This window comes from Asterias rubens, chromosome 12 (genome assembly GCF_902459465.1).
Source record: "Asterias rubens chromosome 12, eAstRub1.3, whole genome shotgun sequence".
NCBI classification, from domain to species: domain Eukaryota; kingdom Metazoa; phylum Echinodermata; class Asteroidea; order Forcipulatida; family Asteriidae; genus Asterias; species Asterias rubens.
In genome coordinates, this window is record NC_047073.1 from 10782580 (window position 1) to 11020108 (window position 237529).

General features: G+C 38.7%; 9 protein-coding genes across 11 annotated transcripts; 4 read left to right on the forward strand and 5 right to left on the reverse strand.

Annotated features, from left to right (window-relative positions):
• Positions 1–12361: 12361 nt before the first annotated feature.
• Positions 12362–28150, reverse strand: LOC117297437 (peptidylprolyl isomerase domain and WD repeat-containing protein 1-like). The gene is made up of 16 exons (XM_033780473.1): positions 27972–28150; positions 26555–26657; positions 25267–25367; positions 24721–24816; positions 24185–24272; positions 23548–23653; positions 22405–22548; positions 21421–21495; positions 20727–20901; positions 19801–19898; positions 18936–19135; positions 18167–18233; positions 17577–17659; positions 15956–16068; positions 15313–15464; positions 12362–14407 (listed from the first exon to the last, which is right to left on the reverse strand). The coding sequence occupies exons 1-16, from the start codon at positions 28093–28095 to the stop codon at positions 14264–14266; spliced, it is 1869 nt and encodes a 622-aa protein (XP_033636364.1). The 5' UTR covers positions 28096–28150; the 3' UTR covers positions 12362–14263.
• A 2945-nt stretch (positions 28151–31095) lies between these two features.
• On the reverse strand, positions 31096–57588 carry LOC117297438 (ephrin type-A receptor 3-like). The gene is made up of 19 exons (XM_033780474.1): positions 57160–57588; positions 55827–56165; positions 52643–52897; positions 48767–49039; positions 43885–44139; positions 42906–43017; positions 42045–42191; positions 41180–41363; positions 40730–40772; positions 40083–40240; positions 38595–38811; positions 37534–37644; positions 36639–36802; positions 35899–36012; positions 35611–35681; positions 35252–35292; positions 34037–34133; positions 32944–33049; positions 31096–32002 (listed from the first exon to the last, which is right to left on the reverse strand). Exons 1-19 carry the CDS (start codon positions 57206–57208, stop codon positions 31931–31933), a joined length of 2808 nt encoding a protein of 935 aa, XP_033636365.1. The 5' UTR covers positions 57209–57588; the 3' UTR covers positions 31096–31930.
• A 2317-nt stretch (positions 57589–59905) lies between these two features.
• LOC117297702 (multiple PDZ domain protein-like) lies at positions 59906–117435 on the forward strand. 3 transcript variants are annotated; one of them, XM_033780849.1, is made up of 39 exons: positions 59906–60082; positions 67491–67607; positions 68548–69130; positions 70853–70931; positions 71326–71460; positions 71874–72026; positions 72721–72972; positions 74344–74446; positions 75167–75258; positions 76413–76548; positions 77450–77611; positions 77936–78015; positions 78496–78672; positions 78905–79312; positions 79715–79957; positions 80701–80896; positions 82289–82476; positions 83282–83543; positions 83970–84165; positions 84805–84957; positions 85708–85883; positions 88683–88792; positions 89505–89615; positions 100533–100796; positions 101388–101463; positions 101727–101805; positions 102297–102408; positions 103174–103332; positions 103473–103583; positions 105165–105266; positions 105785–105892; positions 106551–106917; positions 107498–107808; positions 108328–108680; positions 109587–109734; positions 111367–111487; positions 112156–112301; positions 112607–112842; positions 113633–117435. In XM_033780849.1, exons 2-39 carry the CDS (start codon positions 67592–67594, stop codon positions 113901–113903), a joined length of 6975 nt encoding a protein of 2324 aa, XP_033636740.1. In that variant the 5' UTR covers positions 59906–60082; positions 67491–67591; the 3' UTR covers positions 113904–117435. The 3 variants fall into 3 exon arrangements, with proteins under 3 accessions (XP_033636740.1, XP_033636741.1, XP_033636742.1); XM_033780850.1 differs by having other exon boundaries at positions 103476–103583; XM_033780851.1 differs by having other exon boundaries at positions 71877–72026.
• A 236-nt stretch (positions 117436–117671) lies between these two features.
• On the reverse strand, positions 117672–129554 carry LOC117297644 (glucosidase 2 subunit beta-like). The gene is made up of 13 exons (XM_033780784.1): positions 129360–129554; positions 128286–128402; positions 127791–127886; positions 126877–127058; positions 126504–126567; positions 126024–126174; positions 125567–125645; positions 124557–124649; positions 122999–123287; positions 122085–122244; positions 121666–121740; positions 120885–120984; positions 117672–120508 (listed from the first exon to the last, which is right to left on the reverse strand). The coding sequence occupies exons 1-13, from the start codon at positions 129529–129531 to the stop codon at positions 120359–120361; spliced, it is 1728 nt and encodes a 575-aa protein (XP_033636675.1). The 5' UTR covers positions 129532–129554; the 3' UTR covers positions 117672–120358.
• Positions 129555–130279: 725 nt separating this feature from the next.
• On the forward strand, positions 130280–132339 carry LOC117297855 (growth arrest and DNA damage-inducible proteins-interacting protein 1-like). The gene is made up of 2 exons (XM_033781017.1): positions 130280–130686; positions 131634–132339. Exons 1-2 carry the CDS (start codon positions 130313–130315, stop codon positions 131884–131886), a joined length of 627 nt encoding a protein of 208 aa, XP_033636908.1. The 5' UTR covers positions 130280–130312; the 3' UTR covers positions 131887–132339.
• Positions 132340–134077: 1738 nt separating this feature from the next.
• LOC117297937 lies at positions 134078–173741 on the forward strand. The gene is made up of 21 exons (XM_033781129.1): positions 134078–134285; positions 135807–136501; positions 140019–140187; positions 146806–146936; positions 150556–150851; positions 158099–158347; positions 159618–159716; positions 161267–161452; positions 162960–163073; positions 164062–164205; positions 165357–165563; positions 166086–166241; positions 166731–166839; positions 167299–167456; positions 167884–167973; positions 168303–168558; positions 169085–169222; positions 170224–170397; positions 171687–171865; positions 172563–172740; positions 173132–173741. The coding sequence occupies exons 2-21, from the start codon at positions 136018–136020 to the stop codon at positions 173425–173427; spliced, it is 3813 nt and encodes a 1270-aa protein (XP_033637020.1). The 5' UTR covers positions 134078–134285; positions 135807–136017; the 3' UTR covers positions 173428–173741.
• Positions 173742–182173: 8432 nt separating this feature from the next.
• Positions 182174–195113, reverse strand: LOC117298000. The gene is made up of 14 exons (XM_033781213.1): positions 194999–195113; positions 194122–194177; positions 193424–193506; positions 192966–193030; positions 191828–192213; positions 190959–191339; positions 188786–190551; positions 188038–188211; positions 187125–187244; positions 186228–186410; positions 185645–185773; positions 183361–183474; positions 182656–182808; positions 182174–182372 (listed from the first exon to the last, which is right to left on the reverse strand). The coding sequence occupies exons 1-14, from the start codon at positions 195020–195022 to the stop codon at positions 182299–182301; spliced, it is 3708 nt and encodes a 1235-aa protein (XP_033637104.1). The 5' UTR covers positions 195023–195113; the 3' UTR covers positions 182174–182298.
• Positions 195114–195381: 268 nt separating this feature from the next.
• On the forward strand, positions 195382–205398 carry LOC117298001 (HAUS augmin-like complex subunit 3). Its single transcript, XM_033781214.1, has 14 exons — positions 195382–195486; positions 196095–196322; positions 197237–197350; positions 197911–197994; positions 198291–198402; positions 198685–198894; positions 199112–199254; positions 199924–200058; positions 200444–200627; positions 201116–201268; positions 201575–201671; positions 202234–202384; positions 202716–202893; positions 203500–205398. Exons 2-14 carry the CDS (start codon positions 196144–196146, stop codon positions 203626–203628), a joined length of 1869 nt encoding a protein of 622 aa, XP_033637105.1. The 5' UTR covers positions 195382–195486; positions 196095–196143; the 3' UTR covers positions 203629–205398.
• A 4026-nt stretch (positions 205399–209424) lies between these two features.
• On the reverse strand, positions 209425–236990 carry LOC117298002 (cyclin-G-associated kinase-like). The gene is made up of 23 exons (XM_033781215.1): positions 236755–236990; positions 234555–234613; positions 233538–233597; positions 227386–227640; positions 226393–226518; positions 225506–225595; positions 224585–224720; positions 223716–223898; positions 222938–223058; positions 221746–221944; positions 221174–221296; positions 220611–220744; positions 220148–220264; positions 219071–219151; positions 218600–218717; positions 217041–217120; positions 215748–215941; positions 213978–214966; positions 212671–212839; positions 211952–212215; positions 211555–211688; positions 210542–210670; positions 209425–209676 (listed from the first exon to the last, which is right to left on the reverse strand). The coding sequence occupies exons 1-23, from the start codon at positions 236882–236884 to the stop codon at positions 209527–209529; spliced, it is 4041 nt and encodes a 1346-aa protein (XP_033637106.1). The 5' UTR covers positions 236885–236990; the 3' UTR covers positions 209425–209526.
• Positions 236991–237529: the final 539 nt, after the last annotated feature.

Sequence of the window (237529 nt, forward strand, 5' to 3'; positions counted from 1 at the left end):
CTGAGCAACCCCGCCTACTTGAGCTTTTTTCTATCAAGAAGTGTGCAAGTCGCCCTAAACCTTTAAAAATGAATGCAAGGACATGCCAGGATGACTAAGGTACAAACTGCATCTCTCTAGCATATTTTAAAATGTAATATGCACTGAAAAATACAAGAACATAAGTTAAAAGCTATCAACATAAATAATACATCAGCCGGCCAAAGGTCATTAAAACTAACATAAAGCCTGCCGAAATAAATGTGTCTTGAGCAACGTTTTGAAGGTACACCTGTAATACCGTATGCTTGTCCGCCATTTTAAAAACCACTCGCCAACACCTCAGAAGTATGTTCGCCTAAAGTTGCCAACGTTCGCCAACGGTGGCGGCGAACAACTCGTTCCACTTGAAATTGTTGGCGAACGTGCGCAACTGTTGGCAACGTTTGCGCGAGTGGAACGCACCCCTGGTGGACTAAATGTGCGCACTCGAACTTGCTCTTAGAAAATGGCCGCCTGTGCATCACGCGATACGCGCGACGCGCACGCATTCCCTTATAAGGAGTTTATTACCCGAGGGCCTTACCATTTCATAGCTGTAGAGGTAATGTGTTGACAAAAGTTATTGAACAATTATAATTTATGCATTTATTTTTTACCAAAAAGTGTTGATGTTTTTTGACCGACAAGGTTTTTATGAATGGGAATCAAAGTGTGTTGAATCGGTTTTCAACTAGTGGTTTACACCCCCCGAGGCCTGGTTCTTGATAATTTACCTCGACTTCGTCCCGGTAAAGTTATCAAGAACCAGGCCTCGTTAGGTTTAAACCACTAGTGAAAACCTCTTCACCACACATTGATTCCCTTATTCGAAAAAATTACATTAGTGCAATCAATATTTATAAAAAAGGGCCGTCTAATCTACAATTTTGGGGGTATTTTACAGCAACAAAATCCCCCAAACTCGCATTACTTTAGCCAGTTTTAAATAAAAATCACAAACAACATCGGTTCAATCTCGGCCCAATGGTGCGCCGTTATAAAAACAGTATTGGCCAAAAAAGATTTTCTATTATAGTGCAGCTACAAAACCAATATTGGCCTTACAGAGATGTTCTACCATTATTTGGAAAAACAAATTAAAAAATACCCTAGTAATGAATATATTAATTTAACAATGCTTTGCAGAAACCAATAAAATAACAAAGGAGGTATACATTTTTGCACAAAATAATTATAAGTAATAGTATTTGGCTTCTCAAAATGCCGGTACCATAAGGTTTAATGACTTGCCTAATTCCTCAAGTCGGTTTAGTAATTAGAAAATATATTCTTTACCAATTCGCCAAAACCAGTATTGGCATGTTGGCCCAGAAAAAGTTGTCTGTGATGCCATTTTGCCAAAAATGTTGTGCAGCTACAAAACCAGTGTTTGTCAAATAGAGGTTTTCTACCATTTCGTCAAAGGGTGTTCAGCTACAAAACCAGCATTGGCGCGGCCTAGTGCAAGTTTTCTAAAATTTTGCCAAAATGGTGCACCGCTACAAAAAAATTGGCTTATGAAAGGTTTTCCACCAAATTGGTGTGCTGCTACAGAACCAGTATTTGCCAAATTGGGGTTTTCTACCATTTTGCCGAAATGGTGTGCCGGTGTGGCGGTTTCAGTCTTCCGCCGTGTTCAGTTTTCCGGGTGACGTCGTCGAACATATCATCACATTGTTCGAACGGTTTTAGTTTTCCGGCGTGTTCAGTTTTCCGGATGACCTGTCAGATACCGCCGCGAGTACCCTGGCGAGTACTGTAGTTCTCTCAGCAGTGACCCCAAATTGTTTATTAGGTGTTCGTGCTGATGCACGAACACCTATTGTTACTGCTCTGGGTTTTTTTTCTTCTCCATCTTCCTTCTTCTTCCCGTCAACTCTTATCTACAGCATAACTCAAGATTCAAGCCAAACTGAACCTTGAAACTCACCAGACAATTGAACCTCAATACGAAGACGGCACAGTTTTCATTACGTCATGATGACGTCATTAGGTGTCAAATTACAGGGTTTTTAAAGTTGAAAAGGGACCATTTTCGTTTTGCTGTATCTCAACGAATATGAAAGCTATGATGTTCAAAGTTTTCGCATCTGATAGACCAAGACTGGGGCAACATTTGAAAAGTTAACGCCAAAATCGTACACCCTTAGCGTCCGGGTCGTTACCCTGGGTCGAAGTTCACCTTCGGTTTTTTTTCGTCAAAAAACAACTTTCGAGCTTTTCTACGGAATAACTCAAGATTGAGATTGAATGGAATGTTGAAACTCAACAGTTAGTTGAACCTCAGTATCAAGACAACACATACTTAATTACGTCATTATGACGTCATCGGGAATTGAATTACGTTAGATGAAAGTTTAATATTTGTAAAAATCATAACTCAAAAACTATGATTCGGATTTTGACAATCTACACATCATCGGATAGATCATTAAAAGTTGGACAAATGCTTCAAAGAACACGTAAAATATTTTTAATACTTCTAGTGCAAAACAAAATTTGAAAATTTCATAAAATCTTATCGTATTCATGTTTTTAAAACTACTGATCATTTCAACGTAATTTTTGTTTCAGATTGTAAAACAGCAATCCCGCTCAATCTTTTTCACAGAAATAACAAAATTTGGACCTTTACATCAGTCGAAAAGGGACGTCAAAGCACCTGTTGACCCACGCGTTTACCCCATTTTGATCAACAACGCACGCTATGTACGCTATGCAGTGCAAGCGCGGGAATTCCCAAAAGTGCTCTCTTTAGTCCAGCGAAAGAGGGCGCTGTAACGTTTTTAGTAACATCGAGCGCTGAGTGAATCGCGGTGAATCGCAATAGTTGAGTAATAATGAACAACGTCTCGCACCAAAACTACAAGTAGGAATACATATGCATTGATGTTATAAGATACATTATACACCTTCAGATAGTCCATCACATAATTATAAAATGTTTACAAGTCATACATCAGCTGAAAGGTTTTAATGAACTAGTCAGGATCTACACAAATGAAATCAGTTTAAACTTGGCTTCTTGTTCAAACCAGAGCCTAAATAATTGGTCAAAGAAAAATAATTTCACAACCACACATTTGATTTTTTATATATTTATACGTCATTGGGTAGGTATGTAACAACTTAAGAAACGATACACAACATTGACTATTAAACCTTGACCTCCAGTTAAACAGGAAGATGCAGTTAATTATTTGAAAAAATATTACCCCAGAACCAGAAATTAGTTGTTTATTATCTGAACGTCGTCAGATAAGGCTTTGAAAAACATTACTAACGCTATAATTTGTGACCTGACAAAATTGTCTTCCGGTTCAAACCGGATGTTTAATATTTGAAAAAAATCATAACATCTGAACCATACATTGGATTTTTTCAATCTATGCATCATCTGAAAGGTCTTAATAGACTTATCACGTGCTATACAATATGCGACCCTGTTTGACCTTGACTTCCAGTTAAAGTTGGAAACTGATATATAATGTTTGAAAAATAAAAAAATCCTAAACCACATGATTTGATTTTTATCATCTATACGTCAAAAGAAAGAACTCAAAAGACATCACCAACGCTACCAAGTGTGACCTCATTTGACAGTACCTTCCGGTTCAAAACGGAAGTTGAAACTTTATATTTGAAAAAATCATAACTTCTAAACCAAATATTGGATTTTTACAACCCATCCATCATTTAAAAGGTCTTAATAAACTTATCACGCGCTACATAAAAAGTAACCCCTATTTGACCTTTTATCCGATGCAAACCGGAAGTTGGTGTTTAATTTGTAAACAAATCATAACTCCTTAACCAGTCATTGGATTGATGAGGTAAATGTTGTCACCAATTCATTCACTCACTCACCACGAACACCTTGTTTTTGTAGTAAACAAAAACTGTACATGTACCTCTAGTTATTACGATTCTTTTCTGTGTATAGTCACATAATCTCTTGCCCCATCTTTACATGTATTTATGGGTAGAACTTTAGGCAGGTCACACTCTGCTTACATAAAAAAAAAAACTCATACGATCCACGCATTTGCCGCTAGTTGTACTAGACTCGTGCACGCCGCCATGACAGCTACCGGAGGGTAACGGATGACTCAATACGTCACTAAAAATGGACTACTTTCACTTGCTGTGCGCAGGCATCGCATGGCGTAATGCTACCGTATTTGGTCATTTCGGAAAACTGAACACAGCGGAAAGTTGAAACCGCCACACCGGCACAAAACCAGTAATGGCCTAATGCAAGTTTTCTACCATTTTGCCGGATTGGTGTGCCGACACAAAACCAGAATTGGCACAGAAAAGGTTTTCTATACCATTTCGACAAAAATGGTGTGCAGCTACGAAACCAGTATTGGGTCCAGTGATGCAAACCTCAGTCCTAAACTAACATAGTCTGCCATTATAAAACCGTGGCATTGGCCTAGTGCAGGCACTTTGCAGGAAGGACACGACGCTTGACAGGAAGAAGGCCCGCACTGGCCCAGTTCTGGCTCATTATCATCAATTAACGGTACCGTGTCGATGCTGCTGGATCGACGTCGGTACATGCCAGAATTGGCCCAATGCTGTATTGTTTGGTAGGCTATAACTGGAAAAAAGGTTTGAAAATCGGTTGTGAAATTCTTTTGATATGGTCCAACTTCCGGTTGATCCTGAAGTAGATGTCAATATGGGGCCAGCATTTTTTAAGGTTAATCTTTAATGCTCAAAGAGTCCCTAAGTGAAAAAGGGTTTGAAAATTAGTTTTGTAATTCTAGAGGTATGGTCCCACTTCCGGTTGACCCTAAAGTAGAGGCCAACAAGGGGTCATAACTTTTAAGAATTAATACTTAATGCCTAAGGAGTCTGTAACTGTATACAATTTAAAAATAAATTAATGTTATTCTTGAATGATTCAACCAGTGTCGCCCTATATATTTACATTATTTACTGCTATGTACCGACTACGGGCAGCCATCCATCTTTTTAGCCAAAATTACGTTGGCCTTTAATTGGAAATAATGCCAAAGTAAATGCCTCAGAAAGCACATAACGTAGATTTTGAATTTTAAACGCAAACATTTGGAAAATGTTTGCTCACAAATGAAATTGAATGATTCTTGCGGCCTAGTGATATTGAATGATCTGATTTGACCAGTAAATGCTTAACTAGTTGAATTACTCTATTTGACTGTTGAAATTCAACGGAGCATTCATTCTCGAACTAAATTGAATGAGCCATCCAGAGTTAAAATGAATGGAGTTTGGATGAAATTGGCCGAGAAAACCTATAATAAAAATAACAAAAATCTCGACGAAAACAATACCTGTTCCGACCGTCGGAACAGCTAATAAATAAATAACACAATAAATAAATGAACGCGAAATGGACCAAAATGGGCCTTCATTTTCACCCCCGCCCCCCCCCCCCTCCCTCCGCCCTCGCATTGCAGGCGGCGGGCGGCACTTATTTTTTTCCCCGGCTTCCACCATATTGATGTAAAATACCCGCGACTAAAACAATACGAAATAACTTACTATATAGCTATGTGCATAACCAGTCTAAAACCCTTTTCACACTACAGAACCATTTCCCGGGAAGTTAACTCCCGGGAAAATCCCTGGAGTTTTTAACCCCACTGCCACCCCAGCAACCGTTCTCACTATCCCAATTAGGTAACTCCCGGGAGTACTATTTCACAGGAATAATATAATATGCACTTTCGTTTCACATCACTTACGATCAAACCCCAGGAAATACTTACGGTGTGAAAAGGGCTTTAGTAGTTTGAAAATATCGACAATTCCCCGGGAATAGATAAATAATTGTGAAAATGGCTTTATACGCGACCATACATCTATTATGTCATTAAAGGCAGTGGACACTATTGGTAACTACTCAAAATAATTATAAACATAAAACCTTTCTTGGTGACGAGTAATGGGGAGAGGTTGGTGGTATAAAACATCGTGAGAAACAGCTCCCTCTGAAGTGCCATTAGTTTTGGAGAAAGAAGTAATTTTCCACGAATTTGATTTCAAGACCTCAAGTTTAGAACTTGAGGTCTCGAAATCAACCATCTAAACGCACACAACTTCGTGTGACAAGGGTGTTTTCGTCTTTCATTATTATCTCGCAACTTTGATGACCGATTGAGCTCAAATTTTCACAGGTTTGTTATTTTATGCATATATTGAGATACACCAACTGTGAAGGCTAGTCTTTGACAATTACCAATAGTGTCCACTGCCTTTAAGGTATGTCAAATCTTTGTGTGCCGATATTAAGCGTATATTTGGGGCTATAGTTGCCTCTCGGTGAACCTGGTATGGGCATGGTCGTGGTGCGCCCTTCCGACCACCTCTTATCTCCAACAACAAAGATTTGCATACGTTCCAGTAATGAGGGGCCAGGCAGTGAAAGAATATCGGGTGACCAAACAAAATTCAAGTTACATTGCCCGTATTTTTCAACACGTCCATTTTAGGTTTTCGTTTAGGTTTTAGTTCATGTTCTGGTACAGATCTAGTAAGACGGAAATTATTTTAGCATGTAAAATTCCATTAACCAGTTATGGTATTACACCATAATCATAGCTTAACTAATAACTGGTTAGTACGTTTTTACATGCTATAGACGAAATTAGTTTTTTTTTTACTCGTTTCTTAAAAACTGCAGCACCTCAGTAAGTAAAATTTCAAGGGAAGCTTTCTACTATCATAATTTTCAAACGGTGTACGTTTGATTTCAATCTGTGGACATTGTGTTTTGTGTTGTGAAAAAATACACAGACCCTTTAAGCAATATCTGTGCTTAAACAGCTCTATGTGCACGTGTGAACGGTTCGTTTAAAACAGCCGCGCGCAAAAACTCTGTATAATGCATAGCCTATTCGAATTAAGAGATTTGAATGGAAATATAAATGTGTAACTTTAGGTCGAAAAAAATCAAAATGACTGGATAGGGACCTGACCTGCGACATCCGGATCGAAACGTGGAAATTTGTTTAAACCGGTTTCGTACAACCTTAATCTAGGCTCAGATCTGGCTGTATGATGAGAGCGCATAGTAAAATTAACTAACTTCCTATATCGATGCAGATTTGCAATTACCTCATCTGATAAAAATGTCAACAAGATTTGTTTTTAACTGAATAGTCTTTTGTAAAGTCTATAAACGTGAAGATGGTAGAACTTGCCAAATAGTTGTTGACAAAGCTTTGATGAGAAATTATCCGATTACCAAAACTAAAATCCAACCTATTCACACATCAGCCACGTGCATTTTATACCTCGACCACCGGGAATCAGAACAATGCATTGGGATACTAATAATGAACCCACACCAGGTAACGATCTGGCTAAATTCTACGAAGTTATAAAAGCTCGCGCCAGCTTTGTTAACAGGTACACGAAATTTGCAGTGAACGAGACCAGTCTCCTGACGATGACTAGAGCAAGCTAGTCGAAACGTTTAGACCAATAGGAGACTTTCCAACGCTAGGTGGCAGCAGACATACCGGGTAAATTTCCATTGTTTACGTAGTTCTGAACATGCGCATAATTCTGAGAACAATGGATTTACCCGGTAAGTCGGCTGCCCTCTATCGTCCCAGAAAGTCTCCCATTTCAAAACTGACTCCGCGGCAGTACAGTTAATTATGATCCTATAATAAGCTAAAGTAGTAGTCCAGTCTAATTTCTATACCATCCGCCCTGGTAATAGTTAAAAAGCAGGACAGTTCTTTTCAGAACTGAGAAGTCTCCCGAACCTCCGATTATCTACTCCACGGCAGTAGAATAAAGCAAGACAGTTAGTTCCCTAAGAACAACTATACCTGGCAAGTAGACACACACATGGTGTTACCGCAAACCAAATATACATTGATATCTCACCATGCAATGCCTCAAATCCTATATGAGACCAGTTGACTTCGACTCTCCCAAAATATCCAGTGTCTCGATCTAGCTAAAACATGAAGAGTGGTGCGACCGTAATTCTTCGGCCTGGTCCGTGCTCTCAGGCACAGGCTTTTTCCTGGGGAAGGTGTCCCACTGTGGAAGTGAAGAATGACTTCAACATAACAGCATATTTCGGTAAGAATAATTTGCTCTCTTTTCATTTCGTCATCATTGACAATCATTTCTATCACTTAACGGCAAGGCTCCCCATTTTATTTCTGAACTACTTCAAGTTTACTTCTCAAGATCTTAGCTAGATCCAATGAACAAATCTTGAACCAAGATATAATTTTCGGTAATAAACCAATTTGGAATTATGCCGATGAGAGAGAGGTATTAAAGATTTCGTGTATTGTAGATTGTATTGTTGTATTGTAATGTATGTACATAATGTTTTTATATAATGTTGAGTTGTACAATTAGGTTTATTTGAGCTGGCCTAACTGTCAAGTCCAAAGGCAAAAAAAGAAAAGATTTTCATAAATCAATAAAATTATCTCACTCAAAACAATCATCAGCAGTATTTCACATTCAAAAATATAGCATTTTACTCCACAGGCAGATGGTTTGAGATCCTTCGCTTCGAGAATACTAAATTCGAGGAGGGTTATAAATGTATCCAAGCCGATGATTATTCAGCAAGAGACGACGGCCTCGTTAAAGTAGTGAACTTCGCTACACACGAGAATAACTGAGTGTCGAGGTCACTCGAAGTGTACGGTTTCGCACCGAATCCTAAGGCACCAGCCAAGCTGGAAATGTATCTCGGTAAGCACTTAAGGGAATAATTTGCGAAAGAATGTGTAAGCCGCACTCATACATGACGCAACTAATAGTAGGGGGGGCCAATGTACAGATTTCGTGTCCCTTGGAAATTTCATGTTAATTTATGGCAACCATTTTAAATGCATTCTTATGAGTCCATAGAAAAATAAAAATGATGAAGCCTTTATGTCTATTGACCTTTAGTGACCTTGACCTGAGGTCAAAGTTCATGCACCATTTTCACCTAAAAATCTCCTTTTTGTAATGGTTGCCATAAATTAACATGAAATTTCCACGGGAGTACATTGGCCCCCCACTATTAAGGGTGAGGCAAATTTATCCGCAGGTTATTGGGCCTCATCAAACAATTAAGTTCTTGTGACGTCAATTTCTTGTGCGCAAGACAATGTAAACATTAATTGTGCTGAGCATGTGATCAGGTTATGTTTACAAAGTAAATACCAGAAAGTGAAGTTAAAAAAAAATTACGTCAGCTTTTGATAAATAAAAACAGGTGTTTTTTTTAGCCCTCCCTGTAGCTTGGGAAACCAACTATAAGAACTCATTAGTCCCCCCCATAAAAAACACCCTGTGTCCATTGAACTGGCGCAGATGACCCCAGATTTACTGATGTAAGACAGCTTTCTATTATATAATTCAGTTTCCCAACATGAGTTTCATTTCCGTCCTACGTTGGTCTAGTAACAGTTTGCAAAACTCGACTCTTCGCTAAAACAAACCAAAATAATGAAGAAAATGATAACCTTGCAGATTTTAAAAAGATGTAAATTGTTAACATCCAGCTTTCATTTTTAACATCCAGCTTTCGCGTCCTCCGTGATGATGACGATACATCCATACAACCAACCTGTGAAAATATTGGATAGCCAACCGTTTTGTCAAGGATTTTGTTCAAAACCGCATATAAAAAAGGGGGGGGGCCTGACCAAATTCGTGAATTAAAAAGGTAGTATTTGGATTTTGCGTCAGCTTGCCCCTTGTTCTATATGGTTTGACCGACTAATGGGCCATGACACAGGTTCGCGGGATACCATTCTTTCTGTCAGTAGAATTGTCATCCTCAAACGTTTTCTACCTTTTAAACGATTCCTTTTGGAATCGATTTAGATGACCAAAAAAATTCCCCAAATGAAAAGCACTACGACAGTTTGCCCTCCGGGTCATGCTTTCACAGATAGGGGTCAGGCCCAACGGGAACCGGGTCCGGGTCTACTCTTACTTTAGGAGTTTGGGAGTATACCGTGCTTACAGGCAACACATAATCCAAGTAAATTATTTTCAGCAAAACTCTATACATGTATTTATATTTTTCTTCCGAACAGGATCGTCGTACTTTGCTGGTTATTTATGGGTCCTCGACACCGACTACGAAAACTTCGCCATGGTACACTCCTGTGATGACTACATCTTGTTCAACTACCAGCTCAACTGGCTTTACAGCCGAACCCAGACCCTCGAGACTGGTGATGTGCAAGACGCCTTGAGAGAGTTCGAAGACGCTGGGATTTACGTGACTAGTTTTATCGAGTCTGACCAGACTGGATGTTCCGAGTTAAAAACCCAACTTTTGTCCACCCTTGTGGCCTATTTGCTTAGTGAATTGACGGAACGATCAAATGGAAATATAATTAATCTAGATCCGAAGAATAGAATGAACAAGTTTAGATGCAATTAGAAGTAATTATTATCTGCAAATTTTCAAGCCCGGTCTATACTTTTGACGACACCAATTCGCAAAAAAATAATTCGCATCAGTTAAATGCTTACAGTGAAACATTCGCAGCGAAAACAGGGCTGTACATTCGATGGCATTCGCAGGAAGTATAAACCGGGCTTTACTGTCCCTCGGTGATTCCGAACATATCAACCATGCAAAACTTCAAATATGTCCTCGTCCCTCGAGTTAAGCTATAATTATATACTGAATAAGAACAATACATTTTTCTAACTTTATGGACAACATGGCGAAATGGAGGCCTATTATAGCATTTGATTTTTTTTTTTCTTTCTGGTCAATATTTCCGTAATCGGGCCGATGTAATCCATGTACTTGCAAATAAATAGCGACAAAAAAACTCAAATGTCCAAACGTCGTTGTCCTTTATTTCGGCAAATTCACCCTGGTCGGCCCATCTCCTTGTTCCAATTAGAGAGGCAGAAATGCGGAGCAGCATTGTGTCCGATGCCCCAAAGGTAGTCTTGAAATCAAGTCGGTAATTGTTACAGGAACACGTTGCCTTGGATCGGATGAGTTGGTCTATAAAAAGCGTTTGTAACCGTTTGTTATAAAATGAATATGGTTGTCAAGATGTTTTAAAAGTAGAATACAATGATCCACACAAATTTTCCTCGAAATTGCGTGGTTTTCCATTTCCTTTGCGAACTAACACGGTCGGCCATTTCTGGGAGTCAATCCCACCAATGTCCTTACTCTATGATCCCACTAATGGCTGACCGTGTTAGTCGACGAGGTAAAAGGAAAACCGTGCAATTTCGAGGCATGTTTGTGTGGATCATTGTATTCTACTTTTACAACATCTTTCTACCCATATGCATTTTATAACAAACGGTTACAAACGCTTTTCAAGGACCAACTCGACCGATCCAAGGCAACGTGTTCCTACGCGGTGTAGCTACGGGGACGTTACACTCATCCTCGATCCCAGTATGCGTGTGAGTCGGTGGCACGCGCTACCTACGGCCCCGTTGCATGAATGTATAATCGCACTGTGACTGTTGCATGAACGGCAGAATTTGTGTTTGTAACAAATAGGCAGCGCCTAACGACTTGTCATCAAGTCTAACCCTAAGGCGATATTGGTCGCTGACAATTTCAAGCAATCGCACAACATCGGTATCACGTCTTATAGGCCTTTATAAAAAATAACAACAAACCTGTGAAAATTTAGGCTCAATCGGTCATCGGAGTCGGGAGGAAATAACAGAAAAACCATAACCCACCCTTGTTTCCGCACGCTTCGCTGTGTCATGAAATGTGTCTAAAATAAACCCGTTATTCTCGATTGATAATTGATTTAATGTTTTCTCAAAAAGTAAAGCATTTCATATTACAAGGGAAGTCTTTCACATTAACCTGTGAAACCCTGTAAGTTATTTGTAAATCTGTGAACTTTTAATTTTGGTTCTGGTCGAAAGTGTCCAATGGCTTTATGGCATTTCAATAAAATGTTGAGGTATGGCATAGGTGACATTTATATCTACCTTTATCAAATAAAATGAGACATTCTCCAAAACAACAACCAACCAATTGGACTGTTTTAAAGTACAACAGGTTAAAGACCTATTGGTAATTGTCAAACACCAGTCTTCTCACTTGGAGTATCTCAATATAATAAAATGCATAAAATAACAAACCTGTGAAATTTGAGCTCAAGTGGTTGTCGAAGTTGCGAGATAACAATGAAAGAAAATACACCTTGTCACACGGAGTTGTGTGCTTTCAGATGGTTGATTTCGAGACCTCAAATTCGCGGACAATTACTTCTTTCTCGAAAACTATGTCACTTCAGAAGGAGCCGTTTCTCACAATGTTTTATACTATCAACATCTCCCCATTACTCGTTACAAAGATATGTTTTATAATAATTATTTTTAGTAGGCCTAATTACCAATAGTGTCCACTGCCTTTAAGCCTTCTCTCGCAATGACCAACTAGGCCATTGAATGGCAAAACGGCCTACCGGCATTGTTTCTATTCCAAAGTTTAGCTTATACTTTGAATGAATGTGAATTATGACATACTTGCTTTCTCAAAAAGTAACTTTTCATGTTAAGCTGTTTAATTATTTTTTAACTGATAGAAATTGTGACCTTTCATGGAGGCATCCGAAGCAACCCAACACTAATACATCCCAGATTAGCCCTGGCGGCCTTACACTTTCGTTTTGTGCAGAGTCGTAATGTGGAGGTAAAGGTACAACACAATATCCATACAGTATTTACTTGTCAGAAGGTCACCACAATTTTTATTCAGCTTTGTGTTGAAAGACCCAGTGATGTAATTTTAGACATACATTACATACAGAGTGTGTACATGTACATGATTGTGGATAGCTGGCAGAGAGATTTGTGATGCATTGTAAAAGCCGCTGACACTCTTGTCAGTTCCCAAGTATGCAGTGACGACAACTATGAACACCATTTCGCATCATAATAAAAATGAACAACATTATTAAATGAGTTTTCTACGAAACACAGCCAATACTGACATAATCTTGGTTTGTTGTTTCGAACAGTTTCACTACTCATCCTCAGAACGAGACACCTCCAGTCGGTTGGTGGCGCTGTTGAAATTTTGGAACAACATTATTCTCCCTCCGTAATACCATGGTTATTCCTCCATGGTAATACTCAGGGTGGGGAAGGGGGGGGGGTGGCTCCCCAACTCAGGGTACCCTTGCCTCACACAAAAATGCAGCGTTATCCCTGCAGTGATCCACTAGCCAAATGCCATTTAAAACATCCGAGACCAGTCAGGATTGTCTCAAGGGGTTCTGAAAATGCGACTTGGATTTCAGGGGGAAAAAGGTGTCCTTGTGCTGTACATTCTCATCACAGTACTGTTTCTTGCTCTCGGTAAATTAAAAAAAGTACAAAAAATATATATTGGAAATTAAAACAGAGTAAGATGCCTTCAAACATGGAAAAACAGTGTATCTTTAATTTCTGCAGAAAAACAAATCTGTCACGGGAACATAAATATTTCATGACTAAGGAGCAAAAAGATCTGTCACTTTTGGCGATCTTTTGTCTTTCACCGAGGCTGTTTACTTTTTCATTAATTCCTTCTACAGTATTATTTTTGCAACTTGACCAACTACAAGTGGAGACCAAACCCGGCTTTTTTTCAGAGCCAACACTTCCTCAAAAGAGAATTATTTCATGGTTGTACCTGCAAGTTTACAATTATTTATAGTTTATTCCGCAAGTATTCTTGAATAACCCAATGTCCTCGCCAGGGAATTTGTTGTTGGTCTTTTACTTGACTAGCTGCTGTGTTTTTAAAAACGTTTTGACCCAATGTCAACTGAAGTATTTGCTTTTCTTTCACCATTTTTTAAACGGCAGTGCAGTCTGTGGCAATCCAGTCTGTTTCTCACATTAGACTTTTCAGAGCTGTGTCTGTGATCCTGTGTTGAGCAATAACAAAGTTTGTACTGCTGTAGCCACATCCGATCAGTTACTGTCCACATGTAACCAGCCACTGCCTACAGCCAGCCACTCTTTGCATATCACTAACCACTGAGTAAAGGTCACAAGGCACTTATCACAAGCTGTTGTTCACAGGCCACACACCACTGTATTTAGGCCTATGGCTACATCTACAGGCCACAAGCCACTGTTTACAGCGTCCAGAAGGTAACAGTCACCAACTCAAGATGTCAAATATCAGAGGCGTTTGGCTGTGGGTCTTTAGTCACAAGGCATTTAGTCATCCACTACTGAACACTAAAGGACTTTCAACGTGAGGGTTTTACTACTTGACACTGATGCTGATTATTTTGATTTCATCAACTGGTTTGTCGGTCTTTGGACTTGTCTTGACTTCGCTGACCTTCTGAGTGACTTCCATCCCTTTGATGACCCGGCCAAACACTGTGTGCTTGTTGTCCAACCAAGGCTAGTCAATGAGAAGATAGTAAACAACTTGTTAGGTATATTGCATAATGTTTCATTTTTTTTTTTTCTGTTGCTCGGCAACATTTTGCAAATTGATTATTCAAAATTATTTTGTCCCTAATGCCAACAGCTATGGTGTTGACCAGATATAAATTATCTGTAGATAAATCGATGAATGGCTAATATATTTGGGGTTGAATAAAGAAATATTTACTACAGCAGAATTTGAACCAACTTGAAAAGTGGCAGCTAAGGTATCACTTTCAGAGGATGCGATTTGCTCAACCCCAAATTATTTCAAATGTACCCAATTAGTTTCCCATGTAGCGTATAACTCAGAGTTTTGATTTTTTACGCTGGCACTCTTCCAGTTAACTAGTCCTATAGTTGTGGTCTCCCTACCTTGACAATATCTTTGTTAATAAGGGAATAAAAGGGTAACAACGTGTTCTTAAACGGCCGTTTAAAACCGGCAGGGTCATTGCCGTGTGATAAATAGCCTGGCACCAACCCTGAAAGGTTTTAAACGGAAGTTTAAGAACGAGTCACTACTCTTTGATTCCACTTCATCAATTATAGACACTTTGACAATTGAAAAACCGGGGTTTGAAATGTTTTTATTTAAAACTTTGTAAAGAAACTGTTTGATGCGCGTGGAATGTGTGAACGCGCGCGCTTAGTTTACGCGCTGTTACTAATAGCTATATATTGCGCTCTGCGTGATAATATTGGCATACGTTAGCTTGCGCGCCCGACACATGGAAGCCAGCCGGTTATAAACACCTCCAGCTGGTCATTATCAACCGTTTAAACACCCCCAGCCAAGGCGCTCTCCACCAATAGGAGTAGTGATACTGTCTGGGGTATTTATGAATTGTTATTAATGAAGGAACTATGTTTACTTACACATGGTACGACTGTGATAAAGAACTGTGATCCGTTTGTACCAGGCCCTGCATTTGCCATGCTGAGGGTGTACGGCAGGTTGTGTTTTAACCTGGGGTGAAACTCGTCTTCAAATTCACCTCCCCAGATGGACTCTCCACCGGTTCCATTCCCTAGAAAATCATGATTATATATTAATTAAGATTCGCTGACAAGAAAAACCTGCTCTTGTTTACATGGAAAGTAAATCAAATTATTGTTACTCTCATACAACTTTTTACTTTAATTTTCTTTTCATTTTTTATAATGAGAGAAGGCCATCAACCCAAATACACTGTCACCACATTGCCACCTACTCCTTGAGCTGAAACAGTGTTACCTCTTCACAGTTCATAAGGTTGTAGGCATGGGTATCATCCACTAGGAGCCTGGTTGGTAGAGCAAAATGCACTACCTTCCAAACTTTTCACAAAGCAATTATGGTCAAGGGCCTCGCTTAAGGGCACAAGTGTCATGACAGATAATCAATTTATTGATTTGTCATTGTAAATATTCTTTAGTATTTCTTATTTATTTATAATTTATTTATCTATCAACTTTTTTAAATTTTCACGTTATACTTGGAAGGATGCATTTGAGATTGGTTTTTCTTCAAAATACTTACCTAGTGGATCTCCCATCTGGACCATAAATCCTTTGATGACTCGATGAATCAGGTGACCATTGTAGTAGCCATTTCGACTATGCACACAGAAATTTTCAACCGTCTTTGGACACCTGTTTGATCAAAACATTACATGAGATTAAAGCAATTGCACAACATCGGTAAAAAGTATTGTCCAAAGGCCAACACTTTGTGTATCACAACTTATATATAAAATAACAAACCTGTGAAAATTAAGACTCAATCGGTCATCGGAGTCGGGAAAAAAATAACGGGGAAAACCCACCCATGTTTCGCACGTTTTGCCATGTCATGACATGTGTATAAAATAAATCCGTTATTCTCGATATCGAGAATTGGTAATTGTTACAATGTTTTCTCAAAAAGTAAAGCATTTCATGGAATAATATTTCAAGGGAAGTCTTTCACCATTACCTTCTGTAAACCCTTTAAGTTATTTGTAAATCTGTGAACTTTTATTTTTTGTTCTGTTCAGAAAGTGTCCAATGGCTGTAAGGACAGAGCAAATAATATGTCTAGTTGTACACCGAACGTATTCGTGTGCACTTTTCCACTGTTTATCATCAAATATGGCAGTCAATGATGCTCTGTGCAATCCATCTATTCGTGTAAAGCCTAGCTGATTCGAGGCATGATATTTAATCCTTGAATTCATGCTCATACAGTAGGATTTTTGTTTACTGAGAACACGGGTTGACGTACATGAACACATGGTGTAGGTTTGGATGGTTTCTGGTTATTTAACAACAATTTCCAATTTTCCCTGAGTGCAAACAATATAAATCTTTAAATGTCAGGCTGTGTCTGTATGGGCAGCTACGGCTAGGGCTAGATTTCCATGTCATCGTGTGTTGAAGTATAGTCCGTCCTTAGCAACACAGTTGAAACCATAACTGTAGCTGCCAAGAGATGAGGGTGACTACTTGGTCGGATATTCTGACATGGCAACTGTCTCTTGCCTGAGGAATTCAAACTTAAGCAATCACTTGTGACTATAAGCATTATACAAATCTAAATTTGTAAAAGGGCTTACTGCTCACAAGTTAAACAAATAAAACTGAAGGGTGTAATTAAAAATGCTTTGCTGACTTATAGCTTCCACAACAACTGAAGGTTAAAACTTTATGCAAGATTTTGTCTGGAGCTTTGAGAAGGAACGAAGAAGTTATGATGGAAGTGATTTTGACTAATTCAAAGTGAAAGTTAAGCTTCAAATTGACTTTGAAAACTAACCCACAACGAGTCAGCTGTGTATTTATCTGACCTGCTTATTATTTTGGGTGATTTTATTTTAGTAAACTGGTAAAATAAATGGTTTTGCAAAGGGAGGTCGCTCACTTTGGACCAACTGCTATACCACCCAAGAAAACAAGATTGTCCAGCATGACTATTGATTGCACACAGTTCGGTTTGATATGCAAAAGGGCCGACCTACTTGTTTATGTGGTGTATGGTTTACTATATTTTCAGGTTATTTAATCACTATTTTTCTGATTTTTCAAAGGGCAACAAAATCGGAAATCAGACTAAAGTAGGAATAAATCATACCTGCATGTAACAGTGGTACAAAGGGGGTCAATACATAAAATAATGGACTTACTCTGTAGGAAATAACTGCACTGTGATATCTCCCATCGATGTGTGTATGCAGGCCTGGTTGGATAACTTCTGAGAAACTGAACCCTGCCGAGACAAAAAAAAACAATCATGAGAAACCGTTAAAAAGAATAAAATATTTTTTGTTTTTACCCTACACCGACGTGTGATAAGCACTATTATGTAATTGGTGCTTCAAGTCCTGCGGGACGAAAAAAAGCCTAAAAACTAAAGAGGCATCGTACTTGTGTGAGATTTTATTAAAAAAATTGCGCCGAAAATCCAGAGCGAATACGTCCACATAGAAAAACAATCCCTTATAGGAATACACAACCTGAGAAGCGTTACGCACTCAGATTCAAATTTTGGAGCATAAAAACTGAATCTTTTTAGATAACTTATTACTTCAAACTGAAGTATTTCTCAAAATGGTTTACACTTTCGATAGCTGCTCTAGGCTCCTAACAAAACGTTTTTATTGCCATATAATTTTCAGAGCGACTACAAAACAGACACTTTCCCTTTAAGATGAAGGTTCTTTCCCTTTAAGATGAAGGTTATTGAAGAATTATAAATTAAAGTCATTTGTCATACCTGTGTTGCAGCCATCTGTTCCTCTTTGGACGGCTTTTCATTGAAAACGTCACGCTCGGCATCAGCACTGAAAGAAATGTATTCAGAAAATGTTCTTTATTTAAAAAAAAAAATTAATGTAAAAATCTTTGAAGCTATTTAACAAAAAAAAAGAGGCATGAGACTACTTGACTATTAACAGATTATTTAGGCTGTAGAGTAAGATTTTGGCATTATCTGAAAGTTCTGCACAAGTTCAGTGTGCAAGCAGAAAGAAACAACTAATTTTGATCAATTTGGTAGATGGTGACATCTTGTAGGAGTTATTTAGCATTCTCCCTTAACAGATCTGCTGGTCCATTATAATAATCTAAGCATTTATATAGCGTTCTTACACAAAAAAAGGTACCACAGCGCTTCACAACAATAATTACAAGCAATACAAAATTAACCACACAAAGCACTGAGATATAAATAGCCTAAGAAGTGAAATAAGTATGGAAAAGGTGTGTTTTGAGTGATATTTTGAAATCGGAAAGTGAATTAGCATGACATTATTTGATAATGAAGAGTGTTCCAATGCCAGTTAAAACAACCGAGGACCAGTCAAAATTCTCCCCGAGTGGTCCAAATGTCTAGTTCAGTGTTGACAAGCATCCCTGTTCAACATCAAATATAGACGTGTGAAAAAAAACGGGTGAACTAGTGAAATGACAAGCTAACTGTTTCTTGCTGGGTAGTCACCAACAAATCTAAGGAAAACCCCCCGGGATAATTAAAAACAGTATACCTTTTTGCATCATCTGGTTCATGCATCGTGAACAAGTAAAATCTGTTTTTCTTGAAGGCAGAGCAGACAAGTGTGGGGTCGGAGGTCATTTTCATTAGAGCTGGGTTTTCTGATGCCTGCATTTCAACAGAGAGGGCAGCCTTGCTTGGTTTCTTACATCCCTGGTACAGAGCAAGTTGCATGAAGCGAATGTTCTCAGGCTGTTTGGGAAAAAAAGTAGAGATGGGGTTGGGTGAATTTTTAAAGGTGTGTTATCAGGATTACTTGTTAAAGACATTGGACAGTATTGGTAATTGTCTAAGACCAGTCTTCTCACTTTGTGTATCTCAACATATGCATAAAATAACAAACCTGTGAAAATTTGAGTTCAATCGGTCATTGAAGTTGCGAGATAATGATGAAAGAAAAAACACCCTTGTCACACGAAGTTGTGTGCTTTCACATGCTTGATTTCGAGACCTCAAATGTGAGGTCTCGAAATCAAATTCATTGAAAATTACTTCTTTCTCGAAAACTACGTCACTTCAGAGGGAGCCATTTCTCACAATGTTTTATACCATCAACCTCTCCCCATTACTCATTACAAAGTAAGGTTTTGTGCTAATAATTATTTTGAGTAATTACCAATAGTGTCCACTGCCTTTATTCATGATGATTTTATTACTATTCATTCTTCCAAAATAGCTCTCTATGTTAACTGAATGCAAATTTGTAAACTTTATTTCTTGTTTTGATTTTCAGCAACCCTGATTGCCAAAAAAGGATGACGAATCTCATGCGACCGTGAACTGCTGAATTTTAGGTAAGTTTGTTTTCCTGATTATTTTCAGGGAAGGACTGACATTGACATCCCTTTGATACTCACCTTTCCTAAGATTCTTGAGCATTTATTTGTGTGTAGATTTAGCACTTTGATCCCAAGCATTGTAGCATACAGAACAAAGTTACCACTTTCATCAAACACTGAAACACAAAACAATTTTTAAAGCATTTACTAAGGAAAAATACCTTTTGGAAAACCTTTCATGAAGCCATGACTGAATCAACATCATAAGCTCTTCTTTTTTCAAAAATTTAAAGATAGCAAAATCTTATCAGAGAAATAAGGGTTAAAATTATGTAAAAAGTGGTATGCTCCCTTAAAGGAACATTACAGGATTGGTTTTTGGCGACAAAACAGTTGCTGGCAGTGTAAGCATTTTATGTAATCCACCATATACATAAACTGACAAACCTGTAGAAGGTTGAGATCGATCGGCCATCTGGGTCACGAGAGAATAGTGAAAAACCTAATACAAATTTTGCATTGAATCCATGCCAAAATATAAATTAATAAAATGCTCACTGAGGGTTAAACTCCAACCGCGAAGTTAGATTATTTATTTCTCATCAAATATGAAATTTCTGACAGAAATATTTCAAGTGGTGTTTTCTACTATCATCATCATTAGACCGTGTAAGTTTTATGTAAATCTGTGATCTTCATGATTTTTGTTTCTTACCAATTCTGTAACTTTCTTTTAATTGAACCAACCATATACAAGTAGAAAATGTAAGCAGTATAGCAACACTAACATAAAACTTCACTAAGAATGTAAATTTGAAATTCATTTCTTGAATTTCAAAAAGGTTGACAATAATTTACAAAGTTTTTAGCATATCCTTTATTTGAACCAATCATTCACCAGTAGAAAATGTAAACAATCAACATTGAATCAAAATTTACATAACACTTAGAAGGTCAATTTGAAAGTCAAGATATCTCTAGAATTTCGCACGGAGCACACTTACCTATGTTTGGATGTGAGAAAGCATCTGATTTCTGCAAGTCCCTCTCCGCGGCCATCCGTCGTCCAAACTCCATGTCAGGTAGCTGCTGTCTCATCTGCTGCAGCTCACTAAACGTCTGCAGCGACTCGTCAAAAACTCGCGTGAGTTTCCCCGTTAAAAATTTGAAGACTCTCACCTGAAACATAAATCATAAAGTTAATCTTTGATTGTCGTTGAAAAAGTCTTTGGAGCGCCACGGCAGCTCAGGGCTGTATACTTCCACGGAGCTGAGAAAGATTACAAGAATGTTATTGGCCCAATGACCATGCCACTAATATAAAGCGCATTAATACAGTCGTAGAGTAAAATGCACCTTACAATGTATAAGCACTAGTTACTAATGTTGTTAAGCAAATTGCCGTTACAAAATAGGTGATCATAAAAGGACATTAGGTAATTTTTTAAAACCACGGTTTACAAAGATTCTAGTGCATGTGAAACGTTTATAAAACAGGCAGATCATGTCATGACTAATATTGTATATCATAAATCTTGTTATTGAGTGACTTTTGTGACTCAATAGGAAAAGAGTTTGTTCTAGTAAATCTCAACGAATCAAGTCCCTAAAATCATTTAGAAAATGTATTCCTGATTACTTTCATGAGCAATTAAACTGAACATTATTAGGCGATTTCAATATTTGGGTTTCTGTTACCTTTCTGTCTTTAGCCAGAGCAGCAAACACTTTACCACTGGGTGAAAATGCCAGGCCCATGGGAACTGTCTTACACTGTCAAAACAAAAGAAGAAAAAAAAAACATTTAGACGACTGCTAAGTAAAAGGATTTCACTCGTTTCCTCTGGTGGTTTATGGAGATCAAAATCTATTGGAATTAACCGTAATAGTTAGCCCTCCTACTCTCAGTAAAGTTTACCAAAAGGGTTAAATTTACCTTTTTTCAACAATTACAAAGAGCAAGGCCTGTAGTAAGATGCATTCACTACTTAATATCATATGTTCAGCTTGAATAGTGCCGTTTCAATCAAAACCATTTGGCTGATACTGAACGGTTAGACAGTAGGATGGCATAAATCATTACGAGGTGAATTTTAAATAATTTTTAGGTTGAGTAAATACTATAAAGTTAACATTTATTGGCCTGAACTGAATGCAAAACTAAGACGTAACAGCCTTGCAAGTATGCATGTTATATCTTTACCTTAACAAATTATAACTATCTGATGTAAGTAACCCCCCCCCCTTTTTTTCCACAGGTCCCTCATACATGTACCTATTTTTAAAACCACATACCTTTGATCTTGCTATTCTTATTAATTGACCATTGTTAAGTGCATCATGATGCAACTTGCTCTCTAATCCTACCCTTTCATATTTCCCTGCATTGTTGTTGAACAATACATTTACCACTTTTATGGTCCAGTAACCCATCCTTTCATACTAGACATCCTTTGTCCTCCCCACTTCACTCCTATTGGTTCATAGCCACCAATATTGTTTCTGAAATAGAAACTTTCATTGGCTGTTATTTTCCCGCTTCTTTCGGGATCCTTCCCTTAATCCCTTTCCCCTCCCTTTTTTCTATAAATAGATATGTATTTGTTTGTACTTGTTTTATGCCTCTGAAGAAGGTCCGGTTTGGATCGAAAGCTAAGGCCACCTACCCTATTCATTATTTACCTTTACAAACTCATATAAATCTGTATCCGTTTTGTACTTGAAGGAAACTTGCACTGGGAACTTGTACTCTTTCTTTGGTCCAGTCCAGTATTCCACCATTCCTTGCTTGTCTACCGATACCATCACTTCATAAACTGGATTATACTAGGGAAAGAAAAATCATTTCAAAACATTGGAATCAGGGCCCAATTTTATAGAGCTGCTAAGCACACAAATTTGTATAGCATAGAATTTCTTCCTTGATAAAAACAGGATTGCCAACCAAATTTCCATTTGTTGCATAATTTCTTGTTACTGGTATTAAGTTGTTGTTTGCTTATCTTGAAACTCACATGGAAATTTGGTTGGTAATCCTGTTTTTATCAAGGAAGAAGTTCTGTGCTAAGCAAATTTTTGTGCTTGGCAGCTCTATGAAATTGGGCCCAGGTTGGCTCAGTGGTTTCTTTCACTGCCTTTCACTTATGCGACCCGACCCCTGTTCGAATCCCACCTCGGACCAGAGCCTTGCATGTGGAGTGGGTTTTCAGTCCCTACCTGTTAGCGAGGGATTTTCCCATCGGGGTTTTCCCCAAACATCTAAAACTAAGCATTTCTTCTTGTAACCCATTCACCCTGTTTTTGGCGTTAATTGTGCTGTTGGATTTGTAATCAAAATAAAATAAGTAAGTAAAGATTGGGTGGCAGAAAAGCAAAGGTACTCAATATTGTCCGGTTGGCTTTGTGGTATCTTGCCCTGCCTTTCATCTCTATTGACCCCAGTTCGAATCCCACCTTGGTGACTTGAATTAAGTTGTTATTGTCCTACTAATATGACGGTTCTTTCAATATGGGTATTCCCACTAACATCTACAACTGAACATTTCTTCATCATCTTCGCTAAACAGTTACATGTATCTTCAGCCCTACGGGTTACAGACCTCCATTTTTGTTTTCTTCTTTGTTCCATTATCAGATAGATTAAAAAAACAAAACAAAAGTTAAACCTCAGTCTTGACTAAGGCCGTGACTGAAATAGTGGCTACAGCTAGATTTCCGCATCATCATACTTTGAAGTATAGGATGTCCTTAACAACACACTTAGCAACAGCCGTAGCCTTAGCCGTAGCCACCAATCCGGATACGGACTACCCCTGACATTCTTACCTTCATGAGAATAACTGGACAGCTGTGTAAGGAGCTGAGAGTGTGAATGGCAATATTACTTGACCGTCCATCGTAAATGTGGATGTTGCCTGATGTCTTCTCAGAACTGTACACATCGAATTAAAACAAAACACAAATTAATAAATGTTAGTACATATTTGTAACAGCACATTTTGTTGTGTTCGTCTGCGGTTTATAAGAATACACACAAATCTGATTAAACCTATTGCATAGGGTTTATTGTATACACATTCAAGCTGAGGCTGGAACAGCAATAGTCAGGCTCTTTATTGATACATAATAAGAAACATTACATTTGGATATTCGGAGTTTTATAATGACTAGATACTTATAGGAACAAATGGCCCCCTTACCACGCTAAAGCACTTGATGATTGGGAGTTTTATAACGACGAGTTGGAGTGACACTGCTCTAGAATTGCAAAGGTCGTGGGTTTGAATCCCAACCGAGTAATATGCCTGTGATTTTTTTCACAGAACTCGGTCAAGTACTGAGTATACAGTGTTAACACACATCGGTGGTTATGGGTAAAAACCAAAATTATTATTCTTTATCCCCGGTGCAAATTTAACATCTATTAAGACTAGATACTTAGAGGAACAAATGGTCTCCTTACCAAGCTAAAGCACTGATAGCATCACCGGAACGAAACACCCACTCACAGCAGCCCGGTTCATAGTCAATCTTCATCATGTTAATCATATCTGCAAAACAAGAAACCACAAATGTCTTGAGCAATGGCAGGGATGAGATTCTGAAAAAAATAAAAACTTTGACGACCGATTGAGTTCAAATTTTCACAGGTTTGTTATTTTGTGCATATGTTGAGATTCACCAAGAGAGAAGACTGGTCTTTGACAATAACCAGAGGTGTCCAGTGTCTTTAAATTACACTAAATTCCCTCATAAAGATGACCTTCACTCAATGAAAAGAACAAGAACAAAAAGTATGAAGCATTCAGTCATTCATTCAAATCTATATTTATTTCCATACTTCATAAAAACAGTGTACAATTTTTGTTTTAAGCGTGTCTTGGTGACCTCAAACCCAACAATTTTTATACTTAAATTCTAACTTTAAGAAACTCAATAGCACAACCAAAGTTAACCCACATTGGTTTGCTCAAAGGCAAGCATCCGTATTTTACTCACCAAAATTGACAACATCAAATATCTTTATTGCTTTGTCGTCGGCAACAGTAGCAAGTAACGATCCATCAACACTCACTGATATACACTCTATTCTACCTATATTTGAAAAACAGATAACAAAAACAACAATTTTACGGCAATTTATTTAACAGCTAAACAAAATAAGTTAACAATACTTTTTTAAATGGTGTGTATGATTTGCACCTTTACTTTCTGACATTTAACCATTGCTTCGTCCTTCGGATGGAATGTAAAGCTGTTGGTCCCATGTGTTGTGTAACACATGTAAAAGAACCCAGTGCACTCATCGAAAAGAGAAGGGTTTCGCCCCGGTGCTCCTGGCTGTGGCTGCTGTATGCGCAGTAGCACCTTGTAAACCCTTGTTAGGTGGTACAATTAATTAGGTCTCATCAGAATTCATCACTGCAATAACCTACCTTTCTGGAAGTTTGTATATACTCAGCGCCTTGAGTACCTTGTTTGGTAGATACGTGCACTGTATACCACTACAATAGTATTATTATTATGATTATTATTATAACTTACCAAGATGTGCCCTGAAGTGCTTGACAAACTCGATACCTTGATCCTGCTTCTTCCAGAATTTAACATGTCCGTCACAACTTGCCGTTATAATGTAATCTGTCCTGTAACAATTAACAAATAAAAGGTTTGAGTGTGACCAAACGAAAAAGTTACATCCCCTTCAGATGATTCCTCTGCTGCCACTTCTAAGCTTGGGCGATATCGATTTATTTTAATCACGATAAATCGCCGACAATATATCGCGATATTCGACTTTATCACAATTAATTAAGTTTGACATCATGAGTCTTCAAACTCCGAGTGAAAGTTGTAGAAGAGACAGTCATAGCATAAGAGAGGTGTTCTAATGACCTATTCTTCTGGTTTTACTCTAAACCTATGGGGTGCAAGATGTCTCAGCTAGGAAATACATCGCGATATTGCGATACTTAATCAATAACGCGATATATCGATAGATCGATTAAAACCAAATTGATCCAATATCGAAATCGTTTCCAAATTGGTATCGCGATATTTGATAAAAAGGTATCGCCCAAGCTTAGCCACTTCCAATGTTTTATCTCTTCTTATTTATTTACTCTTGTCGTCTTCAGTTAGCCTGGTATTACAGTCTTTGTATATTGTAATGTCATCTTTCGTTTGGTCCGTCTTCCTCTTCCCTGTTTATTTGTTTGTTTGTTTGTTTGTTTGTTTGTCTGTATAAAGGTTGTTGTCTACAAGCCTCGGCTTCATCTTATAGCCTCATGCTCTTGCTCCTCTCTTGTACCTAGTTTTATGCGCTTTTGATTTTGTTACTTTTCTATGTACTGTTTAATTCTTATATTGTTTATTTTTTCCCAACAAGGGTATGGAACAAGCATATTATTGAACTGCATTGAAATGTATTGTAAACTTGGCTGTGATCCCTCGCTAAAACGGCAGCTAACGGTTGTATGGCTCCTGCAGCTGATTTCACAAAAATTTACGCAACTGTGAAGTCCAACTGAGCAACGTTTGTGGAGCAACTTGCGCCTTAAACGTTACTGCAAGTGGACTAAGGCAAGTTTCGTGCAATCAGCTGTTGGCTGGCACCCCTGAACGAATATATTGACAAAATAAGGAGACCGCCACCGTAGTGGTAAAAAGCTCAGGTGGTCTAGCTCCAGCTACTTTATCTGGATAATTGTTCATTGTTACCCTCCAGTCATGCCAGTTTATGACAACTTGGAGGATCCAGGGTTACGATTATCCCAACGTATCTGGGTTAGCTTGATGGATGAAGAACAAACAACCGTAAAGGTGAACTTACTTACTGACCGCTACATGTGTAACAGTGTCCCTATGCATGTAGCTTTTCTCATACAGTTCGGCTGATGGAAGATTACTCAAGTAAATGTCTTCAAACTCAAGATCTGAAACATATTAAATGAAATAACAAAAATGAAATAACAAAAACTGAACACATTACTTTTATTACATAAATATCAATTAATTGAAATTGACATTTGAAATGTATCTTTAGTTTCTACTTGACTTCTTTGAATGTTTCAAGAATCAAGAATGTTTCAAGAATGTTTCAAGAATGTTTCAAGAATGAATCAAGACATGTTCAATCACCTGTTAAAGTTTACTCAGGCTTAACTTTTAGTGTAGAACCCTTTAAAGCTGAACAAATTCCTAAGAGTAAAACCATGCAATCATTCTTAACTTTCAATAGTACAGTTTAATCTAGTTGCGATAACGTAACCCTCCTCTGCTGTCAGGAGGAGGGTTACATTATCGCCACTAAGTTAAATCATATAGGCCCGAGGTGGATTGCCACTATTTAATATTGTAGGGCTACTCCTAGAACTATGAGATTGGTTTCGTTATCGTTGAGACGATACCAGTTCTAGGGGGCTAGCTCAACGCTAACAACAGAATAGTAAGTAGAACTACAGGGCCACTCCAGGGTTATAGGGTTAGGGTTAGGGTTAAGGTTAGGGATAGGGTTAGGGTTAAGGTTAGGGATAGGGTTAGGGTTATGCCATTAGGGTTAGGGCTGTCGCCGAGTGTGGCCCTGTATTCTATAGTTACTCCTGTATAGACCAACCAGTTTTTAAACCTACTTGGATTTTACAGGGGCATTCTCAATAAAGCTGAAAACAGCTTTCAGACATAATTTGGAAATTGCATTATTTTTTTTTAGATAGATATATGGAGAAAGGGATTTGGGAGGCCGACCTCAGAAGCAGACTTCCAGTCTCAGGCATGGCAGCTGTGGCAATCTGCATCAACTCGCATTGGTTGGGCGGTTCTCTACGTCCCCATGATTGCTACAGAGCATGAGGATGATGATTCTGCAATAAATGTTTGCTCCATCAAACTCCCGAATCGGGAGTTTGATGAGCAAACATTTGTTGCTCACCTGTTCAATGTTTCCTGTTTATCATATTATTTAGTTACTTAGGGTAGTCCCCACGAGTTTCCTAAGATCGACCCTGAATGGGAAATTTAACCTAATGAAGTAGGGAAATATTTAAAAACTTTCTTACTAATCTTATTGACTACCGTACATAATATTATAATCAGTAGAGTATCAGTAAAATTAATTCGGTCATGGCGGTTTCGGGCCAGACTAATCCATTTTGGCAATAACCGTTTCAAGTGGATATTGAAGAGGGGTCAGGGTACCGCGCTTGACTGATGTGTTTTTCGTTCGGACGTTTGTTTCTGTCTTTACTTACATTTCCTTTTCTTGGATTTAACTGCTTCAGCTGGCATTGGCCCTATCCATTCTTCTTCTTCCCCTTCGTCTTCCTCAATTTGACGTTTTCCTCCTGAAACTTCCTTTGCTTTTGGCGATTCCATCTTGTGCCGAAATTACTGTTTGGATTCCCACTGCATGTATTTTTGTCATCCTCGTTCTCATGGGTGCTGTGCCGTCCCCTGCATTGATGTGCTCCCCGAGGTCATGAAGTCGAGGTTGTTCTTGTGCCCGATCTAGAATGTTTGCCCCTGTCAAACTGAATACCCGATTCAGAATAGATCCCGTTTAGTTGTTTCAGCATTCAGCTTTGTTTTGAAGTTCTGTTTGTTCGCTCTCTTTTCTATTAAGTATTAAAAACTGTGCATTTGTTCATGTGTTTGTGTATTAGAGAAATATCAAAATTATTGGGTAGAAAGAGCGCAAATAATTCTTGACAATAGCTTGGTGTGAAGTAGGCCCATGTCACTAGATAAACATTATTGGGCAGACTATTAGTATTCACATTTCAATGTTCACATATTTTTCTTGTTGATCGTAGACATTGTTTGACAATGACACAATTTACTACCAAAGTGGTTCTGTTTCAGGCAGAACTGTGTTGGCATTTCCACTTAAATTAGCCTCAGTCTTTACCTCTGCTCCATGCAGAGGGGACACCAGGTGGTTCTGAAACGCGGCGGTGAATACAACATTTCATGTAGGCCTAGGCCTATGCAATCACTCTCAGAAATAAAGCAGAAACACTACTAGGCTACATAGGGTTTTTTAAAAGTTTTTATTGCAAAACATTACTTCTACATTATTTCTAATAGGTCTATATAATAAAACGTTGATGCAAAAAATATCTTCTCAACATTATAAAGTGATAAATATACCTTTGTTTAAAAAAATAAACCAAACAAAAATACTTTAACAAACGCAGCGAAGATGAAGCAGAACTTCAATTAAATGCCGATAGGCCTAGCTACCTCTCCTTTACCTACATCCACTAGTCCATCGGAGTATGATCGCGAGACGAAGGAGCTTTACCGTGTATCTTATCAAGCTAAAGGCACATGATACGACGTACCTTTGGTAATTGTCAAAGACCAGTATTCCTCGATCACTTAGATAAGATAAATACGTTTATTCAATGTTGCAAATATGTATAATACAGAGTACTGAAGTATTTTAACACTTGAGCGAGAAATAACATATCTCTCAAAAACTATGTTACACCAATTAAAGGAAGCCGTTTCTCACAATGTTTTACACTACCAAAAGCTCTCCCATTGCTCGTTACAAAATAAGATTTTATGCTTACAATTATTTTGAGTAATTACCAATTAAGTGTCAATCAAGTAGTTGAAAGTTCATCGGCCTCCATAGTAGTTTATTTTACCAGATTGCCACCGGAGTTGATAGCGAGTGACCATGTTAAGAATAAAAACCATATCTTTCATTACAAGTATTTTTTTAAATATATATCTTAGTCGCTCTAAAAGTTGTAATAAATATTGTAGCCATCCGACTACCGCGTTTGCTCATAAGGCATACCGCTGATTGTGTAATTAATGCAATAAACTTTAACTTTGTACGTATTGAAGGCAAGTGTCGAGAGACAAGCAGCAAAGACAACCAATTGAAATTACAATGTATGTAAATACTTAGGCTAATATCTTGTAGAAAACAAATCTTTTTTTTACATCTAAGGAAAAGGTACTGCAAAAACTGAAGGCGTTCAAATCGTCATAGATCATTGACACCAGACTAGAGGTGTAGTCAAAGATACCGAAAAATTATCTGAATTTTCACCATTAGGACGCTAAAACAACACTAAAGAGGATGCATTTGTGTTATTTTAACAACTGATAATTATGGTGATAATTTTGATTATCTTTTGTGTATGTGACCGTTGTGATCACCTTTAACTCCCCAGTTGATGAACTGTCATATGGGCCACACGCTCTATAGCTTGGTGGTCTAAAGACACACACCGTTGCTCTCAATGCAGACGTCGATAGATTGGGCTCGAATCCCAGCCGAGTACTGATGAGATATGCAGAGTGCTTATTACACAATCACCATTTTCCAAATACACCAAAAATATATACACTTAAAAAAATTCACACCTTTCTTTGGAATTCATAAGAGTACATTATAAAATCTATCAAAATCGAGCTACTTAATACTAAACTTACCACCCTGTCCGACTACCATCGTATTTTCATTAATTAGTTCTCGCACAAGATATCCGACGCTGCTGATGCGATAATGTCATAATAAGGAAAATATGATAAAGTATAATATATGATTTGAGGCATTGCATGGTGAGGTCCCGTATCAATGTATATTTGGTTTGCTGTAACACCATGTGTGTATCTACTTGCCAGGTAGAGTTTGTTCTTAGAGAACTGTCTTGCTGTCTAAGACAGTTCTCTAAGAACAAATCTTATACCTGGCAAGTAGATACACTCATGTTTCCGCAAACCATTGGTAGTTGTTAACAGACATGCTAACCGATTTAAACGACACACAACCCTATAATTGTATTTTACTTATTAGGCTATAGCTTGTAGACAAGCTCTTTGCTGCAAAAGTTGAACAGAAGTTATAGATACGGGGTAAAGGTTCTGATGAGAGTTCATTTTATATCAATTTTTCAATGCAAGTTTGCCCAAGTTGCGGCTGAAAGCCACTCTTTCAAGGAGTTAACACGATTCGGAAAATACTTAAGGAAGATGAAAATAACTCAGGGAAGCTAAAGGTAGCAATATTGGTATTCCCCTCAAAACCTTTGTATAGAGGATGCAGGGAAACATTGTATAGAGGATGCAGGGAAACATTGTATAGAGGATGCAGGGAAACATTGTATAGAGGATGCAGGGAAACATTGTATAGAGGATGCAGGGAAACATTGTATAGAGGATGCAGGGAAACATTGTATAGAGAATGCAGGGAAACATTGTATAGAGGATGCAGGGAAACATTGTATAGAGGATGCAGGGAAACATTGTATTGAGGATGCAGGGAAACATTGTATAGAGGATGCAGGGAAACATTGTATTGAGGATGCAGGGAAACATTGTATAGAGGATGCAGGGAAACATTGTATTGAGGATGCAGGGAAACATTGTATAGAGAATGCAGGGAAACATTGTATAGAGGATGCAGGGAAACATTGTATAGAGGATGCAGGGAAACATTGTATTGAGGATGCAGGGAAACATTGTATAGAGGATGCAGGGAAACATTGTATAGAGGATGCAGGGAAACATTGTATAGAGAATGCAGGGAAACATTGTATTGAGGATGCAGGGAAACATTGTATAGAGGATGCAGGGAAACATTGTATAGAGGATGCAGGGAAACATTGTATTGAGGATGCAGGGAAACATTGTATAGAGGATGCAGGGAAACATTGTATAGAGGATGCAGGGAAACATTGTATAGAGGATGCAGGGAAACATTGTATTGAGGATGCAGGGAAACATTGTATAGAGGATGCAGGGAAACATTGTATAGAGGATGCAGGGAAACATTGTATAGAGGATGCAGGGAAACATTGTATAGAGGATGCAGGGAAACATTGTACAAATGTATAGAGGATGCAGGGAAATGTTGTATAGAGGATGCAGTGGAATGAAGCTGTTGGGACATCGGTGTTTGACTCTACATCTCTAGTTGATCTGGGCCCAATTTCATAAAGCATGTAAGCACAAAAATTTGCTTAGCAAGATATTTCTTCCTTAAATAAAAACAGGACCACCAAATATGCAACAAAATAAAATTTGGTTAGGAATCCTGTTTTTATTAATAAGGAAAACATTTCATGCTAAGCCCTTGCGTATGCCCACAATCCCCCACCTCAAGCAAATTACATGATTTGAACATCTGCTTGATCATCTATGCCTGGATGGACTTGGTTGTTGAAATCCAACGGGCGAAGTTAATTATTTAGTTGTCATCTAACTCTGGTCTGATGACGCTGAAATTCTCGTAGTGAGGTCGCTGGAATGCCATGTAGGTCTGCAATAGATCATAAACTGTTACAAATCATTCGGCCATTATATATCATCACAAATCACCCGTTTCTTTGTCAATGAAAAAGGTATAATTATGGCTTGTCGGTATCGCATGCAATTATGTCCTCCATGCAATACTATCCGGAGGACATGATTGCTTATGCAATCATGTCCGCCGGACGGTTTTGCATATGCAATCGTGTCCACCCGGACGCTGCTGCATAATGCAACTGTGTCCGCCCGGACACATGTGCATATGCAGTTGTGTCCACCCTGTGCAAAACCGTCCTTGCAGTAAATTCAACGCCATTGGTCGACAGAGCAAGTTCGCCATTTTTTTTACAAGCTAAGTGCATGTCATGAATGACATGGGAAACGTTCGACCTTTGGGTATTAAAACGTGAATATTCATGCTGCTAAGTAGGTTCCGGGCATGTCCACCGGACGGTTTTTGCACAGCCCCGGACACGATTGCATATGCACAAGTATCCGGAGCGGACAGTATTGCATGGCACCGGAACAATTATGTCCATGCAGAGAGCTTAAGAGCCCTGGAGGCAACCAACTGCGGTGTATGCAGGACCACTTTGGTAGTAGACCTATATAGGACCCTTCCTCTGTCCTGTAGGCCTACACACATATACGAAGGCGTAAGGCCGCCAGGCCAGGGCTAGTATAGGCATAGTGTCATTGTCCAGCAGTGTCTACAATCAAAAAAGAAAAATCCTTGAACATTCAAGGTTCAAGTTTGATTTTGAAATGTGAATGGGTTTTTTTGTTCATGAAGACTGTCTCTTTTTGCCTCGTGTGACAAGAAACAGTTACAAAAGCTGTCCAAACCATGGACCATGTACATGTATGTTATTGTAAGTGTGTATTAATTTGCAGCTGTATGCCCTAGCACTACTTGATGCTACTTTTTGTGAATTGTATTGAATTTCTCACGTGTTTAATCTGGCTTTCGTTCATTCCACTCAGGACAGTCACCAGGTCAGAAAAGGAGGGTCGGTTGGTTGGATTTTCTTCCCAGCATTGGATCATCAACGTGTATCTACAATCACATACCAACAATGTAAAGGTAACATTATAGGCAGTGGACACTGTTAGTAATTACTCAAAATAATTATTAGCATAAAACCTTTCTTGGTGACGAGTATGGTGAGAAACGGCTCCCTCTAAAGTGACATGGTTTTCGAGAAAGAAGTAATTTTTCCACGAATTTGATTTCGAGACCTCAGGTTTAGAACTTGAGGTCTCGAAATCAGCCATCTAAACGCACACAACTTCGTGTGACAAGGGTGTTTTTTCCTTCTTTCATTATTATCTCGCAAGTTCGATGACCGATTGAGCTCAAATTTTCACAGGTTTGTGTTTTTATGCATAATATGTTGAGATACACCAACTGTGAAGGCTAAGTAGTCTTTGGCAATGACCAAGAGTGTCCACTGCATTTAACCTATTTGTATTAATTGATGTAATGTCTTATCATTTTACGCTTTCATTCAGCTTTTATCTGAATAATTTTCGCAAAATAGTATTTTTTCTAACAAATAAATATTATTACACTGTTGACATCAGCATATTGTGAAAATTCAAGTGTAACGGATATTTATTTCCTCGGTATTTAAAGGTACTGGACACTATTTGTAATTATTCAAAATAATTGTTAGCATACAAACTTACAAGCAATGGAGAGCTGTTGATAGTATAAAACATTGTGAAAAACGGCTCCTTTTGAAGTAACGTTCGAGAAAGAAGTAATTTTCCACTAAAACATTTGAGTTTGGTTTCGAGACCTCAGAGTTAGATATTGAGGTCCCGAAATCAAGCATCTGAAAGCACACAACTTCGTGTAACAAGGGTTTTTTTCTTCCACTATTATCTCCCAACTTCGATGACCAATTTGGTCCAAAGGTTTGTTATTTTGTGCATATGTTGAGATACAACAAGTGAGAAGACTGGTCTTTGACAATTACCAATAGTGTCCAGTGTCTTTATGTTTTGATAATTTGTCTTGTAAGAAACTCAATCTTCTTACATTTTTTCGTCACAATTTTGGGGTTTCGACATACGATAGCCATCGGTAAGGTGACTTGCCAAGTCTTTGGTTCTAATAGACGGATAAGGGGTGCCACCTGCACAAAATAAACACATGTAAACGAAACAAACAATTATATCAAAGCACACACGTACATGTGTATCCCCATATACAAAATTATACTATTTCAAACTGTGAGAGTAAAGTTTCAACACCCTTCAAATCTCATTGACTTTTATTTTGGACGTAACTGTTTATCTACGTGGATACGTAAGAAGTACTACACAAAACGAGATTTATTAAGCTATCAACAACAGACCACTTGCGTAAGACGTCACATTCTCATCAGGGCTCTCACCGAGGCAAAAACGGGACAGACCATTAGACTCCCCTATACGCAAGGACAAGGACCAGTATTGGTTTTACAAAATCTGTGATATCATTGGATAAAACGTACATTATAAGTGTACATCCATATAATGATGTTTTATGTGTACGTATAACTGGCTCGCGAAATGAATGCCAGATTAACTGTACACCACGTGACCGTCGGGATCCTGACGTAGACCCAATGCCACTCTCTGGCGTAATACTAACAGATGAATTGCAGATCACGTCATTTACTACCATCTTTGATGTAACACACAATGGAAAAGTTAACGCGTGTCCCGTCCGATAGGGAGGTTAAGGTGAAGTCACCACTTTGGACTCATTGCATGCTCACGTATGACGTCTGCACGAACCATACCTTGAAAAATGGTCACGTATGCTAAAATCGAGATCTTAAAAACCCATATTATTATTTCTGACGTTCACGTTCACGTATTTGCTCGCGTAACGTATCTTAACCTCCGTTAGCCTTTCACGTGTGCACGTTTCATCAAAGACGGCGGTCAATGCAGGGGGTCTTTTCACGAGCCTCAAAATGTGACGTCAGATGTTCAGGCTAGCAGATCATTGGATGGACGAAAGCTGCTTTCTGAGCAAGTTGAACGTTGGTGGAGTTCAGCGTAAAAGCAGAGCTTTCCGCAGAGACCTTTTCGCAAATACCGGGGTGCGCGCTTAAAGCTTGGAATTAGGTGCATTGTGGTCTAGCTGGTATCCAAATTTGATCCATATATATCCAACAATGCACCTAATTCAACAGTCTGCGCGTGCGCATTGGTATTTGCGATAAGGTCTATTATGCAATGAAAGTGAAACTCAATATCTTACCCAAAGTTGCGATTTCCCATACGAGAATGCCAAAGGACCACCTGAAAAATAAGCAGTTTAGTAATGAAGCCAATGTTGGAAATCCGTTTTTTTTTAAGAATTTATTTTAACAAAATGATTTTTATGAAAAGCTTTCCCATCTTGAATGTGGTGGGGATGGTGCGTTATTACAGAAAATGTAGGGGTTCACTGGCATTTACTGATTTAAGGCAATACTTATACTCATTTGATATAGCACCCCACCCCTTTTAGTGGTAATTTTTTACATGAACATTTTTCCACTGTAAGGATTTGGATAAGAAGGATATTGATAACTTCCCTAGAAAATCACAACTCAATGCTAAATGATATAAACTTACACATCGCTCTTAGTTGTGTAAACATTGTGCAGAATAGACTCGATGGATAACCAGCGAGTTGGTACGCGTTTCTGTTTATAAAGAAATAACAACAGCAGACGTAAACATTCATTTACCTTAAGGTTAGAATATATATAAATAAATCTATTGATAAATATTAATCAAAACAGTCATGTAAAAGGCTTTAACAAATAAATTATGGTGTTAACTTCCGGAGCAAATTGAGGCTTTCGATGATGTTGAGTCGATGGAAATGGAATTAAAGAAATGATGCGTAAAATGTTATACCATTGATGTTTGAACATAGATGTCCTCTCCCCGGGAAAGTCCAAAATCTGCCACTTTTGCCACAAATCCACGGCCGAGTAGGATATTTCTGGCGGCCAAATCGCGATGGATCACCTGAAATTCAACAAAACATAAATGGCCGCACTCTAAAAAAAACTCCCGGGTCAAAATCGACCTAGACTTGTGGACAAGTCGTACATGGTCCCACGCGGCGAGATACTCGAACTGCTGGCTGCCCGATTTCTACTCCTAACTGCTGGCTGCCCGATTTCTACCCCTAATTGCTGGCTGCCCGATTTCTCCTCCTCGGCGAGGAGTAGAAATCGGGCAGCCAGCAGTTCGCGCGAGAGCACCGCCACAACTCGACTATCTCGCCGCGTGGGACCATTTAATACGACTTGTCCACAAGTCTAAAATTGACCCGGATTCCGGGTCGGGGGGGGGGGGCTGACCCGTTTCTTAATATTTGACCCGGATTTGGGGTGGTTGACTAACATCAAACTGACGAATATTTTAAGACGAAATCCCCACCAGTTTTTTGGGTCAGCTTAGCCAGAAATAGGCACAGGCCCACTGGGACCCGATCTCGGGTTAATTCTTTCACAAAAGTTTTTAGAGTGCAATGTATAAACACGTTCGTACTAACCAAATTGTAAGTGCTATCCAGAATAAAAAACAAATATTATTTTGTTCTTCTTTGCCATCTTTATCCTCAATAACAACATCCTGATAATATATACCGCTGATGATGCAAGATGTTCCATTCCCATGGCAACGTCAAGAGCAAACTTGATGAGTTGGTCTGACGTCAGAGATGGTTCAGATTCGGTGTCCGGACGGGATGATCTTAAATGATTACGCAAGTCACCGTTGGGAAGGTACTCCAATGCTACGTACAACACATCTCAACAAGTACACATAAAACAAATACATTAAATATTATATATAAACATTCCAGGCGGTGAAAATAAAAACATAAAAAGAGTTATGTATTGTGTCTCTAGACTAGTTATCCTAATTTGCAATATGGGAGCATGCGCAATCGAACACTCATTGTGGCTTACCGGTACTTGGTATAAAGACAGCAAAAAAAGGAACGCAGCTGTTGTAAAAGCACCTATTATTTTAAAATTGTTACTCGTATTCTAAAAATGAAAATACAAGGAGACGGACAATTTTATTACGGTGATTTTGACACCTTGTTTGTAATTTCCATTGTTGCAGTAATTCCTGTTGACCTGATTGATCTCTCCTCTGATTCAGCGTGAAGATAATAGAGGGAATTTTGAAAAGCTGCTCTTGTCAATAGGAATTACTGCAACAATGTATTCTACTTTTAAAACATCTTTCCAACCATACGCATTTTATAAAAAACGGTTACACACGCTTTTTATAGACCAACTCGTCCGATCCAAGGCAACGTGTTCCTTTAATCCTGAGTTAGGCTGAACTTTGTGAAATCGACGGCAGTTTCTGGGTTAGCCTTGCCCTTTGACCCGGGTTTGTGGCGAGTTTACAGTTTAAATTAATTGGAAATTAACGGCTAGCCAAGCCCTGTAAAGATAAAAACCAACTTCACTTATATAGACGGTAAAATGACTACAAAAAACTGATAACTCAAGACGCGTTGGTTACCTTGATCTTGACAAGCCCCTATGAGCGAGACGATATTAGGATGATATCCAATCTTGGTCATGGTTCGAAATTCCTCAAGAAAATCCTTTCTGTCACTCGGGGAAGCTAGACCTAAAAGGTAAAATTCAGGATGTCATTTTAGTAAAAGCTCTATTGTCAACACGCCACGTGCACGATTAAATACATAAATCATGCACATTTTTAAAATTATATTGTCCCTGTTAACTTTCTGTAAACTTCCCGGTCTGAATTGACCCGGATCTGCATCAAAATGACTCTGAAATGGGTCAAAATTACGCGTAATCAGAGTTTAACTCAATTTTGTATCAGGTCAGTCAAACCCGGCAATGTATTTTTGTTATCACCGCAGCTAAGAGTTTTGTTCTGTAAACTGCCAATTCCTGTGCTGAGAGGGAGACTATCGAGATGCAAATGCTTTTTGAAAAAGTCCTCCAATAAGCCACTTCGGAATGTCAGGGGCGCATGCCTGTTACTGCTGACAACGGACTTTGTCTATCTCCCGTAACCTTTTGACAATACCCGCTGGTATTGTCAAAAGGTCACGGGAGATTGACGAAGTCCGTTGTCGGTATTGTCAAAAGGTTGCGGGAGATAGACAAAGCCCGTTGTCAGCAGTAACAGACATGCGCAGCTGGAACTCCGAAATGGCTTATAGGGGACTTACGGGACGCTTGGTGGCAGCATGACTTACCAGATAAAATCCATTGTTCTCGGTAATGTGCGCTTGCTCAGAACTACGTAAACAATAGACATTTACCTGGTAAGTCTGCTGCCTAGCGTTCCAACGTCTCGTGATGAGGCGGTGTGCATAACGGCATTATGTTGTGGAACTCGGACCTTTGTTCCCTTTTGAAATAATACTCAATAATGGGGACATGGTGCATAACAGAGTTGTTAATAACGTTGTCTCATCTCAAGACAGGAATTGCCAGTGTTACAGTACAAAACCCCTCGCTGCGGTACACCGCGGTGTAAGAAAAAAGTTTGAGCCAGTTCTGTTTTAGAGTATGTTTCACTTCTAAATTTCAACTACTCAGTACCCTTCAATATCTTGATGGCACACTTGGTCCTTTTGCCGCCTTGGTCCACAGTCCCAGATCTCACCTCACCAAAGTTTCCCCTTCCCAGTACCGTATCATCAACGTCAAGATCGCACCGGAGGATCTCCCATCGGACAGCCCATGAGGGCAGTCCTACATCCTCGTAAACAGCAGCTTCCGTACTTGAACCTATCTTTACTTCATAACCTATTGGATTCTGATTGTCAAAAATGGAAGCTTTGTTAAGAGAAAAGCCGACACGGCCGTCACCTAGTTTTGAAAGTTTGAATTAAAAACGGGACAATAGGTGCATTATAGTTGCTTACATAGCGTCATTAAAACAAAGACTAGGCGAAACGAGTTGATAAACCGGGAAATACAACTACTTAACAGAACAACTCGAAAACTGTTCCCGCAAAAATGGAAGATAACAAACGTGGACATAGGCCCTATTTGGTATTCAAAAGGGACACGTGTTTGATTGAGAGACGTTGGTCATGAAAAGAATTGAAATGGAAAGATGTTTTAAAAGAAGAATATAATGGACCAAGAAATTGTGTGCTTTTCCTATAAAAATTACTATAGACCATGTGAACTTTGTTTACAATAAGTGTGACCTTGTGCATTCTTCAGCTAGTCTGGTAGGCAAGATACTGCACTGGTCATATTATGGGAAAGTTGATATTTTGTCTTATAATTTCCACAAAAATCCAAAAGTTATGAAAGTAAAAGCTGGACAAAATTTGAGATGTGCCCCCTTGCATCATATCAAAAGTTGATAAGAATCGGACATCTCCATAAAATATACGATTTGATGTTTCCTTCAGTTGGGCTCTGTACAAAATCATGCCTGCAGGAAGTCCATGCTCTGTGGCTCATTTGTAGACATGTAATGTCACAGGTCACATCGTATTTAATACTATACATCTACATGAATAACTAAAACTAGCGGAAACTCGCGCTACGCGAGTTCCTCGCTGTGGTCGATTTCACAAAGCACTAAAGATTGATCTCAACTGTGTATCAATCTTTTACTAAGCAAAACGCACTGTCACAATATAAATCACTGTGCATACAACCCATCCTAAGTTATAATGAATCTTAGTGCTTTGTAAAATTGTACCCATCTGGCCCGTCTTTTTTCCCCGTTGTTTATTCTTTGTTGGTCCCACCAGTTTTGCGTGGGTCCCGCTATAGGTGTTCTTTACCCGTCCTGTTTATACCCCATTTTTTTCACTTTCAAATTCAGTTTATTATTTGGTCATCGTGTAAGTTTACGAAGGAAATAGAAAAACCACACTTGAAGGATATATGATTATTGTATTATACTTGTCTAACATCTTTCCAACTAAAGCCATTTCACAACAAACGCTTGTTATAGCTCAAAGCACACAATCCAAAAGGCAATGTGTCCCCTTAAACAACCATTGTACAACTCGCTTTATCTAGTTTGTTAAACACAACTATTGTTTTGGTGTTTATCTTTACCATTTCCACCGTTGCATCAACTGCTCGAGTGTCTTGCGTAGTGTGTGAATCGCGATTCACCTTTGACCTTAAAACAATTACAGCAACAGCAACTATCAGTAACGTACTCAATATGCCGATTACTGCGAAGGTTACAACATTGTTCGATGGCGTTTCCCCTGAAAATAAGCCAAAAAGCAATACCAAAGTGTATTTCTTAAGACTGAACTTGTATTTTGGTTTTCCTTAACACAATGTTTGATCTTTGTACAGATTCCACAGTTAATTTCGAAGTTGTCTGGTAAAAGCGTGAATGTTTCAATGGAAGAAAGAGTCATGAGAGCCAAAGCTGATTTGGTAGGTACCATAAGAATTGATTAGTTTTTATCTGAAGCATGTCGATTAACTTGATAAGAAAGCCTCCATAAATCACACTCTCTTGTTTTGAAATACAAATCTTGTGACAACACTTCGTTATTTTCACTGAAACGTAGACCACCAAATAAGATTAACAATTTATAGAACGTTCTTCAAAACCCACGGATATAGTCCATTTGAGTGCTTATGGTTACAGTCCGCGTCTGTGACACCGCATGCACACAAATGTTCCCAACAACATTTTAATCTACATGCAGTGTTTAAAATTGCCACGTGCTGCGTGTCCTTACCCGTTTGAATTGATTGCATCAGTGGACTAGTAGAATAAACTTCCTGTATCAAGAAACAAGGTGATCAATATGAAAACATCATACGATAATAAATTAGTCACAGGTACATGTAATTGCAAAGAGGAAAATAGCACTTTAATGAATTAGTAAAATACTGTAAGTTGTTGCTGCAAAAGCTCATGAGGATATTTATTTTGTACTTATAGTTAGCATGCTACATTCTGTCCCCTTTTGTAAGTTTCTATGCATCGTTCAGTGGTGTAATTCACTTTCCCCGATTTAAGGTTTCAAAATACACACGTCGGAAAGGTTTTCCATTTCGTTTTATTCAAAAAGACACTATTACCATTTCATAATCCAATGCACTTAGGCCTAAGCTCTCGAGAAAGCTGTTAATTAGTATATAGACGGACATTTTCTACACTTTTGATTAATGAAAGACATTATTACCATTCCATTCTCCAATACAATATAAGCTCTCAAGAAAGCTGTGTATTTTGTATTTGGTCTCAGAGCGCCATTATCACCAATATGTTCCCGCTTCGACTGTCTTCGTTTCCGCCTTGAAAGGCTATCACAGGACGTCGTGCCCCCTACTCCAATCTCAACCTCCATAGTGCTAGTTACTTCATTTCTGTTCGAAAATAGCAATCAGATTATACTATTAGACAAAAAAATACGAATGTGCGGAAAGTGCTAACATTTAGCCGATGCTATCAAGCTTAGCCTACGCCTCAGTCGGTTCGATTTCCTTGCTTTATTGAACACTAGCGGGATGCTGCGCTTCGCGCGGCACCCGCTAGGAATTCTTGCCTACAGAATGCTGCACATGTAGCGTGGTGTAAGGGGTTGGGGATTGTTTGCTAAGACGAACCTTAGTGGTTGGTGAAATTGCGCACCCTGGCCCGTATTTTCCCGTTTCCGATTCTGTGTTGAGCGTTGGTTCCATCCATGTTTTCCAGTTTCGTTGGGTCCCGATAGTGGTTCTTTCCTATCCCGTTATGACTCTTTTCGCTTATTTTTTCCCAGTCCATTCAGTTTATTATTTTTCTTTCTATTCCCGAATCATTTATTAGTTCCATTTCTTTTTTCCTTTCCCGTATTATTTCCCCGAACCCCGTTCAGTTTCCCCCCTTCCTCGTGCGTTGGCATTGTTTGTTGAATTCACCTGAAACTTTCTATGACGATTGATGTATCTCCCTTTATTACTGTGCCTCAGAAAGAGCATAACGTTGACAGAAAACCAATCTCTGACCCAACTTTTAAACAACTAAAGAGTTGGCTGAAATAGTGCAATATAAACGATTTGAGTCACCCTGTGAACACCACAGCAACGTAAGGCGTCATTGACTCCTGTGCCTCCTGGTAGGTTCCGAGCTGATCCGGGTGGTACATTATATCAGGATCCTTGCCGTCAATTACTGCATTTCTGTTGAGCTGCACCAAAGTTAACTCCAAACAGCTGTTTTAAAAGCAAAAATAAAACATAGAATAACAACATTATCAGCAAAAATAAAACATAGAATAACAACATTATCAGCAAGCCATTTAATATGCCCAATATGTGTCTGGTAGGCCTATGCAAAAATTTGCCGTTGAATGTCTTCATGTTTTGCCATTGTGCATGCTGCATTGCTGTTTTTTGTCGTTTTCATGTAGGCCTATCTATACGTTGGCGTTAGAAACACGTTTGCCCTAACTCTGTCAGGATAATATGGTTTGGAAAGTTCAGTGGCACATCCAGTGGTTATATATAGGCAACTTGCCCCTCCCCAATGACGTGGTTGATTGTTGTGTTTAAAGGCACTGGACAACTTTGGTAATTGTCAAAGACCAGTCTTCTCACTTGGGGTATCTATGCATAAAATAACAAATCTGTGAAAATTTGAACTCAATTATTGGTCGTCGAAGTTGCGAGGAAGAAAAACACCCTTATCGCATAAGTTGTTTGCTTTCAGATGCTTCCATTTGAGACTTCAGCTGAGGGTCTCGAATTCAATTCAAATATTTTTGTGAACAATTACTTCTTTCTCAAAAACTACGTTTATTGTTGTATCAGATGGAGCCCTTTCACAATGTTTTATACTATCAACAGTTCTCCATTGCTCATGACCAAAGTAAGTTTTTATGCTAACAATTTTATCAATGAGTAATTACCCTGATCTGGGTCAATTACCTTATTGGTACATATCTTTGGCTGACGGGTTCGATTACTACCTTGAATGAGCTTTCAGTTACTGAGTTCAGTAAATCATCGGGTACCGATGGAGGTGCTGGTGCTACAGGCTCTGAATGGTTGAAATTGAGGTGAAAACATATGGAAAACGTTTACGAAGGATATAACGTAGACAGAAACTTAAATTCTCGGTATATAAGATATATTTATAGATACGCGTCACTTATGCTCTTTATACCATAAAACATTTGTTGACTAAATTTTGATCATTCTGAAGTTTGATTACGTTCTTTAGGCCTAAAGGAAGTACCATCTGGCGTTAAAACCTAAAGTAAATAAAACTGTGTTCACGATAACTTAATACGTTTGTGTTTTGGGGAAATTAAATTTAAATAATTATTCGGGCAAACCCTAACAGTAGAACCAAGGACTTTTGATAACTTAACCCGTTTTGAACAGCAAAACCCATTTGGCAGTGACATATTATTTAAAATACATTGTTGTATTAATATTTGTGACATTTGCCAATCTTTATTCATAGTAGCAAACATGACTAGAACAATAGTCACAGAAAGAAAGATGGACAATCCCCAGCTGCAGACTTTGCATCTTGATGGACAAACGAAGATTACAATGGATCGATAGGCTTCCAGCATTGTTTAACAGTAGTTATAAAATAAACAATACTTAGAAGTGCTCATCTTATTTTAAACTCACCAACAACATTGAGGTCAATCAAGTCACTAGCAGACGATGTAACTCCATTGGCCTTTGCATTACAGGTGTATTGACCATTGTTACTACCATCATTTATTGAGACCTCATACAGCCCCCCTCTTTGCATGACAGCAACATGACTAGAACCATCAGGATATACGACAGTCACGGGTAATGAGAGGTCTCTTCCCAGCATGCCTTGCTCGATACGAGAGGTATCGATACGGCGCGCTGCCCATGGTAGCGAGGCTGGCCTACTCACCTGTGATAGTAACGTTGAAACTACAAGATGCAGAGTTCCCTGATTGGTCCATTGCAGTGTACGTGATTTGGTGGAACCCAATGGGGAACATGATTGGTGGAGTCAGGGGGTCGATGCTAGATGTTAAGGTAATAGCAGCATTAGAATTATCTGTTGGGACTGGTGTAGTCCAACTGACAGTCTTCATGGTGAATCCTTGCTCATCTCCAAGCATCACAATATTGGCAGGACACTCTATAACAGGATCGCCTGTATCTGTTGATTGTATTAGATGAATATAAAAATCAGAAACTTACAATAAAAGCGAATAATAGTGTAGAGACACGTTAGAAAGCCGGTCCTCGATTTTAAAAGGACAAACATTCACCCCAAAATACACACACGCAAAATCCAGATAATGACGTCTAAAATATAAAGTGATCTTTTGGGGGCGTACTTGGGTTCCAAAAATTAGAGTCAATCTGAAAAACAAACTGACAATTCACATAAAAAATCGTTCCGCTTGACAAAGTTCTGCACGTTACGCGAGCAAATACGTGAACGTGAACGTCAGAAAATTGTGTCGTTAAAATCTCACGTTTTTTAGCATACTTGGAGTTACCATTTTTTAAGGCCCTGTCACACCATGGCGTATCACTTGAACGTATGCCAACGTTTGCACAAAGACGTTCGAAAATTTTCAAAGTCCAAGAACGTCCAACCTCCCAATGAATTGCATTGAAAAAGTCTAAAGTTAACCAGGAAGTAGAGGTCAACTTGAGGTCACAAGTTTTCAAAGTTTATCTTTAATGCCTAAGGGGTCCAAAACTGAAAAAATGTTTGAAAATCGGTTGTATAGTACTTGAGATATAGTTCCACTTCCGGTTGACCCGGAAGTAGAGGTCAACTTGAGGTCAAGGTTTTCAAAGTTAATCTTTAACGCCTAAGGGGTCTAAAACTGAAAAAAGTTTGAAAATCGGTTGTATAGTACTTGAGATATAGTTCCACTTCCGGTTGACCCGGAAGTAGAGGTCAACTTGAGGTCATGGTTTTTCCAAATTAATCTTCAATTCCCAAGGAGTCTTTAGTTACAAACAGTCTAAAAATCGGCCGTGTACTTCTTGAGATATGGTCCCACTTCCGGTTGACCCGGAAGTTGAGGTCAACTTGAGGTCACGGTTTTTCAAAGTTTCTTTTAACGCCCAAGGGGTCTAAAACTGAAAAAAGTTTGAAAATCGGTTGTATAGTACTTGAGATATAGTCCCACTTCCGGTTAACCCGGAAGTAGAGGTCAACTCAAGGTCACGGTTTTTCAAAATTAATCTCCAGTCCCCAAGGAGTCTATACCAACAAACAGGGTAAGAATCTGCCGTGAACTTCTTGAGAAATGGTTCTACAAAGATTTCCCAATTAAATATGCAAATGAGGGTCACGTGGTTAATTAATTAAGAATTTTAACATTTGTGACATTTAGAATTAAGCTCAAGTTCTAAGCTTCAATTTGATATATGATTTAACTCTTTTGACCTTGTGGTTTGGGAGATTAGGAATAAACAAAAAACGTGTACAAATGCGATGGGGTTTTAGGCGGAAACAAAGAATAATAATAAAAACTAGACATTAGGTGTTTGTGAACAAACACAAAGCTGTTCCGTGTTCTTTTGCTTTGATTATGTGTTAACAATACCAAAGAGTCTATAACTGAATGTTTGAAAAATACTGTACAGTGTCTTGAGTTACGGTGCCACTTCATGGGGTCACGGTAACCTAAGGCTAATCTCTAACGCCCAAGGAGTCTGTAACTGAAAAAAGTTAGAAAATCGGTTGTGTAGTTCTTGAGATATGGTGCCACTTCTGGTTGACCCGGAAGTAGAGGTCAACTTGGGGTCATGGATTTTCAAAGTTTATTTTTAATGCCTTAGGAGGATAAAACTGAACAAACAGGATTGAAAATCGGTTGTATAGTACTTGGCGTATGGTACCACTTCCGGTTCACCCGGACGTAGAGGCCAACATGGGGTCACGGGTTTTCACAGTGAATATTAATGTCAAGGAGTCTGTATGTGAAAACAAATTGAAAATCGGTTGAGTAGTTCTTGAGATATGGTCCCACTTCCGGTTGACCCGGAAGTAGAGGTCAAATTGAGGTCACGGTTTTTCCAAATTTTTCTCCTATCCCCAAGGAGTCTTATAACTACAAACAGTCGACATTCTTAAAGAAGAATGTCGTCTTCCTGTGATAATTTATCTCGGAATGTCGACATCCTAAAAGTAGGATGTCGTCTTGCTGTGATAATTTATCTCGGTATGTCGACATCCTAAACGTCAGTTGTCATCTTCCTGTGATAATTTATCTCGGGAAGTCGACATTCTAAAAGAAGAGGGTCGTCTTCCTGTGATAATTAACAATATTTATAATATTCATGGTCATAAACTACGTTAAACTAAAATAATGGACGAAACAAAATGTCCCACGTAAAACTCCATAAGGTTTGGAACATAATGGTCCCGCAAGTTCAAATACACGCGAGACTTGCTTAGTCTACACAGAAGGTAATAAATAATTTATTACAAGCAAATGCAATCGTACAATAATAGAAAACAAAAACTAAAAATCAATGCAAAACACATGTAGGGGATGGAGGGGCCCATAAAAAGCAAACCTTAACGAGTACGGACCCCCTCCCCCCTTTTTTTCTAACGAAGAAAGCAATGTAAGCAATTCTATTTAGTGGGTGTAATCTTATGTAGCGGCAAAACAATTCAAAATTACTGGAAGAACAAACACAAAAACAGTTAGCGTAAAATAAAACTTAACCATATATTTAAATGAAACAGATAAACAAAATACCCAAAATAAATACTAGATAAATTGGGCCAACAACTCTTGCTGGGAAAAAAACCATGTCGAAATATACCCGTGCTATCCATTAGAGACGTTTTGTAGTCACCTTGGTTGGGGAGCGAGGACGATTGAACTTTTGGTATTGTCATTGTTAAACTCCGGTTCCATTGTGTGCTGTCTGTTACCCTCCACACATATATTTTCTTGTGAATATTAGCTGTGTATGATTCATGGTTCGCTGAATAATGTAGCAATAACAAACTGTTATCATTTTGAACTGAATGCTTGATTTATTATCTAGAGGTAAATGCTTGAGACCAGTAAGAGTATTGTGCACGTACACCATGTAGTTTTTGTTGGAAACCGTTTGCTAACATCCATTTATGTTACCCTTTGAAATAAAATCAGAAAATGTATAAGTTTGCTTGTTGCATAAAATTAAATTGAAGATGATGCCTTAATTGATTTTTACAATCAGAGTTGGACTCTAGACTGACGTGTTGGACTCCTTGAACACTCCAAGTGGTTCAATAGGTAGTGCAATTCCAATACTTATGCTGATGTTCTCATGATGTCAGCATCAACAGGAAGTTCCAACAACTTTGTCCCCTTGTACAATTAAATATGCAAATATGGGTCACGTGGTTAATTAATTACGATTTTTAATTTTTTTTGGGGTCGGTGGTTTGATGTTTGATCTAGTACAAGTTGATTTCACAGAACTCTTAACCACCAAACTCTGCGCTTATGATCACCATTTTTCGCTTACTATGTTTTTAAACATCATCGTGTCATGCATGCACACAGGTTATGTTGGGCTAACATTTGACAAAAAGAAAAGGCAACATAATCGATATAAAGATAAGAATCAAACTTAAATATTACAAAAAGAAATATATTTTTAGTTTTTGGGGATACAAAAATATTGATTTCGGACGGAGATACGAACTCACAATTCTCAGATGTGTAGTCGCGACTGATGACCACTAGGCTAAAAGGGCACGATGTAAAAATGGTGGGTTTTTACATGTGTGCATCAACAGAGGGGATTATGATCCGGCGAAATAATTCTCGTTTCATGATTTTGTGACCATTGTCACTAAATATGAACTGCTAACGCCTATAACTATTAAGTAGGGTTGAAATGTAGTATTAGATGCCTTAAGGGGGTTTTTGACGACGACGTCGATGTCGTCAAAAACCCCTATCTAATTACGCACGTTCGTTTTAACGAAAACCCATGCACAGAGTAATTGGTCCAGAACGCGGTTAGAAAAACAAGGACAAATTTAACGCACGTTCTAACGAAAATCTCAAACCTCCGTACTTTGTGCGTGTACAGAGTAATGTGTCCAGAACGCGGGTAGGAAACAAAATAGTATAGACTCCTCTCAAGAAGTCAACAACTCATCGAGGTACATACTGTGTTGTATTACCAAAGAGAATGTTTCACAATAACATGAAAGTGACTGCATCAAGTTTACAAATTAAATATTCAAATGAAGACCACGTGGTTAATTAATTAAGAATTGTAACTTTTTTGTGTTAGAGTAAAGCTTATGTTCCAAGCTTCAATTTGATATATGATTTAACTCTTTTATCCTTATACTTTAGGAGACGGGGCCTAAACAAAAACGCTGTACAAACGCTATGGGGTTTTAGGCGGAAACAAAGAATAATAATAATAATAATAATAATAATAATAATAATAAAAATAATAAAAATCTCGACGAAAACAATACCTGTTCCGACGGTAAGTCGGAACAGCTAACAATAAAAATCTCGACGAAAACAACACCTGTTCCGACGGTAGGTCGGAACAGCTAATAATAAAAATAATAAAAATCTCGACGAAAACAACACCTGTTCCGACGGTAGGTCGGAACAGCTAATAATAATAATAATAATAATAATAAAAATAATAAAAATCTCGACGAAAACAATACCTGTTCCGACTGGATCGGAACAGCTAACAATAAAAATCTAGACGAAAACAAAACCTGTTCCGACGGTAGGTCGGAACAGCTAACAATGGTCAGCCCTCAAAAAACTACTTACCTGTAACGTTGATGAAAAAAGAACAGGACCCTTCATTTAGGCTAGTATCGTTAGCTCTACAAGTCACTTTTGTTAGACCGTCTTGGAAAAATTCACCAGAAGTCACAACGTTGCCAAGATGATCTTCACAAACAACGCTGTCAGCATTAACTGTAGCATCAACAACATCAGTGGCATTCGGTGAAACTGACCAAATCACATAGGCACCAGCCAATGAAGCATCCACATTGGGACTATTATCAGTTGGACACGTGACATTCGGAGCTTCGTTGTCTGCCAAAAACAAAACAAACATGTTAAGCCAACACTTATCATTTGGCAAATAATAAAAAATTAAAAAATAAATAAAAATTTGAGATTGTACTGAATATATTGCATCTCTGGTCATGCAATAACTAAAGTTTCTTTTGTACTACACTACCAAAACTTTCCACACACACTCTATATACATTCATAATGCTTGCATTTCCTTTTTGTTGAGTGAAATTGAAAAACATCGTCAAAAAATGACATTTTCTGCTCGGTACTCACTGTTGTTTTTCTGCCGCATCGCACCAGCCTACTACATGTAAATCGACGAACTGCCGAGCCGCGGCCGAGCGGTGTTTAAGGCAGTGCAGCAGTGCGTAGGTGGTCCGTTTACAATACCCGCCGTTCACGCATAAAGCTTGCACGCACTGTGGCGGCCATATTGGATGTTGAGGCATATGGGAGATTTTGGAACTTGGTATACAGCAAATTCAAACTCAGCACCCCTCAATACCCTTAAAAGCTTGTATGCCATAAATTAAATTAACACAATTTGCCTTCAGGGTTGATTTTCTTTTGAAAGTTTACCCAGTCTATCTTGGGCCCTTTAGGCCTATTTATTCATCGCGATTTATGGAGCGTCACATCCCACGATACATAGCGTTGATACAGCACTAATAAAGCAAGTTTTCGGAACATGCTGTGTGCCAAAAATCTAATCTATCTACTGTTTTTTTTTTTATCACCGCTGTTTTGGGGTTTTTGTCGCGGGGGCGGTAAGAGCGTAAGCCTCTTTTTAGTTTATTCTCATCTGAATTTGTCCTGTAAACTTTCTGGTCAATAGGCTGCGCGTTACGGGAGCACTAAACGTGAACGTGAACGTCAGTAAGTGTATTGTTTATTGTCACTTTGGGCTTATTGCATCTCGCGAAATTTTAACGACACAATTTCTGACCGTTCATGTTCACGCTGCTCTAGGAACAAACCTCCATACATCCCATATCTCTGGAATCCTATATCGTACAAACTAAATAAAAACGGGAAATTCGTCCTCACTCCTTAATTTTCTCTAACTTATTTCACTTTCAGAAAGCATGTCAAGTTATTTTTAGGGTTTGTTACGTCCAGTTTGGGTCAATTTTGTAACAGACAAACTCCGAAAAATGTACCCCATTCAGCCGCATCGGAGGGCTCTTTTGTTAACATTATCTATCGATTGCTAAAGTAGGCTACAAAATGGATTTGGCAAAATGTACATTCTGAGACCTGACCGACACACTGCTCTGACCAATTTTGTGAATGGACTTATTAAAAAAGAAACTTAATGTCGTTTTGCTCCACAACTTTGATTGACCAAATGCAAAGTTCTTTTTTTACAGCTTCAAAACAGCCTTTGACCACAAACTTCCGTGATGGGTAAACTCTGAAACTGCAACACTATACCTCCATGAACAAACCGTATTCTAAAACGGTATTCATGTACTCATTTGAGTTTACTGGCAAAAAGAATCAGAATGTATACACTCTCTTCTTGTAAATAATTTGTTCTATAAAAATAGTGTCCATAGTTTAAAAACAGCAAGATACGTTTTGCATCAATAGTGCAATTTATGTATGGAGATTTATTGTAAGTCCGAGGTCGCCACCCACTTTCAACCTAAAGTGGTCCCACGGCGACCTCCTTCACCAAGCAACAGGTGGCCTGTCTCAAACCCAGACAACACACCACTCACTGACCAGAATGTAAGGAGGTTGGGCTCGATTTCACATGCTTACTTTATTAATTTTGTGTAAGCCCCCAACCCCAACCCCCAATGTTATTAATTGACACATTTCAGGATCGAATGGCAGGTGGGCGGGCAAGGGGCAATGAGTGAGCCAATCCGGAGAACCATCTGCGAAACACTTTCCAATGAGTCACCTGTCAGAAGGATTTCTAGGAAGTCTGGTAACAACATCGACCAGTGGTTGACACACGGTCGCCGCCCAAACTACCTCCAATCAGATGACTCGTAAGTGGGAGTTTGGGTCAGGGTTTTCTAGACTTGCAACCCGACGTCTGAAAAGACACAAACGTGTTGAATTCCACACACACAACCGTGTTGATTTCCGCAAGGATGCCATGCCACTGGACCTTCTAATTTCAATCCAAGATGGCGCGGGTTACGCTTTTAATAGTATAGATGTACATACATGTACATACGGAGGAATTCGTTAGATGCACCATTGGTACATGGATCGGTCGGTACATGTATAGTCGCGTCCCCGACTCCAACTATATACTGCGCTGCGTTGTACAATGGTGAACACACGGGCTGCTTCCTTGGAAGTCTGGTTCAGTGCCCGCTAGAGCTATGCGTACGTCTCTAACCCCAGGGGTATGATCGAGCAAAAGAAAATGGCGCAGTGAGATCGTACACAACTGGGAACGAGGTTGGCGTGAGGGCTCTCTACATGAAAAATATAATAGCCTCGTCCTAGACTGTTGCACGGCGCGAACTAATATATACAATATTACAAAATGTTTTGCTATTAATTTTGCATTAAAAAATTAGTTTGTTAGAATATGAATTATTTTAATTATTGGTCGAGCATTTTACTCAATAAAAAAATGATTTTCTAAAAATTGCAAGTTATTTTGTGACACTGGCGAAGGCCCCGTGTTTGCATACGGCACCGTTGTTTACGACATCAACATGGAGCCCGGTTCCGAAGGGTACAGTGTTTCCAACAAGGGAAAATCTAAATCTGCGGTCATTTTTGAGCGGATAAATTTAAGTCAACAAGTGAAGGTAAAAGGACGAGTTGGGTCATTTTCGTTGCTGGGAGAAAAAAAGAAAAGAAAAAAAAAGATCCCGACCGACCGACCCTATTTTGGGGGGCCTGTTACGCCAACATAACATTTTTTTTATGCCTAATTCTAAAGTTCATACCAGTAAATATTTCCATCTGAAAGCTCTCTGACTCTACAGTTCATACTATTACCAATCCTCCAGAGAAATATTTCCATCTGAAAACTAACTGATTCTAAAGTTCATACCAGTATCAATCGTCCACAGAAATATTTACTTCTGAAAGCTCACTTATTCTAAAGTTCATACCAGTATCAATCGTCCACAAATATATTAAATTTTCCATCTGCAAGCTTAAAGATTTTAAAGTTCATACCAGCACCGATCCTCAAGAGAGTTATTTCTATCTGAAAGCTCACTGATTCTACATGTCATGCCAGTACCAATCTGTTTAAGTCTGACTATTGCTGCCAAAAACATATTTGAAGACCCCAAATCACCTTTATTTGTTTTAAATGCATCATTTGAAAAACTAATCATGTATATGAACATGTACTGAATTCTTGTCAAAACATAAACAAAACAAAACAATTTAAAAAAATGCGTAGTTAGTGTAGAGACACGGTATACTATAGGAAAACGTACCGGTCCTAGATTTTAAAAGAACGATTATTTACCAAATTCACAAAGGCAAAATCCAGATAATGCCTTTATTTAAAGCAAAAACTAAACATAGAATAAAAACACCCAGCAAGCCATTTATACGCAGAATATACAAGGGCATTGTGAACGATTTAGGAGACCTACAGAACCAATGGTGTTCAAACAAACTCACCTGTGATAGTCACAGTGAAAGTGCACTCATTAACGTTCCCCGATTGGTCCATTGCAGTGTAGGTGATATTATGCACACCAACAGGAAACATGGCGGGTGAAATGATGGGGTCGATGCTAGATGTTAAGGTAATAGCAGCATTGGAATTATCTGTTGGGACTGGTGTAGTCCAACTGACAGTCTTCATGGTGAATCCTTGCTCATCACCCGGCATCACAATATTGGCAGGACATCCTATTACAGGTTTGCCTGAATCTGTTGATATTACGTAGTGTGAAAATTCAGAAACGTTGGAAAAAAATGCAAAGTTAGTTTAGGGGCTCGGGAAGGAAACCGGTCCTCGGTTTTAAAAGGACGAGCAATACAAAATGGCAACATCCAGATAGTGACGTCTGGAAATAAAAGTCATCTTTTGAGGGCGTACTTGGGTTGCAAAAATTAGAGTCAATCTAAAAAACAATCTGACAGTTTACACAGTAATCTCTTCTCATTAAAAAATCGTTCCGCCTGAAAAAAGTTAATAATTCCGATAAACGTTAGGGAGGTTAGCTGTACGTTACACGAGTGTTACGCACGATTGTGTCTGACGGTGACGATTAAGTCCGACATAATTTTTGAACCATTGTGTCCGACCCATTGTGTCCTACAAACCATTGTGCCCGACCCATTGCGTCCTACAAACCATTGCGCCCGACCCATTGCGTCCTACAAACCATTGTGTCCGACCCATTGTGTCCTACAAACCATTGTGTCCGACCCATTGTGTCCTACAAACTATTGTGTCCGACCCATTGTGTCCTACAAACCATTGTGTCCGACCCATTGTGTCCTACAAACCATTGTGTCCGACCCATTGTGTCCTACAAACCATTGTGTCCTACAAACCATTGTGTCCGCCCAATTGTGTCCTACAAACCATTGTGTCCGACCCATTGTGTCCTACAAACCATTGTGTCCGACCCAATGTGTCCGTAGAACTATTGTGTCCGACCCATTGTGTCCTACAAACTATTGTGTCTGCCCTATTGTGTCCGCCCCATTGTGTCATACAAACCATTGTGTCCGCCCCATTATGTCCTTAAACCAATGTGTGTGCCCCGTCTTGTCCGAAGCATTGTTTTCGCCAAAGTATGTCTGATGAAACATGTTTGACACACGTTGTTTTATATGTAAGTCAACGCCGTTTTGATTTCTTTGAGATAAGTCAATGTTTATTCTGGGCCCCCAAACTTTACCAGTGTTTTTCTAACACTAACAGTATTTTTAAAAACATGTTGAACATTAACCGAGTTGAATATGTTTAATGTACAAATTTAGAATAATTAATGTTAATTGCTTAGAAAGCGCTCTATTTTCCCTAGATGATGCCGAGAGAGAACAGTCCGCTCTGGGGATCGCCAAGGGACTCGTAATTTGAGCAACAGCACGAGTAAAATAAGTTTTTTTTTTAATTAACCTCCTTACGATACATTGCCAGACGTGGTACCGATAAAAAAAGCTTTCGTTGCCACAGGTAAATATTACTGTGGGTATTTGGCATTAATTTGTCGCTACGGATTTATTTGGTCATGTCCTCGCGGCTTTGTAAAAGTTCACAATGTTGAAATTACAAAGTCATAACATTCAATTTGTGAAAGGTTTAGATGAATAATCTAATGGGAAAATAATATAATAAAATAGTATCGAAGTCTTATATAGCACACGTATCTACCAAACGAGGTACTCAAGGCGCCTAGTATATAGAAACTGTCAGAAAGATAGGTTATTGCAGTGATGGATTCTGAGACCCAATTATGTAGCACTTATAAGGGTTTACAAGGTGCTACGGCGCATGAAGCAGCCACAACCAACCAGGAACACCGGGACGAACCCCTTCTCTTTTTGATAAGTGCACTGGGTTATTTTACATGCGTTACACAACACATGGGACCAACGGCTTTACGTCCTATCCGAAGGACGAAGCAATGGTAAAGTGTCTTGCTTAAGGACACAAGATGAAACTGATCAGAAACACCAGAGTTTGAATTCGGTACTCTCAACCGCTCGGCCACGACACGACACTAGCCGTGGCTAGATAGGGATAATCATAAGAACTTGGTTTGAAACAATTGAATGCAAGTTGTAGTATAATTTGGAATGGCAAGATGCTACAAAAACTTCTATAACATACACCAAATTGAAACTGAATTAAGCCCTTGCCACTCCACGTATACATCAAAAATTGCGACATAACAGCAGCTTTTGCAAAGCAGGTCACATTATGTGATAGGGAAACAAAAACAAAAACAGTTTCTTTTAGCCACATGTTTAAAAAAATACTATAAGCAAAACACTGGTCAAGTCTTTTGGGGATTTTGGGGCCTATACAAAAATATTGACTAATCTCAAAGAAATCCTATCGGCGTTGACTAACTTAAACAACAGTGTGTGTCGAACATGTTTCATCAGACATAACCTGGCGAAATTCGGACACAACGGGGCGGACACATTGGTTTTATAGGACATAATGGGGCGGACACAATGGTTTGTAGGACACAATAGGTCGGACACAATAGGTCGGACACATTGGTTTTATAGGACATAATGGGGCGGACACAATGGTTTGTAGGACACAATGGGGCGGACACAATGGTTTGTAGGACACAATGGGTCGGACACAATGGTTTGTAGGACACAATGGGTCGGACACAATGGTTTGTGGGACACAATGGGTCGGACACAATGGTTCTACGGACACAATGGGGCGGACACAATGGTTCAAAAATTATGTCGGACTTAATCGTCACCGTCGGACACAATCGTGCGTAACACACGAGCAATGCGTGAACGTGAACGTCAGAAGATTGTGTTGTTAAAATCTCACGTTTTTAGCATACCTGGAGTTACCATTTTTTGTTAGTCAGGTACGTACGTGCAGACGTCATACGTGAGCATGAAATAAGCCCAAAGTGGTGACGTCACCTTTAGAAACCAGACAAATGTTCATGGTCACGTTTTTGCGTAGTGCATCTTAATTCGCTAAAAATGTCCGACAAACCATGGACAAACCAACTATGTTCGTCGAACCTTTACGTCTGACCCATTATGTCCGATATACCTTTATGTCCAACCCAAATAGTCGAGTTAGTTGATAATTTACCATCCACTTTAACTATAGAAATCTATACGAAAAGCATAAACTCACCCAAAACTCTCACATAAAACTCGCATGGAGTACTTCTCACGAGTGGTATGGTAGTAATCCAGACCTCATAGAACACTTTGATCATTTTGGGGGGTGGATTGCCATCACCACCGCCAGGGTAAGAAAACGTGATAGGAAATCGATTGTTTGCAGGACATGGATAGTTTGGGCTTACGCCTGGATAGCATTCTAAGACTTCTGCTTCAAATGGATCATCATATGAAAGGGAATAAGATACTAGGGCAGTGGCACTGGTTGTTGAGACCTCGATGATGCCTGTGCCATCAGGGTGGGTCAAAGTTGCCTCTTCTGGAGGGCATGATGGTACATATGCTGCTCCTGTATTACAAGGAAAGAACAGGAAGCAAGGAGTGTAAACCTTATGGTAATTATTCCAAAAATTAATGAGCATAAAATTAGGAAAGCGCTGATATAGTACAAACAATATTTTCTTGGCAAAATTAATATGCAATTAACACGATAAGAACAATGTATGATATGCCTACATGAAGTGTTTTATATAACACCCAAGCAGATCCTTGCCATTTGATTGGAGGATTGTCCGTCACGTGATTGCAAATAAAAGTACCATTGCACGCTGAGTCACTCCCCGTGCTTTTTCGTTCCATCCGAAAAGTACCATTGCACGCTGCCAGCGTGCAATGGTACTTTTCGGATGGAACGAAAAAGCTGAGTAAAACATCACTGGGTACGCGTGTCTTTGGTAACGCAGCAGTGTTACTGCAAGGCTTATTAGTAAAAATTACTAGCATTCGGCTTCTACAATTAAACATTGTAGGCCTACGCTTTGTTTGTTTTGAAAGTTGTATCTTTCAATGAAAATGACAAAGATCTACTTGGATGTTATATAAAACAAATAATGAATGTTTTTCATTCGTGCAATGGTGCGAATATGTTCATTCGTTGAAAGCTGGAATGTTCCATTCAACTCGTGTCCGCCTCGTTGAATGGAACATTTTCGTCCTTCAACTCGTGAACATATTCGCACCATTGCACTCATAAACATTTATTATGTGTATCCTAATTAATATTAGGTTAGTATAGGAGAACTAGACCTATCATTCTTAGCCACAAGAGCACTGATGCATTTTGAAAACAAGAACACTTTTTATTTAAAAAGATTAGAAAATCCCAATTGAGAATGAATAACCGTATGTATTAATATTGTAACACCAATATTCTCGTTTGCTCTGAAACTGATTTTGATATATTTTGTCTGCCAAATGGTTCACAGGAAGACTTTGTTAATAACAATGTGAACTATTTACTTTTCTGAGATTCAATATAAGTTCAAAGAAAGTGATAATCTTACCATTGCATAGGCCTAGTATTGCGACCAAAGAAACGAATAGGCCTACCATCACTACTTCCGTTGCAGCTAAAGAAATCTGGAAACAAATCCGTGTAACCGTGTCAGGATTATAACATTATTTGCAGAGCCTATTTATTTATAGGCCTGCCTGAAGTCCAATGTGTTTTGCAGCAAGACTCTAAAACTACGGTCGTTGGAGGAGGGAAGGTTAATTTTACGTACATGCATAACCAAATCTCCTTTTTGTTTTTTTAATAAGCTCGAACTGCGGTACTTTTACGAACTATTACTGTGCTCATGTACTTCCGCGTCACGACGGTTAGAAAACTCGGTATCGATGCGGCTATTGTATCCCGTCGGCACTGTGTGTAAGGCTATTCAAGTGATAAAATTGGGAAAAAATTAAAATGGTATGGTACTGAATGTGACACAACTGTAAAGAGCTTTCTGCACGGATTTCCCGAACAATGGGACCCAAACTGAACAAAACGGTGGTGGTATGACTTCTGCAGAGTGGTGATGTATAATTCGGAAGTACAAAAACTCTCTCACCGGTTCGGTGCCTTTCGGAAGCAAAGTGTGGGACGGACTTCGCGCACGCGCACGTAGAGGCCTTGTGCATGGATAGCCGTCGGCAGCGCATACAGGTACAGTTCATACGAAATGTAATAGCATGAAATTGAAGTTTAATTATGATTCTACCGATCGACTAACCACTAGCACTTGAGAATGCACCTGCCACCGGTATTTCGTCGTCAAACTTGAGAGAGTTCTTCGTTAAAGGGGATTCTCCCTCGTAAGTGAGCCCCCGAGATCGACCAAATGCGTTTTGTAGACAATACAAAAACCAAATTCCTGGCCGCTGGCCCCGACTTAAGAAATCGTCATAGCAACAAAATAAGCACGAACGGAGAGCCCTTGATATTGGCTTTCGGATGGTACAAAACGTTTTTATACCCATCGACCGGTAGTTTGCTTGCTACTTACCTCATTGGTTTGCCCGTATAATATTGAGGAGACCAATTTGAGATGTTTTGGATAGTTTTTAGAGAGTTGTTTACCACTGGTAGAATAAAACAAAAAAACACAGTTTCAACTATATCTGGAGTTTTCCGATCGTGTATTTTGTATCGAATTGTGTCGCTGCCACTTACATAATATAATGATTGAGACGCTTTGAACGCCTATACATGCCGCGCCAGAGCAAATGAGTTAATTTCAACGATAGGCGGCGTGCGTAATCATCTTTACACTAAATGGTCAGGCGTGCGCGCGTATGGCACGCCAAAGCGGAATTTATTCAACCCTGCATGAAAACTGCTGCAACATAAAAAAATACCGCGGAAGTACTGTATGCTGCGCTGCGCGCACTGCACCAGCAGTCAACGTGCGTTCATGTTTTCATGGCGAGATAGGCTGGCACCGAATTTTTAATGTTGCGGGTTTCTTTTATGTTGCAGCAGTTTTTATGCAGGGTTGAATAAATTCCGCATGTTGATGCATGTTTTTTAAAATGTTGACAATTTTTTTGTAAATGTTGGACTTAAAAATATTGCTGTTGACAAAAACTTTTAAAATTGTTGAATATGATTTTTTTTAATGTTGAGTTGTTTTTTTAATGTTGCGGTATTTTTTTTATGTTGCAACCGTTTTCATGCAGGGTTGAATAAATTCCGCATGTTGATGCATGTTTTTTAAAATGTTGACAAGTTTTTTTGTAAATGTTGGACTTAAAAAAATTGCTGTTGACAAAAACTTTTAAAATTGTTGAATATGATATTTTTAATTTTGATTTTTTTTTTTAATGTTGCGGTATTTTTTTTATGTTGCAGCAGTTTTCATGCAGGGTTGAATAAATTCCGCATGTTGATGCATGTTTTTTAAAATGTTGACAAGTTTATTGTAAATGTTGGACTTAAAAATATTGCTGTTGACAAAAACTTTTAAAATTGTTGAATATGATTTTTTTAATTTTGAGTTGTTTTTTTAATGTTGCGGTATTTTTTTTATGTTGCAGCAGTTTTCATGCAGGGTTAAATAAATTCCGCATGTTGATGCATGTTTTTTAAAATGTTGACAAGTTTTTTGTAAATGTTGGACTTAAAAATATTGCTGTTGACAAAAACTTTTTAAATTGTTGAATATGATTTTTTTATTGTTGAGTTGTTTTTTTAATGTTGCGGTATTTTTTTTATAGTGCAGCAGTTTTCATGCAGGGTTGAATAAATTCCGCTTTGGCGTGCCATACGCGCGTAGTATCAAATTCCAAACGACCAACTTTTCCTACCTGCCCATGGCTGACGTTTACCAACAAATCTGAAGTTTAGTGTTCCGAAAATATATCTGATTAGTTTTTTAAAGAGGCTGATTTGTTGAATTGGTTACACGGGAGTTTATGGAGCATTAAAACTGCCGCCCGTTACCCCCCCCCCCCCCCCCCCCTCCCCCCCTACAACCCGCCCCAAATGGGGTTTGTGAGTATGCCCTTTTCGAAACGACTGGTTTTGGCGTTGGATTCGGCTTAGGCTAGCTTGGCCCCGCGGTTGCTTTGATAATTGCGCGTGCTTTGCATATACGCGCCAAGGGTTTCAGACGAGAGGACAGAGCCTGAAGCCGAATCCAAAGCTGAAGCCGTGGTTTCGAAAAAGGTTGGTGCCGAGTTCTTGTGTCGTGCATGCAAATGCTGCCGAGTGAGTTTGATTGGTACCTAGCCGTATCGTCTGTGTACATTATTTACCGTTGGACGCGGCACACTCACATGAGGCGAAGCCTATCTATACTATTGCAATTTGTGATGGTCTTCTCTGGAGTTGGAGAATCAACAATAAACTAAATCTACCATCCCTTGAAATGTAATTATCAAGTGGCCCATTACCCTCAGGAGGAACTATTGCAAAGTTGTTGGAGTATTGGAACATAGAGAGTAAGTCAAATTTGTTGAAAACCGTAAATGAATTGTCAGTCGGACTTGGTTGGTTGGAGCTCAGTCAGTGAGTCAGTGGTCTTTTTTTGTTAAAAATTGGACCACACCTCACGTCACTGACGCATTATATTTGCATTGCGGTGGTATTGGGTTGGTAGGGGTAGGCCGTACCGCAAGGTGGTAGGGAATTATTTTCTTCATTATAATAAATACATGTTCTGAAAATAATGTTTTTGTATGATTTAATAATAAATGATTAAAAAATAGTAAGGTGTTGACGACACTGCTAACGAAGACTAAAGGCAAAGCCATACATGAATAGACATTTTATTAGAGTAAGGACAGAGAAGCCAAGTGCTAGTGCTACCTACTGTACTATCTAGCGAATGTCAGACAACTCGTCCGTCGGGCAGCTCGACCGTTCGGACAACTCGACGGTTCAGACAACTGGGCTTTGAGACAACTCGACGGATGGTTAATAAGACGAGTCGACGATTGAGTGGCCGACCTCCATTACCGTTACAAGAAAGGGTGGTGTCCCAGTGAAGCCATACGCGGAAGACACATCTGTTAGTGACTATATCCTGTGAGACTTTGTATGACTCTATTAAGTATTAGTTAGCCAGCTGCAGTTCTCTTCAATTTATTCAAAATAACAGGTTAAAAAAAAAAAAATTAACATTAAAACGTTGTTATAAATACAGCTCTATATTATTATTAGAAGATTTGCTTTTTTTTCCTTTACTTATAAAATTAAAACAATTAAAACTTGATCATGTATGGAAAAAAAAAAATGAAATTGGTAATGGTAAAAAATAAAAAAAACGTTAATATCTGTTCACCCGGATATTAAACCCACCCACCATAATATACCCCCACCCCCGGGGAACGCCAGTGCATGTGCCAAGTCAGTACATGCCCCCCCCCCCCCAGGTCACTACTTACCCCTCCCCCGCCTCGCACTGAGCCCTCTTATAGCCATCCCTCGACTTGTCTTGACCCCAAGTCGAGTTGTCTGACGGTTGAATAAATCATCCGTCGAGTTGTCCGAACCGTCGAGTTATCTGAACCGTCGAGTTGTCCGAACGGACAAGTTGTCCGACGGACGAGTTGTCTGGTCTCCTACCTAGCTACCTAGTGCTGTGGGAAATGTGTTATGTGATGTGTGTGCATTCGACCACCACAATCACACCGGCACCAGATTTGATGTTACTGACCTCAAAACATAAGGTTTATCGCGAATAGCAAAATATCAAGACTGGGCGCTGTTGAACCCACACAGAGATATAGGCCATGCGTGTGCACGTCGTGCATGACAACATACACCGCGGTCGACGAATGCCCCCTCTGCGTACCCATAATGCAGTGCGGTTCTGAAATTGCGATAAACCTTATTAACATGCATGCATGCATGCCATGATATATTGAATGTTATTGAATGTTAGTCCCACTTCTGTGGCCAACTCTGAATCCTTGGCCACACGTCAGGACGTTTGAAGGCTCATTTCTTGTAGTTGCGATGACGTAACCCTCCTCCCGACGGCCGGAAGGAGGAGGGTTACTTTATCACAACTACATTGCCTACTGAAGGGTCTGTGGTTTAATACCAAATAAATGTTTTTTTACAACAAGCCTGACCTATGTACATGTACCTTAAAGACAGTGGACACTATTGGTAATTGTCAAAGACCAGTCTTCTCACTTGGTGTATCTCAACATATATAAAATAACAAACCTGTGAAAATTTGAGCTCAATTGGTCGTCGGAGTTGCAAGATAACTATGAAAGAAAAAAACACCCTTGTCACACACATTTGTGTGCTTTCAGATGCTTGATTTCGAGACGTCAAATTCTAAACTTGAGTTCTCAAAATCAAATTCGTGGAAAATTACTTCTTTCTCGAAAACTACGTCACTTCAGAGGGAGCCGTTTCTCACAATATTTTATACTATCAACAGCTCCCCATTACTCGTTACCAAATGAGGTTTTATGCTGTAATGATTTTGAGTAATTACCAATCAATAGTGTCCACTGCCTTTAAGTCCTTAGTTTAGTTACAATAATTGTAACACTCAAGGGTCGGGTCTTCGACCCTCGCCGGGAGTCGCCGAAGTGTTACAAGTTACAATAAATGTAATGCTCCGTCTAGGCTGCGTTAATATAGTTAATTATCATTTTCAAAAGATATTTCAAGTCAAAAGTTCAAGTTCCTCTGAATTGCTTTCTTGGATGTGTACTAAGCTCTTGTTGAATTAAGTTCTAATGGAGAGTTGTCTGTAGAGTAGTATTAAAGTTGTCGAATTGACGCTTATAGTGATACAGTATGAGTATGACTGTTTGAATTGTTATAAAATTATAAAAATCATGAAAAATAAGTAGTTTTGCAGTCTCCAGATGTCTTGACAGCACTGGCTGAACGTCATTTGACATCTAGTGAGCTTCTTTTGAGCATACAGTGTGTGATTTCCAGTCATGCAGTGGAAACTGGAATGTCCACATGCATATTGTATTATTACTAATTAACAAATTGAACTCCAAATTCCGATTGGGAATGTTTTTTAATAGGAAAATAACCAACCCTTAAGTGAAGGTGGCTTTAGCATTATTTCTCCATTTGGGGGTAAGATACTATTTTCGGTCATGAAAAATGCAAAATTTGAGGTCGGATTCGGAATATTTTCATCAAATGTTTTCAGAAGAAAGTTTTACTTAAAGGAACACGTTGCCTTGGATCGGTCGAGTTGGTCTTTAAAAAACCGTTTGTAACCGTTTGTTTTAAAATGCATATGGTTAGAAAGATATTTTAAAAGTAGAATACAATGATCCAAACAAACTTGCCTCGAAATTGCGTGTTTTTCCTTTTACTTTACGAACTAACAAGGTCGGCCATTTATGGGAGTCAAAAATTTGACTCCCATAAATGGCCGACTGTGTTGGTCGACGAGGTAAAAGGAAAACTACGCAATTTTGAGTGATACTTGTGTGGATCATTATATTCTACTTTTAAAATATCTTTCTAACCATATGCATTTCATAACAAACGGTTTCAAATACTTTTCAAAGACCAACTCGTCTGATCCAAGGCAGTGGTTCCTTTAAATTTTTCACTAATCAACTGCTTTAAAGTCACCTGGAAGTGGTATTTTTTCAAAATAAAGCTTTTGTCACTAATATATGTGTTTTGATGAGTGGAATGTGAATAAACAGTTAACTAAGGTTTTAAAAAATCAGTTCTTATGTTATTTACAAATTTAAGAGTAGACCCCGACCCGAGAGGGTGCTGTTCGTGACGTAAATCGAGGCAGACTTTGCCTGTAATGCATAGAGTAAACACAATTGCAAAGTACATGTACGGACCAAGTCGTGAGTTTGTACGTTTAAAAAAAAAAATTGTTTTTTCCGGTAATGCCGACCAGGTGTATTGCTGCTGAATGCAGAAAAACACTTTTTGAAATGTACGTACTATGCACGTGTGTTTACTACACGCATTGCAGGCAAAGTCTGCCTCGATTGACGTAACAAAAGGGGTAGGCGGAGTCAGCCCCCCAAACAACTTTATATATTTTTTAAACATATAAATCGTGACAAACAATTACTAAAAAAAATTGTTTTATTGTTTGTAAGCATATGGGCAATTCCACCAAAAAGTGTCCTCGGCCCAAAAGAATTGAAGTCAAATTTGCGGAATTAAATTTAGGGTAGCAAGAAAGAGTGATACCTAGTGATTTCAAATCTATGTTTTTTTTTCTTTTTTTTTCTTGGTTTTCCATGTTTTTCATTGTTTATTAAAAAAAGTTGTTTTTTTGCCAAATTCATGATTTTTGGGAAATGTTTGGCACAATTGTTTATTATGCCCTCCTGGTTACATTTTAGATGATATTTTAATTATTCTTAGCTTAAAACATATAACTGGGGGTAAGTATTCACAATTTCAAAGAAACTTTATTGTAAATTTATTCACAGGGTGCTGCCACTCGTTTTAATTAGCCCTTAATTACCAGTTATGAAATGTAATGTCCATGACATTGTATGGTGTTTAGTTTTATATTCTGAAGCCAGTAAGAGATATTTTCATGAGACTTCATATGCAAAGCTAGTTTTTAGGGGCTAATCCTATAATGCAAGAAAATTAATAAAAAATTTATTTCAATTGTGCTAACGAGCGTCATGGACATTACATTTAGCGTCATGGACATTACATGTCACCTGACACTTACCTTTTTGAAGGTAAATGCTACAATTTATCAATTGGACCTATCGTAGGTAAACCTGGACTAGTCAAAGAGAACATTTGTCATAGACCTCATCAGAAATTTGTTTCAAGCTCATGTTTAGCAGCACGTTTAGTGGCAACATAGTGCACAGATTCTACAAACTGACAGCCCAAATCCGAGATTTTCAGGTGAGTTTTCTCATGGAACTGTTCTTTCCTAAAAACATTCAAGTGACATTGTACATACTGAAATAATTATATGTGAACTGTTGGTGAGGCATGTTTAAATGAATGTAGGACATTATAAACACACTTTATCATCAAAGAAGACTTCTCAAGGCCTAGGCGTTATGCAGATTTGTACACATCTACGGATAGCTTGGATACAAATACATCATACATAAAGTAATTTTTTATTTTTACATAACTTCAGAAAGACTTGAGTAGAGAGGCAGAAAAGGTATAAAGAGAAAAAAAAGCTAAAATCTGGACACATGATTGTGATTAACAAAGCCCCATGCAGCCAATCTTTCCCTTGAGCATTTGTTTTTCTCTGTTCTTGTTTTGCATGTCAATCTAGTTGGAACGTGTGTAGAGGATGACCTCAAAGACTGACTCGTACTTGGAAAACCAAGGAAGCAGCTACGTTTGGCCTGTTCCTCCCAAGAAGTCATCCCAACTCATTTTAACTGATCTTCTTGGAGTTGTTCACCCAGTCTTGAACATAGCAGTATCCAGATCAACTTTGAAAATTACAGAAACCTTTAATGTTTAATTTCCATTTACTGTCGTCAAAAAATGTTGACACAAGATGTTCAGCATATTACTCAAGATGAACAATCACCTTGTTAGAAACACATAAAAGGGAATTATGTGAAAGATAATTAGAAAAGACAGGTTACTTCATGTATACCTACATGTACATCTCTGGTCTATCATAACTACTCCAAGGCAAAAGCCAGCCTGGTTAGATGTGGACGGATAGTGGAAAAAGAGGACTTACCGAGGGCCGGGGTTTAAGTGAGATTCTGGGGGAGTTTTGGTTCTTAAAAATGTTTAGAAGAGAAGAGGTTTAACATTAAGTACATTGGTAACTGCCAAAAACATTTATCCACACTTTATGTGACCCAACGTAAAGTTCATGAAGGTGAAATTTGCACCCTGACCCAGTACAAGCAAGACAAAATGGAAATCTGTAAACTTATCTATTTTTTTATTTTGTTTTTTAAAACAATGTTGTGCACATTTTGGTGATGCAGCTTTACAATCTTTCATGTTGATGTAGGTCATGTAGGTATGTTGTACTTTACGTAATCTTTTTACACATTCCATTGAGTACTGATAATGGAGTAAGAAGATTAAAATGAACAGTGTATTTGTACACATAGTTTGAGTCAAAGGGGTGCGTACAAAATGGGTTTTTAAGAGGGTCAGTGTAGAGATTATTGTATGAAATTGATAAGTATGGTAGATTTATATAAACTGTGTGCCCATTTGGCTGTCAGCTGCAACTCAACTGTTAGATTTATAAAAATCTAAATGCATAAAAAAGTTGCAGCATGCCTGGAATTACACGCAGGTCACGGAGGGCAATGGCATTCGTTGCCCCTGGTCTTGGCCTTGGTGCCCTGCGAAAGTTCCCCATAGACTTTAATATTTTCCAAAGGAAGTGCCCTTTGCAAAATGAAAATGGCCTTGCCCTTTCGAAGATGAAATTCCAGGCCTGTTGCAGTGTCCCATTAAGAAACCTGTGATGTCCTCTTTGGGACTGAGAAAAAGTGACGAGCCAAACACTAAGTACTGCCAGCACCCTAACTTGTCCCACCCTGTGGCACTCTGAAATTTCCTCAGACCCTAATCCACCCATTCCCTAAAGTCTCACTTCGTAACTACATGTATACACTGAGAGTGGTTTTGAGCTTTTTAGTCTGCTACCCAAGCCAACTCTCTGATCCCCTTTAATACCTTTAATCCATACTAGATTGAGTCAACTTCCTGAGTTCTTCCTACTTCATAAAAAAAAGAACCACGGAAAAGGAGTTTCTTCCCTCTCGGTTGTCATGTAATACTATTAATAACCGACTTTATCACTGGGTAGCACAGCTGCTTACAGTCAAGCGGAATTGCAGAGTTAAATTTAGTTTGATAGCCTGGTACAGCAGGGACTGGTGAGATGGTTTGTGAGCATGCACTCTTTTTGAATGCAAAGCTTACATATTAATGCAAAATAAATAGCTACACACTCATTCATGTCATTATCATCATTTAGCAGTCGCAACCGAGATTCCATGCACAACGTCACACCAGAGGTGTTTATACATCATCATGTTTGGAAGGTCCACAATTTCAGACTCCACAGTGTACAATGTACTGTACCGATCACGTCGATGTTATGTAGTTGAGTGGTCGAGGTTGGACTTGTGAGATGTTTTGCATCCTCATAAGAAGCCTGGTATTATACAGTATGTGCCGTCAAGGCGATCTTGGAACTCTTTCTTCATGGTCCAGGTTTCTGCTCCGTACAGAAGGATGCTCAACTTAAAGGAACGGTCTTGGATCGGTTGAGTTGGTCTTTGAAAAGCGTTTGTAACCGTTTGTCATAAAATGCATTGTTAGAAAGATGTTTTAAAAGTAGACTACAGTGATCCATACAAATTTGCCTTGAAATTGCGTGGTTTCCTTTTTACTTTGCGAACCAACGCGATCGGCCATTTAAATTTGACTCCCATAAATGGCCGATCGTGTTAGTCGACGAGGTAAAATGAAAACCACGCAATTTCGCATGATACTTGTGTGGATCATTATATAATGTATTCTACTTTAAAAATAACTTTCTAATCAATGCATTTTATCACAAACGGTTACAAACGCTTTTTAAAGACCAACTTGACCGATCCAAGGCAACGTGTTCCTTTAAATAATAAGGCAAATTTTTTTTTAAAGGGTTCTGTTTCCGGTTACCTACATTGTGTACATGTACCATTTTAAAAATAGGATCGGCACTTTGCAATTTGGAAATATTTAAATGCAAATCTGACAAACCGAGGAATAAGCACACACTATACTAGCTTTGTCAGTTGGTCAGGGTTACAATGATTTGATGCTAATCTGCGAATAAAAAATGTACGTGTTGCATGGCACTATTTGTTTGTAGGTCTTGATTTTTGATGCAATGTTAATGTTTTATCTTGGCAGATGTGCAGGGTCTATTACTGTTAGACCCTGAGATCCATCACTAAGTCTTCGAGAGGAATTAGTCTTGTGTCAATCACAGAAGGAGTAGGTCAAAGGTCACCATGGCTCTTGTTGCAGGTAGGTTATGTCATTGTGCAACCGTTTTGTTTTTAATGTTATTTTTCAACATTTATATTTTAACCCCTCTCAAAAAGATAAAAGTGCTTCACAATAAGCTTTAAATCGAAATGCACATACAAAAATTGTATCAAAGCCATTGGACTCTTTCGGTAAACAGTATTTTCCAATAGCCCACACTTCGCGTATCACAAACCTGTGAAAATTTAGGCTCAATCGGTCATCGGAGTCGGGAAAAAATAACGGGAAAACCCACCCATGTTTCCGCATGTTTTGCCAGGTCATGACATGTGTTTAGAATAAATCTGTAATTCTTTGTTTTCTCAAAAAGTACAGCATTTCATGGAATAATATTTCATGAGAAGTCTTTCACCATTACCTTCTGTAAACCCTATAGGTTATTTGTAAATCTGTGAACTTTTGTTTGTTTTCTGTTCCGAAAGTGTCCATTGGCTTTAAACAGTGAATAAAATAACACTGCACAATGCAAAAACTTAAAAAATATGAGAAATACAAAGAAGACCAAAGAAGTTTCAGCCCAAGGCCGAGATGGCAAAAAGTCTGGTCCCCTTTTGGAGTCAGTACCTATTCAATTCAATTCACTTTATTATACCCCATGGGAAATTTATTTCGGCCTTTACATCAAATTTACAACATGACAAAGATGGTGTCAGTGTGAGATAAGATTTTTCTTGGTTATTTGTGATGAAGTTTACTACTTTACAAGCTTTTATAGCTCTACACACCTTAGATACATTTATCCCACACGCACACGTTTAGTTGAAATAAAATGTTGATCAAGTAAGCATAGTTTAAATGGAAATGGAAGCGTATGCCTAAGTTAAGAAGAGTCCATAATACATGGTAAAGAAACTCAAAATAAAATTTAAAAAAACATTGGTAAAACAAACATCTTACTCCAATCTCCAATACTTATTAGATACCCAACATGCCGTGGAGATGCTTTGCGGTATGCAAACCGAGCTCCAGCAAACCGGCGACGAAGAGCTCGGCCAGCAACTTAGCGACATGATCAACATGCTGGAAAGTCCCCTCTTCACCCAGCTGCTGACCCTCCAGCAGTCCATGAGGCAGCTCAGGGACCATGTGGAGTCCACGCCGCCCGGGCAACCCATCGGGGAGTTTGACTTCAACTCGAGCGGTGACCTCGTCTTTGAGGAACCGCCTAAACCAGAGCCGGTCGAACTTGAACAACCGGGCCCGGCTCATCCGTACGCTTACGAGAATGAGATTAACTTGGAAGACGAGATCGGGAGAGTCCAGGTGGCTGCCGTGGAGCAGAGCGCCCCGGCGCCCGTTGTGGAAGCGGATGAGTTGGACACGGGCGACGCATTGCTGGATTCTATCGCGGAGCTGGCTATGGGACGGGAGGTGACCACGGTGAAGCTGATGAAGCCAGAGAAGGGAGGGCTTGGGTTCAGTGTGGTGGGACTTAAGAGTGAGAATCATGGGGAGCTGGGTATCTTCGTTCAGCAGATCCAGCCCAATGGTGTGGCAGAAAGGTGAGATCATTCAATTGACATGGTATTTTGATGATTGAAAAATATTTTAGGAAAAACCTTGTGGTAACATTACATTGTTTGAATTTCCTAACGATCAATTAGCCTCAGAATTTTTGTCTTCTTCTTTATTCAAGAAATTTGCGTTTTAATTTAAACTAATGCCTTGCAAGTCAAGATTATGCATTTGGTGCTCGCTATGGGGGACTGGTATACCCCTCTAGTGTGTCTTCACAGTGGAAGATTGTGGAAAACATGTTTTTTAAGTACGGCTACCCTATTAAAAATCAATTGTTGCATTTTACTGCACTTAAAAACGTTGTCATTTCAACTGTGGATTGCATCTGGCTGTATTTAGCAGGGTCTCTATCATGTCTATTGTCAATCTGATGGGTTGTTTGTATTTTTGCTTGCCTTTTTGTTGAGCGCCCTATATTTGTATGGTTTGTGTTTGTCTTGTTGTTTATCTACCTGGTGTAAACTAAGTACATGTTTTTAAAAAGTTTTTGTCTGTAAGCTATAATAAAAATGTATTTTTAATTTTGACTGTCAAGAATTCATTTATTTGTAAAATAGCTGGCCGTATTTTTGTCTAACCTCAGTTACATTTTTATTTGAATTAGTTAATTGTTTAAGAGATATTTGCATCGGGGATAAAGAACACTAATTTTTTTTTTTTACCCATACACCGATGTGTGTTAGCACTGTATACTCAGTACTTTCCCGAGTCCTGTGAAAAAATATCACAGGCATGGGTGGTGGGTTCGAATCCCGCCCGAGTAACATGCCTGTGATATATTTTCAGGGAAAGTACTTAGTATACAGTGCTAACACACATCGGTGTATGGGTAAAAAACTAAATTAATATAGTTTAAATACATGTATAACGAATAGGGTAGGTGGCCTTAGCTTTCGATCCAAACCGGACCTTCTTCAGAGGCATAAAACAAGTACAAACAAATACATATCCATTTATAGAAAAAAAAAAAGGGAAAGGGATTAAGGGAAGGATCCAGAAAAAAGATGGAAAATACCAGCCAATCAAAGTTTCTATTTCAGAAACAATATTGATGGCTAAGAACCAATAGGAGTGAAGTGGTAAATGTATTGTTCGACAACAATTCAGGGAAACATGAAAGGGTAGGATTAGAGAGCAAGTTGCATCATGATGCAACTAACAATGGTCATTATAAGAATATAGCATTAATATATAATAACATTAATATATGTAACGAATAGGGTAGGTGGCCTTAGCTTTCGATCCAGTCCGGACCTTCTTCAGAGGCATAAAACAAGTACAAACAAATACATGTTAGATGTATTTTGTAATTTTGTTATGTTGTTCATAACGAAACCAACCCGTTTATGGTTGCTAATCAAATGATAATTACCTTATTAATTTTGGTTTTTACCCATACACCGATGTGTGTTAGCACTGTATACTCAGTACTTTCCCGAGTCCTGTGAAAAAATATCACAGGCATGTTACTCGGGTGGGATTCGAACCCACGACCCTTGCAATTCTAGAGCAGTGTCTTACCAACTAGACTACCGAGGTTGCCCGGCAGCTAGAGGCAGTTCGAATCCTATGTTTTGGCAGCGGGTTAATATTCTTTATCCCCGATGCAAAATTTAACATCTATGATAATTACCTTACCTGTATGAGGTGTAGTTTTTTCAAGTGACTACATGTAGACGGTGAGTTATTCTTTGATTGTTTGATAGGAATGGAGATCTACATGAGAGTGATCAGATCTTGGCTATCAATGGCCATCTCCTGGACGCAAGTGTTTCTCATCAACAGGTATGTTGCAAACAAACAAAAATTGGGAAAATGGACTTGAAAGACAACTTTGCAGTCTACATTTGTACATAGCAGTACTGGGACGTAGACCTTTCAATTAGGTGCATGTTGGTCTAGCAAGTGATTAAACTTGATCTCTAGATAGACCATCATGCACCTCATTCCGTGTCTAATAAGCGCACACCGAGTAATTGCGATAAGGTCTATGCTGGAGCTTGTGACGAATTCAAGTGAATCACAATGCATTGCACCCTGTACCTTTTGTTCTGGACTTGCCGAGGAGTTTATGTTCTCCCTAAAAGTGGTAGACTAAAGATGATAAAACAAATATTTAAACAGTTACAACTGCAGTACATTTTGTTTGAACTGATTATGATTATTATTTGTTTACAAGGCCATTGAGATGTTACAGAAGGTGAAAGGTCTGGTTGAGCTCGTTGTGGCCAGGGGGGTCTTCCAGCTTCCTGAAAACGCCCTCAAAGAAACTGACCCACCCAAAGAAGAAGAACAGCCGACTAGCCCAGAAAAGGTAAATGAGTACTATTCATCATTATTATTACTATTTTTACAGCCATAACAATCGCCAAATAAAGATTATTTAGCGGACTGAAAGTCAACATTTGGTCAAAGGCTTAAAGATTTATGGACTTATCCACTCATGAGTTTACTGGCCTGATGCTAAAATCATTGGCCTCTTGTCTGAGGACAAAACACATTTTATGTAATGGAAAAGCCTAATATGTCAAAACGATGAAAGCATACATCTAAATGTTTTAGGTTGTCATCCAATTTTTGAAGATCCATTTATTTTTGAAATTGCTAGCCCCAGAGACTATCATGAATCATGGACAGTGTATTGACATCTGCTCTTTTTAGATAGCAGTGTGCAACTTGTTCAGATTGTTCTTTAAATACCTCACTTCTCTCCATCAATATTCACAGCAGCCTGAAGATATCCCGATTGAGCCGCCTCAGCATGAAATCCAGCAGATTGAGCTTTACAACGACGGTAGCGGCTTGGGATTCGGCATCGTTGGTGTCCGTGATGTCGGAATCATGGTTAAGACCATCCTACCTGGAGGTACTGCCGACAGGGTAAGTCCGCTGTTTCAAACTGTAACAATAAAATGCTACATGTACATTGTAAAAGCACTTTTTTAAATTCAATTTAAAAAGTTAAAAGCAAGAATAACTTGTAAAGAATAACCTGTAAAGAATAATTAGTGTAAAAACACTGACAAAGATTGAAACTGATTTTTTAAAACAAAGCTTTGTATCAGGATGAATTACCTGAATTGCGACCAATGAGGTTTGTTTTGATTTTTTTTTTTATAGATTTTTTTATGTAACACGTACATAAAAATTCACAAAAACCATCAGTATAAAACCAGTGAAAATGCCCCTAGTCTACAAAAAGCACTTTTAAAACCAGTAACTTGTGACTTAGTAAGTCATTTTATCAGACAATTGGCAAATAGCTTGCACATTGGGACCGGTCTAGCCATTTGATTCTGATGGGGTTTGGGGGGGGGGGGATAGTAATAAAAACAATTCTTAGCACAGTTTCACACAGTTTTTTCGCAGCAAATTTTGATCAGTAAAATCTGTCTGCTTTGCAGGGCATGAGTCACAAACCTGGCTCATATTAAACTTGCCAATTCTTCCCAATTATTACACAATCAACCCAATCCTTTTAACAATGAAAAAGCCTCAAACCATTCAACTAGAACTAAATCTTGGCATGTCCAAAAAGCTCACCAGTTCTACATGGTAATTTCTGTCGCCACAGGATGGGCGTCTACAGAGCGGAGACATCATTCTGCAGATTGGCGACACCCCGCTCCAGGGTATGACCTCTGACCAGGTTGCCATGGTGCTCAGGCAAGCAGGAAGCCACGTGCGACTGACTGTAGCCAGGAGTGCCTTTCCTGCTGTGGCGTCCCCTCTTAAAGACGCGGAGCCCCTCATCCAGCCAGAGCCTGTCATACAGCCTCAACATACGACCGAAGATTATTCGCAGCCACCACCCCAACTAGCATTGGTAACAAATATTTCTACCTTTATTTAACCCTTATTGCCTCTGCCCATTTGCCTTCAAGTGACCTCAATCCTCAAATATTCTCCGCTCATATGTCATTCCCAACCAATTTGAATTTAGATAATATTGAAATGCCTGACTCAGTGTTAAGCATTTGTTAAAGGCAGTGGACACTGTTGGTAATTGTCAAAGACTAGCCTTCACAGTTGGTGTATCTCAACATATGCATAAAATAACAAACCTGTGAAAATTTGAGCTCAATCGGTCATCAAAAACACCCTTGTCACACGAAGTTGTGTGCGTTTAGATGGTTGATTTCGAGTTCTCAAGTTCTAAACCTGAGGTCTCGAAATCAAATTCGTGGAAAATTACTTCTTTCTCGAAAACTATGGCACTTCAGAGGGAGCCGTTTCTCACAATGTTTTATACCATCAACCTCTCCCCATTACTTGTCCCCAAGAAAGGTTTTATGCTAATAAATATTTTGAGTAATTACCAATAGTGTCCACTGCCTTTAAGCACGGTTCATACTTCATGCGAATGTGAACGCAAAGTGAATTTTGATGTCACATCTCTGTTTTCGCCGCAAATGTTTCGCAGGAGTTGAGCCCAACTCAACTGTTACGAATTATTCCTTGTGAATTTGTGGTGTAAAGATTCGCAGGAAGTATTAACTGGGATTTATTTGGGTGCAAAACTCATAGTCTTTTTGAATTCTTCATTTCGGAAAAATGGATATAAAATGATTTGCGAGGGGGAAGATCAATCTATATTAAAACTTTGATCATGCTTGTCGTACTACTTTTGTCCACAATGGTAACAAAAGACAACTGCTTGTCACTTGCAGATTTTTCATAGGCTATGTTGATAGCTTTCTATAAAAAAGGTGCGCCCGCCATTGTTAGGCTAGATGGCCCAGTTGGTCTCCCAAAATCATTCCATTACCAGAGCTGCCAACTCTCACTGATTCTGCAGAAAGTTCCCTGGAAATAAACAAATACTTCCATGTTCTGATGAACAAGTTTGAAAATCTCTCTGATTTCCCCTATTGTATTAAAATGTGATTCTAAAGGTCTCCCTGATTTGTGTACAAAATCTCCCTGATGCCAACATGCATAAAGCCTGGTTCATACTTTCTGCGAACGCGAATGCAATGAGAATTTGACATGAATTTGACGTCACAACTCTGTTTTCGCTGTGATATTCGCTGGAGAGTTGAGCACAACTCAACCTCTGCGAATTATTCCGTGCGAATTTGTGACGTCAACATTCGTATCGCATTCGCATTCGCAGGAAGTATGAACCAAGCTTTAGTCTAAAACAAAGGTTAACACAATTTTGTTTTTACAAAAGTGTTGTATTTGTCTCCAACAGGAAGGGGAATCGGAAAGTGTTAAGATATTTGACGTTGTCTTAGAGAAGGAAGCTAAGGGTCTTGGGATAACCATTGCTGGATATGTCAGAGATGTTGCCACAGGTCAGTGCATAATATAAAATCAGGGTTTCCAGTGACTCCATGTATTACATCTCTTTTGTTGAGTGCTTTTAGTTTGATTAGGGTGAGCTTTTTAAATTCTGATCTTATAACTGGGCCCAATTTTATAGAGCTGCCTAAAGACACTGGACACCTTTGGTAATTGTCAAAGACCAGTCTTTTCACTTGGTGTGTATCTCAACATATGCACAAAATAACAAACCTGTGAAAATTTGAGCTCAATTTGGGTTGAAGTTGTGAGATAATAATGGAAGAAAAAATACCCTCGTCACACAAAGTTGTTTGCTTTCAGATGCTTGATTTCGAGACCTCAAGCGTGAGGTCTCGAAATCAATTCAAATTTTTTACTGAGAAATTACTTCTTTCTCAAAAACTACATTACTTCAGAGAGTGCCGTTTCTCACAATGTTTTTAACTATCAACAGCTCTCCATTACTCGCTACCAATAAAGTTTTTATGCCAACAAATATTTTGAGTAATTGCCATTACTGTCCAGTGCCTTTAAGCACAAAAAGCAGGTCAGCACATAACATTGTTTCATTTCAGCAAAATACCATGTTACACGTATAATCTTTGAGCGGTAAATTGTTAAGCAGATATTTCTGCTAAAGCAGCTCTAGGATATTGGGCCCTGTTAAGAGGTGAGTGATCGATACAGAACCCCAAATCCCAAAAGTAATGAAGATTATTTTTATGTTTTAGGACAAGTTTCTGGAATCTTTATCAAGAAGATTGCTGAGGGGAGTGCTGCTGATCGTAACGGCAATGTCAAAGTCAATGACCAAATTATTGAGGTAAGGAGGAAACATTACAACCCCAGGGCTCAATTTCACAAAGCACTAAGATTCCTCTTAAGACGAGTTTTCATTATCTTCATAGTAATTTGTTTTATGACAATCACACTTTGCTTAGCAATTAAGATTGATATGCTGTTAAGATCGATCTTAGATCTTTGTGAAATCGACCCCAGGTCTCAAAGTATTTCAAAACTGTTCACTAAGGTGGTTCTTCGAGAAAACAAGCTCATTCAGATGGGTGGTAGGAAGTAAAGGCTGTATGTTAAAGCGCCTTGAGCGTCACTGAGTGACGGATATGCCTGCTACATAAGAAGCCACTATTATTATTACTATTATTATTTGTTCGGAATCAGTGGATCTCGGAACTGAATTTGACCTTGGAGCCCCGCTTTTATTCCCTGAGAAATACATGTATAATACAAACATAGAGTATGTTTTCCTTTGGAAAGCAAAACAGTTTCTGAGTTGATTTTATTAATAAATGTTTTCATTTTTTTAATATAAATGTTTTCTTTTTCTAACCCCAGTTGCAGTTTTATTTGAATAATTGAATGATTATTTTTATAGTTTATGTGATATATTTTTTGACTTTTGAAGTAGTTTATAACAAATCCAACCCATATAGGATTTGAGGCATTGCATGGTGAGGTATCAATATATTTGCTTTGCGGTAACACCATGTGTGTGTCTACTTGCCAGGTAGAATTTGTTCTTTAGAGAACTGTCTTTCTTTATTCTACTACCGCGGTGTAGATGTATTGGATGTTCAGGAGAGTTCTCAGTTCTGGAAAGAACCGTCCTGCTTTTTTAGCTACTCTCCAGGCGGAAGGTGTAGAAAATTGGCTGGGAGAACTACTTCAGCTTATAGGATGGTATTTAACTGCACTACCACAGAGTCGGTTCTTAAATTGGTCTCAATGTTTCAACTAGCTTGCTCTAGCCATCGTCAGAATCTAACCCAATTATGTTTGCTAATAATAGGAGACTTTCCAACGCTAGGCGGCAGCAGACATACCGGGTAAATTCCCATTGTTTACGTAGTTCTGAACATGCGCATAATTCTGAGAACAATGGATTTACCCGGTAAGTCTGCTGCCCTCTATCGTCCCAGAAAGTCTCCCATTGTTGTTCCTTATTCTTATCGATCTCAGGTGGATGGACAAAGCCTTGATGGGTTCACCAATGTGGAGGCTGTCGATATGCTCAGGAATACTGGCAGTGTAGTTCATGTCAAGCTAGCCAGGCATCCTGAAGGCACTCTGGACATCTCAAATGTTAACATGGAGCGTAAGTTGATAAGTAAACACGATAATCTATTTTACTTTCAATTTTATTTTATTTCTGGTAATGGCGGAAAACACTTGGGTGCACTTTTTTGGTTGAACTTGCCATTCAATCAGTCAATCAATCAGTTTATTTCCACATTATCAAAATCACAATAAAAATCAAATCAAAGACAATGTAAGTATGAAGTTAAGAGATGTTTGATGAGATTAAATAAATGAAGAATAAGCATGGACATTCATGACACTGTGTAGGGACCCATAATGAAGCAAAGCTACTAAGGTAATGGGTCCCTTGATTACTGGCCATTGATCGAAACAGTTATTGGTTACGACTGCAAAAACGCACCCCCCCCCCCCCCCCCCCCCCCCGTAACTGATATCCCAATATATTTGTGTATGACAATTAACATGGTTTAAGGCTGTTCAAGTATACACAATCTACAAGTTAGGCCTGTAAATCAGCATTTTTGCAGACAAAAACCAATCTATAACCCTACCTTAAGTGATCCTACATGACCAGCGATAAAACACATGTAGTGACATCATCTGATAAGGGTCTGTTAATATTCCCTGGATGTGTAAATGTTTGTGACTGGTTCTCCCGCAAGATGTGCTTTTAAATTAGACAACAATTTTTGTCTGAGGTTGGGAAAAATTTTCAGCACAAACCTATTAAGCATTATTACATGTAATAGACAAATTTGCATCGGCCCTTGTACTCGATGAAATATTCCTATTTTTTTTTTCCCCAAGGACCAAATTTCATGCCTGCAGGAAAGTATTGAGTATACAGTGCAATACATGTACACACAAAGGTGTAAAGTGTAAAACCAAATAATATATTAAACCATCAGTAATGTACCACCCTTCTTAAAATGTGCACTTTTAAACACTCTTTGCAGAATTATCAGAGGAAATGGTTAGAAGTGAACACATTCAGCCGACGCAGGTTGAGACTGAAGAAGAGGCCCAGCCCTTGGCCCCGGCCGCCTACCCACCCCCAGGGGGCATTCTGGAACCTGTAGAGCCTGATCCGGAACCTCAAGAAATGATGGAGACATACGGTACAATTACTTTTTTAATTTAATTTTTCATTTATGCAAGCTCAGTCCAAACCAGGAGAACTGAGCCATTCTCGGTAAGGGGCCACAAGAAGAAAACGTTTAAGATTTAACTTTGGGAAGCTGAAGGTTTCACACTCAAACATCCTGATAGATTAAACCAGCTCAGACACATTGATGGCGTATGTACCATGAAAATTGATGGACCCATACTAAGAAGAGATAACAATGCACAAGAAAGAAATTGAAGAGGCAGAAAATATTCAGATCTCAAGATTTATTCCGATTTAAAATGTATTATGTGGATTTATTTTTCAACTCCAACAGAAGGAGAACTGAGTACAGAGACTGAGGTTCGACTGATCTCAGCTTGGCAAACCATTCTTGGTGAAGATATCATGATTGTGGTGAGAATAATTACATTAAGGCCAGGTTATTGCAGTAACCGTCAACGACCATAGTTTGACTAATTTAGCCAGAACTCTATCTGTCAACAACGGTTGGACTAATACTGTTAGTTGACTTTTCGGAGCCAGCCTGCTAGGCCTGGGTTCAATTTCATAAAGCCTATAACAGTATAAGCACAAAAATTTGCTTAGCATGAAATTTCTTCCTTAATAAAAACAGGATTTCCAACCAAACGTTCATGTGATTTTCAGGGTTAGCAAACAACAGCTGAAAACCAATATCAATATGCAACAAACTACAATTTGGTTGGTAATCTTGTTTTTTATCAAGGAAGAATTTTCATGCTAAGCAATTTTTGTGTTTACAGGCTTTATGAAATTGGGCCCTGCTCTTATCGTTGTTTACCATGTGGGAGGATTCATTCATGTTAACTATTTTGAGAAAAAAATAGCACAACAATTTTATTGACTTATTTGAAGGTGGCACAGCTAAGCAAATTTCGGGAAGGAGGTGGACTCGGCATTAGCTTGGAAGGCACAGTAGACATTGATGAATCTGGGGATGAGGTTAGACCCCATCATTACATCCGCTCCATCTTAGCTGATGGCCCCGTGGGTCAGAATGCACAGCTCAAGAGTGGGGATGAACTCCTCGAGGTAAGCAATCGGTCAAGTTGCTTAAGAGAATAGATCGGTTCTAAAATGATCTTCAAACTGTGTAAGTTTTGTGTAAATCTGTGGACATTGTGTTTTTTGTCCTACAAAAGTTACATACACCCTTTAATAAGTTCTCCGCTGCTTTTTAAAGCCTTGTTCTAAAAGTGCAGTTTTAAAACACAAGGCAAATTGAACCTGATTGGTTAATTCATTCTTTTAAAACGACCGTCAGGTGAACGGAGAGCAGCTGCTTGGTCTTAATCACGTCGACGTCGTCAAAACTCTCAAGGAACTCCCGATGCACGTACGCATCGTATGCGCCCGTCACCCACACCCCGTCTTCCCAGAGGCAGCCGAAGTTCCCCAGCCTAAGATCGAGGAAGTCGCTGTCACAGTTGATGCTCAAGAGGAAGTCTTCACCATGAACCAGACCAATCTCCAGGAGTCGCTTCCATTCCCTGAGGTGGAGAATGTCGGTAGCGTGCTGGCCGTGCAGACCCTGAGGGATAACAGCTCCGACAGGGCGTCCCCACTCTCCAGGGAGTCCCTGGGTGGGTTGGCTGTCTGGGACGATGAGCTACAGACGGTGGATCTGAACAAAGGGGACAAGGGTCTCGGCTTCAGTATCTTGGATTACCAGGTGAGCCTCATAGAGATATTTTATTACATAAATAATGATTGTTTTGTTTTCCCCCTCAGAATTTCATCTCTTGTGCTGGTTGTGAAGCCAAGAGTCCCGGTCTTCACTCGTGTCCTTAAGCAAGACACTCTACCATAATTCCTTTGTCCTTCGGATGGGACCAAAATAACAAATCCCCTTTTTTTTGGTATTCATCATATGATTCTCTGAAACCCTTCCAAGACGTTGATAGTGATCCGCAGCCGTTGCTGAGTGCCTTCAAACAGGTCTCATTATCCTGATGAAAAAAAAAAATAATGAGACCTTTGATTGGCTTTGGTTGTGATAAAGCACTATATAAGAACCCAGAAATAGGCCTCAGCTAATCACTTTCAAAAATCTTTTTTTCTGTATTCATCGTAGGATCCTCTAAACCCTTCCAAGACAGTGATAGTAATCCGTAGCCTCGTTCCTGGAGGCGTTGCCGAGTCAGACGGGCGACTCATCCCCGGAGACAGACTAGCCTTTGTTAACGATGACAATCTTGACAACTGCTCATTAGAGATGGCCGTCCAGGCCCTGAAAGGAGCTCCAACTGGTCCGGTGCTGCTCAGAGTTGCTAAACCGTTACCTCAACCTTTGGATGGTCAGCTAGAAGGAGAGGAGGTAAGTCTTCACAGTAACCTCCTCAGTCAATTCAACCTGCTTTTAAAGCCACCGGGGTCGATTTCACAAAGAAGTAGATATACAAAAAATATACGGCTATGTAGTCCTAAGTCCTGCCTCGAGATGAGACGAGTCTTAACTCTTTGTGAAATCCACCCCTTGACACTTGGGGTAATGACTCCAAATAAAGATAAGCATAAAAAGTTACCTGGTAACAAGCAATAGAGAGCTGTATATAGTAATAAACATTGTAGGAAATGACTCACTCTGAAGTAACAAAGTTTTTGGGTTTTTTCAGGCATCTAAACCACACAAATTTGTTCAACGAGGGTGATTTTTTCTTTCATTATTTTGTTGCAACTTGGATGACCAAATGAACCCAGATTTTTAATTTTATGCATGTGATGGGATACACCAAGTGATAATGCTGGTCTTTGACAATTACCAAAGGTGCCCAGTGCCTTTAATACACAAACCCTTTTTTATGTAATTTTCCTGGAATTCAATTTTACCGGCAAGCGCAGTCAGACTATGCTGTGGTATCAGGTTCCCTCAGCGGTTAAACAGAACTTGTGACTTCCGATAATCTTAAGTTACAAATCCATTCTTCTTCTATAAATAAGTCTTCATGAAGATTTTGTAGCACACATTTTCCTCAAGGCAAATAGTAAAATATTTGCTGAAATCCAATATATAAATCTATTTCATTTTCTGTGACTTTCCTTGTTTTTCCTTATCCCCAGCCTATGATAATGCCACAACAAATAGCGTCTGTTCACCAAGCACCTCCTCCGTCAAATTCCCATGAAATCTCCTTCCAGGATGAAGATCTTGAGAAGATTCGAGAGCTGCAAGCTTCCCTCCACACATCTCAAAAAACTCCTTCCTGGGATACAAGACCAAACGAGGAGGACCGACTTGTAGAAAGCCTTGTAGAAGGTAGGTCCCATATTTTCTTATTTGTTTCTTTTCCCAACTGTAATTTATTTAATGTAATGTTTGCTTTAATTTTCTTTCATAAGTTGTTTCTGTTTTATTTGTAAACTTTGTACGTACATACATGTATTGTATAGGCTTTATGAATATTTTTAATTGTGTATTATCCTTTCCTGTAATTGGCGAGGAGGACCGACTTGTAGAAAGCCTTGTAGAAGGTAGGTCTTATATTTTCTTATTTGTTTCTTTTTTCAACTGTAATTTATTTAATGTAATGTTTGCTTTAATTTTCTTTCATAAGTTGTTTCTATTTTTATTGTTAACTTTGTACATAAATAGGCTATATGAATATTTTTAATTGTGTATTATCCTTTTCTGTAATTGGCGGCTTGCCACTGTTGGTTTGGTCAATAAATACATAAATAAATATTTTCTTAAAATCTTTCTGATAACCATGGTTCTTCCAATGCACAAGCTAGCATCGTATTTGATCGATGCACGTGATTCGGTGCAAATACAGCTTTCGCAGCAATATGCGGACAAAAACAAAAATCAGGAGAAACTATACATAAGTAGTAAACTTGCAGGTACAACCATGTGTAAATCTCTTGGGGTGAGTGTTGGCATTGAAAAGAGTTGGTTTGGTCCCAAAAGACAAAGTGAAAACCATTTAGAATGCTCCTGTTTGCAAAAAAAATAAAATGAACATCAGGTAAAATACATTTAGAGAGACTTTCTTGGACGCTAGGTGGCAGCAGACTTAACGGGTAAATCCATTGTTCTCAGAATTATGCGCATGTTCAGAACTACGTAAACTATGGAAATTTACCCGGCAAGTCTGCTGCCACCTTGACAGCTTGAGTTGGAAAGTCTCCCATTCTGCGTCCTTCATGGTCTTGAGCCAAACTTCTAAAATTTTGGGTCCAGACAGCCGTACAGTTTTGAAAAAACCTTGGGAAACCCTGATAATGAAAGCTACCCAAACGTGTCTAGCACTGTGATCCCTCTAAAGTTCTCAGGATACATGTAACTGTCTAAAGAAGATGACAAAACAAATGCAGTATCTTTGGATCTTAAATTACAGGTTTTGACCCAATTCACCTGACATCATCAGAATAATCTTGGATCCGCTATTTTGGTGGTCAATGTCACTGTGCGCTATTCAATGAAGTTCCCCTTTTTGGGCGACGCGGGGTTGACACGTAAACCTATTGACCACCAAAATGGTGAGCATGGCACAGTCGCCGCGTGTGAAGTGCGTGCAAAGGGTCATTAAACAAGACAAATTCACTTTATTTCAGAACTCATTCATTGGCTATGACTTGAAATTTTGGGTTTAGAAATACAATTACTAAATTGTTACTCTTTGGTTTTAAACCGTTTAATATTTTCCAGAGGTTATCATGAGCGCCAGTGTGTCTTCAAACGTTGAATCCAGTATGGATCTCAGTCAGGTCTTGGATGACAAGCCAGAGCCAGCGTCAGTCCCTCCTCCTGCTAGCACTGCACCGCCAGACCTAGTGCTAGCCTCAACACCCTCGCACATCAAACCCCAAGATACTGATAAAGTCAACGCTGCACCGGTAAATGTTAATAGTAATGAGGCCATATAAACAAAATACAAGTTTAGCGTCCTCTCTTTTTGAAAAGAAGGAAGATGGCCTTTAATTTATTTTTATGTTTTTTAATTTTTTTTTTTTTCCTTCCAAAAATGGCCTTCCGACACATTTTCAAATGTCCATATGACCGGGCTATTTTTCAAAATTTATTTTTTTTGTCCAAGTTCGTTAAAATATATACTTTTTATTTGTAAAAAAAATAAAAATAAAATATCAACAGTAAAAAAGAAAAGAAAAAAAGAGGCAGCCTTTAAGAAGGAAGCAGGTTGGACGCAAAACATGTTTTAATTTTTATTTGGCCTTAATGATTGTTTTTTTTTATCGCACCATCCTAGTGGTTTGATCAGGACAGTTTACAACATCATTATACTAGTCATCAGGAATACTTAAACTATTCCTCAAACTTTCTCAACTCCCTGGTGAATATACAACTCTAAGCTGTTTTTATAGTACCACTGAGAGGGTTAATCCAAAACAAAGCTCAGCCCTCACAGATTCCCATTTATTCACCTTGGTGAAGAGGAGCATTTATGGTAAAATGTCAGACTGAAGATATTCAAACCAACACTGTGATGAAAAATAAATGTCCCACACCCAAACAGTTATCAGAAATGGTTTTTTTGGTGTGGGATCTCTATTTGCGAAAAAACAAATAAATTATTAATATGTCCGATTGATCAATTTATCACTGAAATAAATGGTGCATGAAAGAGTTAATGTGTAAATACTTCTTCAAATAAGTTACACTGTGTTCTCCTTTGTATTTCAGGTCCCTGCAGTACAGAGTACCCCTCCAGAGCCCAGACGACACCCTCCTCCCCCTCCTCCCAAACCAAGTCCCCGGACCAGCGTTGCAGTAGCAGCAGCAGTAACTGCAGCGAGCACAGTAGATGACTCCCAGATGAGTGAGAAAGACCCACGAGTAGCAGCAGTCGCAACCTCCCACTCGCCGCTTTCCAAACGGGTGTCTATCATCTTGCCTAACTATCTGGAGAAGTCTATCGTCTTGAAAAAGGGGAACGCTGGACTGGGTAAATCGGAGCTTCGTCAGTAATTTTTTTATTTATACCCCATTTCCACCTCCTTTCCAACTTCAGTTTGAGGTGGGAATGTTCATTCTTTCAGCCCCAATAGTGACTTTAGTGAACTGTGTACCTTAGCGAGCTAATGTTCCAATAGCGACCTTAGAAGAGTTCTGTCCATGGTCACCCTCCATACCCAAGCTTACTAGGGTTGGAAAGAGAAAGATTAGACCATGGTAAACTAAAATTAAGTCGCTATTGTGCAATCTTTTCAAATTGGAGTGGAAAGATCTGAAATGCCAAACACCTACTGGTTCTGTACAACAAAGATCACACTGAGGAAACAATGACCAATAACTTTAAAATGAAATCTTTGCTGTAATAATAGAGTCTGTAAAATTGACCTTTGTAAATTACGCTAATTGATTCTTGTAGGCCTGACAGTGAATGCAGACAAATCCAATGGTGTGATGGTCAAGAGCATCATCCGTGGCGGGGCTGTACATCATGACGGACGACTCGCCGTGGGCGACCTCATCACCTCGGTTAACCATGAATCCATGCGAGGCCTGACAAATGCTGAAGCTCGTGCCTTGCTTAGAAGGGCCTCTCTGATTGGCTCGGATATCAGGTAAAGTTTAGTAATTCGTCATTTTGTGTTCTTTGTTGAAGCGGCTGTGTAGCTACTATTCATAGTTGAAGGCACTGAACACCTTCCGTATTTGTCATAGACCACACTTCTCACTTGGTGTATCTTAACATATGCATATAATAACAAACCTGTGAAAATTTGAACTCAAGTGGTCGTCGAAGTTGCGAGGTAATAATGGAAGAAAAAACACCCTTGTCACAGGAACTCGTGTGCACTCAGATGCTTGAATTCGAGACCTCAAAATCAAATATTTTAGTGAGAAATAACTTCTTTCTCAAAAAGGATGTTACTCACAATGTTTTATACTATCAACATCTTTCTGTTGATCAATAAAAAGTAAGTTTTTATACTGACAATTATTTTGAGCAATTACCAAGTAAGGTTTGCTATCAAACCATATAAAAAATCTCTTTTGTGAGTAGTACATGTATAGCCAGAGCGGAACAAACCTGCTCTTCTCAGAGCCACCACAACTCACAAAAGAGATTTTTTACACGGTGTCACCTTAATATTTCTTCTTTTTAAGAAATCAAATAAAAAATAATAACTGTGACGGGAATGAGTTCTTATCCAACACAGTGAAAGTAACCTTTGTTTATTTACAATTTACTCCACCAGCATTACGTATATTCCTGCCTGCGATGCATCAGCATACCGTGAGAATCCCTCCACAAACCCGCTAGGAGTGACTGATCCAAATGCCTCACAGTCAGAGGGTAATGCAGTCGCTGCACCCACAGTACAATTATCATCCTTGCCAGCAGAAGATGGGTAAGCAAAGAGAAGTTCCTTCTTTTTTTTACTCGCTTGAATATTCCTCGAGCAAACAAAGTTCAAGGTCTAAAAGCTTTCATTGTTGCCGGATCAATGATTTGGAACAATCTCCCTACTGCCATTAGGGAATCTGTTACTCTATCTGCATTTCGTAAATTTCTAAAGACTCGCCTTTTTCCATCTTAATTGCTTTCAAGTATGCTGCAACGTTTGAATTGTTATGTTATGTTTGCAAACAAATCTCTGTTGATCAGTTTCTTAGATTTGGGGTTTGAGTGACTAATTTTGGGTTTGAGCAAAGACAAATCTACCAGAGCAGGATTTGAACTAACGACCTCCAGATTAACGTGCCGGCGCTGATCGAAACGTTGAGTTGTTAACCAACACTGCTCAATAACAGATATTATTCACATGGTCTTACTACAAAACTCTTTTAATTATACTTCCACCATGCAAAGTTTCAAATTGTATTCATATTAAATATATTTTGTAAACGGGATACACTGCTCTGAAGGTAACCAGATGAATTAATATACCTTATGCATATGACGTCATTTCAGTAGGGCGCCCTCACCTAGAGGTCAAAAGGAGGTTGTTCATTGGTCAATACTGTGCACCGCGCGTACAGATCGGTGCGTCTCGATTGTTTCGTCACCGTTTTTCCTCTAAGATGGCGGCTGGATGACGTCAATGCATAAGGTCTTTGGTTGACAAATTGATAGTTACAGGATGTTGCTCTTTTTTCAGTTCCGAGTCTGAGAAGTTTGCCCTACCTCTGAGAGACCAGCCTGTGGACTCGGTCAAGCTTGCCTCGGTAGCCCTCTCTCCGGTCAGCGTTACATCAGGGAGCGAGTGGGAGGCTATCCGGACGGTCAGACTCAACAAAGAACCAAACAAGAGCCTGGGAATCAGCATCGTCGGAGGTGAAGTCAAATGTTCTTTCTTTTTAAATCATAAGAAAATAGAATAGTCATTTTCTTTTTCCCCTTACACCGATGCACTGTATGCTCAGTACTTTCCCATAGTTCTATGAAAACAAAATCCGCAGGCAAATCACTTGGGTGTTATTTGAACCTTTGCATTGCTAGAGCAGATGTCTTAACACTAGATTGCAGAACTTTGGAAAGTACTGAACATACAGTGCTTAATACACTTCGGTGTAAGAGGAAAACAAAATGATACTCTTCATTCCGATGCAAAAACAACATCTTTTAAAGTTAGCATTTCAAATAGCTTAGCAGTGGTGTGAATGCAAAAACAAAGAGTTAATGGCCTGATGTTTTGACCCTAGCAAAGTCTTTTTCGAAGGCTTAATTACAACACTACACACAGGTGTACTAGTGTAACAGAAACAGTCAAGTGGAAAGAAATGAAAAGAGAGAGAGCATGCAGAAAAAGCAAGGGATGAATACCGAAAAGGTAGATACAGTAGGGAGTGTAAAGGGAAACACAAAGGTGGGAAAGGGGGAGAACAAATAAGTAATTGGTGTTTATCTGTGCCAAAGACCAGGTCATACCTGACGTGTTATATTGGAGACTGTCGTGCCCTAATAGAGGATCCAGACCACTTAACTACATCGACGTGATCGGTAGAGATACAGAGTCTGAAATCGCTAACCTTTCAAACATGACGATGGATAAACACCTCGGGCGTGACATTGTGCATGGAGTCTCGGTTGCGACCGCTAAATCTGATGATGTGTTAAAATGAGAAGGCAAACACAAAATGTTGATTAAATTTTGAGTATAATTCAAGCACATGTTCGAAAAGTCCCTTGAGGGTTGGCTTTACAAGAAACGATAAGTTTGCCTGTCGGCTTGATCTAAAAAAACAAATGTTTTCTATTTCACATGGCTGTGTGTGTTCTACTATGGGCAGTTCCATAGTTAGGCAAATTTTAAAAATAAGTTGAAAATCCAAGCATTATTTCTCGTTTGTAAAAAATTGTGTCTTCTTTTTTTGTTTTTCTTTTCTTATTATTCAGTTTCAAACAGATTTGGTTAGTATTTGAAACGCCTTTTTAGAATAGGAAAACTTTGCATCATGGGTGACCTTGTTTCTATGCAGGCCTGACATTGCCTGATACTTTGTTCTTGGGAGGGCAAGGCAGTTTTTTCCCCTTAATAGTAAAAGGCACCTCTTTCGAGGAAAACACAAAGTTATAAGGGAACATTTGAAAAGCCAATTGACTCCGTGAAGTATCAGGCGGGGACCCAATTTCATGGCTGTGCTTACCGCTGAATTGCCTTTTTCAGCTCAAAAGGGCATTTAGCTATGGGAGCATAGAATGCCTAGTGACAAGTGTTTTTCATGCGCACAAGCAAAATTTTCTTGCTGACGTATTAAATATGCTTGACGTAAGCGCAGAATTCCCTGCTTATGGTAAGCACTGCCATGAAATTTGGCCCTGATTGTGTTTGCTTGTTAACCTTATCTATCAATTATTTATTTATTTTTGTTTTTCTAAGTCAAAAGTACTTTTAACATGTTTAGCGATAGCATATTGTGAGATGATGAAACCAAGTTGTCAGTTTCTGCATAGATGATTTCAATGCATTTGGTGCATGCTCTGCTTTAGTTTGGTACAGGGCCCATTTTCATAGAGCTGCTTAAGCACAACATTTTGCTTAAGCAAAACAATACTTGCTTAGTAAAATCAGATTACCAGCCAAGACTCCACTCAATTGTTATGCTAAGTAAACAACAGCTAAATACCAGTCACAAGCAATGTACATGGCATGAAATTTGGGCCAGTAACATGTGTAAAATAAGCGAGCTATTTTCGTGCTTAAGCAAATTTTTTGCTTAAGCAGCTCTATGAAATTGGCCCCATGGTAACAGCATTATTGTCTCTTTACCATAGAAAGAGAACTCTTCGAATGCTGCATGTATTCTGTCTAAGCGTGATAAAAGCCACAACCAAACTGGCTCAAACTGGCTCCAAAGATCACCAGAAGCCCATAAGTGATGCATTAAAGACACTGGACACTATTGGTAATTGTCAAAGACCAGTCTTCTCACTTGGTGGAGCAACATATGCATAAAAAAACAAACCTGTGAAAATTTGAGTTCGAATGGTCGTCAGAGTTGCAAGATAATATGAAAGAAAAAAACACACTTGTCACACGAAGTTGTGTGCTTTCAGATGCTTGATTTCGAGACCTCAAATTCTAAACTTGAGGTCTCGAAATCAAATTCGTGGAAAATAACTTCTTTCTCCAAAACTACGTCACTTCAGAGGGCGCCGTTTCTCACAATGTTTTATACCATCAACCTCTCCCCATTACTCGTTACCATGTGAGGTTTTATGCTGATAATTATCTGGAGTAATTACCAATAGTGTCCACTGCCTTTAAGCTAGTTTTTCTGTGATAATTTATTCAAGTAAAGTTTGGCTTTGACTACGGCCTTTCTAGAATAAAAAAGAAACGCTTCTGAAGTTTAAAAAGGGTTATTTTATGTAAATTCACAAACAACGGTAAGCCTGCTTTGCCAGAAGTAGAGTCTTTCCAAAAAGGGGTAATAATATAACACCAACATACAAGTATTCTAGCGTAACAGACGCAGTCAATATATTTGTTTTTATTTTATTCCTGATTTTGTTTTGTGCTTGAACAAACTTTACAGCATGGTAGCATTTCAGAACCATTTCAATTCATTTGAAATTGATGTCGGAATTAGTGTGTGGTTTAATGTTGGTTTTGTGGTGTTTGATAACCAGGGCGTGCTGGGGATGGCCAACCAGTACAAGGAATCTACATCAAACATGTGTTGGATGACAGCCAGGCTGGTCGAACCCACGCACTGAAGACTGGAGATAGAATCTTGGAGGTGAGTTTTATAATTATTATTACTATGTAATGTATGTCTGGTAATGAAACCAGGGATGCCTTGTGCCTTATTATGGTGTTATAGACAAGCAGTTTAGTGCATCAACCTCAAGTTCTGGGCCCAATTTCATGGCTCTGCTTACCGCCGAACTCTGCGCTTACGATCACGATTCCCCGCTTACGCCCAAGCGCCGAATTTCTGCGCTAGCCTTGTAAGCGTAGAATGCCTAGTAACGTGGAGTACGCACGCGCAGAAGTCAAAATTCGCTGCTAAACGGTGAAATACGCTTGCTGTAAGCACAGAATTCCCTGCTTCTGTAAGTGCCGATTCTGTGCTTACGGTAAGCAGAGCCATGAAATTGGGCCCTGATGGCTCAGACGTCAGGGTGTTGGTTCGAATCCAAGCATAGGCACTTTTGTCCTGGAGCTAGACATCTAACTATAATTGCTTCTCTTCGATCAGGGGTTAATGGGTACATATGAGGGCAAAGATGTTTATTTGGTGTCCGTTTCATATCTGTTAATAAATGTACTACAGACAATTATGATGGCACCGAGGTTACAAGGGAAATAGGCAGGTGCCTTTCCCTCAGACTGTTGAGAAACTGTGCTCTGCCATACAGGGGACCCAACCAAGATGCATGCAAGGCCGGAAGAGAGAATTTCACCCACACCGAGTGACTCATGATCTGCGTTTTGCCTTTTTTTCACAGGTCAATGGATGCGACTTACGGGACGCAAGTCACGACTATGCAGTTGCCATCATTCGGAACGCTGCCAACCCAGTATGCTTCATTGTACAGAGTCTGTCTGCCGGCGCTAATGTAAGTCCAAAACCTCCACTCAAACAAACCAATTCATACACTAGCAGAGTCAAACAGATCAGTGGATTATTCCAGAATTCAAGTTAGCCTTGCGGCCTGGATAATTCAATCCGAGAGGGAGCTCTTTAGCTTTGTGTTGTGTTTTTCTCCCATTCCTTGCCATTTACATGTAGAGTTACCTGGGGCCCTTCTCAAACCTCGGCTTAGGCTCCGGCTCAGGCTTTGCGTGTAGATGTTCCTGCGATACACGCTGCTCCAAAATGCAGGTTTAAGCCTAAGCCTGAGCCAGAGCCCAAGCCGAGGTTTGAGAAAGCCCCCAATACATCAGGGTTCTGCCCAGTATTTGTTTAGTGGTGGAAAAATGTTGGATCAGCTACATGGTAGACCATATAAATACACTCAAATCAAAGAAGTGATCAAAATTAATGGCTTTGGATACTATTTTTACTGGTAAATACCCAATTTTACATTTTGTTGAAAACCTTTGAAAGGAAATTGCATGTGTTATTTACAAATTTTGAAAAATATGTTGTGGTCGGAAACAGGAAATTCTTCCAGCGGTGATTGGGGAATTCCGAGTGCCGGGCGGGTTTTCCGGCACCGACCACTGTGGGCAGAACCTTGGTACTTGATTGCAGGGTACCAGATATTTTGGTTGGTCCCACGGGTCTCGTCCAAAGCTGCTGGGATGGGCTGATGAGCTTGTACAAATTCTTGTTCACATTGTAGTGATTCATGATCTGGATGATTGTGCTGCTTATCGTTGCAATTCGCACAGTCACATCTTCGCGTGATATGATAACGTAACAGCGTGATATGGTAACATTCATTCACCCTTTTAAAAAAAAAAGTTATTCAAAGTTGCAAGAGGAACAAAGTATTCGGGTAAATTATTAACAATCACAACATTTTTACGTGATGTGAGAGTGTAAACATTTCTTAGCCCTTTTCTTTTTAAATCAAAGTTGCGAGATGGAATAACAATATTCATTAACAGGAATATGTTATCTCGGATTATTAGGTTTATTCAATTCAATTCACTTTATTATCTCCGATGGGATATTCATTTTGGCCTTAACATGAAATTTGCACACACAAAAATTATATTAGGTTTATGCACATTAGCCCATCCCAGCACTTTAATGTCAGGCACCGGGATTGAGGGAGTTCAGAAATATCCAATTTCGTTGTTTGACTGCTTTAGGTTTGGACATACATGACATAAGAACTGAGTGGGTTTACGGCTAAAGTATGATCGCTTTTTGGCAAAGGGTTGGTTCTAGAAAGAATCGGAGTTGAAAAGTATAGAACCAGAATTTCAATGTTTTGAGCGGTGTACTCTGCTCATCTTAAGGAGAATGCACACTGAAAGAATGTTTAGAATCTTAAGCCTGGTTCTTGTCAAAACCTCTAATCCAAAAAGAGTTCTTTCACATGGTAGTTACCTGTAAACCTACTCAGTTCTTACATCCTTCATGTACTACATCTAATACTTGTATGTGGTCATTTTTTACAATGACCATTTGCTTTGGGTGTATCTGAAATGCTGCATAATAAGCCATATCGTGTTTTGTTTTGAAAAATCTGTGACCTTTTGCTACTTAATAACTTTGTGGCAGGCAAGCTTATGATTGGAATTTGTACATTTTGCACTGTAATTTGCACATAGATATTTAAAAAAGAAAAAAACACCAGGGGAATAAGATTGAAGATTTTCCCTTATGCTTCATATCAAACACGGAAATACTTGTGACACTACACAAACATTAAATATGAATCTGTGTGGAAATTTAGGTACAATTGTGCGCTGCAACCTTAGACCTCTTTTGCTAACAACAAATGATGTCACAGGCCACATTTATTTATAGACTCACCGAGCCAACGCCGCAGCTTCGGTCCCATATTGCCAACACATTCTTTGGCCGAAAATACAAAATAAGCCACTGAGGCTGTATCAACTCCACATGCAGTAAAGCATAGGCTGCTCATAGTAACACCCTTAGCAGAAGCCAGTGCAAATACAGCCATTGTACCTCTACTTGTATCTTGTTGACTGTCTATGCACATGGCGTCATTGACCACCATCTTTGAGGAAACGTGCTTGCGTGAAAGGCAATCATTGACTAAGAGTTGTTCACAGCCCGTACATGCGTGCACTTTTCCAATGTTTAACATCAAATATGGTGGTTGATGGCGCTTTGTGCATTCCATCTATTGACTTGTCACTGGGACAGTCTTTCACAGTGAGAGTAAACTCTTCAGACCACATAAAATAAGGAGTATCCAAATTGGTGGTTATGGCTAGGGCTAAAGCTGGATCGCTGTGTGATTTTGCGCTTGAAGTAAACATTGTAGGATGTCCTTGGAAATGCCCATAGAAACAGTCTTAGCCGTAGCAGTAGCCGCAAATTCGGATACGGCCTTAATGATTATTTAGTACCTGTCTGTAATTTTAGTAACCTCAAAACATGATTTTAAAAATACAATCAAGTGTTCTAAGCACATACTGCACATGTACTTCATAAGAAATGTTCATAATGTTCACTTCAATTCCAAACCAATGAAAGGTAAAGCAATTTTTCTTTTTCAAAGGCATAAAGGTTTATTGTAGTTAGAAATGAGACCTTTTAAAAGATGCTGCTACAAACTTCTCCCCCCAGCCAAATTCTTGATTTTGTTTTGTTGGCATAACTTTTTTTTAGTTTGTTCATCAAGATCATTCTGGCATGTCTGGTAGTGAAATTGTTCACAAATGCATATTGTTGAAGTTTCCACTCACGTCAGAGTTCTATCATAAAACCTTGGTAACTCGCTTCAGTGACATTTACCACTGTGACCCTAGCGGCTGATGTGAGACCCCTATTCCACTTTCTCCCTTGCCACACCCTCCAATTATTTGTCTTAAAACCACTCCCCATGAAGGTTCACCCCTCGTAGTTCCTTGGTTCCCCTCTTAGCTCCCTGGTGCCCAGCATTGTCGTCCAGTCTCGGCATATTTGAGTTTTTTTATTTTTCCTTGCCTGACCACTTACAATTTATAACATTTGTTGTGTACATGTTTTGTTTTGTTTTATTTTGCTGGGTGTTTTTGTTGGTGACTGTTCAATGTTGGCTACTAACCCTGCTAGCTTGCTTCCAATTTGGCTGCCTCCTTAATTTGCTCCCCTATTGTAATTATTATTGAGTAGCAGATGAAAGAAAGCTGACGTCTTTGAGATGATTTTTAGTAACTTTTGCTTCAACGCCATCATTACAGAATTATTCTAACAATATTTCTTTTTTTAATCTTCATCGCTATAGTTTATTCATCCAAACTCACTTAACCATATATTCAAAACAAATTAACACAGTTTGGTTTTTAAATTTTAAAACATGCAATACTCGTCTTTGCTAGTTGTGGCACATGTAGATGTTTTTCTGTGGAACCTGTGTTCTGACTTTCTAACATATTGTAAAAAACTTCATGAGACTTACCTCAAAGAAAGTGAGCTAAACCCTTGCATTGTCGTGTGGGATGTGAACCTGGGGTTGTAATATTGCAGGAGACTGAAATATGCAGGCCGTATGCTTTGTTTCGCAAAGGCAAGTGCACCCAGACTTTTTTTTCTTTGGTAAAGAGCACCCTAGGAGGAAATTGTACATTTTTACTGTAGCATTTCAAGGACACCAAGGCAATGACTGGAGGCAATCGCCTTCAGTGCCTCCGTGAAGTACATGTATTAGGCCTGAAATATGGTACCCCCTCACTGGTACTTAATGACTCGAAGATGAACACAGCTTTAGCAGATTACCATCCTAACATCCACAGTCCACTAATAATCCACAATCAACTAACCATCCACAATCAACTAACATTCCACAACAAGCGCCACCCGATTAATCCATAGTCAATTATGTTTGTTATTACAGCCTTTTACCATTGAACACAGCAATGAGTGAACGATGCTGTGTGCATTTGCATGAGCTTCCAACCCCCTTGTTGATTCACGTGTGGATTTTTTTAGTTTCGTTGAACCCACTGCTACCATTTGCGTGCATGTTGATCCACTCATTGTTTAAAACATGGAGGGCTTTCATTGACATCAGCACATCACCCAGTTGGAATTCATATTTGCTGACACGCATCTCATGATGTTTATCATTCGTTTTGTTGAACTGATGTGAACTTTACATCAACTTTGTGTTTGGTGGATATCAACTAGTTTTGAATACTCATTGTAATACTCATCATGCACCAACTCTAGAGGTTTTTGTTTAACTCTTCTATGTCAACGTCGACCAAAGGGCTCCTACGCATGACTCCCCTGGCTGCATGTTCCCCATTATCCACAACCCTTAGTCCACTACCACAATCCACTAATAGTGGATACCAAACAGCAACCAGCCACTGCATCCACTAGTCTTGTTTGTGTTGACCGCCACCGATTGATTATCAACCAATTTGTCAGCATGTGACATCCATTCAAGACCCGCCCCCCCCTCTTTTGTATACTACTAGTATCCACTAGAAATCGACCATTCTTCCCCCCTTTTATCCGTCTTCCAGTCACAGAACGTTTCCCGCTCATTTTGAGGCCGTCAATTCCGTTGAATCACAATGATCTTCATACATGTACAGCCATTCACAATTAAATATTTATCTGCATATTCATAGTTTGCTTTATTACATTATATATTTAAGTTATTATATTTAGTGGCATTATATAGCATTATATTTATTTGGGAGATTGAGGAACCCACACGTACATATTACGTAGCAAGTTGAGTTTTATATTATTTAATTACTTGTATTCATTTCTTGAACTTATTCAGCCTAAATAGTTTCAACTAATTTTGGTAAGAATTTTACTGAGAACCTTGTTTACCTCACTGAAAATGACCAAAGACAAACCTCACTACATATGATGTAGTTATTCACTCATTTTGAATTCTTGTCGTGACAGAATATTCACAAACCAAAGTTTGGGGTTTATTTTTTCTTTATATACATATTTAAGCCCGCACCAACTAAATAATGGATAGTTAATGTAAATATTTTCTCTGGTTTGGTTAGAGGTTTTTTAAAACAAAACTTTGCGAAAGTTGTTAAGGGCTCTATAATTCAAAAAGCAGCTTAGCCCAGGTGATATTTTTCTTAGCAGAAACAGGTTACTACGTTGTAGCTTGACAGGTTTTGTGATGCACATCCCTTGCCACTGGTTTCCTGCAAGTGTTTCTCTAAGCATTACTGAACTGCAGGACAGTTTTTACTCCATTTACAATGTACTTTCATCATCATCCAAGAAAAATCCATATGTGGAGTAGGATGTCCAGTGTAGCATTTGTTACTACTGTAGAGTGCCCACTTTAGGCGACGTGTGTGTAGTGATACGGGCTCCAGTTTTTTAACATGACAGACCATTGGCAGTCAGAAGCTGCATTCGAGAGTCGTGCAAGGGCTTTAAAGGGGCACACTGCCTTAAAATCTCATTGGATTTTGCTGTTAGGAATTTCCCTAGCAACAATTGTGGATCCAAGGGTCAAGCATAATGGTCTTATCAACGTCCAAACAATTTGGTATGGGGAAGGCGATATGGGAGGATTGATTTAAAAAAAAAAAAAAAATAGTTTGTAAAGGTTAATATGTCTTTTTCATCTCAAGTTTTCAAGTTTTTCACTCATTAATAATTTCTACCGATATTGGTGTATATATTTTCGTAGCGTACCATGAATAAATATATCACGTGTACCAGTGCTATTTCATATCTACATACATGTGATCACTTCTCCTATTACTTGATATTTTGAAATGAGAAGTCTCATCCCCTTGATGTGATATTATTATTATGTGATCCCTCTGCTGACTTGGGTGTGATCCATTGCTACACGGCAGCATACGGTGGCTTCTGACTGGCACCTCAACAAAGATACTCCATAAATAGGGGGGGGGGGGTCATATCTTCATGTTATCACTTTTCATATTGCTTGATATTGGTATTGAAAAATCGCATCCCCTTTACTGCCGCTTCCAAAGTTTTATCATAAACTTGGGTGTGATCCTTGGCTGACCCGAACAGAGACATTGACAAAATAGGGAGATCGCCAACGTTAGGGCTAGATAGTTGGTAAAGCATTGGCACAATAATCTGGAGGTCACAAATTTAAATCCTGCTGTGATAACAAAAATTAACTGAGCAAGAGAATGTAGAATTAGCTGTTGCACACCAAAACCAACCAAAATTACCAACGGTATCGTCTCCTGACGATGACTAGAGCAAGCTAGTCAAAACGTTGGGACCATTTCAGAACTGACTCCGCGACAGTACAGTTAATTACGATCCTATTAGCTAAAGTAGTAGTCCCAGTCTATTTTCTATACCATCCGCCGTGGTAATAGTTAAAAAGCAGGACAGTTCTTTTCAGAACTGAGAAGTCTCCCTAACCCCTGAACAATCTACTCCGCGGCAGTAGAATAAAGCAAGACAGTTCTCTAAGAACAAACAAACTCTACCTGGCAAGTAGATACACACATGGTGTTACCACAAACCAAATAGTATATACAAAATAATAATATTTTAATGGCTCAATGAACAATTACAGAATGAACAATTACGGAACTGTTTTTGGATGTTTAAAAAACATAAAAATTGTTGGAACAAAACGAGCATTGTAAAGGTGGCTGCTAACGCAGAGAAATATTAAAATGGTAAGTCAATTTCTCTCAATTTAAATATAAATTAAAATAATATAATGAATAAATGATTGCTATCTTTTTTTCACAAAATGTTTTAGAACAGTTTGTAGTATAAACATGATAAACAGAAAAAAAATTCACATAGCTGTATGATTTTTTATCATTTCTAGGCATTCTATCAAGTGATAACCCACAGGGTAATTAGCTCAGTTGATAGAGCACGGTTCCGGACATTGTTAATTCAAATCTCGCTCTAGTAAATTTGTCGATGTTCAACTCCAAATAATTTATAAATATTGTTATCAAAATTCCCATAATTTTCATAAATACAATTCTCATGTTGAACTTTCATATATAAACATGAAAATTTCATGTCGACATTTTCTCAAATCATATCATAATATAAACATAAAACATTTCTTAATCCACATATTTTTTTTCACTTCATCACTGTACTATTTCTTTACCACTGCCCCCATGAGCCAACTCATCAGGATTTATTCCGTCACCCTACATCCAGCGAGCAAGCTCTCTAGTTAGGAGTCTCTCGTTGCCGTAGTAACCACCGTCAGACGATGCGGACGTGTGAGCACATGTCTCTCTCATGAACACTGCCATCTTATTGTAGACTTCTCGCACTCTTATAGACTACTGGTATGGAATCACCTTTTTTTGGTTTTCCGCATGTTTGTTGCTTCTGCTGCAACTTTGATGACGCTTTTTATTTGTTTTTTTTGCTTTCTACACATGCATGCTCTTCTGTTTTGGGTTGCCAGCCTTTAGTTATACTGATTTTAGAAAGCTGCTTATATTAACCAAAGCTATACTTATATGTACCATGGTTTGTTTTTTAATTTCATTTTTTTTATTTCAGTTGTTTACCCTGTGTTCACTGGGCTCTTATACCCTTTGCCCCCCCCCTCCTCAAACAAAAATATAAATAATTAAAATAATAATAATAATAATAATAATAATAATAATATAATAATAACAATAATAATACATGTACATCCCTCTATATCCTTGTTACCAAAGTGAAAATTCTGCAAGACTGAGGGTTGTAAACCCAAATAACTATTGCTTCTCACTGGATCAGGCATTCCGATCTTGTCCAGGTCCAAACAATTTTGTGTGGACTGACGTAGGAGAGGAGATTATTCGAAGAGTGAGGCCTAGGGAGGATGGTTAAAGACACTGGACACTATTGGTAATTGTCAAAGACCAGTCTTCTCAATTGGTGCATCCAAACATATGCATAAAATAACAAACCTGTGGAAATTTGAGCTCAATTGGTCTTTGAAGTTGCGAGATAATTATGAAAGAGAAAAATACTCTTGTCACATGAAGTTGTGTGCTTTCAGATGCTTGATTTCCAGACCTCAAAATGTAATTCTGAGGTCTTGAAATCAAATTTATGGAAAATTACTTCTTTCTCGAAAACTACGTTACTTCAGAGGGAGCTGTTTCTCACAATGTTTTATACTGTCAACCTCTCCCCATTACTCGTTACCAAATGAGGTGTTATGCTAACAATTATTTTGAGTAATTACCGATAGTGTCCACTGCCTTTAATGCACAATCTTTGTTTAGGTTTCTGAAAACCGAGCACAAAATGGAGAGACCCAACCCTAGCCTCGGCACTCAATGTAAATGAAACCTCATCCAAGCCACCCTGCTCAATCTCAATTCAACCACACCCCAGCCTCTCTGCTCAACTTCGCCTTGTTTTTCACCACACAATCGCCCTCAAGCATCTGCTTGAAACCCACCTCACCCCTCCTCACCGTGGCCCTACTCCAGACACTCCATCCTAACCGTTCTCCCCAGGCCTGTTTGCATCGATTTTGAAAGAGCATGGGCACCAAGGCAGTTTCTCCTTGTTCAAGGGCACCCTATGGGAAAATTTTACGGCAATGACCCAGTGGCATGGAGGCAATCGCCTTTCGTTGCCTTCTTGAAGTATCAGGACTGCTGCCTCTCACTCGACACAACCAAGATGCTCAAAATGATTCCCTCATTTTTCTCCATCATCTCCTATTTAACAACCAAATCAATTTTGAGTCTCTCTCAAGTCTGACCCCAGTCTTGCCCCCATGCCAGCCAAACTTAGACAGTCTCATCCCAATGGTTGATAACAGATCCGGTTCTAGCCTTGCCCATACTAAACTAAACATAATGTCGTATCTGAATTGGCATGATTGGCGACTAGAGCTACAACCTTTGCCAAAGGTGTTGCTTAGGATGTTCTATGGTTTAATATGCCTCTCTATGCATGAGGTTTGCACAATGCTAACCCAAAATGAGGCTATGGGCACAGCCACTGCAAGTGGTGGCAACGTGCGCCCATAGCCTCATTTTTGGGGGTAAGAATTATGTCGTCATGCATAAATATTAAGAGAGATATTACAGCTGTAGTCGTCTAGTCAAACATGGCCCTTAGGCTTGGTATTGACACAGACCAACCATTTTGAAGTTGTTACATTCAAAATGACTGTTGAAAACTCTAGGTTACTTGTAAAATGACTGTTGCAAACTCTAGATTAAACTTAAGCATCAGTGATAGTTTTACAAATCACTCAACGAACGTACTCTGTTAGAACACATTCACTGTGTCTGTTGAAGTTCATCTTCTGCCAATGCAGCCCCCAAATAAGAAATAACGCAACCATCCGCTAAGGTTGCTGTTGCTTGAGCTGTTAATACAAAATGCCAAGTTAATCATCTATGTTTTAAACTTTGTGTGGTTTTTGTTGGTTTGGTTTGCGGATCAGTTTTGCACATATATTTTTAGGTGATATTGAACCCAAGCCAAAACTACATGACTCCTAGGACAGCACAAACAAATGTGTCCGTGCGTTTCAAAGAAAATGTTTGCGCCGGTCAATGTCAACATTACGTGTATATATGAATATCATCCAAATTTAGGAAATGGCTGAAAATTCTTTGTAGAAAAATGTACAGACCAGATATTTGAAACTTTGCCAACCGAGTTTTACAAATAATTACTTGCAGATCTATGATTAAAAAACATAACTAAAAAATTTGATACTGAATTTGAAAATTAGTTCGGTACATGTAGATGATGCTATGACATGGATTTGTTTTCTTTCTTTGAGCTTGTAGTTATGATCTAATATTAGGCTTTGGCCGAATTAGCGGCTGCGGCTGTTGCTACGGATGTTGCTAGGGGCCTCCTATGCTTCACAGGTCACAAAAATAACTTTTGTTTCAGTGAGACAAAATTATTTTAGCACTAAAAACGAATACCGTTTTTACATGCTAAAATTGAAACTAAAATAATTTGTGTGACGTTGTTTTACTCATTTGTCAAAAACTACATCACCTCATATTTTAAGGGAAGCTTTTTACTATCATTATCTTCAAACTGTATAAGTTTTTTGTGTTACAAAAAGTACACAGACCCTTCAAATTGGTACCGGATTAGGTGACTGGGGCCAAGCAAGTAATGTGCATGAGTAATTAAAGCAGAGGTGGAGTATACTTGAGGGGACAATGCAAATGGAGGTGATGGGAGCCAGGGTTGGGGGAATAATCTGGTTGGTTCGTGGTGTTTTGTTTTTGTCACAATTCTTCACATAACATTTATATTTTCAGACCTTAACAATCAGGCATGTTATTTTTTATTATTTTAATCTCATTTCTTTTTTGGTGTTTTGTTTTGTTTTTCGTTTGGGTTTTTGTTTGTTTGTTTGTTTGTTTGTTTGTTTGTTTGTTTGTTTGTTTGTTTGTTTTGTTTTATTTTGTTTCAGTGGGCCAAGAAAATAAGCAAGGTTGTTATTACGAATTTAGAATGAAATGATGATGTTTTAAAGAGCTTACTTCTCCACCACACAGTTGCTCAAGCACGAAATGCTGTTAAAGAAATTGAATGAGCAAAACAAAAACGTTTTATAACAAGGCGATATGACGAAGGAACAAGGAACTGTTAATCCACCAACCAAGACTTCGGCCTTGTGCCTGTTTTGCCCCGACAAGCATTGCTACTCATGCTAAACTATTTTCTGTAGACTTGAAAGGATTTGCCCTGTGCTTACTGTGTGGGTTTTTTTTTCAACTAACTGCTGCTGAAATGAAGTTGAACTTAATGAAAGAGGTTGCTCAAAATATCTACTGGAGAACAGGATTTGAATAAATTTTTGTTCCAACTCCTCTTTTTAACTCCACATTCAGGTGGCATTGAATCAATTATTATTCTTTTAGCCTATTATTGTTTGTTATATCAGATGCCCACTGGTGTCGTCTCCATCATCACCAATGAAGACGAAGATCAAGTGGTTGCCGTGGCAGCCGAGTCTTCAGAGACCATTCCCGCAGCATCGGACGCCAAAGAGGAAGCGAAGGCTGAATCGGAGGAAGCGGCTGGTAAGGAAGACTACAAGGCTGAGGACGAGATTGCGGCTCGTAAAGAAGACTACAATGATGAGGAAACCATTTCAGATAGGTTAAAGGTCGATGACCTTGAGTTGGCACCCTTGTCACCTCTTAAGGTATGCATGGAACAATTGAATTACTCCTTTTATTTCATTTTTTGTTTATTTCAGAGGAGGAAAACAGCATCCAAACAGTATCAAAAATATGAACTACGCAATTATTTATTTTATACAAGACAGAAAGTACTTGAATTACTTAAACACATTTACAAGATAGAAAGTATCCAAAGTTTTCAAATATATATATTTTGTGTACAGTACTCAAACCACATGAACGTATAAACAAGACGGGAAGTAATCAAATAACTCAAATGTACATACAAAGTAGCAGGTACTAAAAATTACTTAAATATAAACAAGACAGCAAGTCTCAAACGTATATGCGAGACAGAAAGTACTCAAATTACTCAAGTGCAACTTTTTTTGTCAAGTGAGTGTAACTTGGTAAGGTACATGTACATATGTATTTGTAATTCAAATTTAGTAGAACTAGTTAGATTGCTGTTTTGAGAGCAGAGAATCGTTGACGTTTGGGATCCCTTGTATGTATTTTGTACTTTATTTTAAGACTTTGTTGGATGAGTACCATTTTACCCTCAGATTTATGATCAATAATCAATCTCTCTACCAACTATATTTTTTTTGCAGCACCAGTTGTCATTGAGTGGCTCTGAGGATGAGGATGATGAAAAGAAAGACGCTGACTCTTTGCCAGACGCTGAAAGTGAGTCTGCGTTCAAACTCTCTCTATAGTGGACTGTTTGTTCAGAGAAGAACTGGTGGTTTGAACAGTATTCTCTGCTCGTCTTCAGGAGAAAACCTGACGAACCGAGTATACTGGTCAAAACATCGATACCTCATATCACCGGCTATTCTTAGAACCAGCAAGTTTACTGCTATAGTTTTTCTTTAAAACAAACTTCACAACAAAAAAGTTTCCAACCCAAAAAAGTTTCTAACCGAAATTGTGACTTTTGTTCTTTTCAGACAACAGAGCGTATGGTAGTTTAGATGGAGAAATCTTTGTTGTAAATCTCACCAAGTCATCCAAGGGGCTCGGAATCAGGTAGGCTTCTATTTAAATTTTCAAAATGGCACCCCTTTTTTCTCTCGCTTTTCTTTTTTGCTTCACTGTCTGTGCTTTTCTATCTTAAAGGCACTGGACACTATTGTTAATTACTCAAAATAACATAGAAACTTACTTGGTTATGAGCAATGTAGAGATGTTGATAGTATAACACATTGTGAGAGATGGCTACCTCTGATGTAACATAGTTTTTGAGAAAGAGGTAATTTCTCACTCAAATATTAAAAGACTTCAGGCCAGGAGCCTTTTATTATGCATCTGAAAGTGCATAAAAGTATGCAACAAGTACTGCCACACTATTTTTGAACCTCATTTTGAAATATTATTTGTTGTAATTTTGTTGTATACAGCCTTTTTAACATTTGTAAAATTGAATCTGTTTCAGCCCAAAAACCAAACCAACTCATTGAGTATAAAGAGATCTTTCTTGGGTTCAAACTCATGACTGGATGATTTTAATTTTTTTATAGTTTGGCTGGTAACCGAGACCGTTCCAAGATGAGTGTATTTGTTGTGGGTGTTGATCCAGCCGGTGCTGCCGCCCAAGATGGAAGACTCCATGTTGCAGATGAAATACTGAAAGTGAGTTTTCAGTTCTCACTTCCCCATTAAAACCCAGTCTTACATAGACGTCGATTCTACTATGATGGAAAAGTGGTCGAGAGCGTGGCCAATCATTGGGCTAGATTTGGTTGTGGAGGGATCTCCCGGGTCAGAAGATGCACTCTCTTCACATGCTTATTTTGATATCAATATAGACCACAAGGGAAATTGACTGGGTACATTTTGAAATGATTTTTGGGGTTGAACAAAGAATTGACTAGAGTGTGACTTGAACCAATGACCCCTGGATTAACGTGACAACGGTTATTTTGAATGTGTTAAATAAAAGCATAGCCGGGTCAAAGCCAACAATTACTGGGGAAAAGTCTTATTTAAAACATAGGTGGAACGCCATTATCCTACAAGCAGCATGATGGCAAGATCTCTTTGGTCGAAATTAAAAACTCGGCACCATCGGCAATTATTTCTGAGTAGAAACAACCGCGTGGTCGCATTGGTCTTGGACCAATCGTGGTAGGAGCGGGTCAGCATAACTTTTGACGTAGAAGCAGTACACTTGTGTTAAGTCTTTAATTTGCCAAGTTGCTAGATTTGACAGTAATAGTGCCCGACTTGATAACTTTTTGAGATCGGGTGATCAGCATTGTATTTGTAAGGTCGCAGAACTATGTGAATGGGTTATAATGGCCATTAATATTTTGGAGTATTTACCAACCATCATGTATGACTCTACCTTAATGCATTTGACTGAATCATGCTCATTTTGTTCTTGTCAACTTTCAGATCAACAACTTGTCCGTCTTTGGCAAATCTCATCAGAAGGCATCGGCCATCATCAAAGAGATACCCAGAGATGGAGAGGTGGTGCTGATTGTAAGACGCCACCCTCTGGCAATGGATCAGCTGGCTGTTATACCACTTACACCCACTGCGACTGACAAGGTAATAGAGAGTGTCCGGTATTACTGTTCTGGTTGGTTTTTTTTAGTTCATAGTCTGCCATTTTTAATTAAAATTGTATAAAAAAGATATGTGTACATCTAACCTGGGCCCAAACTAATGTATTTCTTTTAATCTTACAGCAGCGGACGTTTGATTTGTTACGACTAGATCCAACACCAGCAAAACCAGAGTCAGATCAGAATGAGATACTAGCATCGTATCCAAACGTACACACTGTCACCATAAAGAAGGTAGATATAAGCTCATTGTGTACTATCAAGTTACATATCCCCTGGTGTGTTTATGCTTTTTGTTTTTACTTTTTGCTAGTGATTTTTACACCTTGATGTGCTTTTAATTAGGGAATAACAGTGTGAGGACCCGGTCTTCACTGCGTGGTAATGACCGGGTTAACAGCGCCAGCCACCCACCAAGGTCATTACCACGCAGTGAAGACCGGGTCCGAACACTGTTATTCCCGTTAATAAATACCTTTTTTAGCGAATTAAATGGATAAAATTGTCCAAATTTTGTGACTTTTCTCTCGGCGATACTTCCAGACATGTTTAGGGGCCATATCTGAGCTGTTTTATGTACGTGCTGTTAACACATTACTGATCTTTGAGACCAGTGACTCTTTTAAATAATGATCTGTTCAATGCCTTCACTGGGGTCAAAGGAGGCAAATGATTGGACAATAGCTGTTCTTTGTGCATTAAAACAAGCGCATGAGCTCAGCGTCCATGTAGCATGTCGCTGTAAACAAGACCATATATGGACAAATGAGTTTATACGGCCACACCTTTTACACGCGGGCACTCAAAATTGATACATTTTCAGCGCGCGTACGCGCAAGTGTGCGAAGTTGCAATGAAACTAACATGGATATAAATCCAGCAATACAGTGCAACGGCAAGGTTTACACAATGTTTGCTGATTTAGGGGCCACTTATTCGCTTTTTTCCAAAGCCGGTCTTTATACCGACCAGTAACACTCCCCCACGTGCTGGGTTTTGACCAATCAGAGACTTGAAACCGTATTTATGAATGATGTATCATAGTTGCAATCCATTTTTTTTTTGCTGATGATGGCTATTGTGAATACAACTTTTATCTCTCTATCTACATGTATCTCTCTATGTATCTATCTACATAATGGTCCCAATGGAAAACTTCCCTTGTAATATTTTTGCCTGAAATGCTATAGTTTTAAGAAATGGGTAAATTAGTTTGATACGCGTGTTCAAATTATCTTCATTGAAAACAGTGAAAATAGTGATGGGTTTTTTCACTATTTTTAAGCAACTCAGATGACCAATTTAGTTTAAGCTTTCCACATTATTGTTTTGTAATTTAACATTAAGTGTAAGTTTAACCTTATTCGTTGTGATATGGGTGACATTAATTGTTGTCAACAATAGATATTCTGATGTTCTGACCTTCAAAATTCCTGCATGTTAGAACTAATGCAGTACATTTTTTCGTCCTCATTTTTTGGGGACAGACTTTCGTCGTGTTGCCTTTCCACTATATTTTATTGTTTTTTGGGGTTTGGCAGGGCTTGCTGACCAGAGGTTTTAATTTTATTGTCTTGTATTTTGTTATTTACTGTTTTTATGGCAAATTAAATAATAATAATTTGTTATTAACGAGTCACACAAAATGTGGATACTAAGTCTTTGACATGAATCAACACTGGCATTGTGTTTTATCCATGTTGGACTTGTTTTGTTTAGTTTAAAGATGTACATTAAGACTATACAAATATGAATATCATGAACTTTTAATTGGTGTGCCCTATATTTACATGTGATATTGTGTTGTTCGTGCAGGGCACCGGCGGGCTGGGGTTTGCCATCTTTGAAAAGCAAGATTCATTAGGGAAGTGCGGGATTTTCATCCGAGATGTAATACCAGGAGGAGCAGCTGATGTGGTAAATTTCAAAAAACAATTCTTCACATAAAGGACAATTTATTTTATTCCCTTGGAACTCTTTGTTTACAAAGAAAATTTTACGAGAGTGGGATTTGAACCAACTACTTCAGGTGTAATGTGCCAGCGCTCTACCAACTGAGCTATCTACTAGCCCAGTTGTATGGCTTCTGACTGGTACCCCTGAACAAAGAAATTGTCAAAATAGGATGAACGCCAACATGGGGCTAGATAGCTTAGTTAGTAGAGTGCTGGCATGTTGAACTGGAGGTCATTGGTTCAAATCCCATTTCTTTAACCCACATCATCTTAAAGTTTGCCCAATAAGTTTCCCCTGTGGTTTAGTTAACTTGATACTCTATCAAAGAATCAGAAAATCAGAATGTCTGTTAATTCAAGGCATTTTGAGAAAGGCTTGGATTGTACCAAATTTAATAATGAAAATTGGAATTCATATTTCCCCAATCATGGAAACGTACGTGAGGATTACGTGACTGAAGTGCATTACTTAATTCACAGGAGGGCAGACTTCAGGGTGGTGATCATATCCTCTCTGTAGATGACAACACATTGATTGACACCAAGAAGAAAGATGCTATAGTGGTACTCAAAGCAACGGCAGGAAAGGTACGTTTACCTCTCTAACGCCCCACACCACCACCACACCCACAAACCAATACCTCCACCCACTACCACCAAACCCACACACACCCTCGACACCACACTAACGGACATCTGGAACGTTTACTCAAACCCCCAAAATGTCCTGTTCCAGAGGTCGATTTCACAAAGAGTTAGGACTAGTCCTAACTTAGGACTAGTCCTAGGAGATATAAAAAATGTATGGCTAGTCCTAAGTTAGAACGAGTAACTCGTCCTAACTCGGTATAAGAATAGTCTTATAACTCTTTGTGAAATCCACCAATTCTCCCTGATTTTTCAGAAAATCCCCTGAAAATATTCCAATCTTTCCATGTTCTGATGAACTAGTTTGACAATCTCCCTGATTCTGGAAAAATGTTCCCTATAATATTAAGTGTAACTCTAAATATCGCCCTGATTGTCAGAAGATTGTCAGACAAATCTCCCTGAATGCGAAATGAAAATGTTGGAAGTTCTGCTGTTACTATGTAACTATGTTCTCGCCATGTTCTGATAAATAATTCAAATCTCTCTAATTTTTGAAACTTTTTCCTTAATGGTGGCAGTTCTAATTTAGACAATTTATTTTAGGATTCAGAAGCATTCAGATGTTTGTTCCTTGCATTCATTCTCATCCCTCAAGGTAAGCTTAACAGTCAGCTCCGAGAGACCTCTGGTGCATTTGGAAGATGTGGACACGGAGAGCATTGAGCGAGATGACGAAGAATACGAAATGATAGAGGAGGAAGAGATGATCGTTGCCGCGGAGGTCACAACGGAGGAACATGCTCTGCCCTCGTTAATGGAGGAACTCATGAATGCCGGGGTCATGAAGATAGAAGATGAGGAGGAGAAGGATGATGGGATGGTGGAGGATGAGCGAGAACAGGGAGGGGTTGAGAATGGGGAGCAGGAGGAAGATGAAGTAAAGCAAGAGGAGGAGATGGAGAGGCGGGTGGAAGATGAAGATCAAGTCGTCCAAGCTTCAGTTGTTCAGATTCAACACCAGGGTGAGAAAATTTATTATTTTGTTTTTGTTCTCCATCTTTTTTATGCAAGTTTGACCTGAACAAGGCTAAAGCCACTCTTGGAGAGGGGCTACAAGAAGAAAATATTTAAGATGAAAATAACTCGAGGAGCTGAAGGTAGGAATTGGTATTCCTCTTTAAAAACAGTCTAGAGTGTAGGATGGAGGGAAACATGCACCAGGCAAAGAGCTCCAAAGAGATGCAGTACATGTACGTGGAATAAATGTGTTGGAATGGCTCTTTGTTCAGCATCTCAGCAAAGAAAGAGTGTCCTGAAGCAAGACACTTTAGACCATTTTGCATTGTCTTTCGGATGGAATGTTAAGGCATACATCCCGTGTGTTATGTAATGTAAAAGAACATTACAAGGCTACATAAACTGGTTTCATGATTCAATTACTTCAAAACATGTCTTAAAAAATTAATCAGCGCTTTAAGACATCCACAGATAAAGCGCTATACAGTTCAGTTTTAATCATATAAAACAATTATATACTGAAAATGCAAGTGATAAAACAAAAATACATAATTAAAATCCATCATTTGAAAATCCAACCCTCAGAGCCCATCAAGGATGTTGTAAGCCACGACATTGAAGAACCAGCGCCCCATGTGGCACCTAAATTAGACACCACTACACCCGATGTAGCCCCTGAAGCATACACCCCTACAGAACCTGAAGGAGACACCCATACGCCCGATGTGGAACCCAAAACAGACACCCCTACGCCTAATATGGAACCTGAAGCAGTCGCCCCTACACCCGATCCTTACACCCGTCCCATACTTCCTGGAGTACCCACCGACATCATCGTTGACAAAGGGAAGACTGGTCTGGGACTGAGCATTGTGGGTGGAGTAGACACCCAGTTGGTAAGACAACCTAGAAGATTTATCTGTACAACCCCCACCCCCCCCCCCCCTCCCTCTGATATACTCTGACTGTGTACCAAATTCTGTGCTTGTATCATCAAAGGCACCATTCCATCATCTACCTGTCTTACTAATTTTCATTTCTCTTTCAAGAAAGTTTGCATGGAAGCCATCTTTGTTCACAGTGACTTTCCCTTCTCCCCTGTTCAGCGGCCATGTTATGCTGAAAACTTGCACCTCTCTCAATATTGAGAAGACTTGGAAACAATCATGACATGTGCGACATCAGTGGTTAATAAGATCCTAAGGAAAGGGGAAATTTCTTGATTTATTTTATTTATACCTATATCAAAGTTGAGTGTTTTTCTCTTGTCAGACTATCGTTGTTGTACGTGAGATGTACATGTATGAAAAAAGACAAATAATAGTGTGACGTCAGTGCTTTGATCCATGAAAATTGTCTTCAAATTTTATTCATAACAATATCGAATCGTTTTGGTTTGTTTTTTTCCTCCTCAGAATATCGTTGTTGTACATGAGGTGTACGAAGAAAGAGCAGCTGCCCGGGACGGACGACTCTGGCCGGGTGACCAACTTGTCCAAGTCAACGGTATCGACTTGACAAACGCCAGACACGAGGACGCCATCAGCGCACTGCGGCAATCCCCGGCCCACGTACGCCTGACAGTGTACCGGGACCAGCAGGCCACCAAGGACGGGGCAGTAGTAGTGAAGGAGCACGTGGGGGAGGAGGAGGAGCCGAGGCAAGATGAGGAGAAGGTGCAAGATGAGGATGAGTACGATAAGATGCTGAGTGTGGAGCTCAAACACACACCGGGGAGAAGTCTGGGTGTTAACATCATGGGCAACAGGTAGGAAGAAATAGAACGGATATTTTAGATGGACTAAATGACTTGGGTTTTTAAATTGTTGTCACTGCCTCCTGTTTTTATGGTGCTTTATGGGTGTTGTTTTTATTGCATGGTTTTGGATTTGCTTTTGTTTTAATGTTAACTGTTGTGTGATTTTAATAGCGTTTGAGTTCAATCTCCTTTGTATAATTAATTATATAATTATGTTTTTATCGTTGGCAGCGAGGTCAGGTTGTACACATCTTAAGATGACAGTTTTTATACTTTTGTATATAACCTTGACAGCCCCTGACCAACTTGTAATCATTGTCTATTATGTCTAAAGATTTAAAATACAACAAAATAAAACAAACTAAACAAATAAATAACAATTGCAGTTGGTATGAAACTCTTTTGTAGTAATAGTGGAATCTTATACAGCGCACGTATCCACTAATAAGGGGCTCAAGGCTCTTGAACAAAAAGAAACACTTTTTAAAAGATAGATATTTGCAGCTTGTATGAATATAAGACCCATTATTAAGTCTGCTTTTTTTCCGGAGTTCTGCATAATGTCTTAAAAATAATGAGCCCCGTGAGTTGCCCATGTTTTTAGATAAAACGCTATAGACAAATTGTTAATACTTTTGGGGTATTTTTGTTACATTTTTTTTAAATTTTTTTTTTAGTACTAGTTGAATGTTTTTAAAGAATAGCATTGTTAATTGCCATGAGGACAGGATATGTGCACTATAGATATATAGTTATCATTATTAGTTATTATTACTAATATTGAAGTATTTTTTGTCAAAAACAGCTTTAAAAACCTTAAATCTGATGCCTGTAGTTTATGATGTGTGAATAACTGGAATTGCCCTCTGTGTTTTTGACAAACAAACTTTCCACTATTGTTATCATGATTTCTAGGTCCGGCCAAGGGGTCGTGGTCTCCATGATTCTGAGGGGCGGGGCTGCTCATGCCGAGGGTACCCTGATGGCTGGTGACCACATCCTTTCCATCAATGGTAAAGATGTACAGAATGCTACACGGGAAGAGGTGGCTTCACTCCTGAAGGTCAGTATACATAGGTCATGTCAGGTTCATGTTGGGGTCATGTTGGGTCAGTCCATGTCAAAATAATGATGTATGTATACGCCTACTCTTGGTTATACACGTATTTACAAAATGACATTTAATTTGAAACCGTTTCAAATGCATTGGTTGTGTTTTATAGCATATTTGTGTACTGTGTATTAAGTACAGGCACCACATGATACCGTATTGTAAGCGGGGCTTAGTTCAATCATTCAAAGCCAGAGTGGATGGTATTGAATGATCAAACAGTAGGAGGGTTGACTGTGTACTGTGTAGATGCATTGACCACATGATATCATATTGTAAACAGGCATTGTTTATCTATCATTCAAAACCACAGTGGATGATATTGAATGGTCAAACAGTAGTAGTTGCACACATAAACATTGTTATTGGTGCCAAATGGTATGAGAAATCTTTGTCAGAATTTCTCTAATCTAAATGAATTTGTGTTATCTTTTTACACTGTTTTTTTTACCTTAAAAACTACATTACAATATTTGTATGCATTGTATGAATGTATTTTTCCTTTATGCAATGATCAAGTTGTCCTATTGTATTTTGTTGCGAATTTCTCTCATTTAAATATTTTGCTGCTGACACTTTTTCTTTGAGGAGGAATTTTTGTGTTCTTCCCGTTTTTTCTCTCCTGTGCATTAATATGTGTATTTTTCTGAGGAATCTAATTTCATCCTGACTTTTTTAATTGATGTTAAAATTGCGTTTGGAGAGAGAATATATTATTTGCCACACTTGGTGGTCTAGTGGAAGACAACTTGGCAAAATTTTCATGGACTAGGGCCCAATTTCATAAAGCATGTAAGAACAAAAATTTGCTTAGCATGAATTTCTTCCTTGGTAAAAACATGATTACCAACCAAATTTCCATGTGTTGCATATTTCTTGTTACTTGTATTCAGCTGTTGCTTGTTTATCCTGAAAATCACGATGAAATTTGGTTGGTTATCCTGTTTTTATCATGGAAGAAATTTCATGCTTAGCAAATTGTTGTGCTTACAGGCTTTATGAAATTGGGCCCTGCTTACCAAATACTTCTGCGCTTACGGCACCCTTAAAGTGCATGATTCTATTTGCTGTAAGCGCAGAATGGCAAAGGTTCTGGGCTAAAAGAATATGCCTAGCTGGATATTAATTGTCATACATGTAGGACTTTAAAAGGGTACTGTGTATATCATTGTGTATACAGTGCTCAACACATATAATATTAACTATTATGAACTGTTCAAAATTTTGTTTAAATAATATTACTTTTACCATTATTATTATTTGATGTTAATTTGCATCTGGGGTAAAGAATATTATTTGTACCCACACACCGATGTGTATTAAGCACTGTATACTCTGTCTGAATCCTGTATAGCAGTTTGAATCCAATTTTGTTGGTACGTGTACCACAACAATTTGTTAGATGCTACATTTGCATCAGGGATAAAGAATTTCATGTTAATTATAAGTACTACTTATTAGTTAATTTTGTTGCTAGAATTTACTCTTCTCTATGAAATTAGAAATGTGGTGCATTGTCTAAATCTTAAATACATCCAAGTCCCTCAGATTTCATACTCTTTACTTTTAACATTCCATCTCCAGGCTACAGAGGGACACGTGTTGTTTGAAATCGGCCGAAAGAAGGATTCATCGAGGGCCAGCCAACCGGCAGAGCAGAGCACCAAGACGCAAGTACAACCTGCTGGTACTGCAGGCAAGCCAGGTAATGTCACTCAGTCATGGTGTCGATAGGCGTACAACCCAGGGGTGGTGGGGTTTTTTCTTCGCTCAGTCAAGCATTTAACTGGGATTCGAGGGATTAATGATTAACATAAAACAAATTGTAAATCAATGGCAGTTACAGGAAAGAAAATATAAATAAGATGTTAAATTTCTCAAAGGCTTTGCCACTTACGAGTATGGATTTCAAGCTTATCTCTCTTTTGTGCAATACTCTCAATAACATTAGCACTTTTTTTAACTGCGCTAAGCACAGGAGGTTTTTCTTGATATTTACATATATAAATATCTTGTTTGCTTAAAATAACTAAATCTTTAATCAACAATGTTATATATGGGATTTGAGACATTGCATGGTGAGGTATCAATATATATTTGGTTTGCGGTAACACCATATCTACTTGCCAGGTAGAGTTTGTTCTTTAGAGAACTGTCTTGCTATATATTCTACTACTGCGGAGTAGATAATGACATGGAGTAATAATGTTGGAAGCGCTTTGGGATGCCCTTCGAGTGTGAACAAGCACTATATAAAACCTGGTTTATATTATTGTTATTATTGTTGTAGTTTCTTGTATACTGTTATATGTTTGTTGAAATCTTGGCCAAATAAATGATAATAATAAACTGTTTTCATCTTTAAACTTACAGTGAGAAATGTGGAGTTGAAGAAAGTACCAGGCAAGTCTCTTGGATTGAGCATCGCTGGAGGGAAGGGTAGTGAGATGGGTGATATCCCACTCATTATAGCATCCATTACCCCTGGCAGTCAAGCAGATGAGGTCAAACACCTCAAGGTTTGTGGCATCACAAGCTTATCTTTCTTTCTTTCTTTCTTTCTTGTGCATCAGAACTTAAACATCTGTCCCCCATCTTTATTGAATTTTGGCGCCCTAACCAAGCCCAACCGAGTCAACATGTTTCTGGTTGGGGTTCGCCAAAACCCACTCCTTGTCTTGTCACAAGAGCCAAATTTCATAAAGATGTTTAGCAGAAAATACTACTTGTCTGAGCAAAAAATGAGATTTACAAATTAAAAGTCCATCAATTCAAGATTTACAATTTAATAATCTGTTTGTTTTTTTTTTTTTTTTCCTTGCAGGTTTTAGACTGCATCGAGGGCATCAATGGCCAGAGTGTAGCGGGTCTGAGCTACGCCAACGCCATCCACCTCTTGAAATCATCCCAAGGGGTCATCAAGCTGGCTGTCAGTGAACTCAATCCCACCATGAAAGAATGGTACCTGAAAAGCCAGCAAGCTAGCGGGAAAGGAGACAGTATGGTCGCTGTCAAAGCTAGCGTACAGAAACCAGTGGCAGCAGTTGCAGAGGACGCTAGGTGAGTGGGTCTTACATGTATAAAGTGAAAGGGTATATGTACTTTTTCCGAACAAAAAACACATTGTCCACAGATTTACATTAAACTTACACAGTTTGAAGATTATGATAGTAGAAAGCTTCCCTTGAAATTTTACTTACTGAGGTGCTGTAGTTTTTGAGAAATGAGTAAAAGTGATAATTTTCGTCTCGGTTTTAGCATGTAAAATGGTATTACCCAGTTATGCTATGGTTTTGGTATGATATCATAACTGGTTAAGGGGATTTTACATGCTAAAATAAAAACTACACAACCTTAGTTTGTAATATGTGAAGGGAAGCTTTCCACTATCATTATCTTCAAACCCTGTAAGTTTAATGTAAATCTGTGGACATTTTGAAAAAGTACCCAAATCCTTTAAATCCCCTCTATGCCCTCTTTTTGGCAAAACTGTTTCCCCCAAGTGATGGCATCCTAGTGTTTAGGATTTAGGATCCGGTGGCATTTAATCACCATAATTTACTTTCATTAATTCTGGCCATTTTAGAATAGGCTTGTCTTGTCGTCTGATTCCAATAGTTGCTCTTACTTTGATCTGTCAGTGTTATTGTTCATTTTGCATTTTGGATTACAATTGTTAAAGTTAACATGTTATTTTTTTGGTATACATTATTGTGTTATTATTATTTCCTTTTAGATCAGATTTATAAATCTATGCCATAGAGTTGCTTACAATGTTATTATCTGTGTTTTACAAATTTCTTGAAGCTTTGGTGATTTCAATGTGTAATTTTGTTTTGTATGTTGTTAGTGCCGGTCGTGTGAAGACAATTGAGCTTCAACGTGGTCCAGACGGTCTTGGATTCAGCATCGTTGGGGGTTTCGGCAGCCCTCACGGCGATCTCCCCATCTACATCAAGACGGTATTCACCAAGGGGGCTGCCACAGTGAGCGGGGAACTCAAACGAGGCGATCAGATCATTGCTGTGAATGGAGAGAGTTTGGATGGAGCCACTCACGAACAAGCTGTGGATGTACTGAAGAGAGCTAAAGGGGAGGTGATCATGACCGTCTTGGCTTAAGCCTGGTGTGGGTCAGTGGCTCTGGCTAGATCTGTCGTCAACCACAGCCGTAGTCAAAGGATCGACTCTCAAAGAAGCTGTGGATATCTTGAATGAAAGAAGTTTGAAGTAATCCAAATTGTAGCGTTTTAGATCCAAAACGATTGGGTTTTTTAATTGAAATCTGAGTCACAATTATTGAGTCACAATAAGAGTATATTTTTTTAATTTTTTTTTATAAAATTGAAGAAACAATCGAATATTTTGCTTATTTGTGGGTGTTGTTTGTATTCTATCAAGATCTTTAATACTGAAGTTGAAACCCACCGCCAGTGAAATGTATTCCCCACTCAAAAGCGCTTTCAAAACATTCATACTACCTTACTCAGTTTTAAAGCACATATTTTTTACACAATCTGTACATTCCAAACTAATACATTTAACAAAAATAAAGTGTCCACCTTGATTGTTCAAATTCTTGGACGTTTCAATTTTACAGAAATATTTTAATACCGTTGTAAATATTCAGTTCAAGCGTCTATTGTAAATTGTTGATAATTTCCTCTAATTTAATAACAATTTTAAAATTTACCTTGATGATAACTTATTGATTATTATGGGTGCTCCTGCATTCATTATTTAAATTTAGCAACCAACGGATTGATTTTGTGTGATTGATATTTAAATGAAGTACTTAGATTTTAGCCAGAAATACTTGTACTCTAGATTTTATCTAATAGTCTTTTACTATAGCTTATATTTTCAACAGATTTTTATAGCTGTAATAATTTAACAATAAAATAGTCAGAAAAGAAATGGTTATTCTTTGATTTTGACTTGTTCCCACAAAACCAGAAACTAATGACAAGAGACAATTCATGTTTTTTGTGTTTTCTAATTTGATTAAACAAAATTACGCATTGAAGGGATGGTACATCGTTGTTGCTTATTTATGTATAAGTATTATTATTAATTTATTTGTTATTATTTTGTAATACTTTATTTTTAAAAAGACATGTCATGAGTGAACCTGAAAGTGTAAAAGGGCTACAAATTGGACTTTCAAGAAACCAACCGTTTTCAGTGAAAAAGTATTGACAATTTGTCTCGCGATTAATTTTATTGCTTTATGTAATCGGCCCAAGAACCAACAGTTCAACACAATCCATCGGAAAAACGTCATCAAAGTTTTGTGGGAACAGATCTGTATAAATTACTGTTATTACTGCAAAGTGCTCTTTAATCCACATGAAATCAAGCTGAAATAATCACACTTTTATCGGTTAAATGAAAAGGGGGAGTAGTTGTAATCGGGGCCCCCATTTGATGGCGTTTCTTTCTGAAGAACTATGCGCATAATGTGTAGGGCCTAGGCATCGTGCCCTGTTCAGTGTACAATTTTAACCCTTTAGAGTCCCCAGCGTTGTTAAGGTTTCACTCGGAGTACAAAAGGTAGCCACAGTTGCGTGTGTGGTGATGACTATACAGAAATGAATGGTCTCTATAAGGGTTAAACTGTAATCTCAGATTCTTCTCCTTTCATGTTGAAGTAATTTTTTTAATCCATGAAGTTGCACAGCAGTACTATAGTTAACTGTTTGTCACTATAAACCGTATTGAATACCCCCTCTGTTGCTATGAATGTCGCCATCTTGTAGGGCAAATCGTATGTGCGTCTAAACGCGTACATCAACGAAGCACGCAGCGTGTCCAGTTTGATTTTTGTGGCTCATGTACACACACCCTCATGCACACGCTCACAAACGCCATGTTGTAGGGCAGGTTTTTGAATGGTGACCTCATATTCCATACCGTCTATTGTATAAGTTTATCTGGTAATAAATTTATCTATCGTCCATAGTCTTTTTAAGGTCTAAGGTCAACAAATGTAATTTTTTCGTAGCAGCAGCTTATACATTTATAACTTTTGCAAAATTCCAAGTGCCTTAAGAAACATAAAGTACATGTACCTTCTCAAATTTGTTCCACTCTTTTTAAATGTTGATTCCGTTCCAATTTTAGATAATTAGTTTTGTCACTGAATGTCTGTACTATTAAAATGAATGTCACGCATAAATGTATTACCCAGACAGCTTTTAATACGATGTAAGGGTGTGGTTTTGAAGACATTTCTGAAAAGGTTGTGGCTCTCACCCATGTCTCAAAGGTGGGGTCATAGATATAGGAAAGTACTCACAAAAATTACTGACCATGAAAACTAACTTGGTAAGAAGCACTGCAGCTGTTAATTGTATAAACTATTTTGAGAAAGGATTCTCTGCCAAGTAATGTGGTTTGGATAATTTGTTCACCAAAAACATTTGAGTCTGAGATGATTTATGCATTCAGATTTCTGAGGGTTGATGTTCGGTCGCAAGTGCTGCCGCCAGATTTTGGATTTGTACCCTCTGTCACATCGCGGCTATACAGGGATGAATTTGATGTTCTTGTGAAAATACCTTGAATTTTGGTTGCTGGTGTAGTCTAAGCAAGTGCACACTGTATCCAGCTGAAACTTTCAGTGTATCTTTCTTGAAATATCTGGCTATAAATAAGCATTATGTTGACAAAAACACATCTATGACTCGACCTTTAAGCCTGATAACCCTAAATCATTTCTCATTATTTTATACATAATGCATAAAGTGACATTTATATCATGGCTAATGTTTCAGTTGACTTTACTTTTAATACCGTTTCACTTTTTCCTCAAGAACTGCTTATTTTTGGGGCATGGAGCTGTCTTGGCATATTGTCTTGGCTCTCGAAAGAGCTGATGGTGTAATGACTCCATGTCTTTTTTGTTTTTTTTAAATACAACATTGAACTAAACAATAGTAACATGAAACACTGTAGAGATTGCATTTAAATAAAAAATAGAGTTTATTACAACCCAAGAATAATTATGTGTTTCTTTCACATCTTTTGATTCCTTGTCACAACATTAATGGTTTTAAGGGGGAGAGGGAGGACATCAAAAACTCATTCACAATGATTTTTTATGGAAAATTTAATGCATTTTTTTAAAACAGATTTTATGACATGTTAAATTCGATATCTCAAAAAGAATTAGATAATACAAAGGCATCTGTTTATAAATCATGTTTACTCCCTTCAAGTTTCAAGAAAAGGAAACGTTTTTAACGACGTCCTTTTTTTGACAATCACACCTAAAATCGTCATACTTACAATAAACATTTAGAAATTAAGTTTGCATCGACGATATGAATTTTATTTGTGTTTTAACTGTACACAGATGTGTCTTCAACACTGAATACTAATTGTCTATTACGGCAAGACATTACTCTAGAATGGCAAAGATCTTTGGTTAGAATCACACCTAGTCCTGATCACACCCAAGTATTATATTAGTGGTGTTTTATTCACAGGACTTATGAAAGAACCAGAGTAGTGCTTACCAACACCTGCACACACAGCTCGGTGTTGCAGCCATTCTGTTGGCATTCCCTTCTTCTGTACACTTAAAGCCATTGGACACTTTCGGTAAAACAGTACAGTCCAAGGCCCACACTTTGTGTACCACAACTTCTATATCAAATAACAAACCTGTGAAAATTTAGGCTCAATCGGTCATCGGAGTCGGGAGCAAATAACGGGAAAACCCACCCTTGTTTCCGCGCGTTTCGCCGTGTCATGACATGTGTTTAAAATAAATCCGTAATTCTCGATATCGAGAATTGATATTGTTTCAATGTTTTCTCAAAAAGTAAAGCATTTCATGGAATAATGTTTTAAGAGAAATCTTTCACCATTACCTTCTGTAAACCCTGTAAGTTATTTGTAAATCTGTGAACTTTTAATTTTTTTTCTGTACCGAAAGTGTCCAATGGCTTTAAGAAAAATCTTAGATCTTCAACACTATAAATAAGACTGTGTGAACGCCCGGTAAGGTGTAGTGTTTCAAGTCCCCACATTATGTGGACTTCTTTTGTTCTCAGGTCCACAAACATTTAAGTACATTGCAAATGAACCCCTTTTGTTTTCCCAATGTTTTTTTTCAGAAAGTTTCTTTTGTTAGCGTTGTCCCCAGTGGTTTTGTACAATGACCGTCCCCGATGATAACAGTTTACTTGATCTCTTTTGTCAAGTCTTTGATTTGAATGCATAAACTTGCCCACAGCTCTGTGTTATATACACTCAGTGGAACTTCCTTTGTTTTGTGCACTAAAGGGAAAACAAACTAACTTCTTCAACACTGTAAAGTAAACTGTGTGGGCATATGAATTCTACAGTGTTTGAAGACCCTGCATTGTGTCAGCTTCTTTTTTTCTTAGTTCCACACTTGGTACATTATGCTTGAACATCAGTGTATGGTAAACCACAAATAATAAACATAGTTAACATTCTATAAATGATAAACACATTTCACATGCTATAATACAAAACATTGAAATAAAGTCCTGAATTTAATTCGTTGTGGGGACCTTTTTTCAAAGGAAAACAGTTAGATAATGCAAATTCCTGGAGGTGCTTTCCAAGGAGACCAATGGAGGTAGAAATTTGTACCTCCATGAAGGAGTCCAAGACCAGTGTCGTCTTTCCCACTGCTCACAAAACCTTCACAAATTCTATTCAGTTATGGCTAGTGCTAGTCTTGCAAATAAGAAACCATGTTCACACAAGACTAACACAAGTCTGTATTCATTTTTCTCTGGAGGTTCTTCCATTCATTCCTGCCTTACAGGGTTTTAAACCAAACAATACAACACTGAACTTGAATCACGGGTTTGATCCTCGGGGTTGAAAGCCATTTTTGGTTGGGCAGGAGGTTGCCATAAGCCTTTTTGAGGTATGGCGGACACAATGCTACAACACTATAAGGTTTGGGTAAATTTGTGCGTATTGACCACTAGAAATAGAACGTGTGGAATTCTGTGTGAAGTGCGCATTTTAGGCGACGCGGCAATAAAACGTAAACCGAATGACCACAAACATGGTGAGCGTGGCATCAGTCGCCGCGTGGCATCAGTCGCCGCGTGGCATCAGTCGCCGCGTGTCGCTGTAGATTTGTTTGAAGAAAGAGGAAGTCGGTCTTGGTCTCAAAACTCTGCTTCTTAACTTGAACTTTTACTGCAGTTTGTCGTGTGGTCTTTTGTAATGATAAAATTTACATCATTTAATCAAACTGCGGATACACAAAAAATATGTATAACGTTTTCACACTACAAATATTAAGGCTTTAAATTACTAGATTTTGTAATACTTGGGCCTGCAGAGAATTACAATTAGTCTGGTCTCTTTAATTGAGTACCAATGCTGTGATTATATGAGGTATACAGAGAGCATGACCAAAATGGCCGTAGCACGATAACAAGGCCCGTAGAGAATTAGTCTGGTCTCTTTGTTGATTACAGTGCTGTGATTATAACTGGTATACAGGGAACATGCCTGAGAGGGCAGTTGCATTAAATCTAGTTTTTTACGAGAAACAAACATAATTATAAGTTATAAACTCTGGGAGTTTGGGGTATTTTATTCCAGAAAATATCACCAGAGAAATTTTTCAAGCTAAAAGGGAATGAAAATATTCCAATTTTGTTTTAAGTTAAGTGAGATCAAACGGATTGGACACATTTCTGATTCTAGTGTCGATCACAATCACAACTAAATTTTGTTAGCAACCTAAACATCCCACATTATATTCAAAAGACGAACAAAACAAATCAGATGAAATAACAAATTTTGTATACCAAAAGATTTCCCTACCAAAACCTGTAAATATCCCCCTCATGTGAAAAAATGTCTTATGAAAATACGTAACATCACGATCTACGCTGGCAAAGTCCGCCAGAATTATTAACATAATTTTTAAAGACTTAGTACAGTATTGGTTACTTTGATATGGTATGGTTCAATCAAAGGATTTCATCACCCCGAGTTAATAGTTTTGTCGAAGGTGCCAAAGCAAAAGACTTTTCAATTAAGTCACTCACTAGACCAACTTGCCCAAAGGTGACCTCAATCCTCCACTTTTTTCCACTCACGACAAAACTGTTTGGACTAAGATTTGTTTGCCTGGCCCTACTAGTTAACTGTCACAGATTTCTCCTGCAGACGAGCAGAATATACTGTTCGAAACGTTAAGAACACATCAGCTCTTCCCTTTAGAGATTTACACATTGTTGTACTCGCAAAATTACTAGCAATGTTTACTTCCTATCCTGGCATATTATGTTGTGTGTAATTTCACCCAAAATCTTTCAAACCATTTCTTATGATAGAAACTTTCAACTCTGAAAAGACTTGAGTCTTTGAAGAACGCATGTGAGAGCCAAGTTCAATTATTCAACTTACAAACAGTTCAAAATTTACAAAAATTACCATTGTTTATTCCAATCAAACAGGGAGAGAACAACATTTTGCAAAATTAACCAATACTGTACCCAACCAATCATGCCTAACTTACGCTTTACCTAAATTATGAACACATTAGTAGAAAGACAGTCGTGCTTTGGTTATAGTTCATCGTGATTATCTGTCTCCCCCGTTTGGGGATCTGTTTTTATTGTGCATAATGCTGGAGTTTCAAACTCAAACTCATAGGTACAACGTTCTGGCTCGCTTGCTGCTAGCAGTTTGTTTTCTGTGCCGCATCGTAGTATTACCTGTGAGAGGTGTAGATTTGGAAGAAGAACGAGACTTACTTTAGCAAAAAACATCTTAAAGAATTTCCAAAACAGAAGACACACAATCAGGAAAATTGAAACAGATTTTCCCAATTGTTTTTAGCTCTTCCTTGTTAGGGATAGAGTTTGGAGAGAAGAATGAGACTTGAAGTGTGTTTAACAAGGAAAATATCTTTTACAGAATGACCAAACAGAAGGCACACAATAAGAAAAACTAAAACTATTTTTACGGTCATGTTTCCATTTATGTTAAGCTTTAGGCCAATCTAGGCCATTCTAAATGGACCAGGAAGGGAAGCTAGCTACATTATGAGTTAGCACTCATAGTGCCATGTGCTTGTAAAATAAAACTTACCATCGTTGATCTGTCTGGTCCATTCCAGCAGTTTTTACCTCCAGAATATTTCATCTTTATATATCTATTTTCGACTGGACCTTCCCATTGCCCCCAGGTCCTGCAAAAAATAATGAAAACTTATAAAGCGGAAAAGCGCACACATCCATAAAAGTGCCAAGAACTGACCGGAAAGAGAACAAAACAATCATGAACAACTGGATCTGATGTAGAATTGCCAATGCGAACATTTTGTGGTCTGTTTTCAAATAGGATTGGCACAATGTAAGGGCATTACCTTGTAAACTCAAAAGTATCACGTACTCTCTGGAGCAAAATAGTGTGATCCACGGTGTCAAAAAAGCCATTAAACAAAAACCCTTCACCCTAGTTAGTATTATTTTGTGTACTGTAACAGGCTTGGAATTTCAAGGCCATTTTAATTTTGCAAAGGCCACTTCCATTTTAAAATCTTAAGTCTGTGAAAAACTTTTGGAAGGGAACCATGGCCAAGTCCGGAGGTAACAGTTTAATAAAAAATAATAAATAAAAAATAATAATAATAATAATAATAATAATGATAGACTGTGCAAGTCTCCCGGCATATTCAAACATTGGAAACGGTTGAAGTGCACAAGCTTGTTTCAGGTAGCATTAAAGCAACATAAAATGTTCAGTGGAACAAAGTAAGGCATTCAAAATGAATGGGTGGCTACTTGGGACCAAAGTGGTCCCAACAAATTTTAGAATTTGCGCTAGACTTGCACGGTCAGAAGGGCAGGATTTATAATATAAAACTCACCCTAACGACGTTTCTGAACCTCCTGTTTTTGGCCTCTGACTGGTTTTGTCGAAGGGGCACAGTTTATAAGTATATCTGAGTAGGAAGAAAACAAATGAAAATGGTTAGAATAGATCTTTTGTTATACATCTATCAATCAATCAATCAATCGTAACATTTATATGGGGGCATAGTCTAACGATCAATGCTCATGGCGCCGTACAGTAAGGTCTTAGTAAAACAGCTGATACATGAAAATGTGTGTTTTGTTTTTTACAGATGTCCTACCACTAGAAAATTTGTAATTTGTTGGAGATTTCATCACGTAATTATTGACATGTGCAAAATCTTTCACTTATAACGCCATTCATAGCATTATATTTATATTTTCTGAAAAAAAGAAAAATTTGTCAAAAGAGATGTTTTCCCCATGTACTTACTCTCTATCTGTAAATTCAAAACACTGGTTTTGTAAAGGTTGGAATTCTTGATGTGGTCCCAGGTCGACTCGGAGCAGTTTTTCCAGATCTTCGATGGATCTTTTAATATCGTTGGATCTCTTTTCAGCTGCTTTAAAGTCGTCTCGTGCTATATCGGCAGCTACAAAAACATAATCATTAACGAAATTTAACCCCAAATGAATATAAATCTGTGAAGTATCTTGCCTGCCAGAAAGTGCCCTGGAAGGTCATGCTTTTCACAAATAAAAGTTACATGACAAGACTTTCCGATCAACCAAAATCCCTGAATTCCACTTACCAGTTTCACAGTTAATCGGCTGTTATCAAAAAAACAATTGTTTTATAAACATTCACCCTGGAAACCACTTCCCCAAGACTTCCCCACTTCCCTAATTTGATAGTGCTGTAGCAGAACAATTTGCTACGGTGTTAGTGTATTTCACGGGTAAGCAAGAAAATTAGGCGGCCATTTTGCACGTTCAGCATGGATTTGCATTGTGACGTCATTCATTTTCCTAAGGTCTGAAGGTTAACATGCCTTTTTTAGTACTAACGGTAAGCAGCGCTTTAAAACGGATATCGCACAGTAAGCACAAAATCATTAGTTTGGCAGCTCTATGACATTGGGCCCTGGTCTATAAAGCCCGTTCATACTTCCTGCGAACGCGAAGCAAACTTTAGTGATGCAACAATCTGTGCGAGCTGCATTTCCCTTTATGACGCATAGAAATTCCCTTCGCACGAAGCATTCGCAGGATGTATGAACCTGGCTAATATAAGAGGGTAGGACAAACCCAATGTTTACCTTCAATGAGCACCTGAGTGGCCTCATCATACTCGCAGGATGTATGAACCTGGCTAATATAAGAGGGTAGGACAAACCCAATGTTTACCTTCAATGAGCACCTGAGTGGCCTCATCATACTCCGGCATGGCCTCCTCATCTTCCCCTCCTTTCTCTTTCTTCTCTTTCTCTTGTTGATTCCGTCGATATTTCTCCATGATCGCCTCCTCGTCCATGTCCTTGTCATACTCCTCGTCATCATCCTCCTCATCCCCAGCATCGTCCACATCCTCTCCCGGGTCGTAGTCGTCCCCGGGGTCACCCATGTCTCCTTCATACGGCTCTCCTCCATCACCCTCTTCTTGGGTGGTAGGGGGTGTGGTCTCATCGGACTGATCCTTGTTATGCCAAAAATATTTAGATTCATGAATCTCTCCTACATTACTCTCTTCTTGAGTTGTGAGCAGGTGTGGTCTAACCTAACTTATCCTTGTTAAGCACATTATATTTAAAGTCATGAATCTCTCCTCCATCACCCTCTTCTTGAGTGGTAGGGTAGGGGTGTGGTCTCATCTGCCTGATATGCAAAGTATATTTAAATTCTTGAGTGATTGGAAATGTGGTCTCTTTTGACTGATCCTCATTGTGTGAATTATAGTTAAATTGACTGTGTGGTTTTACTCCTTTTGATAATGGCCAATAAACCCTTTTACCAATCACTATGTAAGTTCTTCTGTGGAGGAAGGGGTCTAATTTAGTTTCTGTTCTTGCAAGTTCACTTGGTTTTACTCAGCAGTTGAAGGTTTTTACTTGGCAGCTTACATATCAATCTGTGATCCTTTCTTGCAATTGGAACAAATGCAAAGACTGAAACTGCAGCAATACGGTTACAGAAACATTAATCCAAAAAGTTAACACGTATCAAGAGTTAGTACAAGTTAACAAGTTTTAAAAGCCAGTACATTTTGGTTGAAAACAATTAGTGCGCATTATTTTTCTCTGGCTAAAATCCCGCCAGAGAGAAACAGTTGGCAAACAACAATAGATTGATCCATTAAGCTCCGCCCACATCAAAGCAAATAGACATCAACAACGCCCTGCCACCCCCCCCCCCCCACACGCACAAGTGTGTACACGCCTGCAACCTTGAACCTCATATTGTCCATCTTTTGTTTATACTCTGAACCCCCTTTTTTTTTATGCAAGTCGCCAGACACACAAGGCCTGAAGGCCACTCAAGGTGTGGGCTACAATTGTTTTTGTTTTTCCAGAGGCCGTTGCCACCTACTCCTAGGGCTGGAAACAGGGTTACCCCTTTCACAGTCCATACGAATGTAGGCTTGGGTATCATCAATTCGAAGCCTGGCCGGTAGAGCAGAAAGCACTACCTCCCCAGTTTGGTTTTGTAAACGTTTTCCAACTGTGGGCCTTTCCCATATCGTGGACTATATTTGTTAAAGGTCCCCGATTTGGATATTATGTACCTACTCACACACACCTGCAAACAAGGCATAACTCAGCAATCCAAATAGCGGGAATTTTCTTTCGGTTTTTAAACGCGTTAGACTTTTTGCATGCATGCTCCAGGCTGTGATTTGTCAAATGCATTAGGGGAGGAGCTTAATGGATCTGTCAATTAATTAATAGGAACACAAATGAGTTAATACCTGTTGCAGTGATATGAACTTGCCCTTGATGGACGGCCAGATAATGTCAGTGAATGTGGATTTTTGAGCTTGATCCAAACCTTTAAGGACGGCCTGAAACAGAGAGCCATGCAAAATGGAATGTAATAATAATACCTGATCTAACGACTTTAACCTGTCCCTGAGGGTGTCCCATACAGGACCTGACATGGTTGCCTTTAATTGCTCCACTGCGGCAAGTGCAACCTGAAAACCAGTTTATGGAGATTGTAATGTTTGAAATAGAGGGACTGGTTTTGTTTAGGTTATTGGATAGGGTTGGAACCGATGCCAGTACAGGTTTATAGAGATTGTAATGTTTGAAATAGAGGGACTGGTTAAGTTTAGGGCTTTTGGAGAGGGTTGAGACCAATGGTAGTACAGAATGCAAACCAATTTATAGAGATTGTAACATTTGAAATAGATGGAGTTTGGTTTAGTAAATGTTAGGGATCTGTTCTTTGAGAGCATTGGGAATGTTTCACATAAATTACTGGGTTTAATATCAGTTCTTGAATAGGGTTGACAGTACAACCTAAAAACCATTTATGGAGCATGTAACAAATAAATGGGGTGGATCAATTTTGATTATGATTATGATCATGAGATTTTGGTAACTGGTAACGTCCGACTCCAAAGTTTAACATTTAGCAAAAATCACTCAATTGTTCAATGGTTTTTTCTATGATAGAAAGTGTGTCGATTAAAAATATTATGTGGAAGACTTTATGTCCACTTTTTAATTTTTGTTCGCAAACGAGTCCTTAACAAATTAGTATAATAATAAGCCAATGGGCTTCTGGAAATCGTTAGGGCATGTTTGTGTAAAGTGGGCGTGCTTTTAAAACAAAAAAATCACAGCAACCTTTAGAACAGTGTTATAACAGTTTTGTAATATGACGACTTTACTTTGATGTATGAAAGTTAAATTTGTTCCAAACTAAACTGATAAGTCAAGTCCTAGTAGCTTGAAAAGATAAACCAACTCTCACCTTAGCCTCATCCTCAGACACTACTCCATCTCCGTCAGCGTCAAATTCCTTGTGATTTAAAAGCTCATCTGGAGAGACTCTGCAGACAGCAGATAAATTAAACAAAAGTATAATTTAAGATAGAGTAAAAAAATTACTGGTGGGTAGGGTCATTGATTGGTCAATACTCCAAAAACTTATTACCATATAAACTTAATACTTACACTTGATAGTATCAACTATTTTGAGAAAGGATTCTTTTTGAAATAATGTGTGATAATTTTTCACCCCAAAACAGTTGCATCTGACACAAACGATACATGCTTGAACCGTTTCTCAGATTTCTGTGGGCTGGTGTCCATACTTAAGAAAACAATCTTACTTACAAATATGTACACTCATCAATGTAATACACTGAGGGTTCTTTGGGGGCGGAGCAAGCAGGGGTGGGGATGCACCGTCAATCTCTCAGACTTACCGTCCATTTCCATCAAGGTCTAACTCATCGAAAGCATCGCTAGTCTTTTGCTTCTCCTTGGTTGCTTTGAGAAGTTCCAGCTGTGCTTCCCACAGTTTCTTGTGGGCATCTTTTGCCTCCGTCTCTGGAGCTTCAGCCTCCTGCTTGAGCTCTATGGGGGAAAATATATCCAATAGAATGTCATCCTGGTGCCTTCAAAACACCTCAGCCAACATCGTAACACTGTCTAGAAACTCTCGTCTATCACCCCATTTCTGAAACAACTTCACTGGCTCCCTATCTCTCAACGAATCATCTTCAAGCTGATTGTCCACAAAGCACTATATCTCAGAACTCTTTCAAGTTTACAGTTTGTCAAGGAATTTTCTTCTCGATGAAACCAAGTCTGGACACTCCTGTGGTGACAGGTCTTTATAATGATAATAACAATAATTAAAGATTTGATGAGCAAACAAATTGGTTAAACAAAATTTTACTTACTGTCTTTTTCTTCCTTAATCTGATCAGCAAGTTCTTTTTCTTCTCTCAGTTTTGTAATTGACTCCTACAGAAATAACAACAGAATTTGGTTGATAAAAGTGGTTAAATAACTGGTAATAAACTGGTTTTCAACCAGTACTCTTCAGTTTCAAATTAACAAAAGGAAAAATAAAAAGTTTGAGGACTAACTGTGTAAGCGAAAAATCCTGGTATTGTGGAGTACACAAGACAATATTCATTGCTGAACTGTGAAATATGCTTGGCGTTGATGGATGGCGTGGAACTCCCTGCATCCGCTGATTCTTTGCTAATGGCAAGCAGAACCATAAAAATTGGGCCCTAACAAAATCAAGTTGATCAAACTGTTCCCTACCTCTCTCTCAACCTTCTTCTCAGCACCTTGCTTTATGTATTCCTGCCGGACTTCAAACCCCTGGTTCATCAGAATAATTTCTTGCTTTCTGCGCTCCAGGTCCGCCTTTCCCAACTCACGACAGTTATTAACACATTTTATTGCCCCTTCCCCCTTGTATTCATCGGAAGCATCACAGCAATCTGTTCAAGCAAAAACCAGAGTTGATGTTAGAGTATTTAATAATATGTGTTGAGGTCGAGTGGTTTAGTGCACTGGACCCAAAAGATGGTTAAGTGATCAGCAGGCCTGATACTTCATGGAGGCAACAAAGGCGATTGCCTCCGTGCCCGCTGGTCATTGCCTTAGTGCCATTGAAATGCTCAGTAGAAATTTACCACTTCCTCTTAGGGTGCTCTTTACCAAGGAGAAAATGCCTTGGTGCCCCTGCCTTTTAAAAAATGAAGCGCACTGGCCAGCATCAGGTTGTGGTTTCGAATCCAGGTCATGGCACTTGTGTTCTTGAGCAAGACACTTAACTCTCAATGATTTCTTCACCCAGGGGTGAATGGGTAGCTACCAGCCAGGGTTAGGTGTGATTGATTTAGCTTGATGTGCTACCTATTTGGCACTACAAGCTGTATACTCCCAAGGAAACTGAGATGGTTCAAGGAATGAAATAAATGGCCCAGTGACTCAGGGTAGTTAATGTGGTGGATTTGAGAACTACACATAAACCACTATTACTATTACTATTATTATTAATTTGTTCTGCTGTAACTTAAGAGGTTTATTATTCAGACGCAGTTTTCAAGGAGGTGTAACACACTGGTTCAGAGGGAAATTACTAAAACAAGAAAAACATTCATATAGAAAAGTTTGCGGTAACACCACATTCAAAACATTCATAACAAAACATTCATGTCATAACTTACCACAGATGCCATCGTTGACTCTGGATGTGGGGATATACTTAGGTCGGAACCCCCTGTTGTTGCAATGGAATTTCCCAAGCGGACACGCTGAGGTACCTGAATCACAAAGACGAAACAGAAACAGAGTATTCGTCGCTTTTTATTTATTAACCACAAGTGGAACTGACTTAGTAAGTATCGTAAATATTTTGGATTTGAACAAAGACAAATTGAATGGAGTAGGACTTGAACCATTGACCTCCGGAGTGATGTACCAGCGCTCTACCAACTAAGCTTTCCAGCCCTATGTTGGCGGTCTCCCATATTAGTCAAAATCTTTGTTTGGGGTGCCAGTCAGAAGCCATAACCATTAGCTGCTTTGCAGCCAGGGGTCACACCCAAGTTTACGATACAATCTGGGAAGCAGCAGCCGGGAGTGGACCAGGAGCAACGGAGACCATGGCCTGCATGACATTTGTGTACTTCCAGGCCTGCTATTGGGCATTTCTACCTTACCTGGTTCATCCGATGAATCAATGCAATCACAGTAATCATCATTCACTAGATTCCTACGAATCCGTCTTGATCCATCTAAGCAGGTGAACCATTCTGTATCACGATAAAGCGGCTCATCTGACATGAAAAAGATAGAAATTATGAATTGCAAATTTTTGGTTATATAAATAAAACAATCTAAAAACTCAACTTTCAGATGCAAATAATACAATTAGTAGACCCCATGCCTATCATCTCTTTTTAATTTAATACAAAATATTTCCGTGCAGAACATAGTTCGATATGATAATTGTAACCCTCCTCCTTCCTTCCGAAGATCGTAGTAGACTGTACGATAATGACTGAGGGGGTTACAACAAACCACTGGTGTTTTAACTTTTGCCAATTGTTTAACAAAATGTTTTGAAAACTTTAAATAAGTCATTAATTAAGTTTATATGCCACCAGTTTTTTCATGCGTTATGAAACAAATATTATTTACTCACGACACATATAATAAGTGATATTCCTTTTGGTAAAACTGAGTGAAAAAGTGGTGGCAGGATACAGAACTTTTGTCAAAATTTTGTTAATTTCAAATTCAACAATATTGTCAATAAGGTTTATTGCGATTCAGAACCGCAATGCGTTGTGGGAAGGCATATGGGGCAGTTTGCGCGACTCGTGCACGCATCGCCTATTTGTTTGGGTTCAACAGCGCCCTCTCTTAATATTTTGCTATTCGCGATAAACCTTAGCATGGTGTTGATGAGTGAATACTGACTTGGATGGGAAGAGTGAGAAAATCTTTTATAAATTTCATCACTACTCCACTGTTCATCATTAAATTGCTGATTTAATCAAACAACAGTTCCATAATTTCATAAATGCCTTTTTGTTTTTTTGATACCCTTTTTTTTGTTTTCCTTTAAATTTTTAATTGTGTCGGAACTTGACCGGCTTGACAATCATTGTGTTGTGGTTGCTTTGATTAGCCGCCTCACAACCGTTCATTCAAATCAATGAGATCTTTCCGGCAAAATATGCCGGTACATTTTTTAGCGTTATTCTCCTTTGCACTCCGACCATACTCACTCGTTAAAGATACACCGCGGGGTCGAGGCACAGATTCTGTGGCAACACTTATCACACTCCAAAAACAAATTATTGTCATAAAAATGTAGGATTTAACGCTCATTTTCAGCCCGTTAGTTGAGAAACTAATTTTACTCATCGCATCTTTTTGCTCCTCTACGCAAGTCGCCATCTTCCCGAAAAATGAAACCTCGTATCCAGGTGTTACCGTTACTTTTGTCAATGGACATGGAGTATGATTTGGGAAGGAGGTTTAAACAACGTGTTGGTTGTAAAAGAAAACTTGGGCACGAGCACGATATTGGTGCTCAAGTTGTAGTCAAATACCATAAACGACCGTCAATCAACAAGCGAGATTGTTGTGTGGTGACGAATTGGTCCTCTTTTTTTCTTTTTTTTTTAATATAGCTATGATTTACCCATGGATTTATTTGTACCTCCTTGGTTTACCCAGGTGAAAATCCCAATGTTCGTTTTATCAATTGATCAATTGATCTCTTTTAAAAGTTTTCCCCAACTATCCCATTCATTTTTATTTTTTAGTGTTTTTTCAGTTGTTATTCTAGAAAATATCTGCAAGTCCATTCTCGACTCGAGAGCAGTTTCCTTATTTTATTTTGGAGAGCATAATAATTCATTGTTATTTATTTTGTAGGTATTTTTTGGAGAGCAATACTTTCTTATTTCAAGAATTTATGTTTAAATTTTCAAGATTAGCTGTAAAACTGCTCGTGAAAATAAAAATAATTACTCTCGCGCCAAAATAAAAAAAGTTTACTGTTGGCGAAACACTCACTATTCACAAACAAGGCATGTCCGTTTATGATGGTCGTTGACGAACTACTTGATTTTTTTTTACCACTCAAGTTATACAGCGCCCTCATGCGTTGAAAATAATATTTTAAACCAAGATGGCGGCCTCCACAGGAAAATGCGCGAGACATATTTCTTCAATGTTTTCACCCCGTTTAATCAGGATAAATTCTTCATATAATTGTGGTGCCTCTGCGAGAGTGTACGGAATAAGGTTTTGTAGCAATTTCAAGTCCAAATCGGCATCATATGGTGGTCAGGAAGAGACAGAAAATGTGAACAAAATTGAGCAGCAAGAAGAAACGCCGAAATGGAAGTTAACGAGGCAACATTTTGCGAAACGGTACGCCATGGAGGGCAAAGCTTCAGGAGTTGACCCGAGCATTATGTGGCCAACTCGGTCTGAGCTTGAGAACATTATCAAGGATGAAGAAGAATGGAATCCTTCTCTGCAACAAATGCAGTTAGAAATTGCTGAAGAACAACATGCTAAAGATCAGAAAAGAAAGAAACGGTCAGCACAGTTTTGTCAATAAATATTAATTATTTAATCATTAATACGGCACCGCACAGGTACCCTTTTTTTTTGTTTTAAATTAAAACATTTCCATATCCTGCCGCCACTGGCATGATACCAAAATCTTTTACGTTAGAGCTCTGGTTATTCAACAAAATTAGCTATCATTTTAAGAGCATTATACATGTACTTGTTTCATTCAATGCCTGAGAAAGTGAATTACATTGGTTTTAAAGTCACCTGGAAGTGGTATTTTTTCAAAATAAAGCTTTTGCTACTATACTAATATATGTGTTTTGATGAGTGGAATGTGAATAAACAGTTAACTAAGGTTTTAAAAAATCAGTTCTTATGTTATTTACAAATTTAAGAGTAGACCCCGACCCAAGAGGGCGCTGTTCTTGATGTCAATCGAGGCAGACTTTGCCTTTAATGCGTAGAGTAAACACATTTGCAAAGTACATGTACGGACCAAGTCGTGAGTTTGTACGTTTCAAAAAAAGATTTGTTGGGTTTTTTTCTGGCAATGCTGACCAGGTGTATTGCTGCTGAATTCAGAAAAACACTTTTTGAAACGTACCAACTCACGACTTGGACGTACATGTACTTTGCACGTGTGTTTACTATACGCATTGCAGGCAAAGTCTGCCTCGATTGACGTCACAAAAGGGGTAGGCGGAGTCAGCCCCCCAAACAACTTTATATATTTTTTAAACATATAAATCGTGACAAACAATTACTAAAAAAACTGTTTTATTGTTCGTAAGCATATACTCTTATGTTTGAAAGAAAAAAATCTCTATTTCCAGGTGACTTTAAACTATAAAGCACTGTTCCTGTAAATTTTTTCTTACAATGTAGCAGCGTAGTTGCATATTTTTAAATAGAGCGTATTTTTAACAATTTTTATTAAACAATATAACACTCTGATTCTTTATACACAGGGAAGCGTTGATTGCAGCTAACATGAAAAAGATGCCTCAAATGATTGAGGAGTATTACAAAAAGCTGGCTCAGAAACAAGTAGTGCTCGATGAGCAGACAGCCAAGCGCAATCGTCTCCTTGAAGAAGCCAAGGACAAACTCGGATACGCCATTGATCCAAGAAGCAGCCGCTTCCAGAAGATGGTTCTAGAAATTGAGAAAGAAGAAAAGAAAAGGAAGAAAGACCTAAAGAAGAAAGGAATCCGTATGTAGGGAGGAGAAAAATGTCAGAACGATGAAAGACTTGATGTACATGTGTGGTGTATCTTTAATATCTTGCAGCTCAGACTTTACTTGTGAAACCTGGATTGTATGGCAGATTGTGAAGTCAAGATGATGTGAAGTAAAAGGAACTTCTTGCTAAACTTCTCCCTATCCACACACTTTAATGATTACAAGAACCAGGCATGGAATTTCACGGAGGTCATGGCCTCCATTGCCTTGGTCATGCTTGACCTTAGTGCCCCTTCAAAAACAAGTTGTTGTTAAGTAGTGGGATGAAAAGACACAAACACTTGCATTATTCATGATTGCAGTTACCGGTATATAAAGATTACAAATTTAACAGTTGTGATATGAGTGGACAAAGCACTTGCCTCTCACCAAGGTGACCCCGGTTCGACTCCCGGTCGGGGCCATATGTGAGTTGAGTTGTGCTTTGGTTCTCTGCTGTGAGGGTTTTCCAGACTATCCGGTTTTCCTCCCTCAGGAAAAAAATCAAACACTTTCGATCTTGACTGTGCTCCGTGGTCATAATGGGTTGATGTGGCTGGCTGCTGAATGCACCCTTGCATGCCTGCTTCTCGAACACGTTGTAGCCGCGTCCTTCGCAATTCAGCTGTAGCTGCGTGTAAGGACGATTAGCCCCCACAATTATTATTATTAATATTATAATGATTTAGCGGCATAGCTGTTACTTTCTAATATTTCACAATTTGTTTTTAACAAGAGACATGTGAAACCTTTAGCAACTTTTACTGAAAGAAATACTACTCAATGAAACAAACCAAGGGAAAACACAAAGTGATGTAAACTGTCAACAGTAAGAAACTTGTTGTTGAGGCAAAAACAGGAAGAGTGGAATGAAAGACACCCTTTATCCAACCAAGCAGTTTCAATCTGATTCTGATGGAATGAAAGACACCCTTTATCCAACCAAGCAGTTTCAATCTGATTCTGATATGTAGGTTTATAGTGAAATTAACCCCCAAAAATGTGTTCGAAATGGAAATATTTTGCCAACATTTTAAATGAAAGATACACTTTTTCTAACCAAGCAATCGAAATCTGATTCTGATATGTATGTGAGCGAAATGGAAATATTTTGGAAAGACAATCTTCTTTGCCCAGTTATATCAATTCCCACCAAAGTATTCCCCTCAAAGTTTTGTAGGAAACATTCTGGAGTAATGTTGCAAAGAATCCACAAAAATGCCAAGTCTGTGGGACTCACTGGTATGTCATTTTGTATGGAATAGTAATAAAGTGTGTTGCAATTCATTCAAATAATGATGGACTGAAATTAATTGCTTGTCTTTCATTTGTATTTATGGTGTATTGAATACTATTGAGGGTGATTATGTAAGAGGATGGTTCACCGACAGCTATAGAGAATGCTTTAGTTTGATGAAGCCAAAGCCGTAGCCAGCCCAAACAAGCCATGTTGGTAGTCCAATCATAGAGTAAGGAAATACCCTTAATCTAGTCTATGGTTCAATAAAGCGTGTCACACAAATGGCTTAGAGTGAAACAATAATCAATTTAATTCGTAGATTTAAAAAAATAAGGGGTGGGGGAAACAACAAGATCGAGATGTGACCTGTGACATCACATGTTTACAAAAGAGCCACAGAACCTGGACTTCCTGCAGGCATGATTTGTACACAGCTCAATGGAAGAAGACATAAAATCTTAAAGTTTATGGAGATTGCACTGTCTAATTCTTATCAACTGTTGATATGATGAAAGAGGGCACATCTCAAAACTTGTCCAGCTTTTACTTTCATAACTCTTGGTTTTACGTGGAAATTATGACACAAAATGTCAACTTTTCCATAGGACCAGTGTAGTACAGGTACAAGGTCACACTTATTGTAAACGGTTCACATGGTCTATAGATTTACAAAAATCATAGGGGAAGTGTTGGGGGGTCTATGGTTAAGGCATCTGTTTTCATACTTTACATTTATCGGCACTCTGTTTAATAAGAGTTAATTAACTGCAAGAGGAAAAAATGCATCTTCTTCCCTAATGGAAAAGACCGAAACGGTAGGGTACATCCAGCATCAAAATTTTACCAAATATTACCCCGCTCGTTTTGGAGAATCATAATCGATTTCCGATGGTAACCTGACCGACTTCACACCTCACTGAGAGACGTCATACCAGTGGCGATACAATTCAGTCACCAAGGCGCAGTATTAGCTAACACACGGACCTCCAGCAGCATGCAGCAGTGCAGCTGCAGAGAGCCAACAGGCCGTTGATTTGCTGCGTGCGCGAGATCTGGACACGGTACAAACTGTTTCAGCCACCGCCAACGTAAGTGACCCAAACCGCTGGACTGTCTATTTTTAGCTAACAACTTTTTCTGTGAAAAGCAACCGTGAATTGTAAGTATACCCTCGTTAGAAGTGTTTTGATAATAACATGAATTTATTTGTTGAGTGTACCGGTCTCCATTTGTTGAATTTGACAGCTGTTTTTGACTTGTTAAACCATGGTTAAACAAGTTAATTGTTTGCATGGTAAAAAAATGGCGTTGAGATTTTAACTACTGTTGTTGTCCAGTTTACGGACAAGTCTATTATCGTAGGAGTTAAGTCTCTAGTTAATAACCAAGTAAGTCTTTACTTTTTGTCGGGTGTCTTTAGTTGTTATTTTTTACAATTGATGTTATATTGCCGGAAAGAAAGTGTCGACAGGTTGGGCAAAGCTAGATTTTGTCAAGACTCGAGCATTGTCAATGGTCAAGGCAAGTTATTTTAATAATTTGATTATAATAATATTGCAATGGAAATATCTGACACAAACTGTGCAGCTAGCATGCAGGTGGAGAGATGACAAAAGGCAATATTTCTCACGTGAACACTGTTGAGTACTACTACTAGTCTACTACTGTACTATATAGAGTAGCATTAGAAGATTAGTAAGTTTTAATAGTCTAGTTTTTTTTTGTTAGTACGTAGCTCTTTGTGAATGTGAGGTGTTCAGTTTATTAAATTCTGTCGGGTGCCAGTTCAACTAAGCTACAATTACTAATAACTCATTCAAAACACCACCCAAACAATGGCAAAATTGATGTAATGCTATAAATATATCATGTAGCATTGTTTTTTAGCAAGCATGGCAAGCAAGCCTGATATCTCTCTCTTTTTTTTCAACATGTTTTGATCAATAAGTTTTGCATTTAATGTACATTCAGTTCGGCTGTTCAGTGCTCTCCCAATATTTGTAAGATAATGCACATCTATAAGTTGCGATAACGTAACCCTCCTGCTTCGCCGCCGGCAGGAGGGTTAGTTACGTTATTGCAACTACTCATCTATATGATCTAGGACCAATTGGCGTAAATCACTTACATGTAATGGACAAAACCAAACTTTGGCTGATACACGTAGGGGATAACTTTCCGTATGGCGCCACCACTTTTTCACTAATTTGTACAAAAATCTCATTGAGGTAAATTAAATACTATATTACTTCATATCGAATGAAAAAGTGATGGCGCCATACAGAAATTTTTGCCACAAAGGCCTACAATGTAAACAAAAATATTAATAAATATTTAATTCATTAATTTCGCAAAACAAAAATCATTACAAACATAAGAATGCCTTTGAAGGTTGCCCAGCTCAAAACCAAAGATAAACACCAAGCAGTAAACATTTTGATCACTGTGATCTGGCCAAACTTCAAAAATTTGGTTAATAATTTCCTGCAGTTTTGAAATATCCTTGGGAGAAACCTGGACAGTTGATTTTATTTAAGACACTGCATACCTTTGTATTGTCAGTGATTGTTTCCACAGTAAATTTGGCTATAAGAGAAATTGTATAGTTTGTGTTCAGTTGTTTAAAATGGTTTAACGAAAAACTAACAAGATTTTAATGATTTTTTCCCCTCATTTGCAGGCAAACAAAATTTCAAGAAAATGAGGCTCAAAATCAAGAGGGAAAACATCAATGCATTTTAAGTAAACTTGGTGAAAAAAGAATCAACAAAACTAAGTGAATCATCGGACAAAATGTGATTTGAGTCAAGGTGGAAATCATCATTGTTTTATGTTGCTCTCACGTGTAACTTTGATGCCAAGGAGGGCATCCAGTCACATTACCAGCGAAGATGAGATTTCATCCTCGTTGCCATGGAAGCAATATTGAACTCACAGAGGAGGACACGAGAGCAACTCGCGTAAACAGTTTCAGCCACGCGATTGTGTACAGCAACCGACCCCTCTCCGCGGGGCAGAAGATTTCGTTTGAATTCTGCAAGTACGAGACGTGCTGGAATGGAGCGCTACGAGCAGGTTTGACCAATCGGAATCCGGATAGCATTGACCCAGGTGCCTTACCCCAGTATCTACTGCCGAACCCCACAGAGCAACATGTACCTGGAACGTGGGCCAAGCCACTCCCAGAAGACAAGGCAAAGACAGAGAATCTCTTCTCATTTTTCTACACGGAGGAGAGAGTGGTGCAGTTCTTTATAAACAATGAACATCTGCAACAATATGAAATACCGGACAATTCGGTTGACATTAGTAAACCAGTTTGGGTTGTGCTGGATCTCTATGGATGGACTGTGTCTATAAGATGTGTTCAACCAAGTAAGTACCTTTTAAGATACTCAACCTTACTGTTGTTATTATTGTATCTTTCTTGTGAGTAATGTCTTGTGCACTGTTTTCAGTAGAAACCTTTTTCTATGATGAAGTTTTAGTTTTAGTTTTACGTATATGTGGGAGGAAAACCATCAATTCGAGGGAAAACACTTAAAAACAGGTGGACTGAAACCCAATCAAAGTCCCCTTGTCCTGTATAGAGCTGAACCACAGGGAAATAAACTGCTAAGCCAACCCGATCCCCAATTATGAATGTTTCCCCTGCATGAAAATGTTTGTATAAAATGGGTGGGGAAAGTAAACAACTTTGTAAAAAGTAAAAGAACATTTACAGAATTGGTTTTTGCTAACAAATCAGTTGCTGACAGTTCAAACACTTCATGTAATCCACCAATACATAAACTGAAAAACCTCTAGAAGTTGAGATTGATCTGCCATCTGGGTCACAAGAAAATAGTGGAAAACCGATTACACAATTTGCATGACATCGATACAAAAACAAAAATGAATAAAACGCTCAGTGAGCGTTAAACTCCAAAAAGGGAATTAGTTTTATTTATTTCTCATCAAGTTTAACATTTCAGACGGAAATATTTCAAGGGATGTTTTCTACTATCATCATCATTAGACCATGTAAGTTTTATGTAAATCTGTGATCTTCACAATTTTTGTTCTGACCAATTCTGTACACTAAGCAATCAAAATTTTATTACCAATTCATAAATACCCTAGACAGTTTCCCTACTCCTATTGGTGGAGAGCGCGTCACGTGGGGGTGTTTAAACGGTTGATAATGACCAGTATTTATGACCGACTGACTTCCGTGTGTCAGCAGTCAGGCGCGCAAGATTATTACGCGGACACAGTTCATAGCTATTAGTTACAGTGCGTAATCTATTTAAGCGCGCGCGCGTAATCTATTTCTAAGCGCGCGCAACACACAACCCACGCGCAACAGACTCTTCACAAAGTTTTTGAGAAAAAAATATTTCAAACCTCGAATTTTCAATTGTCAAAGTGTCTGTAATTGTATTTTTTTACGTTTTTTAACAAAAGGGCATTTATGAATGAGAATAAAAGAGTAGTGACTCGTTCTTAAACGTCCGTTTAAAACCCGGCAGGGTCGTTGCCGTGCGCTAAAGACCCTCACCTTCGGCTCGGGCCTTTATCACACGGCAATTCGACCCTGCCGGCTTTAAACGGCGTGTAAGAACTGGTCGCTACCCTTTTATTCCCTCATTAAAATTATTTATTTATTTGGTCGAAATCAACCAAATCGTAAAAAAAAAACCTGTTGAACAGGCTGTGCAAAGCTCGCATGTTCTTACTTAAACGCTGTTCTTACATTATGAACATTGCTTAAAGGATCACGTTGCCTTGGATCGGTCGCGTTGGTCTTTGAACCCCTGGTGGGATTCGAACCCTTGACCCTTGCAATTCTAGAGCAGTGTCTTACCAACTAGACTACCGAGGTTGCCCAGTAGCTAGAGGCAGTTCGAATCCTATGTTTTGGCAGGGGGTACCGCAACGATAAATTTGCATCGGGGATAAAGAATATGAAGTTTTACCCATACATTTTTTTTATTTATCCATACACCGATGTGTGTTAGCACTTCATACTCAGTACTTTTAACATCTGTTATACTGTGACATCATCATGTTAAAGGCAGTGGACACTATTGGTAATTGTCAAAGACTAGCCTTTACAGTTGGTGTATCTCAACATATGCATAAAATAACAAACCTGTAAAAATTTGAGCTCAAATTGGTCGTCGAAGTTGCGAGATATTAATGAGAGAAAAAACACCCTTGTCGCACCATCAGACCATGGTCGCACGAAATTGTGTGCTTTCAGATGCTTGATTATGAGACCTCAAATTCTAAATCTGAGGTCTCGAAATCAAACTCGTGGAAAATTACTTCTTTCCCGAAAACTACTCCACTTCAGAGGGAGCCGTTTCTCACAATGTTTTATACTACCAACCTCTCCCCCAAGGTTTTATGCTAAAAATTAATACTTCTTTTGAGTAATTACCAATAGTGTCCACTGCCTTTAAATGAAAAGAGCCTCCAGGCCTGAACTTCGGAGTCCTGCAGGCCCATTTCGTCTTCAGCACAACTTTGGAAGAAAACATAAAATCTTGTATTTCATCCAGATTGTACATACATGTATCTCAAAACTTGTTCAGCTGTTATTTGTTAAAATTCTTGAATTTATGTGGAAATAATGACACAAAATGTTAAATTTCCCATATTTATGACCAGTGTTGAAAGTTCTTGCCTGCCAGTGAGCCCTGGAATGTTCCTGTTGACTGTTTTTGTAAACAGGTCGCATGGTCTAAAAGATGTGAAAGAGTATCCAACAAAACGAAAGTATTCCTTGTAAAAACATTTAAAGCCATTGTACACTTTCGGTACAGAAAAAAAAAGTTCACAGATTTACAAATAATTTACAGGGTTTACAGTGGTAATGGTGAAAGACTTCTTTTGAAATATTGTTCCATGAAATGCTTTACTTTTTGAGAAAAATTAAAACAATATCAATTCTCGATAGCGAGAATTACGGATTTATTATAAACACATGTCATGACACAGCGAAATGCGCGAAAACAGGAGTGGGTTTTCCCGTTATTTTCTCCCGACTCCGATGACCGATTGAGCCTAAATTTTCACAGGTTTGTTATTTTATATACAAGTTGTGATACACGATGTGTGGGAATTGGACAATACTGTTTACCGAAAGTGTATACATGTAATGGCTTTAAAGGAACATTACAGAATTGTTTTTTGCTAACAAATCAGTTATTATTATTATTATTATTATTATTATTATTATTATTTTATTCGCCATAACAGTACAAAACAAAATACATTGACAACATTATACCCCAAGATGGGCAAGGGACAACAAAAGCAAATACATACTATGATCCGTAGATCTGTTGCCCCACACCTGGGGTACACAATAAAATTAATATAGATTTAACATAATATAGTACACAAAGCAATAATAAAAGCAGAAAATTAAAAATCAATAGAAAATGCTAAATATATATTAAGAATAAAAAATAAATTAAATTAAAAATAAATAAATAAGTTGCCGGCAGTGTAAGCACTTTATGTAATGTAATCCACCATAATTTAAACTGACAAACCTGTAGAAATTTGAGATCCACCATAATTTAAACTGACAAACCTGTAGAAATTTGAGATCGATCGGCAATCTGGGTCACGAGAAAATAATGAAAACCTGATAACACATTTTGCATGATATCGATTTTAAACAATAAATGAATATTACACTCACTGAGCGATAAACTCCAAACATTTAATTATTTATGACATTTTATACATTTCAAGGGATGATTTCTGTTATCATCATCATTAGACCGTAAGTTTTTAATGTAAATCTGTGATTTTAAACAAGTTCTTTTCTCACCAATTCTGTAATGTTCCTTTAATCAAAAGAGAAAATATGAAAATGTTTATTGTTTTTTCATAGTTCAAGATGACGTCCCATCAGAGGTGATCTCCCGGGGGCCAGAAGCAACAGCGGCGTTTCAAGTTGCTGCTAATTCTGGAACTAAGGCGGTACATCGCACGCGCTTGATGATCATTGGGCAGGCTGGAGCGGGAAAGACTAGTCTCAAGAAAAATCTACTGGGGCAAAGGTAATATCATTTTTTCCCGCATTATCTACTTGATTTTTTTTGTTTTTGAATTATAAGACCAATCTACAGGCCTGATATTTTATCTTTGAGAGGGCAAGGCCTTTTTCATTTTGAAAAGAGCACTTCCATTGAAGAATAATAAAGTCTATGAAAACTTTTGAAGAGGCACCAAGGCTAAGACCAGGGTGCCTCCACGGTTTTCGTGAAATTCCAGGCCTGCCTTTTAAGGGTGTACAAGGTGTTACGGCACAATCTGCAATCTAACTTGCCAAGAAACATTGGGGCCCAATTGGACTTGCTGGAACACCAGAGCTTGTGTCTGTTGCACTTGACCACTCGCTCTGCCACAACACGGCAGGTACGATGACAATTCCAATTTGTCAAGATGCATTCACACCATAATTGTAACACATGACCCTGTGGAGGGCAGTTAAAAATGATGACTTAATACTGAATCAATGGATCAAAATCAGGCAAAATAATTGTAAATTGTACTTTCTTAACCAATCTCTGTTGAGGTTCATGTATTTGTAAGTATCCTGTCATACTCTGAAATGACATGGTAACTCAACATTTAAACGGTTGGACTCTAATTATGGTGATCATGCCTGATCCCATGATCATTTTTTTGAAGTTACAAAAATACAAGTCTTATGAAGCCGTGTGTGTGAAATATGCCACCAACACACACTAAGACAGAATTGTTCGTCTACTAAATTACATAATCGAACTCATTTAGACTAAGGTGGCTTAACAGTGCTCTGGGTTTCTTATTTGGTCATCATGCAGGTGGGTGTGTTTCATTGGCTAATAGGTGAGTTTTGTCTGCAAAAGAACAGAACAAAATGAGGCAGTATGTTAGTTATTAAAATATTGAAAAGATGAAAGGACAGATATATTCAGTTGAAAAATTCTTAAATAAAAAATGATGTTATTGAAAGCAAACAATTTCTTTATAAAGTGCTAAAAGATAGATGAGTGGTCAAAGAAATCGTTTTTTGCCCAGTTGAAAATTTTGGGTATTATGCCTTATAGATGGTAGAGTTGATAAATTTTCCAAATGTTTGGAAACTGTCAGAGGGAGTGCACTGCTTAGTAAATTTGACAACTGCCGTATTGCAATTTTTTTTGTATGTTTCAAAAATGGTTTGCATGGTAACATGCTTGTGAAAAAAACTTGCAGGTGACCAAATATTTGTTTTTAGACTTGACCTGCCGGCAGGTGAAAAAATAGTTAAGGGAAATATAGTTTACGTGTGTTCGCCTCCTGCGATGTGACAAATTTTCAGTCTTTTATATTTCTTTTAGAATCTCATCCCTGATAAATAAATTAAAAAGTCTAATTAAAAAAGTTTATATATTATATATAATTGAAAAACCCCAAAGCAATGCCCCGGTAAAAAAATATAAAAAATATTCAGAGTGGGACACTACACTGGTCATACGGGAAGTTTACCACATAAGTTCAAGTGTTATACAAACAACAGCTTGACAAGTTCACTGAGGCTTAATTTGACTGAGCCGAGGAATTTATCATAGCATACACTGTGGACAATAATATTTCACCAGGGGTCTTTGTTAAACCATGGCTTCGGCTCTGGCTCTTGGCTCCATCTGCTGATGTTAGAACCACTGCGTGCAATACGCGCTGCTCCAAAACTACAGGTTGAAGGCCGGGATACATTTCCACTGCAAATCCAGCACACACAGCCTAAGCCTGAGCCAGAGCCCAATCCGAGGTTTGAGAAAGGCCCCCAAAGAGAGCTGCTCAAGCAGCAATAATAAAACTTTTCTGATGAACAAAAATGAGAAGGAGATTACCAGTTGTGTACATGTTGGATGGTGTTTTGGCTTGTATAGTAACTTTTTTTCTGGTTTTAAAGCATAGTTTGTTGGTGCTTCCTTTCTGTTTGCGATTGTTGGGCCCTGGATGCTTCGTCTGCAACTTAACTTAATATGATGAAAATAAAATGCACTCTAGGGAGAGGGAACCATCTTATCAAGAACAGCTTTGTCAACAGGTTCTTACACAGCATGAAGAAGAAAATCAATAAATACAATGAGCAGTTGTTTGATTAAGCTGGCCAAAAATAGATGTGCCCACAACCCCCCCCCCCCCTTGCAGGCCCAGGTGTCAACATAAACGAGGGCATTCAACAGTATAAAGTCATGGTACAAAATGTTGTTGACAGTTTTTCTTATTAATGAAAGCTAAAAATGCCCTTGAAAAAAAAATATATATATAATATAAAAAAAAAAAAACACAAACCTTATGGAACGTGCTGTTGCATGGATGTTAATTGTGGCCTCTGGACATGCTGGTGCACAGAAAAAAAATATATTGACTGGTGATTGGTTTGGTTGTAGTAGACAAGGCTGCCTCGGTCTCCATTCTGGTTGCCATGGCGATAGATGCAGGCGCAATGGAGGGAGAGAAAGTAGGAGCCCACATCTAATTGATGACATCGAGTTTTGCGTACAGCTTCTGAAACGATGACTACGTCGATTTTACCAAGCCTTAGCGTTAGACCCGAAGCTATCTGGATGCACGGTTGAAACCAAGGTGGTCTGGAGGGAATGTAGCAATTGAACGATAATTGCGGCTTTGAAGGACCAAACTGACGGCCAAACTGAAAGACAGACAATAATGTCTGATGCGTAATTCCTTTGCCCTTTCATTATTGAAAAGATCATAAAATAAAAAATGCCCCTGCAAGCATACGATAAAGTATTCATAATTGTACAAGCAGTTTACTTTGTATATTGTTTTGGATTAGACAGTGTTGACGTTTCGACCCACGCTTTCTCGGCAGCTAAATGGCAACAAAACACGACACAATTGAATTGAAAGACAGACAACAAATATTTTCTAAAGAACTGTTTTGCCCTTTCATAAGTGAAAAGATCAAACATGAAAATGTGTATTGTTTTGTGTTGATACATAACCTGAACTTCAAGCCTTTATTATTTGTTGCATTTTTTTCATTTTTACCAAGTGGGTTATTTTAGTTGGTCAGCAGTTTGCAACAGCTAATTCTGTTTTCTCGTTAGACTGTAGTGTTAAGTTCAACAAATTAATGTATTGTAAGCACAACATGACAGTGAATTTAAAGCAACATAAACATAAGCGAGTGGTGATGTTACACCAACTACTGGGTACCTCGGGGGAAGGTTATGAGAATAAATTAAAGATCTGCTCATCATGAAGAATGTGATGATGTACTGTAGTGACGTTAGAGAATGGATTGCTGCACACTGTCTCATTTATTTTAAGGCGTTACAAGAACTGCCAACTCTCCCTAATTCTGCAGAAATTTTCCCTGAAAATAAACCAGTCTTTCCATATTCTGACAAAATATAAACAAATCTCCCTAATTGTGGAAGCTTTTTGCCTATTAGGTTGAATATAATTCTAGAATCTCCCCGATTGTTATATTAAATTTGTTTTGATTGCAGGATGCAAAATGTTGGCAGCTCTGTATTACATTACACTAAACATGGCTTTGAAATTTACACTGGACCGATAGCTTGAGTCCAGTAATTTTTGAAGTCCTGCCAGTAATCATACAAGCTATGATCATACAACTCTGGTGGTCTTGTGTTTTTCAATTGAATAACGATGCCTGAAGTTCTCTGTCAATCTTGGAAAACAAAAGGTCAATATGTTGAATTTTAGTCAGATCAATATCTCTCGTTAAAGTGAAATGAGATAAATCTTCTCTTAGTACGGATTCAAATAGAAACAATCTGTGTAGTTATTTTGTTTCCTCATTTAAGATTTTGGTCTTTTTGGTTAAAATAAATTCTGGTCAAGTAAACATTTTTAGCTGAAAAAAGCCCTGCTGTCTGGGGAGTTTTCCCTTAAATTCGAGCCCTTGACTAAGGCATTCTTAAAGGAATTAATTAGAGACACACTGTCATTCTGTACATGGGTTCTAAAGGAACACGTTGCCTTGGATGTGTCGAGTTGGTCTTTGAAAACCGTTCTGTAACCGTTTGTTGTAAAATGTATATGGTTAGAAAGATATTGTAAACGTAGAATACAATGATCTACACAAATATGCTTCGAAATTGCACGGTTTTCTTTTGACCCTGTCGACTAACACAGTTTGCCATTTATGGGAGTCAAAATTTTGACTCCCATAAATGGCCGACCGTGATAGTTCGCGACGAAAAAGGAAAACCGTGCAATTTCGAGTGATACTTGTGTGGATCATTATATTCTACTTTTAAAACATCTTTCTAACCATATGCATTTCATAACAAACGGTTTCAAACGCTTTTAATAGACCAACTCGTCCGATCCAAGGCAACGTGTTCCTTTTAAGTCCCAACCTGATTGCGTGGGTTTTCTCAATTGGGGTTTTCCTCCCTAAAACTGAATATTTCTTGTTGTTGTTGTTCATGCTAATTGTTCTGTCATTTTTGCTTGATGTGGGTTCAAATCCCGGTCTTGACACTTGTGTCCTTAAAGCAATACATTTAAAACCACTATTTCTTTGTCCTTTACATAAAATGTAAAGCTGCTAGTCCGGTGTGTTGTAGATTGCACGTTAAGAAACCAGGCTACATTTATCACCAAGAGAAGGGGTTCGCCCCAGTGTTTCTGGCAGTAGCTATAACTCAGCACCGTGTTACAAAGCGTCGCATAATTGGGTCTCATAGATCAAAAACTTCAGAACCTGTCTGGAAAAACATAATGATATAAAGCACCTTGAAATGCCTGAAGATAAAGCCTTGACAAATATTATTATTCCTCAGGAGCTGTACAAAAACACAGCATTTGAAGAATTTAAAATGTAACATTAAACAGTGTTGTATAGTATTGGTTTGCATTTTGGACTTATTCAAGCATTATTTAAAATTATTTTCTGTGTATTTATTTGTTTAGAAATAAGATATCAACCTTGGCTTTTCAGGATTTCAGAATAATTTTGTGTCATTTACACGATGTCTGAACATGAGAGCATGTACATGTACATGTACAAAGTGTATTTCATATTTTGAATGCTCTACTGTACACAACCCATACATGTTGACGCATGAACACCCACGCATCCAATATACACTTGATTATTATGTTCAAAGCTCTTTTTCCCTCATCACTACGGAAACGCGTAAATGCCGACATGGTGTTATTTCAGCATCATTTCACTACATTCCATTTGTTGTTCAACGGTAGCAGAACCAGCTTTTGACTGCGGTGTTCTTTAGAATTTCATACTAGACTGTTAAATGTTGCATCAATTGTTCAAACGCTGTTGCTTTGTATAGCTCTTAAAGAATAATATTTAATAAAGAATAATAGTATAAACTGTTTTTTGAGCAGTATAAGTTGTTTTTGCTTGACCTGGGTTCGAGTTCAGATCTTCACCCTTATCAAGACATTTAAAAAAGACTTACTATGTGTAGCTTTCTGATCAAATTTCTAAACTCTGTCTGGCGAGTGGTTGCTGGCATGCGTATGAATTCAGGACCCAATTTCATAGAGCTGCTTAAAAGCACACAAAAAATAGCTAAGCACAACAACATTTTGCTCACCAGAAAAATTTTACCAGCTGAAATACCATTTTTACATGTACGGTCACTTCCTTTGGAAAATCCCAGGATCTTGCAAAGGAAGTGCCGTTTATAAAATGAAAATGACCGTACCATCTCAAAGATAAAATTTCAGGCCTGAAATGTTCATAGATTTTTATATGACTTTCATAAAGATGGTCACAGTAGAACCATGTTCCCTAGAAATGTTTTTAATTATAGAACAAATGTTGTCTGCGTGCTTTATTAAAGAAATTACGGCAGACTATTAGGAGGTTTCCAGGCGAAGGGCCTACTGTCTGAAACTTGATAATTTGTTTTGCTGCAGATTTTACTTAAAGGCAGTGGACACTATTGGTAGTTGTCAAAGACTAGCCTTCACAGTTGGTGTATCTCAACATATGCATAAAATAACAAACCTGTGAAAATTTGAGCTCAATCGGTCATCGAAGTTGCGAGATAATAATGAAAGAAAAACCACCATTGTCACACGAAGTTGTGTGCGTTTAGATGGTTGATTTCGAGACCTCAAGTTCTAAATCTGAGGTCTCGAAATCAAATTCGTGGAAAATTACTTCTTTCTCGAAAACTATGGCACTTCAGAGGGAGCCGTTTCTCACATTGTTTTATACCATCAACCTCTCCCCATTACTCGTCACCAAGTAAGGTTTTATGCTAATAATTATTTTGAGTAATTACCAATAGTGTCCACTGCCTTTAAGAGGCATAAGGCCAAAATAACAAAATCATGTTTAGCATGTCCCCACAACCTTGTTGAACCCACCTTGTGAATGCAAGTCCTGCAGTCCAACAACTTGACCACAGAGGCCGCCTCCTTTAGAAATAAAAATAGCCCAGCCAGCCGGTTGTCTTTAAAAATGTGTCGGCCGGCCATTTTGAGGAAAAAAAAGAAGAGAAAAGGCCCTCCTTTCCTTTGTTTCATAAAAGGCAGGACGCTAAACATGTATTTGTTTGATTTGGCCTTACTGTCTGAACGTAATAATTTGTTTAACTGCAGCTTTTATAATTTAAGAGCCATTTTATCTATATTTTTAAGAACATTTTGTTTTGTTTTGATAGATGCGAGACTGAGGAGACATCAACAAGCGGAATTGACGCTACCCATCTCTGCCACATCCTTAATAAAGATGGAGCTCACATCTGGCAGGAACAGCCCATAGAAAAGTCGGACCTGGAAAAAGCCACGCTCGGTGAGTGTCTCCGAGAGAGCCTAATGGATTTAGTTTCTTTTCATTATTATCCTGGAAATTATATACACATAATTCAATTATTTAATTAGGTTAAGTGTAGTCTTGAAAACTTCTTTAAGACACACATTAGAAAAAAACCTGAAGAAAAACCTTGGAACTCTTAATTCAATAAGATTTCTCGTTACCGGGTATCTTAAATGTGTTATACAGGATTGGTAGAGCTGAGTGAGTTCATGTCTTGTGCGATCAACCATTGAAGGGACACGTTGCTTTGGATCAGACGAGTTGGTCTACGAAAAGTGTTTGAAACCGTTTGTAATGAAATGCTATATGGTTAGAAAGATGTTATGAAAGTAGAACATAATGATCCACTCATGCACGTGCCTCAAAATTGCGTGGTTTTCTTTTAGTTTGCAAATTAACAATGCCTACAATTTTGTGAAGTCAAACACAAATTGGCGTGCCGTGTTAATTCTTGTCGTTTATGGAAAACCATACTCTGACTTTACGATCATCTCAACAGTCATTGCTTTCTGCTACTAGAGCTTCTTCCATTTTTTATGGCCACAGATCTTTTTCTTATGCCGCACCGTTTCTTTGGAATAGTCTTCCTGTGCATATTCGCCAAGCTAATACTTTACAATGTTTTAAGTCCTTGTTGAAAACTCATTTGTTTAAAGCTTCTTTTTTGTAATTTGCCTATTTGTATCTTGTATCTTTCTCTAATTGTTTATTTTATTGTTTCTTTAATGCGCTTAGAGGCTTTTGCATTAGGCACTTTACAAATGTCTTATTATTATTATTATTATTATTAAAACCGGCAATTTTTAGGCATTTATGTGTCGATCATTATATTCCACTTTTAAAACATGTTTCTAACCATTCATTTCAGAACAAACGGTTTCAAATGCTTTTCATAGAAAATTTTTGCATTATTTGTTGTTTGAATTATTGTACACTCTTGGCACTGAACACTATTTTGTATTACTAATTTTTAGCATAAAAACGTACTTGAGTAACGGCTCCCTCTAAAGTGCCATAGTTTTTTAGAAAGCGGGTAATTTCTCACTCAAATAATAAAATACTTCATCTGAAGCCTTATTTATCTAAAGCACACAAATTTGTGCAACAAGGGTGTTTTTTCTTTCATTGTTCTCTTGCAACTTCAACGACCATTTGACCCTAAATTTTCACAGGTCTGTAACTTTATGCATTTTTGGGGTACACCAAGTGAGAATATTGGTCGTTGACAATTACAAAAGGTGTCCAGTGCCTTTAAGGATTAGTATGCCACCAAAAGTGATGCTTTTGAGTGCTTACTGAAAACAGAGCCATGAAATTGGGCCTATAAATGGCATAGTCATAATGCATTCTGTAGCCCATCCACTCAACAGAACTTCTGTCCTCTCCTTTTCCTGTCTCCTCGAAAAACCTTTTTTTTTTCCAAGGATGTCACCTTGTCTGGAATTATCCAAAGAAAATAATCAAAAAAAGAAACTTTAAACTGCAAAATTAGCATGATTTGTAATGAAAGTTTATTTCACCAGGTCTCTCTCTCAACAGAGGAAAACAAATCTCCACAGATTTGTTTTGTAAATTGATCTGACATGTATATTACTGGATGTCTGGAATGTAATTATTTTTGGAAGTCAGATAATGTTATCAAATTTATGCTTTTGTTGCAGTCTTGCCAATCAAATTGTGTATAGAAAACTCAGTATGAGGGTCTGTGTTTATTGTATTTTTTGTAATGAAATTATCAAGAGCTCTGTGAGCTGAAGATTGACCTGTGTATAGAAGACTACATGAATACAGTCTCATTTGTACTGTGCATTAGTGCGTAACATTTGAACAACATGCATACCGAGTCACTGGACTGTTAAGTATCATTTGTCGCCATGGTAGCATGCAGTGTTGTTTTGTACATTTCAAAGCATTCGATAAAGTCTGAGCTAAGGTCAAATTGTCGGGCCACTATTAGGTATTTTTTGCAATTTTTTGCATTGTATGTATACCATCCATTTCTTTTGGTTGGTAAGCAGTTTGCCCACTTAATTCTATTTTCAACATTTTAAAGGCAAAGTACATGATATGTTTTTGGGGGAAAAAAGTAACTTAATTTTTGTATTTTATTATTATAAAATAAGGGGTATAAATTTGGCTCACTGGTTTCCGGAACCCCGGTTTGCATTCCACCTAAGATCACAGATTTGCATGTGGTTTGGGTTTTCAGTCCCTACCTGATTGTGTGGGTTTTCCCCATTGGGGTTTTCCCCATTGACATCTACATGTAAAACCGAACGTTTCTTCTTGTTTCCTAATTCATCCTTTTATTGGGTACACCAAGGACATTATGCAACTTAACCTCCACCTGTGATGTAATGCTATTGTCCCAGCACTCAATTATTTTGCACGAATGGGGCAAATTTGTTTATCACAGCCATCACGTCATTCGTGCAAAATAATGGAGCGATGAGACAATAGCATGACGTCACCAGTGGAGGTTAAAAACAAACAACTACAAAATAACTGTTTGATTTTTCAGTGATTTTGTTTGCGCTCACATTGTTCTTCCTTCGATTGTAGCTATTGAATATGCATGGGTCTTCAAATGCTATTTCCCTGGCATAATTTGAGACATATGGTAGACATTTGAGACATTGGTCGGGAGGTAAATTGTATAACGACACTTGGATGTACAAATATATGTCTTTACTAATACTTCTGTGCTTTGTTATTTTTGTGGAATTGTCAGAACATTTTTTCGGTTTCAAGAGAATAAGCTTGTCACAAAGAAACCTGGACAATGCCAAGACAACAAAGGCACTCGGATGCAGTTCTCTTTCGAGAAAACATGAGATTCATTCAACGTGAATCACAAAACCTCTGCCGTGAGCCACGGCTGATAAATGTTTCCATGGCTTTAAGTTTTGTATTATAAAGTCCCCTTTAACCTTTTAGGGAAATACTACTAGCTGCAAAATCCTATAATTGATTACCCTGATTATCAACATAGTTATTTATAAAACATTAAAAATCCCATGGATAGCTTTAATAAGCCAACCGGAACTCCTGAGGGAGGTTTGCAGCAATGGTTTCAGTTCAAATTAAATGGAAATCTGAACCGATGCAAAGACGTGTATGATCTTCACAAATATTGCTCATATCTATTAAGAAATTGATCGGAACAGGAAAGATCAGATGATATCTCAATAAAGGTTGCATATAGGCCCCCCTCCCCCCTTTCACCAACGGAAGTATACTGCTTGACGGCCTGATTTGGAAACGGGGATACTTAAAACCAATTAGAAATGTCTAGATTGATTTTGAAAACATTCTAAGAGAAGATTTATCTCTTTTGATTTATGGGTGCTACTTAGCAGGATTGAAAGATATTTGTGAGACTCAATTTCAACATTTGAACATTATTCTTTTGAAGAAAAAAAAGATGTTGAATTAAAATATATTAAAAAAAACAAGACATCCAGACTTTTCCTGTTTTGAGCTTTCTGACCTGACACTGAAACCACTGGCCTTGGGTTATTGATCCAGTGTACAAATTCAAACCCAGGTGCATCTTGGAGATTAAAATTTATTTTGCTTTTTTCTTTCGCTGTAGATGAATCCAGAGAAATAGAAGAGGAGTACGCCAAGACTATAGCTCTCAACATCGCCCATGAGTTCTTAAGACGACAGAAGACCGATAAGAATCTTATCATTGAGGATGAGAGAGGGGCTGCGGAGATGGAAGATGCAGGCAAAGAAACTACTGAGAAAGGAGCCAAGGAGGAGGGGGAGAGGAGTGATGGGTTGATCAAGGAAAAGGAGGTTGTGGCAGATGAGGAAGACGAGGACAAGCACGAAGCAGAAGTTATTAGTGATCTGGAGGTGACTGATTCAAACCGCATGTTTGAGGTAGGAACATTAATTTAATGATTATTAAGGGAATAAAAGGGTAGCGACGAGTTCTTACACGACCGTTTAAAGCCGGCAGGGTCGAATTGCCAGGTGATAAAGGCCCGAGCCGAAGGCGAGGGCCTTTAGCGCACAGCAACTACCCTGCAAGATTTTAAACGGACGATAAAGAACGAGTCACTGCTCTTTTATTCCCATTCAAAAATGCCCTTTTGTTAAAAAACATTAAAAAAAACACAATTACAGACACTTTGACAGTTGAGGTTTGAAATAATTGTTCAAAAACAATGTGAAGAGTCTGTTGTGCGTGGGTTGTGTGTACACGCACGCACTTAGAAATAGATTATGCGCGCGCGCTTAGAAGTACATGTAGATTACGCACTGTTACTAATAGCTATGAATTGCGTTCTGCATGATAATCTTGACACGCGGAAGCCAGCCGGTTATAACACTGGTCATTATCAACTGTTTAAACACCCTCACGTGATGCGGTCTCCACCAATAGGAGTAGAGAAACTGTCTGGGGTATTTATGAATATCTTTTTAAATTCTATTTTGCAATACTACTTGTATAAAATACCTTTTCCCATGCTTTGTTTAGGCTTTTTAGATGATTTTTTTTTCTTCTTACTTTTTTAAAACATACACCAAGTTTAGTTTGCTTTCGTTTTTAATAACATGGCTGCCATGTTCATGGTTGAAAATTTGTAAAGTATTTTTATTGTCTAGGTTTTATAGTTGTTATTGTGTCAACCAATTTGTTGAAAGAAAACTTTTCGACTTCAACACTAGTCACGACTAATTTTCTATTGATACTCTCAAGATCCAGTGCAGGATACTGTCATGAGTGACACAATTGGTTGACCAACCAGGAGGTTGAAGTGATTAACCGAGTAGTTGAATAACGGTTGTCGTGACTTGACTAAATAATCAATAGTCACAACTTTGGCACACTAGTCGCAGTAGTCGCCCAGGCTTACATTGTAATGTGCATTGTACATCAGCCCATCCCAGCACCTAATCGGAGGTGCAGGGATCAGGCCAAAAAAGTGATGATACATTCACGACATTAATTTAATCATAACTGCAGGATGGCATTCTATTAGACAGCGAGGAAGGAGAGAAATATTCCAAACAGTTTGATGATGGAAAATATTTTTTCTTCTTCCTGTTTTTATTCCGCTGAAAGTGAAGCGTGGTGATAGAATTCTTGAAAAGTTGAATCAGGTTGCCATCTAAAAGAATCAATCAAAATTGTTTATTGTGTATTGCACACTTCTGGTTATACTCAACAAATGAATGTCTCTAATCAATTCCCTGAACAACCTCTCCCGACAGGAAATCTTCCAGGTATTTTGTTGACAGTCTGCAATTTTGTGCTGCCGAACAATTTCCAATTTATGACTCTAGCGCTTCCCAATTAAAAAAAAGAAAGAAAAAAAACCACCCCAGCTTAAGTGCCTAGATTGAAACCCATCTACCGCTCCTACTGCTCCTACATTTCTGTCCATCATCGTTTCATGATCAACGGCTGGGAGTAAATCTACCAGCTGACCTTGCCCGTTGCCATGACAGCCAACCAGGCTGTCTTTGTCACCAAAATTTTGTCAGCAATCTCTTGTTTGACTTCCTGAAGATCGCGTGGTCCTAAATTGGATCAATTTTTGTCTGTAAATGTCCAGTCTCCTTTGTGGGCGAATTCTTAACAAAAATTTTGCTGTCATACGTGACTTGATCAATTATGGCAAAAATGAAGTCTTGAATTTTTTTTTATATAAAGATTTGGTAAACAGGTTTCTCCTTGGTTCGAATAAGGAAATGTATCAAAACTGTGCATGAATCTATCATAAGTTGTTTTTATGTCGCATTCTATTGGAGAGATACATACCAAGAGACTGGCATGTTACTAGTATTGAGTGTCTTGCTGAAGAACAAAAAATTCCAAGACCTGGACTCGAACCCACACTCTTCCTGCTTGAGTCATGTGCACCCGACTGTAGAGGATGTTACCTGTGACATCATATACAAAAGAGCCACCAAGCCTGGACTTCCTGCAGGCCTGATTTGTACACGGCCTATTATGGAAGAAAACATAAAATCTTATGGTTTATGGAGATTGCACTGTCTAATTCTTATCAACTTTTGATATGATGAAAGGGGGCACATCTCAAAACTTGCCCAGCTTTTACTTTCATAACTCTTGGATTTATATGGAAATTATGACACAAAATGTAAACTTTCCCATTATGACATGTGCGGTATCTTGCCTGCCAGAAAAGCCGAAGAATGTACAAGGTCACACTTATTGTAAACATACTGTGTGCTTGAATAGCACTGCAAGCCGCACCCACTTCCCACAAACTGGCTCCAAGGATTACCTGAAGCCCAAAGGAAATGCACTGCCCTGTTTTTAAATATGGTCAAATTATTAGCTAGGCAGGTGGCATTATTGGATTTGCAAGAATTCAGCTAGTCCTGCTAAACTGGATTAAGGTCATCCAGTAGCAGAGTTTTGTGGAATTAACAGTTACACATTGTACAAGAATGAGAATCTTCTGGATTTATTTCTGTACTTCCGGATTTTCCTCTTCAAAATATCCGGTGATCCTAAGATTTGGTTGAGATAATTTTTCACGGCATGACATGGTTTACTTTAAACATTTCAGATGAACTTACAGTGCCAAAAATGTCTCTGAAATAGTCTAGTTTGCACCAGAGAGCATCTACGACCTGAAACTTTTCCCGGGGCCCTAAGGCGTGCCCCGGACCCCACACCGTAAGGGCTTAGCGCTTGCAATTTTATACCTCAGATTACTTGTTCAATAACAAAATTGTAAATGGCCTGATGTTTCAGTCCTCAGAGCGTCTTTCTCAAGGGATAATTGATGTATAATAGGGGAACCAATATTTATATAAATTGGGTTTGATTACATTTTAATAATGCAACAGCAATTTTAATATTTGTCAAAGTGTACACAGTTTTAAAACAAATTTAAAAGCAAAAAGGTTTGTAAGATAGATTGTCAATTAGCATCGGGAATAAAGAGTATTGTTTGTTTTTGCCTTTACAGTTACCAATGTTTAAAAAAGATTTGTTGGCATAAAAACACATTTCTTATTCCTAAAGGTTAACAAACATTTTAGCTCATTATCATGTTTTAAACCTTTTTTTGCAGTATATTTGTGTGGAAATATTCTCCCTTCCCCCTCCTTTTTGTTGTTTTGGTCGGGATACGCCAAATGTACGTAAGATCTTGCATCAGCATATTTTATAAAAATAGCACAATTGTGAGTATACGTAAATCACATTGTATACTCCAGTCCAGGTCGTTTGACGAGAACAAAACATTAAATCAATCTAACCCATATCCCCAATGTAAATGCCTGTGAATAGCGGCTTTGTGATGTACACAGAAGCAGACAGTGTATGTTCGTCATCGCTTCGTCCCCGGCACCACACTAATGAAACTATATTTATTGGTTGCAGCGCTGGCAATTTCCCCTCATGTACGTGGGGTTGTACTTGTATGTGTAGTTGAATTTCGTCCATTAAGATTTTACGTTACGCCGGCAGAAACAAAACTTGTAAATATATGTCAAACATAATGTGTATTTCAAGGCGTACATGTACATGTTTATGTCATTGGCAGTGGCGTACAAGTGGTAGATGTGACAGTCGAGAAGAATTTGTTTGCCTGACGAGAAGAATTTGTTTGCCTGACAGGTTTCTGTATGGAGATACATGTAGATCATTACAAAGTCGCATTTACTTGTTAAAGGTTTGGTCATACTTAATGTGATGGGCTCTGCAAAATGAGTTACAAGGGACAATTGACCTATTGGGTTTTAGACATGGCTGAAAAGAGCACACAACAAGCTTCATTTTGACATATATTGCACACTTGTATGATGTTTGGTTCAAAAGTTATGACCATTTGAAAAATAGATTATGTCACAATATGAAAATAACCCATACTGGGGAAACAGCCCGTTTTAAATAAAAACAGCAACTTTTGATGTCTACGGGATGAACAAAAAGTATGTGTTTTATTCACCTTTATCGATCAAAAACAAACATTTTTTCCCCAGAAATTGTGAAAATAGACCCCAAAGAAGCATAAAAACACATAAAACAAAATATAAAAATATAATTGTTTTTCACCCTCCAATCACTAAACAGCCCTGACTGGAAATTTGGTTGTGCAACAAGCGACTCATTTTTTTGTAGAGCCTGTCACCTTTGGTAATGAGCTCCAAAACAATTGTGTAATTTCTCTCCAAAAGTCTCCTAATTATAATGGTAATGGTCGTTAGCATCTTGCAAAGGTGTTTTTGTCTGAAATGCCTTTGTTGATTAGAAAGGGAAAAAAGGTACACAATGATCAAAAATGTCAATCTCCAAAACTTGTTAAATAATTTTTTTAAATGAGACATTTATCCCTGCTTGCACCCCTCCCCTACATGTATGTCTAGAAATAAAAGGCTTGACATGCGTACATACAGTATATACCGTGCACTTGTAGGTAGAATTCTACCTCCGCGCATGTACAAATACATGTAACATGGACAATATTTGAGTACTTTTATTAAGGCAATGTGTACATGTACACTATGTCTTAATTAAGATCCCATTTTGCCCATGTAGTCATGGTAGTATACTGTGATTTGTTTGATAAAGCTAATGAGATGACATTGCACCAAGAAGTTATAAGAAGAAGCTATTGCACAAAGGGCAAACATATTGACATTTTATGTACACTATACATACATTGTACATACATGTGTACCTTGTGTGTGTGGCATTATTTGTTGTACATGTGCAAGCAGAAAATAAATAACCCTCGCAAACCTGGCCCAGTTTGATAATTGCCTATTGTAAAGTGAGTCTACAATGAAGCATAAACCATTGTTTTAAACACTTCATCTATACACATGGTTAATTTTCATTATATTTTTTCCCCCTTACACATCCAAACCCTGACAAATCAAAACGTTTATTTTGACAGGGCTGTTGGCCATGGTTATTATTATCATCGCAGCCTGAGGGCTGAATTGAGTTTAAAAGATACACAACAAGAAAAAACTGATTGGGCAAAGTTTGTTAGGATTTCTATGATTATTGTTTCTGTTGGGTGGGAGCAAATGTCTATAGTTGTTAGAACTTAAAAGTGATTTACCAAATTTAGAAAACAGTTGTTAGAGTCTGACAGAGATGGGTGACAAGCCAACAAGGGCGTAAATTTCACTGAAAGACTTGTCACTACAAAAACTCTTTGTTAGGATAATGCGAAAGGGCCTTTCTCTAGACAATCAAATGGTTGGACTGAGGACTGCTTTTTATCATGCTTTTTATCAATACAAAGTAAAAGTAGGCGTCCGTCCGTCAATACTGACGATGGACTGCGCCCTGGGTTGTCCTCTCTCTTGGAGCTGCTGCTGTGGCTGAGAAGTCTGATTCTTTCATGGCAGTCTCTGCCACAGTTGTTGCAGACCTACGGGGAGGGGGCTGACACAGGGGTGGGGGCTGCTACTCGCAATTTCCTCCTCTGCCTCTTCTCCTGCAGCAAGGAAGTGCGCCTTTCTTCAGCAAAGTTCGCCTCTCTTAAATACAAAGTACATAATTATTATTGTTAATAACTGTGGGTTCTTGTATACATGTAGCGCTCAAACCTGTCCCTCAGTGATGCTCATGGCACTCTACCTGGTCACTGGGCCATACATTTCAATTCTTGAAGACACTAGACACTAGGTAAATTTGTCAATGACCAGTCTTCTCACTTGGTGTATCTCAACATATGCAAAAAATAACAAACCTGTGAAAATTTGAACTCAATTGGTCGTCAAAGTTGCGAGATAACAATGAAAAAATAAAAATAAAAAAAAAATTGTCACCTGAAGTTGTATGCTTTCAGATGCTTGATTTCGAGGCCCCAAAATCTAATTCTGAGGTCTCAAAATCAAATTCGTGGAAAATTACTTCTTTCTTCAAAACTACATGTATATTACTTCAGAGGGAGCGATTCTCGCAATGTTTTATACTACCAACAGCTCTCCATTGCTTGTTACCAAGTAAGGTTTTATGCTAATAATTATTTTGAGTAATTACCAATAGTGTCCACTGCCTTTAAACCATCTCAACTCCCTTGGGAGTATACAGCTTGCTGCTACCAAATATTTATCACACCAAGCTAAGTAGATCATAAGAACCATCTCTGCCCCCATCACCCCTGGGTGAAGAGACCCCTGGGTGAAGAATTGTAGTTAAGTGTCTAGCTCAAGGCAAAAGTGTCATGACTGGGACTCAAACCCACACCCTGATGATTCAGCCTCCAGAACTTGAGTCTGAGACTCTAAACTGCTCGGCCAAGACACGCCACACATACCTTTTACATACTACATGCTTAACACTGGATCAGGCATACACCCCACATGTACCACCACACAACCAAAGACTTAAAACAGAGTTTTGTGTTGAGTTACATATGTGTACTTTAACATGTATACCATTAAATTATGTTGGATTTTGTGGGAGTGAGGAAAGATCATAATATATAATATAAATATAAATGAAGATTTACTGTGAACCAGTCAAGAAAGAAGACAAGCGACAACATTTCTCTATGGCTAGTACATGTAAGCTCAGCCCAATTTCACCGATTATTTAGATCCAATGTAATTTCTTCCAGTGTGGTTTTGCATGATGATACCATGCAGTGAACACATCTACACAGTACACAGTCAACCCTCTTACTTTCTGAACATTCAATAATAATAGTCACTGTGGTTATAAGTGATTGATAAACTATACTTGCCAGCAGGCCTAAAAGATTTTCAGGCATTTTGGCTGGGCGATTAGTGGATTCGCGCCAAACTTCTACTCCTGGCTAGTACACATATGCTCAGAATTAGTTCCATTAACACTTCTGTGCAACCAATGATGTAATTAATGGTTGGTCATCTCTTATGAAATGTTTACCAAGTGTATACATTTTAAGGTCGGAAAAGCATGTCTGCAGTTTGGCAATTCCTTTTTTAATTTGGTCCCTGTTAAAGGCCATTTCATGGGAAGTTGAAGTATTTTTTTGTTTTAATAAATAGATGAACTTTAGAGTAGGAAGGTTTGCTAATTATTAATTTAAATAGGTTCCTGTTTTAAAGGACATTTCAAGCTAATTGAAGTAATTTGTTTTTGAAACTAATTTAATATGAACTTAACATGTTTTTTAATTCGTCTTTGCTTTATCTAGATTGACTCCTCCGACATGAGTGACAACAAAGAAACCCCTCCCACCAGAGACCCCACCCTTGAAGAGTTCACCGCCTCCCTAGACAAGGTGTTGGCCGAGAGGGTGGCATTCCTCGTCGACGAATATCTGAAGAAGAGCGAGAAGATGGAAAATGACCTGAAGGAGAGACATCAGGAGGGCAGTAGGAGCTGCATCGATCTCAGTATATGGGACTTCACTGGCCAGTCTATGTACTATACATTACATCAGGTGAGACATTAGATTCCAAAGGGGTAGAGGTACTTAGGGAGGGGGAGGTGCAATGGAGAGGGGGAAGCAAGGAAGAGGGGAGAGATCGTCTTGAAGGAGAGCAACAGGTGGGAGGAGCTGTATTGATCTCAGTATATGGGATTTTACTGGCCAGTCTATGTTAGGTGAGCCATTAGAATCCCTAGGGGAGGGGATGATCAGGGGGGTGGGGGGCTCAGGGGGAACTGCGCTCGGGGGAGGGGCAAGGAAAGGCAGATGAGGAGAGTCTGGCTCGATCTCAGCATATGGGGACTTCACATTACAGCAGGTGAGACATTAGATTTCCTGGGGGAGGGGATGCTTAGGGAGGGGGAGGAGCAATGTGGAGGGGGAGGGGAGACAGAGGACAGAGGATGACCTGGTTGCTGATCCCACCATCCATGAATGAACCTTCCCTGCGGTTAATGGTGCCTCCTGAACCAGTTCCACACTGACGCAGGGCCGTGCCGCAACAGTTTGCGCAGGTGGGGCTACTCTGCTTGATGGTTAGCACATTATGCATGTTATGTGCAGCTCTCCACACTGCTCTTGGTCCGTCACTGTCTACATCTAGTCTAGATGTTTATGATGATTAATACATTTTACATCAACTGATGGAACTAAAGAGTATAGCCTTCGCTGGACAAAATTCGGACCAATTATTTCTTGATATTTTAAACAGTTCATTGTGGAATACATTTTTGGATGTCTGTGATTTCACTGCACCATTAGTTAGGTAGCCATGTTAATTTACACATGTGTACTTCAGTAGGTAGATCATTGTCCACTAATAGGATTAGCACATCAACAAAGGACTAGCAGAGAAAGTGCCTACTTTCATACAATGGGTGCTTTTAACTCTCTTTTGTACTACTGATTGGCTAACATGTTTGTTTGAAAGACCCTCAACTGCTCATCTCTAAGAAGTCGAGCTGTATGCCCAGCAATGTTTTTTTGTTCGGACTTGCTTTACTAAAGGCCTGTATACCTTACTATTTGAACTGCCAGATGTCTTTTTCAAGTGGAAGTCTTGATTAATCCCAACCGATGCCCTGATACTGATAGTCAAATACGACACACAATGGTTTACAATGTTTTTGATTAGAGTAAAATCAAGATGGTCACACCATGATAAAGGTCTATTGGCATGAGTTTGAAGAGGAAAATCTGATGTTGCACTGTTTATTGGTAAGCATTTATCAAGGTGTGTCTGACTGTCTGTATTTCAACTTGCTTTTCTGTTTGTCATCAGGTTTACCTGTCGTCGAGAGCCATATACCTCTTGACCTTTGACCTTTCCAAGGACCTTGAGGCATCAGTGGAGACCCGCTCTGATACCTGTCATGAGCAGGTATGTCATAATAGTACTAAGTTCTTATATTGCACTTAATCTCACCACTAGGGGCAGATCATCAACGGATTAAGGTTTTAAATTAGGAAACCCATTTATGTAGCAATTTATTTATGGTACATCAAACATGGAGTAACATTAACTTCAAATGTTAAAATAAATATATAATAAAAAAAAACTATTATTAGACCTCTTTTTTTTCATTGAGCCTTATTCCTAAATACACATAGTATTCTAATGATTCAGATAATTACTCTCCACTTTCACTTGTAGCGAATCAGATCATTGGTTTAGTGCGCGCTTTAAGGTGGTTAATTGCAATTTAATATCTTTAATTATCAATAGGGCAAACAGATAAACGTATCAATATGATGGAAACAAATCACAATCCACAAAATCTGTGTTTCTTAGAAGATGAAACTCTATTAACCAGGACCTTCTAAAAAATATGCAAAAGCAATTTTGTGAAATCCATACAAATTAAACTGACGACCTTGTAGTGATAAACTGACAAACGTAGGATTTATTTACCAAATAGACGGATCACTAGTCAATCTGAGTTTCTCAAATTTCACCATGTGTTTGGTGCAACAACAAAAATGACAAATTGTGACGTTTAAATATTGGAGTTATCGTATTGTTTTTCATATTGATTCTTCATCTATTCCTCCCAAAACAAAAAATGACAAACGGTGAGTTTCAATGCTGGATCATTTCGTTTTCTTACTCGCATCTCAAAATCAATCTCAAAATTCTGAGGTTACGCTGCCCTGTAAATTGAATGATTCTATGGTTGAAAGGAGAAGACAATGAAATGAAGCGAAAAACTTTTTACAACCAATATATATGATGAATTATGACATTGAGAAGTTGCAGCTTAAACTTAAAGGGGGCTTATAATTGCATGTGCAACCACAGGCCTTAACTATTCCAGGGGTTTGAAGCTAAGTTCTTGTCCAAGTTTATCAAAATTGATTGGGAAACATGTTTAATGGCCGAATGTTTCGACCCAAGGAAGAGTCTGCTAGGGTCAAAATGTCAGCTATTAACAATTTGTGTGCATTTATACCATAGGTCCTTTTGGTTAGCAGTTTGCACCAGCTATTTCTATTGTCTCATAAAATTCATGTTTTTTTTGCACCTGTTAGTAAAACACAGTACCGTTGTTTCAAAGTCTCAGGGAATCCTCGTTACATTGCAAGCTGGAGACACTCAGGCCTACATTGTGTATGCTTCATTTTTTAAAGGGCAAGGGCACCAAGGCATATTCTCCTTGGTAAAAGGCACTCTATGAGGAAATTGTAAATTTCTACTGGAGTATTTCAAGGGCACCAAGGCAATGACCAGGGGTGAAGAGGCAAATGCCTACGTTGCCTCTGTGAAGTATCAGGTCTGGACACTAGTTAATCTTAATCACCTACGCACTTGAGGTCTTCACGGGTCTCAAGGAGTCTTTCCTCCTTGACGGTTATACTTCATCTATGCACAGGTGTGTTTTTTTTTACTCAATCCAATCAATTATATTTGGTTTACGATAATTAAAAAACCAGGTGGAATGGAGTCAGGGCAAGTTCACTAACCTCAACTACCTAGACTTCTGGCTGAGATCAATCCATGCTCACACTGCCAAGAATGCCTGCAACGCCCCTCATAACACCGCTCTGTCTCCTCCGATATTCATCGTTGGGACGCATAAAAATAGTCTGGGAGCAGACCCGGTGGAGCGCCAGAGAATGGTAAATATAGAAACGAGATTTTACAAAGTGTTAAATTGAATTTTAAAGGGGTTGAGTACTTTTTGTATGACACAAAACACAAAAGTCAACAGATTGACATCAGACTTACACGGTTTAAAGATAACGATGATAGAAAGCTTCCCTTAAAGTTAAGTAATTTTTGCTGAGGTGCAGTAGTTTTTGGAAAATGAGTAAAATGTGAGACAACAATTATTTTTAAAAGCATGTTTAACAGACGTGCGCAACTCTCCTGAAAAAAAATTTGCTCTGTGATTTTCCCTTTTTTCTCTCAAAAACTATTAAAATAAAGCTGAAAATTCTAAATGAAAATGATATTTCATTCATCTTAATGCACAGCAGGAATTCATTTCTTGGCCAAAAACTTTTAAAAGGTCCAAAAACCCTTTTACTTTGTATCAATCCTAATTTCTAAGCAAAGTATGATGTGACAATACAAATCACTGTGGTTATATCAATTGGCAACTCATCTTAAAGGGAGGTTATGCCTTTTGGTTATTAACTAAACATCTTAACGACCATCAAAGCTTACTTAGTAAGAAGCACTGTAGCTAGTTGACAATGGACAACTTTTTGAGAAACGATTCCCTTTCAAAGAAATGTGGTTTAAGAGAGAGGGATGCAAAGACCATTTCAATCTGAGAAACTTTTCTGCATGAAACGTTTCTCAGATTGTGTAGCCCAATTACGTATAAGTCTTCCGGAGCGGACATAACCGCTTCAGGTTTCTTGGCTATATCTCAAGAACCCCTTATCTTATGAAATTAAATCAAACAGATTAGTTTGATTGTATTCTTATCTACATTTTGTATAGGATTAAAACAATCGAACGTTTAAAGGGTCTATGTAACTTTTGTAGGACAAAAAACACAATGCACACAGATTTACACTAAACTTACACAGTTTGAAGACAATGATTGTAGAAAGCTTCCCTGAAAATATTACGTGCTGAGGTGCTGTAGTTTTGGGGAAATGAGTAAAACAATGTCATCATAATTTTCGTCTCATGAGACGAAAATTATTTTAATAATTTACAAACGTATTTTTATGACATTGTTTTACTCATTTCTCAAAAACTACAGCACCTCAGTAAGTAAAATTTGAAGGGAAGCTTTCCACTATCATTATCTTCAAACCCTGTAAGTTTAATGTAAATCTATGGACATTTTGAAAAAGTACCCAAATCCTTTAAAAATAAACTAAAGGTACATTGTATATTTTGCCTTTTAGATGAATCTTATAGTGCTTTGTGAAATCAAACCCTGGATATACCATGTAAAATTCCCAAGAATAAAAGACTAAAACACCCAATAACAATACGAAATGAGGTCTGTACAAAATTTCTTTTTTTGCGTCACTGTGACAAAACTGACATTTTACATCGTTTATTGGGAGGTCAGAGTTTTCATTTTTCTGAAAATGTGTGCATCATGTTTTGAGAATATCTTTTAAAGTGCAATTTAAATAAACTTTTCACTTTAAACTAAAGATTGCAGATAAGTTCCGAGCGATCCGCACCTGTATTCAAGGCAAGCCTTACCAGTCACATGTCCTGCCAACAGACTTTGCCATCGAGAACTGCTCCGACGAGGCTGATGAAGAGGTATGCAGAAATTAAACTCTTTGTAACAATAATAACTTTCGATTTATATAGCGCCTAATAATTAACACTTAATTCTCTAAGCGCTTTACAAAGAAGTACACTATACAATCTACAACAACATAAATATAAGGGGACAATAATAACACCACTACAAGCAAAACGACACAACACCACAAGAATGGTTAACTATTGTAAGAAAAGGTGTGTCTTTAAGGCACTCTTGAAATCATCAAGGGAAGATGTATTCCTGATCGTCAAGGGCAGAGAATTCCACAGAGTTGGAGCCGAAGCCACAAAGGAACGGTCTCCATAGGTATGCATATTAACAGGGTGTACTGCAAGGAGGTGTTGTGACGATGATCGAAGTGTACGTACTGGATTGTGCGTATGAATGAGATCTGACATATCAGATGGAGCAAGATTATTCTGAGCTTTAAAACACATGATAAGAATCTTAAATACAACACGTTTTTCTACGGGCAACCAATGAAGTTTCTTTAGTAGGGGAGTGATGGAATCTCTTGAACGAGCACCCACTATTAACCTAGCTGCTGTGTTTTGAATTCTCTGTACCCGGTTTAATTCCTTTTTCGGAAGGCCATACAACAATGAATTACAATTATCAACATGTGACATTATCAAAGCATGAACAAGTATATTAATAGATCTACTATTTGTAACCTTTAGAAACTTCAATTTTCCTACACCTTTCAGATAAAAATTTCTGAAAATTCCACAAGACTGCTGCGCTTGCGGTGGCAAGTCCTGGTTGTGTCAAGTTTTCAATAATTGATTAACCTGTTTAGAGACCATAGCGACTGCAAGCGGCTTGTATAAAAATCCTTTTTCTTTTCTCTTTCAATGCTAGGAAAACGTGACGTGCATGGGGGGGGGGGGGTGACACCACCCTACACAAAAGTTGATCGTGCCTGGCAGTTTTGTCTTTTTTGTAATAACAAAGCTAATATTTTTCTATGATACATTACAGGTCGTCAAGCTACGTGAGTGTATTGAGTTAGTGGCAAGGAAAGAATCGTACATGGGTGAACATATTCCTCTGAAGTGGCTACGGTTTCAACACAGCACGGTTGAGCTCGTTAAAAAAGGCACCAACTACCTGTCCTATGAAAAGGTTAGTTTGGATTGGAACAAAGGAACAAATACAACATAAGCAAAGTAACAAACAAGTGAAAAAGACAAGGCTAGAAACATATGACAGAACAAAGGAAAAAAATTACTAAAAAGATTAACAGAGGAACAAACACCCCAATGAAAAAATTAACAAACAAACTACAATGTAACATACAAAGAAACAACAAAGCAGTAAACCAAAAATAATACAAAGGAACATACACCCTAATGAACAAACGACAATCAACGGGACAAAAACAAACAAAGGAACGAATGAAGATGAGAAAATGGAATGAGAATGTTCCATGTAGAGCAATCATTGGCAAACAATTTTTTCCTGAATAATTTCCGTCGCCGAAATGTCAAGACTTGTAATGAACCAGCCACTAGATAGAGCAGAATTCATAAATAATTGCGCAGTTGTTAAAAAATAAAAAACGGCAGATTGTCGATTGATCTACTCCTTCGTTAACTTGTAGCTGAAACTAAGGAGTGTCGGCCTCATGAAATATTTACTGAAAGTAAAACCTTGGACATCATGGGTGGTCGTGGGGATGGGGGGTTGGGGGGGGGGGATGGGAGGGATTGACTGTGACATTTGGCCGTCTCGAAGGAAGGGGACATGTCATATTCATGAGGTTTTTTCTACTACTACTAATTCAATGAAATAATTGTTTAATGGATGTAAGTTTTGCTTCGGAGATGAAGAATACTATTTGCCTTTACCCTTCAAAAATTTACATTTAATTTACACTTCAAAATGTGGATGGAAATTGAAGCATGGTACTACACCATCTTTTATAAATAAAGATTTCTTTTAATTTTGAATTGATCACAAATATTTCATTTCATATTTGGAAAAATATGATCAAATGAATTTACATGGACAACTTTTGATGGAGATTAAAGCATGGTACCTCACATTGCAATCTTTTATTCAGGAAAAAAAATGGAAGTCTCATTTTTTTTAAATTACCACTACTGTAGTATCGTAATAAGTCGTGTGAGATTGTTACATTTAATTTTTTTTTCCCCAGTAATTTTTGTTATACTTGTATATATATAAATATAAAAGAGACGGCCTCTTAAAAGGAAGCAGGCAGGGACGCTGAACATGTTTTATTTTTATTTGGCCTATTTATTCAACCCCAGGTGAAGCAGCTTGCGGATGAAGTAGGTATCTCATCGGATCAGGGCGTGGCTACGATGCTTCAGTTCTACCATGATCTAGGAGTCCTCATCTACAACCCTGAGCCTGGAGCCTTAGATGCTGCTCTACAGAATATGATCATCCTAAGACCTCAGTGGCTGGTAGACGTCTTCAGGAAGATCATGGTTTTCAAGCAGGCTGATACTGAGGTGAGGGTTCAAAAGTTTAAGGCAATGTATGGAGATAGGGGGTTTCAGACTGCTTAACAAATAAATGCTGTGTGTTTTTCTCCCAATAACAAATTTTGACTCTTTGATCTACTTCTCAAGCACTGATATACTATTCCCCTAAAAATCCAGGGGTAAAAAAAGGTGGAAATGGATTGTGTTTGTCAGGAGAGTGTAGTGAAAAAGCCATGCACAATTTTCAGCATGTAAAAACATTGCCATTGACTACATTTTCAAGGGAAATATTTCACAGGAAAAAAAAGTTTCCAGTAAGAACTTCATAATCAGCAACCTTTCAAAGTGAAATTAAACAATAATATTTTTGTATCTGTACGCTTGAAGAAAGAAAGAACTAAAGATTTAAATGTTTAAATGCATCGGCAACATTTTCTCAAAACACAACAAATATGTGGGGGAAGAATGATCTTGTGTCAATTACCTTCAGTAATTTGTTGTCTTCATACGCATTTTTTTCTGAGAGACGCCTTTCTTTCGCCCCCACAGTTCGCATCATCTGTGAAGCGACTTCAGGAGCAAGGGATCTTAGAGGACAAACTGGTAGTTCATCTGTGGGCCGAGACGATCGAGCAGAAGCCTGCCCTCCTTGGCCTGATGGAGAAATTTGACCTGCTGTGTCGAGACAACAAACAGAAAGGAGTGGTAAGGGTTATAGGTCAATAAAAAAGCGAAATTCTCTCGGGTTTTGCTCTAGCAAATTGAGAGTAAAACTTTCCAACCCCGGGACGGGGAATAGAGGCCGTTAAGACACAGCAATAAAGTCGGTTTAAAGCAGTTTTCACTCATTCGGTTTTAACTTTATGTGTCTGAACACTCTTAAAACTTACATAGTTGAATCAGTCAGCGAAAGCACTTTGTTTTCATCTTTTGTCACAGTGTGTGGACAGAATATAAAAACAACCACATCCAGTTTGAAGTCCTCATATATGTGACCAGTGACCCAGGGCATGTTACATAAAATTCCATAAATTGTGAAAGCCAGCATCTTTTGTACACACTTGTAGCAGATGTTGTTTTGTTGGGTCACCGTGCTGTGTAACCTCTTAAAACCGTAAATAAAAACTCCTTTTTTTTTCTTTTCCCGCACACTAAATAGTTGTAACCTTATTCATTTCTTTTCTTTGTTTGTAGCTTTATTACATGCCATCGTGTCTTAAGGATTCCCCTAACAGGGAGGAGTTGGTGCCTGACCCTAAGAATGCAGTCATCTTCTACATCACCTTTGGAGGTTTCTTACCAGGTCAGGAGGATTCTTAGGGATTGGGAGGGTAGGAGGGATGGGGTGGGGTAATTGAGTAAGCATACACAGAGTTCTGAGGACTTCTTCACAATGGAACAAAGGTCTGCACAGTGTTTTTCTTTGTTATACTTGGTCCCCACATTGTGATTCTTTAGAAAAGAGAATAAAAACAACAATAGCAGGTTCCAACAACTAATACATGCAAAAAGACACTTTATTGGTGGCCCCCATCTGAGGGGGTTGGGTGGAGTAGTTGTAATGGTGGCCTTCTTTTGGCTGGGGTGTGGTGGTTGTGGTGGCCCTCCTTCTTAGGGGTAGGGTGGGGGCCCCCCTGTAAAGTTTGCTTGTTGACAAGGTAACGCCGGATGGCCTATTTGGATGTCAGTTGAATTTTTATTTGGTTTGTTTTTCCACAAATTACTTTTAAAGAACTGTTTTTTGTTTTATTGTACTGTTCAGTTGGTTTATTTCATCGTCTTGTTGTGCACGCAACGAGGTGGTCCCAGGAGCATGGGGACCAGCCACCCAAGCTGACGTTCAGACAGACGCGATTCTTCGTCGATGAACATCATCATTTTGTCATTGAGATGGCGCCAGTGCGGTTTGCAAGACTCAAGGTATGTAGTTTTTTACCATTTATTGATAATATAAGCTGAGAAGAAATGAGGTCATCACATAATCTCCATCTTGTCGTGGTCGAGCAGTTGAGAGCACCAGAATCTAGCTCTGGTGTTTCTGATCAGTAGAGTGTGAGTTTGAGTCCCAATCATGGCACTTTTGAGCAAGATATTTTAACATAAGTGCTTAGTCCTTTGGACGTTACATTAAGATGTAGGTCCCATGTACTAGGACTGGTAGTACACATAAAAGGCATTTCTGTTTATGAATGTAGATCTAATTATCTTCTTGATTGTTGTACAAAATGACCCTGCAAATGTTGGCAGCTCTGGTTAAGGTGGTTCTGAAAAGAACCAGTGCTTTGCAAGCTGGAACCTCTATTATTTTGCACTTGCCAATTGTGTACTGTACATTTTCTTCTCCTAGGTGACTGTGATGAAGGCGGACCGTTCTGAGGATAGAGGCTCCAGGAGGATGTCATCCAAAGCACCAGTCAGTCAGAAAGCATGTGCTAAGGTCAGTCACAGGATTTATTGAAATCCTTCAAACCTTTTAGCCCCACTGGTGACTTTAGTCGCTTGTGCACTATACTCTGCTTGAGCCCCAATAAGCCATTTTGAGGTTTGGTGGACACAGTAATTATAGGCACTTTTTTTTGTAGACACCCAAACCAAAGGGTTATTTGCTATAGTGTCCACCATATCTTAAGAAAGCTCATGGCAACTTAAGTCAACTGTGCACTCTTTACCCTGCTATCACCCTGAGGAAACAAAGTTCATGAACTTGGACATTTCTTTGCCAATCTTGTTTTCCTTACAGTTTATTATTAAATTTTTTCTGAACAGGTGCGTAACTTCTTAGACTCTGCTCTCTCTGATCTTCGAGCGGTCTGGATGAAGAGATTAACCCATCGCTTCTCTGTGACCTGCCCCTGCAGCAAGCAGTGTGCAATGCACGGCACAGAGGGCTGCGATCGACCGATGTGTCTGCACTTTCTGAATCTAGACGAATGTTTAGCCAGCAGCTTCGTCATGTGTGAACATCGCCAGGTCAAGACAAGCCTCTTCAGGAAGTGGTTCCCAAAGGAAAAACCAACAATAGGTAAAAAGAAAGGGGTCTTGCAGAAAATAATCCATGACAGGTTGTCAGATAACAATTCTCTGATTTTTGTTGGAAGTCCGTTGTACTGAATTTCTATGGCAGACATGCGGATTGACTGGCTGGAAGGCCAGAACAGTACATCCTTTTTGTCTTTATCAACTTTCACTTGATATCTCCAAGTAACTTGTCTAAACAGTGGACCCTTATCTTGTAATTGTATTAAAAACAAACCAATAGTACTGCTTACTGCCCCAGTCCATCCATCAAGTGCTCATCCATTAAAGTTTAACGAGCCACGTAATGACCCACTTAGTGACCCATGTAATGAAAATGTAAACTCAATGGATGTATAGTTTCAGAGGATGTGAACTCAAGAAAATGTTAACTCGAAGGATGTATAGTTTCCGAGTTTGATCACCAAATTGTTGATCAAACTCGGAAGTTCTTTCACGGAGCTTTCTCATAATGTAAACTTTACGACTGGTTGCATTCTTCACCACAACTTTCTCTTTTCCTTTGATCGCAGTGCCTTTGACATTGAACAATCCGAGTCGCAAAGACAAGATAACAGAAGAGAACATTCCAGGCTGGGTCAAGGCTGCAGCTAAGCTCTTGAACTCCGGGTGTGAAGGAGCGGACTGGCTAGCGCTGGCAACTAAACTCGGTAGGTTCCTCATGACAGTAGGGCACACCTCAAAGTCTTATCATGGGCGGGACAGCACTCAGCACTAATGTCTGATTGGTGCGAATATTTTTTTGTCAGATATAAAGACTCCTGCTCTTTAATTTTCTTCTCTAGTGCTGAGGATACTGTTTTCAAAAACTCCTTGAAATCTATAACTCAAGGGGTTACCAAAAGGGGAAATGCCATTATTTCAAGCTAAGGTCTTGATAGTAGTTTCTTTATTTATTTATTTATTTATTTCCTCAAAACCTCCAAAAATGGAGAAGATAAAACGATTTATTGAAAATTACATCAAAAATACAAAATAAGGGACATAAACACGCAAATAAAGAAACAGGATAATCCTGACACTCTCGGACGACCCCAGACCATCTTGACAAAGTATGAAACAAAAGGTTTGTCAGAACGATCTGAGTAGCAGACCGACAGTATCAAGGTCATCACATTCAAGAAACTGATTACGAAACAAAACTGTTTTTACACTGTCAACAAATACCATGGTAGCTGTGACTCTCACCCCTCTATAATTCGTTTTAAAATTATTTTTTATTTTAATTATTATAAATTTGCTTGATTACGGGTGGTCGGGTTGGCGTAGTGGTATCTTTCCTCACCTTCCACCTCTAGGACCCTGGTTCGAATCCCACTGGGGGCACTATGCGGAGTGGGTTTTCAGTCCCTACCTGACAGCGTGGGTTTCCCTGGAATAAATCTTTGGTTTTGTTCCTCCCACATCCCTTTAGCTCAAAATAACTGGCTGTCACTCGAACATACAACCACTATGCAGTCGACGCATCGTCGATGGCCAAAGTGTATATAAAACTTGGACATGTACGCTTGCCGTTTATTAGTTGAATTTTACCGTATGTCTCATTTCTATATTCAGCATTAGTTGAAAGGGCTCTTTAATTGAGCCGCATGGGAAAAAAGTTGGTAGAGTTGTATTCATTTGATAAGTTTCTTATGGAATCTTCTTCCAGGTTACAAGAAAGCCAAGATCCAAAAGTTTCAGGACGAGCTCAACCCGGCCCTAATCCTTATACTGGATTGGATCCAGAATAGCGGTAATACAGCTCTATCCCTGGAGATGATGATCTCATACCTAGAACAGATGCAGCGTGAGGATGTCATTGATGTTATACAGAAAGGTCAAGGTCAGTGCAATCTCTGTCTGTGTTAGCCTCGCTCACTAAAACACCCCATCATGCCCATTCCCTCTCCAGCACTCCAACCTTTCAGCACCCCAACCCCCTCCAGCAACCCACCCTTTCAGCACCCAACCCCCTCCAGCAACCCACCCTTTCATCAACCCATTCCCTTCCATCACCCAACCCCCTCCAGCACTCCAACCTTTCAGCACCCCAACCCCCTCCAGCAACCCACCCTTTCATCAACCCATTCCCTTCCATCACCCAACCCCCTCTTGCACCCCACCCTTTCAGCACCCAACCCCCTCCAGCAACCCACCCTTTCATCAACCCATTCCCTTCCATCACCCAACCCCCTCTTGCATCCCACCCTTTCAGCACCCAACCCCCTCCAGCAACCCACCCTTTCATCAACCCATTCCCTTCCATCACCCAACCCCCTCTTGCACCCCACCCTTTCAGCACCCAACCCCCTCCAGCAACCCACCCTTTCATCAACCCATTCCCTTCCATCACCCAACCCCCTCTTGCATCCCACCCTTTCAGCACCCAACCCCCTCCAGCAACCCACCCTTTCATCAACCCATTCCCTTCCATCACCCAACCCCCTCTTGCAACCCACCCTTTCAGCACTCCTTTCCTCTCCAGCACCCAACCCCTTCCAGCACCACACTCCCCTCTGCACCCAACCCTCTCTAGCACCAGTTCCAATTCAGCACCCCTCCCTTTCAGCGCCCCTTCTCCCTCTGCACCAAATCCCCCTCCCCAGCACCCATTCCCCCTCCAGCACCCCATTCCCGTCTGTACCTCACCCCCCCCTCCCTCTGCACCCACTCTCTCCAGCACCCAACCCTTCCAGCGCCCCTTCTCCCTCTGCACCAAATCCCCCTCCCCAGCACCCATTCCCCCTCCAGCACCCCATTCCCATCTGTACCTCACCCCCCCCCCCCTCCCTCTGCACCCACTCTCTCCAGCACCCAACCCTTCCAGCGCCCCTTCTCCCTCTGCACCAAATCCCCCTCCCCAGCACCCATTCCCCCTCCAGCACCCCACCCTTCCAGCACCCCATTCCCGTCTGTACCTCACACCCCCCCTCCCTCTGCACCCACTCTCTCCAGCACCCAACCCTTCCCGCACCCCTTCTCCCTCTGTACCAAATCCCCTCCAACACCCAACCCTTCCATCCTGGCATTCCCCTCCAGCAACCAACCCCTTCCAGCACACCATTCCAACCCAGCACCCAACCCCTCAAATCCATGGATTTCAATATATCTTTATTGTTACTTGTCCATCAGAGTCTAATACTCCAGCACCCGTAGTGTTCATCAGCTACAACTGGAGTATCCAAGAAGAGGTCTGCCTAATGAGAGACCACCTAGAGAGGGCGGGCTTTCCCTGCTGGATGGACATTGGTCAGATGGGCGGAGGAGACGCCTTGTACTCCAAGATCTATGAGGGAATACGCAATGCTAAGGTACAGGATTTATACTTTTTTGCGGTTTGACAAACGTGATGTGGAAAGGCTTGTAAAAAGGCTATTTTTGTAAAAACAAGCACCTATTCTTGGGTAGTGCTAAATATAATAAATATAAAGAATGTATTTCCAACTTCAGAAGAAAGTTTCTAAGTGCTCCGAAGAACAAAAAGAAAATGACATACACGATGGATTGAACATCAATTTTGATGGTGGTAGCTTTTTTTGAGGTCCAGCAAACAGAAACATACACTCACCATATTGTCAATGTTTTCATGAAGAGGCAATTTTGCCCCTGCAGCAAATTTGTGATGTTGAAGTTAAACGATTTTTGAAATCATTGTTTCAGACCTGTTTGCCATTTAAACGGTGAATTTTTGCCAAGCATGAAAGTGGAGATCCTAAACCATGCAAATATGCTTGTAAAAGAATGGACTTCCTCCTACTAGTATAAGCTTAACAGGCCTGTAGTCCTGAGCTGACAGTATAAACGGTCTAACTGATTTGACTCCATTCCACATGTTCCAACTCATTGTAACCAAACTGAGGCTGGACAAAATAATAGTCTGGTGCCAAACGAATGTTAGTATTCGTCACTGTTATTGGAAACAGGGAACATGACCAAAATGGTGACAGCGTGATAAAGGTCTATTATCTGTTCTTACTAATCACTGTGTTTGTCTACACCCCTCTCTAGGCTATCATCGTGTGTGTCACTCCACAGTACGTCCTCTCAGAGAGCTGTAACCGTGAGGTATGTCTCGCCGACCTCCTCAAGAAACCCATCATTCCGGTCATGTTCGGCAAAGTTCCCTGGCCTCCGCCGGGGGGTCTAGCTCTCATCCTCTCAAGGCTGATCTATGTGGACATACACGGTAAGTTTCTCGCAAGTTCGGCTTTAGGGGATGTACTAGAACAATAACCGTGGCTTAGAGGCACTGGACGCTATTGGTAGTTACTCAAATAATTGATTGCATAAAAACAGAGCTGTTGATAGTATAAAACACTGCGAGAAATGGCTCCCTCTCAAATGGGATTGTTTTTGAGAAAAAGGTAAGTTTTCACTCGGATAATAAAATACTTCAGGCCTGAAGCCTTTCATTATTTTCTTGCAACTTCGATGACCAACTGACTTAAAATTTTCACAGGTTTGTTATTTTATTCATATGTTGTGACACACCAAGTGAGAGTAGTGGGCTTTGATAGTAACAAAAGGTGTCCTGTGCCTTTTTTATTACTATTTTTCTCATCTCTGTATCAATAAAGGGGTCGGAGGCCACGGCGGGTCAGGTCGCAACGCCGATATCGAGACCAAGTACAACGATATCATTAATCAGATCGGACCGTACGCCAATCCCATCAATCCAAAGCCTATCCTACAGACCGACCGGGTGTCGTCGGGTCATCTGACTGTGGAAACGCCCTCGCTGAACGGCTCCCAGGAGTCACGCCCGTCATTACCGACCCCGCCCGTCCAGCGAGACACCGAGTCGGTGCAAGGGGAGATAAGGCAAGCACCACGGGCGGCTGTGACTAAGTGCGTGGTCTGCTCGATTCTTTAACGTCAAGGATGCTGGTCATTCTGATGTCAGTTGGAGAAGAACATTTTTTTCTTTGAGTGCCATGGAGCTGATTACCTGAAATCTTGTTTATTTTGGTAAGCAGAGGTCATTTGTTAAGCGGAATTATAGCTAGTAATCAGCCACATGTGGTGGTTAGTATAGGGCCCAATTTCACGGTTCTGCTTATTGTAAGCACAGAATCGGCGCTTACGGAAACAGGGAATTCACACGTTAGGTGCGAACTTTGGCTTCTGCGCATGTGTACTCCTCGTTACTAGGCATTCTACGCTTACAAGGCTAGCGCAGAAATTTGGCGCTTGCATGTAAGCGAGGAAACGTGATTGTAAGCACAGAATTCGGCCGTAAGCAGAGCCATGAAGTTGGGCCCAGATTAGCTGGTAATCAGGAGTAGATTCTGCCAATCAGGTTATACTGCTGGCAACTCTACTAAGCATTTTCACAGAAAAAATCCGATACCTTATGTTGCCTATGGAAATGGGGTTGATACAATTGTAACTGGATGCTTGTTTTTTTTTTTTTTTTTTTTTTTTTTTTTTTTTTTAAATTGGTTTGAGTGTATATTTTTTTCGTCAGTTCTTCTGGTGCAATACATAATTATGGAGATAATTTAATAAGAAACTGTGTGTTTCAAACCCTAGAGACTGTCTTTTTATGAAATTTTCTATCAATCAGCGACCTGTGACTGTAGAGCGAACCACACTTTCCTCTCCATTTGAATACTACCTACATATCATTTGCATATACAACTCTATCATTTGCACTTGATTTTGGATCCTTGTGGGCTTTCATTGCGAATGTTTTTTTGTTTTATTTTTAAATCTGCTTAGCAGAAAAAATCGTGCTTATTGAAACAAAAACAAAAGGGAACCAGTGAGGAAGCAAAAGTGTTACTTAAGCATTTTAAGGTTTGTAACTGTTTTCTGCTGAGCAGAAAGTTTAGACTTAATATAATCTTCCCCTTTTTTGTGTTGGTGGGGGGGGGTGTGAGTTGTCCCTGCAAAATTTGTGTTTTTAAAACTTTGAAATTCATGGAGATAAATACTGCCTCAAATTGGTGTTTTAGGCGGAATTGGTGTTTTAGGCTGAAAGTTTGAGAATGGTACACATACGCGCTGGACGCTGGCTTAGTTAATTCTTTGGATGGAATGAAAATAAAACATGGTAAAGGGGGGCGACAAAATTGCTTAGTCATTTAACACAAACACTTTTTAAAGAGCTGTAACTACTGGTAAAATACAGCTGGAGATATTGAGGATTTAGACAAATGGTTTTAAATGATGGTGTGAAATAATTTCAGAGTTGTAGAAGAAAACAATAATGTCTGATCACTTAGCTTGGGCGGTTCCAGAAATTTAGGGCTCGGTTCCGGTTCTGAAAAAAAGCTCGGTTCTGAGACATACCCGGTTCCAATTCAATATAAAACATAAGCCGCCCGTCCCGAGCTCACACACACACAATTGAGCCGATCTATTTTAACTGAAAATAACCAAGTTAATCAGACATTGGTCCCGAGCTCACACACACACAATTGGAGTCGATCTATTTTTAACGAAAATACCAGAATACCCACCCTAAGGCAATCAGACATCGTGCCACCGAGCACCTATTCTCCCTGCATTTAAACAAGTCTTTGATTTAGCCGGCAGTACGTCCGTTGTGTAGCAGTACGTCCGTAGTGCAGTACGTCCGTAGTGCATGCAGTGTGTTGTGTCTGTACATACAAGTGTACATGCCTGTACATGCCTGTACATGCATACAGTACTATGTGTTTTGTGCATGGGGCAAGCTTTTATGAATATGGATATATCGGCAGCCAATCACAACGTGCTGTCTATTTGGACTTTGGACTCTGTACATGTACATGTACATGTATATGCATGAGATATACATGTATAGATGCCTATGCATTGGAGGGGGCTGTGCACTGTGTATGCAGCCACACGTGATAGTTGATACTTATGTCGGCTTGAAGCCTTTGCACACTGTATCTGCGGTCACCGCTTTCAACATCAAGCCTCAATTTCTAGAGCCGGTTCGTCGCAGGATTGGCTCCACAGAGCCTTTTATAGTTGGGACTCGGTCTTTTAAAATCGGAACCGACAAAAGCGGGTACCGGTTCCACAGAAGAGTGGAACCGCCGGTCCGATTTTCAATTTGGAACCGGGTAGAACCGGGTAACCGAAGGAACCGCCCTAGCTTACTGATCATGCCTGACCAATTGTGTTTATAAAAAAAGAAATTAATATTCTATGAGCAAGAGGAATCATGATTTTTTTAAGCCATCTGTGGCTTGTTCAGAGAGCCCACAACAGCCGTAGCCAAAGGCACTTGGTAAAGTGGGACACCTGGTGTTTGCCCCATGGGAGGCCAATGTTCAAGCATGCTTGAACATTTGATGTCATGCCCCGGGCCTTGTGAATGATCCCTGGGCCAAAGAAGAAAATACTGCTTGAAAAATTTCTTTGCTAAGCAAAAATTTAATGGGCCACCAGGCCCAACAATGTCAACTTTAAGTAATTTTGGCTGGTTACCTGTTTATGTTAAGCAATACTTAAGCAATGATTAGCATGTGTTGGTGGTTACAGGCTTGTTGAAAGTGGGCCATGGCAGTTTCCTGCCAGGATACCGGCTTTTAGAGCCTTGTCAAATGTACATTTACCTTTGACCTTGCATGCCATAATACTGTGTATACAGGCTTGTTGAAAGTGGGCCATGGCAGTTTCCTGCCAGGATACCGGCTTTTAGAGCCTTGTCAAATGTACATTTACCTTTGACCTTGCATGCCATAATACTGTGTATGAACCGTGCACACACTTTTGTCTATCAATATTGGGCAATATTATTGAAAAACCAATTTCATTTTGAAGACTGAAGTATCATTTTTTAAAGTTGTTTCTGTGTGGGCGTGTTTATAGTGATAATATTTATATGCCTGACAAGGCTTATAATAGACCGATCCATTAGGCTCCGCCCACGACATAGTATGAGCAAGAAAATGTGCGCCTCTCCAATGCCTTTCTGCACAACTCTGCCGCAGGTGCCAAGCATATGCACACGCATGGCGGACCTTAATTTGTCGGACTTTTGGTTGCGATATGTGTTGTGAATGGTCAATACCTAATGGGGCGGGCTTTATGGATTGGTCTATAAGCCTTTTTGAGGTATGGCGGACGTGATAGGCGTGCGTCACACGCCGCGACTGATGCCACGCTCACCATGTTGGTGGTCATTAGGTTTACAGTAAACGCTGCGTCGCCTAAAATGCGCACTTCACTGAATAACATACGTTCTATTTCTATGGTCAATACGCACAAATTTACCACAACTTTACAGTGTTGTAGCATTGTGTCCGCCATATCTCAAAAAGGCTTATTGCTTTTCTCTGCACAGAACTGAAAATGTCTTTTCACTGCGAGTACTGAATTTTTACCTTTAAAGATGACCACTCCCTTTGGCAAATTCTCGGTGGCGCTCAATATTGCGATTAGCTAGACACCACTTTTTAATAGAAAGATGTGCCTTTTATTGTAAATAGATATGCATATATATATATATATCAATATTATACCACTGTGCAATGGATGTTTTTTTGATGTGAACTATTAGTACTAAAGTATTAAAACTTAAAAGTCGTCTGAACATTTTCTAGTGCCCGATTGCAAGGCGACGTTCGTTACAGGCCAGAACTTTAGTTGTTATGTTGTAAGTAATGTGAGAAACGATTCATTATGTATATTGTTTTTTATAATCACGTTCAAATTCATAAAAACGTGAAGTTAAAACCATATACATAGAACACTCTAGATTGCAGAGAAACCATATAGAACACCCCAGATTGCAGATTAGGGCTTTTCAAACTAAAGATAAATGTATGTACATTAAGCAGGCTTTTACGCTTTGGGATCACAGTTCAGGATTTTCAACATCCCTGCTTAAAGATTGATGCCACTCAAGATGAACTCTCCTGAATTTCGAAAATCTACTCCGCGGTAATACCCAGCAAAAAGATACACACATGGTGTTACCGCTAACCAAATTACATATTGATACCTCACCTTGCAATGCCTCAAATCCCATTTAAGATGAATTTAATTAACTTGTGAAAATTTGCGCCCACTAGAAAATTTTCAGATGACTACTACACATGAAGTTCTTAAACAAAAGAACAAATGTATGGTGCTGTGTATAAATAATGTACTATTTTTCTTGAGTTGTGTTAGGTTTAGTTTTGACTGTGTGAATTTGTTTTGATTGGAAATGCCTTCATTATCACTGTGAGATAATTTGCTTAACTTCTGCCTTGTAGTTATTTACGGCCTGGAATATTGTGTAGTTGTCATCATTTTAGAGGGATCAAAATAGCTGTTTCAAATAATACTAAATTAATTTGTTGTTAACCTCTTCACATCGATATTATGAAAGTTTTCCATGCCCACCCAAGTTATTATTTTTCATCTGAACTTTTTTTGAGATGTTTCTTGAGTTATCATTCTCCTTTGAAAATATCTTGGCCACAATGATACCCTGTCTTGGCATATGAAAGACAACAAAGGTTCTTGAATTTAGCACCAGGATTGATGTTACCTTTGAGAAATATGAGTAAATTGCAAAACAAGGTGAGTTCACCTTGTTTTGCAATTTTTTGCTCAACAGCTTTCTGAATTCGGTCCCTGTTTTTATGAATCCACCATTTTGGGTGCATTTTTGCTCTAGGCAGAATCCTCAACTCAAGGTAGAGAATAATTGCTTTAGTTTGGTTGTGCCGGAAAAGTTTGGGTTGACATTTTTCATTTGGCTAAAAAATGACAAGTGCCTTGTAAAAGTGTATAGCAATTTGTGAAACATATGCTATGGTAGTTTTATCATGTTTTCTGGACTTGTTTGTAGAGACAGTTTGACAAGTAGAAAAGTGTATTTTTTTATCAGTTGATAATGTCAGAATAGACTTGTGCAAGTCATTTCAGTGTCTGTTGGGGAATTTGGAAACAAACAATGAAGTACTTGTTTAGGTTAAAACCAACCATGTTTTGGTGTTTTGTGCTCAGTTGAATCACTGAAATAACATGCGGCTACTGCCTGCCAGGGTTGCTGTTTCGGAATTCAATTTTCTTGTAATAATTGGTTAGCATTAACGTAATGCTGCATGGCCAAAATTGTGCACTGTATTACACACATGGACGTTGACATCTTAAATGCTGCAACCAATAATTATTGTGAAGATGCGTTAGGCAAACACAATGTAGGGAGATGAACATTATTTTCAGGAAATTCCTTTACTCATATTTTAAAAAACTACAACACCCCAGCAAGTAATATCTTATAAGAATTTCAAGCTTTCTACCGTCATTATCTTTATACCATTTAAGTTTGATATACATCTGTGGATGTTTGTGTTTTGTGCTGAACAAAAAATACCCAAACCCTTTAAAAAAAGTGACATGAAATGAGAGTGCAGAAATGACTTGAGCAAGTCTACTTAATTAATGTTTTTAAATGTACATAGTGTTTATAAAATGTTATAATTTAACTATATGAATGTATATACATATTATACATCAGTGTGTGCTTTTAATTGGAGAAAAGGGCTAAGAGACTACCGTCCAAGCAAAATAACTCAATTTTGATTTGTTTAAAATAGTTTGATTCTTAAGAATTTAACCCTGGGGGAGATTGGAACATAAGGAAAGAAATTGTTTCCTTCAAGTGTTTGTGTTTGATAAATACATGTATACATAATTTAATAGTCAGCCTTTCTAGGATCTTTTGTGTTTTGTTTTTTTTCCTTGTTTTTCAGAGAAAATGTTTTTTGTTTTACTGCCTTGTGAACTTTTTCAAGAACAAAATTGATGAGTTCACAAGGGAACATTTTCTGGAAAAATATGATAGGTTCACAAGTCTTGTGAACATTTTCAAGAATAATGTGATAAGTTCACAAGTGAACATTTTCAAGAAACATTTGATAGGTTCACAAGGCTATCTTGTGAACATTTTCAAGAAACATTGGATAGGTTCACAAGGCTATAGTCTTGTGAACATTGTCAAGAAACATTTGATAGGTTCACAAGGCTTGTGAACATTTTCAAGAATAATTTGATAAGTTCACAAGGCTATATATATTTTCTTGAAGAATAATATTTTCTTGAAGTTCACAAGGCTATATAATAGTCTTGTGAACATTTTCAAGAAACATTGGATAGGTGAACATTTTCAAGAAAAATATGATAAATTCACAAGGCTATATTTTTGTGAACATTTTCAAGAAACATTTGATAGGTTCACAAGGCTTGTGAACATTTTCAAGAAAAATATGATAAATTCACATGGCAATAGTCTTGCGAACATTTTCAAGAAACATTTGATAGGTTCACAAGGCTATAGTCTTGTCGACATTTTCAAGTAAAATATGATAAGTTCACAAGGCTATATAGTCTTGTGAACATTTTCAAGAATAATATTTTCTTGAAGTTCACAAGGCTTTAGTCTTGTGAACATTTTCAAGAAGAAAAATGTGATAAGTTCACAAGGCTATAGTCTTGTCAACATTTTCAAGAAACATTTGATAGGTTCACAAGGCCTTGTGAACATTTTCAAGAAAAATATGATACGTTCACAAGGCTATATCATATCTACTGTGAACGTATTCAAGAACAATATAATAGGTTCACAAGAAACATTTGATAGGATCACATTTTTCTTGTGAACATTTTCAAGAAAAATATGATAAGTTCACAAGGCTATAGTCATGTGAACATTTTCAAGTAAAATATGATAAGTTCACAAGGCTATAGTCTTGTGAACATTTTCAAGAAACATTTGATAGGTTCACAAGGTTCTTGTGAACATTTTCAAGAAATATATGATAAGTTCACAAGGCTATATATAGTCTTGTGAACATTTTCAAGAAACATTGGATAGGTTCACAAGGCTATAGTTTTGTCAACATTTTCAATTAAAATATGATAAGTTCAATATAGTCTTGCGAACATTTTCAAGAAAAATATGATAAGTTCAAAAGGCTTGTGAACACTTTCAAGAATAGTCTGATAAGTTCACAAGGCTATAGTCTTGTGAACATTTTCAAGAAACATTTGATAGGATCACATTTTTCTTGTGAACATTTTCAAGAAAAATATGATAAGTTCACAAGGCTATAGTCATGTGAACATTTTCAAGTAAAATATGATAAGTTCACAAGGCTATAGTCTTGTGAACATTTTCAAGAATAATTTGATAAGTTCACAAGGAAAAGAAAAATTTGATAAGTTCACAAGGCTAAAGTCTTGTGAAAATTTTCAAGGAAAATTCACAAGGCTACATTTTCAAGAAAAAAGTTCATAAGTCTATGTGAACATTTTCAAGAAACATATTATGTGAACATTTTCAAGAAACATTTGATAGGTTCACAAGGGAAAATTTGCTGGAAAAACATGATAAGTTCACAAGGCTATGTGAACATTTTCAAGAAACATATGTGAACATTTTCAAAAAATATGTGAACATTTTCAAAAAATATGTGAACATTTGATAAGTTCACAAGGCCTTGTGAACATTTTCTTGAAAAATTTGATAGGTTCACAAGGCTACCATTTCAAGACAAAAAAAATGATAATTTCACAAGGCTTACCCCTCACAATTTTTTCCCAAAATGCAAGGCATTTTAGGGTTGGGTTAAGGACTTGGGTGAAGGGTTATGAATGGGACAATGAGTCAGATTCAGACAATGATACCGAGCATTAATACATACAAATTTTTGGAGCAGTTTGTCTGCATTTGAAAGGTTTAATTATCGAGCAATCTCACCAGTAAATACAACCATTTTTTTTTAGTTTAAAAAAAATCTAAACTGAGTGAGTGTTAGCAAGGCCTGACGACTTAAACATTGGATTTATGGATAGAACTAGTAGTAAAAATGGTATGTACATCAATCAAAAGGCGTCAAAAATAATTTACAAAAATAATGGCAGCTAACATTCAACTTTTTCAATGGCCAGTTTATATATTTACATTTTTTTTGTTAGCTCTGGAAGGCGTCTTTTTTAAGTTATCTTTATGTGTGCAGTTGAATTAAGTGCATCTTTAATTTATCAGAAAATCGCTAACAATAAAAATTATTGCTAAAGCTTGAGAAATGAATGTATCGTGAGTGAATCTCTGCGTCGAGTGTTGTCTTTTTATTTATTTATAAATTACCAATCACCTGAAAATGTTCACAGATTTGTTATTTTATGCATATGTTGGTATACACCAAGTGAGAATACTGCCGTCGATTTCACCAAACTCTTCCTAACTTAGGATTAATCTTAGGACTTAGGACGAGTCTCAGCCCTGCACTGTATGTAGAATGCAAACCTTGAGTTTAATCCTAAGTTGGGACAAGTTACTCGTCCTAACTCGAGAAAGGATTAATCGTAGCGTTTAGTGAAATCGGCCGTCGGTCTTTGACAATTACCAAAGGTATCCAGTGCCTTTAATATTGATAATCTACTAAGACCAAAAACATTGATTTTGAATACCACTTTAAATAAATGGGAACATTCATTCAGTAAATAGGCCTTATCTGAAAGAGTGACTTGAGAGGTGCTAGGACGCAGCAGACTTACCAGTTAGTTCCATTGCTTTTGAAGATGTGCACATGCTCAGACCTACGCAAACAATGGACATTTACCTGGTTAGTCTGCTGCCACCTAGTGTTCCAAAGTCTCTCAGAGGAGGCTACAGCTACAGCTACGACTGTTGTTAAGCCTGTTGCTAAGGATGTCCTATACTTCAACGCATGATGACATCGAAATCTAGCCATAGCTCTAGCCACTTCAGGCGTGGCCGTATCTTGAGGGTCCTCACCAGCGATCTTCATCGGCCTTTGTGCTGGAAGAAAACAAGCTTGGCCTCGTCACGTCGCAGATTCTTCACGTTGTACAAGTTACCTGTGACGAGAACAGAAATGGACAAGGTTAAAGTTTCTAACAATTGTCTGCAGAGATTTCGTCAACATACATATCACCTTGCAGATTTCGCTCTTCAATTTGTACAAGCTGGAACTGCTTACAAATGAGCAAGTTCAGGTGGGTGTTTGAGTCGACCAGACTATTGTTGCATTTATACCATATGTCCTTTTGGTTGGTAAGCAGTTTACAACACCAAGGTCTGTTTTTCTCAGACATTATTTAAATCTCACTTGCAAATAACTCATTAAGAAGACCCCCTCACCTTGCGGCACAAAGAACATGTCTCCGTTCTGCATGATACTGGTAGTATGGTGGATGGTAACCGCTACCTTGCCTCTAGTGATGTAGAATACCATGGTGTCATTACGAACGAGCTGTAATCCCTTCTCGCTTAACGGCCGGATGGTCAGAATGCCTAGGGGTCAAAATCGGTCAAATAATGATGAAATAATGTGAACTTCCCAAGAGCCAAAATATCTTAATTCTACTCACTGGTTTCACTGTGACTCTTATCAGCTGGTTATCAGCAACCTAATTATTTTCTAAACATTCGCCTTGGAACCCACTACCTCAAGGCCAGTGATCCTGACCCACAAGTCTACTTGCTGGTGTCAAAATAACCAAAATGCTTAAAAGCACAGAGAAGTCCTATTGATTCTCATTCCATTTCTCATGAGAAACCCAAAACAACGAGTCCAGCTAATCGGCTGAACATTTGCATGCTTGACACGTCACTGAGGCAACAAAGGCAATTGCCTTGCTGCCCCTTGGTCATTGCCTTGATGCACCCTTTGAATGTTCCAATAGAAGTTTATAGTTTCCTCATGAAGGCGCCCTTTACCAAGGATAAACATGCCTTGGTGCCCTTGCCCTCTCAAAAACGAAGCATCAGGCTTGAAGATGGTCAGTTACTGAACAAGAGTAACCTTGATAATTGTGACCTTTAACCTTTTGTAGGTTGACCTACCTGAAGAGAAGGCTTTCTGTGAGATGCACTTGCAGAGTGTTATTGGGTCTTCATCAGTTGCCTCTTTGCCGCTCGGCCCAACAAACTTGTACATCTTGGCCGTCTTTACAGTGTCTAGAGTTTTTATTTTAAAAAACGGAACAAAGAAATTTAAAAGCTCATCCAAGAGAAACTCATCTAAGCTACCTTTTCGCAGCAATTGTCATGGTGTCCTGTGCTTTTGCTGTGGTGTCTGGCAGATATCCACGAGTTTAAATTTTCCTCATAGAAGTGCTACTTACCAGAGGAAATAATTAAATTCAAGGCCTGCATTTGCCTTTACCAGGCCTGATTCTAAAACCTGGGCCCAATTTCATAGAGCTGCTTAACGGTCGATTTTGTGCTTAACGGGTGCACCTAGCAAGTTTTTCATTTCATAGCCTTGCTTAAGCAAGGTTTTTTGCTTAAAACGGCGAGGCAAGCAAGCAAAAAGGGTCCTTAAAGCCCCATTGCTTAAGCACCCTGTTTAAGCGCCGGGCCCAGTTTTTAAGAGCTGCATCCCGTAACGGTCGATTTTGTGCTTAACGGGCGCACCTAGCAAATTTTTCATTTCATACCCTTGCTTAAGCACGTTTTTTTGCTTACATAGGTAAGCAAACAAAAAGGGTCCTTAAAGCCTCTATTTTGCTTAAGCACCCTATTCACACAGCGCATAGTGCAACACTCATTGCAAAAGATGTTTTTGTGCCGGCACAGCGGTGATTGTACGTGCGTTTGTATGGTAGGTGTAGCGAATAAACGAGTGTCTAAAATGCTTCAGAATCATGCTGTACAATGTATTATCTTCTTGTTTACTTTCAAGTTAGTGTGTAAACCTTTCGAGGGGCACTTTGAACCATTACAAATAATACATATCAGACACAGAAGGTGATGAATTTTTGTTATCGCCACTCGAGTGCATTCCGCATTTATTTCGCCCGCCATTTTGTCAGCACCTTCTTCTTTTTCGCTTAAGCAAACGATCTCAAATGTTGCGCACGCAGTTTGTTTACGTGCTTAAGCTAGCAACCGCTGGTGAAATAGGTTTACGCTTAAGCAATTTATGTTGCTACATTAAGCCAACATATTTGCTTACCGTTAAGCAGCCCTAGGCCATGCACACAGTGCAAAATACACTGCCTTCTTCTGTTTTGCTAAAGCAAACGATCTAAAATCTCCGCGCGCAGATTGTTTACGTGCTTAAGCTTGTGTACGTTTAGCATGAAATCCGAATGGTTTTAAGCAATTATTTTTGCTACGTTAAGCGAAAAAATTTGCTTACCATTAAGCATCTCTATAGGCTTGGGCGATATCACGATATTATCGAATATTAATTTGGACACGATTTCGATATCGGATGAATTTGGTTTTAATCGAAATATCGATATATCGCGATAATCGCGATATATCGATATATCGATTAAATATTGCGATGTATTTGCTAGCTGAGACATCTTGCACCCCAAAGGTTTGGAGTAAAACCAGAAGAATAGGTCATTAGAACACCTCTCTTATGCTAGGAAGTATCTCTTCTACAACTTTCACTTGGAGTTTTAAGACTGATGATGTCAAATTTCATTAATCGCGATTATATCGAATATCGCGATATATTGTCAGCGATATATCGTGAATAAAATAAATCGATATCGCCCAAGCTTACTAGGAAATTGGGCCCAGGTCCAGCGAGTGCAAACCAACTTTTCATATGCACTCCACTTAAATACACTGGACACTATTGGTAATTGTCAAAGACCAGTCTTCTCACTTGGTGTAACTCAACATAAGCATAAAATAACAAACCTCATCGGAGTTGCGAGATAACTATGAAAGAAAATTCACCCTTGTCACACGAAGTTGTGTGCTTTCAGATGCTTGATTTCGAGACCTCAAATTCTAAATCTGAGGTCTCGAAATCAAATTTGGGAAAATTACTTCTTTCTCGAAAACTACGTCCCTTCAGAGGGAGCCGTTTCTCACAATGTTTTATACTATCAACCTCTCCCCATTACTTGTTACCAAGTGAGGTTTTATGCTAATAAGTATTTTGAGTAATTACCAATAGTGTCCACTATCTTTAAGTGTGTATTTATTTTGGATTTTGTAAAATTATGAATGGCCGCGCTTGACAATCTAGTTGCAGAATACGTGCACAGATCATCTGCATATGAACCAGCCTTAAAGTTTGGAAACTGGGCCGAAGTCATTACGCTAAATTTGGCCCGAGATGCGTACCTATCATAAAGTGAAAGTAAGACCAACAACTTACCCACTACTACCTCTTCTTGTGTGTCCGGGTTTACCACCGTCATTGCTGGGTGTTCTGCCACTTTACCCCCCGGGGGTGGGGTTCCATGCATGGATAGATCAGCAGGAGTATGTGGCAGTTTCTTCTTGCCTTTGAGAGAGAGAAAATAAGAACTTAATTTACAATATATCATCAGCGTTTGTAGAGTTTTTTGGGGTGTAAATTCTTGATGTTCTCAATGCTGTTAACATTTTCAACAAACTTTAGACCTAATACGCAATAGATTTTTATATAGGAATACTCAAAATGCCCTGGTATTTGACAGCTGAATGTGTGAGCTTCTAATAAGAGACGGAGTAATAACTTCCACTGCAAGTGCAGCCCGCAGTGGCAACCTTGCAGTGCCATCGACCTGCCCATCTTAGCAAAGTATTGGCCCTGGCACTGCAGATAGGCTAACCGCTGACAAAATTCAAGGCCTGATATCCTCTATGAGAATTCACCCCAACATTAGCTCAGGCTTTCCAATTGTGTAAAGTACAGTACCAAAAAGTGATGACAGATCTTAAGCCAAAGTCAAGGTGTCGTAACAGACTATAGTTACCTCTTTCTGCCCTTTGAGGGCGATGTTCGGGACTGCTTACCGCCGGTGAATCTACCCCGGCTAGAGCGAAACCACCGGACATCCTACGTTGATAGACCGCTCTCTCATTGCGCCAAAACTCCAGAGGGCGCACTCTGTTACGCCTTGTCCTGCGTTGACCGTTCTCCTCATCATCTGGTTGAACTGCCAAAAAAAAAAAAAAAAAAATTGTCAACAAATAAAAGAAAAAAATTACAAACTTTCTTCATCCTGCTGGCCATAACCTTGAGCCACCCTTTGGCATTGTGTTTAGCTATTTCTTATAAAAAAAAAAAAAAATATGGAAAACTAAATAACTTTCACTTTAGGTTTTTTTTTTTAGATAGATTCCCAGATCATACTGCTTTTGGTAAAAATTACGCAACATAAAAAGTAGAGTATAGTGAATTGAGGGTTCCACAAATCAAAAGCTATCGGGCCAACTTGCGTAAATTGAGGTTGATCTACATGTTAATAAGGGCTGATACAAATACTTGACTTGAGATCAACTTGAAAAAAATTATCAAGACATCACCATTTAAAAGGCCCGATTTGAACAGCATGGCTTTCAAACCAAGGATAAACACCAAATAATATTCAGAGGACCTCAATTCAATTCAGCGCTATTTTGTTTATTTATTTATTTATTTTTATTTTTTTAAATTTTTTTTTTTTGGGGGGGGGGACTTGTGATCAACTTGACAATATTTATCAAGACATCACCATTTAGAATTGGCACAGAATGGCTTTCAAAACCAAGGATAAACACTAAATAACATTCAGAGGACCTCAATTTAATTCAGCGCTATTGTGTTCAGAGAGCCCCACAGTTTTGAACAAATCCTGGGGAGAAAATTCCTGAGACCTTTCAGGACTTACCTATAATTGCTTTGGCTTTGGGAACTTCAAAGAACTGCAGCTGTAAATTCTTCTTCTGTCGATTATTGGTTTGCTTTGTTGGGTCCTTCAGGATAGAGCGAGGTGTCGGTTCGGGGTAGACTGGGGAGAAAAAAACATGAAAGGGAAGAACAAGATTAAAGACACTTGACACTATTGGTAATTGTCAAAGACCAGTCTTCTCACTTGGTGTATCTCAACATAAACCTGTGAAACTTTGAGCTCAATTAGTCGTCGAAGTTGCAAAATAACAATGAAAAAAAAAACTCCATTGTCACACGAAGTTGTGTGCTTGCAGATGTTGTGTGCTTTCAGATGTTTGATTTCGAGACCTCAAAATCTAATTCTGAGGTCTTGACATCAAAATTGTGGAAAATTACTTATTGCTCGAAAACAACGTTACTTCAGAGGGAGCCATTTCTCACAATGTTTTATACTTTCAACAGCTCTCCATTGATTGTTGCCAAGTAAGGTTTCATGCTAATAATAATTGTGAGTAACTACTGCCTTTAAAACAAATCAATGTCTGTTCGAGCAAATGATATCAATGAGAATCACTGAAAAAGTGACATTCAACGTAGTGGCTTGAGGATCTGTCGCTGATTTCACAAAACTTTACATGCTTCCACTTGTGCAACATTTATTATGTTAGTTGTCCAATACTAAAACAAGAAATCTTGCACAACCAAACTTCAGCCCGGGTAATACTGTGAATGCGAATGATAATTTTGACGCCACAGGGTTTTTGCAGCGAGTGTTTCGCTTTTAACATTTGTATAGTAGTCACCAAGAACTAAAAAAGTTGTTTTGATCCCCTCGCCGCTAGTGGCCTTATAATAGCCATTTATAGCCCACCACTAAAATTGCACTAGCTACAACCCTGGTCCCTACTCACCCGTTGTGGACAGTGTCTTGGGAGTAATCGCAGAGTGAGTGGCCTCCCGGTTGGCTCCATCGGAACTCTCCATGGGACTCTCTGAGGGATCGTCGCTCGACTCTGCTGACTCGCCAGACTTCTCATACTCATACTTGCTCAGAAAATCCATCACTGCATCACTGGCTGGTTTGACTAGAAGTTTTAAACAACATTCTTATTTTGAAACACAATTTTTCAACAGAATCAGGAAAATAATTTGAATAAAATGATTTCTAACTGATAAGCCTCTCCTTCCATTCCAGTTTTGAGAGCTGGGAAGGTAAATTTTAGTTCAACCTTATTTTTTTTTTTTTATACAAAATTCTTAACACATGCAAACAGTATAAGCATCATTAACATCATTAACATGATTAACATATGTAGGAAGAGAGCCCCAAAAGGGGGAAATCCATGCAATCAGGTACATGTAAACCGTTCTCAAGTTAGATTTGAAACAGGGTACATAGAGGTGAAAAGCATCATTTACCCATACAGGGTTACAGATAACTTGTAGTTTTGTTGTTACAATATTTCCGCTAAAAGTCCAGATAGATCAAAACGAAACAGGTTGACAACAAAATGTTGACACTCCTTGGCCAAGTAGCTTACAATAAGCAGCAAATATTGCTTAGAAATTTATATGAAATTGAGCCCAGGTGAGGAATTGTGAACGAGACATTCAATTGACTCATTGAAAAAAATGAATCCAGCAGACCCTTTTGCTTACCTTGAGTCTCTGATGCGGCATCTTTAGTGGAGTCCAACCTTGTTGCTTTCCCCCTCCCCCTCCCCTTCCCTCTGCTTCTACCTCGTCCCTTTCCCCGTCCCGACGACAAGCTTCCTTGTGGAACTTTGAACGAACCCTCTGCCTCAGGAGGGATGCTAGAGTCAATATCGTAGACGTCAGCTGTGGATTGGGTGCTACTCTGAGATAATCTCTGAGAGGGTTCAATTAGGACGGTGGTAGAGAGATCTCCAGAGTATAGCTTCCTCTTGCCTCGTCTTCCCTTTCTGCCTCTTGTTGGCTCCCCTGGCTTCTTCGTTGCTGCAACGACCTCCGACCCATTCTCGATGCTCCTCTTTCTAGACCACTCATTGGGTTGAGTAGCATCAATGGCTGCGATTGAGTGGTTCTGGCTTCGGTTTGCTCCAGGTGTCCCTTTGAACCTCTTTCTTGGGATTCTGTCATCATCATCTGGAGCGACGAGAGACGAGGATGGAATGCTTCCCGGAGTGGCTTCAACACCATCTGTGTCTGACGAGACTACATAAACACTGCCAAAGTGAACACTGGCACGTTTATTTCCGAGGGATTTCCTAAAGGATGTGTGGTAGGGGATCTGCTCTTGGGGTCTGACCTCTCTCAGCGCTTCATCGTTGTTGACCTCCATTGTGTGATTAGCGCCTGATGAGTTGAAGACAGTGGATGACTCTACTTCCTTGACATCCACAAGACTAGATTCAGAACCTTTCTTGGTTTTATCAGACCTGTTCCTTTGCCTTTTTGTCTTTCCACTTGATAAACTATCAACCGCATCCCCACCAGAGTCTCCATCTACCACACCGATGTCCTCACCTCCGACATCGAATGCAACCTCACCTCCAACATCGACTGCAACCTCATCTCCGACAACGACTGCTACCTTCCTTCCTCTAGGCTTCCTCCGCGTTCTTTGACCTCGTTCTTCATCAGTTCCCGTGGAGCTCATCTCATCTCCTGCAACAGTTGAGTTCTGCTTTGTCTTTTTAGTTGGTCTTCTCCTAGATCGATTTCGACTCTTGTTGGCAACATCTGTTCCTGACTGCTGCGACTCTTGGCTACCTTCTCCACTACCACTGGTAGCTTCTCCCGTAGTCTTCTTTGATTTACGCGTCCGTGAGGATCTTGAGGAAGCTGTTGATTTTGTAACATTGATATCACTGTCTTCACTTGAGGCACGTGGCATGCCTCCTTGGTTTGACTGAACAGGCTCAGGCTGTGGCACTGGCAACACCTCTTCAACTGCACCATCAATCAACTCCGCTTTGGACATGTCCTGTTTGTCACTTTGTCTTGGTCTTCCTTTCCTCTTCCTGGCTTTAGAAACCGGCTCATCCTGGGGTAAAGATCCACCCTTAGCTTTTGAAGTACCTCTGCTCTTTCTTGTCCGGGTTGATTTGTAGGAGTGGTCATTCTGAACGATGTCGATGACCCCTTCATCGTCGGCATCCTGGAATGACTGATCACTCAGGACACTCGTGATCAAATCTGACACTGCCTCCTTGGTCCCATCGTGCCGGTTGACCACAGACTTCTGGAGCGATATAAACATCCCTTCCTCTCCCGAGAGATCTCCGTCCTCCTCTACATGCATCTTGTTTGGCTTCCTCCGCCGTCTGGTCGACTTTGCTGTCTCTTTCGTGACGCCAACAGACTTCCTTTGCTCCTGAGTTATACTGTCCTTTCTGATGGCTCTTGGCTGTGAAGCAGCTCTAGAGGCTTCTGTAATTACTCTGCAAGAGAACGGGAAACCATTTGACGATCATATACTACACACAAAAAAATTGTTTCTTAAAAGTATTATTGGCTTTTGTAGCCCAAAATGTTGCCGAAATTGTGTTTTTACACAAAACGTTTTTGTGTGGTTTAGTTGGTGAACGAGCAGTTTGTGACAATTGCACTATGACATACGGCCACTGGCTTCAACTGCCTGTTACATATTGCATTAAATCTGTGGTAGAATATGGTAACCACTCGAGTTACTAGTTTCAAGAGCGCTTGCTCACGTTGGGAGATACTTCGCCATGAAATTGTCTATTGTAATAATTTTTCCTAATTAAATCCTCAAATGTACTCTTTATGGTGAGAGAAAAAATAATTATTTATATATATATTTGTACTCCTTTTCTAAAACACCTACCTTTCCTTCTCCAAAGTTTGATGAGTTGAACCGACACCAGATACCAGACTCTCTTCTTTATCCACCAACAAGGATGTCTGTCTCTCGGTGGCCGGAGACACCCCTTTAATCGTCTTAGATGTCGACTCTTGCAAGGATGCTCTCTCTTGAATCAGAGAAAAACTTCTCTTCTGTGGTTGCTCTTCTCCTGCCGAAGCCGAAGAAGTCTCCGTTGCTGTCTTTAGCTCCTGCGAACCCTCGCTAGAGTGAGATGCTTTTAGTGTTTCCTCCGAAGTGCTGCCTTCTTCGCTCAGGTTGTCCAGACCCTTCTCTCTAGCTTGCTTTGTGCGAGTTGATCTTCGTCTCGGTCGGTCTTCCACATCGTCATCATCAAACTGTAACCTGCAGATTTGAAACCAAAACCAAGACACTCGATTTTACATACAAGCAAGCTCTCCCAAGTCTGTTAATTTTTGTTTACTTCAAACTGGTTGAACAAAGGAAAATTACTACAGTGGGCCAATAATCGGCGACCTCCGATTTAATATGCCAGCACTTAGCCAACTCAGCTATCTAGCCCTTATGTTAGGTTCTCCCTATTTTTTCAATACATGTATATTTGTTCGGGGATGCCAGTCATAAGCCATTCAACCTGTTTCTTGGATATCACACCCCAGTTTAACAAACAACCTAGGAAGCAGCAGCAGTGGGATCAACAATATATGATATTATAAATAATAATTTTAATACTTTTATCATTCATCTCAAAGCTAACAATACTCTTTCGACAGGCAGAGGACGAGCTATGGTTGAATTATGACAACTAGAATCCTGTTAGTGTGACTTAATTCCACTGTTAACGTGAGCAATGGACCTTCAACCATCCTAACCTTGTTTTTGTCTTGAACTCCTGCAGGGCAGAATGAGGCGCTAGGAACGACGTCCCACCCTTGATGATACTCCCAGTGATATCTGACTCCTGTATCCCTCCCTCCTCTCGAGTTGGTGTTGCTGTGGCAACATCATCAACAACATCACCTTTACCGACGGCAACCTCCTCACTGGTTTCCGGCTGTGTCAGTTGTTGAGACTCTGAGGCGTTGTTCCCTCCAGTCTGGACGCTCTCGACGACTATCGAGTCAGAGTGGGGCTCTGCGATTGCAAAAGAATTTGACTGCACCTTCTTGGACGGGATGTCTGAGAGAGGTTCGGCGTCTGTGCTTCCACCGCGGGAGCTCGGTGTGAAGGGTAGCATATGCTTGATAGGTGAACTCAGCTGTGGAGTTTTAAAACCAAAAAACAAATCATTAACTTTTATTGAAGATACTTCACCTTCAAATTAAGGGTATAAGGCACAGACAAATAGTCTGAAACTAAAATAAAAAGTCTAGGATACATGTTGAGATGATGGCATTCAGGTACTGTCCTTAAATTTGTCAGTTATTCATCAGCAATAATAATAATATCGAAGTCTTATGTAGCGTACGTATCTACATGTACCAAACAAGGTACTCGAGGCGCTGAATATGTACAAACTTTAAGAAAGATAGATTATTGTAGTGATGATTTCTGAGACCCAATTATTAAGCACCTTATAAGGGTTCACATGGTGGGACCACTTAGCTTGCTAGTTCAGTAGTCCGCCAGTCTGAAAGCTTCAAATTCAGCTTTCATTACTAGTGTCTTTTTTTATTAATATAGTTCCCAGAAACAAAGCCTCCTTCCAACTACAACCACATAAACCCAATTATCAAGGTTTCATCTCAAATCCTTCCCCGTATTCAAGCCCATAAATCACCCCTGTGGTAAGCAAACCCCCATACTCCCTTGCACTGACCGCCACCATTATCTGGTTAGTGACCAAGCTTTTCAATCCCCGATCGGATATAATGTCCTTAGTTTCTAAGTGTCTCATTCTCTCAACTCTTTTGTTCTACGAGAAAACAAGCCCAGGATTTAAAATAAATGATCTCATAATTATACAACATTTTGTTATTCTTTGATTAATACAATGAAAGTTTCACTGACCTTATACCGTTTTTCTTTATTTTCTTTGTTGGCATGAAGAGATAGATCTTCAATACTTTCTTCACCTAGTAAAATGAGAAATACTTAAAAATGGAAAACCAAGAATGAAAAATACAGCAAGGAAAGAGTTTAACAGGGCCAAATTTCATGGCTCTGATTACCGCCAAATTCTGCACTCCAAATACCATTTTACTGGGCAAGTGCTGAATTTCTGCGCACGCTGTGTAAAATAAAAAAATGCCTATTAACGCGGAATACGCATGAGCACAACAACAATTTTCCCTGCTAACCCTGTGAAATTACGCTTGACGTAAGTGCCAAACTCCCTGCTTCTGTAAGCGCCGATTCTTTATACATGATGGTCAACTTCCAGATTTAAAAAAAAAATTGTCTCTGATCTTGCTTGGCTGGAAAAAGTATTATCGCTACATTTGACCGTAGCTGAGTTAGTTACTTACCAGAGTCAGACCAGTAGTCATCAAACACCTCAAAGCCCTCACTGTCTTTGCGTACCTCTTTGTTCAACACCCAACCAGTGCGTCTGAAACAGAACATGTCATTTTTATTAACAAATGTTTGCAAATTAAATTTAAAATGCAAAAATACAGATGAAACCATTAACAATAAAAAGTATTAAAGCTTTATAGACCATTTCAGTCGTAAATGCCTTGTACCAAAATGGCCGCAAGCTTTGACCTTCTTGCACTCAAACAAGAGGGTCAGAGAAAGACTATTTCAGACCACGCTGCCATTTACCAATGTTTACCACAGTAACACAGAGTGTATTATTTGAAACCAAAACTGAGTGTATTGCTGATTCTTTACAATTGTCCTGAATTTTTTCCTGAAAACTTAGTTGCGAAAATGTAACCCTCCTCCCGACGGCGATAACAAAACCCTCTTCGCCATCAGGAGGAGGGTTAGTTATCGCAACTATAGAGCAAGTTAGCAAAGTCTGAGCTTATCTGGGAATATGGTGACTATACAGAAATGAACGACCTCTAGAGGGGTCAAGAGTAATAATGTTAGTTCACAGTAAAAATAGTTGTACCTTATTCCAGGACTGGTACTTAAAGTTTGAAGTTGGGATATACATTTTGGAAGATGAGTTTGAGCAAACACATTTGATTTTAAAAGGAAAAACTGTTGCTCTTACCTCCCCACGCCTTGGTCAATGGGATTCACAAAGCGGTTCTTGTAGAGTTCCTGGTACTGGATGGGGGTAATAAAAACAAAAATTACTTCTAATAAATTAAAGATGTTACGATAAACATATTTCTATTTTTAAATTACAAAAGGCCCTTTTACTTGTTCATTAGGCCTACCAGCTCTTCTACAATTTGTACAGATAATTAAAGTGTATTCCAAAAGCTAAAGCCAAAAAGCCTTTGTGAAAGGTTCTAAAAAAGTTGAAACATCAGGTTGCAAACAAACAATTTTGCGCCGTCACATTGACTTTATGAAATGAATTTATCACTAAAACTTACAGAACGACTTTGGCGGGGAGCAACTTTGTATTTAGCCCACCTTGTTGAGCTGTTAATGGCTCCGCTTTTAACATCGGTCTCATCACTGTAATGGTGACAGTGATGAGACCGATGTTAAAAGCGGAGCCATTACAGCTCAACAAGGTGGGCTACTTTGTATTCAAATGGAAAAGTTTCTGTATGGCGCCACCACTTTTTCATTCGAAATAAAATAATATAGTATCTAATTTACCTGATTGATATATCCCTTTTTGAAAAAATGAGTGAAAAAGTGGTGGCGCCATGCGGAAAGTTATCCATTCAAATTATGCATTGTTGCATTATTTGCATTTTATGTTTAACTTAAAAACAAAGTGTTGAATTTTATTTAAAAGTCAACTTGTTTATTGGCATTCTCCACACAGTGTGGAGCTAAAAAAAACATTCAGTGGTCAGGGAGCCAGACTTCCAGAACTTGCAGAAGGAGTGTATGTAATTTAGCGACGCACAGTTTTGGTCATAAAACACTCTTTAAATATATCCAAGGTACTAGAATTGTATACATACTCGTCTTTCCTTCTCAGCAGACATTGTGGCAATTTTTCTCAGGCACAATTAAAGAGAACTCTACAAAATCACAGTGTATAAAAGCTTTCCGTAGGCATCATAACAACCGAATAGAACGCCGCCATTTTTAAGTTCAAATTGTTTAGGCAAGGTCAATAATATGCTAACAACGTCATTTTAAAATTTATTACTGTTATAAAATAATAACCCAAAAAGTTAGTATTATTTTGTTAATTTTTATTCGTATTTTTATATTTTAAAAGTAAACAAAATATTTTTTTTATATATCAAATTAATAAGTGTTATATTTATACATGTTGACGCTGGGTTAGGCGCGAACCTCGAATCGCGAAAGTTGCTGAACTCCCGTCTCATGTGTCGTCAGAGAGCTACGTAACGTACTAGTAGTACATGTCTCTGCTCTGCGTCCGCCGATCGTGCACACCAATGTCCCAAAACATGTAAACAAGACCTGCACAAGCTTTGACGTAAATACATTTTACCCCAGGAGTTTACCAATTTACTATAGATTTATAATTACAATTTTAAGTTTCAAGTTTCATAAAGTTGTTTATTTGTGGGGGTTGTAATTGTAATTTGTAAATGTTATTGTATTTTTTTTAATTTTTTTTTTAAATGTGTATTCTTTTATTTATTTTTTTACGGGGGGGGGGGGATAACATTAATAATTTAAGATGCCATATCAAACTGCCACTTTTTGTTTGTTTATTGTGACTAAAGTAACAAAATTAATCCATCAATTTCAAAACATTTTTTTATTGTGTGTGGAGCCGCAAATATTACCCACCATATTCTGGTTCTGTACTGAAACGTGAAAGCAAAGTGTAAGTCCTGTTTTCTGTTTTTGGGGTGTTTTATTATGATTGATGATAGTTTTCAATAATTCCAATTAATTCTAATCAAAATTGGTTTAATTTATAAAAATACAACACCAAAGAGACTAAAGAGAATTTTGTCTATTCAATAAAATTACATTAAAAATAAATTTTGTGACTTCGTACAGGCTAATTATAGTTCTATTTTCGAGGAGTGTTTTTTTAAAACATGAAACAGTTTCTGTTTATTTTCATTGCAGGCAGACAAACACAGTGATTACTCAGTTATATTCTTCAATTCAAATCAAGATGAGTGGAGGCAGACGATTGGTCGATGCCTTACAAAGGATCGGCTTTGGCGAGGCACATGACCTTCAAGCAGAGGGATTTGATTGGATGTTTGACAACGAGCGAGTTACGCCCTTCTTGGATTGGTTCTGCGATAATGTTGGACCAGCTAATCTTCTCTCCCAGCAGGAAATTAAAGAGTAAGCTAGTTGTAGTAGTTGTGATCATCGTAACTTCCTTGACTGTCCCCGAACGGCTACTTCCATGGTCACAGGAAGAAGGTTACGATCAACTCAACTAAAAATAGGCAAGCCCAATTAACAATGAAAAACGTAATAAGCATTGAACAAAATCTGTAAGTAAAGTAGGTCACGACACTAGTCTTCTTTACCAGGGTCAATTTTATAGAGCTGCACCATGCACAAAAAGTAGCTAAGCACAACAAAATTATGCTTACACATGTTACAAGAACAAGGTCACCAGCCAAACTATGATGTCAGTTTATGACTGGTATCCTGCTCATTTGTGTTTTTCTGCTTAAAGGCAGTGGACACTATTGGTAATTACTCAAAATAATTGTTAGCATAAAACCTTTTTTGGAGACGAGTAATGGGGAGAGGTTGATGGTATAAAACATTGTGAGAAACAGCTCCCTCTGAAGTGCCATAGTTTTTGAGAAAGAAGTAATTTTCCATGAATGTGATTTCGAGACCTCACATTTAGAACTTGAGGTCTCGAAATCAACCATCTAAACGCACACAACTTCATGTGACAAGAGTGGGTTTTTTTTCTCATTATTATCTCGCAAGTTCGATGACCGATTGAGCTCAAATTTTCACAGGTTTGTTATTTTATGCATATGTTGAGATACACAAACTGTGAAGGCTAGTCTTTGACAATTACCAATAGTGTCCACTGCCTTTAAGCGGCTCTATGAAATTGTACCTAGGTCAAAAGATGAAAGTGTAAACAGGGGTGGCAGGAAACTCAACATCAATGTACCTGTGATGGAGACAAAAGTACACTCTTTAAAAGGGTTGCGACTGTTCAAATTTGTTTTAAGAATTGACAGTTAAGACAAGATTTTGCAATTTTTTTCATTCTTATCTCCAAGGTTTAAGTTACTGGATTCCTCCGGTGAGGGGATCTTGGAAGGAGCCCAACTTGAAGATGCTCTCAAGAATTCATCATTAGCAGAAGATGATGAAATGTCTCCAGAGATGCTAAGGTAAACTCATTCTTAGAACCCCACATTCATCTTGATCCACTTGCCGTCAAGTTTGTGTGTTTTTTGCCTTGCTTTAAATGATTAGTTGTGTTCACAGAAGTTCTGCTTATCGATCATGTGCATATGACATCACAAGCCCAAAACAGGGCCCTCACTGAGGTCATTGAAGATCTATCATTGGTTGAGGGTTGTGTGCGGCGTGTAACCACTTGGACATTGCCATTGTTTGACCTCGGCGATGACTGCTAATGCAAGGGGTCTTTGGGCAGGTAGGTAAAGCAGAAATTATCTGCTTAAAGGCTTTCTGAAGATTGGCCCAGTACAGACATAGCTGGGCTACCTTCAAAGCCGCTCGTTCTCGACAGTAGCCTAAAGCCTGGGTGAGCAAGGGCCGATTTCACAAAGAGATAAGAATCAATCGTAGTTGCTAAGTATGATGTGTGATGTCACAATACAAATCACTATGGTGATACTGACAATTTTGTCTTACGATGGATTTTATTGCTTTGTGAAATCGAGCCCAAGAAGAAGAAATAAACCTTTCATGTTTCTGTTTTCAGAGAGAACATTCTTCAAATGGAAGAGGAGCTTGAGGTTGCTCGGATGAGGAAGGAACACTTATTGCAACAAAGAAATAAACTTAGGTCAGTAACTTTCAAACTTCATCTCTCGCTGAGATTCCCAGAACCTTGACTGTGAGGCACGACCGAAAATCTGCCAAGGTATGCGGGAATACTCGGATTTAACCTCCTATTGAGCTGCATACAATGATAAACAATGATATACAAGCTTGTCCATTCTTGTACCACATTTGTTCAATGACAGGAAAATGTTTTGAATTCTTTTCCAGGGCTTACACAATAACCCCTGGAAAAGGGATACTACAAAGCATGTTTTCCCTGGTGTGAATGCTCTTAGTTGTTATTTTTTGTTTCTACAGTGTCCATCACACAGGATTGACGCATCGGCTCACTAAGATTGGAATGGTGGAGTCGGCAACGAAGAAACGCTACAAAAAGAGTCTGGAGAAGAATCAGACGGATAATGCTCAGGTAATTGCAATGAAAAGGGATTCACCATTTTCTCTTCTTTTTAGTTTATTGTTTATTGCAGGGGGAGGAGGAGACTTCATTTTCAATAAATATGCAAGTTCGCCCCCAAACAAGGCTAAAATCTGCTCTTTATAATATAGGGGCTACAAGAAGAAAACATTTGAGATAAAAGTATCTCATACATACCTCATCAGTTGTGAAATTACTGTCCCCAAACTTTTCATCGAAAAGAAATAGTCATTTTTCTATATCTAATTTTGTCTTGTGACCAACTACATGTAGATGAACACAGCACTGGAGAGACTAGGCAAGTCTACAAAGGACCTCGTCCAATTGTATCATCGCACAGCATCTTCCCCCATCTCCAGTAGATCGACGAACACATCCCATGATGCAACATTCCTATCCCAGCAGCCTTTGGGTCAGTACCACGTCACCGAGGAGCGTTTTACCCAGGAGTTGACCGGCTTTACCAAAAAGCAGTTCTTTGAGGTTTGATATTTTTGTCACGTTTTTGTTTTAAATCTCTGAAACTTTTCTACGGAACAATTATGGTTGAGTGCCTTTCTCAAGGGTACAAGTGTCATGACAGGGACTCGAACCCACACTGCTTCTGACAACACCAAAGCTTGGGCTCGGTGAACTAGACCCGCTAAGCCACAACACACGGCGATACTGACTTGTTTACATTTGATTGTGTTTGTTTCAGGGTATTGCTGACTTGGTCGGTCACGATGAAGGATCACGCTACCAGATACTTGACATCAGTGACCCTAGCAGCTTGGTGATCAAAGGAGAGAAAAAACACGTCACTGATATCGATTGTAAAGAGCTCCTCAGACTGCAAACAATGTAGGTTGTTCAATTCAAACTCATATTTATTTCCATGCTTCATGAATACAGCACAAAGCCATAGCAATAGTTTATAAAGAAGTAACCAACAAACAAGGCTCTTTTACAAGGCAGAGAATATATTAATAGAGTATGGAGGCATCATCTAGAAGCTGAGGCTTGTGGTGAGATGCCCGAGTACAGACAAACATAAACAAGAACAAGAACGTAGGGACAGACAATTAGAACAAAGACAGAAAAGATGACGATAACATCTGTCTGATGGCCCCCTCTCACCAGAGAAGCTTGGCGGTGCAGCCTTTGAGATATCTACTCTAGAATGCAATGATCTTCTTTGGCTTTTACCTGACCACTCTACAGATATCACAGTCACTTATCTTTTCAAATTCAAAACAATTGTCCTTGCCCTTCAAGAAATGCTTCTTTGCTGCGGCAGAATAAATAGCAAGACAAAGTTCTCAAGAACTAATCCATACACAACAAAGTAGATACACTTAGAGCCACCACTCCCTCAAAAGAGTTTTTTACCCATGGTTGTACCCGCAAGTTTACTAGTAATATTTATATTTATAGTTGCTTTAAAATACACTTAATAGTGTTAACACAAACTGAATATACATTGGAATCATTGAAATTGGCTGTGATGTTTTCATTTTGCTCTTTCTCTAGTTATCCCGCCAGTCAGAGAAGACGCGTCAAATTTCAGGTGGAAGAAGCGCGCCTTATGGCTGCGTGTAACTTCGCTGGCGAAAAGCTCCAGTCGTTAACCCATGGTGGATATTCCAGCAATGTCAATGAGCTCAGGTGAGTTTATAAATGCTTAAACCAATTTCCAACTGATTTCCAATTTCCAACTACATGTGTGTGTTTGGTTCTGTTTGACTGATGACTGCACTAGTAAACTGACGATGCTTTACCTGGGGGAACAGAAATGCTTCTTATCGAGCCATGTCACATTGTTTTGTATGCCGAGGTGGGATTCGAACCGGGGCCCACAGAGGTGAAAGGCAGGTAAAGAAACCAATGAGCCAAACTGAAATTGATGGACCGGCCAGAAGAGGCCTTGCAAACTTGTGTAAGGTCGCATCCGTATAGGCGGCTACAGCAATGGCTACAACTAAATATCTATGTCAATTCGGATACGGCCTAAGGTATATACAAACTCATCGCTTCCTCACTTTGATTTCAGGGACCGGCTGAAAGAATCACAGATGAAACTCCAGACTCTACATAGGCTGGGGGCAAAGATCGCCGAATCGGACCTCAGCGAACTCATCCAAGAGAGTGCAGTGCTACAGGCAACTAGAGTCTTGTATGGAGACTACAATCTCAAGATCATGAGACAAGACTACTTCACATCTAAACAAGATCAGGTAAGTGTACACAAGATCGGGTAAGAGTTCAAGCGACTAGAGTCTTGTATGGAGACTACAATCTGAAGATTAGTAGACAAGGCTACTTCAAATCTGGACAAGATCAGGCAAGTCGAAACAAAATCAACTTGGTCTGAACAAAATTAAGTTAAATTGCAAGCTACAAGAGTCTTAATGGAGGCTACCATCATAAGTTTGTAGAGACTGTTACACATTGAACAATATCAATAAAAATAGAAGCAGTTAAAGTCTTGTACAGAGGCTAAGTTCACAAGATCTTTACACAATACTTGTTTTTACATCAAAAAGCCCCAGCACACCAAACTCATTCTCTCTACGCTCTAAACAAAATGTAGCCAAACGGGCTCAAATTGTGCGCAAACAGAGCGGACGTAGTAGCAACTTTTACAGTCTGTTAAAGAACAACCAAAGAAATCATCATAACCAAACATTGTCTCAAAGAAGCAAATTCTGTAATTTGTCTATAGTTGATAGAGCAACTGACGGCACAGCAGTCCCGCCATAAATTCCTGTTGATGGCGTACGAGGTGGAAGCTCACAAACATCGAGAGACTCACCGTCTGCTGACAGCAGCTGAGCAGCTCCTCAAAAGAAACTATCAAGCCCAGCAAGCCAGAATGGTAGGTGCTACGGTTGGGATATTTAACTGGTTAACCGTTAATCGTTTTACTTGTTAACCAATTAACTTTTAACCCGTTTAACTTGTTAACTGTTCAATTATGGTAAGTGTTTAACGTGTTTATATTTTAAACGAATAAAAAACATTTAATCACATTTCAGGAATGTTTAAATGAAGCAGAGAGTAAAACCAACAAAAACAGGTAATTTTTTATATTCTTTAAAATATTAGCCAAGACACTATCCGGGGAGAATTATTGAAATTGTCAGTTTTTTTTTTCCTTTCATTTTTTTGAAATACATTACAGAACATGATGTCCGATCCGAGTTTATCCCCATCCTCTGGTGTGCGTAACACCATTGACAGCCGGGACAGTTTCATCAACAAATTGCACAGCATCATTGGTAAGTTTGCTTGTTTCTCTTAATTCTTGTGCTGGAGAACTGTCGTGCGCCATAACCGTCATGGCCCAATTTAATAGACCTGCTTAAAGCATAAAAGTAGCTAAGCACAACAAAATTCCCCTTACCAGAATAAGGTTTCTAGCCAAACTACCATGTCACAAGTTCAATTTGTGACTGGTATCCTGCTCATTTCTGCTTAACAGGAAATTGTAAAGCAATATATAAATTTGGCCCGGGAGCCAGAAAGTCTGAAGCTAGAGACTCTAATTTGTTGATATGCTTTTATTGATTTCTAACCATCAAGGGCGTTTCAGACTAAAGAATTTCTCTGGATGCTAAAATACTACCAATACCATCCTTATAACAAAAAGACTTACGGATGAGAAAACAAAATTAAATTCAAGCTCATTCCCAAAGTGTGGCCCTACCCTGAAAGATGGATGCCAAGAAAATGTGAAGGTTTCTCACTATCAACCACCAAAAACTACCTTTCTGAATGAAATACAATTTCACAGTTTTGTCTAATGATTGTACTGACGTTTGATATGCTTTGGTTCTCAAGTTAACAACGCCGATACAAACGGTCACCAGCAGCTGTTCCTGACCTACAGTGGACTGAAAGAGGGCGCCAGACAGCTGGCTGAACGGCTCGCTACATTACAACAACTTCTCTCATCCACAAACAGTAGTCAAGACAGCAGATTAGCGGACTTGTAAGTATTGCAAAGATTCCGGAGAAGATTTATGCAAAGAAACATAATTTCCGTCTCACTGAGACAAAAATTGTTTCTGTGAAATTGGTTTACTCATTTCTCAAAAACAACAGCACTTGCGCAAGTAATACTTTAAGGGAAGCTTTCTACCATCATTATCTTTAAACGGGTAAGTTAAATGTAAATCTGTGGGCGCTTGGTGTTTTGGCAGAAAGAATGTGGAAGTTTTGTGCTGGACCTCGTTTTGTCTACTGGGCTCATTTTCCGACACAAAACATTGAGAGATTCATCTCAAGACAAGCTGTCAATGTCAATGGTTTTACTTGTACAGGGAATTGACTCTGAAACGATGTGAAGAAATGGTGTACGCTGGTTCAGCCACGATAGACGGCCAGCCCGTCTTGAGCCCCCCTCAGTTGATGAATGGAATCACCCGTTTAGACCAAACTCTGCAGAAACTGGAACATACCATAAGGGACATTATAGGGGATTACAATGGCAAATTGAAGGTGAGTTGGTTTTTGATATTTAAAACGCGATTACTTTTTTATATTGGATTTGAGGCATTGCATGTTGAGGAATCATTGTATAATATTTGGTTTATGGTAACGCAGTGTGTCTATCTTCTTGCCAGGTAGATTATGTTCTTTTCAGAACTTGTCTTGCTTTATATATTCTACTACCATAGAGTTTTGATACTACCATAGAGTAATATAATTAGAGATTTATAAAGCGCACATATCTGCCTAAAATGGCACCCAAGGCACACAAGAAGAAAATAGAAACAGTAGAAGAAATAAAACAGTCGGGAAAAAAAACTCGAAAGAGTAGATTTTTGGAATTCGGGAAATTTCTCAGTTCTGAAAATAACTGTCCTGCTTTTTTAACTACTACCTGGGCGGAAGGTAGAAAATTGGCCGGGACTACTCCTTTAGCCTTAGTGGATCAATGGACTTCTCATTATAACTTCTCATTATAACTTCAGTACCTCATACATATAAATGCCTTGAGTTTACCATCTGGAAATTGAAAGGAGCATTGTCAAAAAGACAGACGAGACCAAATATTTTTTGTGACCGTAATCACAAATCAAAATTGTTTTGATTTTCTTGTAGATGTTGAAGGGAGACCCTCTGCTGGCCAAAGAGAGGCACTTGTTTGTGTATCTCTTCACTGACCCATCACGACTACGCCGAGCTGTGCGTGAACTAACACAGAGACTAGAAGCACAACTTGTACAGTGAGCATGAATTAAAGTGAAGGGCTAGAAGCACAGCTTGTACAGTGATAGCCTGAACATCTGACGTCACACGTCAAGGTTTGTAAGTTACGCCATCACTGACTCATCACGACTACGCCGAGCTGTGAGTGAACTAACACAGAGACTAGAAGCACAACTTGTACAGTGAGCATGAATTAAAGTGAAGGGCTAGAAGCACAGCTTGTACAGTGATAGCCTGAGCATCTGACGTCACACGTCAAGGTTTGTAAGTTGCGCCATCACTGACTCATCACGACTACGCCGAGCTGTGAGTGAACTAACACAGAGACTAGAAGCACAACTTGTACAGTGAGCATGAATTAAAGTGAAGGGCTAGAAGCACAGCTTGTACAGTGATAGCCTGAACATCTGACGTCACACGTCGAGGTTTGTAAGTTACGCCATCACTGACTCATCACGACTACGCCGAGCTGTGAGTGAACTAACACAGAGACTAGAAGCACAACTTGTACAGTGAGCATAAATTAAAGTGAAGGGCTAGAAGCACAGCTTGTACAGTGATAGCCTGAGCATCTGACGTCACACGTCAAGGTTTGTAAGTTGCGCCATCACTGACCCATCACGACTACGCCGAGCTGTGAGTGAACTAACACAGAGACTAGAAGCACAACTTGTACAGTGACAGCCTGAACATCTGACGTCACACGTCGAGGTTTGTAAGTTACGCCAGATACCAGTATATACCGGTAGTCCGGATCTGTACAAATGTACCTTTGACCTTGCACCCATTTCACATGGAGATTCGCAGTCAAATCCTTCATTGATGTATACATATGTATAAAACAACATTACATGCATGTACATGTACAAAATATACAAATATTATGCACACTGCATTCAGACGACCGAAAGTGCAGCTGGCAAACTTCACCTCGACCCAATCATAACACAGGTATAGAAAGCAAGCTCACGTCACTGCACGTTTAACCAATTAAATCATTGTATCCAATGAGATGATTTGGCCCATATGACCAATGCCTGTTGATCATTTAACTAGACTGGTCCCCGTCTTTATCCTTGCGGATGTAGCCAATAACATGACCTTTCACCCAGTCAAGGAACCCTAAAAAATAAGTATCAACTCCATTGACTACTGGCGTGATATTTATATTTATTATTTTCCACGATATTTGTCTCCGATATAAGATTGAATAATCTTTCATATTTGGTGTATACAAGGGAGCTTAAGACAGCTGTACAAAATATATATTATTAAGAATTACTTAAAATGAACAGTTCACTTGGAATATATGTAAATATGTATAGAACGTAATGCTGTACAAAGAAAGAACAATGTTAGGAATTTTTATAATTACGTTTTTGGTATAACTTGTACATCAATGTGTGATAAGCGCAGTCCACTTTGTCCTGCGGGGAAAAAATCAACTTGAAGACATTTTGTTTTCGCAAGACTAAATTTGCTTAGCACACAACGGTGTAACAGTAAAACCTAAATAGTAGTAATTATTCTTCAGGCAATTTATTACGTCTGTCAAATTACTGGAAAGATGTTTCAATATTTACATCGAAGTCACGTCAGAGCTGCATTTGTTTAGTTTTACCAGTTTACTGAAAAGGTTTGAAACTTGTACATTTCATTATTACACACTTTGTCAGCAGCCGACACATTTTTAATGCTTACCAAGGCCATGAAAGCAGGGCCCGATTTCAAAAAGCACCGAAACTTGCTAAGCACAGAGTAGTATTGCTTAGCAGAAAAAGGTTACCAGCATTGTTAACGATATGTTTGCATTGTTGTGGCTACTCTCCTACTCATTTTTTGCTAAGCAAAGAAATTTTCCAAGCCTTTTGGAAGTCGTGTCCTGTTTTTAAGGGGAAAAAAATAGCTTAGCGACAATTAGCTGGTAACCAGCAAACAGCAATGTACATTGCATTTGTTTTGGCTCATGTCTGTACCTGTTAAGTGAATGGTTGTTTACTTGATACCAGGCCTAAAAAAGTCTTTATTAAAGTTAAGTACATTTAAAATTTTCTTTGAGGAAGGAACCTATTGTACATGTACTTATCAATTTGTTTTGTCGATATGAAAGTCAACATTTCTACAGTAATTTTGTTTATAATGAAACCAGGTCACTACTCTTCGATTGGTATAATTTTTGCTTTTTCTGGTAAGCATAATTTTGTTGTGCTTTCAGCTGTTCTGTGAAATTGGGCCCCCTTAATACTGGAATGTTGTAAAAAGTGAAAGTGTCTCTTTCATTAGTTTCAGTTCTTTTGGATGAATATTTTAAGGTCTCTAGTGACGTTACGTTGCGAATAATTGTGTAGAATTTTTACTTCTAATTGGCCAACAGCAATGAGATTTTGATTCCTTCATCTCAATCGTTAATAGTGGCATCTGACAAAGCACTCAAACCCATCACTCAGTGATGGGTTTGAGTATTGCATGCTATGGGTTTCTGTAAACTCGAGTACACATACGTTGCTGACCTGTCCCTTGTAGACCTATGAATGCTGCACCGCTATTTCAAGTGTAAAATCACACGTCTTCAAATTTCAGACACGAGCATAGCCATGTTTGTGCTGCTGTAAATGCTGCATGTAATTTTACATGGAGTCTGTTCATTCTAAATGGAAGAGTTAATCACACCTAGCCTCGATCAAAGTCTTTATGTTATCCAGAATAATAAATACTTTACAACAGCCACATTGGCAATAGGTGTACCAACTAATTAAAAAGGTGTACTTAAATTATTCAAAATAATACGTTAAAAGTAAGCCTTTCATTAGAGGCCTTAAAACAATACGAGAAAAACATAACATTAATTATAGTACAACTTCCTTCACTAGAAATTTCAAATACTTATAGACAACATAATTATTTAGGTGTTTTTTGTAATAGATAACTTCGCTGTTGTGTGGAGATTGGGGGAAATATTGCCTTTTACTGAACACAAATACCACACATTTCAGATTTTTCAAAACCTTGGACTGTTAGTTCATTTGAATGGGACAACAGACAAACTATTTCAACAATTTGAATCCTCTCACAGTTTGAACGAATAAATGGAACAAAACAAATTACATATGTTGACCTGGTATTAGTATTTCTTTGGTAAAACTAGGTGTGTTCATTCTGCACATTCTACAACCACTTTGTTACAAAAGCCAAGAAAGTCTCAAACTTCTAGTGGTCGAAGCAGCTCCTACCCTCCACCCCACTCCACCCCACACTTGCGTCCTTAAGCTTCGCCCTTCAGATGGGACGTAAAGCTGTAGGTCCTGTGTTATTATAAAAAATGCCAATACCACAGTACCTACTTATCACAAAGAGAAGGGGTTTGTCTTGGTGTGTCCGACAGTGTGACTGTTTTCAACCATAAAGCCTGCACTAGAAAAAAAGAAGGCACGGACAGATACCACTATGCCAACCCAAACGCCAGATGCCATTATGGGGTGTGGTCTTTGCCACTTAAAGGCACTGGACACTATTGGTAATTGTCAAAGACCAGCCTTCTCACTTGGTGTTTCTCAACATTTGCACAAAATAACAAACCTGTGAAAATTTCAGCTCAATTGGTCGTCGAAGTTGCGAGATAATAAAAAAACAACCTTGTCACACGAAGTTGTGTGCTTTTAGATGCTTGATTTCGAGACCTCAAATTCTAAGCTTGAGGTCTCGAAATCAAATTCGTGGAAAATTACTTCTTTCTCGAAAACTACATGTACGTCACTTCAGAGAGAGCTGTTTCTCACAACGTTTTATACCATCAACCTCTCCCCATTACTCGTTACCTACTGCCTTTAAACAAATGTTTTCATATAGTTTAAACTTTCCATTACAGACATGTTTGTAACTCGGGGATGGGTACAGCCTAACTCATCAAACACTTTCATTTCCCATATTACTGACAATTAGCCACTCACTGTTGATTTACACATTTTTTAGACCATGGTATAATAGGAAGGTAAGGTGAGTAACAACCGACTGGAGAAAGTAGGGTTGGTATGGTGACAAATATTCCCATTAAATACAATACTGTTTGTTCAACAAAGACAAACCACTATTTGGAAACTTACTACGGCGTACTGTAATTTTTCTTTTCAGTTTTGAATTTCTGTTTTGGGGGCGGAAGCTAGGGTTAATATTAATTGATGGGCGTTATGTGTAGTAAATCTAAGAGGGTTTGGTTGAGTAAAAATTCTTCACAATAAATACAAGACATACCGTTTTTATCAGAGACAAAATGACTACTTGGAAACCTTCCTGCCACATTTAAAGGACTGGTTGGTGTTTTTTTTAAGGGGAAGGTGATAAATATAAACTTATGTATGAGATGCTCTTTTCTAAGTTCTTGGAATACAGTCGATCTAACAAGGATTGGTGGTGTAATAAATTGCTGTCATAAAGAAAAATTTCTTCCATTAGTCATCAAGGACTTATCACTACTAAGGAAAAACTTACAAAAGACTGTATTGGTCTATTTTTATACTAGAACTTTTTTAAGGGGTGGGGGGGGTTCTTATCAAATATATTTTCTTAAAAGGAACAGGGTGATCTCAAAACATAATTTAAAAAAAAATCACATGGTACAAAAATAAAAAATAAAAACCAAATTGGTGCATGTAAAAACCACTATTTGTTGATCCCAAAAACTAAAATGGCAAAAAACATTCACCAAAAAAATCTACAAAATATAATCTGACAAATATTAGTTTTGACTTTGTGGTCTGTCGTCAGTTTCGTAGAGATATTTACTGGTAAGCAACTGTTTGAGCTTACTGTAACATTAGAATGAGCGTAAATATATGAGAGTGTTTCTGATCAAGAAGATCTGATGGCGTGTGTGCGTTTATTAAAAAAAGGTTTGCATTGTTGCATTACACTTGTCAAGAGCCACCGGCAAGCTAGAGTGCCGTTTGCTTTGCTCACACGCTATAAGCAAGTATTTTGATAATCAGTACTGCACTTAGCACCACTCTGTCAGCAGAAAACATCTAGTGAAAGGATGTAAGAAACTTCACCCGCGATAAACACTGCACTTGATAGCAATCTCAAACACTGTGACTGAATCACTAAACAGCTTTAACAGTTACTTCCTTAAAATCTGTAAGCAGTGTAATGGCCTTCCATACTTTTTTTACTTTTAACAAATCCAAATGTGACAGCATAAATGTAACCCGCTACGTGAAAATGAGTCAGATGTTGACAATTTCAAGGATTGGGTTTATATATGCATGGCTGGAAAGAACACACCAACAGCAGTAATATGGTATATGTCTAGGCTTTGGGGTGTATCGCGTTGCTGAGTTACTTCCGCTTGAAATTAGCCAATACATTATTTTTTCTGAAAAAACGAATTACAAGTAAAGTGATGATTTAAACTACCATTTCGCGCAAAAGAATACAAATTAGACATGAGTATGATCACAAAATTGTTGTATTAATAGCTTTATTGCCTAAAAGTAAAACCATGCAAATATTGATCTTAAAAAGTAAGTTTTTTTTTTTTTTCACATTAAACTGTCCATAACTTAATAATGCATTGGGCGACATCTGACTCATTTTCACGTAGCGGGTCACAAATAAGGTTCCCACATCAACTCAGCCCAGGTATATTTCAATTGGTTTTCCCTAGACTTGAAGACTGCCATTATTTGTTTTGCCTTTGTGCGGAGTATTGACCCCTTGCACGCACATCACACGCGGCGACTGTGCCACGCTCACCATTTTGGTGGACAATAGGTTTACGTGTAAACGCCTCGTCGCCTAAAATGCGCACTTCACTGAAAAACACAGTGACATTGCCCACCAAAAGGATGCATCAAAGATTATTCTGATGATGACTTCAGGTGAATTGGGTCAATAGATGTCTATGCTGCTGTGTGTGTTTGCTGACTAGTATAACGATTTAGCGCCGGATTCCTCAAACTCTGCCCAGGCGTCGTTGAGCTCCATGAAGATGAGTTTGGTCAGCTCCTGATGGGGCGTACCTGTGTGCTTGTCTGGATGAATGCAGAGACATGCTTTGCGGTATAACTTCTTAACCTGTTGAGAAACAAGAGGGACATCATAAACGAAAAATCATCTTAAAAGACCAGCTTGAATGAAAATGGCAACATATGATTTTTGCTGAAATTCAATTAAATATAAATATGTACCTTGGTCAAGGGTATTAATATATATATAAATCAAAAACCTTTTATTTATTTCCTGTATTAATATCATTGTCTCTCTAATCCAAGTTGTCTTTGTTGCCCTTAGATCATAGCAGTGGTCTTCTATTTGGACTTCATGACACACTTTCATGCAACTTGGTACTTACAAAAAATGTAAATTTTTGCATTGGGGATAAAGAATATTATTTGATTTTTACCATTACACCTATTTGTATTAAAGACACTGGACACTATTGGTAATTGTCAAAGACCAGACTCCTCACTTGGTGTATCTCAACATATGCATGAAATAACAAACCCTTGTCACACGAAGTTGTATGCGTTTAGATGGTTGGTTTCGAGACCTCAAGTTCTAAATCTGAGGTCTCGTAATCAAATTCATGGAAAATTACGTCTTTCTCTAAAACTATGGCACTTCAGAGGGAGCTGTTTGTCACAATGCTTTATACCATCAACCTCTCCCTATTACTCGTCACCAAGTAAGGTTTTATGCCAATCATTATTTTGAGTAATTACCAATAGTGTCCACTGCCTTTAAGCATTGTATACTCAATGCAAAGGTCGTGGGTTAAAGTCCCACCCGAGTGATTTGCCTGTGGATTTTTTGTTCACAGAACTCGGGGAAAGTACTGAGTATACAGTACTTAATACACACCAGTGTAAGGGTAAGTAACAAATTACATAACAAGGCCATGGGTAATGGATTGAAAACCTTGTTTGATTTCTTGTCATACCTCTCCAGCCGTAACAAGTTGATGCATCCCAACCTGTTTCCACCTACTCTCTTCCTCCCATAGTACTGTATGTAAACTGGAGATCAGGGTTCGGATGTTACGTTCCTTTCCCTGGGTCCATTCAAGAATCTGTCGGCAAAAAAAAACATTCACACAAAAAATTCAATTTGAAAACCCTGCAGGTTGGCAACTCTGCTGTAGCTGACATCACAAATCACTAACTAACTAATATTTTTTCCTTCAAAAATTGTTCATCATTTTGTATAGTCTATCTTTATATCATTTCAAACAAACTAAAATCAGTATTTAACAAACAACTAATAAATATTTGTTCTTTAAAAATGTTTCATCATTTTGTATAGTTTATCCTTAGCTAACAAACTGGAAATATCCCACTTTTCTGCAAAAATTATTTCAGCCTGGTCAGGTGGAATACCTTACCCCAATGCCCAAGTTTTTTTAGAAAAAAAAAAATCAAAAATAGTAAGATTGATCTTATATTCGCATCAATCTTAATTTCTTAGTAAAGTGTGATGTCACAAAAAAACAACTATGGGGATACCGACAGTACTATTTAATAATATTTATTCAGGCAAAACATTCACAAGTACATGTACACACATAAAACAAATATTGCAAACATAAGTTTAACAACAGTGGGATGCCACGGAGAGCATAAAAGTTAAAAATATAACTGTCTCCAAAAGGCAGACATCTCCAAAACCTCAGAAAAGCTAGGAAAATATTAAGGCAAGAAAGGGCAGAAGAAAACAGCACAAAAGATTATACAAATCATTGAACATATAAAAGGCCTAACAAAGTAGAAAAAGGAACACAGTTAGACTGTAAGGAGAGACTTTAAAAAGCAAGCCTAGACATCAAAAGGGTTCTTGAGCTTACATTAAAATTGCGCTAAGGGGGCACATATGAAATTATTAACAAGAACATCTTAAGACGAATCTTAGCGCTTTGTGAAACCGGCCCCAAAACGCTTTTAGTGAATCCAATTTTACCTTGAGTTTATCAGGATCCATCTCTCTGACTAAATCTTTCTTCTTGATTTCGTTTATCGTCCGATTATCATCTTTCTTGTGAGTGAATCCTTGGGAGGATAGAAGATCTTCAAAGTCACTTTTCTTGGTTGGCCCTACAAGAGAAAAAAAAAGAGAAAAAAAAAAAGATTTTAAAAAGGTAACACTTAAAGTAAAGTAAAGTATAAATAATTTTCGGCTCACTGAGATGAAATTTTTGTTTTTGCGTGAAATTGTTTTTTACTACATTTTTTAAAAACTATAGCACCTCAGGCTGCAGGTTTACCTCATTTAGTAACATTTTAAGGGAAGCCATTATTATCTTTGTGTCGTACAAAAAGTAACGCAACCCTTTATAAGATGTATGTAAATAACGTACCAGCTCCAAATGTTGCAAACGGCGTCCTTGTTCCTCTCTCTTCCCTCCCTCCAATCACACTGGAGAAACCACTAGCATAGTAGTTGGGTTTACTCGACTGGGCCTGGGGTGGAGGTTGAGCCATCCCTGCGGATGGCGACGACTGGTGTTTCGGTGACGCCATACCATGGGCTTGGCCTTGCTTGGTTTGCCATGAGCCAAATGAGGAGGACTGCGAAGGGGGAGGCGTGGTACCAGACGCTGGTAGGTTTGAATTCAAATTACCTGAAGATCGAAGCAAAAGTTAACAGTTTAACTACAGTGGTACCAAGCCAAAAGGAACTATGATTGTTTTTATCCTTCAACACCGATGTGTACTATGGACTGTATGTTCCTTTTCCATGTTCAGTGAATAAAATCCACAATAACATTGCACAGGCATTAAATTCGCTCTGAATTTTCAGGAATATCTACAAAATGCGACAACCTCTAAAAACAAAATTTGTTATGGGTTAATTTTATTGTATACAACTACAGTAACATAGGATTAAAACAATCGATGGTTTCAATATACTTTGCCTTTAAAACAAGGGTTGATATGGGACGTACAATACACGCGTATCACACTCTTGTTACTATGGATTGACCAATCAGAATAGAGGATTCTAGTTCGTTCGAGGATAAAACATCAAGAGCATTAGGGTTGATACTATGAAACGATGAGATGAAATCCTGCCTACCAAAATCAGCGAATGGATCATGAGAGTTGCTTGGGGTTGTCTTTGCTTGGTGTGTGGGTGTGCCACCGGCTTGTTTGCCCATTCCCGAGCTATGAGTTCTGCCCATTGGGGAGTGGGTTGGTGATCCGTTACCCCAGTCTGCGCCTGCCAAATTGGGCCCACTCCGACTCTGTGTAGAAAAAAAACAATACAAACCGTTCAAAATAATGCTTAATTGAATGTATGGAAAATGACAAATTGTACCCTCTTGTGACTGATTCCTCCTACTGTCTGACCATTAAATATCATCCACACGATTGCCAGTCTGCAATATGATATCATGTGGTAAATACATCTACATAGTACACAGTCAACCCTTCTACTGTTTAACAATTAAATATCATCAATTGTGGTTTTGAATAACCGATGCACTAGCCAGCATGCAGTATGATATCATGCAATGATTGAATGTAAATGGTACAGTCAAGAAATTTAGGAATTGATACTGGCTACGGCCAAAGATTAAATTTTAGTCAGAGCCATGACTGAAGCCTAAGCCAGAGCCTTAGCCATAGCCGTAGACTCCACTTTAGTAATGTCAGCCCCGTATCTGTTTGTGATGTATTATCTCCAAGCAACACAGTCTTCAAAGGGCGTTTTGGTTTTAATCTTGGGGCTTTTTTAGGCCGATATTATCAGCACTGAAATGCTGCAATCTCGGCCCAGGTCCCGATCTCACAAAGCATAAAATCTCCCAAAAATTCTTCTTCTTCGTCTCCAAGGAATTATTTAAGGGTTCAGAGATGGGTTTTTATTAATGTAATGGTTATTTATAGGTCGCCACTCACAACCTGTGCAGTTGAATGGTTTCTAATAGTTGATCAACTCATTATTTTTCCTTATTCATCTCGCACTAGTGTGATAATAACCACAGTGGATGATATTGAATGGTCAGACAATACTCAGGAGGTCTGGCTGCCTACAGTGTTGATGCATACACCACATGATATCATATTGCAGGCTGGCATGGTTTATCTATCATTCAAAACCACAGTGGATGGTATTCAATGGTCGGACAGTATCTACACGAAGACTGACTGTTAATTGCATCTACCACTGGCATAGTGCAACTATCATTCTAAACCATGTGGATAGTATTAAATGGTTTTAAAAAACAAGAACAGGATACAATATGAAAACATTAATTAGGGTTTTCTGTTTGATTCCAAATTACTGAAAGCCATATAAGACTGAAAGTAACAAGTGTCTTTGACAAAGTGGAATTTAAATTGTTCATTAAAAAACAAAACCTGTGTTTTGAAATTTACCTGCTTCAGGGTTGGTTTTGATTTCTGAGGTGACGACAACGAAGCCCCCGACGAGAAACCGCCAAAATCACCAAGCAAATTATCGCTACTGTGAGACATCTTCGTCGTATTTTGAAGACCACTCAGAGGTGGCGATAAATGTGACGGCGACGCCGTCCCACCTCCAGCTCTGAAAGGATCAAACAGAGTGTCCTCACTCGCATCACCAATGTTGAACAAGACATCCTTCTCCGGGCTTGCAGGTGACCGCCTTCCTCCACTCGCGGCAAAAGGGTCAAAAACGTCCTCTTGTTTTTTCTGGTTCTGGTGCACCACAGTAGGTGTGCCCGGACTCGGCTTCTGCATTTGTTGTTGGAATGGATCAAAGGCATCACTGGGGACGTCTTTCTTGGAGGCTCCTCCAAGTAACGACCCGGCAGCTGCGGAATCGTTAAGAAGGTCCAAGTTGCTTGGATCTTTTGGTCCAGGACCCATTAGATCAACATGGGGTCCTCCTCTCGAGGTGCTGTCTTTTGATTGACTGCTTCCACCGATATTCAACAAGTCTACGTTATTTGAGGTTTGCGATTGGTTTGAATGCACTGGTGAAAATTGTGCTTCAAAGAGTGGCTCTTGCGGTGCCTGACTTGGCGAGCTTTCACTACCTGTCTCGAAAGCGGCGAAGAAAGTGGAGTTACCAGTCCTGACTCCATTTTCCACCATGTCTTGGTGAGCCTTCGCCCGCTTTGCTCCAAAATCACCAAACTCATCATCGGACTCGTCATCAAGGAGAGTTTCTTTGGCTTCCCTGTCATGCTGATTCTCATCTTGCCAGTTGATATTCGCCATGAAGCCGGCTTTGTTGTCGTTGTCAGGGGCGGGATTAGACTGTGGTTGGCTAGACTGTGGCTGGCTAGACTGCTGTGGGGATGGTTCTTTTGATGGTCTTCTCTCGCCAGAAGCTGTTGCTGATTTAACTTTCCTCTCTTTGGCTTTAGCGTCCATGTGAGCTAGAATTTGAAAAAAATGAAAATAGATAAATTGATATAAAGGCAGTAAGAATAAAAATTTAAAAAAAGGGAATGCAACCACTGATCACCCATGTTTGCATTACCCTCGCACAACATTTATAAGCAATAGAAAGACCGATAATGTTTTCCATCAGTAACTAGAACTGAAAGTGCTCCCCTTGTGGGTTCTTGGCCATGCGTCTACCAGGAGACCCTGATCAGCTGATCGTAGACTCTACTCTTGTAATGTCAGCCCCGTATCTGTTTGTGATGTATTATCTCCAAGCAACACAGTCTTCAAAGGGCGTTTTGGTTTTAATCTTGGGACTTCATGAGGCCGATATAATCGACACTGAAATGCTGCTATCTCGCCCCAAGTCCCGATCTCACAAAAAACAAAATTCCTCCCGACTACTCTTCTTTACCTCTTTACCTCTTTCTCTAAACCTACTCTACAGTACTTCAGAGTAAATTGTCCTCACAATATTTCATACTATCAACAGCTCTCCATTGCTCGTTACCAAGTAAGTTCTTATGCTACTATATATTTTGAGTAATTACCAAAGTGTCCAGCCGTCGATTTCACCAAACTCATCCTAACTTATGATTAATCCTAGGACTTAGGACGAGTTCAGTTCCGTATGCTTATACGTTTGGACACACTGAACCCATCCTAAGTTAGGACGGGTTATCCGTCCTAACTCGAGTTAGGATTAATCCTAGCGTTTCGTGAAATCGGCTGCTGTGCCTTTAAAAAAAATGCCCTGGTAAGACAACTCACCAAACTGTGCATTAACACTGTCCTGCTCTTCTTTATTACTGAAGCAATACTTTGGTGTGATACGCTGGGTCTCAAACGTGGCCCAGGGGGGTTGTTTCTCTGGCAGTGTCGGCCGATCCATCAGCTGCACCTCCAGGGTGACGTTGAAGAGGTCGGGAAACTTGTCTGGCTGTTCCATGAAGTCTACATCGTATCTGAGGATCGACGTGTCACAATAATGAACACCACAAGCATGGACAATTCAACACGACAAACAAAGGTAACAAGCTACAGAATCTAAAGCCTAGTTCAAACTTCATGTGAAACTGAATCCCCCCCAAAAAAAACTTGAGGCTGATAGTGACTTACCAGGGTACCCGGGTATGTTTTGGTGGTCCTAACCAATAACTGTATAATCGGCCATTGGTTAACTTATTGGCCAATGACAAACAGTTTTGGTTACGACCGTCAAAACACACCCTAGATGCCTTTTACCACACATTGACGGAAGAAAAACTGTTATGATTTCACCTGCGGGTGAAGTCCGAACAAGGGTTAATAAGTGACATACCCTAATTTATCTGATTGATCTTAATTTTGTTTAAAATAAGTAAGAAAAAACATAATTTAAATTTCAATAACAAAACAAGAACAAATACACAAGGCCTTTTTTAAACAAATTTTAAAAGCTGTTACAGAGGTAGTTTCAAGAATGAAATATAATTGGACAATATAATATTTAATACTACATATTCAAATATATCTGGATATCATATTCAAAAAACATCTTTAACTATCAAGCAGTACACTAAACATAAAGGAAATATACAACAAACTTTCCATTACAACATTTGCACAAAGAAATACAATCGACATTGCTGAATAAAAACATATGGAATCGAGTTACAAAGCAAACAATACAATAAATTTCAATCTACAAATCACCAACCGATAGCTCATAGCTCATCAACTTGTGATCGGTGGTTCGAATTCCACCCGAGTAATCGGCCTTTGGATTTTTGTTTTTCACATGAAGTATACAGTTCTTAATGCACATCAGTGTATGGGTAAATGCAAATAGTTTTCTTTAACCCTGATGCAAATTTAGCATATAACTTTTAATGTTGCATGTCACAAAATATCAATTCAGAAATGCTTTGAAGTACAATAGAATAAGAATTGAGACTGCATTCAGCATTGGTTGTCATCTCTACACATTGCATTGATGTTGGATTTCGACAGGGTGCCTGTTATTAAAAAGCAACTTTAATGACAGGATATTTAAAGGGCATCTCTTTAAAGGGGAAGTCTTACTTTGTAAATTGTATCGTGTGGGATCCCTCCGGCACAAAACCAGCATGGAACTGGAACTGGAACATTTTCATTGCTGTCACCTTTAAATGGAAAATGGAAGAGGGAAAAGGGAATTAGCTATCACAATAAAATTGACATACAGTGTTTATGCGATGGTACTGGCCTCATCTCTCGACCACACGGCAGTTACATGGCAAAACAGCTCAACTTGAAAAATGACGTTTTGAGAAAAGCAAGCACAGAGATAATTTGTTTTGCCATAAACAAAGTGTCAAAAGAAAGTGTCAAAAGAGGTCGAGATAAGGAATGTTATATTCACATCCATACATAGTATGCCTTTGAAACTTTGAAATGGAAAAAAAAAAACGCTCTCAATTTACCTAGAAATGATCTTATATAAGAAACCAAAATTGTTGAGTTAGGCACAGTAGAAAGTCTTTCTCAAACCCTACATGACACTATGGGCATGACAGTTCACAGAAGCAGTTTCCTCCACGTCTGATTGAAAGATCCTCTTATTTCACATAGCAATGGTTTACAAGGTGATGTGGCACAATCTGTAGCCAATCAAACAAGAAACACTGGGGCGAACCTCTTCTCTGAATGATAAATGTACTGGGTTCTTTGACAAGCAATACACAACACACAGGAGCAACTACTTCATGTCCCATCTGAAGGATCAAACCAAACAAATTTGTTTATGCCTGTTTTGCCCACAACAAGGCTAAAAGCCACTCTTGGAATGGGGCTACAAGAGATTGATATTCCTCTTAAAAAAGTCTAGATTGTACGATGGAGGGAAACAAGCAGCAATAACAGTTAGTGTCCCATTCTGAAGGAGGAGAGATACATGTACATAATAGTTCAACGTTTTGCTTATGGACATGAGTGTCAAGATCAGGACTTGAACAAACACTCAGAAATACAAGGGGCCGATTTCACAGCACTGCTTTAGCAGAAAGTTTTGCTTAAAGGAACACGTTGCCTTGGATCGGTCGAGTTGGTCTTTGAAAATCGCTTGTTATAATATGCATATGGGTAGAAAGATGCTGTAAAAGTAGAATAAAATGATCCACACAAACATGCCTCGAAATTGCACGGTTTTCCTTTTACCTCGTCGACTAACACGGTCGGCCATTTATGGGAGTCAAATTTTTGACTCCCATAAATGGCCGACCGTGTTAGTTCGCACAGTAAAAGGAAAACCACGCAATTTCGAGGCAAACTTGTGTGGATCATTGTATTCTGCTTTTAAATTATCTTTCCAACCATATGCATTTTATAACAAACGGTTACAAATGCTTTTTTATGGACCAACTCGTCCGATCCAAGGCAACGTGTTCCTTTAACAATGTCTGCTAAGCAAAAACAGCCAGGATATCAGTCACAGATTGAGTATGTGACATGGTGTTTTGGCTGGCAACCTCATTCTGAAGCATAATTTTGTTGTGCTTAGCTTCCTTTTCTGCTTAAGCAGCTCTATGAAATTGGGACCAGAGCTTGAGTCCAGTGTGCTTGACCGCTCGGCCAAAGACACAAGTTCAATCATGAATACCAACCTTTCCCTGCACTTTGCCACCGAATGTTGATCTTGCATGGTACACCATCAGCGTCACATCTCCAAAGATGGACTTGTCTATTGGTATCTCTGCCCAACCATCATCAACGACATAGCCCCTAGAAAAAAAAATAACAGTTTATTATTGTGACTACATTATTAAGAGCAGGACAGTTCTTTTCAGAACTGAGAAGTCTCGCGAATTCTGAAAAATCTACTGTGTGGTAGTAGAATATATAGCAAGACAAGTTCTCAAAAGAATATAATTAAACCAGTAAGAAGATATGCATTGGTGTTACCGCAAACCAAATATTTTATTTCAAGTTCATGTTACTATTCAAGATCAGCCAAAGTTTTTAACATTTTCACAGTCGAATAAAGAATATGACAGGGTGGATGGAGTTGAAGGCTGTGTAAGATTTTTAAAGGGTGGGCAAAATTTTGATATGTCAGTGTTGTTTCGAATGCTTACTTTATTTTCTCATATTCCTGTGACGTCGTAAGGATCCGATCCTCTCCAAAGTACAGCTCAACAAAAGGACGGCAACCATTCCTAGAATGATAAAATGAGACGGGACATCAGGTTAAGAAGCAAACCACTAGGGCCCAATTTCATAGAGCTACTTAGCACAAAAATTTGCTTAGCATGAAATTTCTTCCAGTGGTAAAAACAGGATTACAAACCAAATTTCCATTTGTTGCATATTGCTTGTTACAGGTATTCACCTGTCGTTTGCTTATCCTGAAAATCACGTGGAAATTTGGTTGGTATTCCTGTTTTTATCAAGGCAAAAAATTTCATGCTAAGCAAATTTTTGTGCTTAGCAGCTCTATGAAATTGGGCCCAGGGTCCCGATTTTATAGAGCTGCTATAGCACAAAAAATAGCTAACCACAATAAAAGTAAGCTTATCAGATTAAGGCTACCAGTCAAAATACCATTCCACGGGTACAATTTGTGACTGGTATCCTTCTTATTTTTGTTTAGCAGAAGTAGCAAGAAGTTTTTGCTGCTCAAGCAGCTCTATCAAATTAAGCCCCCAAAAATGGTTCTGAGAAGAACCAGCTTGAAGAAAACCGACCTTTCAAATGGTTTGCTCTACCAGACAAAACGCTGTTTGATTTGGTTACTCATAACTACAGTGTTATTAAAACGCCTGTTCAAAATAAGCAGAATTCATCATTATACACCATCATCAGTGTTGTAGCTAGACCAATTTTAGTGGTGGGCTCTAAATCCAATTCATTCTACCAAGGGCGAGCGGCTCAACAAAGTTTTTTATGTTTAGATATAGGCCCATTATTGCTTAAGTGCAATCTGGGAGATATCTGAGCTGGGCAGCACAGTGTATTTTGCCCACCGTGGCTACAACACTAACCATTATCAATCGGCTGTTGGGCAGGCGGCTTCAAGCTTCTTCCAATTACTGCTATCTTAGGCAAGTGTTGTGATTTGCTCTGGTTGCAATATGCCTTCACTATCTCCGAGCAAGCTCTAAAAGCATTTGTTAAAAATGACATGCTCTCTCGATACATGACCTATTACCAACCTCATTTTATTGTAGAGTGGAACAGGCATCAGCGACAGTTTCTTAATCTTCAAGACTTTGTCGTGAGGGAAGATGGGTGACTCTGGGTCCATCATATTACAGATGTACTCCATGTATCTAGGGGAGAATGAAGATATTTGTCAAATTATGCTAAGTAATCTTCTTAATAAAGATTCTTAATCGCCAAGACTGAAACATGACTCAGACTGTGTGTTCTAATTCTTATTATTCTTACTTCGTGAACATAACCACAGGATAACAGGGATTCGAACCCACACCAAGATAACTTAAATACCGAAAAACACAAGTCCTGTGCACTTAACTGCTCGGCCATGACAGGCCAGAAAATATTAAAGTATTTTGACCAATGACACAACAAGAGCCATAATCCCTTCAACATAAAGTTGGTAACCTTTAGGAATCTGCACCGACTTTAAAGAGGTTTTTTTACGGGTAGAAATACCTCTTCTGCGATGGGATGACGCCGGGTGGGCCTCGTTTGCTTGTGAACATGTACAAACTCGCTTCTGTTGTCTTGAAGAATCTACAGAATGAAAAGAACGCTGAGACGACAGTTGCCGATGACGCCTTGCCATCCTGAGGTAAAATGAGACAAGTAGAATAACAAAAGGAGTATTTATTACACTGCTTGTTTATTTATTTATTTATTTTGGCTTTAAAACACAAAACATGGTCGGTAGTATCACTAACTAATACTAAAAAAGACATGCTTTCAAAATCAAACCTTAAGGTTTTACATAGACTGTCCAAAAATGAAAACCTAGGGTAGTTAGATATAAGAAATAACCCACAAATGCTATTATAAAAGTACAATTAGCAATGTAAAAGTAATCACAGAGAAGTAGACAAATAAGATACACATGACAAAAAAGGTTTTAAAGACAGAGCATACATTATCACATAAAATTAGCAAAAAACTGGAACGATGGATTAACAGTCGAACATATTTCTATCATCCCTTGATAGCAAGTTCAAATTAGATCCCCCCAAAAATCTGAGCCTTACCAGACAGTGAATGGCGCAAACATTGTTGGGATCTTTCTGCAACCACAGGTACATATTCCTACAGATCGTGTAGAGAAGAACCAGGCTAGGTGCTCGTCTGGCTGACCAACCACACTCCAACACCTGCACACAAAATTTAAAAATATATGTAAAATATTGACATTTTTCTACCCTTTTCTTGTAAGTTAACATACTCTCCTCGTCTCGTTGGTTATAATTAGAGCAGCAAGCTTGTTAAAACTTTGAGACCAATTAAGAACTCAATTAGTGTCAAGTTAAGCAAAAGTAGTAGTCCCAGCCGATTTCCTACCTTCCACACAGGTGGTAGTTAAAAAGCAGGACAGTTTTTTTCATAGAACTGAGAAGTCTCCCCAATTCCGAAAATCTACTCCGCGGTAGTAGAATATAAAGCAAGACAAGTTATCATATTCTACCTGGCAAGTAGGTACCAACGGTGCTACCGCAAACCAAATATACATTGATACCTCACCATGCTATGTCTCAAATCCCATAAACATAAGAAGCTTGCACTATATGAACCCCAAGCTGCTCATTGTTTTTCTCTCACTCACCCTGTTGTTGAACTTCTCCTTCCTGTAGGACCTCGGGGTAAGATTAAAGACGTAGTAACGATCATGATGTCTGGAGTCCAGGTAGTTCTTCACATCATCAATGTGGTTTTTGTAGGCCGACTCCAGACCCTCGGCTGGGAATGACATCACGATGATGCGACTCGTGATGTAGTTTAGATCAAGCTCCGCCTTGGCATAGCTGTGGGTGATCAAACATCACAACAAATTTTGTAAGTAAATTATCATTTATTATTGTGTTTCAGTTCAATTATCTTATACTTTGGAAAAGAGTAAAGGCAGGAAGATTTTTTTTATTTTTTTTTTATAGATAATGAAGATCGCAGGGGAAGACCAGCCCCTGATTTCACAAAACTTTACTCAACAGCTTTTAGTCTATTTGCCCAAAATTGGTTGAAAAGTTGTTTACCACTTACACAGTAAATCTTACTGTCGTGGACTTGCACAGTTGCGTAAAGTTTTATGAAATTGGCTCCTGGACTAAAACGATCAAGGAAAGAACAACATGAAAGAGTCTGACAGAGGGCTACATCCTGCAGTGGATGGATGACGCCTAGGTACAAGGCACAAGGTACATATTACTAGGTACAAGTTACTAGGTACAAGTTGCTAGGTACAAGGAACTAAGTACTGGTACAAGGAACTTAGTACTGGTACAAGGTACAAGGTACAAGGTACAAGGAACTAGGTATTAGGTTCTATGATAATAATAATAACAAATTCTTATATAGAGCATTTCACAATAAACCATATCAATGCGCTTTACATTAGTCCCCTGGTCATTGGGCCAATAAACATCCCTTTAATCTTTCTCAGCTCCCATTAGGGAGTATACAGCCCCGAGCTGCCGTGGCGCTCCGTAAGCTTTCATTCACAATATCAACCTCTACCCTCGCAGGTACCCATTTATACCCCTGGGTGAAGAGAACAATTAGAGTAAAGTATCTTGCTCAAGGACACTAGTGTCACGACCGGGATTTGAACCCACACTCCGGTGACTTAGCACCAGAACTTGAATCCGATGCTCTTAACCACTCGGCCGCGACACTCAATATACAAGATACAAACATGGAAATTTAAAAATACAGTTGAACAACTAACGAGTCATATCAAAATGCGAGGGGAAGCTTATCAGAAGTCTCTCCCACCCGTGAGGGCAGAGGTCAAAGTTCACCTTGCAACAGTGTGAGCCATTTTACTGGACGTGTCTTTGAGATTTCTGAAGAGATTGCCAGCTCCCCCTTTCATCATCCCCAAGAAGCTGCTCCCGTTTGCGGTGTCAGCGGCGGGATCAGCTACAGAAAGAAAATAACAGAGAGAACAAATCTTGAATTAAAGGGCAATTTTTAGGGTTGTTAATTTTTAAATTGTAAACATGGGGTCTCAATGGTTACCGTGTATGGACATTTACTAAAAGGTATTACACAGGACTGGTGAGGATTACAATTACCATCCTTTCTGTGAAATATTTTCCTCTAAAATGAAGGCATATTGGAGAGAACTGTATCAAAACTTTTTCTTAAATGAAAATGTGAAAACGTGTTTAAAATGACTGTTTTCTCCATACAACTGATCAGGCCAAAGTTGTCACAGGTTTATTAGTTCATTTACAGTTGATCACACAAAACATGGACACATTCTGTAACTATTTTCTCAGCTCTACCGATCCTGTATAACACCTTGAGTATTAAACTATACTCAATGGACAATACTCACTCTGTGTAATTATTACACACATTCTTCAAAAATTTGAGTATTTTTTTCATTTTCACAGGTAATAAAAATCACAAATCACAATAAAACTGAATGTCCTCAACAAAATAATAGTGTACATCTTTCTTTAATACAACATGATCATCAGGGGGGCAACACACTGAAGTTTTTTCCGTCAGAAAAATACAAAGTTTTTGAACCAATTATGCCCTTAAGCAAGACACTTAAAAGCCAGCTACCTGAGGTCTCAGCAGGCCTCCTTGCAGGACTGGCCGGTGTAGCTGCACTCCTTGCCGGTCTGTTAGCCAGCAACGCCAGGGGACATTTCAGAACGGTATTCCGTGCGGCTGCTATTTCTTGAATCTGAGCCAAGATGACGGCGATCGGTGGTCTGTTCCGTGGATCCACCTGCAGCATCGCACCTTCAGAGACAAAGTGAGATTTACACCAATAAAATAAATTAATTGCTTGAGAATTGAATTTAGACTGAATCCAAACTAAAATTTAAACGATATGGAAGTGGCAGAGAAGGGAAGATTGTCAACATTCTTTTGAAACTATTGCAAAATTTTGCAACTTTCCAGCAAAACCCGACAGAATTGGGTTGTTGTACATTCTGTTTCTCTGTTTTACTGATACGTTTTATGCTTCAACTGAAAAGTTTACCAAAATTGAATGCTTTGAGAAAGTAAAGGAATACATTCTCAGAGCATGTTCAGTCGGTTGATCGAACTTGACTAGATGTCACTTTCGGACACTGCATGGATAAAATTGCAAGTCCATCTAGATCAACCTAGCCCCCAAAAACATTTTTCTAGTCCAAATTAGATTGCCATTTACCTCACAGTTTTGGCAGAAAGGTAAACTGGGGTATGTTTAGTAAATCTTAATCACAGTTAACACTTAAATGATTAGTTGGATGATAAATGTATTGTTCAATACACAAATAATTTATACATTTAACAAAACTGAATTGACTAGTCAGTCCAGTTGATGCAATTGAGTGGAAAGCAGACCACATGGTTTAAATCTCATAAGACAAAAGGTCAGCGGTCAAACTTTCTCAGTGATGTGAACAATTGCAACTTGATGTGAACATGCAACTTACGAATCAAATCATGTAGTACGACAAATTCTTTATCGGACTCTGGTATGGAATAGTTGGCATTGATGATTCTTAATTTGGCAGAATCCTCAAACGGGTGCTGACCAAAACACAGCATGTAGAGAATACAACCAAGAGCCTGCAGAAGAAACCAGTAATAAAATGGCATATCTGAATCAGTGGCTACAGCTATGGCTCCGACTGTTGCAGAGGATGTTGCTTGGGACATTCTATATTTCAAAGCACGTTGACATGAAAATTAAGCAATAGCCGTAGCTGTAGCCACAAATTCAGATATGGCCTTAGTTATGAGCAACAGAAATACCATATTCTGCCGTTGATTTCACAAAACTCTTCCTAACTTAAGACTAATCTTAGGACTTAGGACGAGTCCCAACCCTGCACTGTAGCATGCAGACCTTAAGATTAATCCTAAGTTAGGACGAGCTACTCGTCCTAACTCGAGATAAGACGAGCCCTAACTCTGTGTGAAATCGACGGCAGGTTCACAAGAGACACAGGTATGACTATAGTGCTAGCTTTGATTGACTATAATTATTTGTGTGACAGAAAAACATACAAATGAAAGGGTGACTAAGGGTTTTATTTAAACCTGTAAATATTTCAACAGATTAGGTTCCCATTTCAGTGAAAACAATCAATAATTAAAGTATTTAATAACCAGTTATCAGAAACCAGAAATCAATAATCAATAATAAGAAATTATCAATTGATAATTGATATCCAGTAATCAGTCAGATCAGTAGCTAGCTATCAACATTAAAAAATAAGTTTGGTGATAAACAATATTAAAGTCATCAGTAATCTACATCCAGTAATCAAAAATCGATCGACAATCAATAATCCATAATCAATGACCAATAGTAAAGCGTTGTCAAGGTTCCTTTGTAGGTCATCTCTTACCCATATATCCATGTTCTCATTGATAGGGAAATTACTGTACAGATCCAACATCTCTGGTGTTCGGTACATTGGTGTGGTATGCCGAGCAAGCTGTAGAACAGAAAGAGACATCCATAAATTGATTGCACAAGACATCATTGACCGCCATCTTTGATGACGACAAATGATGGTAAATCCTGGATCCCATGATTGATTTACAAGGATCCTCCCTCACTCTAACAAAGTCAAACACCACGGGCAGTTAAGAGCACCGAATTCAAGCTCTGCTGATTCTTGTGTGGGTTCGAATCCCGGTCGTGACACTTGTGTCCCTGAGCAAGACACTTAACTATTATTGCTTCTCTCGACCCAGGGGTAAATGGGTACCTGTGAAGGCAGAGATGGTTCTTGTGATTGATTTAGCCGAGTAGCGCGCATTTGTTGCACGCGGCTGTACACTCCCCAGGGAGCTGAGATGGTTTAAGGAGTGAATTAAGGCCCAGTGACCAGGGGTAATAATGTCGGAAGCGCTTTGAGACACCCATTCGGGAGTGAAAAAGCGCTATATAAACTCAAAATATTATTATATTTTATTATTACCATAGTAACTCAACACCCAGACTAATGGATTCTGATTACACTGGTATAACCCAGGGAGATTTAGGCATGATCAGCTCGCTGGTGCAGTCTTTAATCACACAGAATAAAATATTAGACATGCAGTTGGATTTTGAAGGGCTTGGGTGGTTTAGGTTCAAAATTGTTGGACTCTGATTATAGTGGTATGCTTTAGGATCCCATGTAAAGCATAAATCAGTTTTACCAAGTGCAGACCTCAGTCCAACGAAATCAAACAATACATGCATTTGGATTTTGAAGGGTTTGGGTGTGGTTAGGGTCTTCCTTACCTCATCTTCAAGCAAGCTTCTCTTGAGTGACGTCCATGTCTCGTCAGGGGTGTAAGATTTCAAACTGGCACTTCCAAAGTCACAGAGTTTGATTGTTCCTTTCGGGCCAACCAAAAGGTTCTCCAACTGGGGGATGCAAAAACATTGACATTAGAAGTTTATCAAACAAGAATGGTAAAATAAATTTGAGTGAGCTGCTCCAATAATAGGGGAATTACATGTACATGTTTACAAAAAGAGCCACAGAGCCAGGGGCCGATTTCACAAAGAACTAAGATTGGTTGTAACTGCAAATCAATCGTAGTTGCTAAGTAAAATGTGATGTCACAATACAAATCACTATGATGATACTGAAAATATGACCAGTGCAGTATCCTGCCTGCCAGACAAGCCAAAGAATTTACAAGGTCACACTTATTGTAAACAATGTTCACATGGTCTATAGTAAACACATTTTGCTGTATGAATCAATGAGAACAATTAAGAATGTGCTTGTTGATGGGATGTTGCCCAAACCATGGCAAAATGATCCAGTGTTAAAAGAGATATTATTGACTGTCTTTAAGAACAGAAGTGTACTGCACACCCCTCTTTCAACTCCCCAACCCCTCCCCACACACCCACAAGGAAAACAGTGTATGGGTTAGGATTACAGCAAAGGAGGGTAGGAGTGGGGATGGGGGTACAAGGTGTAGCGATTGGGATAGAGGTTGGGGTAGGGTAGGTGGCAATTGCGCCTGCAGGTCTTTTGCATTGTCATTCATCTATGTAGGGCAGAATTTTGATGGTCCATTATTCCAGCACCTGATATGGCTGTGCAATTGCTGCCCGATTACCGATGGCTGCGCGAACAAAAGATCGAACAGATCAGGCTACCACATCAATCATTGAACATGCCCAACACATATACATATCACCTCTGTACGACAAGAAATTCAATGAATATTCATCCTTGACACTTCATGAATATTCAAGACCCCATCACCCACTCACCTTCAGATCCATGTGTGTGATCCCCGGCTTCTGTTTGTGCATGTGACCCACGGCCCGACACGTCTGGAAGAAGATCTGAAGAACCTCCTCGCAGGTCAAGGGCACCCCCTTGCACTGAATGGCATCGACGAGGGCGCCGCCCGTACACAGCTCCATCAGAACGAGGAACTCCGACTGCCCATTGTCCGATTCCTCTTTCCCGATAGAGGCTGCCGACACAAACTGGACTATGTTGGGATGGCCGGATAATTTTTTCTGAATGTACTCGTTAAGGTGGATTGACACATGATGTTACTAGCTAAACCAATTATAATTGAATTACATAGTTCGCGTAAAGTCTGTACACATGTACAAATCGAGATCTGCATATTTATTGATCTACACCATATCTACAGTTTGCTTACATCTATTGATTGGAACCAATAAAGGCTTAAATGGCAGATCTCATAGCATGCAAATCTGCTAAGCATAGACACACCTTGATTAAGGAAAACGGGTAACACCAGCCACAATGTCAAGAAATATTTATTGCTGCAACCTAGCGAATTAATTTGTTAAGCAATATTCTAATTCTACATGTATTTAACATGTTACGAAGTCTGTACATGAAGATACACTGGACCCAATTTCATAGAGCTGCTAAAGCAGAAAACAGTGCTTAAACATTTTTCTAATAAAAAAAAAGCAGGATACCAATGCCACATGGAATTTCAAATAGTAACCTTATTGTTGTAAGCACAATTTGGTTATGCTTACATGTAGCTACTTGTTGTGCTTTGCATGGGCTTTATGAAATTGGGTCCTATCTTTCTAGGCCCTGCCCAGACAATGCATTCTTATCAAAGTTTGATCTTCATTTTTGTAATACTATGAAGTTTTTTCTTAAAAAAAGGCACCAGCATGATAGAAAATCTAAAGATCAGCTACTAAAACTCTTCAAGAAAATGACAGAGAGACATGGCGGAAATTGCCTCCATGAAGCACTAGGCCTGAAGCAAATGACTGTTGTAATGTAACTAATCAAATGTGACCGAAGGCACAATGAAATTGAATTTAAATTAGCCTTTTGTCAAGGTTTTCAGGGCTTTGACAGTTTTGTAAATTGTAGAGCCGCGTTCCCAACCAACTGGAAGACGCGGTCTCCCCTTCCAGTCGCTTGGATAGCGGTTCTACATAGGAAGTTGTCCAACCCAGGAAGGCCTTGGTGAACAGCTAGTAAAAAGTCAATCTATGGTCAAACCAAGGAATCAAGTCACGACAAAGACAGGAAATTTGTCTGAGTTTTATCTGTATTTGTCTAGCCACAAACTGACTGTATAAACACAACTTTGTTTGAATGATAGACTTATGCCATAAAGTGTGTACTGAGCAATAAAACACACAGAGAAGTGATCTTGAGTTTGTGGTTATTGTCCCATTATACACATAATAAACAACAATGACTATATGAATGTGTTAGCATATAATACATTACAAGAAAACATAAAACAACCATACAACATAGAATTTAGCATTTATACAAGCATAATGCCCGGTTCATACTTCCTGCGAATGCTTCGTGCGAAGCTAATTGAAGTGACAACTCTGTTTGCCCTGGGAATAATTTGCAAGAGTTGAGCACAACAATCGTGCATATTTTGTTAAATTGAAACATCCCCTAGCTACTACTACATGTATATCATCCATCTTGGGGTTTTGAATGATGGATAAATAAACTACTGCAATGCCTCGAATTACTGCAATGCCCAGATAGCCCAAGTCCTTCTATTTCCTTCACTTTCAGGAAAGAGGATAGCTTTATATGATTAACTACATGACACAGAAATAATATTAAATGGAAACTAAGAATCCTGTTTTGAACCCAGTTGGACTATTTCTAATAAAGTTGGACTAAGTTCTTATGTAGTTAGACCAAGGACTGCATTACTATACAAAACCCAAATGATTTGGCTGATAGTCATAAATGATCGTATGCATAATAAGTGTATTAAATCTTAGTTGAGGGGTAGACTTTGTTAGTTTAGACCGAAAACAGATTCAAACAAACAAACAAACCCAGGGGAATTTCCTGTGAATAGAAATAACGTTTTGTCTGACCCAATGCCTTGTTTTATCAAACAGAATAAAGGTCAAGTTGACTTTTTCCCTTGTAGGCCTAAGTACATTTTTAGAAGACAAGATTTGTATTGTTTTAAAAGGCACTTCCAACCAGCATCTCTCTCTCTCTCGATACAGAAAATGCACATATAGAATTTGTATGGCAGTGGTGGTCGAGCGGTTAATTAAGAGCACCGGACCCAAGCTCTGGTATCTCTAATTTAAGCAGAGTGTGGGTTCCAGTCCTGGTCATGTCACTTGTTTCCGTGAGCAAGATGCTTCATCATAATTGCTTTGGATGGGACATTTTAAGCCATACACTTGTACAAAACACATGTAGGTCCCATGTACTAGGATTGGTAATGCATAAATAAAAAAAACAGAACACTTAGGCCCTATCATGAAGAAGTTGGTGTTTCTGGTTCACATAGCAAGCACCCTTGTTTACAGGTTTACTCAGGCTTGCGAGCTGTAAGCGATTATGTCACTTAGAGGCATCGTTGGTTTCATTACCAGAAATGTAATAAATTTAATTGTATTTTTCAGCAAAGTTATAAAAAGTTTCTCACTAAAAATATGGTCAGTCAGGGCAACGGCATTTCAGCACCACACAAATCACCCACTTGATTACCGCAATAAAATTAACTTGATATAGATCATTAATTTTCACTTTAACCTGAGAGTCAACGAATTGAATAAGATTTTTAATGAAAGGTGTGCTTTACCGAAAACAAAATGATGGAAAAAAATTAACTCTTCTAAAAGATACATGTATTCTAAAAGATATTTTTCATTTTGAGCCGTATTGCCCAGTGTAGAGAAAGTGAAAGTAAATTTCATCCATTTCTCATCTATGTAGAAGAAGCAATTGTTCATCATACAATGGCTCACTTTTCAAAATAGCCTGCCGTATATTTTGTCTAGCGGAGTATATTGTGTCTAGCGAAAACTGCTATGGGCTAATAAAAAAGTAAACACCACTTCTCAACTAGCCCTGTGGGCTACCAAACACTGCGCAAACTACTTGTTAAAAATGCTAAAAATTCTTCCGTTTTCAGATGTTAATAATACAACAAATATTATGTGCTAATTTTGTTGAGTGTGTGTGAATGTGACTTCATTTGGCCATTAATTAAACTGGTTGTGATCACTGCCACTAATATGTAAGAAAGACAAATTATGAAGATCTAAAACTGCCCAGGGCAAGTAAAAAAAAATAAAAAAACAGTTTACTTTACCTACATGTAGCCCGATGGACTAATACAAAAAGCTTTTAAAGGATTTGGACCCTTTTGGTTCAGAAAAAAAAAAAAAAGTTCACAGATTTACAAATAACTTACAGGGTTTACAGAAGGCAATGGTGAAAGACTTCTCTTGAAATGTTATTTCATGAAATGCTTTACTTTTTGAGAAAACAGCAAAACAATATAAATTCTCGTTAACGAGAATTACGGATTTATTTTTAACACATGTCATGACACGGCAAAAAGCGCTGAAACAAGAGTGGGTTTTTCCGTTGTTTTCTCCCGACTCCGATGACCGATTGAGCCTAAATTTTCACAGGTTTGTTATTTGATATAGAAGTTGTGATACACGAAGTGTGGGCCTTGGACAACACCGTTTACCGAAAGGGTCCAATGGCTTTAAAGGATTTGGGTACCTTTTCAAAATGTCCATAGATTTACATTAAACTTACAGGGTTTGAAGATAATGATAGTGAAAAGCTTCCCTTCAAATTTTACTTACTGAGGTGCTGAAGTTTTTGAGAAATCAGTAAAAATGTCATGAAAGTACATGTGTAAATTATTAAAATTATTTTCGTCTCATGAGACAACAATTATTTTCATGACATTGTTTTACTCATTTCCTCAAAACTACAGCACCTCAGCACGTAATATTTTCAGGGAAGCTTTCTACTATCATTATCTTCAAACTGTGTAAGTGTACTGTAAATCTGTGGACATTGTGTTTTTTTGTCCTACAAAACATACATATACCGGGTAGACCCATCAAACCACATGACCTGATCATAGTCTTGTACATCAGTCCTTGCAGCTCTTAATTGATTTGGTGTAGCCTTTTGGCTTGGATACCTTTACATGTATTGGGTTGTTTGCCCGCCTCAGGCTGTGTATCAGGTTTAGACCAACTCATCTGATCACACACAGTTTGGACTGCATAATTAACACACAGATAAAATATATCCAGGGGAAATTAATTAATCAATCGGGCTGTAATGAACAATGTACACGTGTGTACTACTAATGTTGTTAGACTGTGTGTGTGTTTGCATGGTGTTGTTCGGACCTTGTGGTGTATGCAAACCTACACAGTACACAGTACAGTGTATACTGTCTGGCCCTGTACATGTAGCTCCATGGTCTGACAGTTCAATACCCTCCTCTGTAGTTTTGAATGATGGAGGTGTGCTTGCAATAAAATCATGTAAATGCTAGGTCTACAGTACATAGTGTTAGCCAGAGAGGGGGTCTCTGTGTGTCTTATGGACACCTTATTTTCAAATTTGGACACCCTGCTTTATCTGTAACTTACATTTAAAGGGATTGTGAGTGAATAATTTGGACACAAAGTCTTTAAATTTCCAGCAAATCTGGACACCCAGTTACTAAATTCTTGCTAAAACTTTGCACGCAGTTAGTTGCACTGGAAAATGTTACCATGGTATGGGTTAAGTAATAACTCATAGTAATGTACACTATATGTCTTCTGAAATGCTCCCTGGTCTGGAATGATTACCATTTTATATTAACGAATCCCATAATAACCGAACCCACTGACGCAGTCATAATGATCCGGTGTGTCCCTGGGGTTTCCCTCGATGTCCAGAGGGATGTGTAAGCCACTTAAGCGATGGATGCTTCAATCCCTACCAACAGTAACAATTAACTAATGACTGCAGGTCTAACAAATAAATCAGTCGGGTGAATCATACCTTAGGACTTGAAAAACCTTGCAGATTTTTCCAGAGAGACATTAATTGATGATACATACAGTACATCAGTATCTCAAGATAGCCATTTTAAAATTGTTTTGTATACAGTATGCTGATACATGTACGTGCCTGATTACTACATGTATGTATCATAAAGTAACCCCAATAAAAAATTGCTTTCAGAAGTCTCTGTACAGTGTGCATGTCTGATACTTCATTGCCCCAATGCCCCCTGGTCATTGCCCCAATGCCCCCTGGTCATTGCCTTGGGGTGCTCTTGAAATGCTCCAGTAAAAAATTACAATATCCTCATAGAGTGCCCTTGACCAAGGAGAAAATGCCTTGGTGCCCTTGCCCTTTCAAAAACGAAACACATGCCTTGTATAATACTTCATGGAAGAAGTGGATGAGATTGCCTCTGTCATTGCCTTGATGCCCCTTGAAAAATTCCAGTACAAACACTCAATTCCCTCATGCATGTAGAAGTGCCCTAGGAAAACCTGCCTTGCCCTTAAAAGAAAAAAAGTACTAGAACGCCATGATCCTTCAGGATCCTCCTCCACTGCGTCTAGCATATTCAAGCAATCCAGGTCCTTCTAATTCCTTCAATACCACAAGAGCACATTTAACGATTTGGGCTTTTTAGGGTAGACGAATGTAGTCAAGGCTTTCAGACATGTCAGACAGAGCAGACACACTGGTTAATTGCAGTTCTGAGAGTTCACACATTTCCGAGAGCAATTGATTTTCCAATAATTCTGCGGGCAGCTACAATGCTCTCGATGTCGAACACGATTCATTCAGGGCGGATAGGAGGCAACAGAGGCAATTGTCTCAATGCACATTAGTCCTAAACAGCCTTAGTGCCCCTCACCGTACAAATTTAGTTTTCCCTCCTAGAGGTGTCCTCTAATATCTATAGGAAAGGCTGCATTGTCCTTATAATATTAATACCTACAAAATACCTACAGGTGCACTATTGTTAAATGAAGAAACTTTTTCGAAAAATAAGCTCTTCTCCAATAATTCATATTTCTTTCAACTTATTGCTTTGACAGCAGCATGTCTTCTAATGATGACAACATTTTATGTAAAAGGATACAAGAATTGTGATCTCTTGAAGAATTGCTTTAGAAGTTTCATCATCATTGGCCAATAATCTCTAAAGGAATGAAAACAAATTTTCATTTTAAAGAGTTTGGACAAAAATGCTTTTCAAGGTCATAGCAAGAACTATAGAAGTCATCGCTAAAGATATAAATTTAGTTAATATTCTTGTTTTTAAGAGCCTTTTTTTGTGCTTGACGACGCAAAGATAAAGCATTTAAAATTAAAAAAATTTAAACTTTTAATCAGCTCTTTTTTGTAACTTAATCTGGAAAATTACTTTTACTGTTTTAAAACACAACACCTTTTAAAGGCAGAGGACACTATTGGTAATTACTCAGAATAATTAGTATCATAAAACCTTACTTGGTAACAAGTAATGGGGAGAGGTTGATGGTATAAAACATTGTGAGAAACAGCTACCTCTGAAGTGACGTAGTTTTTGAGAAAGAACTAATTTTCCACGAATTTGATTTCGAGACCTCAGATTTAGAATTTGAGGTCTCGAAATCAAGCATCTGAAAGCACACACCTTCGTGCGACAATTGGTTTTTTCTTTCATTAATATCTCGCAACTTCGACAACCGATTGAGCTCAAATTTTCACAGGTTTGTTATTTTATGCATAGGCCTATGTTGAGATACACCAACTGTGAAGACTAGTCTTTGACAATTACCAATAGTGTCCAGTGTCTTTAAGGAGATAACATAGGCCTGACTAGCCCCATGTACCAACATGCTTGAATCCCTTCGCTACTTGGCCGAGATAATGTTTAAACAAGAATTTCATATAATTACACCAAATTAAACAGACACATATTCATGTTAAAGGTGCTCTCCACAACAATTGTGCTACGGTAAAGTGAAAACTGTGGACAAATCTTGGCATGTGTGGGTATCTTACTAAGAATTATCTCACCTCCTGAAGGTCTAAAGTACAGCGTCATTGGCACTTTTTCTGGGGCTAGGACTAAAACAACCATAATACAGAGCTTAAAATATGAAAATATTACCTTCAATGCATACTCTCTGCCAGAGTTGTCTGCAGCGACAAAAACAAACGCAAAGCCACCTGCAAGGATAGTAAAGAACAAATGTTGTATGTAAGTCTTTCTCTATCAGTTTCATCCCTTCTGGGGGGCAAGGCCTAAATTCAGGTCTTTTTGGGGGGAAGAAAAGTGATGAAATTTAAGCAAATGTTGGTTTTAATAAGTTTGTTTTGCCTTTCGGAAAAATAATCAGAACTAATATACAAATGATTTATTTTGCTTTTGTGAAAAAGAGAAATAAATAATGTTGTTTATTTAATTTATTTCTTTTTCTTCTGGATAACTTTCCGTATGGCGCACCCACTTTTTCACTAATTTTTACAAAAAGTGATATCTCATTGAGGTAAATTAGATACTGTATTATTTCATACTGAATAAAAAAAGTGGTGGCACCATACGGAAATTTTTCCAACGCAGTCTTCTAAAAAACTATAAGGCTCCCCCGTTAGAGCCTTGTAGACAATGTGACCTATGTTTACATTCAAACCGCCCTCTATTGACAAAACACTGGACATGTCATGTTTCGCAGGGCAAAAAGGCGTTTAGTCATCATGGTAAGATTGCTTGTACTCTCTAGCTGGCTGCCAAAACATAAAGGTTTTGCCCGGCAGCATGGGCGCAAATCATGTTATAGTTTTCGAGTGACGTCAGAGGTCACGTGGTCAAGTGGTTAGACTTTGCAGGACTTGCAATCACAAGGTTGTGGGTTCGAATCCCCTAGCTAACCGCTGATTTCACCATGACTACATGTAGAATAAATATTGTCGTCTAGTTATTAATGAATCACAATTTCTTGATTTGTGCAATTCATAATCATACCAATGTTTGTATGTCGGAGAGAGACTGGCTGTTGCCAGCTTCCTTGGTGTTTATATACCTTTGTGGAAGTTTGCCGAGTTCCCTTAATAATGGGAAGATCATTCAAACAAACAAACAAACAAACAAACAAACAAACATCTTTTATAGTTTCTAGAAGTATCCAACGCCAATATGTCCTTTGACTTTGTACATGAAATGGGATAAGTGTGCACCAATGTTCGGGGTATAATATTCGATTCCTTCACTAGCGACCCATTTGTTTCTATATTCAACATTGAAAACTACCGATTGAAAATTACCGATTGTGTTGGCCAATAAATTTAAATTTAAAAAAAATTCTCTTTGCTTTCAACCAGATAATTGTTTTCTATATGGCTCTCAACAATTCATTAGTTGACAAACATTAATAATTGAATCCTCTTTAATTTCTTTTCCAGTAACTTACATTTAAAATTCAACAATATAAAAACAGTACGAATTACATATAATTATTAAAAAATAAAGAAAGGAAATTAATGTTTGGTTAAATTACGAAGAAATCTTTCAAACCCAACTTATAAGAATAATAAATAGTTTTAAAAATCTACTAATTAAAAAACTAAAACTATTAAGGAAATTAATGTTTGGTCGAAAATAAAAAACAAATATAATATTGTTAAAATAACTTGGGTTGCAGTCCCCCGGGCCCCGGACCGAGTTGACTTGGGACCGAGTTGACTTGGGACCGAGTTGACTTGGGACCGAGTTGACTTGGGACCGAGTTGACTTGGGACCGAGTTGACTGGGACCGAGTTGGCTTGGGACCGAGTTGACCGGTACCCCTGAGGAGCAAAGTCAAATGTGTAGGACTGTAGGGGTGTAGAGTAACAAGTAGAATTAGAAATGGGCATTGTGTACAAGTTGACCAATGTTTCATTTCCCATTACACTTTCTTTACAGGGTACTAGTTGACCCATGGAGCAATAAACTAGATTTATTGCTCCATGGTTGACCTACTTCTAGGTGCCTGTGCATTCTGTCAACCCTTTTCTGGTGACAGGAGGAAGGATATAATTTTACCAAAGTCCGGTTGTGGAATTTTTAGCCCAATCCCAAATCCAAACCAATAATATTGTTATTCAACTTAAGTTATGGATAACTTTCCGTATGGCGCCACCACCTTTTCACTCATTTTTACAAAAAGGGATATCTCATTGAGGTAAATTAGATACTATATTATTTCATATCGAATGAAAAAGTGGTGGCGCCATACGGAAACTTTTCCTAATTGAACAATATCCAATCGCTAAAATTAATAAGAAATCAACATCAATATCATGAAATAAATACTGCATCTGGAACTCACCTTCTGCAATAACTCTCTTCACCCGTAATTTCATTTCACCAAGCTCAACTTGCGAGCCGACAAAATCACTCCCTCTGTCGCCCTGGCCACCTCCTAAAAGGCCAAGCGCAGACCTGAATAACTCAGACATGATTTAGCTTTAAAATGTGTTCTTTACTCGGTCAATTTGAATTCATTTTCTTAACATTTGGGGGTAAATAACGCAGTGCCGTCTGTCCGGTCTCTCCCACAAAATGTCGGCGTTACTCGTGACGTCATCATATTTGGTAACCTTTGACCTGAAATCCACATGGGGAAGTGGCTAGTCTCGGTATATCATCGCTAAAGTAATCACGGCTCTTCCCGAGAGAGAGACTAGCCATATCATAAGTAGACTTGACAAAGTCAAGTGGGCATTATCATATTACTTCATGCGGTTTGTTTTTATCAGCACAGAGTCCATGATTTTACTGATAACCAAGGTCATCCAGGGACTCATACCTGCCAAAACATATAATAATACGCCAAGGAACAATAACTGAACTCTAACTTTTGTTTTAATCTTACATGGGGTTGGTTGGATAGTGAAGTGATATTTGCATATTGGTGTTTTTTTTTTCAGGGTGGAAAATGGCTTTTTTCCAAACAGTTTTACTACCAATATTAAAAACGTTTTTAATCTGAAACCTTAATCTTTACAAATTTACTAATTAATGAACTGAACTGTGTTAATGAAATTTTCTGTAGAATGATGCAGAAACAAAGACAAATTACATGATACACAAATAAAAACAAG

Excerpts from the sequence above, each read along its gene's own strand:
- LOC117297644 (XM_033780784.1), bottom strand. The coding sequence starts at position 129,531 with ATGGCGACTTGCGTAGAGGAGCAAAAAGATGCGATGAGTAAAATTAGT. Across the intron at positions 122,245-122,998 it reads CACTCAGGTGCTCATTGAAG|CTGCCGATATAGCACGAGAC; the intron begins GTAAACATTGGG and ends ATGTTTTTGTAG. Across the intron at positions 120,509-120,884 it reads GACCAGACAGATCAACGATG|GTAATACTACGATGCGGCAC; the intron begins GTAAGTTTTATT and ends CACCTCTCACAG.
- LOC117297438 (XM_033780474.1), bottom strand. The coding sequence starts at position 57,208 with ATGGTAGGCCTATTCGTTTCTTTGGTCGCAATACTAGGCCTATGCAAT. Across the intron at positions 44,140-48,766 it reads TTTTTTCATCAACGTTACAG|ATACAGGCGATCCTGTTATA; the intron begins GTAAGTAGTTTT and ends TACAATCAACAG. Across the intron at positions 33,050-34,036 it reads CAAAATTGTGACGAAAAAAT|ATACACGTTGATGATCCAAT; the intron begins GTAAGAAGATTG and ends ATGTGATTGTAG.
- LOC117298002 (XM_033781215.1), bottom strand. The coding sequence starts at position 236,884 with ATGTCTGAGTTATTCAGGTCTGCGCTTGGCCTTTTAGGAGGTGGCCAG. Across the intron at positions 223,059-223,715 it reads GAGGCCTGCTGAGACCTCAG|CTGATCCCGCCGCTGACACC; the intron begins GTAGCTGGCTTT and ends TTCTTTCTGTAG. Across the intron at positions 220,745-221,173 it reads TTTGCGCCATTCACTGTCTG|GATGGCAAGGCGTCATCGGC; the intron begins GTAAGGCTCAGA and ends ATTTTACCTCAG.
- LOC117298001 (XM_033781214.1), top strand. The coding sequence starts at position 196,144 with ATGAGTGGAGGCAGACGATTGGTCGATGCCTTACAAAGGATCGGCTTT. Across the intron at positions 201,672-202,233 it reads CAAATTGCACAGCATCATTG|TTAACAACGCCGATACAAAC; the intron begins GTAAGTTTGCTT and ends TTGGTTCTCAAG. Across the intron at positions 202,894-203,499 it reads ATTACAATGGCAAATTGAAG|ATGTTGAAGGGAGACCCTCT; the intron begins GTGAGTTGGTTT and ends ATTTTCTTGTAG.
- LOC117297437 (XM_033780473.1), bottom strand. The coding sequence starts at position 28,095 with ATGGAATCGCCAAAAGCAAAGGAAGTTTCAGGAGGAAAACGTCAAATT. Across the intron at positions 20,902-21,420 it reads CTCTGGCTAAAGACAGAAAG|GTGAGAGTCTTCAAATTTTT; the intron begins GTAACAGAAACC and ends TTTATGTTTCAG. Across the intron at positions 19,899-20,726 it reads TTTCTCACATCCAAACATAG|TGTTTGATGAAAGTGGTAAC; the intron begins GTAAGTGTGCTC and ends TTTGTGTTTCAG.
- LOC117297937 (XM_033781129.1), top strand. The coding sequence starts at position 136,018 with ATGAGATTTCATCCTCGTTGCCATGGAAGCAATATTGAACTCACAGAG. Across the intron at positions 150,852-158,098 it reads ATTCAAACCGCATGTTTGAG|ATTGACTCCTCCGACATGAG; the intron begins GTAGGAACATTA and ends TGCTTTATCTAG. Across the intron at positions 166,242-166,730 it reads ACAACAAACAGAAAGGAGTG|CTTTATTACATGCCATCGTG; the intron begins GTAAGGGTTATA and ends CTTTGTTTGTAG.
- LOC117297702 (XM_033780849.1), top strand. Across the intron at positions 72,027-72,720 it reads CTGGAGGTACTGCCGACAGG|GATGGGCGTCTACAGAGCGG; the intron begins GTAAGTCCGCTG and ends CTGTCGCCACAG. Across the intron at positions 112,843-113,632 it reads GCAGTTGCAGAGGACGCTAG|TGCCGGTCGTGTGAAGACAA; the intron begins GTGAGTGGGTCT and ends GTATGTTGTTAG.
- LOC117298000 (XM_033781213.1), bottom strand. The coding sequence starts at position 195,022 with ATGTCTGCTGAGAAGGAAAGACGA. Across the intron at positions 188,212-188,785 it reads TGCCGCATCAGAGACTCAAG|TCAAACCAGCCAGTGATGCA; the intron begins GTAAGCAAAAGG and ends TAAAACTTCTAG. Across the intron at positions 182,809-183,360 it reads ACAGAAAGCCTTCTCTTCAG|GCATTCTGACCATCCGGCCG; the intron begins GTAGGTCAACCT and ends TTTGACCCCTAG.
- LOC117297855 (XM_033781017.1), top strand. The coding sequence starts at position 130,313 with ATGTTTTCACCCCGTTTAATCAGGATAAATTCTTCATATAATTGTGGT. Across the intron at positions 130,687-131,633 it reads GATCAGAAAAGAAAGAAACG|GGAAGCGTTGATTGCAGCTA; the intron begins GTCAGCACAGTT and ends CTTTATACACAG.